Genomic DNA, 288,358 nt, shown 5'->3' on the forward strand with positions numbered 1-288,358 from the left:
GAAGGAGGTGGAGGGAGGCGGGGAGGGCGGCAGCCAAGCAGGATCGCGCAGGGCCGGGACAAGCCTCTGCAGCCCCCGGGAAAATCAGGAGCTGGGATCCGCCCGCCCAGCGAGGCGGAGCGGAGCCCGGGGCTGGCCGGCCCCGCGCGGGCGCTCCCTCCCGCGGAGAGTCCCGGCGCTGCCCCGCACGGGCACCGCGGCACGGGCACCGCGGCACGGGCACCGCGGCACGGGCACCGCGGCACGGGCACCGCGGCACGGGCACCGCGGCACGGGCACCCCCGGCACGGGCACCCCCGGCACGGGCACCCCCGGCACGGGCACCGCGGCACGGGCACCCCCGGCACGGGCACCCCCGGCACGGGCACCGCGGCACGGGCACCCCCGGCACGGGCACCCCCGGCACGGGCACCCCCGCCCGCAGCCCGGCTGGCAGCGCCCGGCCCCAGAGATCCCACCTGGCACCCCCGCTCCCGCCCCGGCCAGCTCCGAAGTGCTCCCCGAGGAAAAGGGAGAGATTCCCTCTGCGCTGTGCTCTGCCTCCTGAACTGGAGCTGTATGTAGATGGTGCAGCTCTGCCCCAGGTTTAATAGGTTCACTAGGCTGATGAATTTTGACATCGCTGTGACAGGTCTGAACTATGTGCATGAAAGGCTTGTCAAAACCGACATTTTTCCACCAATCTTCTGTTTCCAAGAGTTTAGCGGGGCAAAGGCCACAGGAGCACTGGCATCAAGGTGCTCCAGTCACTGTCCTTCATAGCCCAGCCCAGCACACAGACACACGCACAGATGTAAAGAAGCCCTGCTGAACCCTTGGACCGGAGTCCAACAGTTGCTCCTTGCTTCAGTTTACTGAAAAATCACAGACACAGTATTGCAAGAATGACAGGCATTGTCATCATTTCCCAAGGCTGCAATGTCCCTTAAAGGGTCTGCTCAACCCTTGCTCCCTGTCATGGTGAGGTCTCCATGTCCTTGTCCCCTGGGTGTGGGGGCTGCATGGGGAGCTCTGTCCTGCTGCACTGTCTGTGCTCAGTGCTGTGTCTCAGCACAGATCTGTTTGCCCCAGGACAGTGTAATGGCCTGGTGATAGCATCATTTAATAAAAATAAATGTGCAGCATTTACAATAGTGCTGCTCTGTGAGCTTCATTTCTCTCATTGCCACAGTGGGGAAGGAAAGGCTGAAACAACAGCAAAGGAAGTTGCCAGCTTCACCCTCTTGCTCCCAAGCTTTTGCTACCAAAAGTCCGGGTGGATCAGGGGGGAAAGTTCCTGTCTTTATTTCCCCTGTGAGAGCAAAGCACAGCCATGCTGTCCTGCCAGGCACTTCTCCTAGGAACGAGATGCTCATCCAGCTCTGAGCTTTCCAGCGGCGACGCTGGCAGCTCACCACAGCCTTGGGGCAGCACAGGCTGCTGCAGTCACAAATCACACCAAAAGCAGGGGAAAACCATATTGCCACAGCCCAGCCTGCACCAGCCACAATGGAGAGCCTCGTGCTGCAGCAGGGCTTCCCTCTGTCTGGGTGCAGGCAGTGTCCCCTGGCTGCACAGAAAATGGGCCCCACCATCCCCAGGGCAAATTAAAAAAAAGGAATTTGCTTTATCATGGTTTAAAAAGTCTCCACCAGCCATCCTGATGGAAGGGGGTGCAGGGATCTCAGTCATCCTGCCATGCACTGGGGCCACTCTCACTAAGCTAGTGAGACAAGCCAGGCCAGAAGTTCTCATGAAGTTATAAAGTGTCCTGAGAGAGAATAATCCTCTAGGATCTGGCCCTGCAATGTATGACTGAGTTCTGGTTTTCAAAGCACTACCTCACCCTCCCAGCCTTTATTTGAAGAGACAATGTGAATTTTAAAGAGAACTCAGCAGGGAGCACTGCATTTTTTATTCCAAAGTGAGAGAGAAAACGAGAGTGAGAAAGTCTGTGGGGTTAGAGACAGCTTGCCATTTGTTGTTTCTCATAATCCCATACCTCGGTGGGATTTAAGAAACCTCCTGAAAAACACGGAGGGTTTTGTCAAATACTTGCTCAAGTAGTTAAATCAAAGGCTGAAGCAAAACAATGGAACTGCCTGAAAATTTTCATGAAAAACTCTTTTTCTTTTTTAAGGAATGGAAAAGTAGCCTCTCTCAAAAGAATTTTTTTTTTCTCTGAGTTTTTTGCTTTCTCCAGCATTTTTGCACATCTGGCAGACCTTCCCCAGCCCCCTCACCCCAAACTGCTCAAGCAATTTCCCTTTCCCAGGAGAAAAAAGATGGAGAAAAGCAGAGGAAAAAACTTGTGGTTTAATTTTAAAAAGACTGAAAACTCCTGACTTTGCACATCCCCCAAATCTCTTTTCTCTCCATTGGGATTCCTGTCCCCAGACTCTGTTTCTTTTCCAGCCCTATCTCAAGGCTTGGATGAAGGATGCTCCTCCATCCTGGGTTCACGTCCCCATCTCCCCTACCTGGCAGAGTGCTGCCTGCTAAACTTCCAAAGCTGTTTCATCTCCACCTGCTCACATTCAGGTGCGAATCTCCTCTTATTTTGGGGGATCCCAAAAATTGCAGCCCTGCCAGCTTTTCAGAGAGAAGGAAGGGCAGGGAAGGAAAGCCTGAGAAGTTATGTTTCTTCACAGTTTCTTTTTACCTTCCTCCCACGTGCTGCCTCTCCTGCCCAGCTCAGACCTCCAGCCACACTGCTCCTGCCCAAGCCTTCATCCACACAGCAAAGTTAGGTTGGTTTAATTAAAGGAACTCTAAAGGAATCAGCACAAACCCTCTATGGGGGTGTGGTTAAATCACAATAAATCTTATTGGTATCAGCTGAGCCCACTGGCTTACACTAAAAACTGGTACAAATAATTGCCAACTGCACAGGATTCCCAGGATCAGTTGTAACTTCAGTTTGGCAGGAGTGGAGCAGTTCTCTAGCACTGGCAAATCTTGGCAGCAGAGAGGAACACCAAGCCTGGCTACAGCACCAGTTACATTCAAAAATCCCTCTGGAGTTACATGAGGGCTTAAGCTTTTGGTCTGATTTAATTCTGGTCCTGGCCATAGGTCTGCCACAACCCTGCGGTGTTCCCAGTCATTTGTCAGGGAATTTACTGGGATAAAGATTTCAGATGTAGCTGTTTAGGAAAACATGGCTGAATGCTATCCTTGGCCTGGCTATCATTAAGGATGATTAAATCTTACACTCTGGAAAGTCTGGGCCACAAGGAGGTCAGAAAGTGTTGAAAGGGAACTGGACAAACACGTCCTCCCAGCTCCAGCTCATCAGCAGGAGATGGCTCGGGGTAAACCCGAACCAGGCGAGCTCCTGGGGCAGAGCAGCCAGGCTGGAATGAGGGATGCTCAAGTGGAAACATTCTCCTTTGATAAAACCCCAAATACCACAAATGTAGGGGTGTTTAATCCAGGGTATCTGTCATGAGGATGGGGGATCCTACTAGTTGCAAAATGATGGTCTGAATCTGGTTTCTGAATGTCAACAGCCTGGTATTTTAGGGCAAGCAGATCTGGTGTTTTGTCATGGGCTGATGTCTCTATTTATTTGTATCACTTATTTTTATCCAAGGGCCACTTCACCCCACAGAGAAGAGCAGAAACCTCCTGCAGTAGCTGCTCCACTCTGGGGTGAGGGCTGGCTTGGTGGGTTTGCTCCTTGCTGCCTTCTGTAGGTGGGCTGATGCCAGCTGGGTGTGAGGGGCTGTGCACACTGAATAAAGACGGGAAGATGCTGAAAGGACAGGGGGATCAGGCTGGTGTGCATGAGGCTGCTGTTAGTGTCACTCAGCTCCCCATGCCTGAAACAGCTTGCAGGGCACCGGGCTTCCTCTGCAGAGCTCAGGACCATCTCCATTTTAGGGAATGCAAGAGTTTGTCTCTTTCCCCAGAAGGACAAGAAGTCATCCCAGCTCTGTCCCCAGGCACCACAGGGAGGAGACCTGGGGACACCCAGCTTTGAAGGGCACAGGAATGCACTCACTTTCACAGATTTTCATGCCTGCACTCCCTAGCTCTCCCAAAAGTGACTGTGTGGCAGATGGCTCTGACGTGTAGCACACTCACACCCAGAGGATAAAAATATTCCCCAACAGATTCCTGGCAAGTGAACATCAGTCACCATTGCTCCAGAGCTGGTCTTGGCTTCCTCTCCTCCTCAATCCCCCCATCTGGGGGTGCAGAGAGGGTCCCCAGGCTGCATGTCCCCAGTGGGATCACACAGATTGGTGCTGGCAGCTGGGCTGGCATCCCAGATCCATGGACTCACCTGCGCATCTTCCACAGCACAGCACTCCTGGGGACATGTCCCATCCTCCCTGCCCCAGGTGGCCTCACACCTGGCTGCCACTGAGGAGGGGTGACAGGTGAGATGGGACCCTGCGTCTGCCTCACCCAGGCCCTTCTCAGTGTGATGACAGCCACGATGTTTAATTCTCCATCCACACTCACATAATCTTCCTATGGCCATGAAGTGAGGCTGGAATGGGGATTGCTTGAGGCAGGGGGATTGAGAGGAAGCAGTGGTTGCAGGGCAGAGATGATGGGTGGCACAATTCAAGGATGACAGAGGAAACAAGCCCCCAACTCATTCTTGCATTTCCATCCCTTCCCAGCAGCAATCCCCTGCTCAGCCCTCCCTTGGACATCCTGAGCTATATTTACAGCAGGTATTGCTGGCTGGACTGGTTTATTTTGCCTTTACTGCACTCCTAGGAGTTGGTTCAATGCTGGTGCCAGCCTGGGACAGGCACTGGCAGGGTAGGGGCAGAGTGGGGTTTGTGGGTGCTGTGAGCAGTGGCACAGCCAGCCCACACACGCCAGAATGTGCAACCTCCTGGCCCACAGATAAGCTCATCACCCATCTGGAGGGGTCACAAAACTCTGGAGCTGCAGAGATTAGGACTGGAAAAAGCATCAGACACCTGATGCCTTCCTCCCTGGCCCAGAAAAAGCGACCTCAAGCTGTCCTCTCCCTGTCTGCTCTCAAAATCCCTCCTCAGTCAAGACTGTGCAGTCTGTCCCAGCTACTGACTTGGTATTTCATTGCACAAAAGCATTTCTTAATGGCTAACCTAAGCCTCCCTGGCCACAGTTCAAGCTGGCTATCTTTTTCCTCCTATCTCCTGTACATGGAGAAAACATACCCTGCTATCAGCAGAGCCCAAAGCTCTTGGCACATGTGGCTGGAATGGCCCCTGTTGCTGTTGGTGGTCTCACCAGCTCTGGGACTTGGCCCCTGCAGACCTGGGGCACAGGGAACAACCCCAAGCACTATTCAGAGCAGCAGGAAATACTCTTCAACATGGAAAGGGGAGAGAGAGAGGGAGAGGCATGTTCAGAGCAGCAGATAACCCAGCCAGCTGGCACTACTTAAAAATGAGTAATAGCTGCATATCACCTGAACTGCCTGGTGCCAGCTAAACACTGTGGAGCAGAGCCAGGACAAGAGGGAGCCTGTTGCCCCACAGTTGTCAGCAAGGCCATCCCAGTCCCCTCTGATGCTGGGCATCATCTCTCATGGCATTTTCTACCTGTGGGCAGGCAGCTGGTTCCCACAGCAGCGCTGGTTTCCGTGCTCCAGCCCATGGAGCTGCTCTGTGATGGGCAGCACAGAGGCCAGAGCTGGTTTTTGACAACTTGGGAAAGATCAGTGTGAGCTTACCAGGGGGAGCTCCAGAGGTCTTAATTACTGCAACCAGCACTTCATCTGGGGCCTTTCATTGCCCTCAAAGCACTTCCACCTGGGCACCAGTCCAGCAGGCATTTGGTCTGTAGACATCTGCCTCGTCCCAGCAGGGATGCGCGTCACTGCCTTTGAGGATTCTGTCAGCAGAGGGGAGCACAAGTGGCCAATTCCTTTAATATCACCTGAGATGCAGAAAGCAAAACAGGTCAAAGGAGAGCAGAGGGAGCACCAGCTCTGAGCAGGAATGACCCAGTTCTGTTCTGTACCAGGCTTCAGTATCAATAATTATATATAAAAAAAATAATGATGAGACTTTTTGTTTTACCCTCAGGCACTCTTTTAATTCTGATTATAGGCTATTTCAAAAGAATTTGTAAACACAGAGTGGAAAATGTTTGTGCTGCACAGGTGGAAGTAAACAAAACCTGCTTAAAACACCCACTGCTGCAGGCAGAAGGTCCTGGCAGCACACAGTGCTCACCCTCTGCATCATCTGGCTGGACAGGCTGATGTGGCTCCTCTTCCCAACACCGAACTGCTGGAAATCCATGAAGGAGCAAGCTGGGAGAATGGGATGCAGGATGAGTGTTGGCTTAAGCCCTGCTGCTTGAGAGGACTCACCAGACTTTGCCTTGGACCAAAGTGATCACAGCTCCTGTCCCCTCCCAGGTTCAATGCCCATCAGAGGATATAATGTGGGTCCCAGAGGGTTCAACCCTCCTCACCATCCCAGCCCCTGAATGGATTAAGCACCATCCATTCCACAGCAGGGATGTACATCCCTTGCCTTTAGCTCCATCCCCCTTGTCCAGCAGGGCTGGGGCAGCACAGTGGCTGCTGGACACTCATGGCTATATCATTGCTGCTTGAAATCCTTTTTTTATTTTAATCTTCTTTTTTCATTCTCCTCCATTCTTGCCCCTCACCCCCCATGGTTTAAAGTTTTCAAATGAAAATATGCAAGTTGTGACTTGCGGGCAGTGAGTCGGGGCTTGCAAGGAAAGCGGGAGGGAGGAGAGAGGAAAAGAAAGAGTGATCGGCTCAGAATGCCAGCAATTGTTTTTATCCTTTCCAGATGAAGGAAAAAGATCATGTTATTTGTTCAGCATACAGTTCCAGATTTTCAGGAATGAAATCTGAGAGCAACATGTCAACGGTCTGCCCTGAGAGCTGGGGTGGATGGCGGCCTTTGTGCTCCCAAACACCAGCAGGGCCAGCACGCTCAGCTGAGGAAAAAAAAAGGCTCCATTCTCACACTCTGAAGTGGTGGCATTAGATATCAGCAAGATAATGGGCCCAAGGCCTAGCCCTATTTCTTCTCCCAACCCAACGGCCCCAGGCTGCTGGCTTTGATGTACTCATTTATTTGCCTTTTCCTCTCACAGACGATATTTTTAACCGATATTGCGGTTTGGGCATGGACTGGGGAGAAAGGAGGGGGGAAAAAATGAAAGTCATTTTATTTCAACAGCTGATCAGGAGAAAAGAAAGGAAAAACAAAAGATAAAAAAAACCCCAGCCATTGGTTAGCCTGCAAGTCGATGTTTCCTGCTGTAAATCAGGCAGGACATGGTGGTCTCGCAGCTGGAGGGAGATCCTGCATCAGCCCAGCACACATCAGGGCTGAGGCTGGTGCAGGACAGCCCAGGCCCAGGGCATTTGCACTTGAATCCCCAGGGAGCAGCAGGGAGATGGTGGGGTCAGCGAGGTGGCCAGTGGCGAGATTGAGCCGGGGCTGATTGATGTGCGGGGCCGGGTGGGTGGTCCTGCCCGGGATGGGGACAGCGGGAGCGCCACTGTCCCCCTGATGTGTCTGTCCAAGGGTTAGGAACTCCAGCAGGCAGGCTGGGAGCACCCATGGCCTTCAGACACATCCAGGGCAGGGTGGGTGAAGAATTAATAGAGGGAGAAAGCAAAAAATAAAATAAAAGACTTTTCTTGATACCTTCTGTGACTTCCCACAGCCTGTGTGGGAGCAATGCTCAGCATCCCCAGGCTGGGAACCTCCCAGGGTGACCAGTGCAGGGCTGGGCACAGCCCCACATCTCCTTCCTCTGGAAAAAGTGTTGTGGAGGAGAAGACTGCAAAACACCCTCTGCAGAGCCCATCACTGGAGGACCTGGCATCCTGCTGGCTGTTGTGTCCACAATTTCCACTCCTGGTTCCATCTTGGTCTAAAAGAGCAGCTCCAGGGATGTCCCCTCTGTGCCGTGCTCAAACCTCATTTCCAACACTGCCTCTGCACAAAATCACCATCTCTCCTCCTTGCAGCACCCTCCCCTGCCTGCCCCAGAACACCCAGCTCTCATGGATCCCTTGGTGCAGATGCTCACCATGGATTCTTGTACAAGAGGGAAAAAAAAACCCAGCACTTTTTGCTATTAATGGGGAAAAAAATGTTCCCTGGGGAAAATTTCCTTGTGACTCACATCTCTGTGTTGGTTCAGAAGCAAAGCATCAGGTAGCTGTGTGCCTGCTCTTCTCCTGTGACATTGGCCTTTACTTTCTGCCTGAAAGTAACCATGAGCAGGGCTGAGATCCTGCAATTTAGGTTTCACAATACTTCATGTAAGTGCCCGGCACTTGAAATTGTTGTCTCAGCTCTTTAAACAAGTTTTTTTTTTCCCCCAAGTCCCACAGCTGCAGTGGGAAAACTGAAAACTCACACCCAAATCATGCAAAAAAACAGATAGCAGGAACAGACATCCTAATTCATTAATTTCTTAATTTAAAAATTCGTTAAAATTTAATTTTTTTTCTAAGGCTCCACCAGCCAGCTCTGCCACTGCTGGGATAATACTGTGACATTTACAGTGACACCAGCTCCTATGGGTGTTTTTTCCCAGAGCCTGTTAACTGGCACTCATGTCCCAGAGACACAGATTTGCTCCTAAGTCACCTAAGCCACATCTCAGCTGCAGGACCTGGTGCAGAAGGGGCTCCTCCTTTGCTGGGACATGGTGCAGCCTCAGACTGTGTCTTGCCAGAGGTGAGTTGTGCAGAAAGCTGTGCCCCTGTGACAGCAGTGCTGGGGTAGGGGATGCTCTCAGCCCCCAGCAGAGCTATGCTTCAAAAGCAGGAGCATCTGGCCCCTCTCTGAGGGACACTTTCAAGTGGAATAAATATAAAAACAAAGGGTTTCATTAACCTGGACATCACCATTGATATGTACCTGCCCAGGATCCCATGGAAGAGAGGAGGCTGAGGGGAAAACCAGCATGGGAACACGACAGGAGCTGAAGCATCAGCACCTTCCTTCCCACTTTGTGATCATCTCAGGGCTCATCACACTCAGCAACATTGAGCCAATTATGTTTTAACACTTTGTCTAACTGTGACTATTTTGGGATGGAGCACCACAAACTGCAGGTACAGGGACAAGTAACATCAGTGGAGACCCCTTAAAAGAGTCAGAGCATTCCCTCGTCCCTCCTGCACGCTCCAGACACCCTCTGGAAACCCCTCTGGCCATGGCTTGCTCTGACCTTCCCCTGCACCTCCGGCAGCAGAGATTTCACTGCCCTGCTCCTGCAGCCAGCTCCTCCCTTGGGCTTCACAGTGATAACAGCACAAACAGGGAAATCCCTGTGCAGCAGCACAGAGCCCATCCAGGCACTCCACAGCCCTGCAAACCATCCACACCCCATCTCATGCTGTCAGCAACCAGATCAAGAGCAGAACCTTAACCAAAATGCCATGTGAGGCTGTGCAAAAGAGGTGGCAAAAGGGGAATCCACTTATCCCACAGTCAGCAGACAGGAACATCAGGATCTTGAGTTATTCCTTTAGAGATTGGATTAGCAGGTCAAGACCACAATAACCAGGAGCTTCTGCCAGACAGTCACCAGGGATGGAGTCTGGCAGCCCATCAGGCAGTGGGATCAATCAGTCTCCTTAGAAATAATTAAATGATCTGTCTATATCATGCTTAAAATTATCACTCTTCAAAGGCCGTAAAAACAGATTTCAGGCAAGAAGCACGGAAGCTGCACAGAGGTTGGAGTGAGTGTGCAGGATGAGCCTGACCTGACCCTCTCTGCAATTAACCAGGCCAATTAGTGGCCAAGACAGCATCTCCCTGCCCCACCCTGCCAGCCTGGCCCTCTGAGTCCCAGCATGTGCTGGCAGCCCTGGCAGGGGCTCCCAGGGCCACTCAGGTGGCAGTGCCCAGCCTGGGCTGCAGAACCAGCAAGGTGGTGAGCACATCCTTTGCAGGGGCTTCCACACCACCAAGGCTGGTGACACCAATGGAAAAAATCCCCTTCCCTGCCCTCCTGCTCTGTCATCCTTGTCATGAGCAGAACAGTCATGAATCTGGAGCAAGGGCCCTGCTAGAATGATTCAAGAAAGCAAGATGTTGGTACTTTGGTGGGCTGGAAATGGTATTCCCTTCCTCTGACGTGGTCACAGGAGGCTGAGCACAGCAAAGCCAGCCCTGATGGCTCTGTGGCAGTGCCATGGCCAGGTGTCCATGTTGGTTACCACGTTCAGGAGATGTTTATTCAGGAGATGTTTATCCCACACACGGTGTCAGGCAATAGCAGGAACTTACACCACGGGTCTGGGACCCTGGGCCAAATCCTGGATTGTTCCACAAGCTTCAGCTCAACATCATGAGTCACAAATGCCACCAATTCTCCCTTTACTTTTTTTTTTTTTTTTCCATAAAACTTTGTTTTCCCATCAAATGAGAACAAAAACACCCAATACCCGGAATTTTGCTAGATGGAGTCCAGATGACAAGTTCTCAGAAAATGCTGTCATCTGCTGAGATTCAGATTCAAGAGACATCATCCAATGTTAACCATAAACAACAGGGGCAACAAAATGTCTGGCAGATCTTGAAGTGACACGAGATGCCTGCACTCCACAACAAACCCGTTTCACACCACAGGAAAGGTCACCACTCTAATCCACTTCTGGGTGGAATGTACACAAACGTCATTCTTCTTCACATCTGTAATTAAACAGCCTCTTGCTTTGCTATCCAGCTCATGTTTATTTTCCCATTTGCTAACATGGTGGATGGTAATATAATATGACACTGAAGGGACACAGGCTGCTACAGGCAGGCTTTCCACTTCTTTCTAGTGATTAGCCTACAGAGAGCTGGAGCTGATGGTTGTGCTGCTTGGATCCAGCAGTGATTTCCTTTCTGGACGTGCAGCATCTTTGCACATTGAAATAATAACAGCAGAGACGGCAGTGAAAGCAAACAAAAACAAATGGCAGAGATCCCTAAATGTGTTGACTCGTTGCAAGAAGTTGCTGAGGTCTCTGAAGGGCTCCTACAAGGGAGAAGACAGCGAGTAACTGGGAGGTTGAGGCTAAATCTGTACTTCTGCTATGAAAAATCTGGTTTTCAACACTGGTAATGGGCTGGATCACTTGGGAGAAGTGTTCCATCTCCCTGGAGCATTTGAAACAATGCTGGATAATCTCTAGTGGGGCCCTTCCTTCCTCACAAAGTGCTCTTGGGTACCCACCACACCACACAGCACCCAGGAGGAAAAACCCCACACCAGCAAGGATTTTCCCTCTCCAAACCTTCTGGGCTGCAGGGCTGGCACAGGGCTCATGGTTCAGGAGCTGGACACGAGGGCTTTGCAGGGAATGGTTTTGTCTGTCAGGAGGGACTGTGGGATGCATCACTCTGCAGCCCCAAGCGTGGCCGTGCGCTTCGGACCCTGCACGCTCTCAGCAAAACAACACCAAGATGTTTATTTTCAAAAGGATACAATGTTTGACAAAATAAATGATATTTGATTAACACCCACTGCTTTTCTGGGGTTTCTTTTTGAAGGCAGTAAATTTGCTGACTGTATAAACATGCCACAGTGCTTCATCTTCCTATGCCAAAATTTCAGTTACCTCATCTCCAGGGAATGCCCTTAGTAACATTTTGACAAGACTATTTAGGGGGTTGTTTGTGGGTTTGGGTTGCTCTTTCCCCCCACTTTTACTTCTTAGGGAGGTTTCCTATGAGTAAGCCAAGCAAGGCTGGAGCTGAACAAAATCCACCTTTTCTCTTCATATAGGGACCTTCACCACATCCCTAAGAAAAAACCCAAATTCCAACACTAAGGACCAGCAAGCATCCTCCAATGTCATAGTTTTTCATCCCATTCCCTTCTGGCTGCTGATTTCATTCCCCCAGTACCTGCAAACCTAACTACTTATAACATACTGGGAGAATTTGTGATTTTCCTGGTGCCCAGCTGAGTCACCCCTCAGCTGTGGAGCTCAAACTTTAAAATCTCTGGGTTTCTGGGAATGGCCACCTGCTTCCAGGGGGTGTGGTGTGTGATCTGGTAAAGCTTTAGCAGCACTTGTCAATCATTAAGCTGCAGTGCTGCTGGAAAGGTCAAGGAAATTCCCACCAAGGCGCCCAAGTGTTTGGGAACCAAAGGATATTCCTGGGCTGCTTTAGCCTAGGGCAGCTGGAGAGGCTGCAGGGCAGGACAGGTCTGGTGGGCTTGGCCAGTCCCACCCCTGAGCTGTGTGCTCCAGCATGGCAAGGAGATGTCTCAGCAGCACACCTGGCTGTTTGGAGCACTCTGAGTGTTTGGGTGGTTTCATTTATTTCACTTTAGAGACTTATGCACCATCCCCTGCTGCAGCCTGCTTGTCTCCCTGCTCCCTTGGTGCCTCTTTGCCCACCACCACCACCTCCCACCCACCTCACCATGGACCAGCAGCTGCCAACAAGGCAGGACAGTCCCCTTGTCCCTCCCAGCACAGCAGTGCCCAGCCTGCCACCCCAGCAGGACCCTGAGCTGTGCCCAGCACCCTCCAGGGCTGGAAAATGCCCTTCTGGTTGGTGGCACCTCCCTTGCTGTGCCCACAGCTCAGCAGTTTGAACTGAAAAGCAAATCAAATACCTGAGAGCACAGGATTGCAGGTGCAAATCAAATACCTGAGAGCACAGGATTGCAGGTGCAAATCAAATACCTGAGAGCACAGGATCCCTCGTGTCCCCCTCCTGCAGACCCACAGGAACACGCCCAGCTGCCAGGTCTCTGATGGGGCTCTCTGCATCCTCCATGCAAAGGGCATTTTGTTTCACTTGGAAGCTCCAGTGAATCCAGCCCTGGATCCTTGTTGGGCCCATGCTCCAGAGGGCTTGAGGGCTTTGCTCATGGAGACGAATGAGGAATTCTGAAAATCTCCCTGAAAAACGAAACTGAGACACTTTAGATTTCACTTTCCCAAACAGCATGAGCCGTGAGCACCAGCTGTTTCCAGCAGCTGTTCAGTGTGTTAGATTTTACCATTCCAGCACTAAACTATTAGTCAATTGATTAATGAACTGGAACTTCCCATCCAACAAAAATATTTTGGTTTTAAATTATAATTTGATGCGTGGTTAGCGCAGAAATACATTCCACATGCTAAGCACATGTTTGCATCTCATCACCACCCTCAGACACGGGGAAAGGTGTTGGCTTCACCACCTTTTTAAGGCTGCTTGCAAACCCCTCCAGGGATGCAGTTTTAGCTCTAGTGCAGTTTTTTTATTTTGCAGAGTGCACGAGGGGTGATGCTGCTCACATGGGATGGGGCCAGCAGGCTCCTGGCACCCCACTGCTGTGAGTGGAGCTCAAAGGAGCTGCAGAAGTGGCCACAAAGCACTAAGGTTAACTGGCAGGAGTGAGGGCTCAGCCAGAGAGACTGGAAACATTCCCAAGGCTGCCAGGCCTTTATCAGGCGCCAGCACAAGGTCCCAAGCCCACGAGGCAGCACTGGGACACTGCTGGCAGCTGCACCAAGGAGCCACAGCCCTGCTCAGGGAGACCTGGGGACTGCAGTCAGTGACAGATCAGCACTGGCCCTGGGTTTCATCACAAAGCTAAAAATTATCTGAAAGGAGTTGTTCCATTGTTTGTTTTTCCCTCTCAGAAGCACCTTCATGCCATGAACTCCTCTATTCAGCTAAAACCCCAGGTATTCACCCTGGTGACACTTTGCAGGTCAGAAGTGGCCACCACTGGTGCTGAATTGACATCACTGTGTTATCATGGTGCTGTGTGCACAGCTGAGCTCCAGCCCTGGCACCTGCCAGCAGCTCGAGCCCTCCTCCACCCTGACACAAATAAACATGATAAATATGAGAAATGTATACTCATTAATAACATATAATAGTATCAATAATGATAAAAATTGAAATAACCGTGTATTAACTGTTAAACCTGCCTGCCCTGGGACAAGGTTTGGAGCTGCAGGTACACATGCAGAGGGGAGGTGACAGTGCCCATCTCCTGATGGAGGGGCCCCATCCCATGGCAAGGCAGGGCACAGTACACAGAAATGGTGTAGGGAAACAAACAGGGAAAATCTATTCCTTATTTCTCATGATGGGAATGAAACATTGCCCAAAATTGAACACCAACCAGCTCTATTCCACCTTGGTGGCCAGGGCATTCCTTGCAAACCCCCTGTTAAAACATGTGCACAAACCAGGGCAGGGAAAACTCAACAGCTGCTTTCTCAGGCTATAATCTGTTATTATATAAACTTGGCAGGTAGTGGGCTCAAAGGCTTTTTTTTGTGATCTCTGATCATAACAAAGTCTCCAGCAAGCACAGCTTTGCTAAACAGCAGAGGGAAACCAGGCTCAGCATGCCTCAGAGGGGTCTTCTGCTGAGAAGCACCAGCATCACACGGTGGTGAAGCACGTGGGAGAGCCCACCAGGCTTTGTGAGACACAGCAAGGCACAGCCCACACCAGCTCCTCAGAGGGAAAACACACTGGACTCATACTGAAAAACTGCTGCCCCCCTCCCATCCTGCTGCTTATCTGAGGAGGCAGCAGCACACAGAATATTCCTGCCTAATATTGGAGGAGATGATGTCCCTGCACTGGTAGCAGCGATACCTGGTGAGGCAGAGGCAGCACATCATCTGTGAACAAACCCAGCAGCCCACTCCCACCCCCAGCACTCCCAGGGGATGAAAGGAAAATGATCAGAAGGGAAGAAGTGATTCAAATTCAAGTGGCGCTAATAAAATATTCCCTTTGGTGGAGCAGAGGCTCAGGGGCTCAGCCAGCTGCAGCACGGAGAGCTGGGATGGTGTGAGGAGCTGAGCAGCAGGAAGGTGAAGAAAAGCCTCTGCCAGCACCACCACTGGCTCCCCCTTGCACCGCCCCATGCACCAGGACCCCTCTGACCAGGGGTCAAAGCACAGTCCCAAGAGACAGAGAGGATTGCAGTTTGGCTTGTGAACATGGCAAATAGAAAATACAAAAAGATGTAAAATACAAAACCACATCACCGTGCATGGATGCAAAAAATCAGCCCTTACAGGAATACTACATGTCACCAGCACTGCCCAAACACCCCCAGCACTCACCCTGGTGTGGATGGGACATGAGATTCTGAAACCCTGGGGACAGCTCTCCAACAATTAACCATCAGGTCATGCCATGGGTTAGCCCAGATCTGCTCCTTTGCATCAGGAGTGGTGAACAGTGAGTTAACAATTTTTGCTGTTATTTTTTTACAATCATCTCTCCTTCTGCCACAGACCCAAAGCACTTCACACAATCCCAAGGCTTCAAATCAGAGTCAGACAGGTCAGCCCCACCACTCAGACTGGGTAAAGTTTCCACTCTCCATCTGACTGCATGGTTTAGAATTATCTACTCTTTCCTAAACATAAAGCTGCTGTAAAAGAGGCCGGATGCACACAAATATTCGAAGCATGCACGTGTGTGTGAGGGGGTGCATGCACAGTACGTGCACACGCTGCAGCTTAAGATACTGCAGACAGAAACACTCTAGTAAAGGCAGATCTTAAACAGAAATATGCAACCATCTTGGCCAGAAACCAAACCAAGCCCAGCCCATTCACTGAATCAGACCAAGCCAAGTCCCGGTGTCCCTGAGCTGGGCACAGTTGGTGTCCCCAGGCTGCCCACTCTGGTACAACACAGGCTGCTGTCTCACACACATGGGAGGCCACTGCCAGGGCACCACTTAGAGAGCAACCAATCTTTATTTTAGAGATAGCTTACGTAAAGGAACATGCAAAGAAACACATGAGTAAGAGTCTCATCTGCCTCAGGCTCCTGTAAAAGGCTGTAAATCCTTTTCTTTTCCCCTTTCACAGCAGGTTGGCCAGTCATTGTTCACCCTCAGAGCACAGAGTGTACATCCCTCCTTTGGCTGGGGCTGTGCTCACAGGTTTCCCGTGGGAAAGGAGGTGCTTCACTCCTGAAGAATGAAGCCAGGCTGTTGCATGTGCCACAAGGATGCTGGTGGGGATCAGCCAGTTGCACTGAAGGGCTTCAGGACCTGGCTGGGGGTGAGCAGCAAAATCACCTCCAACCTGCCATGGTGCAGGTGGGCTTTGTGCCCAGGGGAGCAGATCTTCACCACAGTCCCAGGGCAGGACAGCTCCTCTTCCATAGCATCTTTCCTCCTGCCAAGTGTCTGATCTTCTCTCTCCCCTGTCTTCACATGCTCTCTGTTATGTCCTGATCAGATTCCCAGGGGTGAGACTTGAATTTGGAGTAAGTACAAAAACCGGTTGAACTACAGAAAAAATCTGTATTAAGTCAACTTAGGAATCAGGGGTATGATATGTGCTGAGAGTATTTCATGAACCACAGGTGTTCTGTACACCATGCATGTTTGAACAACTCAAAATGAAACATGGTCTTCACCCTAACAGCAAGGGAGACCTCAGTGTTCAAAAACTGTGAAGAACACAATTTAATATGAACCTGCTTATATTTAACAGGATTATCTTTAAAAAGCACTGTTAGATATTTACTAGTTTGCCATGAACCAACACTTTTTTAAATCTGGGGTTTTTTTCTCTGAAGAGTCTTGAAAAACTGACTCAGGGCATTTGTCCTGTTTTTGGAAATGTGCATATATTTCAGAAGAGGTTCCAAATATCTTCCTCACTGAAAGAAGGCATGGAGAGACACGGAGTGATGCCAGCAGCAGTGCTCATGGCTGGTGGCACAGCAGCAGCAGGAGGAGCAGGCCAATGCCAGCAGCAGGACTGGGATGGGTGGCTGCACTCCCTGGGTCGCTGCTGGGGACTGCAGCTCCATCCTTGCTTTGCTGATTCAGGAGCTGCTTATTTGCAGAGATGTCATCCATGTCCAGGTCATAGGCCAGCTCTGAAAGCAGAAGGAGAGAGGTGTCAGTAACTCATGGTGTGTGTCAGCATTCTGTCACACAGCACATCCAGCCCCCACAAAAACTGGGGCTCTGGGGCAGCCCTGCCACAGCTGAGGGCACCTGGGGCTGGGTGCAGCCAAAGGCATCACAGATGGGCCAGAAGAGCTTAGCAAACATCTTGTCATCCTGCACCCACCAGTCTCAGCACCCTACACCAAATCTTATTCTTAGGGAGACCAAAAAATCCCAACTGTGAGGTGCTCCAGTAAGAAAACAAAAGAGATAAGGGATGTGCCTCACTGGAGAGAAAACTAAAGAAATAAGGGATGTGCCTCACTGGAGGGAAAACTAAAGAAATAAGGGATGTGCCTTACTGGAGAGCTACTCCCAAGGAAAACCAGCTGAGCTTGGAGGGGGTGTTTAGCAATGCAAATTGTGTCTGCTCCCCAGGCACAACAAGGATGCGTGCAGGAGTGAGGAAATCCTGGCGAGCACCAACACTTCCCAAGCCCAGAGTCAGCAGCAGGCCTTGCTCACCAAAGCCTCCTGGCTCCTGCAGGACCTGGGGAGCTCTGCATTCCTGCAATCTTACATAAGAGTGTGCAAAATATGCCCCTTATAGCACTGAGAACACATCCCATCCCTGGTCCACCTCATCAAAGGAAGGAATGTGAATGGATCAGGCACTCTGGGCATGCTGGTGTTGCAACAGGGAGACTTTGAGATGAAGCACATGTGGGTTCCAATCCAAGAAAGCATCCAGTGTAAAAGTTTTGATAGCACTGGCAGAGGAGCATGACATGAACAGAGGGGAAAGCTTGTGGGAACATCACTGGCTGCAAGGGACCTGCTGGGCAGTAACTCACAGCTGCCCTTGTCTTGCTGGGTCAGGCAAGAATAAAGAATTCCAAATTGGCAATGTGAAAAGGCAAGACACCAGAAAATCTCAGGGCCAAGAAGAAAAGATGCATTAGCCAGATCTACCTGAGTGGATGCACTCATGCCTGTTCTCAAGGCAGTGGGCCCTTGCTTGTGCTGCTGCCATCTCCTTTGGGATCCCAAATGGGAATCAGGTAAGCCTGGTTTGTCTCATCCTCAGAGGCTGGCCTTTGGGGTTGGAGGAAACTGGTGGTTTCCATCAGAAGAGACCCTTTTTCAAGATTTTTACAAGCCTCCTGGATCACCAGCATGTTGGAAAGGTTTGGATCGTCCCACCCCACCCCTGAGAAAGAATCCAAGAGACTGAATAAGCCCTCTATCTAAAAAAATGCCACATCAATCCAATGAACACTACTGCCAAGGCAAACAGGCAGTATTTCTTAATCAAAAAATACCCAAACATTGCAAAACAAAAGCAGAAGGATGCTAGCATGACAAGTGAGTCAGCCCAGGCCATCAAAGGAGGTCAGAAAGGGCTCAAAGGGAGCAGTTATCCAAGCACAGAGAGGGCCAGGTGCAAGCAGAACCCGCCTGGAAAACAGAATTCTCTAGTAGATCCCCACAAACACTGCAACTCCTCTTTTCCACAGCTTTCCTGCTTTTCCTCTAAGCAGCACAGATATGCTGCTGTCCTCTGGCACCGCACGCCCACGGGAAGAACAGGGAGAAAGGTGCCACCTTGAAAGGGATGTGCTGGGACACTTTCCAAGCACAGAGTGAACAAATCCCTCTGGCACAAGGCATGCTCAGGCTTCAGGGCACTTTGGGAACAGCCTGCCTGCACCACCTTCTTTTCCCAAGCTCATTTCTGGAGAATAAGTGGAGGGATTTGGAGTTAATACAATCACAGCAGATTATTTCACAGTTGGTTGTTTGACACAAGACTCCTCAGCTGGCACAGTGTTGGATCACAACCTGCCCTAGTGTGTTTTGGAAGGTATTTCCACACATTACAAAGGCTCCTGAAACCTAAAAGATGCTCCATGGGGTCACAGCACTGTCAGGCACCCACAGGCTCCCAGACCTGTGACCATGAGAGCTTTTGGGGCAGGATATTCTCTTACTGGACATCCTAGCAAACCTGAAAAACTCTCCAGGAACTGAGTAACTACTCTTGCCTTCCCTTTAGAAAAGAAATTTGAAACAAAAGAGTGTTTCAGCAAGGTCCTTAACAGCACAAAGGGTTTTGACGGCCCCATTTACAGTCTTGTTCTGGGATGTAATTTATGAGATTCGAGTTCCTGCACGGGTCTCAATGCAGCAGCTGAATCCCGTTGGAAATGTTCAGCCAGTACCAAAATGAGTGTTCCAAACATATTCTCTGCGTGGGAAATTTTCCAATTCTGGGATTTCACCTCTACTTGAGTAAGGGTGAGTTTTTAAATCACAGCATTTCACCCAAATGGGGATGGTGATTCTCTCACTATTCCCTTCTGGCCAAATTAAAGAGAAGGGAACAGAAACCCTCTTGTCATCAGAGATTAGAATGCTATTTTCCTCCCCTTAACTGCTTCAGAAGTTTAGTGCTTGGGTGTGCCATTTGTTTTCACTGTTCCTTCCATTGTATCCTATTCCTTATTTGTGCCCAACTGTATTTTTAGGCATGATGGATTTAGCCAAGCATCTTTTATTTTGTATTAATAATGGATCTGTAACCCTTGCAAATCCCTTTCACTTAACTCCTAATGACCTTTGCTATATCAGAGGAAAGGAAAATAAAAGGTATGAGCCTCTAACAGACCTCAGGCAGCAAATCCAGGCAATAACAGCGTTAAAAATACACATCACAGAATCACAGAGTTGGTAAGGTTGGAAGGGATCACAGTGACTCATCTGGACCAAGCTCCCTCTCAAGCCCAAAGCACAGGGTTGAGTCTATCTCCAGTGAGGGACACTCCACACCCCTTCTGGGCAACCTGCTCCAGTGCTCAGTCACTGCACAGTAAAAAAGTTCTTCCTCATATTCAGATGGAGCCTCCTGTGCATCAGTTTCTGCCCACTGTCTCTGATCTTACTGCTTATATTATTGATAATAAACTTATTTCAAATCCAGGAACACAAATTAGCAAGTGTTCCTAACCAGGTAGTTCTTGAGAGAGCTCCATCATAATTTCCAGCCTTTTTTAGGATCCCTGGTTAGACCTGGTCACCCCCACATCCCTGCCCCCCACAGCCTCTAGGAGTGAAAGAGCCTCAGCATCAGGGATAGAGCTGCAGGATGGCTGCTGGGGTAACTGAAACGAACATTCCACATACTCCATTTTGGCCACATCCACCAAAACTTTGCCTTTATGCTGCAAAATAACCTGAAAGAAGGTGTTTCTCTGCCTCCCCTCTACCCAGCATTAAACATCTCCACTCCCCCAGCTCTGATCACCCAATTCACTGGCATCAGCTTCCCAGTACAAAGTGGCCCTTTGGCCTGCAAAGCCTTTCGGGGGGAGGGCAGGAAACCAGAAAAATCTGTTTCTGTTTATAATCAGAGTCCAGGGGGTATTACCAACAATCTGCACTAATTACAAATTCAATCTTCACTCATTCTGGTCCCTCTTGTCCTCTGGGCTGCAGATTAGATAATCCCTTTAAAATAATAGTCCATCATTAGCTGTGCTTTTCCCTGCCCCTCCTCACGCAAGCGAGCCGGGCGCTTTCCCGGCATCCTCCCACAGCTGCTGAAAGGTCTCCAGCCGCACACAAGCCGGACCCTCCGGAAGCATCCTTTGTCACCAAAGCCCCTCTAACACAAAGCTGCTGTGCTGTGCTCCCAGGACAGCCTCAGCTTCAATGGCCTCGCAGCGTGGAGGACAAAACGCGGCGCCAGCCCCGCAGCCCGCGCTCTCCGCAGCCATGAAATAAAGCACAGGCATTTTCCCATGGATTAGGGGAAATGCCTCCTGACTCTGCCACACTGACTCTGCACAAGCTTGTTGGGCAGGGATCATTAGAAAGCTCTTCTTGCTGAACCTCGCCAGCTTTGGAGGTGGCTATAAAATAGGGCTGGACTGGGAGGAAGTTGGGTTGGAGTTGGGGTGGAATGTCCCATGGCAGCTGGCACAGCAGGAATGAGGAGGAGGAGTACTGGCACACAGGCTTTGCTCTGCCAAATCCAACACTGCCTACCAAAACACCCCTTTTCACCCCCAAAATGGACAACACAGGCTTGAGCAAAGAGCTGCTAGCAAATGTCTGGCCAATGACCTCCAAGAGCCCTGCTGCTGCAGGCTGGCTCGGCGGCTGCCCAGAGCCAGAGCCAGAGCCAGGGAATGTCATCCCCAGCCAGGCATCTGGGCTGCCTGCCTGCCAAGCCTGCCCCAGCAGATGGTTCCAGCCATGGACCCAATATAGCAACAGAGCCAGAATGGATGGCCAGGCATGAAATCTGCCTCCCCTGTCACTGGACAGCTCTGCCAGTGCCTCGTGCAGCCGTGACGGGATCCCGACACAGGTGAAACCACGAAGCCTAACACAGCATGTTCAGCCAACAGGGCTGCTGTGGTGATGGCCCTGGTTTGCACATGATGGAAACACTGCAGTGTGAAGGGAATGGATTGTGTTTCCAGTGAATGCAAAACACATCAAGTAGAAATGTCACGGACAGGAAGGGCATCTGCCAGCATCTGCCTGCATCTTTCCTTCAGGACTGTTTTTTCCCAGGAAAGCATCTGCTACCATTGCCACTGAAAATGACAAACTCCAGAGCACGTTGCTTTGTGTAATTTTTTAAAGCAGCGAGCATCTCCAGTGTGGGGAAGAAGATGCCAATAGATGCAGCAGACTGGCTGTCTCCAAAACAGGACAGGATTTCTTAAAGGGAGAGATGCTTGAGTCAAGCCCAAACTGTTCACTCATTAAAAAGTGAAGCATAAGAGCCTGTGATTCCACACACCAGTCTGCCTCACCCTGGCTCCCAAATCTCTCCTTCTCTACAGCACCAACCATTTCACTCTCACAGGTGTTTGCACCTGAAATGTAGAAGAACAGTCCAATTTCATCCCAAACACTTCCTGGAACACAAGCTCTGCTGGCTTCAGCCTGCAGTTATCTGTTTTTTTCATGCAAACAGCTCCTATTACAAACACACCCCTGCCTCCCCAAAGGCAACACCTCTGAAACCATCCATGGGGTTACATGGCACAAACAGCCACAACTGCACGGACACAGCCGAGATTCCCAACATGCTGCTTCTCCAAAACACCTTAAACTCTTCCAAACACCTAGCCAAGCATGGTTTCATCTCATCAGGGAGGTTTTGCCCTCTGGCTTATTACCATTAAAATCCTGGAGCACCAACAGGTTTGCCAGTTGTCTTCTTGCACAACGAGCTGCAACAGCCCAGCCGTAGGTGCGGCCGCGCCGCTGTGTAATTAAAGCATGAGCCAGGGCTGGCTGTGGTGCTTGTGTTGGCACAGATCACTGAGATGGATGTGCAGCATGTGCATGGTCTTGTGCCTCTGCTTCTCCACCTCCTCCACAGCAATTTAGGAGGTGCGGCTCTTGGCAATATGGATTTGGAAAAAAAAAAGAAGGAAAAAATCCATCGGCAACACAGCCCAGAGAGCCTGGCATGGCTCAGCAGCAAGGGGTAAAACCAACTTCCTGGGCAGACACCCAAAGGAATCAGGTTTGGGACTGCTGATTTGCAAACCAAGACTTTTCCCCCACCTGCCTGTTTGCCACCTCTGGGCTGCTGATGTGCCAACGGATGGCCTGTGGCCTGCAGCACGTGTTCACCATCAGCCCAGACACCACAGGTACCACAGATACCACCACAAACCCAGCTCCAACAGGGGAGGAAGCTCCCCAGGATCAATGCTCTCTGGAAGGCAGCAGTAAATTGATTTGGTGGGACCCCAATGTGAGGAAGGCCCATCTCAGTCCCAGCCATGGGTGTAACCAGGTGCTGTTTGGGGTACACGAGGCACTGAGGCAGCCAGTATGCACACCCTGGCTCTCCAACCTCCAGTACTACCAGAAAAGTCTCTCCACACATGTCCACAAGCTTTTGAAAGGACAAAACACCCTGAAAACCCAAGACAGTGTACAGGCAGAGGGGCTGCACCATGACCCCAATTCCATCAACTGCTCCTTCCCCCCACCTTGGCCAGAGGCTGGTGGCAAGGAAGGGCCATCATTTATGACCTGGGCCTATGTTTACTTTGAGAATGTACTCGTTACATTCTTTGCTCCTTGGTTTGTTCTAGATCTACCCTGAAGAAAATCTGGCATCTGCAATTGCATTCCTCGCTTTCCCCTTGGCAGAGCGTGAAAGAGTTTCTGAACTGCACTCGCGGAGTGGAGCCACAAAAACGTGTTTAGCAAAATGCACTCATGTAATCTATTAAAAATTAACAAATCTCATTAGCATTATTAATTGGAAGGGCTGGAGTCCTTGTACTTTGCTGATGAAGCAGCATTACCCTGGTCTGATATCCAGATGTAGAGTCCAGAACAAGAGCTGCTACCTAAAAGAGCTTAGAAGAAAAGCACTGAAGAAGAGGGAGCTAAACACATACAGCCAAAAACAGCTGCAAAGACAGGAGTCAAGAAATAAAAAGAGGAATAGCTGTAAACAGGAGAGTATGAATAGAAGTGAAATTATTTAAGTGGCAGCAATACAAGACTGGGTCAAGCAATGATCCTGCAGATCCCTGAGTATCTCAGTCCACCCAGATGTCATTTCTTCCTGCTTGGAGACCTTCAAGATCTAAATCACAAAGAGATCCCTTCTGACCACTCTGCTTTCACCTGAGACATCTCCGTACATTCTTGATTTTGGGAAGTAAGATTCTCAGTGATAGCAGAGCAAAATTAAATGCTTCATATTCCCTCTAATGACTGAAAACAACATACTCCCAATCTAAGTGAATTTTTTTCCTTCATGTTTTCTTCCCCAAAAGCTCCTGGATATGACCAGGAGAGGAAGCTCTTTCTTGCTATGTGCTGGCCTTCAACTCTCTAAGCTCAGGACATTCAGTGACATTCAGGTATTAGCAGGAGCTGACAAAATGCAGTCCTAAGGGGAATGCAATGGTCGCTGCCTTCCAGATGTTAGCCACTAAAAGCAGCCCTCAAGGCAGAAGGATGTTTCTCAATGCTTGATTGGAAAGCTCATGGTGGTGTTATGGCACCCAGGAACATCTGAACCTCCCTTTGTGACTCACTGTGAGAGGAAACCAGCCCTGGAAGTGCCCAGGCCACAGACACCAGGGAATTGTGCATTCCTGCTTCAAGTAGGCAACCAGGAATGTGCCTCTTCAGTCAGAGGGGACAAGGACTTTGTGCAATGTCTACACTCAGTGAAAAATCCCTGCACATCCACCAGGCTACAACTCACGGTGCCAAGGGAAATATCTCGAGTGAGATTTCAGGTCAGAACCCAAGAGTTTGGGTTGTGCATGGACACCCCAGCTCAGCCCACAGCAGAACTGGCAGGCAGGCTCAGGCATGGTGATGCTCCATGCTCCTCTGCTCAGCCTGCCTCTGCTCCTGGAGAAACTTCCTGAGGTTTGGTGCTCTGGCACTGCCCAGGGTCCCCAGCATGGAGGGACAGCCAGCTCCCCCTTCCATGCCAGGGGAATGTTTGCATGGAGCAGGAGCTGAGGTGAGAGAGCTGCCAAGGCAAGGGAGCCACGTGGCAACAGCATCACCTGGCTTTTCTCATTGTGTTAACCTGCATAAATAAACCAATTTTAAAAAATCCTGGACCTGCATTAAAACAACATTAAAGTGACTGTAAAAATGGAGTAATGCAGAAGGTCCTGGGAAACATCACCACACCCAACTTTTCCACTTCATATAGAAGAAGGTTTGGGTTCATAGGCTGAATGTTTTAACAGCTTCAGGAATCTTCCCCGCACTGGAAGCAGCCCCAGGAACAGCCTCTGTAGTCTGACACCAGGACCTGGCTTTGCACTGCATGGCAGTGAAGAAAGACACAAATTAAGCCCAGCTGCTCACTGGGTGCCTGTAACCTCTGACACAAACCCTGGCTGATTTCTGCTCCCTGCCCCTCCCAGGCCAGAGCAAACCCTGACCCCAAAGCACTGGAATGAGGGTGCAAAAAGCTGGATTGAATGGTGGTGGCAGCTCCAATGGGAATCCCAGTGTCATCCCTGCTGAGCACCAGGACAGTGTGGCTGCAGTGCCTGGGCTGTGCTGGATCTCTGCCATCACACTGGCACCTTCCTGGGGTCCAAGGGCATCCCTGTCATGCTTGGGACCATGCTGGAGCTCAAGGAGATCACCTGGACTGCTCCCAGTGCAGAGGAAGAGAGCAAGGGATGGAGGGGACTGGCCCTGAGCTCCTGCTGGCATCTCCCCAGGACAGCTGGTACTGCCACAGGAAGGTGCCAGGGATGAGGACACACCGGTCATGTGGGAGAATCCAAATTGTTTTTGGGACACCTCCACTGACCCAGCAAGGAGGTGACAACTCAATAGGGCTCCAAGGCCCAAGCCCACAGCTGCCTCCTTCTCCATCCTATCTGAAGCAATCATGGCTCTCTCTCAGGGATGTCACAATCACAGTGGAAAATCAAAATAAAAAGGCTATGTAATCCAGTTTGTAAATCCCTTCAAAATCACAAAATCCTCTCTAAAATGGATTACAGAGATTAGAGATAAGAGTTTCCTGGAAATCAAGAATTGCATTTCTGCCTCCCCCATCTCTTCACTGGCTCAGAAAAAGAGCCTTGCTTGTGCCCCCCATCCCACCTCACTCCTTCCCACCATCATCCCAGCCTTGGAGAGCAAAAGCAGCACCCTAAAAACAGCAGAGCTGTTTCTACCTGACTTTGCCATAAGCAGTATTTGGGGGCACAATCTGCTGCATGTACCTGAGCCTGTGGACAAGGTGGGATGACTGCCAGGTTCTGCAAGCATCCATCCCTACTCCAAACAGGCTCCACGTGGTTGTGCAATGTGCTGCCATGGTTTGCGAGCTGCAGGACTTGCACCCAAATCCTGGGGGTGCCCAGCAGAAAAACATCCTCTTAAATCAGGAAAATCACCAATGTGCCAGTGGTGACAGTGCTACCAAGAAGAGAAAGGTCAAACACCCATGTGGGGATGATATAAAATTATTTGGCAGCCATGCCATTATTAGTCTGATAGATTAAAATTATCATTTTGTTTAATATTATTGACACAAGTATCCACAGTTGATGCTGGTAGGACAATTTTCTGTTGGGAAGTTTTATTTCGTGAGAGTTTTTGCCCTTTCCTTCTTATTGGGAACAACAACAACAACAACAAGGGATTGCAATATTAGCATTCCTGGCAGAGCACACATTCAAGTTCCTGACCTGTTATTGCTCAAGGACTTCTGCAGCTGCAGATGCCTGTTTGGAGCTACAGTTAGGTCACTTTGAATGATGCTCACAGAATAAGGATCAAAACACTCACAGCTTGATCAAAAGGACATTTTATGAACATTGCAGCCCGAGTTAAGTGCTGATGTGAATACTTAGGTTTGCCCTTATATTACCTCAGCTCGGCTCTAATAAAATTAACACCCTTTTAAATAATGCACTCAGTTTTATTTGTTTCATGTTTTTGTGCCTTATGGCTTTGAAAACACATTCTCAAAACCTCCCATCACACTGGGAATGTTTAGCTGTGTTGGGATCTGCAAATCAACATCTTTGTACTGAGGAATAGTAAGAGTTGCACCTTTGTATCATTGTTGCACCTGCTCTAACCTGGATTTATCCACCAAAGGTTGGAGTTTTTTTCTGCCCACAAAAGAGGGTAACCAGTCACACTCTTTCTTTTCCCAGGAAGAATTACCACCTGTAAATAAACAACTAAAAACTGAACTACAAGCACCAGCAGCATGAATTCTCCTTTGTAAAGAGACAACAGAAAAAACAAAGGGGGAAAATCCAGTCTCTCCCCTGCATTTCTCTTGCACATTAAAGGCAAAATGAACTTACCAGTCCAGGACAGGGGATGTCTTATTGGTGCAATACAGCTGCTTAACTGTTCTTTAGAGATATTCATCTCAAAAGCCAGAACAGAAAGAGCATTTTCCCCCTTTTTATTTATTTATCTTTTTTTTTTTTGTGCCAACTCACCTTAGCTGAAAAGCACATTGAGATTGTAATTATGGGAAGGCCTCATCTAGTAGATTTGTAAACTCAGCTATGGGCTTGAATTACTGGAATTAGCAAGGCTAATTTAATGTCACTGTTCAAAATAGCTCAGATTTGGAATTTCTTAATGGCCTTAGGAAAAGGAGTCTTTATGCATACTGCAATCTAGGCTTCATTCTTAGACTAAATTCCTTCTCATAGATTTTGTGAATGCCCTGTTTTGTAGCCAACACAAACTCTGTCCAGTAAAATAATGTGAGGACTCAGAATGAAAAGAGATTAGCTGTTCCCTGCTCCTGTTATTTTAAAGCAGAAATAACTTTGGCTTCTACTGATTCATAGACAAAGCTTGAAATGCAAAGCATGCTCAACTCCAGAGTCAGCATGAAAAGGACCTTAAAATATTCCCGAGTGCAAGTAATGGACTTATTAGAGGGATGAAAAGAGGCACTTTTCACAGAATCCCAAGCTCTTTAGTCCTGTCATATCAATAATCTTGCTTAAGAATTTCGTTCCATTTACATTTCTTTCCCTTCCAAATATCCTGCCTGACTCCTATGAAATACAACACTTAAGCTTTTAAAGTGTTAATTTATTTCTGTTAATGCTTGGTGGTGTAAAATGTCTATGGATCACCCAGAGTGTGAGTGATGGTGCCACGAGGGGGTGGGACAGGGAACAATTCTGTGCACTTATACACCTGAAAACTGATAACTGAGGAGGGAATTTTAAAGACTTGTTTGAAAGCATCTTCTTTAAATAATGGCATTTGATTGTGCTGGAACTCAACATACCTGCAATCTGTTGCATTCTCCTTTATGTTCATGTTTAACACTCACAAAAACAATGCTGACAGCAAGAAAAAAAAAAGCTTTATAGATATCAGGAAGGAAATTTGCCTAAGCTCTCCTAAGCTTCCAAAATATATCAGTTTTTAACCCTGTTTGCCTCGACTTTGAAAGATAGTTTACTCTAATGCCAGCACAAAGCAACTGGTGACAATTTTCCCTTTTGAAGAAATTGCTGAAAAACAAAGGGAATTCAGGAACAAATCACCAAGGTTTGTGTGGCATAGCAGGGAAGGAGACAGAGATGCCCCCTTTTTAAGGAATTAGGGGATGTTTTTTTTTCCATTTGGCTCCAGAGGACAATTTGCACTGGTTGGGGACTGTCAGCATGGAGAGGAAAGATGTTTTGGGCTACATCTGCCCATGGCCTCCACAAGACAGCACCAGCAGAGAGCAGGAGACCCCAAACCCTGTGACAGGATGAGTGGCTATGCTGAGATGCCCATGCCTGGCATGTGGTGCTGGCCAGAGATGATTTTCATAGACCAAAGCAGATTTCACACTGCCCAAGAGACTCCAGGGTCTCAAAGCACACCCCAGGCATTAATTACACCCTTCACTTTGAAGAAATTAATTAAGCACTGAAACCTTCTGGTCCCTGAGAGCCAAGCACAAGCCTCCATTCACTGATGGCTAAAACTGAGCTGGGTTGTGGCGAGGTTTCAGGAACACTGACAGGAGAGCTGAGAAAAGCACCTCTGAGTGCCCTGAAGCAGCAGAATCCTCCCCCCAGGATACTTCTATTCCTCTGGACACGTCCCAGCAGGTCCCCATGGGAAGGCAGCACTCCAGGTCTGGCTGTGGATCACTCCCCATGGCAAGGCAGGGAAAGCTGACACACCAGGGGCAGTCCCATCCCACAGCCACCCTCCAGGGCATCCACCCAGCCCCTGCTTCTCCTCAAGAGCCCCTGACATGAGCAGTCATTTTTCCTAATGACAAACTGGACATCCCTGATGAGACACCCACGAGAAGTAACAGGAGCTGCTCACACCATCCTGGTGGTTTCCTTGTGTGCCCCTGGCTGCTGTGTGACCATTCCTGGGTGAGACATCCTCCAGCTTCTCCAGCTGCAAGAGGCACCCCCACACTCCCATGGGAAGCAGAACAATGGGCAGGCACCCCAAGATGCTGCAGGAACCACCCTCACTGGAGCATTTGCTGAGCTGACTCTGCACTGGAACAAATCCACACAGTGACATGGCCTTGGTCAGTCTCCTGCAGTGCTCTAGGAAAGAAAAAAAAACCCTCTCTGCTCCTGATTCCCCTGTTCTGCTCCATTCAGGCTTGCTGGATGCCTCCCCATCTTTCCATCTGCCTGCATGACTTTGTGTCCTCTCAGAAGCTGGACCAGCCATTTGTCCAGGGCACTCACAATGGATTGAGAGGAGCAGCCTGCCAACCCACAAACATCTGCTGGCCCTGCTTCTCTTGCAATAAATGCCTGGATAAAATAGGTGACAAGTGCATTAAAAACATATGCTACCTGTGCTGCAGAGAGCTGGAAGGCAAAGGGGATTGCCAGCCCCTGCAGCTAACAGAGAGTGGTGGCTGTGCTGGAGCTGCAGCCTGGGAAACCCATTAGGGCCACATGGGGTGTCAGAGTGAAACAGGAGCGCTGGGCTTGCAGGGCAGGAGGCAAATTCAGAGACCTGGAACAGCAGGAGCTTCTCAGTGCATGCCTGCATTACCCTCCCAAAAGCTGGAGGAGCAGTGAGCAGGCACACCTGAGCTGCAGGCGAGGCAGAGGCACAGAACCCCCTGAGCATCCCCTCCTGCTGTGGGGAGATGATGCCCAGGGAGGGGTTCCTCAGAGCAGGGCTTGCTCCAGGGGCTGCTCCTGTTAGCTCTGCTTCAGGGTTAGTGCCATCCTGCAGCCATCCAGTCCCCCAGTGCAGGTTTCATGGGATGGAGGGGATTTAGGAGCCCCCAGACAATCCCATATAGTTACCCTCTATCCTACATAACAGAAGCTGGTTAAGTATTTTTACAGACAGGTTTCTGCTCCTGAGTGTGTGCAACTGGTCAGGGTGAACCTTAGTTATCAGCAACCAAAGTCATGCTCTAACCTCTTGCTTTCCAACCCAAGCACAGCAGTAACTTTTGTTCAGTGTGAAGCAATACTGCCCTGCTATGTCCTTATTTTGGGATTTTTTTGGGTACACAGAACTATTTTTCTTTTTTCCACATTTTCTAATGAGTTCTGGCGGTAGGAAGTTGTTTGTAAATCACACAAGTATTTGTTTTACTGGAAACATCTGCTTTAACACATTTGTCTTTTTAAAAAGGCAATTTTTTTTAAACAAAGGTATTAAGCTGCAATGTAAATTGGGCACATCTGTTTATGAGTCACTGCAATAGCACTGCCTCTAGTGCACAGATCACATGGATCTCCAGGGGCCTGATCCAGACAATTACAAACTCAAGCTTGCTCTGCTCCCTATTCCAGCTCTCCTCTTCCCACAGCACTTCTGCCTGATTTAATAAATTAAGGCCACTAAATAAGAGAGACCTATTTAGTGTCTGCTAATAACATTAGGTGTCTGGCCCAGCAGACCAGAGAGTATCAACAAGAGCCTGAGGCTGGCGCTGCAGCCCAGAGGCACCTGAGGGCCAAGTTCAGAGGAATTATTTATAGAGGGAACCACAGGCTGCACCAGAGCCACTCTGCCCATGGTGCTGCACCACCTCTGCTGCTCAGGGCTGCCACAAAAAACATCTGGAGAAGCCAAAGAGAGGGAAAGACATCAGCTGAACCTCCAAGATCCAAACCTGACCCACCAGCTGGTATTTATCCACTGCAAACAAGGTCAGCAGGGCTGGGGGACTGGTCTGAGGCCCAGGAAAACCATTGAGCTCTGGTACTGCAGTGCTGGGGAGCATCCCTGATGGTTCTGGGGTAAATAAAGCAATGAGGGGTGGGAAGGGCAAATCCAAACCAGCAATCCAAACCTGCCTGGAGAGGGCAGATTCAGGATCTCCATCCCCACAAGAGCTGCCAGACTCCAGGGCAAAGCTTTCTGACTGGCACCAAAGCCCAAATAAAGCTACAGGAGTCAGGAAGGGACACAGGAGGGAATGGTGCTCAGATGCTCCCTGAGAACAGGCACTGAAGCACAAGTGGAAGTTTGCTTCCACAGGGAGGGGGAGAGGGGAACATTTTGGGTATAAATGCATTCCTTCACATTCCCTGCACATGCTTTAGCAGTGATTTATGTGGACAAGGGAAGAGATACTGCAGGCTGTGTTCTGTGATGACTTTGGGGAGCACACAACCTTTTTTTTTATTTACTTTTTACTGGAATGATCTACAGAGAAGCAGAAGAGGACAAGCAAACATACCAAAGCTGCAGAGCAGCCGGCAGAGAGATATCAAGGAGACAGAGGATATTACTCAGATTCTGATAATAACCACTGGCTCCCACCTGCCAACTGCAGGCTGTCTGACACAAAAAACTCCAAAAACAGGCTGGAGCAGATGTCTGCCTCCCTGTGCAGGAAGTGTCTCCAGTATCCATGAGACACAAGCAAAATAGCTTAGAGTCCAGCAATTTTTCAGACTCGAGATACTGAATTCAAACAGGAAGGAGGGAGGAAAAAAACAGCAAAGCAAAAGGATGTGTCTCGCATTGCAGTTGTAATTTACATTTTAGAAATCCTGCTGGGACTCCTGCACTGGACTGAGGCAGTGACAGATGGCCTGGCAATCTGTCCAGCTGCCAGACCTGATGCTCAGCAGCCACTGCAAACCATCCATCCCTGCACATCACAGAACCTCCAAGGGATGCAGCAGCAGCACCGTGGGCACTCAGTGCTGCACAGGGCCCCTCTCAGCCAGCAAAGAGCCAGCCCAAGGCAGCAGCTCCCACCTGCCTGGAGATGGGATGCACAGAAACAGGGATTTACCTGCCAAGAAGGAAGGTGTGGGAAGGGAAGGGAAGGTGCTGCTGGGTTTTGCATTCCAGCTCCGTGCTGGGCACAGCCCCAGCTCCTGCAGGAGGAGAGGGCAGAGCATCACCCCAGGTCCCACGGGAAGCAAAGAGCAAATGAAAAGCAGGGACAGACAGGAAGATGTCACTGAGAGCCCCAAATACCATTGAAGATGCTTTCTGAAACAACAGAAGCTGGTCAACATGCCAGATTTCCATTCCCATAAAAGAGGGGGAATGTGCTACTGCTCCAAAGCAGAACAAAAGCAAAAAGTGTCCAAATTTTTTGTTGTTTAAATTTACAAAATTTTAAAAAGGCCAACTGACATACCATTCCAACAAAGTCCAATCAATTCATTTGGTTTTGGGGATTTTCCCCCCTGTGGTATAATTAAAAATGTAATTTCAAGCAGACTTTGAGACAAGAAGCTGCTGTGGAGTGAAAGCAGACAGCATTACCTTGTGCTTCAGGCTGCTGCTGCTTCACTTCCCTGCTGCAAGGGCACAGAAAGATGTTTCAGTTCATTCCAGAACAAGAAAATCCCATCCAAAGCTCCAGCAAGCTTCACTGCCTCCCAGTTCCAGCAGAGGCAGTTTGCAACACAAAGTCTCCCATCAGAAAGTTTCTGGCTTGCCCTAAAAGCAACATGAGGGGAGGTTAAATTGTGAAGCCAGGGCACTTCTGGCCCAAGGGAGATGCCCCAGAGAAGCTGGCACAGCCAGCAGACTCCAGCACCACTTGTTTGCCTGGAATTTGTTCCTGGGGCAGAAACCCAGGTGGGCCCTGCTGGAGCTGTGAGAGCCCCAGGGCAGGATGCAGGGGAAGGCAGAGCACAGGGGGTGACAGGTCCTGGGAAGGGGGACACCCCTCCTGCAGCTCACAGCTCATCCATCCCAGCACCGGGGGTCAGGATCTGCTGCACGCCCACCTGGGAACCAGGGGAGCCCTGCTCAGGCAAACACACCTGGTTCAGTTCATGTTACTGCTGGTGTCAGCCCCACAGATGTGTGTGCACAGCTCAGGATAATGCACACCAGCCCAGGAGAGCTCCTGCCTGACACATGATGGATCCCCTGCTCCTGGAGCACACGGAGCAGTGTTGACTCAGTAATTGATCCTGTCCTGCTAATGCACCCACTGATGAGTGATTTGCAGGCCAGACCCAAATTCATGCTATTTTCACTTGCAAAGCCAGGGGTGAGAAGAGAGACAGAAATGAGGACTCAAAGTCCAGGATCCTAGGAGGTTTCTCTGGAGAAGCATCCTTCTTCCCCTTCCCCATACCTTTTTGGCAAGGACTAAAAACGAGGCTGCCTTCTTTCTTTCTTCTGGGGAACAACAGCAACCAGCAACAGGCTCTGTGGCCAGGTCTGTGCACAAGTCCAGCATGGGCTGTCCCCTGATTTAATTTTAAAAACCTCATCTCGAGCAATGCCTCTTGCTCCATCCAGGTTCCATCCAGATCCCAACATCTTCCAGATACTGAACTCAGAGCTTCATTTAATCAGGCCTGATTATTTCACAGACACATACATTTTTATTTATGGAAAGATGTAAAAACTAATTTTCAAAGGGCAGTGCTGCTGCCTGCAGCATGCAGGGACCTGTTGGATGCAGGCAGGGAGATGCTGCCATGCAGACTCTCACCCAACCACATCTAAGCCAAGCCCAGCTGCCCAGAGCTCCTGGCTGCTGCCACAATGCTGCAACCCACACTGCCAGGTCATGGCCACAGACACCACCTGCACAAAAACAAACACATTTGTTCCAATTTGAAGGGGGGAACCAAGAGGTCAGGCTTTTTAAGGCAGCCTGGACAATTTGAGCATTCCCCATCTTGTTCTACATAGGGCTCAAAAAGTGCTCTGAAAGTTGTACCCAAAACGTTTCCAGTGAAGGTTTCCACGATCCACCTGACACAGCATCTGCTCTCCTGGACATCTTCAGAGCAAGAGGATGGACAGCAGAGCAGCAGCCACAGCTGAGAGACCAGGCCCTCCTCCTGTGCACTTTCAGTGAGACAGGGACACCAGGCCCAACATTCATGGACGCAGCTGAATTTCCCCACGACACTTTCTGGACAGACCTGTTTTATGGTCCTTGATGGACCTTGGTTCTATGAACTTGTTTTCTTTTGTCATTGAAAGGGACCTTAAGGATGATCTAGTTCCACCACACTTGCCACGGACAGTGACCTCCCACTGCAGCAGGCTGCTCAGACCCCATCCAGGCTGGCCTTGAGCACATTTTCTGGGAACAGGAGCTGCAGCACAGGGATGGCCCAGCCCTGGACATCCTGTGATGTCTGACAGCTGAGGGCTGGCACACTGACACGAGTGCTGGGCACACACATCAGCCAGGCCCAGAGCCTCTCCCACAGCACTCAGCAGGGCTGTGCCCAGCAGACTCATTTATTACATCCCATAATCTCTCTTATCGGCTTACCTGCAGTGAGGCATTAGCAAAAGCCAAGCCACTCATGAAAGGGACACCCTCTCCTATGTGAAAAGTCAATCAACATGTTATATTGTTATCAGGCTCGCAGACAAACCTCTCTTTGTACAACAAAATGTGCAGATCCAGTGCCCTGACTATCAGTGTAAGGTTATCTTGTTGAGCCTTTAGCAAGCAGCACCTGATCTGCTTCTGTCTGAAATATACCTTCATTGTTGTCCCTTAAAAAGAAAACCAGCTAAATTATTTTGCCTCTCCACAAGGAAAAACAGCAAAAAAAGGAAAAAAAAAGCCCAAAACCACCAAACCAAAAAGCAAGGCTGTATCCAAGTCAGGAATTGTGTTTCTCAACTTCATCAGAATTCATGTCTTTTTCAGCCACAAAAAACAGATTCATCACCCTTTAAGGATAAATATGGCCATCACTATTGCAACTGGGCACATTTTTGCATACTTGAAATTGTTTTGAGGTGTTCAGTCATGTAAGATGCTGCACTCAGTAACAATTTAAAGAAACATTAGCTCCCAAATTACACTGTTGAAAAGCATCTCCTCAGACACCCTGGCACAGTACAAGCTGTTATTCAGACTTGCAGCCTAACTAGAGGGTGAGCCCTTTGCCAGCAGACTGGCATTACAAACATCTGGGAGTGATGAGCAGTCCCAGACTCCCAGAGACCTTGGCACATTTTTGTGTTATAGCAGAGGCACCATCTCATCTGACCTTTAGTGAGTTTCCAGCCCTTCAGCCTCACCCAGCCACCCCACACTGAGCCCACAGAGCTTCCCAAAGAAGGATTCAGACCAGCTCACACTGGGAATGTGATGCATCATGTGATTTATGAATATCCCCTCCTCCGATTCAGCTCTTTAAAATATGGTGCATCATTGCTTTGGTTCAGAATGGACCAAGGCAGAGAAGTCCTAAAAATACCAGATACAAATTGCTCAGATGGACTTGGGTCTGTAAGCACAACACTGAAAAACTTAAAAAACATTTAAAAATGGAGTGAAATTGAAACAAACAAAAAAGATAGACCCATGGGATAATATGCCCAGGGGATTTACTTGCTGCTTCCATAGATGGCTTTTGCATATATGTAGCTTTTCTCAAAGCACAAATTCTGATAATGACTTTCTACTTCTTCAGTCATGGAATCAGTGTTTCTTTGGAGGAAATCCAGGCACAGAGGTCACAAGAACCCTTCCAAATGCACACACAGTGTACAGTGTGAGGCCTGCAAGAGTCACAGCAGCACAGCCAGCTGAAGGATGCTATGAACAAGTCCTCCTCCAAACACTACCAATAATTTTCTCAGTCTGTCAATAAAAAAAAAATCATTTTTTGCTGACGTCAGAAGTAAATTAATGAACTTGCCACTCAATTAGAGGGTCAGTCAACTGCTACATGTGACTCCCTCTCCATCTTTTAGGTTTTATTTAGACAATGATGATGAATTCTTGACTTTCAACCAGACCTTCATTAAAAGAAAAGCTCAATAAACACAAACATTTGAAATAGAACAATAATCAGACTATTGCACTGTTTCAGTCTGTACAATTCCAGTTCTTCCATCAGGATAATCTAGCTGACATTTGGCCTTGTCATTTTTTCACCCTGGGACAGGATGAATGCCTTGTAAAACAGCATGTTTCTGCTATCCTTGCTTCAGTCAAGCATTCAACAGCACTCTCTTTGGAGAGAAAAAAAAAAAAAAAGTAAAAAAAAAGTAATTTTCTGCTACTAAAATGGTAGTTAGAAGCCCTAAAGCTTTTAGCAGATAGAAATGCCCATGGGAAGGATGCTGTGTCAATCCACCCCATCTCAGGCAGTGCCTGAGCCAAGGCCAGGCCAGCCCTGCTGAGGCACAGTAAATATTGGTCCTGCACACAGGATATTTGTCAGCAGGGCCAGCCAAGGCTGCAGGCTGTTCATCAGCATGGGACAAGAGCCACGTGGCCCTGCACTGTCAGCAACAGCCACAGAGATGGGGATGTCTCCCACCTGTGGCAGGAGCATTTCAGAAGCCATCTGGGGGTTGGAGAATGCCTGGCTCAGCAGAGGGATGAGCAGCCAACGGAGCAGAGCAGCAGCCACAGGTGCTGGGATAGAGGCACCCTGGAGGCACTGCCAGAGCAGGGATCACTGCTCTTTATTCCCATAAAGGATGGGAATGCATCAGCTTGTAAATATTTTAACTGGCGTTCATCTGTCTCCCAGCACACACATGGAGTGAGCCTGGGCAGACTCTGATTGCTGTCCCCAGGTTGGGAGCATCCCTTTTCCAGCACAAATGCTCATTCCTAAGGAACCTTTCCCACAGAAATGAGCAGCAGAAACCAGGAGGGCAGCACCCAAAGTGACCCTGTCTGTCTGGCCTCCCCCTCTGCCATTCACAGCCTCCACCTGGACAGGGAAATCCCCTGGTACAGGTGTGACCCCAAAATGAGGGAGGGAGCCTGGATGGATGCCATCCTCCTGAAATCAAAAGGGGGAGCTTGGATTGGTGGCGCCTTCCTGAAATAAACCCAGGAGAGGACAGGGGGAAGGGAGGAAGGTCACCAAAGGCTGAGCTGTAGGAGCATCTCAGCACTGAGACCTCTCAGACATGGAATGCTTTCCTGAGCATTGGGAGCTGTTTGAGAGCAGAACATGATGGAAGTTGCAACTCACAGGGTTTCAGAGCAGCTCCAAAAACGTGGTGCAAGACAGGGGTCCCACCCTGTGCCACACAGGGCACACCCAGAGACCTCCCCTGCCCTGTGACGTGCATCCCGAATTCCCATTTGGAAGCAACTCCACCTTTGTAACATGGAAAAAAGGACCAACAAACAGCCTTTCCACCTGGGAACACACCCCACCTGGCCAGCTCAGAGGCAATATTCAAATCTGCAATTTGATGATGAGAGCACTCAGAAAAAAGAGCCCTGCCAAGAGGACAAATCAGTGGCAAAGCAAGCTAGGAGTCACTGAAGAGTTACAAATCTGGGTAGGTCAGGGGGGAGCCTGTGCTGATTCTTCAGAAAGCACCTTGGTATGGCATGAAGTGCTGGAAACCACAAAGGGTCTGGCAGCAAATGGGCAGGGCACAGGAAAACTGGGGGCTTCCTTGGGGGCTTCGAAATGGCCAAGGGACAGCTGAGAGCAAAACTCAATAACTGCAGGTCATTGCAGCAGGAGCAGCCAGGCAGGGGAGCTGTTTTACACACACAAACTTCCAGAGCCATCTTTATATATTTTTATTGCACACATCTATCCTTACATATCTCATGGGATGAGGCCAACTTCCCTTCCCAGGACAAACTATTTCTACTTCATTCTGCCAAATCCATCTGTTCCCAAGACAACTTTTGTTGCTGCCTAACACAGATATTTTGGAAGAGTAAATCTTCCCCTCAGACTCCCAACCCCTTCCCCAAGTTGCTGGATTGTTCAGAACGTTCTCTGGGTGCTTCAGCTACTAAAACAGATATTTTCCTCCCAGCAAAGCTTGTGAGAAGCCCAGGATACAGCTGAGCTGGACCAAACCACCTTTGCAAAGCCCCTGGAACGCCTGCACCTCCTCTTCCCCAGCATTTAATAAAGCCCACACCTGGCACAGGAGCCTGTCCAGCATCCATATTTTAATTTCAGGCTCACTGGGGACAACCTCTTTGGTTCCAAGTGGCATCTGGAGTGAGCACAGCCCAGGTGAGCTCATTAGTGGCTGGCTGGAGCATCAGCAAAGCCCCAACCACCCTGGGCTCCTTTTCCTTTGGGTGCCTGTTGGTGCAGGATGGCTGAAACCAGCAGGCTGGGAGCACATGTCTGCATCTCACAGCCTGGAAGACATTTGCACTGACTCATAATTTGGGGGGAAATGCTATAATTAATTTGCAGACATGCCTTGCCATTGGAGTGGCATAAATATAAGTACAGAGCTCTATTTTTAGAGCTGCATGGCCAGGGTGCTGGCTCCATGGGTACTCCATTGACAAACAGGATGCACTCCTTCTCTGAGCTGGGAGGTTTTCAGCCCTCCCCCTTATTGTAAACATCATCTGCCTTCAAAACCCTTAATGTGTTGCAGATGTGACAAACAATAAAAGACCTATCATGAAAAAAAGCCTGCCATCTCCGTGTTTCCCACTGGGGCAACATAATAATGAATTTATTAGCATATAGGGCTCACCAACATATGTTTATAGTCACTCACAAACTTCTGACTTGACAGTTTACAAGTATGTTTAAATCATTAAAGTTTAGGTTGACTGTCCAGTTACTGCAGGCTCACTATAAATAGGAAACAAAGGTTACATTTTATACAACAGGCGATAAATCAAAACTAGTCTGTATTTTAGAATGACATTTTTTTTCCCCCTCTTTTTTTATCTCTTTATTTTCAAGACCTTCTGAGGGGACATCTTGGTGAGGCCAGTGCCTAGCAGATGCTTGCAGTTAGCTGGCAGGAGCCACAGTGGGGAGCAGGAGAAAATCCCATGAGAGATGCAAAATCTCAGAGGTGGCAGAATCTGCCAAAGTTTTCACCCATCCAACAGCCAAAATCGGTGCCAGTTCAGGAAATTCACCTCTCCTCCTCCTCAAGGCATCACCAAGTCCATCTGTAAGGCTTGGGAAACCCTTTGAAGGGAGGAGTTCTCCACTGTTCTCCAATTTGCTCAAGCACCTGAGGAAAGGAGGGGAAAGCCCCAAACCTGGAGGGCCAGCAGGAGGACTCAAACCTGCTCAGAGGGGTTTGGGTTGGGCACTGCACTGCAGCACAGCCTGCCATCCATGTCCCTGCCCTGACACTGCAGAGCATCCTGATGAAACCCCTGCTCAGCAACACAACCCAGCCACTCCCATCCCTCTGCCTCTATTACAGGGTAACCACCTTGGGAAGGAGAGAGATAAAGCCACATTAAATGTAAAAGTTCATTTTGTAAACGTTTCCAGATTTCAAAGCCTGGCATCGTTTCAAATGGGCATGCTACCCTAAAATTTAGAATTTGTGGAAGTTTGTGAGGGGAATGCGGAATGGTTTCTGGTCCCTTTTATTTCTTGTACGTGTGATACGATGGAAAAAAATTAATTGAAAAATACCCTTTCAAAGTAAAAAGAAATATCATTCTCAAAAATGTTGAAAATTAGTATTTCCACACCATCAGCAACTTTTCCTGGGCTGGTTTCCAACATAAAACTTGAACAGAGTCACAGTTTATATCCAATACCAAGCAAATAGGATTCTGTCACTGTCATATCAGCTTCACCTCTCTGCTCTAAAGCAAAACACAAAAAGAGAGCACATGGCAGGGGCCAGCAAGGAGAAAGCCTCCCTGACAGCACAGCTCACACTCTCTGAGCTCAGTCAGGGCCTCAAAGCCCTGCTGGACAAACCCCACACTCTCAGCACCTGAAAGATTTTACCTGCCAGGAGCCCCATGCCCCAGAGACACAACTGCTTTAGAGTTAATATTTACCCATCCCACAGCACAGGCAGCACAAACAGGACAAGTCCTCCTCTCCTGCTGCATGTTCTGTGCCACGGTGACAAGAGGGGCAAGTTACAGGGAGATCAATGCAGGGATTAAACCAGAGAGGCAGAAAGGATCACATACCCAACTTCAGAGATCACTGATGATAGTGTGGGGAAGGCTTTAAGAGGAAATTAGAAACACATTAAAAATAACATCAAGGTGTGACACAAAGATCATGGAAAATGAAACACGTATCTCTGCTCTCAGCACAGGACACTGTGAATCACCTGTGTTTCCTTAACATAAACTTTGTTATTTAGTTCTTGGATGAAATTAAGTGTGTTTTAGCCCTCTCAAAATTCTGTGTTTCTTTTTCAGACTTGGAGTGGAGGACTTTAAAAGTCTTTTCTTTCCCTTACTTAATATCTGAATATATGTATTTTATGCATTTTACATAATGTGTCAATAATCTTTGATATGAGACTGGCATTTAATATTTCAGCTCTCACTTCATTAAGGATATTTTAATTATCCCAGACCAATGGGAGGGAATTTATAAACATCTGTGCTTCGTTTAGGAGCCCAAATTTGCCTTTTAAACTTCAAAGCTGCAGAGCTGATTTTATCCAGGTTCAGTTGTCTGGTCTCTCAAAGAGCACCGTGCAGCACTGGAACCAGCACCAAGTGGGCCAAGCCTCCAGCAGCACCCAGCACTGCTCATCCCTGCTGGACACAGCCTCCAGCAGCCTGGGCTTGCTCACAGGAACAAGCCAGGAGATGCTGCTGAGCCCCACAGAGTGCTCATGGGCCTGGGAGAGGGCTCACACCAGCAGCACGAGTGAGTGCCCTAACCACAACTGGTCCTTTGCTTTCTCCTCCCCATGGGTGACCAGGGGCTGCCTCGTTAATAACCCCAGCAGGGCCTCAGGGCTGTTTTCAGAGGAACCAAGGACATGACTCACACTGGCGAGCAAAGCAATTTTTAGGCTTCCAAGTACCTAAATCACTTCTGCAAAATGAGCCTGAGGTATGTGCAAAAAGTTATTGGGGTTTCTAAATGCTACATCGTAAATAACCATCATTTGCTGCAGTCAAACAAACCTTCCTGACTCTCTGGTGCCCTCCAGGAAGATGAGCAGCTCATCTCCAATCTCAGGATTGCAGAAGTGAAGAGGGTGACCCTGGGACCTGGATCAGATTTTCACCTTGCCTCAAATCCTCTCCAATGGGCTGCACTCAATGCCCCCCTAACAGAACCAGCCTGGAAAAGCAGAGGCATTTCTTCTCCAGCTGCTGCCTGGACCAGCACCACGGCCAATCAGGACAATTCGGGGTGTCTGCAGCTCTGGGCTGGGGCACTGGGGGTGCCTGCAGTGAGTCCACCTGAGCAGGCCTCAGGGGCAGCTCCCCACATCATCACCAAAACCTCCACCCCACAGAGCTGCAGTGCCACATCCCCATCACTGCACCCCACAGAGGGGCAGTGCCACATCCCCATCACTGCACCCCACAGAGGGACAGTGCCACATCCCCATCACTGCACCCCACAGAGGGACAGTGCCACATCCCCATCACTGCACCCCACAGAGCTGCAGTGCCACATCCCCATCACTGCACCCCACAGAGGGGCAGTGCCACATCCCCATCACTGCACCCCACAGAGCTGCAGTGCCACATCCCCATCACTGCACCCCACAGAGGGACAGTGCCACATCCCCATCACTGCACCCCACAGAGGGACAGTGCCACATCCCCATCACTGCACCCCACAGAGCTGCAGTGCCACATCCCCATCACTGCACCCCACAGAGGGACAGTGCCACATCCCCATCACTGCACCCCACAGAGCTGCAGTGCCACATCCCCATCACTGCACCCCACAGAGGGGCAGTGCCACATCCCCATCACTGCACCCCACAGAGGGACAGTGCCACATCCCCATCACTGCACCCCACAGAGGGGCAGTGCCACATCCCCATCACTGCACCCCACAGAGGGGCAGTGCCACATCCCCATCACTGCACCCCACAGAGGGGCAGTGCCACATCCCCATCACTGCACCCCACAGAGGGGCAGTGCCACATCCCCATCACTGCACCCCACAGAGGGGCAGTGCCACATCCCCATCACCTGCTAGGAAGCGGAGCTGGTTCCTCACTCTCAGCTCTCCATCCCCAGAGCCTCTGCCACACTCATCTTCATCGTCGCAGTCCCCGCTCTCCTCCTCCTCCTCTGCGGCTTTTCCCGGAGCTTTTCGGCGGGGCAAAGTCATCCCTCTGAGCAGCTGGAAAACAAGAGGGGCATAGTCAGTCACTGCTTCTCCCACCCTCCTGCTCCCTCATCCTCACCTGCTGGGGGAGCAGGTGACACAGGGGGACAGGATTCAGTGGAGCCAGGACAGTGGGACAGGACCCCAACACCCCCTGTGCCAAAGCACTGAGGAGCTCAGGCTCATTCATGGACAAATCTGCACAAAAAACTGCAGTGCAAGAAACAAAAGGAGGAGGCAAAACCACCTCGAGTCATTCTGGGCTTCTGCCCAGCGACAATCACAAGAGCCCTGCCAGACCCCAATGTCACCAAAGCTCTGGGGTCAGCTACAAAACACATGCCCAAAGCTAGGCCAGACAGGCAAAAAAACAGTAGCAAGAGGAGCCTCTGTTCAGGGAATCTCACTGCTTTCAGGAATTGTCTCTCCCATTTTAGATGCACCACATGAAAGGAAATGACAGATCTCTCAGGTCTGTGTGGACCCCACAAACATAACCTAAAAATCTCATTTCTCACTCTTGAAGCACAGAGGATGCTAGTGAAAGTTTTTGGGGTAGCCAAGCGACACAATGAAAGCATATTTTAAAGGATGTTTTAAAGCTGGGTCCTGAGTAACAGTGAGAGTTTGCAGATCCCTGAGACAGGACTTGAATGCCTCCCCTGAGCACGGGGTCAGGACCATTTTCCAAACATGGGTGGGAGCTCCCCACACTCCCATCACAGCACACACAGGGATTAGACACATTATAAACTATCAGCTTCCTCTCTTCGCTGACTTCCCTGATTCTGCTGTTGCTGAAAGCAGCCAGCTACTCCATCATAAACCCAGATCCCCTTTGAAAAAGTGTGAGTCAGCTAGTTAATATATGCTGAAAATTTCTATCACTGCCACTCTGCTGTTAAAAGCTTCTTGAATTTAATCTCAGCGCTAAGGAAAAAAAAAGGAAAAGGATAAAGTAACAGAGAAGATATTGCAAAATGGGAGCTTTCCACATGCTTCAGGGGTTTGGTTAGTTCCATCTCTTGCAGCAATATGCATGCCTTGCAAGGCATTTTTTAATATCTGGAATCTAGGTTATATTTTTAAACTATTATGCTAGCCTTAGAAAACAGTTTCTAAAATATTTATCTCCTGAAGTTTATACAGCCTTGGAGGAATGCCTTTGGCATCTGGCTCGCCCTGTCCACAGCAATGTCCACATACCTCAGTGTTTATATTAGAGGAGCATAACGTAATGAAAAACAAATGGTTCCATGTGAGACCCCTCTGGGTTCCCCAGCTGAGGCAAGGCTCTCCTGCCATGTGCCTGCTGTGAGAACCATGCTGGCCACATCCATGGCAGGCAGCAAAATGCTGCTCATCTCCTCAAAACTCAGGGGATGTGCTCTCATGGCCTCCAACAGGCGTTGGCCAAGGCTGGTTAAGTTCACTTTTCAGGAATTTGACTTTGTTTAGACATTTACAAGCTTCTCCCGGAATATGGTGCAACCACAAAAAATAACAAACAAAAAAGGCAAGTGCAATGCTGGGGGCAGCACAGGGAGGATCTCACCCAGGCACCAAACATGCCAACCAGCCAAGCCTTGACACCATCACTTGCACTTTGCTCCTCCAAACAAAGCCCCCAGCAACAGCAGTCCTCTGCTGAGCTGGAACGAGGATCTGTCATGCACAGCAGCTAATTAATTAATTAATTAGCACACACACCAGTTCAAACCCAGTGCACCACTGTCAAAACCCAAGCGCATCGTGCTGGAAGGGGCCACGACTGCTCAGCAGCAGGATCCTCATTCCCCTGTGGGATCCTCATTCCCCTGTGGGATCCTCACTCCCCTACATCCCAGGAAAAGAACAAGCCAGACAGAACCCCACTAAGCAGCCCAACTTTCATGCCTTACCCAAAAGAGCAGAGGAACTTTCTGGCAGAGAGAATTAAGCTTTGGGATATTTTCAGATTTAATAAGCTCAGTGGGGGGCAAGGCAAAAAATCAGGATTTTTCAATTGTGTGTTTTCAAACATGAAAATAACTGAGCATTTCTCGTAGTACTACTTTCTTTCTTGGCATGCCATGAATTAGCAGCTTAATTTCTATGCCTTTGTAGCCACAATAAAACAGGAACTTTCTGAGAAACATCACATGGGCCCCAACTTTGGATCAAGTGAACGTGACATCCCTTTGCCACACTGCTCTTTCCTTTGCCAGGAGAAAAGCTCCATCCTCAGGCACACCCTCCCCAGCTGCTGATAACTATAGAGAGGTTCAATTAAATTTTGCTGCTGCCTGTGGGAGAAATGGAGCCCATGACACAAAACCTACTGGAGGAGTTAGCAGGAGACCAGGCATGGGGTGGAAGTCCCACTCCACTCCAATGGTATATCCAGACACAGGAATGCTCTTGGATGTCTCATCTTCATCCAGAGCAGCAGCCCTAGGCCCACTCATCAACCACTCCACAAGCTCCCTGATGGTTTGCATGCTTTATGAAATTATATTTGGTGTACTGAACATAGATTCCCCATCCTTAAATAGCAAGCAGAGCAGACTGCACCCTAACATTACAGTTTATTCATGTCCTGTGGTTTAAAGCCCATGGTAAGAGGCAGGAAAATACAGAGTCTGGTGATCACTAAAGTGGTATGTAACAGTGAGATAGCTTTAACTTAAACACAACTCACCCAGCTGTAAGAGTTTACTGTCATATCTGCTCCTCTCTGTTAAACCATGATGGCAAAAATACACTGTAATGTAGCTGATGGAAAGGGAGCACTCTGTGGGAGGCCAGGCACACATCCCCACGCCTCCGAGGGGGCTGTGGGCCTTTCTCCGCCCATCCAGACAGCCACCATGGCAACAAACTGCCCCTGCTCCTCACTACAGGTCCTAATGGATCAGCTGTCCACCAGTTTTACTTCCAACCTCATCCCTTTCACAGAACCACAGAATGACCAGGTTGGGAGAGACCTTCAAGATCAGAGAGTCCAACCCAGCCCCAACACCTCACCCAAACCCTGGCACCCAGTGCCACATCCAGGCTTTGTTAAACACACCCAGGGATGGGGACTGCACCACCTTCCCAGGCAGCCATTCCAGAACTTTATCACCCTTTGAGTGAAAAACTTTTTCCTGCTATCCAACCTGTATTTCCCTTGATGCAGCTTGAGACTGTGACCTCTGGTTGTGTCAGCGCTGCTGGAGAAAGAGCCCAGCCCCAGCTGAGCACAGGCACCCTTCAGGGAGCTGTAGAGTGAGGAGGGCCCCCCTGAGTCTCCTTTTCTCCAGGCTGAACACCCCCAGCTCCCTCAGTTGTTCCTCACAGGGTTTGTGTTCCCAGCCCCTCTCCAGCCTCGCTGCCCCCTCTGGACCTGCTCCAGCCCCTCAACATCCTCCCCAAACTGAGGGCCCAGACCTGGACACAGCTCAAACCACCACCCTCTGGGTGGGTAGAATGAGCAGGAGGGACTCCAGGGACACCGGGCAGTCCCATCTGGTTTCCAAGGCCATCTTGGCTCTTTGGCTTGTCTTGTGGTCTCCCTGCAGCTTAAAACACGAGGCAGATGGGAACGGTGTGCTGAGCCTGCCTGCTAAGAAAGCTCCCCAGGGCATCCCACGTGATTTACACAATTATTCATAACTGCACAGTGACCAGACAAAAACAGATGCAGTGATGTGGGGTAATGACTCAGCTTGTCTTGGACAGGCCACTGTATGCTGAAATCTTTTTAACTCCTCATTCTTTACAACCACTTTACTCAGAGCTCCCCATCCCACCAGCCCACTGAGCCCACCTGGTCCTATTTTTCCAATTTTAACATAAACAGTTGGAGCTGCAACATACTTTTTTATCATTAATCTCCCATCTCTGAAAAGAGCTCAGCATCATGTTTCTTGGACTGCAGTTTAATAGCTGTTTTCTCCTTTTGGAAATAAGCCCGCAGTATTGCAAATATCAATTTGAGCAATACCCAAAATTGTGCCCACAAATTCAGATTAAATACTGTCAGCAAGCTACAAGCACTGTGCTCCTTTAGGGCAGAAATCATCCCTTTCAACACACTTCAAAAATATGTAAAGTAAAGAGAACAGCCAAAGAGATTATTAAGGGGAATAGAAGACTTTTAGAAAAACATTTAATTCCTTCATGAGTTTAGGGGAGGAGTCTGATTGATATTTGTAATCTTTTGGTGGACAGAGCTGTCATTTAATTTAGCTTGCATGACTGAAAGAATTTAACAAAAAGTGTTCCAGAGAGTTTCGCTGAAATTCTTTGCATGTTTTTAGTAAGCCTCTGGAATATGATCAAACCTAAAACGCTGGAGAGGATGGAGACTAAACTTACAGCTAAAATAATATTCAGAATTGTAATATATGCTTAATAATCAAGTATTCACATCCAGCAGAAAAAATGCCTCAGTGCAGAAATTACTCTGGAGCTCCAGCCATGTGTCTGTGTGCTGCTTGGCATCAGGAAGGGAACCCTGGGAACTCATCCTAGCAGGGAAAACCAGCTCTGGCTCTGTTAGAAACCTCTCAAAACTCAGTGAATTTCACCAGCTCACAACTGCTTGCAAAGCTCAGGATGCCTTCCTTCAGGAGCCTCGTAAGGAGGAGTTTTGGAGGAGCAAAAATGTTATTTTCCCTTTCATCACTCCCACTCCAGCCACACATTTTCAAGCACCTGACACAGGTACCAAAGCACTTCTCACAACTCCTGAGATTCCCAACAGATCAGCTTTTTCCATTTTAAATCCCAGCCTGCTAAAAACATTGTTTTTTGGGGGTGAAAAACTAGATCTTATGTGGCCAATCCTGACCTTGAAATCTGCAATACCAAGTAATTTATGTGTGGCTTTTGAATCAGGGCAGCATCATGGGAAACGTGCAGATTTTCACACGATACTGTTCCCTGTTAACAGCTCATTACAATGTACAGAAGTATATTCCCATTATGAAATACAGCTGGGCTTGTTTTGCTTACCAAGGTCATTATCTGATCACAGGCAGGAATCAGGGAAAGGAACCCATTTTATAAGGCTGAAGTTGTGGACTTTTTCAAAACTCATGTGTTTTGAATTTGGTGGCCTGATCATGCACAAGCATGCAACAGCAGAATCTATTCTCTCCACTTCCTCTGCTTATTAGCCCTGGAAATAGCATGGAAAAAATTTTCTTTTATTAGCAAATGCTTTATTATTTAACCAACCCTCATGAGATTGCTGGTGCCCTCCACACCACATTTCTATTTCCCAGCTCCCTTAAGTTTATCCACTCTGTGGAGAGGCACAGGAGCGTGCACCAATACAAACTCAGTGCAACATCAACAGCATCATTCTTTTCATTGCTTCTTTCCAAGCTCCAGAGAGCCTTTCCCCTCTTGGGCAGCAGCAAAATGCAACACATATTACAGAAAAACTCAATGTTCCCTGGTGCCAAGCACCAAACTCTATTTCAAAATAAGGATATTTAAAATTTTTAAAATATCTGCAAAAACCAAGATCCATACTTCTGTCTAGCAAGAGTGAACACATAAGTGTGTGCACACCAGCAGGCTCTTCTGATCACAGTGCTGGCCCAGAAGACAGAAGAACCCATTCTGGGAGGAGAACATCTGAATTGTGGTTTCCTTATGATCCTTCCAGTTGGCTGCACCTTGGCAGCACAGACAGGGCAGAGAAGAAACCTGTTCCTCAATCAACTCCTACTTCAGGCTCAGAAGAACAAAGAATGATCACTAATCAAAAGTTAATAAAGTGAAAGCAGAGTTTGAAGATGGAAAAGTCATTTTCAGCGCTTGGAAAAATGGTGAGTTGGGCATGGCCATTTTCTCAGCTGCTCTAAAGGCCAATCCTGCACTTCCCTGTGCTGCCTCCTTTGAGACATCACAGGGTTTGTGCTACTGGAGCTGAACTCAGCAGAACAAGCCCCAGACAGCACCTCCTGCCTGCTCTGAGCAGCATGAGCAAGGGATGGCCCTGAATTCCCTCCCCACACACTGATCTTGAGTAACTCCTGCTCTGTGGCTCTGTACCAGCCCATGGTGGTGGCTGACTAAAGTTGTGAACCATAGCTCTAAGTTTGTGGCTCCTTAGCCATAAAAATGTTTTAGTCTTTAATTCTAGCACTCAAAATACCTGGAACAGGAAAAATCCCTTCCATGCATCACTCAGGGTTTACCAGCACAGCAGGACCCACTTTACTGTCTCCACAGCTCCAGAGGAGATGCTCTGGGCTGCCAGTAAATCAGCTTTCCTGGTCACTCTCCTGATAGCACAAAGAAGCTGGTGACAGCAGTGAATTATTGACCAAAGGGTGGCCCTGCTTTATGGATCATCAGCTTAATTCCAGATTAGCTATCCAAACTGCCAACATCCCTATGGGGAAAGGAAGACAGATAAAGTCTCCTAAGTGCTGGCAGTAATTAACATGAGTCTGCACTGGACAGTAAATCTCTTCTGGAAGCAGAAGGGCTTCCAGGGCATTAAGGATTGCTCTGGTTTGGTGAGGGCAGGCTGATGCCCAGCACTGGATGCTCCTGTGGAGGTCAAGCCCTGGCTGGCACGGTGGCAGGCACAGGGACCAGCTCCTGTCTGCAGTCCCCAGGCAGGGGAGGTGTCACTTCCCTGGCCTGAACAACTGCTCATTCATCACCAGGCACATGTGAAAAAGAGATTACTCAGGCTTTACAATCAGCTCACTCACCTTATATCCAGTTCCTTCCCCTTCCACCCCAGCTATTTACAGCTTGTTTTTGTGCAGCTGTAGGAAGGAACAGGACAGTGTGGGTGCCGAGCAGGGCAGAGGGGTCCAGCCCAGCCTGGTGGGGTCCTGGGCAGTCCCTGTCTGCTTCTGCCTCATCCCCTGAGCCTACATCAATGCCAGTGCTAGAGAAATGCTGCTTTCCTCTTTGGGCTACTACAGCCCCTTCTCCTGTTTTGCCTTTCCAAGCCTTAACTATCGCTGGCCCTTCAGGATCCCTTCCTACATCTGCGTCACTAGAAATGAGCAATTTCTCCACCTCTCAAGCAGCCACCCCTCAGGGCATTGGCAGCTGAGTGAAGGAGGGGTGTGGGAGCCTACATGGGCCAGGACCCATCACTGCCATTACCCATATTTTCCATATTTTGTTTAGTTTTGTTGGAGCAGAACCCTGCTCTTCTATCCAAACACCACTCAGGAAGGCCCAAAGTGCATGTCACCAGAAGATGAAACATGAGACAACAAGCAAAGCAGGAACACAAGAAACAAGACAAAATAGGCAGAGGTGGAACCATCAACCACCTCCTTCAGACATCTGAGCAGGGATGGCCTGGGTGGAAGGTGCCCTGGATGCAAGAGCACCTGGAAGGACGTGCAGGTCTCACATCACCTTTAACAGCCCCATGGCTCTGCAGAGGGGATCAGGGTCTGTACAGGTGACCCAGGCAGGGGTGCAGCAGCCAGGGGTTCCCACAGCCTCCTCCTGCCCAGCCCAGCCTGTTGGAGCAGCTGGGAGGTTCCTCTTGGCTCAGGCTCTGGCACACTGGCAGCTCTCTGGCCATTGGCGATGTCCGCAGGGCAGCCTGTGAGACAAACATCTCATCCTTGGCACCAGGTAGGAAACAGCAATTGAGAGCTGGGCAAGAAGGGTTTTTTAAATTCCTCTTCTCCTCCTGCAACACAAACCCCTGTCCCAGCCTCTTTCATTTTCCCCTAAAAGCTCCCAGTGGATAGGCACTCCCCAAATCGTGTATTTTTGTGCAGTGTTGTGCTGCACAGAGGTTTCTGCCAGAATATCAGCTTGAGTCACCCTGGCTGCATCCTGCCCACCTGGGCAGCTCTTTCCAAGTTTCACTTTTGCATTCACTTCCCTTCAAGGCTTTGGAAGCCCAAAAAGCAACTACAAGCAGTTCTGATAGACGTGCCCTGGTCCACAGAGCTTTCCAGGGAACTGAACAGCTGCCTTATAATCCAGTTATCTCCCAGCAGACAAGACAACCCCAACGTGGGGTTAATTATCAAGCTGTTGATTTCAGCAGAGACTTAAATCAGGCAGGGGGAGGAGGACTCCATGGCAAACACCCCCAAACCCGTTGGCTGGGCAGGATGAGGCAGCTGGTCTCTAATTAACAGCTGATGGCTGCACTGCTCCTGGGTGAGCTCTCAGCTCTCCTCTGTGTTCAGAGCACAGATGCTGCTTGCAAAAACCAAAAAAAAACTCCAGGGACTCAACTTGTCCAGTGTCAATACTGGCACCTAGGATGGATCTACCAACAGGATAGAGAAACAACCATCCCAACAGGATAAGGACACAACCATCCAGGCTCCAGCATGGGCACTGCTGACACACTGGGTGCAACTCATCACTGATGCTGAATGTTCCCAGAGCAAGGCTCAGGCCTCTGGAGCTGCAGGCAGGGGCAGCCCTGCCTGGTGTGGCTCTCCCACACACAGATGCAGACACCAAGTGAACAGCTGAAGCAACTCAGGATTTAAATTAAGTTCAAAGCTGGTGACTTTATACCCTCCCTCAGTGAGACACAACACTCCCAAAGGAAGCCCTGAAATGCACCTCTGTGATTCTCACCCTCAGCTTTTAGATTATGTGCTGCAGGAAAAGGTCAGTAAACTCCTTTCCCACCCATAGGCAGGAGGTATTCAAGGGGTCCTGCCAAAAATAAAAGGTAACTTCCTGCCCTTCAGGGTGTTTGCTGATGGCTCAAACACCCACCTGCTGCCAGCTGCTGCCACTTCCTCACTGACCCTGCTGCATCAGCAGCATCCCCTTACACATGTCCCCAGCCAGCCAAGCACATTTCCTTCTCTTAAATATCACTCCTGGCAATACAGCCGAGCAACAGGCAACAACAAACCTTGCTGCAACCCAAACTTCTCTCTTTGCCCACAGTTTGAAGGGCTGCAAGGGCAATCTCTCATTGCATGGGTCTGGCAGCACGAGCATGAAAATACAACCCAGTCTCTGCAGCCAGTCACAGGTCAAAGCCAAGCTAAGAAGTTTAATGAGGAACAGCTTGATGTTAAGTCAAATTTTGGAGAAAACCATGAGAAAACTACCTAACATCACACTAACACCAGAGAGCTGTGTCCTTTGTTACTGGGCCCATCAGGGAGGACACCTCCACCGATTAAATTACAGCCTGAGTCACAGTACAGGGTGACACTTGATACAATTAACCAGGCCCAGAATGACTGTAATTAACTGCTAATCTGCTATCAATAGCTCCACTTCGCTGTACAAGGATTCCTGCAGGTTTGTTTCCTCCACAACAGGATAAACTTCTGCTCTGGTACAGGATATCTGGTGTTTGTTTTAAGGCACCACTGGGCATCAGCTGCATGCTCTGGACACAAAAGCAAATTCATCTCCTTTAAAGGTGTGGATCTGTTTTTTTCCACAGCTGATTTCCACAGCATTGTTGGAGGATGGTCCCTGCAGGACACACCTGAAGCACCTGTGTCCCTGCTGGAGCTGAAGCCACTAAGTTGAAACCCTTCACACATATAAGGCACTCCAGGATACACCTCTGTTTGAAAACAGGCATCAAACACCAGGAACAAGCAACCCCTGGCTGTTTAAAAAGCCTCAGTGTGAGTGACCTGTGGGTACAGCATCCCCCAACAATCCCAATACACCTGAGGGTTTGCCAGAGGGTCCAGGCAGGTGCTGCTCCTCCTGAAGAGGGAAAGAAGGGGTTTGGGTTTGAAAAGTCAGCTGACGGTCAGATACCTTCAGATTTAATTACATTCTCTTTACCAAGGGTCACACTTCCCCTGATTTAACTGCCCTGGCAAAATCCTGTCAGTACCAGCCCCATACAGAGTGGGAGAGCATTTACCCAGCATTAATGGGAGCCAAGGCACAGCTAAAAGGACAATGGAATTAGTACTTAAATACCAGGCCTAGACTCGGTGGAGCTATAGATCATTTTGTGTACTAAAGAAGAATTAACTGATCCATTCTAAAATGCATTTATTATTAAAATAAAAATCTTCTGTGATTTTATTTAATAGCCTTAGTAAGAAATAATTGCAATGTCTGGTTGCTTTTCAACAACATGTGGTTTTAATATTTTAATTGTTACAAACTGTTTAATAATGATGAACAAAAGGCGTGTCCAAGTAATTATTGTATTTATTAACATTTCTTCTGAGGACTTGATAGATTATATTGCATATATACAGCACTTCAGACACTGTACGACTAACTTATTAAAGGTGGAAAATGAGTCAAAAGTGACTTGCTTTGGTGCAATTTAAATATTGTATTTTCAAGTGATTAGTGTTGTTCCTTGCATTATTTAACAATCTGGCACTCTGCACATTTTTCTAATTATTATGCAGCTTCATCTGACCAGGGAATTAAAATACAGTGGGAATAATAAACCTCAGAGAGCCTAGCAGGCACAGGGAAAACTTTCACCAAATCCATCAAAAGTAATGGATTTTTCTGAAGGGGAGATATATTCCTGCAAAGTGCCCAGCTCCCAAAGCTCTCCCATAATAAACTCTGAATTTCCCTGTGTGCCCTGAGCGGGGTCTGGGTCCCTTTGCCACCCTGAGGTCAGACCCTTCTCGCTGGTCCCAGTGCTCCACACTCTGTATTTGCAGCCAGGAGGTTGCAGGGGCTCAGGCACAAGGTCATCACACCGTTCCCAGGCCTATTTTGTTTACGTTTGATTCAATCAAGTTGTGGCCTTTTGGCCTCCTTCCAAATTAACTTCTGGGTGACCTCCACCATGCCCTCTCCCAGCAGCCAGGCCTGGAAACAGCCCATTAAACCTACAAACAAATATGGGACATATTGGTTGATCAAACCAGCTTCAAACACGGCCCTGGAAATGCCAGGACGTGCTTTTTTTGTGAACTTCAGCTCTGAGCTTTTTTTGTGAACTTCAGCTCTATTTTGTCTCTGGTCATTCACACCTCTGGGCCCACAGGCTTTTTTATTTTTTTTCCCCCCTTTCCAGGTATAGCTGTGTGTTTTACTGCCTCGTAAAACTTCTAAATTTTGTTCTCATCCTCCTGCAAACCCCTCCAGAGCAATGTGAGGCTCTTCCACATAGGGCTCACTGCAGGACTGGGGCTTTACACTGAGCATATGAAGAAAGGCTTGGGGGAACAGCTGTAATGCTCCAAGAAATTGTGTCTTCCCCTTATTTGCAAGGAAATAAATCAAAGGGAGTTTCTCAGGGTCTGTGAAAGCACATTGCCTGGATTCCCATCCCCAAAGGGTTTATTTTTTCAAGAGGTTATATGGTAGTTAGATTTCTGGCTAGAAAATATGCAATATGATAAAAACACAGTCCCTATATGGGGCAATAAATTACAGATTGTTTGATGTGGAAACCAAAGAACTGTCAAACTCCAGTATATCTGAAATATTCTAAATGAGCCCTTAACTTGAGTGTCTGGAAATGTACAATATGTTTCCAGGCCATTCAATTTTGTAAAGACACATCTTCCCCAGCTAAGTTTCCTTTTTTGGATTTCACTATTAATTTTTTGTGTGTTTTTTCCCCTCCTTTTCTTAAAAAATTATGCTCTTCCTCCTTGAGACAGTAGTATGATAAACACCAGGATTTACCTAAGCATAAAAAAGAGATTGCAACTGGGCACAACCTTAAAGAGGTAATGGCATTAAGGATGAGGTAAAGCATCTGCTGCAACACTGTCAGAGCCCCATGGGCACCGCAAAGGACATAAAAGTTATTTCAGGACAGGAGGGAGGACCAGGAGTGGCACATGAGTTTGGTACCACAGGTCCCTGCTGCATCCTCACACCAGCATCACTCAGGGCCTCTCTCCAGAGCCTTTGTGGAGGAGGATGACAAAGAGGAAATCACCAGGGCTGCCAGGACAGGGACAGGTGACACCACAGCTCCCACCTCCATGCAGGCTGTTAGAACCTGGAGCTCACCCCATGTGTCAGCCACTCAAATGTGGAGGAAAATGGAGTGCCCAGAGGAAAGGGCTCACCTTGCACACAGCTTTCTGCCTGGGGACGTCACCCAGGCACAGAAAATCTGAGCCAGACCCTGTGCTGACACTGAATAACCTTTCAGTTTCTATATAGCTTCACTCAAGGGATGAGTGAAACCCTTCCAGCTAGAAACAGACCCCGTCCACTCTGGGAAATAAAAGTTAGGAACCAATTCCAACTCATTTTCCTGAAGGTGACCCTTAGCCTCCCAGCTGAGATAACAATGCTAATATTTATGGATGGGCTGTTCATGCCTCTGGGCACACAACAAAAATAACTCAAATCAAAACTCAGCAGACATCTAACAGAACTGGGAGGGGGGGTGAAATTCCAATATGGCAATAATAAAGCATCTCACCCACCAATGCACAAAAAATAGCATCGGCCACAATCACACATTTGGGTGAAACAAAAATGGTCTGAGGTGATGAATAGGCAGCACTGAGGGGGACTCATCCAGAAAGGGCTGCCTTGAGACAGCACACAGCTCAGGCACTGTGTTTAATTCATTTATTTATTTTAAAATAAATAAATGCTCAAAGGTGCTCAAAGCACAAAAATATAGTCTGGGGCACTTCCCCTTTTCTCTGGGTTAGGTTTTCTCTGCTTCTTTCAATCCCCATGGGTTTAACTCTAATGCACAAACCTCATTTTCATTTCAAACTGCAAAGGTTTCATGAGAATTTCTCAGGTGAATGTGTGTACATTTACCCAAATAAGGTTTGAGAAGACATGAACTAAGGAGCAAGCACAATTTGTACACACAACACTGAAAAAACAGACACTTCCAGCAGCAGGAGCATCCTGGAATAAAGGTGAAGCCATCAGCAAATTACAGTTATTTAGCAAAAATCTCCAAGTAAAAATAAAAGCTGTGGACCTCTATGAAAGCTGAACCAAACAGCATGGTTCCTGAGTCTGCCCACAGCCACAAAATCCAGGCTGTATCTCCAACATAACACACTGGGAGGAAGCCACAACATTGTACAAGATTTGTAATTTAAAGGTAGCCACATGGGAATCCAGTTTACAGCTCTGAGCACCACAAAGATGGTCCTTTCTCCAAAAGATCCTGCATGTCTGAAAATCCTTAAAAGCCACTGTTGCCTTGAGCTTGGTGGATAAGGAGATTTTCAACCCTCTGCAGCTCAGGAGTTCCCACTGCTTCCCAAATCTGAAGCCAACACCTGAGAGACAGAACTGTAATTCATCCAGAGCTGCTGCTCCTTCCACATTTAATACTCTTTGGCAATCAAGATGCATTCCAGATGTGAAAGAGAGCTCAAAACTTCCTTCAGCCAAGAAAATAAGTGTGATGGTAAGCTCTGACACCCCAAATCCCAAATTTAAGTAACCTCCACAGTTGCTTTCCTAGTGTATAAGCTACTGACCATTGACTAGAGACCCTCCACAGGAACAGAATCATTTTAATAGATTTACAGACTGGTTTGGGTGGGAAGGGATCTTACAGATCATGCAGTTCCAATCCCCTGCCATGGGCAGGGACACCTTCCTTAGCCCAGTTTCCTCCAGCCCCATCCAGCCTGGCCATGAGCACTTGCAGGAATGGGGCAGCTGCAGCTTCTCTGAGCAAACTTCGTAATTAATTTGCACAAATCACTTCCCATTTTCTCCTGGTTTTATTCTCAGTTCCTCTTCTTTCTCAAACACAGCTTTACAAGAGAGTTTGACATTTTTCAGGCTCTTACATTTATGCTGCTCAAACCAAAACAGCTTACTTACCCCCCATAACACATTCCAACCTGAATTCCAACCTCACACTGCAAGCCAGTGGGGGAAGCACTGTAAGAGATTGTGACTGAGCTGAGCATATTCACCAAATTCACCCCTCACCACAATTCTTCTCTGGGCAGCAGCTGACAGAGATTGCTGCAAACAGCTGAGCTGAGCACAGCAGTGTTTACCCAGGGTCTCCCACCCCACAGACCTCCACTCCTCAGAAGCCCAAGCTGTTCAGCAAAGACCTAACTTGACCCAGTCTGGCAGCCAGCATTTCACAACCACTTTATGTCAGCAGTTTCAAGTACATAATAACCATGTTTTGTTCACTGCAACTTTCTCACTGTGAACGGCAAAATATCATTATCACCTGCAGGTTGAAGCCTGCCCTCTACCCCATTTAATAGGGAGCTGATTATGCTATTCCCCCCGCTTTTCCCCTTCTAATAATGATGGGCTGTTGGCAGATGGCACAGGGATTGTGTGGGAAGGCAGAGCAGGCTGTAGGGCCACTGCCCATGGCAGCTCCTGCTTTGTGGGGTGCTCCTGGGACCCCGAATCCCCTGCTGCATCCTGCTCCCAGACAGCACCTAATGAGGCATGCCTGCCTCGGAGGTTAAACAGGAATGGCTGTGAAAACAGTCCCTGGCAGTCCCCTGGCAGGAAAGCAGAGCTTAGCAGAAAAGTTGCACAGCCAGCAGCTCCAAAGAGAGCCGCCCTCACAGCCCACCCGGCTGGGCAGCAAAGCTGGGCTTAACCCCAGGAACCCACCCAGACCCACCAGGCAAGGTCCCCTCTGGGGAGAGCTCCCTCAGGAGAGCTGGGTCAGCTCAGCTGTGGTAACAGCATTAGCACCCAAGGATTTGCCCTGTGAGGTGCCAGTGCTGTGTCCTGGCAAAGCAGCAGGACCAGCCTGTCCCTGTCAGCCTGTGAGAAACACCCCTGAGCTCCTGTGACATCCACACTCAGTGACACACAGAGCCAGACCCCAGCCCTGCTGGCCTAAGGCACTGCTGGGGAGGCTCAGCCACAGGCTGACCACTCTGCAGAGCTGCCACCTAATCCTGCTGCCACCTATACCCCTGGCAGAGCTGCCACCCGATGCCCTGGCAGCCGCAGGGCTGGTTCACAGGCCTAACCTGGCGTGGCATAATGGGCAGAGACAAGACACTGCTTGTCCCAGGAAGGATGCCAGGTCTGAGGCAGTGGCAAGGAAGCTTCCTCCCCAGCAGAAAGGATCTCATCCAGCTCTGCCATTTCCCCGTTACTGACTGGGAGAGAATGCCCAGGGAGACACAGCAAAGTGACCCTTCTTGCCAGCCGTGGGCAATGCCAAAAGGAACTCCTCCAACCAGAGGGGACATCAGGTATGTCCCCCATGGCCCCCAGCCAGCACATCATGCTCAAGGGCACCCCATCAGCTCCATCTTTCCTGGACCTGCACTGCCAAGGGCATGGATGATGCCCAGCAGAAGCATTCTTGTACTGAGCCATGCACCCAGACATGAGGCAGGCACAGGCTGAGTCCTGGGAGGCTGCACCATGCACAACCACAGCAGCAGCATCCAACAGGACAGGACTGGCCATGTGTGCCCTGAGGGCCTGGTGTGTGCAGGGCTGGGATGGGACCAGCTCTGCACACAGGGCTGCTGCAGATGCAGACACCCAGGATCTCTGTCTGAGCCCAGGGCTGCTGCAGATGCAGACACCCAGGATCTCTGTTTGAGGGTGCAGGGGAGGCTGAGCTGATTTGGACACCGCCCACTGAGACAGCCCTGCTGTCTGCCACAAACCTGGTTGATGTGTTTCAGCTTGTCAATAATCTGGCTGATCACTGGCTCCAGACCTTTCACCTTCACCTCATGGTTGCCAGCTTGGGCTTTTGCTCCATTCCTTGTGATCTGGGGATTGTACCTGTGGGAATGAGAACACAGAAGATCACTATGTGATGGGCTAATAGAGAAGAGAGCTTTAAAGTTCAGTACAAACTAAGAAATCCCAAGACAGGCACCAGCCCATTCCAAAACAGAGAGCACAAGACAGTTAATAATGACAAAGAAAGGACAGAAGATTCCCATAAACATTTTTGCTCTGACTTTGCAAGATGATGTAGTTGTATCACTTGAGGACAATGAAGTCCTTTCCAGTCCATTAGTAACCAAGGAAGATGTTAAACAGTATACAATAGAGATAAATATTTTCACATAACTTGCACCCAAGAGTCCTAAAAAAGCTGGCTCAGAAATTCTGGCTTGCTCATGTTTGTTTAAAATAAATCTTGGCAGACCACAGACACTCCAGTACAAGAGCAGTAGTGTTGTGCCCACAGCCAAAAAAATGAGTGGGATGACCCAGTTAACTGCAAGCTGATTAGCATAACATCAACCCCCTTGCAAAATAATGACTATCACTGATGTGTGATTTCAGTAATAAAGAATTAAAGCATCAGAATATAATTAATGCTGTCAACATTGCTAATGGAAAATAGGTGTTGTCAAACAATCCTGATTTCAGCCTTTGATGAGATCCAGCCTTAGGGATCAAAGTAACTGCTCAGACAGAACGTACCCTGACTTTGGTACAGAGCTGGGCTCTGCACCACAGGCTATCCTGATTTACACAGGTACCAGGAGAGCCCCCACAGACCAGATTAAACTGCCAGGGCAGCTCTGCAGAGGAGAGCAGCCAAGCTGCACTCAGCTTTTTCATCAGCACTTAGGAAAGAAATATGCATTCGCTTGCTGCAAGATTTATGAAATGACAAAGTTTACCAGAGTGATTAAAGGGATGGGATGAGGTACAGAACTGCTGCACACTTGTCTTTGGAATTACACATCCCTGAGCTCAGGACCTGGGTAACAGCTGATGATGCTCCAGCACAAGACAAGCACCAAACTCAAACTCAGGTTTGGGCCAGAGCCATTGGCTGCCCCCACGGCCTGCAGGCAGCCCCAGCAGGGGCACAGAGCACACCAGGGCCTTCTGGAGCTCTGCTGCCCTTCATCAGAGCCCAGGGATGGGCTGTGCTGCTCTGCAGCACTGAACAACTCCTCATCTCCCAGAGCTGCCAGCACAGGCACTACCAAAGCCAGGCACAGCCTCCAAAGTGAGATCACTGAGATAACACCAGCACCACTCTGCTTCACTGTACATCTGCTTTTCCAGTGCCATGGGTAAACAGCATCAATTTTCCTTCCTGCATTCATCATGTTTTCACCCAGCTCCCAGCACCAGCCCCAGTGGCTGCCTCCCTGTCTGTCAGCTCCCTGCTCCCCTGCCCAGCTCATCTTCCATCCTCAGCTGCCAGGCAAGCTCAGGCAATCACAGCCAGCCCATTTCAGAAGGGTTTGGGGAGAAAGTGGGACTTTAGCAGGCTTTTAAAGGAGGGGAGGGAGACAGGAGGGATGGTGGGGCCAGCTCAGGGTGGAAAGCAAGAGGCATGAGGACATTTGACCACAGGAGCTATCAGGGCACACTGAGAGACTTGAGGATACCCAGGGGCTTGGATTAAACTCTGCTTAAACTCTAGAGGATGAGATCTACTCAGACATGTAAGGATGCAAAGGCAACCCCAGATCTATACTGGTGCAGCAGCAATCTGCCCTGACCTGAAATATATCATTTAATTACAGAACTGAGGCAGATTTCCACTGCAAGGCCATCTCAGAGCAGGAGTTCCACGTACAGGAGCTCTCTGCACCTCCAGCTGGTCCCCAACACCAGGCACTCCCTAATGCATCCCCATTAATGGCTGGAAACCCTGCCAGATGTGGCACTGAAGAGATGGCACAGGAGCAAGGACAGGAACAGGGAGGTGTTTGTGCCCACAGCGCAGGACACTTGCCTGTGTAAATTCCTTTTCCAGGCAATAGCAGCATTTCCACGTACAGGCATCACAGATTCATCAGCCTGGCTCTGCCAAGCCCCAGCTGCCTGCAGAGCCATCCCACCCTGCACTTCAGCACCAGCACAGCTCCAGCTCTGACCCCACTCCCTGTCCCTGGGGCTCAGGACTCAACATTTTGCAAAAAACACCTTTTTTTTAATAGTTACCTTTTCCTGGGAGGCACAAAACACAGCTATACCTGAGAAACACTGGCTCCCGGGGCAGAAAAGCCCTCTCAGTGCAGCTGGAGGGTGGGTGCAGGGTGAGTGATGGGGAGAAGGGGCCAGGCTGGGGCCAGGCTGCAGCTGCCCCTGTGGCACAGCCCTGCAGGCTCCAGCACCATCTCGTGGGAAGAGGCTGCAGGCACAGACCTGCCCGGTGCTGGAACTCGGGCTGAGCTTTTTTACATTAACCCTGCTGCTCCTTTGTCACACAGCCACTCAATGCCACCGTGCCAGCCTGGCAAACACATCTGGAGACTGGGTGGAAACATCCACAGCACGCCTGAGTGTAAAGATGACAAAGAAATTCCTGTCTTTGGTGTCACTGCAAATTTAATTCAAAACACTCAGAAGTGCATTGCTGAAAGGTCTCCTGTGGTTTCAGAGATTTAATCAGGAAACTCACACAGGTTTTAGCAAGAGCAGAACCAAGCCCACTTGGTGCATCCCTAAATTAATACAATCTCTCTCCTAAACAGTTTTATACAAACAAACACAATAGCTTTGGTTTGAGTGGGCGAAATCCCTTCTGAAATCCACGCAGCAGCTGCCAGAGAGGATTTCTGTAGCCTACACAAAGTAGTACAGGAGGGAGGAACACAGTACTACAGCAATACTATACCATAACTCCATGTCCAGAGACTGAAACTGCTCTGCAGAAGGTTCTGCTGGGGTTGTGAGGACCTCAGATCAGCCTTCTCAGGGGAAAACGTCTGCTAGAGAAGGAAGCAAACCTGAAAGCATTAGCAGAGGGAATTCTCCCTAAAACATTGATGTTGGAGAAATGGAGTGTCAGTGTCACCTCCTGGTGCTTCCCACCCGGCCACATACAAGAGAATGTACCCAACCCAAAATAAACAATTTTCAACATCACACACACCATTTGGAGCAGCAAGGCAATGGGCCCAGAGCTGCACATTTTTGAGCATGAACTGCAAAAAAGGAGATGCATGGGGACCTGCTACATCCCACCAGGCAGAGCCATGGTCTGTGTGACTGGGGTGCTTTGGGGGGCACTTTGTCCAAGCTGAGACCTCCTGGTGTGCTCAGGCACAGGGGGGACACCAGATCCCCTCAGCTGTGCCACTCTGCCCACCACCAGCCTGGAGTGGCCACATTCAGTGGGATGCAGCCAACCAAAGGGTTAAAAGCTTTGAAATGCAGCTTCAGTGAGAGACCTGCATTCCTGAAATGCCAGAGAAGCTGGAAAAGGCAGCTGGCACCCCTCCCTGCAGGCCAGGCCCAGCAGCCTGGCCTTAATATGGCAGAGAGATGCCTTTGCAGACCCCAGCAAGCTGGGGGTTCCAGGACAGCACCCTCACAGGCTCCTCTGCATCCCCCCCAAGCTGGAGGGTTGATGGGCTCAGAGACAAAAAAGCCAAGGCACCCCCTTCCTCCCATGTTCTCCAATCAGTGCAGAAAAAGAGAAATCTCTCAGCCATCTCAAGCTGTTTGCAGCTCATGCCAATAAACCAGCCCCTTCTTAGGGACACTTGTGCCACTCCATGAAACCCATCTGGTGCCTCTGCCACGGGGATTGATACCAGCATGGAACAGCAAATATGCACAGAGGATACAGCCCCCACCCCAGTCCCTGGGGGTCTGTGCTGAAGGGGTATCAGTGTTGCAACATGAGCTGGTCTGGCTCACACTTCATAGGCAAAGCCCAAAATACTTTTTTCTCTTTGACGTGTCTCAACATCAGCCAGCAGCATCTCCTTGCCTGGGCTCCCTGGGCATGGGCTCCTGCTGGGGATGTGGCATTTTCCAAACACAAATGCCACGTTGTTAAATGTGCTGATAAGCAGCCCTCATTAAAAATTACTTTAAAGACAACCAGCTAATGAAAACACCAATAATCTGAAGTTTTCTGTGGGGAGAGTACAACTGCAGACCCTTCCTGCTTCTTCTCACACACCAGACATACATGCCCAAGTATGCTGTCAAATTGAGGGATTTCCCTCTCCTTTCCTCTCCACCATCCACAAAGGTCTCCTGTGAATGTTTGGCCTTTCCAGCCCAAATGCAGCTCATTCCAAGCTTTCATTTCAGAGCAAAGAAGCCAAGATGACAAATGTTATTTAAATACATGGCAATGAGTGTAAGATGTGTGTTCATCCTACTGAGCCCTGCTAGGCTTTGAGGTGAGTTACTGCAATGCCTGACAAGTGATTTAAAGAAAGCAATCCTGAAAGTCAAGCATAAAGAATTACACTTTTAGAAAAAGGAAAGGAAAGTATGCCATTCAAATAACAATTAATTCATGCCTGCCTTCCAGCTGCAAATTATTTATTCAAATGTATCTCCAGTTTAAATAGTACAGTATCCCTCCCAGGCTCTCCCTCTGCTGTGTTCACTGAATTACACCTGTCAGAGAGAGAGGGTGGGGGACAAACACAACACAGACACAACACAACACAGAGGTTTCAGTGCACAAGAGTTGGTAACTGAGTTTGGGAGAGCAACATTCCCCCAGACCCCCAAAGCTGCTCTGCATTTCAAGGTGTGACTTACTACAGATCATGTGGACTGCTGACATCGAGTCCTTACCACAGAGGAGGCAAAAGAAATGAAAAATGGAGAAAGGGAAGAAAAGTTCTGTCACTCACCCCCCCCCTTTTTACATGAACCCAGCCCTTACCTCTGGCTCGTTTTCATGGGTCAGTAAAGGTGGTACAAGTGGTGAAGCCACTGAACATTTTACTCTCTGATCCTGCTAATTTCTGTTTTAGTGAGACAACCTCAGTGCCACATCAGCAGTGGGGGCCAAAAGATTTGAAAATCTGTTTCCAACCCACTCATGCTGCCCTGCAGTGAGGGTGCAACTCCTGGATGTGCCCACAAGCCTCCAAGAAGAGGTGACAATTCTTTCCCTGACAGTTTTCTCTGTAATAACAGATGGTCCAGAGACATCTGGTCAGTCCCACCCCATCCCAGACACGGCTGGTGTGGGGTGCAGGTCCCCCCCAACTCTTCTCTCCCATATGGGCTGTGTGTCCCCTCTATCCCATGGCCATATACAGGCATCTGTTTCATGGGAGTGCAAGAGGGGAGAGGTGGGTGCATGGCTCCCAGTGCCTTCCTGGCTTTGTTTGCTGCTTGCAGAGAGTCCAGGCAGTCCCTGCAGAGCTCGAAATGCCGCAGCCAATTTACACCAGCAGCAGCTCCAAACAAGCTGCTTCAAAAGCAGCCACGAGGATCCAACGCTCTCAGTGGGGAGTGTTCTCACCTAACTAAAAAGGAACCATTTTCTGCTGGATTTCCAAATATCAACACCTGGAAGGCTCAGAGAGCCCCCTCAGATCCTGCTGTGTCAGTTCCCTGCCCAGAGAAGGGCTGCTCCTTCCCAGCTGCCCACACAAAGCTCTGCAGCAGTGAGGGTGCTGCAGAGGATGCCCTTGGTCATAAACCTGAGGTCTCAGGTAATCACCTGGCTCTGGAGATGGGACTTCAGAAGGAGCAGCAAAAACTGTAATGTTCATAACAAAACAATGGGAGTTGATAGCCTGAAGTCTCCCTCTATTCTTATTTCAGTTCAAGACAAATAGATTATGGAAAAACGGGCTAAACCTGAGACCAAGCAGCAGGATAGAGAAGATTCATTATCTTCTTTTCTGAAATACTCTGGAAACTATCATGGCCACTCAATAACCCACTGAATTTGCCTACTATCCCTTCATTATAGCTTATACTTGCTACAAAGCTGTGTTTTATGGGCTTGAAAAGTTACACAACCCTCTCTTTGGGGATTCCATTGGATCAGATATTTTGCAGCACTGCCAGAAATAACCAAACCCTTCATGAACTAAAGGGTTATTGCTGGCATGGAATTTCCTTTGTTCCAATTACAGAATCTCATTTTTCTGTCTTGCTTCCAATTGTGCTTTCATTGTTTATGATTTGTATGATTAAAACAAACCACAGCACGCTGGCAACAGCAGGGAAATATGAGACTTCTAGCTTGAAGAAGAGAATCTGGCAAGGTGCTAAAAATATATTAATTTTGAATTGGTACAAAGAAAACGAGAGTTATGCTGGTGATTTAGATTAATGTACATGTTTGTCTTGAGAAATTTGGAAATGGCATATCTAACAGCAAGGCTCAATGTGCTTACAAGTTTTGCAGTGGGCAGATGTTGCTGTCAGTCTATTCAGAACAGCTTCAAAAGAATATACTCATGTAAGCAGATTACTAAACTCTGAGAATCTAGATTTAATAGGCTTTTAGTATTAAATGCTGCAAAACTCTGATACTATATATAAAGTTCGAATCACCTTTCAGATTCCAGCGCTGAGCTCCCATAGAAACTGAGGTGAGTTTGGTATCTCAACACCTACTTGACTTAAGCTGAAGGCTTTAAATGAGCTAATTACTCAGTCAGGACTTGGTGATAAGAATCAACCTCTGGTTTTTTCCTGCTTGGGATGGAGATAAGGATAAGAGAGGTGGGACAACATTTCACCACTAACAGCACCAGCAGCAAGTCTGTGAGAGGATGGGGATGAAGACAGAGGAAAGGAAGAGCATCACAGGGTTGAAGACAGAGGAAAGGAAGAGCATCACAGGGTTAAGCTGTTGCAAACCCACCATGCCTACATGTCTGTCTCAGGAAATGCCTGGAACTGAGCCCAGGAAAGCTGCAAAGAGGTGCACAGGGATGCACAGAGACAGATCCAGCAGGTCTGGTCTCCAGCTACCACAAACACCAAGCACTGTGACCCTCAACAAGCTCTTTGCAAGTGGTGAAATGTGCCACTTGTGGTTTTTGCTATAAACCTTTGTGGTGTCCCATAAAAGCACAGTGTGTTTTTACACACTCTGAAAAGTGTGAAAAGCAGGAATGTGTTGCCTTTTATTTTTTCTTCCCACTTTGGCTTATGTTCTTCAACCATGCAAAAGCACAGCAAAAGGCACAAGGCACTGTTCTGCATTACAGAAAAATCAACCTTTCCTGTGTGGTTACCACTGTTTGCAAGCAGTCATTTTAAGGCACCATGTTCCTAAATCCACAATAGGGATGGCAATAAAACTATCAACCCACAGATCAAACCTTGGGAAGGAGATGAATTCTTGCCATTAGATGGTCCAATGGAGAGAAGCAAATGATCACAAAGTAAGATTCAGTTTAAAAAAAGCAAGAGATTAAAAGCAGGATGAAATACTCCAGCCTGCTGCATTGCACTGGAGCCCCAAACTGACAGAGGCTTAAGGGCAAGGAGGAAACAGAGGATGGTTCAAGGCTCAGACTGGGAAGTGAGACCCAGTGGAAATACACTGAACACATCCAATCCATGAGGAGGAGAGAAATTCTCATTGCCTGTGGGTAACAAAGCACTGGGATAAACAGGACAGAGTAAATACCAAGTCAAAAAACCACAGGAGGAGGAGGACTGCAGAGTGCAGAAGGGACTGGTTCCATCAAATAACAGGACACACATTGCTGTATTATCCTGTCCTTGGGTGCACTGGCAAGGACTGTGAAGTTGCTGTTCCAGGCTTGATTTAACATGTTATAGGAAAAGTGCTTAGAATAACTAACAGATTTTGTCATGAGAGGGAGGTCTAGAAATGGATAAATCAGTAGGGCTCTATTCTAACTTAATGAACACTCAGGTACCACATTAAAAATGCAAGAGGTAAATAGCCACAATCCCTACAAGAACACAGTCAAATCCTGGACATGCTCATACAGATGCTCACACTGACCTTACAGACCCAACAATGGTCAAACAGCTTTATCCACTGCCCACACAGCACCAGACATGGAAACACATGGAAGCACAGGATCCAGCCAACCACTGCTCTGCCCTGGTCTCCATCTGAGCAGCAGATTCAGCAGGAGCTTTCTAGTTTATCCAGGAACCCAGGGATTACTCATGCCCTGCTGTGCTGTCCCTCCAACAGAGACCAGGGTTTAAGTCACTCATGAGGGTCAGGGTTTGTGAAGGTGAGGCTGCTCCTGTCTGTCTATAAAGGGTCTCACCCACCCAGTCTGCCAGGTGGGGTGGCCTGAAGCAGAGCTGGACTATAACATCACCTGTCTCTGCCCTCCCTTTAATCCTGACCCCAAAGCCCTTGGTCAGCTCCTCATCCACCCCCAGGTGGAACCCCAGGCACTCCAGCTGGACATGGACACCCCATCCTTGGCTCCCCTGAGCTGGTCACTGACATAAACACCCCATCCTTGGCTCTCCTGCATGTCCTTTCACAGAGCATGTGCCCCTCCATGCCAACACTCCAGCCACAGGAACAGGAACTATCCCTCCATGGCTCCTCCATCCTTCCTCCGGGCAGCCACCACATATGTGGGACAAGCACCAGGACAGCACCCTGGAATTAATACCAGGTATTGAAACCACACCAAACTTCTTGCAAAAAGTGGCAAGATGGAGTCTGATCAGCAACAGACACACACCAGTTCAGCAGGAGAAGAGAATTCCTCCAGTACATAAAACACATTCTCAGAATAGCTCGAGTAAGAGCTGCTACACCACGAACAGATGCTTGGCTCCCTCTTGGGGAAAACACTGAAATAAAGGAACTGGCAGCTTGGGGTACTCCAGCACTGTTACCTCACATGCTCCTGATTTTCAGGAATCCTCCCAGACACTCTGAGAGAGATGCCAAGCTGGGAAATCAAAGCACACAAAGCAGCCAGCAGAGATCATTTTAACTACATTTTAACTACATCTTTCTATTTGAAACATTCTGCAAGTGGCTCCTGGGAGAAGAGCACCCTTGACCATTATCTTAGCTCAGCTTTATTTAGCTGAAGTCTCCCTGCTCACAGCAAAAATCTCTAATATCTGTAAGCGAACTGTTTCTAATATTTCATAGGAGCTGGCAGAGGTGGTGATATCTGTGCTACAGATCAGAGGGGGCAAGCAGTGGAGTGGAAAGGCACAGTAGAGGATTTATTCCTTAACTCGGCAGCCAGGGGCTGAAATCTTGGTGCCCCCTTCATGCACACAGACTTGATCCTCTCCCTGCCTTGCCCCCTGCCTGCCATGGCTCCTACAGGACGTGCCATACTGTACCCAGGATGGTCCCCTGGTATTCTCAGCAGAAAGCTGAAGGCCATCTGTCACCTGAAGTCACGCTGGATCAGCAAATAGCTCTGAACTTACATTTGCAGGAGGATCTGGGCTCAGCACCCTTCCACTGCCACCACCTCCCCCAGCTGTGACATCAGCAGGATCCAAACCAAGGCTGTGACCCCAGGGAATTGTTGTTGGCCAAGGCCTCACCCCAGCTCCCCCTCTCCAGAGCTGCAGTGCTTACAGCCCTGCTTTAGAAGTTTTAATTAACAATCAGTGAGATAATACTGAAATAATCTTTCTCTTTCTAATTGAATGTCTCAGGCACGGAAACACAAGATTTTCCAGAAATAAGTACCAATAGAGGACACATTTCTCCTTAGGCAACCTTAGTACATTTTACTAAGCCAGTGATCTTAGATGTTGAGCAATTTTTTTTTCAAAAGAGAGTTTGATGCTATTTTGGTCTATTCAGTGTTTCAGGTCAGTATTGCAAGTACAGGCTAATTACCACCTGAAGTTACTGATCAAGAAGTCATAATTAATATCTCAACATTTCACCACTTCCTGATCTTATTTCTATTTCTTCCCTTATGCAAACTACTCAATAGCAAAGGATGCTTTGCAAAGTAGACTGATTAGAGGAGATTTATGTATAATTATAAAACAACATTTCCAAGTCCTATTTCCACATTATTTAACGTTCCCAGGGGGAATTTTTTACAAGAAAAATCTCCATTTCTATTAACACTTCCTTCCTCTTTATGGTATGAATCCTGCATTGCCTGCCCCTGTTAACCTCAATTATCACCAGTATGAAATGGTGAGTGGGGCAGGGCCAAGCAGCCACAAGCTGGACCTTGGTGGGAATGGCTCCATGCAGAGAGGACAGCCAGGACTCGGTGGTGGGAAGGTGGTCACAGGGCAGCAGTGGCACCACCAGAGCTCAGTGGTCCTCACCTCCTCCAGCTGAGAGCCACAGCAAGGAGAAATCCAACAAGGGAGCCTTCCTTAGCCCTCCCTAGGTGGGGCAGGGGATGCCAACCACACTGTCCTGCTATCAGGGCACCAAGCCTGGCTGGAGACATGCCCAGCCCCTGCAGTGCATGGGGACAATGCCCTTGCTGCTGCTCCAGAGCAGTGTGGGGCACTCTCCCATGGGAGCAGGGTCCAACTGCTGCTGCTGCTCTCCTGTCTCTGCCCACCCTGACCAAATCCCACCACGGATGCAGAATTTTCACTACGCAGAAATTTCAGTGGAGGGCAGCACACAACCACTTGAGTCTGTGCAGACCTCACACATCCCTGTGAGCTGCAGCACTGCTGCACTCTTGCTCTGCACAAGGACCCTGAGGGAGCAAATCATGCCCTGTTCAGACTGCTCCTGTGCCTGGTTAACACAAAACGAGCAGGATGGAGGAGAAGGAGGGCAAGGGAGATGAGATTCACCTCTCCACGACTTCCTGTCCGTTCCAGCAAAGGGTGTCATTGTGAACAGCAGAGCTGTGGCTGCAGATGTACTCTGGCAAGCGGCTGTAAAAACTGCTGTGGGACTTCAGCTTTGCAATCAGCTCCCTGGAAGAAAGGGACAGAAAAGGGTGCTCAGTTAAAAGAAGAAAAGAGGAGGTTGGTGCATTTAAACCAGTGAAGGTACCCACACAAACACAACATTAAAGCAGCTAGGTGCAAACAAACCACAAAGCATCAGTAGCTCTTTCTGTTTTTCTTTGATGTTATTCAATCAAAGGCTGAACCCATGTTTCCCAGCCAAAACTGCTGGTGATGGGGAGGGATATGGGGGCAGCACAAGCTCAGGCCAACTTTGCACCAGGCAAAAGTCAGGCACAGTCTCTGCACTCTCACAGCACTCAAGGAAAGGTGCCACTGGCTCAGGCCACACATCCATGGGGTACCTCTGAGCAGCAAGGGCTCAGTGTCCCCTCTGCCTTGCAGAAGACAACAGAAGCCCTTCAGGGGCTTTTTCTGGCTGACATTGGCCATCCAGCACTGCTGCAAGGGCAGGTGGCATTTTTGGTGGCAGACCAGAGCTGACATTCTCAGCACAGACCTGCACACATGGCTAAGGCTGTGTTTCATGCTGCACCGTCAAAGGGACACAATTTCAAGGGAAGCACTGGGTTGGCCAAGGGGTCACAGTCTGCATTCAAAGGGGCAGGTTATACCATCAAAATGGCTCTGCTGCAGGAAGGCAGCAGGAGCTGCAGGAGCAGAGCTTGCACCAACAGAGGGGATGTGAATCAGGCTGCATCCCAAGCCTGTGCTCTCCCTTCTCAGCAACAAGGATCTCCAGCTGGTCACCTGCAGTGCGCCAGAGTACCACAGACTGACCATGGGATCCCTGATGTTTCCAGAGAGGTGATAGAGGCTCTGGAGTGGGATGTGACATGCCCCCAGCCCAGGTCTGATCCCTCAGGAATGCTCAGCAGCTGTCACCAGGGAATAGTAGCACATTTAATTAGATAAATAGCACCAAAAGTAAGATAACATGCATAGCAGGGACTGGAGGCAGTAAGGCTTGACCTCACAGTCATCTTGTTTGGTTTCAGACATTTCCCCCTTTGGCAAGGGGTTTTGCTCGCCTCCTTGCTCGCTGGGAGGAATGATGAGGAATTAGCACCTGGAGCAGGGAGCACTCTGGGGCATCCCCTGGGTGCTGTCCAGGGGTTATCCCTGCCCTGCCAGCTGTGGGGAGCTGCCCTGCAGCCTTGGGCACTGTGGTGTGCAGGGGGTGTCCAGCTCCCTCATCCCTCCTTGCTTGGGATGCCGTGGGATTCCCTCTGCAGGCACAGCCCGCGACAGCCAGCTGGGGGCAGGCGACACCAGCACAAGGAAGGCTCTGGGCTGTGCTCTGCGCTGCTTTTCCTTGCCTCGGAGCCCGTTCCTGCCGTGAGGGGCTGGCACAGCCCGCAGGGACAGCCGGGCAGCAAGGGGGTCCCTGCCTCTGACCACCCACCATCCCGTCTGTCACTGCCCAGGCTAATGAACAGGTCTGTCTGATGAGCCAAAGCCCCTCCACAGGGTGGCAATTCAGCGCACAGCCCCTGCACAATCCAAGGGATGCTTCAGGCAGTCACCTCCTGTGTGAACCACCTCCTACCTCCATCTCCTGCACTAACAGCGGGGGGGAGATCCAACCAACACTTGGAAAGCCAAAATGAGGTGAGACCTGGATCATCAGCTGTGGCAAACCCCAAGCAGAAGCCTCACTGCCCATGGCACTGAGCTCTCACATCCCAGGCCCTGCCTTGTGCCACAAAGCCCCGCAGAGCTGTAGAGCAGCAGAAGGAAATGTTCCTGGGGAGCAGAGCTCCTGCAGGGCAGGGAGGAACCCTCCATATCTGCAGCTATGAACCCATGTCATTCATCTCAGCAGATTTCATGAGCCTTCAGAGCCTTCAAAGGACATCCCTGTCAGAGCCTGGGCTGTGTAACCTCGACGTGTTGAGACAAGGGAGGAATGCAAGCCCTGGTGCTGTATCTCATGGGAACAGTGTCAAGAATGTGGCCCTGTTAGTCTTCAGAGAGAAATCCACCCAAATTAGTCTATTGCCAGCTTCAAAAATTGCCCAGCTTGCTTGTTTCACTTCCACAGGGATTTTTCTTTTATTCAAGACAGAAGTAAAGGCACTGTGTATCCCTGGGTGTGTTTTCAGATCCAGAGGGGAGATGCTGCTCCCTGACACATCACTGTGAGCCCACTTAATTACAGCTTTTACTTACACAGGGAAGGAAGCACAAGGTGCAGTGCCAGCAGTGGAGGCACCTGCTTCCTTTGAAAATATTCAGTGAAAGGCTGTTAACATCTCTGAACTACCACAAAACACTACACAAAAAGCATGAAACAGATTCCCCCTACCTACACATGGTGTAACATAACAATTCAATCTGGAGTGACCATTTCTATCTGTAACTACACCTGTGAGTATTTCAGACACTATAACAGAGCCCAAGAAACCCAGACAAGGCATTTGGTGTATTAACCTGGGTGCAGTAGGTGAGAAAACCCATGTGGACACCCCATTGCACTTCAGAGCCTGTCACAGAGCAGCTCTGATGCTCAGAGCCAGATTTATGGGTAGGGGAAATAAGGAGCTTTTCCATCTGCTTCCACAGGGCCATTCCATCTGGTGGCTGCTCCTGCAGCCCATGCAGGAGGCACCAGCTCAGCCTCAGCATTCTCACCTCCTCCTGCTCGACAAGGTTTCTTCTTGCTCCACGTGCGTCACTCTCAGGACTTTCCTGTCAATGAAAAGGTCCTCTGGATAAGGAGCTGATCGAGTCTGCCTCTGCTGGGCATGGCCACACATCCTGCTGATCTGGAAGCACAAACACAGCAGTGAGAGAAGTGCAGGCAAACAGCTGAGATGCACACTGGTACCTGCACACGAGCTGTTGTCCTCCTGTCATCCCCATCTTGCTCAGAGCTCAGCAAGCACCTGAAAGCAAAATGCTGTCCTAAGGTTACAACCTGGCTGTTGTATAAAAGGGAAAGGAATGCTGGAAAGTTCAGGTAAAATGTCACTGAACTGTTCCTGTGGCTACCAAAACCCCCAAGCTGCAGGTGGGACAGGCAAATCTTCCTGTGTCAAGTTAAACTTAGGCTGGCAGGGGGAGGCTTGAGATGTTCCCTGCTCCTTCCTTCCTGAGCACCACAGCATCTCAAGACTCTGCACTCTAGTGCAGTCTAGTCTGACTCTCTCTTGTCAGACTTTCAGGAAACACCTCACCTCTGAAGAAAAATCCCTGGTTCTGCACTTTGAGGTAGCTCAGCATCTGCACAGACTGCACTGCAGGTGCCCAGGGATGAGCCCCATACACATCACTACTAAATTAAAAACCCAGGCCCTAAAATACAGCAAGCACTGGGGCCACAGCCCAGCCATGTTGTGGGAGGCCCTGATTAATAGGGCTCTGCTAATGGCACAAATTAGCTCATTAGCATACAGATTATTTGGGAACTGCCTGCAGCATCGAGGGAAGGAATCCAAAGTGCCTCATTCAAGCTCCCTTGCATGGCCACTGTCCCGAGACTCACCCAGCAGTGCCCACTGCTGCAGACCCTGCTGTGGGTGGGTTTGCCACCATTTCCTTCTCTGGGACACTGTCAAGGCACATCTGTCCCCCTGTGCCACCACTGCCACTGTCAAAGTCTCCTTTTGATCCACCCTGTGCTGCTCTTGCAGGACTCACCCATGTTGGCCTGCGAAAGGAGCTTGGCTGATGGCTGGGACCATGAAAACACCACAGCCAACACCACCCTCTCTTCCTCTGAGCCTCCTCCCACCACCCACATCAGGCTTGGGACCAGCCACCCACCCATGAAATGCCCATTCCTTGCAGCACCTCATTTATCTCCACACCACATTGAATCAAGGCAATCTCAGGCAGCTGCACACCAGAGGTTAAAAGCATGCCTGCCACCCAAAGCTACAAGCATCTGATGTGTGAAGAGAGGAGATTAATTCTGTTCTATTACATCCTACATTTGGGTGGGCAAATAAATTAGTAATGTCACCTCTTTCATTATCAAGAGCAGCAGAGTTTGTTTGCTCAGGCTGCCGTACAACAAAGAGTAAAACAGAAACCTCCTGGGAGCTGGGCTCTGCAGTTTCTGTTCTCATCATGGTGGGAAGAGATGCTGCCACCAGTCCCTCTGCACCTGCAGTTTCCTCTGCCAAAGCAGTTGCTCCTGCAGCTGCCAGGGGGGCAGTTTCTGCAGCATCTTACCTGGCTTTTCCTCTTGTGCCCTCCCTTGGCTGTGCCTCCTCTCTACCTTGCCAAAACCAAGTTTTGCATAAGAAGGTATCAGCCCTACTGCCCTTCCTAAATCACTTGGCAGGCTTCATAAACAGAAGGAGGAAGGGATTCAGAAAATGGATCACATTTTGGGTTATTTTCTTTGCCTTTGGGGCTATTTTCTTTGCCTTTTGGGCTTTCTGTTAGCACTCATAACGTTTACAGGTAGTCCCCTGATGCAAGCAGACAGGAATAGGAGGAAATCACAGGACAGCAGGAGAGCTGGAGAAGGGCATTTGGGATCTGAGACCCCCCCCCCCCCACTGTGGAATGGGGGATGTCCCTGCCCTTTCCATACTGGCTGGTGCCAAGTCCCTGCAAAGGGCAGAGCAGCAGGACAGTGTCAGGATGCTCAGGGGTCTCTGTGGGCTTTTCCTCTGCCCAAGGCAGAGATGAGACCTGCCATGAAACCTCCTCCAGGGAAACACAAGATACACAAAAGCTCCAGGACAGGGGGTACAGAGGAAGCAGTGCCACAAAGCAGCATCACTGCACCCAGGCTCTGAATGGACACATGAAGTGGAGGAGAAGGAAAAGGTTGGACACTTGAAGCTGCCATTTGTGATGACTCCCTTTGATTCTCCCCAGCTCTGTGAAAATTCCAATCCATTTCCAAAGCCCAGTTTTCAGCTGGCAAAACCTCCCAAACTCTGAGAGAAGAGCAAGTCCAGGATCAAGGCTTTTTCCCAAGGATGCAGAGAGGCACTGAATGGGAGGGGAGGGTCAGTGACAGTGTGAACAATGGCAGCACCCGAGAGCCTGCTTCAAACAGCAGAGGGACCCAGCAAAGTGGGGATGCTTCATCTGCCACCAGCACTGCAGGGAGCTCAGCCCCTCTGCTCCCAAGTCCTGCTCAGGAGCTGAGGCTCAGCTGCATCCTCACAACACCTGGGTACCAAGGCTCCAAGATTCATTGAATGAATAAGGCTGGAAAAGAATTCTACAATCATCCAGTTCAATGGTGGATCATCAAGCCAGATCACTGATCACCCAGTCCAGCCATCCCTCCTATGAGATGAAACCACAAACAGGATTGTATTAGCTGTGACACGGGACAGCAGATGAAATATTTACAGATAGAAGGATGCACTGCTCAAAATTTCCACCAAGTTTTTACTTATTTATTCAAGCATTAACTAACCTTCTCAGGAAAAAAGCCCAACCCTGCAGCCCATCTTGTGAAGCCACAGTGAAATAGCTGTCACCCTTTAGTCAAACAAAAACCCGGCTGAGATTTGAACTTTATTTTAAAGTGAGTGAAAGTAGAAGTAACAGATTGCCTGCTCATTTGCAGGGGCAGCATCGTGTGTGCTTTTTGGGGGAGGGAAGGATTTCACAAACCATCTGCCAGAGTCTGCTGGGCCACAAGCAGTCCGAGGACAACAGCTCAGAAATCCTGTTTCAATCTTTCCCTCGTTTTGTGTCCACACTGCAGGCTCAGGAACACATGAACACAGCTCCCCCATCTCTTCCTAACCATTGCCATTTTAAAGCAGGCTCCGAAAAGAAAAGAAAAATGCAGTCAGAGAAGGGATAGATACAAGCTCAGACCTTGAGGAGAAACAAGTGTGATGATTCAGCTCTCCAAGTATTGGAGAGCAAGGACAGTCAGCTCCTCAGCACCGTGTGTGTCTGCAAGAGGGAGAGCAAAAGGAAGGGAGCATCTCTAATCCAGTTGCCACACTTGTATCAAGCAAGAGCGTTTAACAACTGGTTTCCTTCCACCACAGAAATATAAATGTGAAATTCAAAGCAAGTTGACAGAACAGAACCGCTGGCTCTTCTCCTCCCCACGCTACCAGGGGGATGGTAAATATACACCAGCCCTATCTAAAGTACAGTCAGTGCAAGACCTCTGCCTTAGTGCAGAATAGGCTGAAGTTTGACACATTAAGCCACAAAAAAATGACTAAGTAAATCAAATGCCAGAGTGTTTTTTTAGGCAACAGGAGTTGGACTTTATCTGCCAAGGACACCAGGCAAGAAAAACCTTCCCAAAGCCCTGAGCTTTTACAAACCCCCAAAGCCACCAACACTTTAACAGCCCAAGCAAAACTATCCTGCCCCAGCTCATTAACAAACTCACTAATTACCTGATTTAATTAGCCTCCTCCATGAGGAGTGTGACCCAGGCCACGAGGGGAACACTTTGCCTTCTGAGGAGACCACAACCCCTGCTCCAGCTCTTTACTGCAGCCCCAGGAGGTGCCAGAGCCGGGCTGGGCAGTGCCCGGGGGCAGCAGCTGCTCCCAACGCCCGGGGCTGCAGCTGTGATGGCTCAGCTTTAGGGGGAACATTGGCTCAGCTTTAGGGGGAACACTGATCTGAGGGAGCACAGGGGCAAGGCTAATGGAGCAGCACCAGCAGCAGCCCACTGTAAGGCTTCCCCATTAATGTAAGATAAGAGGCGTCTGAGGACTGCAGGGATCAGATTTGCTACAGCTGAGCTGATGGATGGGTGTAAAGCACAGTGCTGATCTCTGTGGGCACCTGCCAGCCCAGGAAACTGGGATGGTTTGGGTTAATTATCAAAGAAAGACTGACCACAGCAGCAGGTTATGTGCAAAGCATCACAGCCCCCGTGCAGCTGATGGAGGGCAGCTCCAGCCTGGCTATGGCAGGATGGCATCCCTGACACCACTGAGGCTCCTGATGAACCTGCTCTGCTGGTGGAACCCAGGACATTCTCCCGACTGCCCTGGAGGACTCAAGACCCTGGCAGGGGCTCAGAGACCTCGGCACAGAGTCAACGACACCTGTGCCTCCAATTTTAACCCATGGCAACAATCACCAACTTTGTGTGAAGCGTTACAAGCCACAAGGGTTTGAATAGAATGATGGTGAATTTACCACGGCGTGGAAAAGTAGAATTTTGGGGTTTTTAGAATGGGGGTTCAAGAGGCAAGATGGAGGAATCTGGGCATGTCCTGTCTTTCTCCTTCCTGTCCTCCATCTTCTGCTGTGATGGTGACACTTCTGGATTGGTTTAGAGTAGAGACAGACTGTCTAACATTGGTGATAGGTATTGGAAAATTATTGTAAATAAACTACATATAGATTTTAGTATAAAAGGCTCACACCACCCCAAGGGCAGGGACTGTGCCACAGCCCAACCTGCTGGACAGATCTCATTGGGTCAGAAATGTATTGGATAAGAGCAAATAAACAACCTTGAAAAACAGAGCCGAGGAATCTCAACTACTTCTTCGAGTGTGGGGGTGGGAAAAAGAGACTTTTTAATACCTCAGGAGCCATTCCAACAACTCAGAACCCAAGATTCTGCTGCCAAGGCACGAGGCAGTGTGGCCACATGGGGCAAAAACATCTCATCTTGCACATCAGCAGGAAATACAGGGGTGAAAGGATTGGAAAGCAGCACACTGGGATCCTCAGTGCCAATCTGAGCTCTGCTTTTAAAAGTAAGAACATTTTAAAGGTAATTTTTTAGATGATTTAGAAGAGGAAAAAAAAAAAAAAAAAACAAAAAAAAGTAGCTAATCAGCTTCTCCTTGGAGAAAAGGGGATTGCATTAGGCACTGCTGGATACCTGCTGCTGCCACTTCTCATTCAGCCCAGGAGCTTCACTGTGCTCTAAAGGAGAGTTTGCTGTGTTTGACCTTTGCTTAAACTTTACATGGAGTTTCCATTTGCCTTTTCTATGAATTCTTCTGCTTATAGATTCATTCTCCAGGAAGACACAGTATTTTTTTCGCCTCAAGGGGATGCCCTCATTTTTGAAGATTTCCTCCCACAATCTCTTTTGCTCTCTGGAGTTCACATAAGTCATTTTATACTTACTCGTGGGTTTCCTTTGGGAGAAGCCACACATCAAACTGAACAGAGATTAACTATTATAATTGATTTGAACACAGCTTCTGAAAGGGTGATTTGCTGCAGAATGCACAGAACATCAAGAGACCACAGATTTGCTGTCTTTGGAGGAACCAAGTGATGCCCACTAAACCCTGAGCATCCTTCAGTGATGGAGCCCAGTTTGACCAGGGAGGCTGAAAGCCACAGGAAGACAGCAGCTTGAATTGGTGCCTCTTCCCCAATTCTTTTTAACAACCTGCTCCACTACACATCACAAGTCTTATTAGCATTATAAAGATCGCATTTGTGCCCCGTTTATCTTCAAAGTCACCATAAAAGTGAACCTGAAGTCTATTACTCAAGTGCTGCTACAGAATTCCGCTTAATTAAATTCTAAAGGGCTTAAACCAAAAATATACATTGCGATGATGTGGGATAGAACATAAACTTTTTAATAGTAGTAACCAAGCACATTTACCATTTCTACAGGTGTAATAAAAATGCTAATATATGTTAATGTTTAGTCTGTGGTTAATGTTTTGTCTTGTTAATTTCCCCAGGGCTTTTATTGCAGATTTAAATCTGCCACACTGCCCCAGTGATTGCATCGCCTTCCACAAACGGCGCCGCGCTCTCAAACCAACGCTGATTAACAGGAGTGCAGAAACATTTGGCTAGGACAAACACTCTTATTATATGCTTCTAATCATTAGATACATTTTGTCAGGAAGATGGGAAAGAGACAATTCCCACCTCCCCCACTCTTCTCACAGCAGAAAAATGTGATTATGGGCATAAAAATGAATTTACAAGCCTTTATCTTAGGAAGCACATCATTATTAACTAAGTAATGATTGTTCTTCTGGTTCCAGGCACTCAAGCAGAAAGAACAAACTGAGTATGGTAACACAGATGTCTTCAATGAACACTCCAACAAAATTCCTCATTAATGAAGTACTAAATGTTATTAATCAGCTCTATAGTATTACGATCTCCATTATTCAGACTGCAAGGATTACATAAGAAACAGCATCCTAACTCACTCATGCAGAGACAGGAATCAGAGGAAGTGACCTACTCTCCATGCTGAGGAGAACGTTTAATAATGCATCACCCTTAAATAATGCAACGCTATAATGTGTAAAATGCACACAAACACTAATGCTTAAAATAACAGAGTGCCTGTCACACCAGTGCCCGCGGTGACACCCAACACATGCTGCAGACATGGGCTACAAACACCCAGGGACCCTGCAGCCACCAGACCAGGTTGTGCTGAAGGCCATCACCACCTGGCTTGAAGACCAGCTCCTTCAAGCTGCTACAGAACCACAAAATGCCTCCTTAATGCCACACAGAGGCATTAAGGAGGCATTTTTCAAAGTAAATATAACTTGATTTTTCCTAGAATGGCTTGGGTTGGAAGGGACCTTAAAGATCATCTAGTTCTAAATCCCAACTGCCATCCTGCACATAGAGGATCACAAAATGCTTTGCAGAAGGTCATTGTCACAGCAGAAACACAAGGCCCTAGAGGAGTGGTGAGACTGGTTCTCAGGGCAAGGAGCAGGATGGGCACCACACACAGCCACCTGTGTCAGCGTGACAGAGGTGACACAGCAGCTGGCAGGTCCGACACACAGCATGGTTACACCATCACTCTGCCCCAGAGACTGCACAAGGGTGAGGGTGCACCAGCCCAGCACAGCAGTGAGGAGCACAAGAGACTTTTTATGGGTTCAGTCCTTGCTGCCAACTGCTGAAGCTGCAGGATTTCCACCTGCACATCCCCGTGCTGCATCAGAGTTCACATGCCTTAAACTGGAAAGAAACAACCACTGCAGCTCCAATCGGTGCTGCTGGTGGGCCACCAGCCTGTCCCCAGGAGGATGTGATGGCCAATGCAGCACACAAGGCACCTCCACAGTGTCCCACCAAGCCCCAACCCTCACACTGCCCCAGCTTCCCCCAGCACAGGATGCCCTTTCTCTCAAAGGAACCGTGACCTCAGCTTGAGTCGAGCCCTTTCAAACCTACATAAAATAATGCAAACAAGATGTTTCTTCTCTCTGGCGTCCCCAGCATGGAGTGGTTAATCCACCAAAGAAAGCAGCTTTGTGTTTCAGCAAAAGCCTGTTTATTGTTATTTATAGGTGGAGAGGAAGTAGGACTAAATGATCACAGTTGTTCCTTCTGTCTTTATAATCCATGACATATAATTAAGGCACAACTTCTCAAGTCAGTCTTTCTCTCCAGCATTTTGTTAATTCCATATTTAACACAGAATTTGGTATTTCAGTTTGGATGGCTGGACCTCAGCAGCAAACCACAGGGCAGGCAGCTGTAGCACCAGCCAGGGCTCAGACCCAACGCAGCCAACCAACTGGGAGAGTCAAGAAAAAAGCATTTGCTTAATTTTTGGCACACACTTAAGCAGTTTTCCTATGTGCAGACATTTCCTGGAACAGGGCCCTGCAGCATACTAATGCACCACTATGGTTTTAACTTAGATCTGCGCAATCTGATATTTCTTAGACAACCAAACTAAGACTTTATTCTTGGAAGGAGAAGCCAGCCTTGCCTGGAGGGTTACAGCAGAGCAAAAGGGAAAATGGAGCAAAATCCAGAGAAACCCAGAACACGTTAGACTGGCTAAAGCCAGGTTCAGGAGCAGAAGGTGGCAGTAGCCAGAGTCCATCTCCTGGTGGAGCCCCAAGTCCCCAAGGTGCTCCATGGCTGAGGAGGCAGCACAGAAAAGGGGGGGACCCTCTGAGAGCTGCTCCTGACCCCAGGCTGCTGCTCTGCCCCTGGGACTGACTCCCCAAGGAAGCTGAAGATGCTCCAAATTCAAACAGCTGATTTCAGCATTAGCACTGACTCATCTCACCTGACAGAAAATCAGGACTCAAGGCAGCAGAGCCCACTTCTGCTAAGGATGCTAAACACAGTTTAATTATACAACTGCACTCCATGCATGCTCTAACACACAATTGCTGCTATGGGTCCCTAGAAGACCCTCCTATTGCAGGCAATTAAATCTACCCCATCACAACAGGCTGGGAAATAAGGAATGGGCTTGAGGGATCACCAGTTTTTACCAAGATCTTAAAAAACCCTCACTGGGCAAAGCCAGGCAGCAGGACAGCTCCAGGCAATCACCACGCGCTTGTTATTTTCCTTCCATGGGTTAATCGGTTTCCTTGGCAGATTTCTGTGGGTTTTAATGTTGCACTGTGTTTGTGCCTACGGCACTACAGAAAGGAACAATCCCAGAGAAATAAATTCCTAGCAGCCTAATTTAGAGAGGAAAAACAGATACCTGCCATCAGTCTGGAACACAAGCCAGAGTCAGAGCCTGTAACAGGGTATTTAACAGCAGCCGTGTCAGCTGGGTTGCAAATGTGGTCAATACCTACCAGCCTCTCTTCCCCCCTGCAGCCATGAGCCCAGATTCAATTATTCTTTGAGAAATACTTTGTTAAATAATTAAAAAGTTACTGCATTACTTTTCCCTTTTTTTTTTTCCCTTAAACCAGACCAATTCAATTTTGAAAGTATAAAGCCATTATAATGTGTCAGCTAGCAATTAGCTACTGTACACTGTTTATTCTTTAATATAATCTTTGAGTAGAAGGGCAATATTCTCAGAAACGCAGCATTAACTTGTTCCTGAATGACTTTAATATGGCTCTTTTCAAATTACTGCTCATAAAATCTCAGGGAAGAAAAATTTACAGATGATATCCCATCTCCTTAATTAGTTCTCTCTCTCTCTCAGCAATCCAATAGCAAGTGTAATATTTATTTAAAATAGAACACACGGGGCTTACCACTAAATCTGCTGTAACTGGTGATCTCAAAACAAGCAGGTAAAAGGCAATGCTTGTTTTGCAGCCTGCACAGACCACGCTCACAGGTACACACAGCTTTTCAGATTTATATTTCAATAAATGCTCATATGAAAACCATCCCAAAGGTTTTTTACACCTCTAAGTACTTTTTGCTATAAAATGCCCTTCTCCCTTCCTATGATGCATGGAAATCCCTCCTACCCCAAAGGGTTAGGCACTCCCCATTCCTCCCTACTCACCATCCCTTACCATCACCCTACTTATTTTAACCTTCAGATAGAAATAATCCTCCCAAGCAGCAACTATTTTCTCCCCCCATCCACCTTTCTCTTTCCAAACACCAGTCTCTGCTAAGACAAGGTTGGAGCCACCAAAACTCTCCAAATAATTTCAACAGTGAAGTTGCTGAATCTCTTCAGCAGAAAAATTACAGGCATTTGTTTTCCAGCAAAGCTCAGAACAACCTCACACTTTATGCAGCTCCTGGCAATGGGGCATGAGGCTTTCCCCATGGCCATGCCACGGACCTCTCCAGTGAAAGTCTAAAAGAGAAACATAATAATTATCATTAAGGGAAAATAGTAAAAATAGCTCCATGCAGCAGAGATTAGCTGCTGGTAAAATTAATCCATTCAAGGCCAACAAAAGGAGAGGGCCCTGTTTTCTTTTTTCTTTCTTCTTTTCTAACTTCATCTGTAGATTTTTTTTCTTAGTTTTGAAGCTACCAGATCCACAGCAATTTTTTCTCCCTGACAGTCAGGCCTAACCTAATCCAATTACAGGTCAGCACCAAGATAATATACCCAAAACATGGCAAACAAGGTAAAAAGGCTCCCATTAGATTTTTGCTCGATAAAGGAATTAGGTTTTTTCCTAAAGACAAATAAGGCTTATTGAAAATGTAAATCATTCCTTTCTATAAAGATATAAATATCTGCAGGGCTTTTTTGAGACTTTATTGGAAGACATCTTGTTTTTACATGTACTGTGGTTAGAACAATTGAATTACAAAATGACTTACAACATTAGATTAGTTTCTGCCTGATTGAGAATATCTTTATAATGGAAATCGGTGTGCACTTTTAACCTTGTTACAGTGCTGTATGTCTGATTAATGTATTAAAGGGACTCATTCAACAATAGCCTTTTGCAGACCGAAATTAAATTAATCCAACTTTATCACAACACCTTTATTAACAGCATCAAACAGAGGACTAGTATTTGATTATCAGGAGTGAATTCCAATACACTGATACACAACAATTCCAAAATTAGGTAGGAGAATCATTAGATGGGGAAAAAAATTGACTAAACACTTGTAATGCATTTTTGTTTATCGTCATTACTTTCGACTCACCTTGCAAGTTGCAAGCTGGGAATTTCCCCAACTGATGGAAAAGATAAACATTTTGCACCAAAATCTACAGGTTACAGGAAGAGTTACTACATTTCCTTCTGGCTCCAAACAAAGGGAACTGCAGGAAGCAAAGCTCAGAGCTGACCTTCCTAGGTGTTTTTTTAGCCTCTGCTGGGCAAACCCTTTTGGGCCCATCTGCACTGAGCTCATGGTGACATTTTGCCCATCAGAGCCACTCCAGCATCACCTCCCACAGCCCCACTGCCCTCTGCTCCATGGCTTTTGGGCCATCCCTCAGGGAGCACACAGAGGATGGATGACTGAGGTGTCAGCCCAGGCACAGGAATACCTGCACTCTGCTCTCTGGAGAGCAGCAGCACGAGGTTTATTTTACAGTGATACAGATCAATATGTGCAATCCAGGAGTTAATAAGCTTCAGAAAGACATAACTTAGAGCACATCAGTCACCCCCCCCAAGTTTTCCTCAGTAACCATCCAGCTCTCCAGCTGGTTCTCTCCAGGTCACTGCCTCAGAGCATCATCTCAACCTTTGCCAGTAGCACGGAAGAGAATTGGGTGTGAAAATTGATTAGGTTACACAGATACACCTGCATAAAGAATTGCAAAATTTGCCAACAGCTGCCTTGCTTTTTATTTTCTTTTTATTTTTAAACAGAAATAGCTCTGCCCAAGTAGCTGTAGGCTATCAGCACAGCTTTCTGCAGCCAGCCTGCTCTTGCTTAAACAAATCTTTGCAAGAATAATGCAGTTAGCAGCAAACTTCACCTACTGAAAGCAGGCTCGGTGCCCTCGGGGGCTCATTAGAGTGTAAGACAACAAGTAGGGATGTAAAAGGCCACCAGATCTTTTTGCAGTGGCCTGACAGGGCAGTGAGGATCCAGCAATGAGGGGTGCGCTGCTGCAGCAGATGGATGAAAAATCTGCTGCAATTGTTTGTTGAAATTTTTTTTCCCCAGCAAAACGTATTTAGCATCTTTCATGCTTGGTACCTCAAAGCCACTTTACAATAAGATGCAAAAATGATACAATTCACAGCACCACACACAGGCAGAGAATTCAAAATGAACCAAAACCACTCATTGCAACCCAGCCCCTCATCCTCTGCAGCGCAAAACAAAACACCGCTGCTCCGCCCGGGCAGCTCTGGGCACCACTCCTGCTTTGCAGAGGGTCCCTTTTAACTTTCTGGTTTGTTCTTGGCTCATTCATCAGCATCGCTAATGGCAGAGATAGCTCTGGTTTGAAGGCAGCAGCACTCACGGGGGTTTCTGTCACTGGAAGTAAACTCCGGCCGTTCAGATGAAGGATGCCCGGTGCATGACCCCGGGCGGAGGCCTGAGTGCAAACGGCAGCCACGGATAATGAGGCCAAAAGAGGGTTTAGCGTAAAAAGCACAGCGAGATGGATATTGGTGAGCACAACTCTGGGCTGGCAAAGCTGCGGCTCTAAGCAAGGACAGAAATCTTCAGGAAAGGAAATGGGCCAGAATATATTTTGCTAATAAAGCATCTCTGTTAATAGGGGTTGCAGGAGGCTGCAGCGAGCAGGGAGCCACGTCTGCAGGGCTGATGCTCAGGGGTTTGATCTCTCTGGTAAAAGAAAGATGTGTGGGCAGTTTGAACAGGGAATTCCACAGTAAATGCACAGGGCAAAGGCATGTCTGGAGGGACTGAGTTAAGGATAAAGGCAGGTCATGCCGTGGGTATCACTCCTCTGCAGTCCCCTCAGGATCAGCCCACACTGACAGTCTCCTACTTCTGTCATGCACCAGCTTGCAGCATCCCTCAGGTAAACCAAATCTCAATCTCAGCAAGGACCCAGAGCATGAGGCTGGTTTAACTCTGAAGGAATTTCAGCTGCAAAGCTCATTTGCAAACACAGCCCAAGTGAAAGGGCTGTGCCCCAACCCTCCCCTTTCAGAGGGGCAGCTCCTCCCTGGCCAGAACCTCTCCCACAGTTTCTGATGCAGACAAAGCCTCAAATCACATGGAGGGAAGTTTCTCATGCTGTGATCTTCGGCTCAGAATGAAACTCGGTTTTTTCCTGCTTAAATCCAATCTATTTAGAGACCTCCCATTATGTTCTTGACCATTACAAATTATTTTAAAAAAATCAGACAGCCTGAAATTTCAAAGCTTGAAGGCACCCCATATATCCCCTCCCTCATGACCAGCAGCTCCCTCCTCTCCTACATCCAAAGCATCCCAGGTCCAGCTTCCAACCCAGCTGTGATGGGAGCCAGGAAAAAGAAGAGATAAGAAAAAAAAGAAGCTGTTCTGTGCAGTGCAGAAATCTGCAAAACATTGCAAAGCTGTGTACCCTCATTTCCAGCTGTTAAGCCTGTATCCTGCCCCACTAACTCTGAGAGCTCTTTGTACTGATGCCAGGGCATCTCAGAACCAAATATCTTTTTAAACACTCGGGAGCCAGTTGCAAAACAACAAATTAGCTCCTCCACTCAAACAAGGAACACGCCAAGGCACAGTGCATGCAGACAGCGACACATAACCAGTAATTAAACTGCATGAGGTCTTGAGGCTTGTTCTCACTTCAGCTTGGAAAAGATGCAAGACACCCCATCACACACAAACCTGTGTGCATCTCACTTGCAATGCAGCCAACATGATCTGAAGGGAGACCAGCCAGGCTCAGTGGGTTCTCTATGATATTCCCATCCATAAAATGCAGCAGCCTTAAAAAGCTCTTTGTGAGCTGCAGAGTAGTGGGGATGAAGTTGCCACCAGCCAAGTGATCTGTCTCAAGACTGAAGTCAACAATCAGATTCCTGTGGTCTTCAGTGCAAAGTTGGGTTGGACATCAAACACTCTGTCAAAGGATGCTCCACGTGCTGCTGTGTGAGGAAGGGGCACTGTCAGCAGCTGCCTTCTACTTTTTATTTAAAATAAAGGCCTCACTGCAAATCCCTTCAAATGGCACATCTCAGAGGCCAGAACACATCCAGTTAAAAGGACAAAAGGAGAACAAAAAAGAGTATAATATAACAATTTCCAAATAGAAGCAAAATCAAATGCTATTTTTAAATTAAACCTCTGCTGACAGGTTTGAGCATCACTGGCCACTGCTTCCACCCAGCAGCTCTGCAGAGCCCCACACACTCAGTTTGCTTCATGCAGATCCAGTTCAGTGACAAACTGACTCAAAGCCTTGCCATGCCACCAGGGCAAGCAGGAGGGCACACCAGCGTGCCACTCTGCCCACACTGGAAAAGGACAACCCTGACCAAAGGCCACCTGCATCCTCACAGGCAAAATTCTTGCTACAAGTGAATTAATTAATTAATTGTGACAGCAACGTCTCCCTCCCCAGGCCAGACAAGAGGAAAAGCTTTCACTAGCTTGAGAATAACCTCTGAGTCTCACTCCCCTGGAGAGGCAAGTGATGGTCAAGAGCATTCATGCCAAAGTCCCTTCCAAGAATGAGATTGAGGCCCCTAATTTGCTACTGCATATTTGCATACCAAACCAGAGATTCCAGTCCTGCAGCAGTGTGCCAAAATAGCTGGATCAAAATTGTTGATACTGGGTTACAAAAGTGCAGGCATTAATAACTTTTGCCCTTATTCTCTGAGCACCAACCAGCCAAGCCACCAAGCTGGAGCTTTCTAGCTCAAAATCAACACCTTGCAATTCAGTGCTTTGCCATATGCTACCCCAAGTGTCAGAAAATCTTTACTACCTGAAACCTCTTCAGACAACTAATCATAGTACTCCCAAGGTGTTTTCACAGGAATGGGAATGCTGCTGATACTGGCCTCCAAATAAGCTTTATTTTCATCCTGCAGGGGGAACAGATGCTTGCTTTAACACGCTTATCAGGCACCTTACACTGCCTATCACAAAATGGATAACAAAATACACAATTCACACACCTTGGGATAGTTCTGAGGGGGTCTGAGATCACTGCAAACCAAAACTTCTCCTGTATTTCCAGCTCTAAGTGAAAAATGGAGCTAGCTACCAGAGATATTAGAGAATAGCCTGAGGATTAAACTTTGCCAATAAAGAACTTGAAAATACAGAGTCTGTACATCCAGCTGACTCCCCCAGGAGAGATGCCAACAAAAAGCAACACACATTAAAAGTACAAAGAAACCGATCTCGGCGTCTCAGAGGGAAGGACTTCGCAAACAGCGCCATAATTTCAAAGCTTTCCCCACAAAGCTCTTGCCAGCTCTAGTACAGACAGAAAAATCCATTTGCAGATGGGAAAACTCACCAGAGCTCCCTGCCCGTGCAACCTGCTGAGCAAAGCAGCTCCCAGCAAGGCACCAGGTGAGATGGCCCCAAAGCAGCTCCTGCGCAGTATTTGGGGGAAAGCAGCCTGGCATCACTGTGCTGACAAATGAACTAAACCTGTGTATGGCAATGGGTGATATTTTCATTCCTGGGTGACAAAAGTCCCTTTTTTTGCATATACTTGATTTTCAGCCCTGTGTATCTGCTGGAACTGCTGTTTTGAGCACACACTGCAGCAATGTTACTGTGGTGCTACAATCAACCAAAGCACGTCGTTATCTTTACAACATACTCAGGAACTCCCTGCCAGGATTCCCTAAAATCTAGGGAAGCAAGGGGCCAGTTTTCCTGCCTCTGAGGCTTCCCAAGGCCATCAGAGCTGGGTTCACACCAAGCATTCCCCCTGAGCCAGGTGAGATGAGCACTTCAGCTTTGGGATAACACCAAACCCAGCCTGCACAATGGCATCACCACAACAGCACCCCAGCAGCACAGCTGTAAAACCTAGTTAACCCAGACCTAAACAGTCTTTTAAAGGTGTTTGCAGGAAGGTAAAGCAGCAGGGATCTGCTCACAGGACAAGCACACTGGGAATTGCATGCTGTTCCCATACAGCACTGGCACCTTTCTGCTTCCCTCCTTCTGATGAGTACAAGTGGTTGAACAAAGCTCTGGTTAATTTTGCAATTTATGAGGATTTTTTAAAACTCAGTCATCAGTTCTGAGTGGAAAAAAAAAAAGACTTAGCTGAGCTCCCTGCTGTTCCCTTTCTAGGCAATGCTCTGCAGGTGGAGCTGCACAAACAACTGCAAGGGGAGCAGCAGGGGCTGGGCAGCTGGGGGGCATCAAAAATGGGGCAGGCAGCAGGGGAAGGGAGGGGACTCTGTCCCTCCACTCCAGCGAGACCCCACCTGGATCATCTCCAGCTCCAAGGGCCCCAAGATAAGAAGGACATGGACCTGTTGGAGCGAGGGTGACAAAGCTGATTGGAGAATCTCTGCTATGGGGACAGGCTGAGAGAGGCAGGGCTGCTCAGCCTGGAGAGGAGAAAGCTGCCAGGAGACCTCACTGCACCTTCCAGGGCCTGATGGGGCTCCAGGAGAGCTGGACTGGGACTTACTGCAAGGGCATGGAGGGATAGGACAAGGAGGAAGGGCTTTCACTGACAGAGGTTCAGACTGGATGTTAGGAAGAAGTTCTTGACTGTGGTGGTGGTGGTGAGGCACAGGCACAGAGAAGCTGTGGCTGCCCCATCCCTGGTAATGCCCAAGGCCAGGCTGGACAGGGCTTGGAGACACCTGGGATAGTGGAATGGGGGCTCAGGACTGATGATCTTCAAGGTCCCTTCCAACCTAAACCATTCCATCATTCTAACCTCAGAGGAGATCAACGTTTACCCAAGTAAGATCCCCCAACTGTCTCCCTTGTAATTCCATAACAGAGAAAGCATTAACTTTTGGAGGTGCCGGGTTGAATATTTTATTAAGCTTATTTGTACTGCATCTCTCCCAGTTGTCTTGGTTTGTGGTAAAATGCACAAAGAGACTGACTAAAATCATTCTTCCCTACATTCATGGTTAAGATACCTACCAGAGGTGGACATACTAGGCAGATTTTCAACCAGGGAAAAGGTAGGAGATTAGAAAATTAATACAGATAGTGGCCTAGCCAGCAATTTTTTTCCCAGGGTGCCCTGAGAGTCAGCCTCCTTGATAAAGTATTTTAATAGCAGGTTTTAGGGGTGAAGTTTTTAAGCAGACAAATTGTAGAAATAATAAAGCCCTAACACACACCACGGCTGACAAATTAGCTACTAAAGCAAGGCTTGGGATGGCAACTGTTTACTGCCACATTACTGAATTCACTGTTCTGCACTGCTGTTTACAGACCTGCAACAACACACAGGCTCCCATTTAAATGCATGCCTGGAGACACAGCTTCCAAAAGCAGATTTACAGCAGCATGATTTCCTCCTCTTGGGGTCCGCAGAGCTCCTCAGAAACCCACCTGGAGGCTCTGCAGCACCTCTGGAGCTCAAACTCAGGAGCCCTTGGGGTCCAGGTCTGTGTGGGAATGCCCACACCCAGCCTGGGGGTGGCAAAGGGGAAAAAGGAACAACCACATGGAGAAAGATGCTCAGCCAGGTAACAGGCCTGAGGATCTGAAATACCAGGAGGGAAAACCACTGCTGCAGAAATGTCACCAGTGCTGGGAAAAAGAAAAGAAGCCCAAAGGACAGGCAAGGGCAGTAGTGGTTTTATTCATATATAATCACTATGGGCACGGAAGATAAGTTTTCCATAATTCCAGAAGATTTTAATGACAATTAAATAACCTGTCATTATTCTTAATACCATGCAGGTGAACTGGACTTTGCCTACAGAACCAGTGGTGGCCAAGGTCAGTAATAAAGGGGGTCAATATGAGAAGCCAGGGTGAGTGTAAAAACCACATTTTGAAAGAAAACCCCTGAGGCATTTCATACTTTGGTATGGCTACAGTGTCTAAAAACAATCATATTTACAGAATTACACTAAATATAACTGTTGGCTTCCAGGTATATTCTTTGAAACTCAATATGTGCTGATAAGTTTAACAGAGAAACTTTCATCATAGCACAGCTAAATAAAAAAGTTGTATTCTATCATTTACAAAGTGATTTCTTACAAAGAGATTTACCCCAGATTACCCCAGGTCCTGATGCAGCTCAGCTCTTAGACCCTCTGCAATACTGTATGCTTCCATTATTGCCTTATTTCTCCACTGAACAGCTCATATCCTCACTTGTGAAAAAAAAAAAAAAAGTTGCTTTGGGCTCAGGTCTGACATAAAACCCTTAGCTGAGTAACATCAGTGATTTAAAAACAAACTTCAAAAACCCAGTGGCCATTCTTTTTTGGTGACAATTGCCAGGCAACTGGCTTGTTTGGCTTGGATTTTTTTTCTCCTTCACTCCAGTAGTGCAGAAATGTCTCTAGAGCAAAGAAACTAATCACTGAAGTATTAAATAATCAAGAGGAGTTATGGTTAAGTAAGTACCTAGCTACATATGGCACTAATGAATTCCAACAGCTTCACCAAGTACAAAAGCACTGAATGGCTTTGTAATGCCCAGTAATTTTTACTGTAAAGGAAGTTAATTTATTAACTTAAAGGAAGTTAAGTTCTGGTCTAGCAGAGGATGGGCAGATTGTAGCTCTCCTGCTTTGTATTGATGACTTTAGTGGTGCTCCAGCTGCTTGTCCTGCCACAAACTCACTCTCTGTAAACAGATCAAGGTGTCAATATTCAGTAATATAAGGGACAGTCATGTTTGCTCACTGCATACATGGACATCTCCAAGAAAAAGTGCATTTTTGTTGTTGTGTCAATAAAAGAAAGACATGGGAGAACAAACACTGATCCTTTCAGAGCCTACAGCAGTGCCCAGGTCTGTGCTCACAAAACCTGGCACACAGCCCACATGGACAGTGCTTCTGCTCTGCCTTAGCCCCCACACACATGGGGGCTCACTGGTGGAAAACATGCTGGATGCTTTTGCTCACAGCTGAATATGAAAATAAATCTTTTGAGAGGCTCACTCTACATACAGAAGTAAGTTTTGTTTCTTAGTGCCCTGGAAATGCCAACTGGGCTCAAAGCTGAGCTGGGTTTTCTCTCATTGTCAACTGCAACATCAATTCTCCACCTCACCTGCACTCAAGGTAAACCTACAGTTACATCTCTGCTCCTTTGCTGCTCCAGAGAGGGCTGACTGATGGTTCTGGCTGATGGGAGAACTTCCCCTGGCTCTGTAGCAGCAGAGCTGCTGCTCCTGACCCTCAGCTGGAGCCTCCCTGCTCAAGCAGTGATTCCAGACTGCTGTAAAACAGTGTCACTGTAAAACAGTGATTTTCTGCAGAAAGGGACTCAGGCAGGTTAAAACCAATGTCCTGCACTGTGCCCTAGAGCTTAACATGCTGCCCACAAGTCCTGCTTAGGGCCAGCTGCCCAACACCCAGCCCAGCCACAGCCTCCTCCTGGTCACCACAACCCAACAGCAATCCAACCCAGAGTAATTTGGTCCCTAAACCCCTTCCAAGCAGTGGGGAAAGCTTGCTCCATGTGAGCCAAACTTCCTGGGCTGGGAAACCACCCTGAGTGCCACCACCATGTTCCACAGCCTGCACAAGTGTGGTGGCAGGGCAAAGCCAGCACAAGAACAGCACAGAGGGCTCTGGCTCAGTGCCACACAGCTCAAATCCCATAAGCTGATCCATTTCCATGGTACCCCCAAAAAAGATAAGAGTTACTTACAGTGCAAGTAGTACAGTGACCTACATAAACACAGCTCTTTTGTAAACAGGAGTCAAGAATGGCAGGAACAAGCAGATAACAGGGGAACAGTGTCAGATTTTAATCATCTTTGGTTTTAAGCAAACTATTACAACACTCCTACACCTTTGCCCCATCTCTAACTCTTCCCTACCTACACAGAGCAGCTCAGTTGTGTCTCAAGAAAAATCTCTGCAGAACAAGCACCACAGTATCACAGTACATTTGTCCTTGGTGTTCAAATGGAGCAGCAGGATTTTCAGTGCAAGACAGCCTCAGCTTCTCAGCAGGCTGAGAAATTCCTGAAATGTGTTTTTAAAGAGTCAAGTAAAAATAAGAAGTAATCTCATTAAATGCAGCCCAAAACTGGAATGAGTTACTAAAAGATGGAGAATCAGCTCTTCTTTGGTAAATCAGGGGATGCTACAGCACATGCCTCTGCCTGGCATCTATTTGGAGGAACATTTTTGTGATGTTAAAGGAGGCAGAGGACACTTGCAGAGCAGGAAAGCACAGCACTCAGGGAAAACGGAGGATGCTGGGACATCTCAGCTCCCAATCTCACACCCTAGGGTGAGTCCAGACCCTTCTGCTCTGACAAACCTGAAAAGAGGCAAAGCCCTGATGCAAACCCAGGCCATGCAAACACCAGCTTCAAACGCTACCAAAAGTTTTTCCGGAAGATCAGAAGGGGGTGGGAAGGGGTTGGTAATTGGAGCCACTTGGGGTTTGCTGGCAGGAGGAAAGGAACAGCTTGGTTTCAACACAGTTTGTGTACAAGAGAGCCTGGGGACCTGCAGAGAGCTACTCACAGCTGTCGAGAGCTTCCCTTCGTTCTTCTGCGCGTGGACGACGGCGTCGCGCACCACGGAGAACAGGCTCAGCAGGACGTGCTCCATGTCATAGATGCCATGCATGCCTCTGGTCAGCCCCTCCAGAGCCTGGATGTACTCCTTCCAGAGGTTCTGGATCTCCAGCACACCTGCCAAGCATCCCTGCATCACGGCCCCGCAGTAGCCGGCACAGGGCTTGGCCAGGAGCAGCCCCTGGCAGTGGGAGCAGTACCACATCCTCAGCAGCGCCCGCCCGCACTCCTTGCTGAACTTGAGGTGGTCGGTGGTGTTTATCACCTCGATGCCCAGGTTCAGAGCCTGCAGAAAGACTCGTGTGACCTGCAGGGACTTGGACACCTGCGTCATCATCGTCTTGGGGTGGTTCCCAAAGACTTTGAGGTCTCTCCTGGCCGCCCGCAGACACTCGGTCATTTCCTCAGAGGGATCGGGGAAGTCGGGGTTAATCAAGTGAGAGTAAACCAAAGGGAACAAACTGTCAAAAAATTCATTTATCATGTCATTGACACTGATGTCAGAGCCCAGTATGTACAGCGAGATGTCAGTAAAAAGTTCTCCAACAAATTTAAGAGCCCTGGGCCCCATGCTCTGGTAGTAGGTCCTGAACATGCTGTTGGTGAAGTTTCTTGCATGGCGCACTACAATGTCGAAGGCTTCTGCAAAACAGAACAACAACAACAACAAAAAAACGTTACTAAGAGATGGTGAGCCCACAAACAGGGAGGATAACGTTCCACCACATCACTGCTGCCAGGGCTGGCCCCATCCTGCCTGCCTTGGGTCAAACACCTGCTGGCAGCCGTGCCTGCTGCAAAACACCAGCATCAGCAACTTCCAGGGGAAATGCATAAATTCTTTAAGCAGAAGCTACATTTCAAAATGGCAAAAAAACCCCTATGATCTAGTTAACATTTCAGCTTTTAAAGAAAATATTGATTCAAGAAAAAGGCAAGACTGCAATTTCTTTCTCTCCCCCCTTTCATATTGATTTGAAATTAACAGGAATTCTGTCTCCAGACTTAATTTAAGGCAGAGATAAATGTTTGACAAACTGTACAGTGCTTAAAATTAGGAAACAGTAAATGCTGACATTCCATTATGAAAAGGAAAATATTTATACCAGTTTAATCACAGACAATATCCTGACTCTACCCCCAGCAGGTACCCTGCACCAAGTGTCCTCAAAGCCACTGGAAAAGCCCCCACAGTGCTGCAGTTTTCCCAAATGCACCAGGCTCACTTCAGCTGCAGATCCAATGTTTCATCTGCCCTGGATGGGAGCTGCTCCATTGTCCAAAGGATGCTGAGAGTCAGTGGTGCCACATCCACCTGTGGCTGCCCAGCCAGGAGCACTCTCATACACATCAGACTGTTCCATGAAATTCAACTTTTAGACAGACACCATCATTTTGCTAGGAAAACCACAAAACATTTTCTCATCTCTACCTTCAAAAACTTTAGAACTTTCCCACATCTCCTCAATAAGGTAAGCAGGGAAGCCCCACAGTTATTCCTTTAATTATAGCCCTCATCATCAGGAGGCTTCCCAAATATCCATACCCCACTAAATAAGGACTACATACCTACACACACACATCAGTTTGCATCTTAAAGCATCAGAAGGCGAGGCTATCAGTGCAAACAAAAGCCTTTTCCTTTGGCCAGCTTGCTCCACCAGCCCATGTCCCACCCTCCAGGGTGCTATTCATGAAAAGCTAAAATTAATGAACAGCCTTTCAGTTCACAGGTCACTGACACCCCACCATGTAACTGCTCTCAACTCTGTCATTCTGGAAACACACATCCTGGCTCAATTTGCATGAAAATTATTCATGCTCAATAATTAAAGGGAATGTTTAATTTTTAAAGCCATAAGAGTTCTCTCCCCCATTTGTTAAGGCCGGAACGCAGCTGAGCATGGCCTGACACATCTCCTCAGGGGTTCAGTATCAGCACTGGCACAAGCAATGCTGGGCGTTGCTGCTCGCCCTGCATAACCTCTGGCTTACCCAAGAGCTTTCAAGACCATCACATCTCCAGAACTTCCAGCTCTGCTCTTTCTTCCTGGGTGCACCCTATTCAGGGGTGCTGCTGCTACACCCCAGCGTGCAGAAAGCTCTGGTGTGAGCAGTGATCAGAGCAGAAATTACTGATATACTTCTGCAAACAGTGCCTACACCCATGTGGTGCCTGCACACCTCCCAGGCATGGTGCTGAAGCATTTTGTCCACAGCTCCAGACACTCACACCAGGACTGTCCCAGCAAGCCAAGATCTGTGCTCCCAGGGGACAGCAATCCTTCCTTCCTCACAGCAGAGATGTGTCCCTGCACAGTGGGGCAGGGACACAGGGCCCTGCTCTCCCTGCCATGACAGCCAGCATCCTGCTCCTGAACCCCAGACAGAGGATGGCAAAGCTCTCCAGGCAACGCAGCAGCAGGTGTGACACAGACTGCTCGCACTATTGCGCTATATGAAATGCTGGTTGTACTATTAAAAGTTTTAAAACAACAAAAAAAAATAAGTTTCTTTAAAGAGGACATGTGGATTACAAAACTTTTCCCCTCCCTCTTTATTCTCAAGGACACCAGAATAGCTTTTGCCTCAAAAAGCACAAAGAACATTTTGGACCAGTGTGTTTTTTTTGACAGCAGTGGAGACAGTGCCAGGATTTTCATGCTGTGCCTCACCATTCGCCTTTACCCTCTTCTCTGTTAGTTCTCTTTAGAAAAAGTCACCACTTTTCCATTTTCTCGCTCCTCTGTGCTTTGCCAGTTATCATCAGAGCCAAAAGACTCTTCACTGATTAGAAAAATATTCCAAGCTCCTAAGCAAACCTCCTAGGGCGAGAAGGGCTTCAGAAAGGAATGGAGAACAGTGGTGCATCAGAAGAGCATGCACACACAGTCCCACTGCTTTAAAGGTCATGACATGCACATAATTTTTATCGTAATAACTGGCTGAGAGTGTCTGTTTTATGCGCCGGGGAGCTTTTGCATATATCCATTAGAAAGCGCAACAGGGACTATAAAGGCATATGGAGACTCCTGCTGCCCTATTAATAGATGCAAGAAATAATAAAACTTTGTAAAAAAGAAGTCTTACACATCCAAAATCTCTCCCACCCAACTCCCACAGTAGTTGCTTATTCTGAAATATTTCTCAGAAAGCGCTGGCTGCAGGAATTCTAAATCCCCAGCTGCCAGCAGCTGCAGTGACCCTCAGCCAGGCTCTGAGCACTTCAAACGGGAGGAAACTTTGAGGGTCAGTCCCCTGTGCTCCCACGAGGGAACCTCACAGGGACACAGGGGGGGACATTGCATTATAGATGTGACACAGGCGTCTGATCCCCCATAAAAATCCCACAGCCTGCATTTGCTGCTGGTAAAATCCGCCCCACTCACAACATGGCATTATTGAAACTCATTGCTGGAGCATAGTTCAATCTTTTCTCTCTTCTACTTTTTTTTTTTCAAGGATATTTTCAAAAGCTGCCATTTAAGGCAGCTGTTTTGCAGGTCTGGCTGAAGCAGTGTGAATACAAAGCAAAGCATCAGACTTGCCCCCAACTTCAGCAGGCAAAAGCACTGCACAGCTGAGCAGGGCTCACATTTTACAGTCTCCATCCCTGTGTAGAGTACACACACTGATGCACACACAGCAGAGTATAAGACATGTTCCTTTAAACACATTAGCCATAAAAGAAAGGCTCAGAATAATTTCCATCCTTTAGTGGATGCAGGGAGAAACACAGGGACAAAGGATGAGGAAAAGGCAGATGTATTTAACACCTTCTTGACCTCAGTCTTTAGCAAAACCAGTTCTTCTCCAGGTACCCAGCACCCTGAGCTGGAAGACGGAAGGGGAGTAGAACAAAGTCCCCATAATCCATGAGAAAATGGTCAGGACTCTGCTACACCACTTAGATACCCACAAACAGGGCTGGATGTGATCCACCCAAGGGTACTGAGGGAGAAGGCAGAAGAACTCACAAGGTCATTTTCTATTATTTACCAGCAGTCCCGGATACCCAGGGAGGTGCCAAGTGACTGGAGGCTGGCAAATGTGACAGGACCTGGGAGGGTGAGATCACCTTGAGTGCCGTCACATGGCATGTACATGACAGCCAGGGCATCAGGCTCAGCCCACATGGGGCCATGGTCCTGCTTGACCAACCTCATCTCCTTCAGTGATAAGGTGAGCAGCTTGGTGGATCAGAGGCTGGGGATGTTGTCTGGCTGGACTTTAGGAAAGACTTTGGCACAGTTTCCCACAGTACTTCTCTTGGAGAAACTGTCTGCTTGTGGCTGAGACACCAGGAAAGAGAAGCCAAGGGAGCACTTACAGAATGGGAGCCAGAGCATCATCACCAGCCCAGCACTGGTGCCCTGGTGCTGCACATCCTGACTGCCTCAGTCAAGGGCAGTTCATCAGGACTCCCAAAGGATGAATGAAACAGCTGAACCTACTCTAGACCACAGATATCAGTCACTAGATGAAAAGCACAGGTTATTACTTATTTTTCAAGCTGGACTCTTGCTGAAATACCTGATTCCAGCAGCCAGAAGGAAGGACTAAGCTCCTTTCAAAGTGCAAAAATTCCCCAGAACACAGCCCAGGGAGAGCTGCGTGGCCGCTGCAAACCGGCAATTAGAGAAAATAAATTGTAAAAGAGCATAACAGTGCCCTGAGTGGGGATTACTGGCAGGAGAAGGAAATCACTGTGTTCTCAGCCCAGATAATAAGAGTCTGCTGCTTAGTAAAAATGCCAGCTTGCCTGAGAAAGCACGTTGGCTCTTAAGCTGCAGCAAACTTCAAAGGGGTCGGCGGCGGGGCCGGAGGAGCTCTGGATTAACCTGCTGGCTGCCCCAGGCTGCAGGAGCTCAGCCCAGCCTGCCACTTGATGGGTTTTTTAAGAGATTATGTGATGCAGTCGTCTGAGCCACAAGGAGCTGGTACAGGTGACCCCAGCAAGCCATTCCCACCCAGCATCCCACTGGAGAGGGGAGAGCCAAAACCTGATGGCAGCTGCAGAGCTGGGGCAGCTACAGCAAAGCACCTCCAATTCCAAGCTCAGCAAGTGCTGCTTCACAAGCAGCTGAAGGTGTTCAGAAAGCTGAGACAAGGTCTGTCCTCCTTCTGACTCCCATGCCAGCTCACCAAAGAGCAGCAGAGCCACCTCCTCACAGCACTGTGACCTCTGGGAGGAGGGACAGCAGGGTCCACCATGGCACCAGGACATGCTACAGGCTTCACGCTGCCCCTCCAGTGATGTCCTGCTCTGGTTCTGCTGTAAAGACAAGCTTCCAACAGGGACAGCTGTCCTTCTCTGGGTGTCACTCAGCACAGCAATCAAGTCCTCTTTGGCAAAGGCTCAGCAGAGGTGAAAGGGCTGCACGGCAAAACCTGCTGCACCAGCAGCTCATCGTCCATGGGCAGCTGGGAAGGGAGCAAAGGTGGAGTACAGGACTCTGTGACCCATGCACCCCACAGCACATGAGTACCAAGGCATTAGAACTGCACCTACAACGCTGATTTTCCTGTTCCTTGACACACAAATCCTGCAATCATGAACTCTCTCTCTCCTGCTGGCCCAAGGTTCCCAAACCTCTAAACAGCCCTTACCTCTAAAAGCCAAAACTGCTCAGCTCCTCAAAACCACTACCAACCTCCATGGACTGGAATTCAAATGTTCATCAAGGAAATGCTAAAAGTTTGGGTGTTTGTAAGCTCAACCAAGTATTTTCTGACTTGGCTCTTGCTGTGACACTGCTCAGAAGTGGCAAAAGAAGCCAGAGGAATCCTCATGTGAGTGAGCTCTAAAAAGAGGAAATGCTTTTTAATATCTCCAATGAATCAGACAACTTCAGCCCCATCACAACAGCCTGTGTTCCCAAAACACAGCAGAGCTCACCAAGAGAGGAACAACTGTTTGCAATAATGGTCTGGCAGCCACAGGCACTACTGGTGAGATGAACCCCAAGTCATTTTTCAAACAGCAGGTAATATTTATTTACCAACTTGGAAAAGGTTTGCAATATATCGAGCAGAAAGGAAACAAAATCTAAGAGAATTTCCCCTGGCAGCAATAAGAGCAGCCTCCAGATTTGTTCTGTTATGATTTACACTACACTGCAAGTTTTTAACAACATTATCTGGAGACAAAAGCTCTTCTAAGCAGTATAATTACTTTTGTCTATGGCATTACAGAACCCTTCAGATGGTGCCACTGCTGCTCTTACAGGGTTTGTTTCACTGAGCACATTTGGGTATAAAGCTTAGGAAATGCTTTTTTTTCCAACTATGACACAGCTTTTTTGATTACTTTTACAATATTGTCACCATAACAATTATGGTCTCGAGCTCCCAAGCTTATGAGATTAGCTTCAAAGCATTAGTAATAAAAAATAGAACAATCCTGTTATTCTGTCCTAATTTTAAGCCATCAAGGTTTGCACTTTCTACCTTTGCTCCATCACCACCAGCCCAAGAGAGCAAAGGTCCCATCTTTAAATAAGACAGAGCTTTTTCCATCTCCATGCCCACTGCCTTCACTACCACAGAAGCCAAAGTTTCCAAGCCAGTGTTGCTCACCAGCCAATGCTAAATCCTCATGCTTTTATCAGAAAAGCATTTTCTCCTAATTATCTGTTTCTATCAAAACACCAAGCTCCAAAGCCATTTATGTTTAATTGTTCAGCTTATATAGTGCCCCAGCAGTTTGAAATACACTCCCTGAAGTTTCTAATAAAAATACTGTATGATCCATCTCATTATACCCTCTCAAACTGCCCTGAAAACGCTCCTGTTCCAGTCCAGGTAACAGTCCAGCTGTTACACAATTAGTCACACTGTGCTTCTCCCATTTAATATTTATATCCTGCACACAAAAACTTTGTTAATGCAAACTGCAGAGCTCACCAACACAAGCTGCTACCAGCCCAGAGGCAAGGAAATGAGAAATGCTGGTGCCCACAGCTCCTCATTTCCAGCCAGCCCCTCACCTGGACCAGACTCTACCTGGAGAAGCTCTGTACCCCACTCTGCCATCCACAAACGCATGACAGCAGGGTCAGGGTACTGGAATGGAACCACAGACAAGCAATATTTTATTGAGGGGCACCAGGATGCCTTGAGAGATCCCTTGGGAGTACCCAAGTCAACACAGGGAACCCACATTCAGTGAAAGTTTAAAAGACCCCAAAAAATCTCACAGCAAACACTTCACAAGAATGACTCCGCAGTAAAATCTTTTCTGGGGCATCACGTTTGCTGGTGTTTTTCATTAAATATTGGTTGCACATCCATTGTGTAATTTGTTTTCCCCAGCATCAAGAAAGATAACGCTTCATGCCGTGACAGATGTGTGAATGCTTAACAGATTCCTGAAAATTTAATACAGACAAAGTTAAAAATGCAAACAGTCGAGGCTGGTGCAAGCGGTGGGTGAACATGATTCTTTATCAAAATCAAAGGGCAAGAGGAATAAGCAGGAGAAGCAGGCTCAAATCAAGCCCTGGGAGCACAGGCTGGAAAATTTGAGGGAGAGGATGCAAGAGGCTTCTGCAGCTGAAAGGTCGCTGTGGTGGAGGTAAAGGTTGTGCTGTAACCTGGCAGATGAGAGAAAGATAAACTTCTCTCCATGCCCCCCATGCCCCCATCCTGATGCTGAAACCCACAGAAGGCTCAGGGTTCAAGTTCACCTTCCCTGGTTTTTTAATTCCAAATACTTCATTTCTTTGCTCCTAGTCTCTCTTACCTCTCCAATTTGCTGCAGAGACAACAGACTCCATCCACAACACTTAATTCAAGCCAGGTGCTCAGCCAGGGAGCACAGCCTATTGCAGCAGGAATAGCTACAAAAACCTTGGGAAAAAGACCTCTCTGCCCTGGGTAACTGAGCAGGTATCACAAACCCAAGCATTTTACCACAGCAAAATCACATCTAGGATTGCTTTGGTTTTATTTTTAAACACAAAGCACATTCCCTCCCCCCAAAACCAAAATAAAAAACACACAAAACCAAACAAAAATACCCCAACAAAACAAACCAAACAAAACAACAACAACCACAAAAAGACCAATAAAACCCCATCACTTTGTCACCCACACAGCCTTATTTTACTATTTGGAGGCTGCAACATCCACCTAATGGGGTTATCAGGATATTAAAAAAGCAGCAAACCTCTTCAAAGATGAATGACAAGCCACACGTATCAAGTAGAGGGCAAATGATTTCATGCACTCCCACCCAAATTTATAAGCCAAGCATTTCTAAAGACCAGGACACCAGTTTGCATAGTTTTTCAATTTATTTTAAACTAAAAGTTATAAGCAACTTCTGAAAAAAAAAAATGCAAGCCTAGCAAATTCCTTTATTCATCAGAATAAATGAAGATAAAGGAAGCCGCAAACTGAGCTTGTACTCAAAAAGTCAAAAAAAAGTCTTTGGAAGTGCATTGGTCTCAGTAACTTTAGAGCAAGGCAGATCTGAGACTGGCTTTCCAGGCTCCCTTTCATTCCAGAGGGCTTTTATCAGCCTGTTAAGTCTCCAACAATGGAGAGCAGACTATTTATTTAAGCAGCAAATTCCTTCCTTAATAATCTCTCCTGGCCAAATTCTCTTTAAAGTTATCTCAACAGTCTGAGGAAAAGCAAATGGCAGAAGATCAGTTCTTGATCCCTACAGTCACACGTAGGACTTGCACTTATATCAGGGCACCTGTTGACCATTCTTTAGTCACTCCAGCACCTTTATTTCTGTTATCAGTTTCCCACCTGTGCTGGCAGATCTTGGGAAAGCCATTTACCCAGTAACATACAGCAACCAACATTGGTTTAACTCTTCCCCCTAAGGAGTTTTCAAGACACAGAACAATGTCCAGGTTCTGAAAGCAATTCAGTGATTTCCAAGCTAGTTTTGTCTCAAGACATCTCAGAGAAAGACAGAGGTTTCCATCATGGTCATAAGACTGTGGATCACCTCAGGAGCACAGGCACAACCAGGCACTCCAATGCTCCCTGGCAGTACCTGAGCCACTGAGCAAATGCAGAATATTTTAGCAGCATCTGTTCGAGAGGGAGCAGGGTACCCAGCCCTCCCCTCCTGTCTGAAACACCACAGGGGCTGACACAGGACACCACAGCCACAGCAGCACCCCAGTAACAGGACCCAGGGCATGCCAGGCACACAAACCCCAGGCACCATTTCCATCCTTAAAAAACCAAAAAAAAGGGAGACCTCACGATGGCCCCAGGTTCCAGCTTTAGCACTTTCCAAACACCAGACTCACTTCTTCTCTTCCTTCCTCTTTGGTACCTTGAGTGAAGCCCCCCAAATCACTGGTGGTTTTGCTGGGGGGAGGTTGTTTTGATGAAAACTGTTTTGTGTGTTTGATGGGTTTTTTGGGTTGGGTTTTTGTGGGTTGCCTTTGTTTGTTTGAGCAGGGCTTGTTTGCTTTGCTTTTTCAGGGGGGTTGTTGGTTTGGGGTGGTTTTTTTGTGTGTTCTCATTGTTTGATTGGTTTTGATTTTGTTTCCTAAGCTGGTGCATGGGCAGGTCCCAGCCCAGGGAGGAAGCAGAGAAGGGACATCACATCCTGGTGGCACCAGCTGAGCCCATGGCTGGTCCATACCCAGCATCCCACGTGGCTCCTGCATCCTGCTAGTCCTGGCTCAAAGCCCTGGTTTGATTAACACTCATTTTACAAGGGAGATGTTTTATCATCTCCTTATTCCCCCCTGTGAGAGCAAGGCAAGCATTGTAACAGGAGCACGAGATGATAATTTGGCTCTCCAGAGCAAGACTCACAGCCACAGCTGCCAGGAATCGATTGGAGGCTCCACTGCCTGCTCCAGAGAGGCTTTCCTTCAAGAACATGAATAATCCCCTGCAAAGTAATGGCACTATTCATCTCTGGAAAGTTCCTCACAGGCTTAAATCCCTTGCCCCACGGGGGCCACGTGTTCAGCTGTGTTCCCAGTAAATTAAAATTCAGCTTGCTCTTTTTCTGCAGAGGAACATGGAGAGTATCAATCGATAAATTTACCAAAAGTTTTATGGCAGCTGCTTTTCTCAGTAATAGAGCAACCACTGCTCAGACATGGTTTAACACATAATCTCCAGATCAATACAACTTCTGATTTATAAATAATGATAACAAAAGGAGCAAGGACAAATATGCCTGGGAAAAGAATAAACAGCTTCTCCAAAGGATACTTTCATCGTAGTCCTCTCAAAATAAGATCAGGTATTTCAAAGGCTGCATATGGAAACCAGCACAGAATATACTGCCTCCAAAGCTGAAGGTTCATCTTCATCACTACACTGTTCTGACTTGTCTGTTCTGCAACTCTTGGCACATGGGATCCTCTTGGTGGCATTTGTTAAGCATCAGCTGCTCATTATTCCAAAATCCCCCTTTTCCCAAGGAGAAGTCACCACACAGAGAGACCTCCTTGTGAACACTTCCACACAAGGTCTATGTCCATACTCCAAATGTTATGTCTATTATGGAGTCTCTCCTAGGTATGATAAACACAGGTCAGAAAAGACTGTAAATCCTGACAATTTTTTCAATTACCGTGAGTGTTAAAATGATGCCACCACAAATAGGTTGCAAGAGACGTGCTGGAAGAACTATGAACTCACTGTAAATCTATTTAAGTTGGGAATTCATGCCTTGCAGAATTTTACCATTAGTCCTGAAAATTAGTTTATTGCTGGACAGGGAGGGCAGAGCCCATGAGGGTCATTTCAAAGACATACTGCAGCATGGCCTGTCTGAAACGGCCCCTCTGCAGGTGTTTAATGTGTTAGGGAGCCTTTGAGTAACTGCTTGCACACTTCCCTCTACAGATATCCTCCACTGAATAAGAAAAGGCTTATTCCTTTTTCTAAACCTTCACATTGCTTCCCCTCCCATCCATAATCTCCTCTTCCAGTCAAAGCACTGACCTATTTGAGAGGTTATAACAATTTAGGTACAATTACTGAGTTGCTTTGGGAATCAACACCTGGGAGTTTTTTAATATCCATGGAGAAAAACCAAGGGGGAAAAGAGCTCAGGTTCAAATACAGAGAATTCTGATCCAAAGACAACCACCTTCTCCTACCCCAAGCTTACCATTGTTCCTGCCAGAAGAACACTTCCCTTTGAAAATCCATTTTCTCTTTCACTTCTTGTCAAGAACCAAGAATTTCATTTCCTGTGATGTTTGCACTTAACTGACTGGCTCAGGCATGTCAGAGATGTATCCTTTTTGATAACAAAACAGTGGGAGTTTTAACAACCTCTAGAAATGAAAAAGCAGAGCAAACCCATTTTCCACTCTCTGAATTGAGCATTTGCTGCTTGTGGGAAGTGGTGGAGCCATCATCCCTGAAGTGTTCAAAAGATGCATGGACATTTCACCTGGGACATGGCTCAGAGGTGTTGGGTTCACAGCTGAACTCAATGATCCTCAAGTCTTTTCAGACCTTAATGATTCTGTGATCTGAGTGCAAATCTCCCTTGCCCAAGATAAGCTGAGCTCCAGCACCATGCAGCACCATGGAATAGAAAAGATCCTTGGGAAAAGAGCAGGGGAGTCCTGTATGCTTGTCTCTGGCATCAGGAAAGAAATGTACTTCTCAACATGGGCAAAGAGGGGTGAACATCCTCTTTGCAGACAGTATCCTGCATTTATATAATTTTCCTGTTTGAAATAAATGGCATTCTACAAACATTCTTGTACTTCTCCAAGGTTTTTAGCTTTTCACCAAAGACCTTGGAAGGTCCCTTAGGACAGCTTTACCCTGAGCCAGGACAAAAAGAGCAAAGCCCAGGGCAGTTTGGCCACAGCTGATGGGCAGCCACACTTCCATCCAAGAATCCACTTCCACCCTGAGCCCTCAACAGAGGGACCTTTGGAGGCAGGGAAGGAGCTGGAGGCAGCATAAGGGCAACAACTCCCTACAGCATCCCCGCATCCCCAAAAGCATTTCTGGAAAAACCTTAACCACAGTCACGTTGCAACACTGTGGATACCCTCCCCATGTGCTTTTCCATTGCAAACACTTCACAGATTCCCTGGAACTTCAAGGCAGCTGAGAGCAGGTGAACAGAGCTGAGAGAGGCTCTCAGCAGGCTCAGTCCATGGCTCAGTGAAAAGCTGCCTGCGATCAGATGGGACGGACTCGCTCCACTGCTGACACTTCTCTTGAAACTCAGTCCATTCACTGTGACAGATTTTGGAAAAGCTCCTCCTGATGTCCAGGAGCGGCAGCTCAGAGCAGACACGGACCAGCCTTTCTCTAAAGGCTCCAGAGAGGGGCAGGAAACACTCCTTTGATTTCCCTGCTATTGCTGAGCCCGAGGCTGAACTGCAAACCTCCCTCCTCCTCCTGGTACCAATTTGACAGCATTTTACATGCTCAAGATACCCAGAGTGCAATGAAACCACAGTGGAAAAGCTCAAACTGGCAATGGAAAAAGCAGCTCCTGCCCAGGGTGGCTGTGCAGGGAGTGTGTTAAAAACCTTTAAAATCTGCAAACATGCAGCTCTCTGCTGAACTGCCCCAGACACCAACCCCCAATCTCTGCCCAGACAAAGAGCCCATGGACGCCAGGGCTGCAGAATCCCCCCATAAACACTTTCATTTTAAGCCTGTTTAACTGGGAAAAGGTCAACACCAGTAACAGCACAACATGTGTTATCAGTTAAACAAAGTTAGCAGCTATCAGTTAAACAAAGACCACTTAGACAAGCCAAAGCAAAGATCCTCTGTATTCCAGGCACCCAGATGAATCTCTAAAACCCTGCTAAGCCTCTGTGCTTTATGTGCAGTCTCCATGAAGTCTGCATTGGGTGTTTTTAATTGCACATGGATGAATTAACCACCATTAACTATGAATTACACAGGATACAACTTTTTTTAAAAAAAAGTAACAATATAAAATGCTGGAAGTGTCATCTACCCCTCTGGTGAACTCCTGATTTGCCATCAAGCACTACCTAAATTATCATCCAATTTGTATATGCAGTCAATAGTGTATTTTTCTTCCCCAAAAGGCTCAAATAGAGATAGCTATTAAGCCAACCTTTAATAACAACTGCCTTTTGCAAGGTGAATATTTTCATACCTTATAATTTAAGGGATATAAATACCGGGTGGGTTTCAACTGGCACACTCCCCACTTCAAATAAGTGACATTTGTAGAAAGTTTCACTTTTGACAAAGGCTGAATCTATTCCCAACCACTGGAATTGCTCTCAGAGCTTGCACAATCTGTTGTTTTCTGCCAGCCCCAGCTTTGGACAGAGCAGATTAAATAAAGACCTCAGTTTACAATTAAAAACCAAAACAATCCAGCCCTTGCTGTTATGGGAAAAGCTTGAAACTGTGACCTGTAGTGCTGGCAGACAAGAAAAGTAAATTAAGGAAAACCTCACAGTGTATCATTTTTCAAACTTACCAATTTTAATGCCGATCACATTGTTCTGAGGGCTTTAATCATGATTTGGTAAAGCCTTGAGGTTATGGGAACTGAAAACCACATGCTTCCACTCAAGTGAGACAGCAAAACATTTTGCAAATTCATCTTTCCTATGAAGATGCTCATGTTCCATCCTCATCTTTACCTCCCTGCTAAAACAAAATATACCCAAATCTCCCAAAGACTGACTGGCTTAAGATACAGTGCCATAAAACCCCTGAGCATTTTTACTCTTTCTTTACAAAGCATCAGTGCAACCCTACCCTGACTTCAGGGAGTTACAGCCTTTACCTTTATATATTAAGAAAGCCAACCAGTTTTAAAGCACGGGCATCTTACCCTTCCCCATTTCCCAGGCTGACATGCCATTTATCCCCAGACCTAATGAGCAGAATATAAGCACAAGATGCCATTCCAAACAGCCACAAACCACAAATGATTCCTCCCAGATGCAGCCCTGGAAATTCAGACGTGTTTTCCCTGCAGGCTGAGTGGCACCAGAGCCAGGACCCTGCAGGGCTGGGGCTCCCACCCTCGCCAGCACCGGGGTGTGATGGCACCCCCAGAGCCAAACACATTCCAGGGTTCGCCTCCAGAGCTGGGAAGGGAAAATTAGGGAGAAAAAGCTAATTTCCTTTGCTCCTGAATGAATTATTAGCTACAGTTCCTGTCTGACAACAAAGAATGTCTGTTGGCTTCAGCAGCATGAAAGCAACACAAACTGAACAGAGGAAAACAAAGAGTTTGCAAGCGGCAGGTTTGTGTTTAGCAATGCCAGTACATCGACCCTCACATAGGAGAGGGAAAAAAAAGAAGAAAAAGCATTTAGCAGGAAATGTTGAGGGTTTGTCTCTGAGCTTTGCCACCCTCACTTAACAAACAGAACATTTTGATTCCTCGCTGGTTTTTGTGAAAGGGGACTGGGAATACCCATAGCTGGTTTCTCAGCACACACATCTCAAAGTTTTTCCCTCCATCAAGAAAGTGAAGTAGACAGCAACATCAACTAGATGGTAGGAAAAAAAAAGTAAAGAAGCAGAAGCTGAATTGCTTCTTGTCCTTTGTGCTCCTGTGCAAGCTCATTCCTGCATCAGTCCTTTCAGCCCAGGCCTGAAAGCCTTAAACTCTGCTTCCAGCCCAGGTCTGAAGTCTTTAAACCCTGTCTGCAGAGAGAATTAGGCTGGATTTATTGCAAACACCTCCTCTGGACACTTGTAAAGCAATCTGAGAGTACCTAATGGATTTAGGATTTAGCTAAATTGGTGAAACACAATAAAGAGATTAAGAACACAGTCCATCACAAGCAATTGAATTAGCACATCCTTTAAAAGCTACAGCATCAGCTAGGTCCAGGAGAAACCACCAAGCAGGGGAAAAGTGGAGCAGAAATGCAGGGCAGGGAATGGGGTTTCCTGCAGCAGATTGTGGGGAAAGTCTGAAGGAGCTGCCCAGGGCAGCCAGCCCTGCAGGGACACAGAGCTCCCATCTCTGACACAGCAAACCCCTGGCACCAGGCAGCAGCTGGTCCAAGCTCATCGGTAGAAATGAAAGCTCACATTACTACTGGCCATTTAACTTGGGAAAACGCATCCAAAAAGAATGAACAAGTTTAAAATAGCACATTGCTGGATGCAGACCCATTCCCATGGGTGACCATCTACATGGATACCCTCAGGATCCAGCCAAGATCATCTCACAGCCTCATCTGGTCTCACTACAGCTCACCAAATGGGGTCACAAAAAAACCTACTACATGAGGCTGTGTCCAAGAGTTTCACGTGCAAGGTCTTTCTGGAAAGGCACATTTTTTTCTTAGATTTCACTATATGTTTCCACGTGTTTCCCTGAATCCTCTTCCCCTCCACCTCCACCCCAGCACGCTGCAGTGGGGGATGCAGGGGAGCAGACTGCAGCCTCTCTCCCTGCTGGAGCTGCTTCTCCAGCTGGGCTGAGACAGGGCACAGGGAGGTCTTTGGGCAGCAGAAATTGAATCAACTCAGGGAAGTCACAGCAGCAACTCCATCAGCTCTCAAATAGCTTGGGACCACCTTGCACTGCCTGCAGCACCTTCCAGCCCAACTCCCAAGAAAAGGTTCCTGAACAGATTTATCATAAACCAGTGTTCTCTGCAGTCCAGAAAAATAAAACATGAACCATATTCTGGCTTCATGTTCACAGAGACTCCACACAGGAGCAGAGCTGGTTTTTTCTTACCATCCTATCAATCACATTCCTTCCTGCAAGATTTGTTTCCAAGCAAACAGAAACACTGATAACCTTCCTGCTAATGACCTGACCCTGCACATCTTCACTTCAAACAAGTCCTACACTATTTCTCTTAGCCCTCACCAACATACCTTCATTTCAGAAGAAGCCATCCATATTCCTCAGTCTCAGAATAACTCTCCTTCAAACAAGTTTCAATAAAAGGTTTCCTCCCAGCTCCACTATCATGTGAGAACACAAGTATCCAAATATTTTGGCTGTTGGAATTATATAATGATAGCCTAGCTTACTGCTTCATCTTGTATCAAACTTAGTGAGGCTTCCAGGCATTTACATCGCCAGCAGAACTTCCTTTACTGTAAAATCCTTTTTATTGACAATTCAATCATGTCGGGTTTGGAACAGCAGACGCACTGATTTGATCAGCTATCATTGGATTTACAATATATAAATGACAGCATCATATCTGCCCCACGTTGCAAGCAGCTGCCTTTTATCGATTTATATTCTACTAGCAAGGAAGAAAAATTGCAGCACAATGTAGTGGTATAGTCTCAGATCAATACCAATTTTTTTCTTAATGACACGAAGGCCAAGATAAGGACAGCATAAGTCAAAGGCAGACAGATCAAATTTGCCCGATATCCCTTTCAATTACTGTGGAACACAGGCAGGGATGTGTAACATTAAAGCTGAGGGGAACATTATCAAAACGTTTTAAAATTACAAGAGCCTTACAAGGCTGCCTGAAGTCCCCACAGTCCCTGGGAACCATGATGGAGAACCTTGGGCTGCCCAGCTCCATCAGCCCCGCGTGGAGCCTGAAGGCTGAGGCTTCCCTGGAGAATGAGAGCAGCTCTGGCTCTGCAAGGAAAGGAACTCTGCTCTGGTACTGAGAGTCAGTAACAGCTGTGGTTCCTGAAATCTGCTCCATGGGCACAGCTCTGGCAGTGCCCAGAGCACCAGGGTGCTGCCATGGGGGCTGTGGTGTGCTGGGTGCCACTAACACATCACCAAAGAACAGGGCAAAAAAGGCAGAAAATGGCATTGGTATACTCTCCTGGCCCCTCTCCTCTGGGTATCCCAGTGATGGTCCTCAGTGCCACCTCCCCACCCCTCAGCAAGTGCTGCCCCTGCCATCACTCCCGGGTGACTGAGGAGGAGGGAGTGCAGGATTGGATCCCGTCCCACACTCTGTCCCAGCCAGCCTGGTCCCACCACCCCTGCTGGGTCACAGCCTGGCAGCAGCAGGACCCAGCTGAGGATGTGCTCCTCTTCCCAGCACCCAGCACAGCCCAGGCAGGCTCCACGTGGTCCAGGCACACTTCCAGCTGCTGCTGGAGCACCAGCCCAGGCTTCAGGGTTGGCGCTCTTTGAGATAATGCATCCTTCTCTGAGAGTCCAACTCATCAATAATAGAAAGCTCCTAATTATTCTTCTAGTGCCAGTATTTCATAAATCCAGTTGTTACTTAATGAGAAGTTATGAGCAAGCACTTTCTTCATTAACTCTTCTTCAAGACACAGAAACTTCCCAACCTAAACCCTCCACGCTCAGGCAGCTTAAAATTCCCATTTTTAATTGGCAGCTGGAAAGCAGCGCTGTCATGATTTATACCTATTCTGTACTCCAAGTTTTAATAATTACAAGTTCTGCATGGCTTGTGATTAATCTATTTGCACTGTATGAATTACAAACCCAAACACGTTTGGAAATGAAAATTCATGTGCTGGCTCAAACACAGGCAATGTGACAGTGACGAAGTCAAATGGGCCCAAGGCTGTGGCTGAAACAGCAGAGCCCAGGATCAGCCCTGACAACTAGTTTGGGAGATTTTTAAAGGAAAAAAAAAAAGGCAGTTAAAAGTTTTTTCCCTCCTCACCTCCTTTCTGGAGGCAGAAAAGGGCAGAAGCACTTAGATAATTATTAATTTATATGACCTTGCTGTGTGTGCATTCCTCAGCTCTTTAAAATGCATTTAGAGCAGTCGGTGTAAGAAGCCATTGAGCCAAGGCACGGGCACACTGTTTGAGAGGTGTGTCGTGGGTTGACAGCCTTTATCCCAATATCGTGTGTTGTGTCTGGCAGCTGGGCCTTTTCTCTCTTCCCCCCCCCCGGCCGTCTTGCTGTGGCGGGGCGGGGAAGAGAGGGGGGGGAGTGCTTGACCAGGCTTTTTGGCTCTTGGCTTTTTGCTGCTTGGCTTGGCTAGCCGCTTTGCTTGCTTGCTTTCTGCTTTTGCGCTGTTTTTTTTCTTTTCTTTTGTTCCCTCTTTCTTACCCTCCCCTGAAGATACTGGACCGGTTCCGGACCTGACCTGAGACGTCCAGGACACCTGGAGCTTGCAAGAGAAGCTTGACGCCCTCACCATACACAAAGTCTGTTTCTTTCCTTTTCTTGTGAAAGTGTTCTTTTGTTACTTGTAAATAAATAGGTTTTGTTTTCCACTTTGCTCCTCCGAGAAATTCCTTCCCGAACCCGGTGTTGGGGGAGGGGTGGTTGGAGGTTTGTTTTGTTTTGGGGGGCTCCCTTTTGGAGATTTCCCCTAATTTGTCCTAAACCAGGACAAGGTGACACAGATGTAAAAGGTGGGAGGAAATCTAACTCTTCCTTCTGATTATCCCCACAAAATGAAACCACCCTCACCCAAGTACAGCATTTTTTGGTCACAGTGACCTCACACACAGGGCTGACTATTGGTGCTATGATGCCTGATGGGTGGGAAGAATGATGCCCACAACTCCATGATATCAGAAGGCTAATTAATTATTTTATTATACTATAACTATATTACACTAACAAGAACTATCACTCACTAACTAGAAAAACCTGTGACTCTGCCCGAGAGTCCCAACAAACACACGTGGATCCAGCTGGTCATTGAATCCAAAACACCATCACCAGAATCCAATCAAGAAATCACCTCGGGTAAACAATCTCCAGAACACATTCCACATGGGAAACAAACACAGAAGCAGCAAATGAGATAAGAATTGTTATGATCATTATTTTCTCTGCTTCTCTCACAGCCCTTCTCAGGAGAGAGCTGAATCTCTCTCTGTTCACAGGCCATGTGAATACCTCAGCTGACCAGTCCAGGAAGGCAGCAGCAGCTGCTGGCCACAGTGACCACCTGGGTGACATGGCCAGGATGCCCAGAGGGGACAGGGCCACTCAAGCAGCACAAAGGACCTGGTGTTCCCACCACACCAAATCCCCACCGAGCACAGCAGCTCAGAGCCAGCATTTCACAGCTCAGCGTGGTGATCACTGCTCTGCCCCTTGTGCTGTCTCAATGCCACTGCCTGCACCACCAAGGCTTCCAAAGACACACAGGAAACAGGCTCAGGAGGCACCAACATTCCTCCCCAAAATCCCAGAATCAGGTCGCTAAGTTCTTGCGGCAGGTGTACCTAAGCCACTCAAGTAATGACCAACTGTACTCGAGATATTAAATATGTATTCACATCTTTTACAGAGCTTTAATCTGTTTATCTGGTCTATAAAATAAGGCTCATCGGAATATATTATTTGTCTCAATTTAATAAATCTCCACGGCCATTTCACACCTTGAGTAGATGTGACCCAGCCTCAGCACTCACCATCTGCCCACCTGGAGACCACAGAGCCCCATTTCCAACTTCTTTTTCAGACAACAATTTCACATTTGGGAGTTTTCACTCATTCTGGGAGTTTTTTCCTCCCCTGCATTTCAAGATCATTTCAATCCATCCTATAAATCAGCCTGTCCTTTTAGTGCAATTATTCTGAAAAAAATGTCATGTAGCTGTGAAACTTTTCACTCAACAGTGGCCACGCTCCAAAAGCAACCGAAAAAATGTTACTTCCACTCTGAAAAACAAACATTGATTTTTAATTGCCTAAAAGGATGAGAATTTCCAATTCTGTTGAGAGATTACTTCTTTGGAATAAATATTTATTGATACCTACATCTCACCTACTTAGTCATTTACTGTCTTAAAAATATGCACATTTTAAAATGGGTTTACTTTTTCTGCCATCATAAAAAATGCAGGCTGCATTTCTCATTCATGAGGGTTTCATTTTTAATCTGCCATCTCAGACAGGTTCAGGCTGCATTTGTGGCGAGGACAGGCATGAGAAAAATAAAACTTTACTTTTAGAAGAAAGAACTGAAAAAAGCTGAAATAAACTCTCAATCTCCCCACTGTGTTTGCCTCAGAGAATCCCACAAGTCCTTGTGGCAGCAGATGCAATTTGATGCTCACAGAGGGTCCTTGAGTCACATTGTTCCCAGAGCACATTAACTTGACATTTAGAGATACTGGTTTTTAGAGCCATTTGAACATTAAGTTCCTGACTATTTCTGGTCTTCAGGGCAGGAAGAGGAGCAAGGGTGGTAATTAATTTTTCCCCCATCGGAGGAAAAAAAAAATTCAACCTCAAATAAAAGCTTTCCTGGAAAACGACAAAACACATCCCACATCAGCAGTGGAGACACAGAGCAAGGGCTACCACAGTGCCAGCTGCATCAAACAGGCTGGAGGGAGCCTGCCCCAGGTTTTTGGGGGCACCTTTCATGCAGGGCATACTGGTTTGGGCTCCACTGCTTGCAAACTCAATGCAGCTTGTGGTTAAAGCTCTGCTGAGCAGCACAAGAACCAGAAACACAACACCAGGCATCTCATCAGGGCTCTGCCATCACTGCCTGGACAAGGAAGGAACCAGTCCAGCACCCCATGGAAGGCTTTAGTGACATGCTTGAGCCCATTATTCTTAAAGGATTTGTCCATTTTCCAGAACTGCTGTCCCCTAACACCAAGAAAACAAGTTCTGCCCCATTTACTACACTCAAGAGAGCAGCCAAGCATGTGCTGTGCCAGCTGAGGGCAAAGTGATGCCACCCATGGAAGGCTGGGAGAGAATTCACTCGTGCACAGAGCTGTTAATTCCCACAGGACTGCACTGCAGGAAGGGCTGATGCTTTATTAAAAGCTTTCACAGGATTTCTGGATTCTTGCTTTCCTCCCCAGGCACCCCATACCAAAGCATTACAGATTAAAGTTACAGCTAAAAGAATTTATTAACGAATAAAATAGCATTAAAACAACTAACAGCATATTGCAAGAGTGCTGGCTGCCTGATGGTGATATAAAAATCCCTTGGTGTGCAAGGCACAAAGTGCAGGTTGGGACAGCTGCCTGGGGCTGAGCCAAGTCTCAGACACATCCTCAATATCTCTGCCAGAGTTCAGCCCATTAAACCCAGAGCTGAGTCCCAACCCAGGCAGCCACCACGTCCATCACAGGGCACCTGTGACTGCCAGCATCAGCCCAGGAGAGGCCACAAATCCTCCTCACTGACTCATGCAGGAAGATCTGCTTGGTGCTGCCCAGTTGCATCCTCGTCCTCTCCACATCCTGCTACCCCCATGCTGGTAAAACAAAGGCCACCTGCCCAAGATCACCCACCTTTCTGCCCATCTCTGTTTCTGTACCTCTCACAAAAGCTCAATTCAGAAGTAATGCAGGAGACTCTACCATGAGGAATAAGAAGAGTGTCATTTATGCTCTAGCAAAAAAAAAAAAAAAAAAGGGGAAAAGAAGTCTGGCTCCTGTGTGGACACAGGTCTCAGGTACCACTCATCCAGTTCACAGCTGGCATTCACAGCTTCATTGTCAGGACTCTGAACAGGACAGTGACCCCACAGTACAGGTGGCAATTGCAGATCTATTGCACTGGAAAATAAACGTTTTGCAGTTTTGCAGGAGAGATGCCAGGGTGATTTTATCCAAGAGTGCTCAGGGCTAATGAGCTGCTAAGAGGAATGCTGGAAACCTGCCTCGGTAAGAATCTCTTCCTGAGCTCTCCACAAGGAGTTCATGGATCAGAGGGATCCTCAGTGTTGCTGTACCAAGAGGTCTTTAATGCCCTTCTGGCTGCAAAAGGGACCTTCAAGCAGATAAGGCAACACCTCACATCCAGCATTTAACTGCTGTGGGGATGTGTCAGCCATCCCAGCTCCAGGGGCTGTGTCCCAAACCCTCCATCCTGCAGCTGGTAAGAGCAAGAGAAATGGGGCACAGCATCAGAGCAGCCCCCACAAGGGATTGAACAGACAGAGGTAAAGCCACAGGCCAGCAGTAACTAGCCAGTTCTTGCTAACACTGGGACAATTTTAAAAAGTATTTTAATTTCTGAACTGTTGTGCTGTAGAGCACATCTGTTCCTCTGCAGTACCCACATTCTGTCCCCCTGGGACCCCCTCAGGTTAGCAAAGCACCAGAACAAGAACCACCAAGGTGCCTTCAACAAAGAGGTGAGGACAAGAGAAGAGCAAGACAGCAATGGGTGGGTACAGGGCAGAGGAGAGCAAGGGGAAGGACCAGCAGCAGGAACTCTGACCAGTGACCGCAACTCATGATTCTTTCCTCTGCTTTGAGAAAGACCTGTACTTTTAAAGAGAAACCTTTACATGAGGGTTACTAATTTCTGGTTTGTAGTCCCAACTGACAACAGAGCCCAAAAACCCAACACAGCAACAGGCACATGCTCTAATGAGTCACCTGGCCCTGCATGGGGAGAGGAAATGTCCTCCCTTTGCATCCTTTGCAGAATGAGGTATGAGCAGCCTTCGCTCCTATCTGCACACACCACTCTGCTCACAGCTAATTTAATAGCACAATTCCTAATTCAGCAACACACATGAAGAGTGAAACAGACCCTGTGTGCAGAAAAGTGGTATTTACTGATGGAGATCATTTTTGCAGCTGATGGACTAGAACTGTTCCCACTGTGTGCTCTAATGCTGTACTACTGACAGAGCAGGCATTCTCCTGCTTTTCCTGTATTTCCTCTAAATCCCAAGCAGATGGGTTTGTTGGACAGTTAGTCACCTGAATCTGCCACACTGGAAGCAACAAGAATTTCAATCCAGCCCAGCAATCCACCTTGTCCTTTATAAGGCTCCTTTCAACAGACCCCCAGGATCCACCCCTAACGCTGACAGGAGAGGAAAGCAAGACAGAAGAGCTGTCATAGCTATCCATGGGGAAGAGTTATGCAGAAAGACAACATGCCTTCTTCACTTAAAAAAAAAATAATGCACAAACCAGCAGTAAGCTCATTCACTCCAATAAACCCCATGTGCTGAGTTTTCATCAGTACCTGTGAGTTCCCATGGACAGGAAAATACCTCTCCAAGGTATTTTCACACTTCAGATTTGTTTTCCTTTTAGGAAACAAGTGATTTAGGGCTAAAGCAGACATTTGGCTGCCAGCACTGCTTCTGTGTTCTCCTTTATCAGATTCAGACACGTTTTTTTCTCGCTGAGCTAAACGACAAACAGAATATCTGTGATTGCCAATACCCCATCAACTGGTACAAACACCCAGCAGCACCTTCCAAAGGAATATGCTAATATCTGTCACTCAGCTGAGAAGGAAAAGGATCTAAAATGTTGTTAAGGAAGAAGAGCCCTGGCTCTTTGGAGGGGGGCTGAAGCTGATGACTGACAAACAGCCGGCCACAGAAACATGTCCAACTTATCAAGACTAAATGTGTAATTGCACACACATGATGCCACATATGGGGCATCCCAGCACAGCAAGCCATCTGCAGGAAGGGAATATTTTAAAGTCACTCAGGAAAGAAAAAGAAAAAGCAAAAGCAGGGAGAAGCATTTTATAATTTCCTCTCTCTAATTTTGGTCTCTTGCATCAATTTTTACCAACGGTCCCAAGAGGGATGACATGTGCTCTCTGGTTTGAAAAGCTTTAAAGCTTTCTTCATCTTATCTTACTGAAATAAGGGGTTTGGTTTTTTTAAATGGGAACTGTGATTTTGGACCAACACAGCCTCATAGCCACTGAGCAGCACAGGGCACAAGACAGAAGATGCAAAGCAAAGTATAAGTAACAACTTTGAGATAAATATTCTATTTTAAGCTCATGATTAGTGGGACAAGTTCTCCCTTCTCAATAGTTATTATTCAAACAAGTCCCATACATATAATTCCATAATGCAAAACAAAAAAGAGAGCAAGAGGATGCTGCTGATTTAGCTGGCATCTGGCTTCATCTGGTTCAGTGTGCTGCCTGGTCTGTGAATAGCTGCAGCCCAAATTACAGGCTACACTCTGCTGTCTTACACCAGCCACATGAACATCAGCTTAAGTGGTATTTTGGGTATAAAACCAGGCAAAGCTCGATGCAAGATTCTCAAGAATACCACTTTAAAGTAACTTTCCCTTCTTACTCTTTCTGCTCTGACCAATCTCAATGCTCCAGAGAGATCCAATTCCATTTCATACCCGCTAGTCAAAAAAAAATTTCAAACAGACTTGAGCTAAACCACTGTAATTAAGGAGCCTGCTCAGGAAGCACGACTTCAGCAGCAGAAGCAGCAAAGCGAGTGCCTGCAGACCCTGTTAAAATTAGAAATGGCTATCCAGAGAGAAAATGCTGCCCAGAACAGCTGATTCCTTCCCCCACCTCACCAGCCCCACCGACCGTGGCAGGCTGTGCTATTGGGATTTGCCTATTATTTTCTACTTTTTTTTTTTATGTGATACCTCAGTCAAAATGTAACTACGGCGAGTCCATTCAGTCTGTGAAGTGCAAACATCTGTCAAAGTGACAGCAGAAGCAGCACAATCCTCTTCAGCCTGGACAAACTGAGTTACAAAGCACGTGGCTCCCTGGCTCTGCTGAGCCAGAGCTCCTGCACAGCAAGGCTGGAGCCAGAGGGCAGGAGGAGAGGCTGCAGTGTCCCCAGGAGCTGCCACAGCACTGGGAAGGGCACACAGCAACACACATCGTGCCATCCCTCCGCTCTCCAGGTGCCATCACATCCCATGCACACAGGGGAATTTGGCAGCAGGCTCAGGAAGCTGCAAGGGAGAGTCTGGGGTCCTCCTCAGAGCCCCCCACCAGCACTCCTGGAGCCCCTGGCCAGCAGCACACACTGGGGATGATGCTCCTCCAGGCAGGCTGGAATCTTGCTCAGCAGGGATGAGATGAAGGTAAATGGAGCAGCAGGGAAAGCAGAGCAGAGCCAGGTTTGGGACAGGCACACTGCTCTGCAGCAGAGGGTTTGTGGTCACCAAAGCCTGTGCTCACTCTGGGCCCACCCAAAGCAATAAAAAGAAGTCATTAGGCTAAAAATCAAGGGCATTTAATACAAACAAGGCAGATTCATTTAATTTATCTCCTGACAGACTCTAAAGCAAGACCAGGCTGGGTTTTCAAGCCTCTCCCTGCAGTTACCCAGGCTCAGCTTTGTTTGGGGGGAAAAAAATTTAAAAAGCAAACTCTCATCCTTGGCTAATTGTATAAAATCAGGAGCAGCAAACTTTCCCTTAACAGCATAATAAGTGCTGTAGGAAAGCTATCACTCCTGTTAACCAATAAACTCTCAAGTGTCTAAATGGAATTAAACAATCTCTCCAAAAACTAAATTCACAACAGCACATGACTTCATGAATGGTTCACTAATTTCAGGAGAAATGCTCAAACTTCTGTGCAACTGCAGGTGGAAAGAGCTCCTGCACTGTTAGGAGGCCTTTGGGACTTGGTGTGCAATCTGCATTTTAAGGCATGGGAATGACAAGCTTTGTTAAACCCTGACCTTGACAGCCGTTGTGTGTTCATAGGGGATTTTATCTCAAATGTCATTTAATGCTCTGTAATTACCACAGCATTCAACAGCACCTAACTACTTGGTGTGTTTATTTGCAGCCTTTGTGTTAGAGAACATAAATTTTTTGGGGTCTTAATCCTTCAATATGGATAAAGAACAACCAGACCTTCATCTACCTGCAAACCAAGATAAAAGAGGAGGGGACAGAAATACCAGCAACCAAACTCTCAGACCACTAAGAACAGGCATTACATTATTAATAGAATTTCATTCATGTACTGGTCTATATCCCTTAACTTAATGCTTTTCTTTTCATTGCAGGAAATAATAATGAAAACTCACAACGGTGTGTAACCAACTCACTGGAGTGCCAAACTGCCCCTGAACACACAGTGCCTGGATCTGTGGGTGGGGATGATAAATGTTACCTTCCTGTGCCTCCAGGAATTCTGTCCAGCTCCTCCTCTCCCCACACCAACACTCAGGAACGTGGATGGATGTGCTGATGGCAGCTGCAATGGAGACACTGAACACACAGATTTTGGGAGCTGGGAGCCAGGGCCCTGGGCAGCCTCGCCTGCCTCCACCCAGCAGCAGCAATTGTTTCCCAGAATTGGGTTTCAGGGATATTTATGGGTGGAGTCACCTCCCCAGCCCTCTGGAGGCTGTGGGACAGCCTTGGGGACAATGGGATCACACAGGGCTGGGTGCCAGCTTTGCTGCTCCATGCTGGGGCAGCACATGGACAGGTGTGGGACACCTGCCTGAGCAAGAGGACAGAATCACAGTGTAATTTTAGTTGGAAAATAACTTTAGGTTGAGTTTATCTGCTAACCCAACAAAAGAGACATCTCTTTTAACATAATTCCTGCAGCACAACTGAAAGAGACAAATGGAGTTGGTGTTGACTGCTTTGTCAGTTTTCCCCAGCAAAGCACAGCTATGCATGAAATACATGAAATACAATTCATTACATGGATTCTGAGCTATGCCAGGAGGCAAGCACGAGTCCAGGTTTTACTCCTGGCTGTCACCAAATTCCCTACAGTGACAAGCCAAGCCAGAGCCACAGTCCTGACACAGCAGCTGCCTTGGGCTGGAAGCAGACAGGATCTCAGACCAAGCCTGAGACCAAGACAAGCACTGGGAGGCTCAGGGGTTTTGTCACTGTTATGTATCCTGGGCTAAAAAGGGAGACAAATATGAACACCAATATATTTTCATCATGAATTAAACAGAAGAGATGTGTGCTCTTCAGAAGGGAGTGCTACAGGAAAGTAAACAATGAGGCATGGAGCCAGAAACAGGCTCAGATCAAAGAGAGGTTTACAGACAAAGCAGACAGGTCTGTGCAGATAAGTGCAGAGTAATGACGACTTTGATGAGTCTTTATCACACAGGCCTCTGTGTCAATGACTGCAAGGAGCAACAAACACGAGAGGAAGGCTCTGCTGACACTTGTGTACATCATTAATGAAGAATGAGGAACTGAAAACACAAACATCCCAGTGCTGAGAACAAACACAAGGAGGCTGGGTTTGAGAGAACTCCAGGCAGTCCTGAGGTAGGAGACACACTCCACAAAGCAGACAACATTCAAAATGTTCACACCTCACCTCAAATATCAAACACTTCTGCATTAGAACCATGCCTGTTGGAGGCATTGGTCACTGGAGGATGGTGTCAGAGACGGAGATTCATCACATTTAACGATGCCAGGACCAAGCTTAATATTTCACAGTTATGTGCAGTTGGACATTACTATACCCCATGAGCTCTGTGAGGCCTAAATCATTTTTGTTAACTCATGTATTCTGCATGTGCCATCAGGTAATCATTTCAAGCTGGTTCTATTGGTTTAACTGGTGCCCCCTGTAAACTTAGTGACCCAAGCTAATTCAATATGCTGAAGAGAAAAATTCATGCCCATGAACAGCACCAGGTAAATCAACAGCAAATCACCTCTTCATATCAACCCTGCAACTCCTGTGTGTGAATCAGAATTTAGGGACAAGGCATCTTTGAAAACAGCAACACACCAAGGCAGAGAAACAGCAGGACTAATAAACAGAGAGACCATGAGCAGGGAAAGGGAGCCAAATGCAGGCAAAGCTCACTGGGCTGGGAGATGGCAGCCCCTGGGCTGGGGCAGTGCCCCGAGCTGCAGAGGAACTTAGAAACTGCAACCCCTGCCCAGATGAGCTCCAGACATCCTTACCAGCTTAAATTATTCAGTGAACAGACTGCAGAGGTCAGGCCTAGCCAGCAGGTTCCCAGTGGGCAGATTTTTTTCCCTCCTACACCTCTGTTAAAAGCCCAGCGAGGCCCAGAGCACTCAGTAACTCTGTACTCCTGCAGCAACTCAGCAAACTGAATTTCTTGCACTGTGTCCCACATTTGACATTGTATATTCACCACATGAACGTTTCAGTCTCTCCCACCAGTGACTCATAAAGCCCACTCCAAATTGGGCCACTTTGAATCACAGGTTTCATTTGTATGTGCAAACATGAAAGAGAGGCCTGCCAAGGCACAGTCACCCCTGAGACCAAGCACAGCCCTTCCCAGCATCCCACATCATTCCCTTTTCTTCACACTAAAAATCCCAAAAAATAACACACACACAGCACCTGGGCAGCAAATCTATGCCAAGTGACAATGCAGTGGTTTTAGTTTCACAGCTCCTTCAGAAGCACACCCAGGATAGGGGCTGCATATTAAAATGGCTTTAGACAGAACAAACCCAGGGACATTTCTGCAGCCTGGCCATTATTTACAGATAAAGAGAGGCAGCAAGGCTGACCCATTCCCATGGGAGGGGACCCCAGAGCAGGGTCTGGTGAAGGACACAGGGCTGGCACAGCATCCCCAGTGCCACTGGGCTGGCAGGGATGGGGGACAGCACAAAAGCTGAGGGTCACTACCCTCTACATTGAAAAGGCCATCCTTAGTTAACAGCATTAAAGGAAGAAAAGAAACCAGACTGGGCATAAATCAGGGTTTTTGCAAATCATCTTGCTGGTCTTATTGCTTAATGCATAACAGACACCCAAACTATGTGTGGTTTTAAGCGACACTGCTACTTAGGGGAAGGAGCGCTCCTGCTGCCCTTTGATGGAAAAGGGAGCTCTTAATAGGACCCCACTGGAGAGGAGATTAAAAAAAATCCAACCAAAAAAACCCCCTCAAATTTCTGGGGAACAAGACTAAAGTTCAACATCTTCTGATAAACTGGGGAGATGATTCAGTCAGCTCAACCAAGAGCCCAGAGATGTCCACCATCAGGAGCACATGGACAAACACACCAGGATGGGCAGGAGTACAGCAGGAGAAGCAGCCAAGGCTGCTCAAGGGGCAGGAAAAGGAAGGCAGGAGGGGTGATGCCAAGTGCCATATATAAAACAGGAGAAATTTCTGCTCTGTGTCATCAAATGGTGAAATATTAACTGGATGTCAAATCCACTGTGCTGTGCCAGATGTTAAGAAAGATGCAAGACAACTACAAGGAATCCAGAGGAAAGCAACAATAATAGGGGCTGGTGTTGGAAGAAAACTCCTCATCCTAGATTTCAGTTTGACTAAAGCAAAGGCAGTGTGAACTCTATTGATAGGGTTCATCCTATCCTTTGCATGGCTTTTCACTGAGATGCAGTTCTAAACAAGGTTAAATAGATGCCTCTTTACCCCAGATCAGCAAAACATCTCTAAAACAAACTTCTCCAACCAACTCACCTGGAGCAGCCTTGTTTTTAATAGTCATTAGGGAGGGAAAAAATGAAAAACATAAGGGGTGAGGAATACAGAGCCTAAAACTCCAAAATATCCCTTCTGAGACCAGACTATCCCATCAGTCAAAAAATTTTCCAAAAATAGACCAACCTATGAACAAGTCATCCACGAGTAGAGACCTACAAGAAATAATTCTGGCACGTAGCTTACACCACACAAGATGCAAAGGCAAAAGATGATTTAAGTGAAAAAGGTGATTCCTGCATCTCTTCATTCCCCTCCTCACTGGAAGATCACAGCAAGGAGCAGGCTGAAGCACACAGATTTCCATCTCCTGGGACTGCCAGCACAATGCCCAAGTGCTGTGTTTGCTGAGCAGAGTGGCAGTGAGGGACTCCTGGGATGAGATGCTCATCTGTCAGCCCAGCTGCTGCCTGGCAGCCCCCAGGGAACACATCACTCAGGGCAGGGAAGTCCCTGGAGCATCCTGCTGTGTGCCTGGATATCATTGTGCTCTTGCAAAACAAAGCAGAAAGGTCAGGATGTGAAACCCACCCCAACACAGCCAATACCTTGGGGTCTGAGAAATAAAAACTTATCAGAAAGCTGTCATGTGAGCCATGAGAACTCAATGTTTGCACTGCCTTTACACACTGATTGTTGCTCCCTGGCAGAACAAAACAACAACCACCACACTTTGGAGCTGAGCCCTACAGAGCCTCTCCAAACACTGTGGTGCTCCCACCCTGCTGGGGGATCTGAGCCACAGCCCCAGCCCTGGAGCTTGTGCCGAGTGTTATTAATAGAATTTCATCCATATACTGGTCTGCATACTGGTGCAGAGTGGCTGACAAACCCCTGATCAAGAGCCACCCCTGCTCCAGGAACTGTGACCCACCCCACCCCTGGAACAAATGAAGGCACTGCAAAAGCAATACAGGCAGGAGTTAAAAAATAAAGTATCGGCATAGGAGCCCCCAGAGCTGCACCCAGAGTTTCACAGGATGGTAACCCACAGAAGAGCACTACAGGGCACAGCCAAAAGCCCTAACTCAGCTACAGAGCTCACATTTAGACATATTAGGCCATTTATGACATTGCAACAACTCTCCCATAGCCACAAGGAGGAGGCCAGGCAGGCTCTGCCTCATTGGTTTTACTGTCTTCATGTGGAAAATGTTGTTACAATAAAATCTGGGGGTGGTTTTGAGTGCAGTGCCAGTAGTTGTCCAAAGTAATTGTTTGTCATACAAATTTCCCCTGGGCAGTAGCAGAGTGGCATTAACAGCAGCAGACACCCCTGGAGATGCACACACAGGTACAGCCAAGGGGACCTGGATCTGAGCTGCTTTGGGCTCTCACTTTTACAACATTAGCATCTTGGAAACAACTAATTTATCTTCCTTACTGCCCAGCTATACTGGACAAACAGAAAAGAGACTTCATGTTATGCTAATGCAATCAATACTTCATGCAAGGCAGATAAAAGTTTAGATGGTCCGTCCAAATGCAAATTTGAAATAAAAAGCAAAGTTCCCTTTGGAGCCTGGCATTAGAGAGCCATTTCAAAAGGAAGGGAATTTTCAGTAAATTGCACATTTAATTTCCATGTTATGGGAAGTGGCTTCCCTTAGCTCTTCCAACAGTCACCTCCTGCTATTAATGACCACAAGCAAAGCAGTGACCCTTATAACATCTGATTTCACAGCAAATATTTTAATTTCCAGAGGTGAAATGTGAGACGTACTCTCCTATAACACTTATCTTTATGGCTCTCTTAATTCTTTAGGATTTATCGTCTCCACTAAAAGCACACAGAACATAATTGAAATAGATTTTCCAAGATATATCTGAAGTATTTTAACCTACCTGTTAGCCTTTTATATAATCTTATTCTAACACAGGGGGAAAAAAAAAAGTATTTTCACACTATGAGCTCACCAGAAGGTTTTAAACTTTAAAAACAAGAATCTTTTTAAAAAAAAAACACATTGGTCCTGACAGCAAAGATTTTCAGAAACCAGAACTCAAGGGAAGGCTTTACTCTCCTATTTCATACAAATGGATGAAATAAAGGCATTAACACTGCTTGAAATTATGTCTGAAAACCAAGAGTTCAATCTCAAGGATTCTAGAAAGATATGGAAATGACATTGCAATGAGTCTCCAGCACATGGAGAACAACTGTGGTCTGAGCCATCCCTGAGGATAGGAAAACAGCATTTTCCAGAAATTCTTCCCACTCACAGGAGTCCCACTGAGCTCTGGGAGAGGCTGTCACACCTCCAAGTCTGAGAACATCAAGACCAGCTTTGTAGCCCATGGAACTTCTGTTTTTCATTGTTGTTTCATGTGAGTTTTTTCCTCCAGAAAAACAACACTGAGACAAAAAGCACAGTTTGAAGAATGAATGCCTTTTCCAGTGTTATCACTGCAGCAATAGGCACATATGGGAACTCAAAGCAAGCTCCATTCTGATTTATGTTTGATATTTCATTTAATTGAATTTTTGCAAGAAAACTGGTTTCATTATTGAGAAATGGACCTCCCATCATGCAAAGAGGGGGGAATCAAATGCTTAAACTCCGTCTCATTTAGCAGTGACACTTCAGGAATGAACAATAGCTTTGTACATAAATTTGCTTGTTTGGCTGCCACAGATATGAATTGTCAGGGCATTTTAGAACAAAAGAAATGACATGTCAAAGCAAATCTATAGTTTAGCTAATCAAAATGCCATGTTTTAAATATTCAAGCTGTTTTACACCAAAAGGTGGCATTTATCAGAAAGCACATAAATTGACAGGAAACATAAGATGAAAGTGGAATGCAGACAAAATAAGGATTTTCAGATATATACAAGAAATTTATTTCTCTGTGCACTTTATCAACCAACACCTTCCTCCTCAAAAATAAAAAACAACCCAAAAACCTCTAAAACCAGCACATCAAAAAGCACATATTCTGCCTTTTTTAAGCAATAAAAACATTAAAGCCAGCTAAAGCAATTTAGGTATCAAAGCTGGTTCAGCATTTGGTATTGCTCAGATAGCCCTTGCTGGACCAGGGGCTGAGCTTCTTCACAGAATTTTCACAATGTTTTATATCCAGGCATGTTGGGTACATCTGCAAAGCATCAACTTGTCTTCTGCAGGCAGCCTGGGGAGCAGAGTGAGGGGATGCTCCTGGTGCCTCTCACATGCACACACTCCTCACCTGTAAGCAGGTAAAGGCACCTGAGAGTACTGCAGCAACAGCTTACCTAGCTATCAAAAAAAACCCTGAAGGAACGAGGCACAAATTGCTCATTTTGTAAGTGCCCTGCAGGACTGTGCTGCTCACAGGCAGCCTCCTGGCACCCCCTCGGCACAGATTTCATCGAGCCTCCCCCTGGATGCCTCTGCTCCTGCCAGCCTGCTCTGAAGTTACAGGAAAACTTGTCAGATCAAAAACCTTATTATGTAGGCACGACAGCTCGCTGTGCTGAGCTGCTCCCAGCACAATGCCCAGTTCTGGAAGCTTAACATTATCTCTTAAAAGTTAAGCCCCGTTCGTTTATCATCTATTGCCAGAACAGTTACTGGGTTGCTAAGAAAACACTCCAAAGGGAGATTTGTACAGCAGTTGGTCTGTTCCCTGCTTCTCTGTGCCTGGGAGGTGAAGTCCATTGCCAGAGTTTTGCCTTTGCAACACAAACATGTTCCAGGGAGTGTAAAATCCCCCTAAGCCCACCAAAGGTGTGGGTCCTGTCGTAAATCTCCCCACTGCCCGTGTTCCAGAGCTACAAATCTGCAAATAACCTTCATGGAAAAACACTGGCTCTCTCCTGGTCTGCCACAGCACAGAGCTGCTACGTGCTAGAGGCACACAGCAAAAGCCACAAAAGGTCACATCCAGGCTTGAGAAGAATTTCAGGAGCTGAGCTTTGCAGTCCATTAATGAGCTGGGAGCCCAACAGATTAAGGAGAGTTCAGGGAAACACAGCTGGGGCCCCTCTCCAGGAGGATGGAGCAGCATTAACTCACTGCAGCACTGCCTGCCATAAGGAGAGCACACCATGCCATCTGAGAGCACCACTCCATCATCAGATAGAATGACAGTGTTCTTCTGCATCTGTCACTTCTAACCCATCGCCAGCAGGTCCCAAATCATCCCCCCACCAGCTTCAAACTGACTCTTCATCACACATGGAAAAATGTATGAAAATAATTCCATTTACCCAAGTCCCCACATAAGACAGGTTTTTGCATACCTGCCCAGGATTTCTGCTCCGCTAATTTTTGAAGGAGGGATTTGCACAGACCACAGCCCCCAGCCCAGCACATGTACAAGAACAGCAGAATGAAGCTTCAGAAAAGGCAGCACCTGCTACAGAAGGGACACTTTTTTTTGCCTGGTCTTTTAGCCCAGGGTGTTTTCTACAAGAGGCTTTATTTAGGGTCAGTGCACTCTTGATTCAGCAACAATAATTTATGGCAGCCTGAAGTCACAGACAGCAAAGTGACTTCATCAAAGAAAGGTCTTGCTGAATGTGCAGAAGAGCGCTGTGGAGCAGCATCACCCTGCTAATGCCAGCTCCAGCAGCAGCACTGAGAGCTCCTGCTCATTTCCTGAGAGGCTGAGCTCCTGAGGCATTTCTAGTATGTGGCTGGACTGGTAAACATTTAAGCTCTACACAAACACCACCCCCTAAAGAAATCCAAAAATATCGCTGTATTTAGTGCTCCTGGGCAATGATGCCAACTGGAGTAGAAAACAAATGGCACCCAGAGCTGTGTGCTCAAGTGTCTCATTTCTCTGACTCCCCAGGAAGCTATCCCTTAGCAATCTGACAAACTTGGCGATTCCAAATGACTAAACACTTGCTGATCCCTTCAAGTGACAGCTAAAAAGCACCATCTAACACTTTGGGGCTTTACTTCAGCTATAGCTGCAAGAAAAGCCATTCATAAAATCTTAAGCTGCAGTTAAGAACCCTTTAAATGTTTCTTCTCACCAATTTGAATAACCAACATTTCCAGAACAAAAGCACCTCTCCAGCAAGGGCTCAGGCAGATGACATCCCTGCTCAGAAGAATATTCTATTTTCTACTTTGAAGAATGGCACAAGACTGACAAAATCTCCATTCCCTGCATGCCCAGGGCTCCACAACCCTAAACCCACCCTACCCAAGCTCCCACCATCCAAACCAGTGCCTCTGCCTGCAGCACCATCCACCCAAACAGAGCAATGAGTGGGGAAACTTCTGTGGTGGTGCTGCAAAACAGAGCTTCAGACATAATGTAAAACCACAGGTTTAAAAGATCTGCCATTAATATATTGCAGCATTTCATTATTTGTACTGGACACATGGCAAGAAGGGCACCACTCCCAGATGCAATTCACTGGGGTTCTTGATCTCCCATTTCAAATTACTAAAAGCCCTCTGTTACTGGGTAACTACATCACTTTTTAAACTCTGAACCTGTCCCCCACAGGAGTTTAGTAACAAAGACATTGCTGCAAATCACTGTGAAGCTAAGACACAGTCACACCCCCCAGGCTGGACTGGGGTTCGGACAAAAGATTGCGCTCACCTAAAACACTGAAGCCATGCTACACTTAGAAACATTATTAGACTATTTAGCTCTTTATTAGTAAAGCCATTGAGATTTATAGCCTACAGAAAAGGGTTGTTCAATCAACAAGGAGCAAGTGAAGTGAAAAAAGCATTAATGTTACCACTGAGGCAATTATTGCAACATGATCACAATTCCTATGCATCTTTAATTTTTTTGCCAAAACAACATATTCTCTAATACAAGGATCCCTGTTCCATTAAAATAATACGATTTGTGGCAATAATATGAGGTGGGTGAAACAGAATCCAGTCTCTTAACACTTGAGCATTGCTTTCCCATGGGGAATATCAGTACACAAAACAGGGTTCCAGTAAAGTGCTTGTAATCCCAGAAGCTGGTGCACCTATTAAACACTTAGCAGGGCTCCAGCAGAAAGACAATCCCAGAGAAAACAGCCCCAACTGAGACAAAAAGTCCAGTCCTGGCTCTCAGGAGCAGAATGCTGGTTTAGTTCCATTTGACATCTTATCTCTCTGGAAATCCAAACAGGCAAGAAAAATGTCATCGCCCTCCCAGAGCAGAGCAGAGCTTCTCTGATCCCACACAGCTCCAGCAACACAGGTCTGAGCAGGTGACCATTCTGTCCAATTCCTGGAGCCAGGTCTCCTGCCACACCTCTCCTGCTCAAGGGTGATGCTTTCCTTTGGTAGTCTTGAAATGCAAGGAAATTCCCATCCAAAGGGATGGGAACGCCTTGATACAAGAAACAAATCTAAACTACTGCTTCAAAATTTTGCGGGGTATTTTCTCCCTTCTTTCTGGGGAAAGAGAGGGAAAGACAGAAGCAGGCAACAAGAAAAGACTGTTCTAACTAGAACATGAAAAAAAAAGGAAGATGAAGATTTCTACTAAAGGAAAAGTCCATTGCACTGTAATGATCACTTTACCAAAAGATCAGATCCTATCAGGTTATCTCCATTCATCTCCCAATGCAAGTTTATCTGAGGACTGTGGAAGATCTGGTCATGGACCCTTCTCTCAGCACAGCATAGAGTTCAACACAAACTTTAGAACTCCTAAGATTCTTCATTTAATATTTCACCAGGTTGTAGAAAGGACCCAGTCTTGTCAGGAAGAAACAGAAGAAAGAGAAATGTTTGTGTTGTGTAGAGTCAGAGGTGTGCAAGCAACAGGGCAAGTTTCAGAGCAATGTAAAAGAGAAGGGAATAACGACGGCCCTTTCAGGGCCAGTGCTGAGCTCTGCATGGAGGCAAAGAGGGAAGAAAGCATGATTTAAAAAATAGAGAGGAGAAAAAAACTTCAAAATTCAAATTGCTCATTATGGTTTAGAGTGAACATGTCCATTTTCGTGCATCAGGGCAGCTGCTGACCCTGTGCATGCCAACAGACCCCTGGCCACAGCACCACAACAAATGAACACGGTCCTGGCCCATCCCTCTTCAGGTCTCCTCTTTGACAGCCAGATTTTTGCCACATGCAGTCCTCTGACATGCTGCTGGTCTTGTACAAAGCCACAAACTCCTTTAAAAGTCACACCAGTGTCCTGGCACCTGTTTTTGTCCCCCAAAGGCAACAGCAACCAGAGGGCACCACTGCCTTGCCACTGCCTGTGGAGGGATTTTCCCCTTCACACCACTTCCAAGGGTACCCTGCAATAAAGCAAGAAGGGAAAACAATAAATGTGCACGAGGCTCAGCCATTCCCATGGAAACCCTCCACTGGATACCCTGTGCAAAACTGTTCATGAGTCAGGTACCCATCCCCAGACCTCCTTGGGTCATGGTAGCTGAAAGGCAGCAGCTTGGGCTGATGGAAAATGGAAGCTGTGACATTTGGGGTATTTTCTGAAACCAATGTTTTTACCTAGCAGGCATTTTCCTGTCCAGCTCTCAAATTGATTTTTTTCCCTGAATTCTCTACACAGTGCCACTGTTGCTGCATTATGCACTGAAAATATTTACAAAGGCATCAAAATTAACTCTGGGTAGGACTTTGGCAAGCAGGGGAGGAGGTCAAAAGAAAGTAATTCTGTATGTGGAGAAGAAGCTGCTTCATTTCACTGCAAAAGAAACAGAGCAACTGGAAAACCAGCTCTGAAGTCAAATAAGATGAATGGCAACCACAGCAAGGGCCATAAAAACACCAATAAAAAGTGAGTTGCCATAAGGGAAATACCCGGCTCAACACCTCTCCAACAAGGTAAGCATAATAAACTCACTCCTAACATGGACACCAGTTTATTTTTTCAGGTGCAGCCTAAATACAAACCCAGGGAGAGATGCAGCACTTAAATTCCCTCTGCTATGTAAATAGTCTTGCTTGTTGATGGAATGAGTTGCATGATTTAGATCAACATAATCTGACCTTAAACAATGAAATTAACATCCAAAAGCCCATGTTGCTCCTTCCCTGGGGGCTGCAGCAGTTCCTCTGCAAATCCCCTTCTCAGACCCTCAGAGGAGAGATTCCTCCCATGCTTGTTTTGGCACCTGTCAGAGACCAGGTTTTATTTTACTTTGCACCAAGGCAAAGAGGTTCTAAACATTCTGGAATTAAAACGATCACAAAACATCAAAGTGCTTATAAGGCATTTCCACATTCTCATCTGGCAAGTGAGTGGCTGATTTACAAGCCAGCTGTCAATACAGAACAATTGCTCACCTCATTTTACAGGAAAGCAAGAAAGTACTTTTAAAAAAATACTTGTAGTGTAGAATACTATAAAAAATTGCTTTTTTCCAGCATGGCAATCGGCAGTGTGTGTTCATCAGTGACTGGTCAAGGAGAGATGCTTGTTTAGCTTTCAGATGAGCCCCAAAAAGCTGGGACCTAGCAAATAAGCAGAGGCCACCCCAAGGTTTCCCTCCCTGCAAAGAGCATCCAGCCCATCCCCAGAGCTGAAGACCAACCTCTCCTCCAACAATCTGCACCTTGTGTCAACACAAAGCAGGATCCCACAGGCTCCACACACCCTAAATCACAGAATCACAGAAATTCTAGGTTGGAAGAGACCTTTAAGATCATAGAGTCCAACCCATGTTCTAACACCTCAACTAGATCATGGCACCAAGTGCCACATCCAGTCTTTTTTTAAACTCTTCAAGGGATGGTGACTCTACCACCTCCCTGGGTAGATGATTCCAGTATTTGACCACTCTTTCTGTAAATAAACCTCAGAGGGAAGACAATCCTCAGAGTTATTGTTTATCTAGGCCAGCACAGCTCTCCAAGGAAGACTCCAGCTTGGAAGTGTGAAATGGTGAGGTCTGCAGAGGGTGAGTGGCAAATGCTTTGCTCTCTTTGGATGTAACCCTCACTGAAATGGAAAAGGAATACAAAAAGCTGCCCCATGCATCCAGTGACACCTCTGCAGTTTTCCTGAAAGAAGGAACCAAATGAAAACAAAAGAAGTGACCTTCCATCTCCCATTTGTATCTGCACAAAACTGATTACGATGCAACAGCAGATGGTATTGCTCTTTCCTTAAAGAAAACATGCATGCTTTAGGGACCTGTGTGCAACATCACTGCTTCAAGAAGGGCAAATCAAGCCTTGTGAGAGACAGGGAGCCGACTTTCAAGTCAGTAGTTTCAAGTTTGAGGCATCTGGCACATTTCTGTACAAGGAGACCTCAGGACTGCCTCCTCACCACTGGTTATGCTGCTACTCACCCCTGGTCCTGGGTGACCTGCAGCCACCTCAGTGCCAGCCTGGCAGTGCCCTAGGGCAGCCACAAATGCCCATGAAATGTCATGATGCAGTGCCATGCCAGCTGCAGGACATGGATGACCAAGGCTCACCACAGTGCTCACGGAAACAAACAGCTCCAGTTACAGTTCCAGCCCATTCCCCATCCACACCCACTGCAGGAACCTGTGCAGGGTAGGGAATACCCTTCCAGCTGGCCCATGGGGACACCAGAACAGCCCATGGGGACACCAGAACAGCCCATGGGGACACCAGAACAGCCCCATCCTCAGCTCTGACCAAGCACCAGCCGCACAGCTGCTCGTGCTGGTGCCAAAGTTCCCCTTTTTGAAGACCCCAGTCTCCAGTGAAGTGCTCTGCTCTTTATTTCTGAACTCTGTCTGCAGAAAGAGCCCAACTCAACTCTACACCTCCACCACTAGTTCTTATTAAAATCCTGACATAAAACTCTGTAAGACAGTAACACAGTGCATTAAAACTAGAATTATCTAATATGGACAAGGCAACTGCATTTTGAAGGAGCAAGTATGACTTTAGCCTAGAATGGCATTCATTACTACCAGGAAAATATACAAACCAAGGACACTTCATGCTATACCATAAAGCATTTCAAAGTGACACCACTGTACTAAGTAACAGACTACTCACTTTCCCATGTAATTTGTTTAATAGGCAGATGAAAATGTTAGGAAGACAAAAGGGAGTTTTTATATTCTGATCATTTACATTTTAGCTACATTAACAATCAAAAGCATCATAAGCAGTGAAGAGACTGTTGTCAGATACCATTTTGATGACATGCATCCTTTTAAGTGTTTCCAGTGTTCCTCATATCATTAGAAGCAGGGGGAAAATTAATAGAATACTAATGGCCAAGCAAGCTCTGAGTACAATAACTACTCCTTTTTTCTGTTCATGTTATCAGCCCATATTTTATCTCCATTTCTTCTTGATGACCACTTGAAGAAATAAAATGGAATATTGTCTGACAATTTTTTCTCCCATGCTCCACTACACCTGAAGGGCTACCAGAACCATGGGCAAAGCTACTCATTTCTACACCTTCAGGTCCTTCCTTCCCACCTTTCTTTTGTTTTTGCTGTGATGCCAAGACCACAGATCTCTGCATGGTCATCAATACACACATGTTTATTTACTTCCCCTCTTTTGTCCATACTCAACTCTGTCACCTGTTTGCACCTGGACTGCAAACCCCAGAGAGAAGCAAGACCAGACAGCACCACCACTGTCCCATACAGGGGCTGGGTAGAAACACTCGTGTGTGTATTTACAAGCCAGTGCTACCTCATGGCAATTCATGTGGACAAGCTGTCCCTAATCCCAGATTTCAGCAGGAACTTGAATTATCCTTTCCTTAGTCCTACTGCAAAGCTCCCTGATGATCCCTTCCTTTCAAAGGACAAAAGGAAAACCAACACTGAAAAGGTCACAAAGGATTAACAGCACAGCCCTTTGGTATTTTGCCTCCCCTTGTGCTTTTTACTGGGTCTGTAACTCTTAAGAAGTGCATGCAAGCACCAAACCCAGCTGGTTTTCCCCATTTTACTCCCACATGCTCCCCAGGGCAGCACACAAGGAGCTGTACATGGTGTAACTCTGCATGGAGGGGTACAGAGACAGAGTATCACAGAAGAGCAGAGAAAGCCATAGTCTGTTAACTGTAATTAGAGAAAAACCAAATTTATGAAGCAAATAAACTTGGATGTGTGTTAGCTCTATACCATAAGTGCACAGAAGGTAATGCCTTCTGAAGAGTTTCCATCACTCCCTGATAATCCATGCTTAATCAGATCTTTGTACCTTAATGCAGATTTCCTCTCCCTGATGTTCCTGCTGTCCTTCCACACCTCACCCTTGCCCCTCATATCTTCTGTCAGAAGCCCACCACAACGGGCAAAGAGCCAACACAATTAATTTTTCAGTAAAAGCCAAGTTGTTGTTTTCTCAGAAACGTTTTACACTTCAGAAAACGTCAGAAATGTCAGAGTCCATAAGCAGAAACAAAATCAGAGATCTGCTTCCCTATTAATACTGCATGACCTCCTCAGGCACCTCGCTCTGGGAGGGGAAGGCAGCGGGAGGGGGCCAGGGAGCCAAGCAGTGTCAGCCACTGGCTGCTTAGAAAGGCAAACACAAATTAAACATATGAGCACCAAACCAAATGGCTCTGCCTTGAGAGCAGGCTGAAAAGCTGCATGCTGCTCGGGAGAAGGGGCATGCAAAGCCCAGAGGAGAGCAGAGTGGCAAGGCTTGATCCTCAGGGCTCAGTCAGCCTCCAATTCCTTCTCTGACACTTGTGCATGCAGAGGTGGCAACCCAAAATTACAGCTGTCTGTAGAGGGGGTGAAGGAAAGGGCTGTGTTGACTCTGCTTGTCTCAGAGGGATCCCTGAAGCCTCCCCTCAGTGCCCACCCAAGCCAAGGCAGGGGGTCATCCTCAGAGAAAACACGTGGGAGTGCTGATTTCTGTGCCCTGTCACCCCTGAGCTCAGCTGCTGCTGTTTTACTGTGCCCCCAGCTCCAGCCCGAGCACAAACACCCTGCCTGGAGCCTGCACACACATCACAGGGAGTTATGTGCCCTCTCACACCTCTGCAGAAGCACAAAAGGAGATTTTATATATACATATATATATATCTCTGCTTCCCCAGAAGAGCCTCCGCAGGAAGGCTGGGACACAATGGGCATTGAAGGTGCAGGACACCAACCCCATTTCCACTGCAGTTTTACAGCCCTAAAGATCCAAGGGCTCAGTCACCACCCAATTTCATCACTTGTTGCAGCTGATGGCCAGAAATACCAAAAATGTGTATAAACAGGGCAGACTGCCTCTTACCCAGAGCAACTCAACATTTTGGTGTTGCTTAAAAATCACAGAACCACAGAACCCTTCAGGCTGGAAAATCCCTCTTAAGATCGAGTCCAACTGCTGAGCCAGCAATGGCAAGTCACCACTAAACCATGTCCCAAGTACCAGACCTACATGATTTTCAAATCCCTCATGGGACAGTGATTCAAACACTCCCCTGGGCCACCTGTTCCAAATGAAGCTTTGCTCCAGCCTGCTGGGGGTCCTTACACTTTTTATTGTTCCAAGAACCACAAGCATCAACACTACTGACAGAACTGAGCAGTGCTTTCTCCACAAAAAGATGACATGAGCCTCAACTTGGGCTACTGCAGCATCTTCTCTGCAGCTCCTCTCACAGATAAAATCACATCTTTTCTTTCTTTTCTTCCTCCGTTTCTCCTCTCCTCTGAGCACACCAAGGAATTCTAAACATTTTCTGGCACATTCATAGTGTTTAGAGTCAAGTCCTTGAACAGGTGATCATTTTTCAGCCCATAAACTAAGTTCCCTTGCTGGGTTAGTCCCCAAAGGGTTTAGAAAATGGCATTGAGTGGAAAAATACCCACACATGCCTTTATTTGCTTACACTGACTCCTGCAGCATCACAAGCACAAATGAAAAAAGAGGCAGAACCATTTACAAGATTGGGGCAAAACTTTTTTTTACAAATGCACCAGCAAATAAGTAATGAACTCAAAGTTATGAAAGGTTTGCTTGTGATCAAGGTTTGTTTTGTTCATCTATTACACATCTGATTATAGGATGAATAAAACAACATCACAGGCACCTGAGGTCTACATGGCCACAGCAGATCCAGCTGAGAGGAGGTGACATATCCAGAGGATAAAAATCCCTCTCTCATTCCACAAGCAAACTCACTTTAACTGCAGCTTTGAGTCCCTTCCAATTCCCTGAATGAATGATCACACTTCAGAGCAGCATAAGAGCTTTCTGCAAGAGACATTAGATTAGATATCATAACTGATTACAGGAAGAGCTGGTAGCCCTGCTTATTACAGTTGCCTGATGCTTCTGATCTTTAGACCCTATTCCTACTTACCTATAATTTTGCCAAACTCCAACCATCTGGACTGCAACTTCATGTGCCTTTTGTCTGCCTCAGGCAAATTTTAATTTCAGCCAAAACAGTTCAACTGCTTCTAAGAACAAGGCAGAGAAGAAAGATTTATCTTTCCTTTTTTGCCTACAGTAAGAAATCCTGCTGACCTTTTCTTTAATTAGCTAAAGCATTTCCCAGACTTTGAAACAGAGCTCAGCTTTTGACAGGATTTTGTTCAAGTCTGTATAAACATGAACTTTTTGGTCACAATTTGGGGGTGTGGTCAAGTTTCGTGTGTTTTTGCTGTACCTTCAGGAACACATCCAGATGCAAATCATTTTTGTCATGAGAGTGGGAGATGGAATAAGAGTTGGATTTTTTTGGTTTTTGTATTAACAACCTTGAAAGCTCCCACTTTTTAAAAGAGAGCCCAGGGCCTGGTGCATTAATGCTTCTTTTTATTAACTTGAAGACCAAGTGGAAGTACCCAAAACTGGACACTGCCCCTCAGCTCTTTGCCTTGCCAGTTTCAGAGGACCAAAGGACTGTGGTGTAAAAGCCAGCTTTAGCCAAAGAAGCTGAACCCAAGACCTAAAACTTGAATATCTATTGTTACACTGCATGAGCACAAAAGGTCTTTATTAGGGTCCTTCTGAATTCTAGTTTTTCTACCTGTGAAAGAAATGTGCTTCTGCTCAGTGGTGAGCATATGAAGCAGCATGAAAATAAAGTACTCACATGCAACTGAAAATTTTGAAGAATTCTATCTTTAAGTATCAGTTAAAAGTATTCAAAAATAGACATCAAACAACAAGGAGAAAGAAAACTACTCATTAAGGGACATTCATCCAGTGCCTTTACAGAAGGGAAGAAGCTTATGGGAAAACACATGAAGCTATAATTAAAGGCTGTATTCCAGTGCACAAGAAACCAAATTGAGGTTGCAGAGATTGCCTGGTTTGTTCATAATCTTTATAAACTTTTCCCCCTCAATGATGCTCTGATGCAGTTTTCTGGACACAATTTTGTGATCTAGCTGTTGGTGTGAGATGAATCCAGGAGGATCAACATGCATCTGGAGATGTTACTTGCTTCCAGCTCTGCATCTTCAAGATGCATTTCAGTACATAATATTTACTTACTAGTGAGTCTAATTATTTTTTATTGTTATATCACAGTGAAGCATCACAAGCTAGACAAAGAAATGGGTTTGAACCTCTCTCCAGTTCAAACACTGCCTTCTCATTTGATGTGAAGCGTTTGCTTTTATTTAACACTGGTAATGCAGTGCACTTTATAGAGCATCTTCAAGGTAAAAATCTATGCAACCTAGTAAAAAAATAGCATTATACTGTCCATTAGTTCAAGAAGCAGATTCTGAATCACATCTCTTAGAAAATGAACCATTTCTTCAAATGTCAAACACATTGTTTACTCCTCACTGGTAGCAAAATGTGATGTACAAGGTTACCAATATAATTTCCAGGCCATTCTCTAAACAAACAATCTATGAACAAAGCAAGAAAGGGGAAAAAGTAACTTATCACCTCCAGCTTTACAGCTGCTGCAAATTCCAACACACAAGTGCCATCTCTCAACACACACAGAAGAGCTGCTCAGTATGGAAACATACCTTTAGTCTTTCTTCAGAAACCACAAAGCTCATTCCCAAGGACAGTGAAGGCTCCGTCAGTGCTTTTCAAGGCAGATCCTTCCCCCTTTTCAAGGCTACCCCTCTGGATGCAGGGGTATTTATCTCCATTTATTCCAGCCCTGCAGCAGCAGTGTGACCCCATGGTCCCTGCTGTGGGTGGCTGCCCCTCTGTGCCAGCAGCACCTCAGCCCCATCCCCAGAGGAACCCAGCACAGCTGGGCAGATGTGAGCCCTGAGCAAGCCAGGAGGTGCTGGGCTGTTCCTGCAGAGCCTGCCAGCCTTCAGGCCATGCCCCAGCTGCACACCACCATCCCCCAGCTGGGGAAGATGAAACACATAAATATGATAAACATATAAACATATAAATATGATTGCCTGGCAAAAGATTTTGAGAATATAAAAACTATAAGTGAGATTGAAATGAAAGCAAGCTTTGAGATCCTTAGTTAATGAACAACTGGAAAACAATGGCACAGCTAGCTGAAGTTAATCCTCTTTTGATGGAACAACACCCTCTGCTTGCAGTCAGGTCCAAGGGTCAGAGCAGACCCTGCCAGCTTGGCAGAAGGGGCCCAAAGAGGAGTTTTTAGGGTTTAAAATGTAACACAGTATGGTAATGTAACGACCAGTGTGGTTGCAGAGGTGGCAATTTCATCCTCCAGTCCATGGTCACTTTGGAATTCTGTAAATATCAAGGTCAGGAAATAAACGTGCCTTTTTTGCCTTGGACACCTCAGCGTGTGAGCGTTGTTCATTTCATGTCATACTGCAACAGTCCAACGCCATCCTGCCACCACACACAGCTCTTTGCACAGACAGAAAGGTCACCAACCACCCCCTGCTCCACAAGAAGCTGAGCAGCACTATCCACTGTCCTGTGTTTCCTCAGCCAAACAAAGTCCAAGTTTTCAATGTGTCTCACTGACATCTGAACAGAGGCCAGCTCCCTGTGACTGAAGTGTTTGCTGGAAGCAGAAATGCTGTGCAAGAGATCCAGCACTCTTCTCATTTTTCTCTTTAGACAACACTGTTTTATTTTTTTTAATGTCTTTTCTGCACAAGAGGAGGCTCAGCTGCAGAGCCCCCCCAGCTGCTCACCACAGCCCCACTGAGGGGGACAGTGCTGACACAGCCACAGGTGACAATGCCTGCAGGCCAGCACTCAGTGAGCACACCACCATTCCCACAGGTCTCACAGGGAGCTGGATCGTGGCTGTGCAGCTGGACACTGCACACCAAGCACCCCCTGACAGCATAAATAACAACCTTAAAAGCCTCATCCGGAGGGAAGCTGTGCACCTAAATCAACCAGCACAGATTTCCACAGGACAAATGGGAGCTCTGACCCTGTCATGATCTGGGCTGGCATTCTCAGCTGAAGGACCAGGGATGCTATTTGCTCCCATTTAAAGAACTACTTTGAATTTATGAGCCAATATTTAAGAACAGTTGATAGCCCACTTACACAGCAGACTCAAGCAGATTGAAATAATTTCATAATTAAAAGGCAGTAAAAGCATGTGTGTCATTTCAATATAATTCCTCAGAAATTCAGTAGCAATCTGATTTTATTTTTTTAATGAGATAGATTAGGGAGCATGCATTGATCTGATTAGTCTTCACATTCTTTCCTCCTTTTAATATAAACCAATCTCCTTACATGGATTAGTAGGCCTATTTAATTTCCTTTCCCTTGAAAAAGGAACATCATTTTTCACTGTGATCATAATAGGAATTTGACCAATACAAATACACTGCATTACTGCAATCTGTTACTCACCAATTTCCTTCAAAAGGAGTGAATGCCAAAGCTGTGAGCTGTAATCCTAGAGACACAGCCTTACTGTTCTCTACTGCTTTTAAAATTGCTTCTTTATGGCACTTCATCATAGATTTTTTTACTTGAAGATGACAAATTTGGGAAGAGCTAATCAGCAAAAGAATTCCTTTGCAATTGATCTGCACTGCTCCTTGGTTTGCCTTATCTCAGAGGGTTGGTTTTTTTAATCTTCACTTGCAAACCAACAGGTTTGTGATTTTTTTTTTCTCCCAAGAACACATTCAGAGGATTTTTTTCCAATTAAGTTTTGGGGTTTTTTTTAAATAGTAGCAGATTAAACATGCAGTGCTTCCCACATTTAATCTGTCATAGAAGATGCATTAATTTCTAAATGCAATACTTCATGGAAATGGCTTCACTTTGACACATCAGAACTTTCCCTCATCTCCTGTGCATCCCTGGCTGCCACACTCAAACCCTGATGTGCTTCTCTGAGCAGCCAGTGTGACACAGGACACAATCCAGCACCCATCAAAAACACCTAAATAAGCCCAGGCACCGTGCACACCCCAGCAGTCACAGATTCCATCTAACACTCCCTCTGGAAGTGTTCAAAAACCACGTGGATGTGGCACTTGGGGACAAGGGTTACTGGTGGGCTTGGCAGTGCTGGCTTAAGGGTTGGATTCAATGAGCTTAAAGGTCTTTTCCAACCTAAATGATTCCATGACTCTCTGACAGCTGCACTCTGAGGGCTGCAAGTACACACAGCACCAGGTACTGCATATTCCAGTGTACCTGGATGAAAAGGACTCATGCAGGTATTCTGCTTTCCACAGTCCAGCCTGCATCCTCTTCACAGCTGCAGGAGAAAAACCTAAGCTCAAATATACTGTTTGAGAAACAAACACAGAAGATCCCACATCCCTCAGCATCTCTCCACCATCCATGCCAGACACATCTGCTTTACTTTCTAGTGAGCAGTTATAAATCTGCCACAAGCACTTGTTTGATACCAAAAGCAATGTGGAGAGCTCTGCCTCTTCTGGGCTGAGGGAATAAAGCCAATTTCAAACTACTCAATTTCACATGAGTAGTGGAAAGTTTGACCAAGGCACTGCTATGATTTTTTGAACATTTTAAGTATAAAACCTCACGCTTGAAAACTGGATTGTCAGTGCCTCCAGAGTGTCCAAAAGTTACACTTTTGCATGCACCAGATAATCCAAGAGGCACTGCCAGCCACACACACACTCCTGAGGAAAGCTGTCATCTGTCCTCACTGACTGAGTGGTGTTTTTCACAGATTAATATACTTTCACAGTAGAATGAAAGATTATAAATTGCTAAAATTGATTTCACATCAGTGGTGAAGTCAGAGTGAGTAACACACCTGAGGTGACCCAGTCTGCTCAGGGGAACGTGAAACCATAGTGTATTGACAGTTTAATTGGCTCAGCAAGAGTTCATTTCCCTCAGATGAAATGCACCATTGGCCATTTTATCACTGTATCTTATTGCTGCTTTAAAAGTGAAGCAGATGACAATCTAGCAAAATGTTTTCGTTACAGAGACAGCCCCTGTCTTTATTGCTGGGTGCTGGCTTCCTTCCTCCTTTCCTCCCCAGCAAATGCAAACTAGCTCTTGTTTGCATTTTAAGCACTTTGCAGGATGAGAATGCCTCTATATATCCTTTCAGGACAAGTGATGGAAGATGCTGCTGTGCCCATTTCTGTACTGAAACTACAAAGGATAAAACACAAATATTCAACAGCACCAAGCAGTTCTATAAATACCACATTCAAGGGTAACATGACATTTATATCACCTTACTGCAAGCTAAAGAGATGTCTTTTGACTGCTTTATAGCGTTGGGAGGCATTTAAAGAACGTTAGTACTTGAACTATCAAAAGATGATAACTTGGAGCTCAGAAGGTAATTACAGCAAACAGCCACTTGTGGAAGCTGAGACGTGGAGGAACAGGGAGCCCTCACTCCCTGCTGTCTCACAGCTCAGACAGGGAGTGCAGGCAGAGCACTGTGCTCTGCCAGCATAGTTCAGGGATGGGACAGGGGCAGCACCACCACACGGACAAGGAGAAGCTGCAGGAGGTGCCAAAGGTACCCCAGCAAGGCTGAGATCCTCCTGCAGGGCCAGACATCCCTGTGGAGCTGCAGCATTAATACCATGAAGCAGGCCCAGGTGCACACAGCCAATTCCTCCCTCACCCCCAGAAGGAAGAAAGCATCATCTCCTTCCATATCCCTTTCACCATCCCCTTCCCCAGCAGAAAAGCAGCAGCAGAGCTGGCAGGGGACAGCCCCCAGCAGCAGGAGCCACAAACATCCAGGAGCTCCTCCACACACCCTGAACTGAGGGTCCTGGGCTCAGACACCAAGTACCATGCTTAAAAATTGCTGAAGCAGCACACAGGCAGTCACAAAAACTGCCTTATTAACCTCCAAGGCTCATTTCACCCAAGAGGGGAAGGACGTCAGCAGTGTTTAATTGCAGGGCAGAAACAGAGGCACAACACAGGGAGGGAACCCCACACAGCTCCCCACTGCTGCACCCCTCAAGCCATGGAGGCTCCAAAAGCAAGGGCTGGGGGCCAGGGATGTCTCCTACCACACAATTTGCTGCTCTGTGGACATGCCAGAGGGTTCCTGCAGCAGTCAACAAACACATGCATGGAAATGCAGGTGGGAGCATGGGAGGCCATGGGTGAGGGGATGCAGGGAAACAGCAGCCAAAGCCAATCAGGTCCCTCCTGCAAGGAGACACCCCAGAGACATGCCAAGCTCTCCACTATGAGCAGGATTTTGGGAAATCGTGGGAAATGGGAGCACTGTAGTACTGGCTGAGCCAGGAGGGGAGCCCCACACCTCAGGCCCAGCATCATGAGAGGCTCCTCTGGGGGAGGATCCGTCCAGCACCCCCAGAGCCCCATGAGCTGCATGCCAGTGCTGTGCTAGCAGGGAAACTTCAGGCAATGAGAGGAAGAAACAAAAGCAAAACCAAACATCTTTCAAAATATCCCTTCCCGGTAGCATGCACTGTCATGCAGTTCTTCCAAAGCCATGGTTTATGTGGCTCAGGAGGGCAGTTTCATGCCCTAACTCCTGCATGATGGATTTTACAATTTGTTAAAGAAACTCATCAATCCTCAGCAGTCATTTTTAATGCCCAGAGCCTCCACAAACTCCTGCATTTTGCTGATCCCCCAATTTCAAATCATTTGAAATTGCTGCTACTATTACAGCTCTGCTCCTAAAGCTAAGCATTATGGCACACTCCAGACTTCCAGCATCGTGTGCTGGTGTAATAAACAGATTAACTGTGATTTATGAACAATAAGTTCTGGTTATTTGAAAGGAAACATTACCTCCCTAGACCAATTCTGACAACCAGAGATCTCTCATTATGCAGACATTATTTCCACCTACCCATAATCATTGGGTTAGAGCATCCTTTTCAACCTGGTAAATGTATCACCACAGTTTTCCACTACAAACTTTGGGCATCCAAAGCATCTGGCAGGAAACCCCACCAAAGGCAGAACACCAGCCTGAATTGATCCAGTGAGACAATTCCTATTTTAAATTCAAATTATTAAAAAGAGATAATATTAAAGCAACAACAAATTAAAAAGCTTTTGCAGAGAAGGGCCACAGTGGAGATAGGTCCATCACAGAAGGGTCCAGAAGGCTCCAGTTAGCAGAGGACTAATTAGGAAGAGGAATGATAAGATGATACAGAGATCTGTTTCTTGACCTTATTTACTTGTAAAGTCTAATAAGAGTTTTAATATTCTCTTCCATGAATTGGATTCATTCTTTGAGTCCACTCTGAAATGTCAGCTTAGTATTTTACAAGCCCGCAAGCAGGAGTTGACATTTTCACATGCACTTCTCACCTGAAGCTACTAAACTAACCACCCCACTCAGGACACTTTCAAGTCCTGCTAAGCATCACTTTATACATTTATTCAGTTAATTGCAATCACTTTCCTCCTTTTTAGAAAAGCTGAGAAGCCCTGCACACTGGCTAGACAGCCAAGACCATCCTCACAGCACAGCTGTAACCTGCAGGTCCCATCTCCCCTCTGCAGGGCTGGTTCAGCCCCAAAACCTCCCCAGTCCCAGCACCTCTCACCTCCACATTCACAAATAGTTTTTGACTTTCCAAGCCAGAGATTTCTCCCACCTGCCCCATATGACCTCCTCCCTCCCCAACACACCACAGGCAACAATGCAGTGCTGAAGTCCACCCAAAGCTCTTCCTATTGCCAACACCTGAAAGACCTCCTTGAATTATCAAAACTTAATTGGCTTAAAGACCCTGGAGTATTAGACTATTCCAAATGATGAGACGAGCTCTGCTGGGCAATGCTGGTATCAATGGTGCTTAATGTGCAAAAGCTCCCACCACACAGCCCAATCTCTTCTCACCTAATTGCTACGTGTATCTTGGACTTACCTGTGCAAGGCATAATTAGTAAAGATAAAATACTTTATATAGTTAAACCTCTTTAACGGAATAAAAGAAATCTCAGCTCCCTCACCTTGACTCTAACATAGTAACACAGGCTCTTGAAAAATGAAAAGCCTTGAAGGATTTGGAATAAGAAACTTGGAGAGACAATCGCTAATCTTTTATCTTCCAGACTTCAAGCAGAATCAAGTTCTTCAAAGAAAACCCAATAAAGCCCAGACATTTTCATCATAACAAAATAAATAATTCAGTCATACTTTAGAGGACTCCAACATTAGGATTGGCTATTTGATATATTTGTGGCTTAGGTGCCTCTAAACTGATTAAGGATAACCTGATAGAAGCTTGCAATGTCAGAACTGCCTTCATTCCTGACAGATATGAATGGACAGTGTAAATAACTATAAATAACCAAAATGGCTGCATTTATGCCTAATGGAGGATTTACAGCCTTCAGAGCTGCCTGGTAGGACTAAGAGTTACAGCTCTGCCTTTATCCTACCACAGCGCACAAGGAGAGATGAATCAACATCCTCCCCACAGCAGCTGCTCTGCCAGAGCCACCAAGGGCCCTATCCAGAGGAGAAAAGGAACAGGATTCTCCCAAGAATAAGGAAATAAACATGTACAGGCAGGTTTGTTGGTGTTGATTTATTATGGCCTTCCTAGAAACCACTGTGAAGCACACATCCCCTCAAATCCCTGTAGCCCCTGCAAGTTTCCCCCAACACAGGTTTTATTATTTTCCAGCTGCTATCTGCAGAAGGGAAGATGCCACTGGCTTTGAGGGAATAGACCAGGACTTCATTTACCCCTCCAGGTCTTCACCAAGGGGGCCTCAACTGCAGCATCCCAGGCAATTTTTCACTTTGGGTTACCACACACTCCTAACCTTCCCACATCCACCACATTCCCAAAGCTCCAGCAGCAGTGCAGCCCCACAGGAGCTCTTTGGGAAGTGGACAGAAGCAAATTCTGCACCCACACCAGCACTGGGGCAGCTCAGTTCAGGGTCAGGAGCAGCCCCCTTTTGTGTCTCATGACTTACACACTGCTAGGGGATCACAGAGCCACTGACACACTCCCAGCTCCATGTTGGCACCACATGGGAAAACCCCTCCAGGATGGGACTGGCACCAAGAGAAGGAGCTGCAGAGAGGCAGCACCAGATTCTGCTGTTCACTTATTTGAGCAATCACTTAAAATACTGAAAGCAGCTCTCCCCAGGAGCTCTCTGTGCAGAAGCAGTCCCTCACAGCCAGCTCTCCTGTTCCTGCTCTCCTCACTCGATGGAAGGGGAGATTACCAGGAAACCTGACACCAAGAATGGGTGCAGATGTTCCCCCTTCTCTCAGAGGTCCTTCTGTGCTTAATTGTGTCACCATCTTTCCCCCTTTTCAAGTACCTTTTCCCTTGAACAGAGAACTGGTAGGAATGTACCACAAAAGCTGCAAGTGAGCAGCTGCTAAAGCTTTAAGTCTGTTATCCACAAAGCAATGTGGCCAATATGCAGGGTAAGAAATTCAGTGACCATTCAAAAGCAAATTCCCAAGCTTGGGAAGCAGGAGGAATCAGGCTGATAAACGTGCACACAAGACAACCCCAGGGAACAGCATTCTTTAGTGAGGGAAGGGGAGATGAAGAGCCACATTGGTATTTTCCTGCTCAAGTTCACCTTTCACAAAGTTGAGCCATTCAGATTTAATGTTTAGGAAATCAACAGAATTCATTGAGGGATTTTTTTGTTGTTGTCATTGTTTCAGTAGGAAGAGACTCGATGGTGGTAGGGCCAGAAATTCCCTCAATTCCCTCACTGAAAAAAAGCAAAGATCTAATATCAGAAGAAAAAGAGGGGGAAAGCAAACCAAAGGCAAGGTTCTCACCAGTCCCTCCAGCAGCTGAGTTGCACAAACTACTGCTTAGTTTGGATGAGAACATTTAGCAATAAACATAACAAGACATGAGCAGTTCTGAGGTGATGGGGTTCATCCCATCTTCAGAGTTGAGAAGCCCAACCAGGAGGCACCAGCAAGGATACACCAAGGGAAAGTGAAAAAACTGCCCACAAAAAAATCCTGGAGTAAGATTTAAGTGCAGTCGAGGCAGCCACAATCCATTTTAACACTGTCAAACACAGCCAGTTTCCAAAAGATTAAATCACTACTTAAATCATCTTCATAATTTTAAAAAATGCCTCCAAGATAAGACCAGGAGCTAATTGTACCATTTAAATTTAGTGAAGGGAAGATTTTTTTGCTTGGGATTTTTCCTTCATAACTGCAATAAAGAAAATGCCCAAGGGTCTAAAACTAATAATCTAATAAACTTTGCTAAGTGAACATTGTAACAGATAGGCCTGGATGAGATTTCCTGTAAATGCCAGACAATTTCCCTTGATCTTTATCAGCAGAGATGCTGCTCTACCTTCAGCAGGAAGAAATTAAATTTGGTGCAAAATAATAACATCTGGGTGAGATTCTGCTTGTCAGACTAGCAGTCCCTTTAGATGCCAGGGTAAAAATATTAAAATTAACTCTGAAGGATTTCACATTTGTGTTTTTAATATGAGTGGCTGAGCTGTGTTTCCATACCAACACATTTCCCCTCTCTGGAGAGAGATGCAATTATCCATCCTCTGCACTGGGTCCCCAGACTGGGGGTCTGACCCACGGACACACTGGGAGCTCTGTTCCCTGCCAGAGCACATCTCAGAGCTGGCACAGCTTCCAGCTCTCCCATCCAGCACTCCCAGCTCCCAAAGTCACAGGGAATCTGTCCCCAGGACCTGCAGGAGATGCTCAGGGGACACTGGGGCTCCTCCTCCCTGCCCACTCCAGCATCCCCCCAATAGTGCCCTGCACAATTCCTACAGCTGGAGCAGCCTCTGGCATTGCAACCATCAAAATACTCTTCAACAACCAGCAATCAAAAGATCAACCTATTTCAAAAAATGTTCTTCTACAAACTTCCAGATTAATTGTAAAGACAACAAAAGTAAATGGTGTTCAAAGTCTAATGAATCGTCCTTCCAAGCCCAAAACACTTTATACAAGATAAAGTGAGCTCCTCAATGGTTCCAGCTAGGAATTCCTCCTTGCAACGGGACTGCAAACGATTTTTAGTCACTTTAGAGCTTTTTCAATAAGCAGAAGTGGTCAGAAACTGTTCCAATTAAATGCTTTTCTTCCCCACCACCAAGAATGGCAATTGCACATACCAGAGCTGCGCAGAATAACTTCAGCTTCAAAACCCTGCACAGGTCCCTGGGCCAGGGTGGAAATAACAGTTTTGAAAAAAAAAATGGGAGGATAATAAAATCAAAGCAAAGGATTCAACTGTCTCCTGAAGAGGCAGAAAGTTCAGAGCCAGAGCACCCAACTGCTGTGCACAACCTGCAGTTCCACAGGTGTCATTCCCACCCACAATAAAAACCAATGCTGCAGCTTCTGTCAAATGGGAAGGAGGGAGGCACACACTTTGTATTCCACCCAGATTATTCACCATTTCTGAAGCTGGTCCACATTTCCAATGCCTAGGAAACCAATCTTTCATTACTTTTACTCCATTCTGGTTATTAATGCATTTGGATCTTAATGCATTAAGAATTACTGGGGGGAAAAAATGTGCTGTTATCTCCTCAGCAGTTCATTTGATCTTACATTGAGAAAAACAACATATTAAACTTCATCAGTCAGTTGTGGCCCACAACAGAGCTCTGACCTGATCTCACAGGCTTCAGCAGGTCTTGGGTCTTGCTATTAGTGAGGCATAAACAAAAATAAATCAATTATTCTGCAAAAATATAATCATGAAGGAAAAAACGCTTGGTTGCCCATGACTTCTTTTTTAAATACAGGCAAAAACACCATTAATACAGAATGATGGAACCTCAATAGGACAGCACTCAACAAATAAGCAATCATTTCACTGCACATTAACCATGAGGCCCTAAAAAAATTATTGCAGATTTAAGTGGCATAAACTAGTGTGTATCAACACTAAAAAAAAAAAAATCTAAAGATACATTTTGCAAAAAAATCCAAGCAAACAAACAACACCATCATATTATCATTTAAAAAAAAGCTGCCCCAGACAGCAGAGCACAGGGGCACCAATACTCAAATACCCCATGGGGCACCAGGGAGCACATTTGGGGACCAGCAGCCTCTGCCACCTTTCCCACAGAAAAACCAACTTTGTTGTGCAGTGAATAACAATAACAATACACACAGCTGAGGCAGGTCTCACCAAGCATTACACTGAGGTGACAACCAGACCACCTCACTGCGGCCCCTATTTTGGGACTGCCAGAGTCAGACCAGACAGTACTTGCATAGAGATTTTAATTCTTAGAAAGGTGCAGTTTTTTAGTTTTTAGGTTTTTGGGGTTTTTTTGGTTGGTTTCTTTTTTTTTTTTTTATTTACACCTCAAGAAGTTCAGCCTCTAAATTCATTCTTACAGCTGCAGGAATATTTAGGACAAGCCCTGCAGAGCAACCATACAGCAAGCCAGGTATATTCCATCCCTAATCATAAACAAGCATCTATAATATCTTCAAACACATGAAAACAAGCAAACAGAAAGCTTCCAGCCACTTGCACTTCCAATTGCCCAGTGCTGAGGAAGAGGAGCAGAAATGCTGCCTCCTCCTGCAGGGGACTGGAGCACCCCCAGTGCTCACTGTCACATTTTCTGGAGAGTCCCTTTGCCAGGATTTCTTCTCCTGGGAAGCTGAGAAGCCTCAGAGAAAAATGAACACAATAATTATCTGATCTGCTCCTCCTGTGTTTTGCTGCTTTGGAATGTAGAATGGAGGTTGTTTACCAACAGGTGCATGTTTGATTGGTTTCATGTGAATTGCTTTTACTTCAGGTGCATGTTTGATTAGTTTCATGTGAATTGCTTTTACTTCAGGTGCATGTTTGATTAGTTTCATGGGAATTGCTTTTACTTCAGGTGCATGTTTGATTAGTTTCATGGGAATTGCTTTTACTCAATGACCAATCACTGTTCAGCTGTGTCAGACTGAGAAGTTGGTCATGAGTTTTTTATTAATATCTTCTTAAGCCTTCCTTTCTCTATTCTTTAGTATAGTTTTAGCACAGCATTCTTTAATTTTATATAGTAACATATAATAATAAATTAGCCTTCTAAGAACATGGAATCAGATTCATCAATTCCCCCTTCATCCTGGGCACCCCAAAAATATCACAGCTCACCTTGGAAGACAGCAGCATTCTGGATGACCAGGAATTTGAGCTCCATGCTGGCAGACTGCAGCAGCTGCTCCATGTTCAGCCTGGCAGCTGCCTGGTACTTCTCCTCCATCTTCCTCGTGCAGCACGTGGAGCCCTTGGGGACACAGACCTGCAGATCAGTCCCTGGAGAGGCACAGGAGAAGTAAACAATTCACATTAAGAGAGGAAGCCAACTCCAAGCATCACCGTGGCCAGCAATTACTGTTCAGGCAAATTGATGGCATTTCTGGAATTTGTCCTGAGCAAGCAGCTTGGCCAAAGGGAAGGGTGGGTGAGGCAGAGCCCAGATTGCTGAGCAGTGGCTCCTGAGAGCTGTGCCTGCCCCAGCTCCCACACACCCCACTATGCCAGTGCTGAGCAGTGATCCCAGCCTCACCCTGCTGTCCCCTGTCTGCCCACAGCAGTGAGGAGTCAGTGAGGGCAGGACAGTTGTAAAACAGAGACAGGATTTGAGGTTGTGGATTTACAGGGAATAGAGCAATGGATGGAGTTCCATCAAGGAGGATAGGCTCGTGATTTGCATAAAGACTTGAAGTCATTTGGAAGAAACAGCGCTATTTGCCTGCAATTTCTACCCTATTGTATCCCCAGCAACAGCAGTAATAGCAGAAGGACACAACTACAATGATTTACTTGGCTTTTTAGCTGACTTTTAAATTGTACAACCAAATGTCCCCAGTCCATCCTTCCTTTGCAACAGGCAAAGCAGAAATTGCTTCATTTGCGGCTGTCCCAATGCAGAGGGACAGATCCTGAGGGATGCTCTGAGCACTGCACAAGGCAAGAAACTCTTCAGCAGCACCTTCACACATTCACCAGGATGGGACAAGAGCCGGGGGACAAAGGCAGAGGGACACCACTTGCTCTGGCACCTCCAGCACTGCTCAGTGATACTAAACTTCATTTTTGACATTCCCAAAGCATTTATTTATGGAGAAAGTAGACAACTTCAAGAGAAGTGTTGTTAACTATAAATAAATAAAATCTGTGGAAGAAAATAGAAATCTTTCTAGGCTCAGACAAGAGAAGATGAAACAGAAGAGTTGGAATTAGCAGCAATAAAAGGCCCCATCTTCCATCAACTTTTAAGAGCAAACTGAGGCTCCAAACACACAAGCAGAGTAACAAGCTCGTATCAAAGCGAATAGCTCTCCTTATGCAAAACACATCCAATCTGATGCTGCTCTTAGAAACTCAAACAGCAGAAACCAGCTCCATTACAAATGGCTGCCCAGGGTCAGAGAACAGCCAGCACCCACATTTTTCTGTCTGCCACCCAAACTGCATCATGCCCAAAAAAAGCAGTTTCCTGCTAGGTTCAGCTCTGCCAGGAACCTGGATTGGGAAGCAGTCCCAGGCCAGTGACCAACAGCACTGACAGAGGGAAGGCTCCTCACACCTCTCACTCTGCCTTCCTGCTCGTTATAGAGGGCTTTTCCTCAGCAAAAGCTACTTTGGTAATTTACATCTTTGCTCTGGAAGGATTACGCTTCCTTTCAGGTTCCCGTCTTTTCTCCTTCACAAGAATCTTTTACCACATCCACTCCCTCCCTAATTACTAGAAAGTGTCAAAAGTCACTTTTGCAAGTGTAGTCTAGAAGAACAGGATTAATATTAATGTCAGTTCAATCGTGTGCCTCCTGAAGAAGAGTCGTGCACGGTGCCAAGGGAAAACCAGCTGTCAGGGCTCAGGAGCAGCGACAGCAGAAATCCTCCTCCCTCCAGCCCCATCCCTTCCCTGGCACAGCATGGGAAAAGGAACATGAAACACTTCATCTACAACATGCATTGCATGTGGGGAAAGGAGATTTAACCAGTGCAGGCCCTGCTGTTGCTGCAAAAAAACCTTGTACAAAGAGGGTCCACACCTCCATCCTGACGCCATCACTCCCCACTGCCTCAGTTTCCCCTTCTGCAAAGCAGGATGCCCAACAAATCCCTTCCTCAAGCCCTCTGGCACAGAACCAGCACCACCAATGTCTCAAGCTCAAGCCTCAGTGATTTGTGAACTCACCCACTCCAGAGGAGCACAGGACAGGTATTTCATGCACTGAAAAAATAAAAGGGACCATAAAACCACGTAACAGCAAGATACTGCATTAATGAGAGAAGCAGTTGTATAACAGCAAGTTAAAGAGGTTTTTTAAAGTCAAACCCAACTCAATTTACACCACGAAAAGGCTTAGCATGGTCTCTTTAACACTACAGTATGCCCATAAATTTCTTTTTAATACAAAGCTTATTTCCTCCTACATTTATTATATTCGGACACATTTCAAATTATAAAATAAAAATCCTTCCATGATTAATGGAAATACCAATATAGAAAATCTGAGAGTTGGCAATTAAGAGGTCTCTGCAAGTTAAAGCCAAGGATAGGAAGCAGCAAGGTCACCTACTCACATCCCATCCTTCTTTTTAGCAATTAAGCCAACTTCTCCCCTTAAATGGATCTTTATTTTTCTGCAGTAAAAAGACAGACACATGCTGTATCAGAGCAATCGCAGAGGAGGGGGAAAAAGCCTGGGAATTAACTCAGCTTAAAATGTTTCACAGAGACAGCCAACTAAGAAACGTCACGGTAAACACAACAGGACAACACAGGCAGGGCAGGCTCTTGGAAGGTAGCAGGGAAAAGCTCCTTCTTGGCACAGTGCTGCCACAGAGGGACAGGGAATGGGGGCCTGACTCCCATCTGCCAGCTCTTTTCTGTGTATGGCTCTCCCAGATGGCGAGCTGGCTCCAACACTCCATCCCCAAATCCCCCAGGAGCAGCAGGGACGGGAGGTTTCAATGCCAGTCCCCCAGGAGCCACCAGGCCACCCGCTGACCCCAGCCCCGCAGACACAGATGGAACAGAGACAGAGCTTTTGACCGGCCAATGTATTTGGGGTTTACTCGTGCCATTGCTGGAAGGAGCCTTTTCTGCAGCCCCCAGGAGCCCCAAGGACTCGCAGACCACGCTCTGGAAGCGTGAAGGACGCGCCGAGCCTGGGAACGCTCGGCAAGCCCACGGAGCAGACACCAGCAGTAAATGAATTAGGGTGCCACACGTTTCTGCCTCCAAAAAAATGCACGGGAAAAGGTCCTGTGAGTCATCAAATCCTACCTCAGCCTCCCCATCCACCCCCTCTGAGCATTTTATCTAACACAAACACCTCCAGCCATACTCCGGCTTGTGAGATAGCAAAGCCCATTCCGCTGCCTAATGGCCCTTCACTGTTAAGACCGTTTTTATCTCCCAACCTACACAACCCCTTTTTCTTAAAGTTTCAAGTCATTACACCTTGTAATGCCAGTCTCAGCCCTTGCAAACAACCTTCTCCTTTTGCTATAAATCACTACAAACTCATTTTCAGAAAGAAAGTGTCCCTCAAATTACTGCAACCGTTTTATTAAATTGCATTTGGATGCTCACAATACCAATCTTGGCAAGATTAGTGAGATGATGAGATGCCAAGCGCACCAGCCTGACCCTCTGACACCCAACTCCCACGGCTGAGAAGGCACTGCCTGCAGCCCCTTCCTTCCATGGGTGCAGGAGCACCAGGCTCCATCAGAACTGTGCCATTTATGCCATCTTGGGGAACAGCAGTGTAAATGCTCCAGCAATTTTGCATAGGCTCCCAGCTGACAGAAATAAACTCTAAAGCAGCACTAATTTCAGTAGCACCCTGCCTCTTCCTCCTCCCGACAGGGAATTTTTACTGGCAGTGAATTTAAACCATTACATTTGACTTTGATGTACAATTATTCCCGCAGATAGGTGGTGAGTACAGCAGAAGTGAAAATCATTTCAGTGGATTAAATGTCAAAAATAAAAACCCTCAAGATCATCTAGGGGGAGTTGTGGACTCCTTCACAAGGCTGAAGGATTTTCCTTTGATTTTAAGCATCCCAGGATAGCTTCAACCCTGTCATCAGATACGGGCAGGCAAGCTGTGCACGCTGAGGCACACGAGCCTTCCCACCCAGATCCAACGGCAGCTAAAATCAGATTAACATCCCCCCAAACTTACCCCAGGCACTGCCAAAATAAGAACCTGTCCCTGCTTCACGCCACATCCCTGCGGCCTCCTCCCCACGTGAGGGGCTCTGCTACTCCGTGCAGCGGCACCTTCGCCTTCTGCAGTCTGAAAGTGTCACAGGAGTTCCTCCCACCCTCCTAACTCACCAATTTGTACTATTACCCACGAGAAATATGCTGTTTTGGGTCAATTTGCCTCCTCCAGTTGTTTTACAACCAGCATCATGCTTTAAATAGATAAAAGCAGTGAGTCAACATTTAAATATAGTGGATTTTCCCCCAGCTTTTTCAATACTTTTTTATTAAGAACCTTTTAAATGATGTGATTAGGGGGTTGTGCATCTGTCAGTGCCTTTTAATGCTCAGCATCTAGGGGGAGGAAAAGGAAATGCAACTGTTTAGAACCCAGATTTAATGCTGATCTTTATAAACCTAATTAAAGAGATATAAATTATAAACCAACTCTTTCAATAGGTGATTTAAGTTGGAACAGTATGCATAGTACATGGGATATTTATTACTGCTTAATTATCCTTTATTTTCTATTCCATCTTGTGTTTCACAAGACCATCTGACTCTGGATTCCTCCCCTGCTCTTACAATGTTGGCCAGATGATTCTCATGCAAATCTAACACCCTATAAAAACACATCTTTTAAAAGAAGACATTACAGTGAAAAATAGGTTTTACAGAGTAAAAGTTTCCTCCTAAGAAATGCACAAACACTGTCATCAATGGAGTTAACTTTGGGCACTCACTCCCCCACACAGATTTGTTACAGTCACATGCACACATCCCACAGCCATTCCAAAGAGCAGGAAGAACACTGTTCAGGATGTTGTTAAAGTTAACCCCTGGGAAAAAAAAAAATAAAATTAATGATCTCACTATAAAACCACTGCCTGGGGAGGTTACTAAATTTTAGGGTTCTGCTCCTGCTCTCAACTATCAAGAGAGCAACTTGCAGGCCTGAAATAATTAAGAACAGAAAACTCAATTATCTAGTAAACTAAGCTTTTAAACCACTGTGCTAAGCTAAATGGAAAGGCTGCACAGGGAGGAGCATCATTAGTCCCACTCAGGAAAAACAGAATAAAAGAGCAGGAGTACAAAGGGAACCAGCTCATGAGCAAAGGCACGTCGAGTTCAGCAGGAAGAGTTGGGATTTTTAATTTTTAAACTGCACATTGGCACACACCAGCTGCCAAAAATAAAAAATAGAGAAGAAAGCTTGACATGCTCAGCCAGCCACTTGTAAAGCATTACACCTCAACTCCAAAAGGTTAATCTCCTATTTTCTTAGGGTGAATCCATATTTGCTTCCATCAAAGAAAATGAACAAAAAGCTGGAAATAACACTTTGCTGCGGGAGAAGGAAAACAGATCTGCCAACAGATATTTCTGTCAAGATAAATATTCCTCAGTTTTCCACTGTTCCAGAGCAGAGGCACCCATCCCCTGTCCCCATCCTGCCAAGGCACCAGCTCACCCCTTCCCCTCCACCCACAGGAACCAGCCCAATTACCTGTCACCACCAATAGAGAGAAACACAAATGGCAGACAGGAGAGAAAAACAGAGCAGCAGAAATGGAAATTCAAGCTGCTGTTTATAGATAGGAGAAATTATGCAGAGAAAAGACAAATGGAGGAAGAAAACCAAGACAGGCAACATAGCAAAAAGAGAATTTAGTTATTACTGAGCATGAAGCTACCCCAGCACAGAACCACAGGCTGGCATTCAGTCTCATCTTCATCAAAACCCAGAAAAGCACTCTCCCATCACCCTGCCTTCACGCTCCCCAGCACAACATCTCTGATCCAGGTCCAGTGAAGGTGTTGCCATGAATTACACCCTCCCACCCCTCAGAACAGCCAGCCACAGCTGACAGCACTTAGGCTTTGCTGTTCCCCACCTCTGAGCCAGCCAAAGCAACTCCAGAGTGACAAAATCCTGGTCCCCACACTGCAGGACCAGAGGAGCCTCTCAGTGCCTGGTGCACGCCTGCAGCTACTCCCAGAACACCAACACTGCTCACGAAACAGCATGGCACTTCCCTCACATTTAACAGAATTGCCTTTTTTTGGGTTTTTGTAAAATTAGAAGTGTGGTCTGTCTATTTCCGAGCTCTCCTACGGAGCTTGCTGTGCCCATGTCCCTCCAGCCCACGCATGCTGATGCAGTAAAATTGAGCTGTGGGACATTTCTCCTGAGTGTGCTGCAACTCAGCAGCATTTCCACTACTTACTCCTTCAGCAGCAACTGCTCATAATGCAAAATGGGCTTCCAGAAACAATTATGTCAAAAAAAAAAAAAAAATCCACATTTTAAATAAGTTGTTTAACTTCAGTTTCTTCAGGGTGGTGTGATCCATTAGGAAAGGTTCTCAGAATTGATTCCATGGTGATTTGCGGCTGGGAACTCCAAAACTTTTTTTAATTGACAGATGTAGGAAAGGAAAAAAAGTAATAAACAGATGCCTGGAAAATAGTCCTTGAGTGATGTTCCCCTATTACAGAGATTTATGCAGCTGCTAGTAGGAGAAGCAAGTGCTCTGAAGTGTAATTACCACACAGAGTCATGCAAGATGGGCCAGATCCAAGGTATAAGCAAGCAGTCATTGCTTTAATTATGATCAAGTTTATGTACTTAGGCAAATGTAAAATCCACTTTCGATTTGATATGTGGGAACTTTATCATTGTAACAAGCTGGAAGCATTCACTTGAAACACCAGCCCTGTTAGGAGCTATTGATCCAGCTGCCCACAGGCTCTGCAGAGAGCACAGGGCTCCTCACTCCTCCTGGCTGTCAGGGATGCACCTGGGGCTCACAGGGCAGGGAGAACCCAGCTGAGGAACCCCAGCAACCTGAACCCTGCTGGGAAGGGGAGACACCAGGGCAAAAACATCCTCTGCAATCACAGCCAGGCCAGGCTGGAGGATGCTGCTGCTTTCTGGGGAAGGACTGATCCCATTGCAGCCCCTCAATACAATGGGAGCCATTCTCCAGGAACCTGCCCACCCCTCCATCACCTCCCTGGAGTGTGTAAAAACAAAGTTACCTAGGAATCAAAGCAAGAATCTCACTGGCTTTCAAAGAAACAACTTCCTTCTGACAAACAGAATTTGTCCACTCAGTGGTGATAAGAGCAGCTCTTTCCTGCAACTCTCCATGCAAACATTTCACTGGAAAGTATTCCAGTGCCCCTTCCTTACTGACCAGGAGACTGAGGCTGTGTGGGACAGAGAGAGAAGAGATGCTGCTCCTGCAGCTGGTCTGAAAGGAGCATTAAGTGTTGAAATTTACATGAGAAGAGAATGTAAGGGCAGGTAGGGATAGGAAGGGTACACTCTCACCGGGACTTACAGCTAAATTCCTCTCATATCTCTCACAGCTCTTGATAAGCTGAGGCATTGCTACAGTCCAAAAGACTTGGGATTTACAGCAGCCACAGCACCTCACAGTCCCAGCTTCAGACACCCCATTTCTCCCCTCCCTCTCCTGTGCTGCAGCAGCTCACAGCTAAAGGAACCCCTGTGTTTGTGGCCTGTGCGACACCGAATGCAAGAAACCCAACTCAACACATCGTTATTAAGAGCAGCCACCGCTGGCGATGATCTCACTGCACCTCCCCGGCCTGTCACGTTTGCCTGTTATCTCTTGCTTTTCATACTTTGATCTGAAGCTTTTCAGGGCAGGCGTTCTCGGCTGCGTGTTGAGCCCGGCACAGCAGCACCGAGCTCTCAGGCAGCTCCGAACGCAGCCCTGAACCCGATCCGTCTGTGCGCACACACTGCCAGCACTCAGCCACCACCTGCAGCACCGGCACTCCCTAACCCCCAAAAAGCCTTTAAAAGGCAAAGAATTCAAGTATTCCGCTTACATTTTAAAAGAGGAATGAGGCATATATACAGAAAGCAGCCTCGCAGTGGGGAGGTGGTGAGGTTTGGTGCGGTACCAGCCCGGCAGCCACCTGTACTGGGAACTGCAGAGCACAATAACACCTATCACCTCTCCCAGACCCGCCAGGCTCGCACCCCGCACGGTTCCCGCACAGCCCGGGGAGCGCCGGCTGCCTCCTTGCAGCCCCATCCTCCGCAGCTGCGCAGCCCAGGGCTCAGGCTGGGATGAGGCTTGGGATGCTGTCGGAGCAGTCCCACAGGGCGGGATTGCCTCGGACCCCGGCACACCCCGGGCAGAGGGAAGCGGCTCTGGCGGAGCCGGGACCTGCAGAGACGTGACGGGCGCACGGAGCGTCCGCTGCCCGGCGGGGACACCGCGAGCTCCCGGGGACCGCGCACCGGACCCCGACAGCGGCAAGCGAGGACGGGGCGGGCTGGTCCCTCCGGCAGCGCCGGGCTCACCTCGGCCACCCGGGGTGCAAAACCCTCCCGAAAAAACCGAGCGCAATAAAGACCCGCTCTCCAGCGGGCTCCCATTGCCGCGACGTGTGATCCCCACCGGCTCCGTGTAATCCCCACATCCGAGACGCACCAGCACCGAGCGGCCGTCAGCTCCTGCAGCCGGGGGAGGGCAGCTCCCCGCGGGAGATCGGGCAGCCCGCACCCGGCTCCGCAGCGTCCCGCAGCCGCACGGCGACCCCGGCTCCAGGCACTGCAGCCGCTTCGCCCCGTACCCGAACGGCCCCGGTGACCCCCGGCGAGACAACGACGGCCGGCCAGACACCTCGGGGAGAGCGCTCTCACCTGGCACGGGGCTCTCGGGCACCCACTTGGCTCCGGGCTGCAGCACCTGGAAGGCGGCGCGGACCGGGCGGCAGGCGGCTTCCCCCGCCAGCTGCGCGGCCGCCGGGGCACCGAGCAGCGCGGCCGCCAGCAGCAGCAGCAGCACTCCGCCGGTCCGCGACATCCTCCCGGGCCAGCGGGGCGCTCCTCTAGGCGCTGCCAGCGGGCATGGCCGTCGTGCCGGGACGCGCCGGGACCGGGAGCAGCGCAGCGGAGCTCGGCCCGCGCCTCGCGCGGCGCTCCCGGGGCGCCGGTCCCGGCCCCGCGCGCTGCCCCGCCCCGGCCCTGATTGGCGCCCGCCCCCCGCCCGCGGGAAACTCGCCCCGCGCGGGCACCGCCCCGGTGCTCATTGGGCCCCGCGGGGCGGCCCCGCCCACCCGGGCCACGCCCGACCCGCCCCGCGCCGCACCTGTGCGCGCCATCCCGCCCGGTACCGGCACCGGCACCCACACCGGCCCTGATCCCGGCACCGATCCCGGCACCGACACCGACCCCGACCCTGATCCCGGCACCGAACTGACCCTGATCCCGATACCTGATCCCGGCACCGACCCCGACCCTGGTCCCGACCCTGATCCCGACACTGACCCCGACACCAACCCTGATCCCGATACCTGATCCCGGCACCGACCCCGACCCTGGCACGGACACTGATCCCGGCACCGGCACCGGCACAGCCGCGGGCTCACCCCGCTCGCAGCGCCGCTCCCGGTGCCCCCTCGCTCAGTGCCTGTGCGGTGCGGACCCTGCGCAGCCCCACGCGTGCACTGCCGTGGGAGGTGGGGTGCGCGGTGCCCGGTTTGCACCTGGGTGCGCGGTGCCCGGTTTGCACGGGTTCACAGGGCTGCACCGAGAGTGAACAGAGCGTCTCTTGAGCCCTTGCCAGCCGGGGCTGCAAGGGAAGGCGAGGTTCCACGCACTGCACTGGACCCTTCCCGTGAGGGTGAGGGACGGAGGGGGACTCACCCGGAAACTCCACCGTGAGGGCAGAGTGGTGCTGAGTGTGGGGCTGTGAGCATCACTGAGCACCCCCGGGGCAGTACTGAAATCTGGATAGCCCAGTCTCCAGAACGCCCAGGAGAGCCACGGGTCTGCTGGGTGTACACAGGACAAATCACCAGAAGAGCTACCTGGAAACAGCCAGCTCTACATGACAGGTTGTGTTCCTCCAGCACGACCATTTCTGCACCAGTTTCCAGATGCAGTCTTTGGGAATGCCTCACTCACTGTGCTGAAGTCCCCCAGGGTCTCACAGTCCTGGTCAGATCCTGTGTCCCCCAGCTGCAAGGACATTCCAGCTCCATCTCACCAGCAAAAGACCCTAAATACCAGCATTGCACCCTCAGCTGGAGGGGGCCCACGCTGCTCATCACTCAGCAAGCAGCTGTACGAAGTGGGAAGCAAGAAGGTGGGGTGAGGAAAGGCTCTATTTAAAACAGCAAGGGTCGTGTATGAAAAACTGCCAAAATAGTGACTGCCCAGGCAGTCTCCTCACTGCTCGCCCCCAGCCTGCACCATGCACAGAAAAACAATGACAGAGCAAGTACAAGCAGAAGAACAGAAGAAAAATCTATTTAAAATTTCCTGCGCAAATGCAGGATCAAATTATTGCTAATGGCTCGCTACCAGCTCTTTTACACTCTGAAATTTTGAACAGGGGTGAAAAATGGAAGTCCAAACTGTGTATTTGTTCTAGGAAAATGCCTGCCAGGGAGAGATTGTTAAAATATATTATGGATATGCGTCTAATAAGCTGGAATGTGCAACACGTCTCGTTGGGTAATGGATTGTCGGAGCCTGTTGCTGTCCACAGACTGCACTATTTATTATCCCTTTATTGTTTCTTGTAAGCATGACTGACAAAATTCCCATTAACCGGGCAGCAAAAAGTCCTGCTTTGCAGGAATTCAGAGAAATCCAGAAATTTCATTTTGCTCAGAGGTGCAGGTGCTCCTCAATGCAAATTGTGCCTGGTCTCAGCAGAGCAGAGGGCAGGCGTGGGCTCAGTGATACAGATGAGGAGCATCCTTTTCCCATTTTCATTTCTCCTGGTGCCCTCCATGGAACACCAGCACACAGGCTGAGGCTGATGGGAGCCACATCACCCCAGAGAGCTGCCACACCTCTTCTGCACCTCCTTCATTGATTTGGTGATGGATTTGTTATGTTTATGCAACACTTTCGGGTACAGCGCTGTGTTAGGTCAGGAATCAATTGGGCTGAATTGCAGAGCACAAAGGCTGGTGTTTGAAGCACTCCTTTATATACAATATTGCAATCTATATTATGTTTATGGCCTGAATTAGAGTTGTCTAAAAGGCATTCAAGCATCTCCTGTGTTCATCTTCAGAATGCTGTGTGTATTTCATTTAGGTACAGGAGGCTTGTGCTGCTCCAGGTAAGTACACAGATACTGTCAAGCATGCCATTAGAGCAAAGAATTATACCCAGTGCCAAATAGGTGCCATTTAGGTATCTCTGCTCAGATGAGGGAGTGCTTTAGGATTTCAGACAAATTAGAAAACAACATTACTGCTCTTTACTGGATCTGGCTGCACAGTGGGATTTGACATTATCTCGACAACGACTCCCTGTGAAAATAAAGTGTATTTATCAACAAGGAGATGTGTCAAAAGCAAGTTAAAGCTTCCAGAAACATGTAACAAAACCAAGTGGCAACCCTTTCTTTCAGTCATTTTTCTGAGTTGTACCCAAAGTCTGCTGGCAGGAAGAAAAAGAACTCACATTTTAACTGGAAACTTTCCCTAATGGAAAACTCATTTTCCCCAGTTTTCACTCTAGCATTACTGACTTTTCTTGGGGTAATAAAGTCTGGGATGCACCTAAATGGAAATAAGGGGTGAACCCCATCCTATCCATGGACCAACAATAATGTCATGCTCTGTGGCACCTCCAGCCCCAAGCCCAAAGGATGCTCTCCCCCCACAGTGTCTGCAGAAACATTCCCAAGGTGACAATTTCAGACCCTCTGACTTCCATCAGAACTGCAACATCAGCCCCATGAACATCTGAAGCTATTTTCCTGAGCACAGGCACATCCATATGGCCTGTCCTTTTAATGGGGGGTAGCAAATGCAGGTTTGTCCTGCAGGAGAGAGCAGAAGGCTTGCTCCAAGATCAGAGGCAAAGTCACTGGGTTAGTTGTCTGCCAGCAGATGTAGTAAGAGCCAAGTCATTGTCTCATATCCAGGATGATAATTTCCCTTGTTACAACTGCTCACACCGTAAAAAATTCACTTAATCATCTACCTGCCTCAAGCCTGTGAGTAATGAGAGGCAGGATCGTGTGTAGCTGATTTTATCAAATGCTCTTATGAAGTTCTCCACTGGGAAAACCCTGAATCAATTAAAACACCAAGGAGAGATGTAGGAGAGGGATTCATACTCCCCAGTAGATGCTCTCCAGGTTATAAACACATTTCACTTGCTCTGTGGATGGGATGGATGAGCTCCATGGGGACAAGGTCAGCTGAGCCATGCCTGTAACAGAGGAAATCACTGTGGGGCAAGGGAGAAGAGAAAATCCTGCAGCATCTGCTGACACATCTGTGTGGGTTTGGCACATACCTGGCAGTCTACATGGGCATGTTTGGCCTGGGTTTCTCCTCCCTGCTGCGCTCCTGTTGTGCTGTCTGGGGCACAGCTGCATTGCCTGAGATCTCTTAGGTCCTGCTGGAACCAGGAGCTGCAGGCAGTGACGTCTTCTCCCAGCCAAAATGACCCTTCCCATCTTGTTCTGCACCCTGCAGAAGCTGCACGTTCAGGTTTTCATAACCATTTGTGGAGGAGGAGAAGGGAGAAGCTCTTCACTATATAACAGTACTTGCACATAGCCTGATGGAAAAAAGAAAAGTGCATTTGCCATGGGGCACTGGGAGAGATGATGGATTGCCAGGTAGCAGACATCCCTCCCCACTTTGGCAGGATATTGTATTCTGTGTGCCATACAGGAATGCTGATAGATCCATAAAGCATTAGCCTTTTCCTCACCCTCAAAAGCAGTGGCTGATAAATCACTCGCTCTCTGGAGTTTGTTGGGAGCAGATCACACAGCAGAAGCAGTGAAGCCTTCAGAGAGATACATCACTTAAAGACACTGCAGATGCCAATAGGGCTGTACATCAAGAATGCACAGACAAATCACTTTCCCTGTCCACAGTGAGATACTTCAGACCTAGAACTTTTTTTCCAAGTATGTACTGGTTTCAGTCACACATCAGAAATATCTCCCAGAGCCTTGGAAAATCTCTGAGCTCCAGTCCTAGAGATCTCTTTTTTACAGAGGATTTGATAAGTCTTCTCTCCTGTTAAAGGCCAAAAAATTGCAGAATATTTCATAATAATGAATAAAATCCCATCCAGACCCCAACTTTTCCAAATGAGCTCTTAACTGTGGATGAGGCACAAGTTTTGCGGGGGCAGCTGACTGTATAGCTAACCATGCAGTCACCTGAAGGATTTTGCATCTTTTGTAAAATCAAAAGTGCACAGACACAGCTGGTGTGGCTCAAAAGCTCCTCCACACACCCTCCATCTCTGGAGAACCCAAACTGAGCATAAAAGGATGAGACACACAGTGTGCTGCAGTTAGGGGCACACTGGGGGTGGGATGCAGACCTCAGGGAGGAAGGCTCTGATAGCACTCCTCACCAGTGCCCAAGTGAGGGGGGCTGAGCACTGGCAAAGCTCCTGAGTACACGAGGATCACTGAGAGGCAGCTCTGCAGAGGGAATCAAACAGAAGGGATGGCAGAAAACTGCTCACCATGCGCTGCTGCCTCTGCTGGGAGCACAGGGCAGGCATTTCTCAAGCTGATATTTTCATTTATCATCTCCTGGTGATTAATCAACAGAGGAGACATTGCCAGGAGCCAGCCCAGAAGGGACCAGCCCAGAGCATTCACCTATGGAAATAAAGTGCTGCCAACAATGAGCAGCCCAGGGCTGCCCCACTCACACAGAGAGCTGGGATGTGCAATCACAGAGCTGGGGATCAGCTCCACACAGTGGGAGCAGCCTGGCAGCTTCAGAGCAGGCACAGGGGCACTCTGGATATCACCCCAGGGAGATGCAGCACTCCCAGTCCCCTGCAAGGCTCCACAGCCCAGCACCAGCTCGGGAGCTGCTGGAGCAGAGGTGATGGGGGCACAGAGCAGGGGCAGAGCCACACTGCACCTCTGCAGCCCAGGCAGCCCCAAGTGAGAGCTGCAAAACTGACAAAATCCCACGGTACAAAGAGGAGAGCACACAGCTCTGAGATGGGATTTACAGCAGAAGCAAGGGAAGTTATATTGAATATATAAATTGTTCCCACTCCAGAGGAGGCCACGACGCATTCAGGTGCAGTTCCTGGAGTGCTTTTATCCTGCGCAGTGGCACCGTAGTAAAACTTGATTTATGCCTTATTAAATTATTTTAATGTTTAATATTATATGCAAAAGCTCTGTGAAGAGACGTAATAGAGGACTATTGCTGCTGGGCTCGTGCAGAAGCTGTCTCCAGTGGCAGGGTAATGAGGCATTCCAAAGGTATCACAAGTGTGGGACTGCTCCTCAAACACCATTTTGTGGGTATAAGAGCGAATGGGTGACCAAGTGTCAGCTTTTATACCCAAAAATTCAATAAATTGTAGAGACAGAGAGTTCCACTCGCTCACCAATACAGATCAGGAATCCTTGCTGGAGCCAGAGGATTTGGAGCAACCCCAGCAAGCACCAAGTGCTGACAAGGGAGCAGACCCCGGAACAGAGGAGTGTGAAGAGTTTCCATCCCAGGCAGGGTGGCTCTGGGGCTGGAGCAGGCTGCTGAGGGGCTCAGCCACTGTGCAGCAGGAAAGGCACCACCTCTGCTGCTGACATTTCCTCCACAGCATCTTCTTCCTCCCCCTCCCTCCTTCTCAGGCTTCTTCTCTCTCATTAAGGAAAGGTCACTGCACTCCATGGCAAGGAGAAAAAATTGCAAACCAAAGGATTTTCTGTCTTTACAGGCACTTTCTCCAGGTACCCACCAGGCCCCTGGGGTTTTTTGAGCCTCATCCAGCAGAAGAGAAGTGCCTGATGTTCCCCAGGTGCACGTTCTGCTCACCATGGGGCACAGCCCTGTTCTGCCCCTCTGCTGCAGACACCTCCTGCTCCCAGAGGCTCTCTGGGCCTATTGGGGATTCTGCTGCTCCAGTCTCCCATCGCAGATGTGGTGTCTGTGCTGAGCATGGCTGTGTCCCAGAACCCTGCTCTGCCTGGGAGGTGAGGGCTCCCCAAGGCGTGCAGGGCTGTCCCTTGCCATCAGCAGCTCCCTCATCCTTTGTCCCTGCTCCAGCCCATCCCCTGGGAAACCACAGCCTTGCACCGACCCCTCCAGAGGTGATGCCAGCAGCAGCTGCCCCAGAAGCCACCCAAGCACTGCAGGATGGCTCAGGGCTCAGGGCTCAGCACGCCCTGGGCTTTTCAGAACCAGCATCCTCGCCTGCCTCTGTCAGGATGTTCATAGATCTCACAGGGCTGGCTGTTAAGATTGCATCCTTCTTGCACGAGGCAAATATTAATAAAAGAACCCAGAAAGATTTAACACTGGTGCATTTGAAGGCATTTCCCAAGGAATAACTAATTATCCTGCTGGATGCTCAGGCAGGTTTCACTGCCCTGTGGAGGAGGACAGTTCATCGACAGAAGGGAAGTTTTGTTTTAAAAGGAGCCTCACTAAACATTCACATTTGTCTCATTTCCAATCAGTTAGAATAATGAACCACCTTACACAGAGAGATTTATTTTGTTTTTAAATGCTAAATCATTCCTGCATACAATGCATAAATGTCAGGCTCTCCAACAGTTCTTGGGGGATTTGGTTTATGTTATTACCATTAAACATGAAGCAGAAGTTAAGAAGCAGGTCAGTGTGATGCAGAGGTATTTTCTTCTGACTCCCCCTGTCTTTTAAATAAGACTGTAAAACCCACCTGAACTATGGGTGTCTCAAGTAGAAATTCTCTCCAAACACAGAAATCACTATGTGAGCATGTCACAGGAACAGGATGAGAACAAGTTACTGGGCTCCATCCACTGCTCCATGTTCTGACTGTGTAGGGCACTTCAGAGGTTTTCCATAAACTCAGGGATTAGTGCAATTAGGTCAAAACTTCTCATTAATGAAGAAGGAACAAAGCAGTTGACAAATGACCCCAGAGAGCTTGGCCAGCAATGGAAAAAGCAAATAGAAACAAGGCCAAGGTTGTTATTTTCAGTGCTTTGGGGTTGTTTAAAGCAGTCTCCTGGTACTGGAGGTGCCTGGGCAGGACTTGGAGCTGAGTCTGCCCAACTCAGGACCCAGAGCCATGAAACACAGGTGAGCAGAGCAGGGACCAAGGCCCTGCCTGGGGGCATCTCCAGGGGAACCCGAGTGCAAGTGGCATTTTAGGACATCATTTTAACCTCAGCCTAAGGGCAAGAATTTAAAAATAAAAGTGACCACAATGTATTATTCAATGGTCTGTTTTAGAAGAGAGTGAATAATTCAAACAATACATGCTTGAGCTGAGTGACTTTACCTCCCCTTGCCCCCCTTTCTCTGGCAGCACCTTCTCTGAGGCCAGCAGTAAATGTCCAGCTGATTTTGGCAGTGTGGAGCAAGCAGCATTCAGGCCTTCCCCATGGCCTTCAGGGATTTTTCACCATTAGTGACCTGGGAAAGTGTAAGAAGGAAGATTTTGGGGGAGAAGAGGTCTGGCTCTATGAGAAGCCGCTCTCACAAGTGAGAATTGTGTCAGTCAGCAGTATTTAGTACTCACAAAGTGAGTGTGGGTGGCTTTGGTTTCGCTTCCCCTGGAAAGCAAGACTCTGATTCAGCAGGAAAGTATATTCAGTGTAAGAGCAAAATCCTTCATTTTTGTGTGATACAAAGCACTGAGCCAATACAAACACACCCTGCCAGTCCAAGCACCTTGAGAATGCATGAAGGGTTCCCTCTGTTCTGCAGAGTGTCTGCCAGGCCAGGCATTGCCCGGGGAACAGAGGCCTGTCCCCACTCACAGAGAGAGCTCCAACACCCTGCACATGGGCCAGCAGCCCCCAACCCTTTGGGACCCCCAGCCACTCAATGACAACTCCAAACTGCAAAGCAATGCCATTAACAGCAGCCCTGCCTGAAACCCCTGGCTGAACCCAGCAGATGAAGACTTGAGTGTGAAAGGAGTCACTGATGGTCTGTGCCAGCCTCTGGAGCATCCACAGGAGGGCAGACCAAGCAGAGGAGAGCTTTGAAGTGTTGGGATTTAGAGTGTGGAAGCTCCACTCAGATGCCTCCAGACCAGACAACCCTGGGAGCTCCCTGGCTCCCACAGCTCCCCATTTCCAACAGGGGGTGATGGTTTCACTCTGCTCTGCTGGGACAGCAAGGAGATAAATCCATGAGTGCTCTGAGGAGGATCAGCAGTGGCCACACTGAGGTCACCCTCACACCTTCCTGGTGACAGCCCAAAGGGACAGGGCTGTCCCTGGGATCAGCATCAATTAAATACCCTGGAGAAACTGCGTCCTTCAGTGTCACAGACATCTTTTATAAAAAATCCTTTCCTTAGGAGTTTTCCTCCTCAGAAGCTGAGAGGCCTCAGGAACAACATGTAAACATTGATTATCTGTTGCTGTGGAATGCAACAGGTACATCTGTGATTGGTCTCATGTTGGGTGTTTCTAATTAATGGCCGATCACAGTGAGCTGACTCAGACAGAGAGTCCAAGCCACAAACCTTTGTTATCATTCCTTCTTTTTCTATTCTTAGATAGCCTTCTGATGAAATCCTTTCTTCTATTTTTTTTAGTAGTTTTAATATAATATATATCATAAAATAATAAATCAACCCTTCTGAAACATGGAGTCAGATCCTCATCTCTTCCCTCATCCTCAGACCCCTGTGAACACCATCACACTTCAGCAGCTTGTGAGGATCATGAATGTGGTCAGGTTCCTACCCTGGAACAAGGCTCTGGCAAAGCAGCTCATTCCCCCTGGCTCTGCTCAGGCTGCAACTGCAACACCAGAAATCTCCAAGGCTCCAAGATGAAGATGCCATCTTCATTTCCAAATGGATTCCCACATTTATTAGAGATTCCTGATAGAAATGTACAAGTAAGACAGATCCAATTAGTTCATCTAATGGTCTTGCATGATGAGATTGGCCTAACTATCTGTGCACAGGATTTTGCACAAATGAAAGAGCATTCCCATAAAATAGAGAATTTAATTTAGCAATTTAGAAAGAAAATTGACAATCTTTTGAGAAAACTAATAGCTTTTTACCATGTAATATAAGCTCACCTATCTAGTGTAGAAAAAACATATCAAGCATTAAAGAAACAACCCTACACTAAATGTAATAATAATAAAACCTCCTCAAATTATTTTTATTACCCTTTGTTCATTTTCAGACTATCCAGAAACAGGGACTCTCTGAGCTTCTGGCTGATAACCTCAACAATCCCTCAGAGAGCTGAAAATGGCACACATGCTGCAAGCTGCCACCCAAAAAACACAGGGACATTTAGGTTTTGTCACCTAAAAGGTGGCCCTGAGGCCCAGATCATGGCTGGTGTGAGCTGCAATTTCATGGCACAGCTGGCTGAGACCAGGTGGTTTGTCTCTTTTCTGGAAATACTTGCAACCACCTGAGGCCTTTGTTTGAGGAGACATTAACCCATAATCTATCAGATCAGAAGTATTGGGTGGATTAGCTGCCCTCCTGTCACCACAGTTTCAAAACTGCCTCCTATTGTACCTACCCCTCACCCATTTGTGGTGGTCTGGAGGCATCTGGATTCAATCTGAAAATGGTACAAGAGAGAGACCCTGAGGGTTTCTTTCCTTTCCTTTTTCCTTTCCTTTCCTTTCCTTTCCTTTCCTTTCCTTTCCTTTCCTTTCCTTTCCTTTCCTTTCCTTTCCTTTCCTTTCCTTTCCTTCTTCCTTTCCCTTTCCTTTCCTTTCCTTTCCTTTCCTTTCCTTTCCTTTCCTTTCCTTTCCTTTCCTTTCCTTTCCTTTCCTTTCCTTTCCTTTCCTTTCCTTTCCTTTCCTTTCCTTTCCTTCCTTCCTTTCCTCTTTCCTTTCCTTTCCTTTCCTTTCCTTTCCTTTCCTTTCCTTTCCTTTCCTTTCCTTTCCTTTCCTTTCCTTTCCTTTCCTTTCCTTTCCGTTCCGTTCCGTTCCGTTCCGTTCCGTGCCAGGAGCTGAGCAGATCAGGGGCTGCCCAAGGGAATCCTCCTCCATCCCTGCTGTCTCCCCAAATCCCTCAGTGCACTTTCCCCTGCAGCAGGGCAGGGTGCTCAGACAGCATTGCACAGCTGAGCAAAGCAGAGTTTGCCTCTGATGAGGAGGTTTGGGGCACTCAGCACCAGCAGAGCTCGTGGCACCTGTGTCAGCTCTGTGGTGCACGGAGATATTTACCTGACCCCTCAAATGAAGGCAAAGTGCTTCAACAGCTGCCAAGGGCACAGCAAGTGCTTCAGAGGCATAGCTAGAGATTTCTCATAAGCAGTGAGAAGTGCAAAATTAAAAGCTGTGCCAGTGTTTCTGGACTGGATTTTGGGTTATGAATTGTTACAAGTTAATCATGTATCTGTCGTGTTTGCAGCATTCACTTCCACCTTCATTCTTGATTGCTGCTTCTGTTTTCCAGGTTGCAACAGCAGCAGAAATCCAAAAGTTGGTCCCACAATGTGCAAAATTACTGATTTCTTCAAAGAAAACCTCCCCCTCCAGCTGCTCTGCTTCTCTAGGTTATAATGTGTGGAAAGGGAATTAATTAACCCAGGCAGCTCTCGGGTACACACGTGAACTCACCACAGCCCATGTAAAACCTGCTTGGAAACGCTGCCTGAGCAGGCAGGCTCTGAATACAGCTGCAGATGGAATCCCTGAGCATTCCAGGGGTAGCTCTGAGCAGGAATAACTTGACATTTAATTCTGGGACAATAGTGAAATGTCAACATCTGTTGTGGAAATACAGTATAATTATTAAATTGACACCACTTGCATCTTTTAATGTGATGGTGTTTAAACCACACTGGGATCCACCTGGACAAAGCCACGTTGAGCTTTTGTGGTGTAAGTTAAAGAGAGCAACTGTCCAGACTGGAGCAGAGCAGGACCAGGCCCTGCTCTGGGCAGGTGCATTTCAGGATGGAGAGCCACCACTCCAGCCTGCCAGCTCTGAGAGTGCCATATCCTCATCTTGGGGTTGCTCCAGTCCCTAAATGCATCCCTCACAGCCTTAGAGAGAGTCTGTAACCACCATGGAGACCTCAGACCATCCCTTGTGACTTGCAAGAGCCTCTCTGGGGCACAGCAGAACACACCAAGGCTTGCTCAGTATTTAATTACAAATCCCAAGTATTTTACAAATGTTTATTCAAGGATTTTACCTTTTGCTCCCTCTGATTATGGAGCAGGCTGATGTCCAAGCCTCAGAACTGTCATGATCTTGGTTTGGTGTCTCCCACATCTCCCCACCTCACAGGGGTGTGATGCTGGAGGCAGTGTGAGACCCCACAGAACCTGAGAGAGCAGAAAGCAGGAGCTTTCCAAGGCTCAGCACAGAGACGGGGATCCCAGCAGGAGCTCTGCCATCGCTGCTTCTCTGCACCCCACAGCAGCCCCAGGCAGAAACAGCCTGGGAAAAAAGCAAATAATGGTGCATTTTGGGCAAAACACCCAAACCCTCTGCATCACTCAGTCCCAGCAGCAGCAGAGCTGGGCAGCTCACCCTGATTGCAGGATTGTGTCCAAAAGGAACCTGTGGCTCCCTGTGCCCCCACAACCCCGAGGGGCAGCAGCTCATCCGAGTGGCATTGCAGGAATTTGTCACATCCCTTCTGCCCAGCGTGGCTAAAACAGAACCCCAGGGCAAGTGAAGCACCACAGACTTGGCACTGAGTCAGCTTAGGAACTGGCCTGAACACAGGCAAATCCCTAAAAGAAGTACTCAAGGACACCAGAGCCATGGATTGTTGGATCTAAAGGGAATGGTTAAATCTGTGTTTAACCATCATGGGGTGATGTTAAAGATTGGTCACTAAGGGCACTCAGCAATGGGGCAGCATGTCAGCAATACTGGTCTGTTTGGAAAGCAATAAATACAAAAACTGGCCTTGTTTCCCCTCCCAATGGTCGTGCATCTACAGATTTAAAATAAAAAGAATGCCTAGGTCAAGTGGTTTGTCTCCTTGGACATCTTACACCACTCTGGAGCAGCCTTTTGTTTTCCCAGGGTCAGATCCAGAGAAGTGCTGAGTCTCAAAATGTAATTGTGGGTGTTTTAAGGGTGAGCTGAATGCAGCAGAGCATTGCATGAGCACAGCAGATCCTGGTTCTTGGCATCAGGCTGAGCATCCCGAGCCCACAGCCAGGCTGCTGCCAGAGCCACTGAGAAAAGCCCAGAGAGGTCAGCAGTGACCCCGAGCTGGGAAAATGAAATGCAGGTTGTGGGGTATGGGGTGGGAAATGCAGCTGTTGGTTACCAGCCAAGGGAAGGGGCTGTGAGCAGGGACAGCCTGTGCCAGAGGGGCTCAAACCCTGTTTGAGCACTCCAGCTCCTCAGAAACCACAGCAGAGCTGAGCAGCAGCAAATCCAGAATGCTGAGCTCTGCCAGAACAGAGGTCAGTGCTCAGATTGCAGTGCTGGAAAGGGGGCAATGGAGCTGGGCTCAGCAACAGCACTTTGAGCCTTTAATGCCAACCCAAATCCTGCCCAGCTGAAGTCAGGGGGAATTTTCTCGTTGACTTTCAGCCCCTGGATTTTGCAGAGGGCTGGATTTCCCTGCAGAGCAGCTGGAAAGCTCTCCTTCACTTCTACCAACAGCACACAGCTCTGCAGAGAGATTTGCTCTGGATTTCCTTGGATTTGAGCTTGGCACCAGGTCAGAGACCCTGACACAGGGGCATAAAAGAACTGCAGGAGCTCAGCCCACAGGGCCAGTGCCAGGAAATGGTGGAAATGTTGCTGTTATCCCAAAACTCTGGGACCAGCACAACACCAGCTGCAAGCCAGGGGCTAACACCCACAATCCTGGGTTTTGTTTATCCAACTAACTCATTCCTGTGCCTGCTGCTACCTGATTACATATTTAGCAGAGAAGTCTATTCACTGTGAAAATAGTTTTCCAATTCAGTGCTCCATGTTTTCTGGGTGGTGGGGTGTACAGGACTTGGGGACAGAGGGAACTTCCCTCTGAAAAGTCATTTTAACCCATTCTACCATTGGCAGCCAGAGAGGTCAGCAATTTCCCCAGCCAGCTCCATCCTGGCAGCAAACCAGCCACACCATCACACACCCCTGGGCAGGTCCTGCTCCTGCTGCGAGCACCAGGGAGGTGACTGGGATGGAGCCAAGGCTTTATCTCATCAGCTGATAACACCCACGGGGCACTGACTTTTCTTCCCCCCTCATTATAAACAGATTAACAAAACTCATGGAGGGGATAATTCTCCAAATTCAATCCTTAAACTCCACCATGACCTGTTTGCTGTTTACTCCTGTAAATCCACAGGAGAGTGATGGCAGAGGAGAACCAAAGATAAATAACATTTCTGTCCCCACTGGGGCTGAGGGGCCACATCCTGGAGGCAGAAATTTCCCACCTGCCCACTTCCCTCCCCTGATGCTGTTTTGATGCTTTTGAACTGCTGTTGGATGCTGCTTTGAACTTCAACTCATCACACCACAGTGAGGAAAAAAACAACTGACAAAACCACCTCTTCCCACCCTGGAAAAAGCCCAACAGTTCAGCACCAATTATTTATGCCCCTCTTGATGGAAAAAAAAAAATCCAATTTTAAAAAATGCAGAAAGAGAGAATAAATTTGTCAGTGGTCAGGGCAAGGGCCCAGCACGTGCTCTGGCTCTGGCAGCCCCAAGGCCAGGATTTACTTGCCTTGCCTCAGCAGTCACAGTGCCATGGCAGGGTGAGGATGAGGCAGAGCAGGGCTGCCACAAGTGCAGGTTGTGTTTTCCTGGCCCATTCTCCCCCCAGGATACATCTGTGGCACAGAACAGAGCTGCAGCAGCTCCATCAGATTGAAGACACTAATAAAAACTTTAAATGGATCCAAGGTGTCCTCCCAAATGCTTCACACAGGCGGACATGAAAAATGATTTGAGAGAGCAAGCAAAGCAGAAGCATTTCTAGGAGGAGTTGACTGGAACAATCTACATTGATTTAAATCCACTGGTGCCTGCAGGCACAGCCCTGAGGGCAGGCAGGGCTTGGGCAGAAATCAGGTTTTGAGCAGCAGGAGGGCACAAATTCACTCACAGGGCTCCAAACACCAACATTGGACCCTTCCCCCAGCAGCCACCTCTGGGGTTTGGGGGTTTGCTGCTTTCTTTGCTCCACTGTGGGGTTTTGGTTTCTGTGTTTCCCAAGTGAAGCTTTGACAAACCTGGAGAGAGCAGCAGCGCAGGGCAGAGCCACACTGAGAGGGTTCCCCAGCACAGCTCCCACCCACACCATTCCCAAGGGAACTGAGAGGGACTCGGGGTTGGTTGCAGTCACTGGGATGTGTCTGATCCCACAGATAACATCCAGTGGGATTCTGCTTTTTCCCAGCAGGAATCACATCCTTTCAGCGAGAGGCTTGGGCTTCCTGCCCATCCCAGGCTGTTGTGTCCCCTCCAGTGTCCCCTCCAGTGTCCCCTCCAGTGATGTGGTGACAGCAGCTCTGCCAGCAGGACTGGGAGCACCAGGATTCCCTCAGACACAGCAACTGCAGCTGGTGCTGCCAGTGGGGGCACAGCATTTTGTCAGTGCAGGTGAAGAGGGACTGTTCCTTTGGAGAGGAACATCCTTGGAGCCACCTCAGGGCTGCCCCTGTGCCACTGTCACCCCTGTGCTCCTGCCCAGGGCACAAAGCCTTCAGCATCCTCCTCTGACACCCCAAGTGTCCTTGCCCTGCCTTAAACTCCACAGGTCATAAACCCACGCTGACAAATTTTATTATTTGCCACACTGACAAATCCACATTGCTTTGTTCTTCAAGTCATACCTTCCCACTGGGCTGCTACATGTCCATAAAAAAATTTAAAAATCAAGGAGAGGCATAAACTCAAGTCAGAGGCAGCACTAACAGCTACTCAACAAACTCCAGCTAACTCTGAACACTTTTTAAACCTCTTGAAGCTGTGTTAACTTGCACAGCAGCCAGCAGGCAGAAGCAGTGAAGCCAGTGGGGACCATGGTGGTAAATCCCCAGGGAGCTGATGCTGAGAGCATCCCTGCCCTCGGGGGGATGTGGGTACCAGGGCAGGGAAACGCCACAAACCTGCAGCTGCAGGAGCAGCAGCACGATGGGAAAAGACATTTATTATGCAGAGCTAATAATGCCATTAGAGTAAATGGAGTTTGCCCAGAGGAATAACAACGCAGTGAGATGGCTCCAGGAGGGGTCTCCTGGGCGAGGGGGATGATGGAGCTCGGGGGGACTCTGCACATCCAGGCCCTGGCTCCTCATTCACCTCATCACATCCCCCTTGGCTTTTGGGGAACAACACCTGGAGGGGCTGCAGCACTCAGCCCTCCCGAGCCTGGAGCATTTATCCACCGAGCTGAAGATTTCTCGCTGTATTTTCCTTAGAAACAGCCTGCCCTCGTGTGGTGAATGAAAAACCAGGAGGCTGAAGATTTTGGACTAAAGCTGTCCAGCAATGTGTCAGGGCAGGGGCCAGGAGCCAGGCAGGGGGAAAATCCCTCCCAGCAAAGTCAGACACAGCTTTTCCTCAGCCCCTTTTGTGCCTACTCCCCTTCCCACCTGCACAGCACCCACTTCTGCTGGATGGGGGACTCCCAGCACAGCCCCAGGGCTGCAGCACCCACTGCCCTGCCTGAGCTGGTCCCACAGAGGGGCAAACCCTCCATGGGGCTACAGCGAGCAGCTGAAATGAGGAGAAGCCCCATTTGCTGTCAGTTTGGGCAGAACAGTGAGTAATTTTCTCAAACAGCTCCAGTGACACTTTCCATGAGGGTGCAGCTCAGAAAGGAAATTGCACTCACTTCACATCAGGTGGTTTCTGGGCAGCCTCTTGGGGCAGGCACAGCTTATCGTGACAGGGAATAAAAGCTTTACCCAGAATCAACATTAACCAGAATAAATAAAACCAAGCTGAGTAAGAGCTGAGAAAGCCACATTTTCCCCACCCAATCAACTTTTTTTTTTTTTTACATTAGTGATATGCACAGATCTCCCAAACCAGCCCCGATGCAAGACCAGGCTCACCAAGAAGCAGCTGGGACAGCAGCTCAGGGGTGATGCTGGGGGCCAAGAGTGCCCAGCTGCTGGCCCCAGTGAGAGCTCTGCTATGGGGCTGCAGCTCATGGCTCACACAGGACATGCAAACAGGACACAGGAACTGCTGTTGGGGCTTGCAGGATCCCAAAACCAGCCAGAAAACAAGAGAATGGACCTGCACATCACCCTGAGAGCCAGCACACCCACAGTGCAGCCCCAGCCCCTGATGGGACACAGGCACAGCTGAGCTGATTCTCACTGCCAGTGGCTTCTGAACACATGGGAAAAGCAGAACAGAATCCCACAGCGGGAAGGAAGTGGAAGCAAAGCAAATCCTGCCCAACACAGATGCAGTTTCTAAGCCCAGGATCAGGAGAGTCCCTGAGGTCTTGTGCCACCACTCCAGGACATGCTGGGGGACAGTGGGTGCCCAGCTGAGCTCCACAAGCTGGTGTGGATCCACAGGGAAGGCATCTTCCCACTTCTTCCAAACTTCATTTAATGCTCCTGCTTGCAAAACTCCTTGGGTGCAGTCCAAGCACCAAGGACCTGTCCTGTCCCCATCTCACCTGTGCAGCTTCAAGGCCTCCCTGAAGGCACTGACTTATGACAGCCAATATAAAATAGGGATAAACGCAAGGAAAGGATCAGCCTGGATGGTGGCCCTGGATTTTTACAGCCCAGACGAGCAGCAGCTGCAGCTTCACCTCCCCACGCACACTTTCCGTGAGTCTCTCACGGCAGCAGGTCCGACGGGCGCCGCTTTGAGGCACCACGGGCACAGCAGCTGCACGAGGGGCTCTGAGCCCACAGGGCAGGGCACCCACACAGATCCACATCCCAGGGGTTCTGAGAGCTGCTGATCCCCGTGCTCTGCCGGCAGGCTCCCAGCAGCTGGAGCGCCAGCACTGCAACACAAACTGCCCAAGAGCGAGGAGCCACGAAAGGCAGCAGTGCAGCCCTGCCCGCAGCAGCACAGGCTCTAATTCCATTTTATCTGCTTGTCAGCACCTCCTAAAACAAGCCAGGCCCGTGTTTTAGTTGGAGAGTGAGGCGTAACTGGGTAAAAGAGATTTTTGGTACATAAAAATAATTCTGAGCAGGTCTGTTTACGACAGGGCTGCCTTGGGAATGGCCTGTGAGCAGAGCCAAGGCGAGGCAGCAATCAGGGTTAACACCAGGGTATTTTGCTGTATTTACTGCCCTAATAGAATTGCACAGGAAGGAGCAATGAATGACAAGCAATGCTCCCTCCATCCCCGCTGCTCACACGTGGGATTGGTGGTGGAAGAGCCACACTCTGCTGATGCAGCCCTAATTCTGTTCATTTTAAATTTTTCTTCAAAGCTAACCACTGCTTTTACTACAGATGAAGCACTTACCATGAAGCCTCCCCACAATAGAGGGTGAGCAGTCATCTCATTCTTCTTTCTTATGATAAAGAGAACTAAAACATTTTTAGCCAGTCAAGCTCTGTCATATGCTACTCTTGGGTTGAAGGATAAGGCTTAACATTTTTTGGCTATAGGGTCAATTTATAAGGCTTTCATCATCACCATTTTGTTTCAGCAGAAATTGGTCCTTTGAGGAAAGAAGTATTTGGAGGTTTGCATAAACTCAGAATGAAAGCAAAGACTAAATTCTTTTCCCGTCTTTTTACATCCTTTTTACTCCGTATCAATGAAAATCCGCATTTTTCACCAGTGAAACCAGTACACTTCTGTTGCTACAAAGGACTCTTTCTAGTAAGGAAATAAGAAGAGGAAAATGAAAAAGTGAGAAGCCCTGTGAGAGGCCAGTGCTGCCGCCTGTCTGAGGGCAGAGCAATGTCTGGAGTAGATGGGCAGGGCAAAGCTCCCATGTCCTGGGATGGTCCTTCCCCATCAGTCCCCAGTTCGTCCCACATCCCAGCTGGAAAGCTCCAAACTCAGCTGCAGGCAGCACCAGTTTGCAGCTGAAGGTCCATCAACCCCTCCAGCAGCCAACCTCAGCACAGGGATGCAGGCTGGGATCTCCAAGCCTCCTGCAGGGATTTGAGCACCCATCTCTGAGCACTGAAAATAAACACAAGTGGATGTTCTGGGAGCCAGTGCCACTTCCAAAACTGCTGCTTATTAAAGCACCAACAGGCACCTGCAGCATTGCTGGGTATGGGGAGGGACAAGGGAATGTACACAGAGGAGTGGTCTGGCCTTGGAGGAAGGAAGGGGGCTGTGGGTTCAGGGCAGGAAGATCTTAATTTTCTTTTCATTGCTGCAATGACTCTCTGGACAGGCAGGCAGGCTGACAAAGAGTGGCCTTTGAAGTCCCAAGAGATTTGTTCTTTGAAGCTTTCAATCTGTCCTGCCAGCCATTTGCTGTTGTTGCAGGGTACCTACCCAGGAAACAACCTGGGTGCTTCCTCCAGCAGAGAACAGCACAAGGATGGTACTTAGCACCAAAGAAACCATTTCCTTTTAAAAAAAAGTTTTAAAAAATATCACCTCAGCTCTGTATCACCAGAATAACAAAATGGTAATTTCCAATTTCCTCTTCTTTATCATTTTATATACCTATATATATAAGTGTAAAAAAGCATTGATGGTTTCCCCTTTGATTAAGTAGAGCAATTCTCTACATTTTATAAAATCCTTTGGCAAATGAATCTTAACCTTTACAAAGCAACACTTTGAGTGGGAAAGGTAATTAACCACAGAACTGGTGACTTATGACCTGGCTGCAGCCAGCACAGCAACTCAAATCCCTGGGTAGGTGTAAAAAGGCAAAAAGAATGAGGAATGTTATTGTGGTGCATTATCACAGGGATTGGATACAAAAGGCAGGTGCAGCACACAATCACTTCCTCAGCCAGCAGGTCCTGGTCAAGAGCTGGTTTGGATCTGGTCAACACTTGGTCCAGTGACCAATATCAGCAAATCAGAAACACTTATTCCTCTCTGTCAGCTATGATTTAAACCTAATTAACAGGTGGAAAAAAATTTTAAAATACTCAGATTTTTTGGACATGACTGTGATTACTTTGAAAAAAAAGTAACTTGGGAGCAACCAAAGATGATGGACAGTGAGTACACAGACCATGTGAAAAACTCACCAGTTAGAAATGCTTACCTGGCTGTACTGCACTGATTTAGATATGAACATGCTATTTAAAAACCCCTCTGAAGACCATCAACAGCAGAAGATACTTTTTAGAAAACAAGATAATTCAGAAGTATTAAGAATTATCTTAACAAGCTCCCCTTAAGAGAAAAACAAAGCACCCACGGGGTGCTCAGCAGGATAACCACTGATTACAGCTGGGAATAACCACACACAGCTTAAACAACAAAGTGTGGTGTGACAGGAAGGAGACTGAAATAATATGAAATATTCCCACTCTACAAAAATAGCCCAGGCACTGTGATGTTAGAAGCCCTCTGGAGTTTCCAGAACAAGAGTTGTCTCTTTCCACGACCAGCCCTCACGTCCCAGTGTACCTATTTATATACTTGCAGTGAAAAATCACCAGTGCTGACTCCTTTCTGACATCCCATGAACAGCCCCAGCCCTCAGCATCGATGTCCAACAACTTCTCGTGGGTTAAACTCCTTGTTTAAGAAGCAGAACAGCCATCCCTGCCGTGGCACAGCAGCACTGCACACACAGCCAGGGGGATTCCATCCTTTCCCTCCTCTGCTGGAGCACTGCACCCTCCAGTGCTTTCCGTGGGAGAAGGGGCTGCACAGAGCATCCCAAAGCAGATGGGAGAACCCCTGGCTTCAGCTTTCCCAAAGGCAGGGTCAGGGCAAGCCAAAAGGCACACCAGAAAAGCCCAAGATCCTGTGGATTCCCTCCTGGCAGGGAGCTGGAGATAAACCTCCACAGCTCCAAAAACAGAGTGGATGCCCCCACACTGCACAGCTCTGCACATCCCTCAGAGTTCAGACATCCAAAATACCCAAACCCACCATTCTCAGGCTGCTTTGCTGTGGAGTAGAGCTTGTTTGTGGGGTTTTTCTGAGCTTTTTCTGCCCTTCTGGGGTTCCACTGATCATTCAGAGCACCCAAACCCTCAGAATCAAGGACATCTCCTGAAAAAGCTCCCAAAGCAATGCTCTGGGCTTAAGACAAGGCAGTTCTGCTCAGTGCTGCTAGTATAAAAACGGGTCATTTGTTGCTTCATAACAGCAGCTTCGGCATTTTTAAACCTTTGGAAACCTAAGTCTTGACCCTGGGGCAGTGTAAAACAGGCTGTGGGCTGGGCACAGCTGTGAGCAAGGCTGGGAGACCTCAGAAAGGGGCTCTGCAAAGTGTGAAATCCAATAGTTTATCCTGCGGTAAGAGTTCATCCTCAGCAAGAGGAAAGGACACAGGAGCTCACAGGTAACACAGCTGCCTCCATGGGATTGCAGTGATGAGTTAATTCAGAACCAGACTCTGCTATCACATGGAGCCTCTTTTCACACCATTTCACTCCTCATCAGCCTTAGATATTTGCTCAGGGGCTAATAAGGAGCATTTTTGACTTCCAAATCCTGCAATTCCCATACCCTGCGGGTTAACCCCTCCTCACCATTCCACCCTCAGCCCTGGAGAGGCTCCACCACCCTGCTGTGCTCTCAAGGACCAGAGCCTGACAATAAAATCAACTTACTACCGAGCATAAGCACACAGAGGGCACAAGTTTGCAGAAGCTGCTCCCAGGAGCAGATCTCACTTCCCCCAGTGCCTGAGCTGGTTTACAACTGCAGGAACACTCAGCTGCCTTCCATATTTCAGCACTCTGAGCAGAGTCAGTGAAATCCACGCAAAGCACCCAAAGTGCACAGCAGGCTTGTCACCCAGAACAGACTGTGGAGACACTCAGCACAGCACCACACCTACGCTGCTGATGGAGCTCTCGCCCACAGGGACACACAGCAACCCCTCCCTCAGCAGCTCCAGCACCACCCTGCTCCCATGGGGGATCTGCCCACAGCTCAGCCTGCCCAGGGGGGCTTCAGGCGCCCTCTCAGGCTCTGGCCCACACACACTGTACACAGGGCTCAAAGCCCTGACCAGGGACACAGCCTGGGATGGCCCCACCAGCCCCTCACACTGAACAGCACTGGCTGTGCTGAGTGCTGGTGGCACAGAATTCCCTCCAGCACCACCCCACCAACACAGGCCTGCATCACCCCAAAACCACCAGTGAGACCCCATAAAGAGCTGGGTGCAGCTCAGTGCCTGCATCACCCCAAAACCACCAGTGAGACCCCATAAAGAGCTGGGTGCAGCTCAGTGCCTGCATCACCCCAAAACCACCAGTGAGACCCCATAAAGAGCTGGGTGCAGCTCAGTTTTAACAATACAAAGCCAGGCTTGGGGCATCTCCCAAGAGTGCACTAACACCACAGCAAACTTGAGCCTCATTCCCAGCACAGACACATCCCAGTGCCTTCCTGGTACACTGCTATGGTACACTGCAGTAAATCACAGTTATCATACATTCCAACCCATTGTTCCTCACTGTCACTACGTGGGGCAGCCAGAAGAGCTCTGTACTCAGGGAACAGCTTTTCCTCCTGTTTGCAGAGGGATTTGAAGCCCAGACTACAGCTTTCCAGGCACAAGGAAGATTACAACTCAGGCCCAGATTAAATGCTGGGGTAGAAAATCATCCAGAGCCACCAGCTGCAGGGACACCCCCAATAAGAGTTTCAAACAATAAAATATTGCTGTGATTGGCATGTTGCCTTCCCTGCTGCTCCCAGCCAGCCCCAGACCACATCTGGGCACGGGACACTGGGGACAGGCTTCCAGCAGGGACCCACAGTGCTATCAGCCCAGCTGGCCACAGTAAGCCAGACCAGCAATAAGAGTCTTTTGGATCCCACAGTGTTTTAGCTGAGGGAAAACAAGGGCGTTGAAAACTCACTGGTGCTGCCCACCCACTTCAGACCACATCTGCTTGTGCCAAGGCAACTGCAGCAGCCCCACGCTGCAGTGCTGGGGCACATCCACAAGTTTGGCTACACAACGCACATGTAACCAATTTTATGGGGGCAGGCTAGAAAAAACACCCAGAAATTCAAGAATACAACCAACCCCCTCAAGAGGTTGCCCATAGTAAACAAACCACTCAAAAAAGGCCAAAGCCCAACATTTAGCACAGGACAGCAATGCAGGAGCAGTCTCAACACCACCATGTCCATCAACCCTTGCACACCCACAGTTCAGCACCCTCCCTTTCCAAAGCCCCCAGGTCCCACCACTCCATCAGCAGAGACTCTCAGCTCTTATAATCAGCTTCTACAGCAGCTTCAGCTCCAGCCCCACAGTTCTGCCAGTCACAAACCACAGGGTCCCCACTCCCAAGGCAGCAATTCCAGATAGGATGCAGCTCCACTCCCAACTTCAAGGCTGAGAGAGTCAAAGAGCCAATAAAAAAATGAACATGACCATGGCTTAAGGGTGAGCACAGAGTGGACATCCTTCTGGCCTGGAGAGCAACATCCCCTTCCTAGCAAAGATTCTCCCTGAATTAGCAGCAGCAAGATGCTTCTTTAAAATCAAAGTAGAAGAGGTTGTGGGAGGCTGTGACCCACAATCAGCAAAAAAACTCCTTTAATTCTCACTTGTCTACTGCAACCACACTTAAAGAAATCCATTAAACACGAGTTTTATTTTTAAATCTTTTTATTGGTAAGTCCACCATAGTCACTGACACATTACAGGAACAAACCCCCAAAATGTGCTTCCCTGGACCACCACAAGTGTTCATGGAGTTTCCCTTCCACGTCGTATTTTGGGCTTTTTTGGTCTTTTTAAATGGTGGACAAACCTTAGCGTGGAAGTTTTCTTTCTTGGTGTCCCTTGAAGCTGTGGAGCCAGCAGAGGACTGTGAGAGCTCACAGTCCTGTGAGCAGGAGCAGTGACACAAGGCACGCTGTCAGCGATGAAGGTCTTGCGGTTTACAGATGGATACCGTGCAATTTTTCTCCTACTAAACTAATCAAAATTGCATCGTGATCCACCCGACAACAGCAAAACAGAGAGCTTGACCAACCTGGCAAACCTGGGGCAGCTCAGCCTGATGACAAGTCCTCCTTTCCTCCACAGGCCGGGACAAGTGCAATACTCTACACACAGCTACAAGTAATGCAACAAATCCCCACCCATGGAGAAATCAGTGCAAGGCATCTTCACATCTTCCATTTGAAATTAAAAAAAAAAATGGAGGGGCAGGGAGGTGAGGGCAGAAGAAAAATAAAAAAGCTTGAAAACCCATTATTCACCACAGATTCACCACCACCACAGTCAGTTTTGCATGGATTTGCACAGCAATTTTAGTAAGCTGGGATGCAAACCTGCAAAACTGACTGTAATCAGCACCATCTTCTCCAGCAATTGGCACTGGCTAGGATGCACTTTATCTAGCAGTACTGTAAGTGCCCACATTACAGTAGGTCCAATTCCAAGCTACCTGCACTATGAGCACTTTGATACTGCTAGGACAAAACTACTTCCTGAGCAATTGCCTTCAATGGAAAAAAAAACAACCTTTAACTAAACAGTAATTGCTGAGCCAAAGGCAGATGGATGCAGTTTCTCTGGATGTGCAGGCAGCAGCTTGTGCCAGAAGGAGCATTTAGGGCAGTAGATTCTACGCTACATCACTAACTGCACTAGATGCACCTTAACACAAGGACCATTTGCAGCATGGCTCTAACACAGCACAACAATCCTGGTTCCATCCGTGCCCTGCCACCATCATGGAATTGCCACAGTGATGCCAGAAGTGCTTAAACTGCAGTAGATCCTAAACTCTACCTGCACTGTAAGCACTTTTGCACAACTCGAGGCCCATCACCAGACACAAACTCTTCAATTTCAAGGTCTTGTTTCAGCACAGCTAAAGCATCACAGTAGCATCTTGACTGAAGCACAATACCTGCCAAGAGAGAAGACCAATATTAATGTTGCATAACACAGATATGGATTTGCTTCTCAATTTAGAAGAGATTTTTCTTATTAAAGCATAGAGAAGAAATAGGTCCCAGAGTTTTCAGAAGGCAGTTTAACTGAGGGCACACCACATGAGGAAAGGTTTGCATCTTGTTTTGCCATGAATTAAGGTAAAAATGGCTTCTTCCAGATTTTAGTGGCAGTTAAAATGCAAAGTATCAAAACATCCCAGTTTCCTGCTCTCATGTGTTACTGCAGCACGAGAGACATTTTAGTTGACCTTTCTCCTAGAGCTTTACCGAGGGTCTTGCATCACCAATCACCAAACATTTCCCCCCCAGTAGTGCAGGATAAGTTCTGACACATGATCCGCACCTCCGCATCGGATAATGGAGTATCTGTCCCGCAGTTGATGCGGGAGCTGCGGTGCGGCACAAAAGCGACGGACCCACCGCAACGGAGGAAGGAAACTTTCCTTATAATAAATTTCCATTTCCCTCCGGAGCCGCGCTGTCAGGACCCGGCCTTACAAACCTTCGGGGGTGGGAAGGCTCCGGTCGGGGATGCCCCGGGGCAGCGGGGCCGCCCCCCGAGGGGCTCTCCCCGAAGCGGAGCCGCTCCGGGTGCCGGTGGCCGTGAGGGGCCCCCAGCCCCGCGGGGCTTTATCTGCCCCGGGGCGCCGTTATCTCCCAGCACGGACCATCTGCTCGGGGGGGCGGGCACCGGCACTGCTCGGCCCTGCTCGCCACGTGCACGGCGTCCCCCTCGCCCGCTGCCACCGAGCATCCCCGGGGGTGCCACTCGGCGCTGGCACCGGCACTTGCAGAGGGGAGCGGCGGCCCCGTCCCGGGAGGGGTCCCGGGGCGCCCCGCCACGTGCTGCCCGCCCCGTCCGGGGCCGCGCGCGGCGGCGCGGCGGAACAATGCACGGTGGGAAATGCAGTCCTCCATTCAAAGCCCCAAAAACGCGCCAAGCCGCCCGCTCGCCCCCCCTCCGTGCCCGCCGCCACCGCCAGGGACCCCAGCCCGCCCCGCGGCCCCGGGACACCGGGGAGCCGCGAGCGCAGCGCCGAGTTGCACCGAGGGCGGCTCCGCAAGGCAGCGGGCGGCCCCTTTGTCCCGGCCCGACGGGGCAGCGCGGCCGCCTCCCGCCGCCGTGCCCGCTCCGGCTCCCCGCGGCCCCCCCGCCCGGTGCCGCCGTCCCGGCCCCCGCCCGGTCCTGCCTGCGCGGGGCCGCCGTGGGAGCGCGCGCGGGGATCTCGCGGAGCCCCGACGGCGGTAGCGGTGGCTCCGCCGAGCGCGTGGTGCGGCTCGCGCTCGACCGCCCCCTCCGCCCGCGCGCGCGCGCCGCCGGCCCGCCCCCCTCCGCACTACAACCCCCAGCGCGCCCCGCGCTCGCCGCGCATGCGCACCGCCGATCCACCACCCCCCCCCGCCGCCGCCATGTGCTCGCCGCGCGCGCGCCCCCTCCCCCTCGCCCCACGCGCACCAGCCACGCGGGGGCGGCGCGAGACACCCTCAGCCCCCCACAACACATACACACACCCCCCTCACGGCCCGGGGGAACACCCGGGGACCCCCAAAAACCAGCCCCGAGCCCCCCAGCCCCGGACCCACCACCCCGCACCGCCCCGAGTTTCGGCCTCTCCCGCCGCCGCCTCCCCGGTCCATTGTTGGTGCCGCGGAAGCCGCCGGCCGTGGACGGGGCGGGCGCGGGGGGCCCCGCGTTGCGGAGGAGCCGCGGGCCCGCGCGGGGCGAGCCCGGCGCACTCCTACAGGTGGGTGGCGGCCGCCCGAGCCCCGCACAGCGCTGCCGCCCCCGCGCTCCCCGCACCGAGCCCCGGCTCAGGGGTGCCCGTCCCGGTGCCCGTCCCCCAGCCCCGGGCAGCCCGCGCCGGCCGGCACTGATTGCGGCGGGGCTAGGGAAGGGTGCGGGGCAGAGAGAGAAAGAGAGAGAGAAAAAAAAGAGAAAAGCGATAAAATAAATAAAATAATAGAAGAGGCGTAAAGCGGGGAGTGCCCTTGGGCTCGCGCCGGTTTTGGGAAGGCGAAACAAAAAAAGGAGCGCGAAGGAGAGAGCAGGGAAAGGGGAAGATAAACACGGTACCTTAGAGCCGAGCTGAGCCCTGGAATAAAAAGGGTTTTACGAAAGTGGCGCGAAGACAATATCATGTGATCGGGCCAGGGCGGCTCCTCCCGCCCGGCCAGCCAAAAACGGGGAGAGGGATCGGGGGGAAGCGAGCACATCCGCTCCCCGCGCCATTAGCATAATTAATTGTGTCCTGCAGCTGCGGCCGCCGCTGCCCGGCCAATGGCAGCCGCCGCCCCCGGCCGCCCCTTCCTCCCGCGGGGGGACGGCGATGGAGGAGACCCCGGGCAGGGCCGGCACGGGGCGGGCCGGCCGCGGGGTTCGGCGGGGATGGGAGTGAGGGATCGAGAGTGAGGGATTTTGAGATCTTGGGGTGTGGGGGCTGCGCCCGTCCCTCGTGGAACCAGAGCCACCGCAGCCGCCACGGCCACGCGTGGCCGCAGTCGCTCAGGGCCACCAGCGCAGCGATGGGAGGAAATCTGGGCCGTTTTGGGGTGAAAAGCCCCGAAATGACGTGGCGGGTCCTGTCCCGGCCGAGCTGGGCTCTCACGGTGCTGCTGGCGGCTCTCGCCGTCCAGCCGCCATGGCCTCCCAGCACCTGAGCAGCCCAGAGGTGCATCCCGAGGGGTCCTGCGGCACCTGGAGCCCCCCGAGGGGTCTCCCCGCTCCCGGGCTGCTTGGGGACCCCAGCGCGGGGTGTTTGTCCTGCCCTGGCGGGCGGCCCTCGCAGGAATGCTAAAAATGTGCTAATTGTGCTCAGCCAGCGGCCACGGTTCCTCAGGGATTAGGAGTAATCATCTTTTTAAAAAGAATAAATAACCTAAAATCGATTGATAACGAATTGTGTTGCCCCACTTCCCCGGGCAGCCCTGCTCGGTTCGGCCAAAGAGCCCCAAAAGTGCCTCAGCTCACCCCGATCATCGGGATCTGAAGTCAGAACAAAATGTCCCCATGGAAACCGGGCAGTATCTATCGGGACTGCGTTCGCACACAACGAGAAAAGGGCTTTTGTGTCGTCGTCGTTCCCCCGCCGTATTTATTAGTGTTTAATTTCTTTATTCGGGCTCCGCGGCCCCGTTCCCGCAGGTCGGAGGGCGAGGCCGGCGAGGTGCAGCGCGTGTGAGGCCTCAGACAAAGCGGCCGAGCCCGGGCGCGGCCGGGGCCGGGGCAGGACGGGCGGGCTCCGCGCAGGCACTGCCGGCCACGGGCTCCTGCTGCTTTTCTTCCAGAAACTGCAATTTGTTTCTAAATCATAAGGGGAAAACCTCAGCCGGGTTGCTGTCTGCAAACTTTGGTGTTGTAGTGCCCGGGATTGATACGGAATTTACTGGTTGGGAGCTGCAGGGAGATCACGTGTAATGGAGGACGCCGTCAAATTCGAAATTTGAATTTTCTGCGGATTAGGCAAAGTGCCTTTCTGAGGTCCCGACCCACAAATGCTAAAAGAGAGCAAAATGCTCAACGTTGAAGTCAGCAATTTAGCATGAGTGTGTGAATTTGTTATCAACACCCCTGGAGAAACAGAATAGTGAATTGACACAGCAACGGAAAATGCAAAAGTGTCCCAGTAACTCATATGTGCGTAACAGGGAAAACATTCTCAGAGAAAAGATACTTCATGTCTAACTCTGTAAAGCAAAACTTTTTTAAACTGGCAGCAAATAAACATGACACAGTACTAGAAAACTTTATATAAAAATTGTTGTGTATGCTGTGCATTGATTTTTAATTCTTTAATATAAAAGTTTGTATCATAAGCATATTCAAATCTTATATATGAACAAAGTTACATGTAAGGGTAGGAGCTTTTACTCAATTCATGCTGCAAATTGATTATCTCTTTTTGTCAGTTCAGAAATAAATTAGTCTTTCAACAAAGAGAGCCTGAAAATGGTGAAATAAGTCCACATGAAGTGTTGCACAGATAAGATTAAATGGTATTTTTACATCCTCCTGCTGACCTTTGACTTGTGTTTTTGTGTATCTTGGAAGGGAGTCCTGGGGTCTGCAAATACATCAGTTGCTAAAAAAAGGAATGGCCAAAGAAAAAAGTGCCAGAAGTTTCCTTAATATTTTCAAGGGTATTGTGTAGTGAAAGCAGTTCTCTGCCATGTCAGCTGGGCAGAGAGTTTTGACGGCCTTTTCAAGCACACAGTGATTTATAGGTTGCAAGGTGGTGCTTGTAAAACATGTTGCTGTGGGAAGGGCTTGGAGGTCTGTTAGCAAAACTAGGTGAGGTGCAATCCATACACAGAGACAGGAGAAAAAAATTGTAAAAATTACTGAAAATCACTTTCAGAGTTTATTCTGAAAAATTTATACCTCACCCTTACAACAAATACACAGAATTTTTTTTTCTTTTATTGTAATGGATCCACATGTATGCATGTGTGCTGAGAAGATATTTCTGTTTCACTGCACTTTTCACTTTTTTTCTGCTGCAGATAATTCTGTTCTCTCTCTTCTTGGTTACTGATTCATTCATACTCTAACAATTATGATCAAGGCTTGCCTTGGACTCTGTGCTCTGCTTCTGCTCCCCTACCAAAATCAGAATTATTATCTGAACTTTTTCATACTGGAAAAGGCACAGTGAATTGTGCTGAACTATCCAAATGCATAAAAGAAATCAAAAACAATTAGGAGGGATGAATCTTCATGAAACAACAAATTTATTTTCAAAACAAACTATCCAGAGATTAGTTTCTGTATGGAAAGATTTCTGACAGATTAATAAAATTAACTTATTTCTCAAAACTTTGGGAATAGTTGAAAGCCTGAAGATCTTCTAAACTGGCAGAACACCAGTATAAAATCAGTGTCCAAACCCCTATTTTATAGCCAGGTCTGGAGTCTTTCAGACACCATACTTTGTACTTTTGGAAGAAAATGTGTGGAGAGATCAGGTCATCTTAAAAAGAAACAAAAACTCAAAGGAACATTTAAGAGAATCCACTTTAATCATTAGCTACGGAGTTATTCTTCTGATAAGAAGGAGGCTGCAAACTTTTCCTGTGAATTCTCACACAGTCACAACTCTGGTAAATCTTTGCAGCAGTGAAGTTCTTTAAAGGTTGTCTTCATTTGTCTTCTGTACACTTTGGGTTTTTTGTGTAACTGTGGATTACCTGTCATGTGCTGCTGAACTGTCTTTATTTTAAAGCATTCAGCTGAAAAAGATGTAGAATTAAATTTTTTCTCTTGTGAGGACAGAATAAAAAAAGATACCTTGAGAATTTCCTCAATGTCAATGAAAATTTTAATTCAGTATTAGTTTTCTGAGTTGTTTCTATGTGCTTGCACTTGTCATGAAAAATTACTGATAATAGAGGTTTTATTAAAAAATATTCCACACTTTTGTCATTGTATTCGTAAGACATTGGAAACTGGCATTCACCTTTTAATTTCTGTTTGCTTCATTTGTAAAACTATTTAAAAGGGAAAATGGGCTACAAATAAGCTGTGTTACCTTGCATTTTAGCTAAGTGAAGTATACTTAAAAACACTAAGCCCTGTCCCAAATAAGACAAATCTACATATAAAATAAGAAACAAGAGTACAGTAATGGGATAGACTTCATGTCTAATTTAATTTTTTTTTAACTGTATTGATTGCTCTAATAAATAATGTAACATTTACTGTATCTCTGACATGCTGTAAAGGACTGCTGCATACTAATGTCTCAAACCTGTCCTTTTAGGAGCTCTTTGACAATTTATTATAAACATGTTTATTATAACAAAATTTAAATGTATAGAATGAACTCTGCCTCATTTATCTTCACAATTTGGTAGCTAAGTATATTAAAGTCTGCATTTAGCTTTCTAATCCTTTTCATTTATTATATATTACTTTTTTGCAGGCTGAAATTACATTTCTGTAAAGCTCTTTTATGCAATTTCTCTGGGGTTTGATTCTGTGAGTTGCCTCCACCTTCATAACATCATGGGAAGTTAAATGAACTCATCCTTTCACTCAGTTCTTCATCTATTTCCTTCCCATTTCAGGTGGGTTACATCCTGAAAACTGGTTATAAGTTGTCAAATTGAAAGGCAGCTGCTTGCATAACTAAATGAGTCTTTATGTGGTGCAGGATAGGGCCATGTGTAATGCTGAAATTAGAAATGTTTCCCACATGAACTTGCTGAGGAACAGAGTTTATTTTTTTTTTCGTGTCAAAATCAATTCTTGAAGGCAGAGTTTTGAATGCTGGCCATCTATTCCCTGGTTCACATTCTCTGGATAGTCTGTCTTGTTAAACACCTTTTCAGTCACCCCACACATCCTCCTGCCCTTTTGATAATCATGGATTTTACCTGCCCACAGCACTGCATTAAAGCCTCTGTGGTTTGAGATTTGCCTTTCTCATCAGAAGGTTTTTGTTGTGTAACAACTTCCCTGCTTCATGTCACGCCAGATGGGTGAATTCCTCTCATGCACAGGTTTCCAGTTTTGCCAAATATTGCTGGTATTTTGATGAGTTTTCTAATTTGTGTATGTAACACAGCATTTTAATTCATGCATATGTCCCTGCATATTAATTCTGAAGTATAGTTTCTATTTTGTAACAGTGCACAACTTCCCCTATTATAAAATTGCTGAATAGATTTTATTTCTCCACAGCTGGCAATCTGAATATGTTGTGAACTCTCAAGATTTTGTGTAAATCTTAATATCTGGATTATGTGGCTCAATCTTAAAATTGAGCCACATAATCCAAATATGTGCTTAAACCCTTAAAACTGTGTAAATAGCTTAAATGAGGAGTATGTAAATTTGCAAACCATGAAAGCTGTGTCTTGAGGAGGGATGTTCTTTCCATCAAAACAAGCTACAAAGGCAGGCTGCACCATGAATCTGCTCCTGCACAATTTATACACACGGTGGGCAATTTGGACACGAATGCTCCTGCTTCAGCCCATCCATGGGTTCAGCACAGGAAGAATTTGCCCCACTCACCTCTGTGCACTCTCTGAACTCCTCCTTCAGGGCAGGAGAACTAAACAGGACTGGTTTAACCTTTTTTTTTTTTCTATGCCTAAACTTAAAAATATGCTCAAGTCATTTCTAGATGAGACATCACCTTCCAAAATATACTTCCCTTACCCCATGTGGCATTTTAGAAATGAGTCAGTATATTACTGTTTGACTCCAGGTTACACATAAAATTGTTATTTTGTTGGGCTCATTAACTGTTACTGCAGGATGATGTACAGCATTGCCTGCATTTTTCTCTGAAATCCAAATACATTACCAATATTTGATGTAAGGACCGGATGAGAAGACCTAGGGACCAGACCTTGTCTTCATGTTTCCATTGTGTCCTGTGGTTTGTGTGTTGATCCCAGAGAAGACATGTACCTCTCCCCTGTTGAGCAGCTTGTGTGCACTCAGGGGAGTCAAGCAGGTGCTAGATTTTGGGAGCTCTTTCTGTCAGGCAGCCTCTAAGAAGAGGCAGATGTTTGGGTATTGTACGTGTAGGAAATGTGGGAGTTTACACACACACCTGATCTTCATGCATAGCAAAAAACCAGCTGGAACTTTATTCCGCTCTTAATTCCAACAGTTACATGCAGTAGGAAATGCAAGGATTCCTCTGTTTTTTCAGCAGAAACTTGAGCAGGTTACAGACAGAAGCTCTTGGGTTGCCTGTTAAAGGTACAGAACCTGAGCAGGTGCAGGGCAGGCTCTGTAAACCACCTGCAAGTGGCAGGATGCTCGTCCTTCAGCCAGCATCCAGAGCATCCCTCAGGCCCTCTTCTCTGTGCAACATCAGATTGTGCTTCAAGAGTACTGACAGAAATCTCTGTCTGTGTTCATTAAATTCAAAGTCCTGCCAGAGAGGATGAGCTCCTTGGAGCAGGACAGTGTGAAGTAGTTTTTACATCCGTTTGGGGGAGGTATTTCATTATGCAGCTTGTCAAAGTTCCCCTCCAGTCGTTTCCCTTCCCAGCACTTGTGCAGGAGCTGGGCACTGGAAGGTGCATTTTAGAGATTGTTGCCTCTCACAGGAGCATTTTGTAAATTCAGGGAACAGCTGAATTCACAGGTTAGTTAAAACACATTGAGATTCAGGCTGACTAAGCACTAGGATGTCTACCCCAGCCTGCAGAGCAGCTCAGGATTAGAAGGGCAGAAAACCATCTTAAACCTGCTATATACTCCCACTTCTCTGGCTACAGGCATAACACAGGATCTCACCTCTCATCCCAAGGCAACGCTTTTCTCCAGTGCCTGTGTCGTGCTCCAGATCCCTACTAAGAAGATAAAATACATTAACAGTAGTTTAACACATTTTGGGATGTGCATACTAAAAGGATGATCCTGTTATCCCGAGCTCGAAATGTTCTGTGGGAAAAGAACAGCATGACAGGAGGTAAACAAACCTTACCACGAGGAAAAATGTGTAATTGACCTCAGCATAGTGGGAAAATGAACTTGCTCGGAGAAATAAAGTCCACAGATCCAGCCGAGACGGGAAATGAGGCTGAGGATGGGTACAGGCTGGAGCTCACATAAAAACATGTAAAGATGGAGTTAAAAAAAAAAAAAAAAAAAAAAAATCATTTTAGGAGGGAAGCTCCTCTCTGCCTCAGAATGAGGTGACTGAATGTCTGTCAGAGGGAAGGAGGTGTTATCTATCCCCCATCCCTGTCCCAGCTGCACAACCCTCCGGGAGGCGGCATCTCCCGGCTGCCGGCACAGCCGGTGTGGCTCTGCCCCCAGGCTGCAAACAGGCTGAAGTACAGCCCTGGGAGAGAAAAGTGTTCCAAAGACGGAATAAGATCGGCTGGCTGTAAGAGCAGGGAGGGACGGGGACGTGTGGGGCGCAGCAGAGGCGGCACCGCTGCAGCCGGGACGCGCAGCAGCATCTCTGCTCCGGGGCTGCGACGGCATCCACGGTGCGATGGAGCCCCGGATCCGACGGCAGCCCAGGACCCGGCACCGCAGCAAAAGCTGCTCTGCACCGCTGAGAGGTTGGCTGGCAGCCGCGAGGATCTGCAGCGGACACACAGCCTTCCCTCTGTCCGTCCGTCTGTCCGTCCGTCCGTCCTGCCGCTGCCGCCCTCCAGCCCGGAGACACCTCCTGCCTCCAATGATGCGCAAAAATCGCCCGTGCTGGCACAGCCTTTCCCTAGAAATTAGGGCTGTGAGGTCGGGAACTACATCCCTCTCCCTTTTTGCATAAATTTACTCCTGCTCTGTAGCCTATTACGAAACAACTTCTGTGCTGTGATTTCATGAACCCACAAAGAAGACAAAACTGATGTGGACAAAAGGTATTTCTCCATGTAAATCATGCTTCTCAAGACACCAGGTCCTGTCAGTGTTTAAGAACTGTTTACTGTGCAGCTCCTTACATGGAATTATTTTCTGGTTAAACATGAGCCATATGCAACCAGCTATGGCAGATTTGCAGTTTACATCACAGAGTTGTCAGCTTTGCAAAAATTGGTGAAAACACACAGATTATTGTTATTCAGCCCTTGAAATTCACCATATTCTACCTTTAAGAATGCTCCCCACAAGTTTTTTTTTAGGAATAAAAAGTTAAAATTAAAGCCAAAGTGTAGAAATTCTTAAAGGCAGTAACACTTACTTGTATTAATTTTTTATTAAACTGATTTGTATTAAATTGATTTGTATTAAACTGAGTGAATAAATAAATCATCTAGTTCTCACATCCTCCCATTATAGATGCCCTTTTATTAACTCTTTGAGAAAAATCAGACATGGTTTTCTTTAGATTTTTATGGAAATTATGGGTCAATTCTGCAAACACCTAAACATGCAAGTAATTTTGTATATGTGAGCAGATTTACTGAAGTATCTAAATATTTGCAGAATGAGCCTTTCAAAAGTATAAATCAACTAAAAATATTGATATGTATAACTTCCCTTGTTCAATTAATTCTTGCTAGTGCTGACTAGCAAAACCATGGCATTCGATAGCAAAAATGCCTTTGAACAGCAAAAAATGATGAAAGATTTGTTGGCTTCTGCCTCCTTCAGGATTTGGGTAGAATAAAATTAGTTTAGTGCTACAGGCAGGACTCAACCTAAACCCAGATGTTCTGCAAACGACTTTGTCACCATAGCCACACTCATTTGTCACAAAATATTGCATTCTGAGATTTGAATCTATCACAAATATTTTATTCTCTCATGAAATCATTAACAGAAACTGAAAATAATCAAATCCAAAAAAAAAAAAAGTAATTGAAAGGTTAAGAGTCTTAATACCAAATTATAAAGCAAAATGCAAAAATGTATAGCAAATTTAATTTACTATTGATTATTTTAAGTCTCCAAATGGATTTACTGAAAAATTTGGGGATTATACCCCAAAAATGCACAAAATTTAAGGGCAGAAAACAAGAAAGCAACTAACGTGCTGGGGTTTCTTTCAGATCAATGTGTGTTCACATGGAAACTGAAATCCTTAAAAGATAACAACAGCAATCCTTGTTAGCCCTGAAATTACACCTATGAGCAAGGAGACAGCTGTAGGAGTTGTATGAGCTCTGCAAGGAGTGAAACTCTGACTGAAATATATGTTATGCAAACCAAATTCCCTGCAATTGCAGCTCAGAAATGCTTTTGAGGTACCTTGTGATGAGGCACTGGGTCATGACCCAGGGCTTGAGAAGCCTGAGTTAGGAGATGTTAGTTTTCCTTGGGGCTTTGTTTACCATGGACTTAGACATTTTGTATTATTAAGAATCTGTGGCTTATGAGGACATTCTATTTATCTTACCAGTCTTTTTTGATGGAAATGCCTGAATTTTCTTGGAAACAGGGATTTTATTGTGGATTCCTGGTGCCCCTTGGAGAGGCTTATTTTTCTGGACAATAGTTTTCCTTAGTGTCACTACCCTTTTGATTTCCCAATGGTCACAGGCTCTCAAGGTCGTGCAGAGTGCATCCTTTTGTTATAATGGATCCAGAATTTTGTATTAAAAGGCAGAAAATAATATATCTGTTTAATGATTTAAAGTATATTTTCTGCCACGTACCTCTGTGTTAGATTTTGGGTGTTCTGCTTTAAAAAACTCTGTGCAATTTGTTAAGAACATAGAAGATTGTAAGGCAAAATACAAGAGTACACTCAGTATATATAATTTTTTAAAATTTTTATGTAAAATCAAAATGCAGATTCTGCAGCAGGATTTTCCACGTGAACCTCTGTACAATTTAAGCATTCAGTGCATCAGAGATTTTGTACCTTACACAGATTGTAATGTAAAGTATTAAGAAAATACGCCTTTCTGTTTTGTTTATTTTGATTTAGCTTGACTTTTCCTTTCTACATTACTCATTTAGACAGATCCTCTTCTCTTAAATTCCTCCTGATGAGTGTTGCATTTAAAAATGCTGATGACTGCCATGGCTTGTGGCATCACTGCAGTTTGTAACAGAGCTTTGCTTTGCCCAGAAGGGAAATAGTTCCTCTTTTTACTAACCAGAAAGCACAAAACTTTATGAAGACTGAAAATCCAATGAGAATAATATGAATTCTAACACATGAGAGATTTGCCTGCTTGCAATCTCTTTCCAACCTTTGTAACAGCAAGTTTTGATTAAATGTGAAAAAACCACATCAACCTTTTAAGAGAGATGAAATTCTTTATTTTCTGCTACACGATTGCGCAGGATTCCAGGTGAATTTGTTCTTTTCAGGGCAGGAGATGTGGCAGCTCGGTCCCCAAAGCTCTGCAGAGCGCAGTTTGTGGCGGTGCCCCAGGGCTGCAGAGGTCACTGCAGCCTTTGGGCTCCTCGGGGCTTTGTCCTGCGGCTCCGCCCGCCCTGAGCTCGGCCAGTTCCAGCAGGATCCCGTCCCTGCTCTCCGGCCAAACCCACACCCCGAAATCATCGTTAAAAACCCCTCAGCAGCTTAAAACTTACTGCCTTCAACGCAGTTCGTCTTTTCCAAAAGTGATTTCTTTTATATTTCTTTAGAGATGGCCAGCAGCTGCAACATAAAATGTGTCTGTTTTTAGCATCACTCCCCATTAATGAATTCCCACAATTGGTTTAATTGTAAAAATATACAATTTTAAAACAATCCTTCTTTAAAAAAACCCTTCTTCACTTTCCTGATATAAAAGCAAACTGTTAAAGCTGCAGTTTTTTGAACTGTGGTTTTGTTTGTTTGTTTTTTTCTCCAAATCTGCTGTTGCTTACTTTTTTGGAAAGTCTCTAAGGAGAAATGAGAAAAATCTGTTGATTTCATTTTTGCTTACAAGTACTATCTGACCATTTTCATTGCTTAAACTTGTTCCACTCACACAGCTTTCACTTTGCTCTGCAAATAGCCCAGTAACATTTAACTCCCCCCCCAAAAAGAAAAAAGTGTAGTAACTGCAAATTTTACACATTTTTATTGAACATTTTTATGAGAAGAAAATTTAATTATAATGTTCTGAATAAATTACCAGGCAGTTCCCTGACAAAGCTTACAAAAGTCAATGGAATTTTTTCTCTTCACTGATTTCAAGTTGAATTAGAAAAAGTCTTTGAATAAGACTTAAACAACAAAAACTTTTTAAAAGATTTTCTGACAAAACATGACATGATAAATTACTTTCAGAGAGTGTACCATGAGATTCACACATTTTTCTACATTTTTTATTTGCTGTTTTTCTATATTTTTCAGCCTTCTGGGGGAAAGAAAAAGCTACGAAGTTAAATTGCAGCTTTGCTTAATTAAGAATTTAAGACCAGTCCTTTTTTTATTTTTTTCTTTTGCGTTTTTACTTGAAATGTTTTCAGGTCGAAGTAGAGCTCATTCTCTGATTAAGCTCTTGCATGCTGCTACATTCTAGTAACAAAATAAGGCAACAAATTCACTAAATCCTCCAGTTCTGACAAATCAGGTTATTTTCCCATCTGCTTCTACTTGCTGGAATCACTTTTTAAATCTTCCTCTCCAATTCCCACAGAGAGGACAGGAGGATTTCCATTACCTCAGACTTACATATTTTATTTGTAAAGAAATGATGAACTCTTAAAAGATTTTTTTTTCACAAAGTTTTTGGGTTTTTTTTAAAGAACATAGATATTTCTTAGAAACCTGAATTCCTTTTTAGTTTAGATCTTTTCTTGAGCTCTGGATGATGCAAGCCATAGGCATAAACAGCTACACAAAGGAAACTGGGATTTTATTGTGCATTCCTGGTGCCCCTTGAAGAGCTTATTTTTGTGGACAATAGTTTTCCTTCGTGTCACCACCCTTTTGATTTCCCAGTGGTCACAGGGTTCCAGGGTCGTGAAAAGTGCATCCTTTTGTTCCTCCTAGCCTAAAATTCTGCATAAAAAGGCTGCTAAAGGACCTTAAATTTGGTCAAGACATAGAGGATATTTCATGTAGCAAAACTCAAGTTGAAGGATTTGTTAAATTGTAGTTAAGATTGCAGTTTAAGAGAAAAGGTTTCATTAAACACAGAGTTCAATAGACAAACTTTTATAAATATCTATTCATAAAGTCACATAATTAATCCTGGAGTAGTTTTTAGCATTCAAATAATGATTGCCAAGCAGCACAACTTTAATATCTAGAGGTAATTAAATTGGTTAATTAATTTTGTACTGTCTTTTTAAAAGGACTTCACTATTTGTGACTTCATTGTGAAGCACTAACGAATTATTTTCTTTATTATCTAAATATTTTCTTATTATTTCTTCCAGTTAAATCATGGTCCTTAAGGACCCCTTATGCTTTTTAAAACACTAATGAAAACTAAATTTCAGACAGGAAATTTACAGCTCACCTTTGAAATAAGCACATTTCTTAAACATGTATATTTCATCCTTAAAGTAAGATTAATCATACTAAATAAATGTTGTTATTTGTGATAGTGCATCTCTTTTAACATCCTCACAGCACACCCCATCCTTGTTTCAGCTTTTGTGTTTCTGATACAAGGTGGCTCTTTAAGGGGAGGCGCAGTTTCCATTTAATTCCATTTAATTGTTGGAATTTGGTGCCCTGGGTGAGGTCAGCTCTGAAGGAGAAGAGCCCTGGTGGTCACTCCCCTCCTTTGGGCACATCCCCGTCCCCTGGAGCAGCTCCCAACATCCAGCAAGAGCAGCACAGGAAAAGCAGAGAAAAGGCAGAAAAGCTGGGTAAGGGCTGCAGGGGATGGGGAATGGCCAAACACGAGGGTGGGTCCTGGGGGGAGAGGGGCTGGGAGAGAGGAGAATCATCCCCTGCTGCTGGGGCTGGGGTATTTATTCATTGACTCCCGATTTATTCATTGACTCCCGATTTATTCATTGACTCCAAGTGCTGGAGCCTGCGGTGCCGTGCCAGGCTCCTCTGTGCTTCAGCACTCAGGCTGATCCCATCCCTTAAAGATGGAAAATGTGAGTTATTTCCCAAGGTAAAGTGTTCCATGGGAAGTGTGTTACCTCTGAGCAAGGGTTGGTCCGTTTAGTTTCCTAATAAATAAATAAATTGGTTAAAAAAAAAAAAAAAAAAAAAAGTTTGCAAAACCTGAAACAGTTACTTCTGAAAAATTTCATGGCACTTGTCAGTGGATTGCCGCATGTTCCCATCTTCCCTTTTCGGCCAGGCAGAAGCTTGCTTCTTTCTTTCTTTCTTTCTTTCTTTCTTTCTTTCTTTCTTTCTTTCTTTCTTTCTTTCTTTCTTTCTTTCTTTCTTTCTTTCTTTCTTTCTTTCTTTCTTTCTTTCTTTCTTTCTTTCTTTCTTTCTTTCTTTCTTTCTTTCTTTCTTTCTTCAGAAAGTAATCCATCATGATAAGGACGTTTTGTTTTGCTCACAGAAGAGCAGGATGCATTTCCCAACATAAACACTGCAGTTTGTAAATTAATGGGTTTGTTACTGAAATGTATACCAAAGCTTTCCAAATCTTCCTTGAAAAACAAGATAAGAGAATCTATTTAAAGCTATTTTCTGGATCCCCTGTAGTCCCTCCTCTTGCTGGTAGTCTCAAGGTACAATGCTGATTTTCCTAAGAGCAGATAGAGTGCACCTGGAAATTGGAGGAAAAGACCAAGTACCCACATCCAGAAGACTTTCTCTTTTGTGTTGTTCAGATCCCTTGTTTCTTTGGAAATTGAAAGTATTTCTAATTCACTAGAATTACATAAAACCAGTTTATCTGTCAGCCACTGGAATGCTCAAATATTGGCTCTATCTAATCCAGACTGCAGAGTCACTTCCAGATTAGCAGCCTTGAATCACTGATATTTAACACTGGATATTTTGTCTGGTTGAATGTATAGATCACACTCATCTGTGCCATAGGAAGGTGATTTCCCTGGCAACTGGTGGCTCTGACATTTACTGAGTGAAGGTTTAGCTTCTAATGAAGCAGCAGTTCCTGGCTGCTCCAAACTGTCCTGTCTTGTTTGATGACCCAATTTTCCTAAACTCAGTTTGCCATTTCCATGTGCTCATCTCAGCCTGAAGGGTAATTTAAAATAGGATTTCTTAAAACAAAAAGAAAATAATATCAGACAAAAGTATAGGTTTTGGGGCTAGGAATGGTTTGTTTCTGTTTTGTTCAGTGCTTCCATTTAAGACAAGGACAGAAGCTGAGAAAACTTGAGAGGAAGGCTTATTCCAATAAATGTTCATATATTGAGCTCTTGCTCAATGTAGACCAAACACTCACTACTTATACAAATAGGATGTATTTATTTATACAAATAGGATGTACTTCATTCTATCAAGGTGTTAATTACACCCTTGGCTAAGTAAATGCTGAGGCTGAAGCACATAATAATATATGTCACACATTTCCATGACATTTTATATAGATGAACCTGCACCGTGTACAAGAAAGTCACATAGAGAATACACTTCAAGCCATATAATTGCATTTTAAATATTATTTTTATAATTTCATGTTGGAAGTTACACGCTACAAAAATTGTCATCCTTTATTAGAAGCCTCAGGAACATATTTTGTGTTTATTGTTTTGATGAAAAGCAAAATACCTTTAAGGGAGTATGAGGAGCTGTAATTGCTCTCCTGTGCCCTTTCAGCTCCCCCACCTCCATTAACCTGTCAGGGGTTCACACAGGGCTCTTCTGCACGAGGATGGAGTGCAGGGTGGGAAACAGTTTTTTCCAAAACTCCCTGGACTTCTGTCCAACAACCAGTACAACCCACAGGAATCATGGATGTCAGGTAGAGACATCTCCAAACCCTTCCACTACCCTTAGGGGGTACAGAGCTGCCCACAGGAGGTGAAATTTTATATATAAAGGGCTGAACCTCCAGGAAAACCTGGGAACCTACAGAGCAATGCAGCTCTTCACAAGTGAGATGTTAGAGGGTCAGACAAGGGATACTTTCCAAACCAAAGCTGCTTCTCCAACTGACTTGCACTGAAAACAAAAAATAAAAAAGAGAGAGAGAGTGCAGTATCAGTCACTCTGTCCTTAGACCTACAGGCTCAGCAATTTTTGGCAGAGGACTGAGGTCACAAGCTGCAGGCAGCAATACCTCTCCACTCCCTTCCACAATGTCCTTGTCACTCACAAATACAGGGCTTGACTGTGGATGCACCATGTTCCTATAACATAATGGTGGGGTTATCTATCCTCAGAGCATAAGATCTGGTGTCTTCTGGGTTTTTTTAGGCAGGACTGTCCATTTCCATGGGATAGGGGCTGGAATTAGTTGATCATTAAGGTCCCTTGCAGCCCAGCTCATTCTGTGATTCTGTGACTGGTGGTGTTCTTTCCAGCCTTGTTTGGCACTTCTCTCTGATTGTTCCTGCCCAGCTTTTGACTTACCTAAATAGATATTTCTTTAAAGAATCTCCATCTGGCTTGTAGGGAGCCAAGGCTACCCAAGCTGCAGGAAGCAACAACTTCCTCTGAGATCCGGCTGCAGCAGGAAATTTGATGAATTTCTCTTTCTCTCCTCTCGTGTGCCCCTTAGCTATCAGTTTAGCTTAGAGGTCTAACACATACTGTAAGGAAGCCCATTTTTAGGGCAAAACTGAGAGTATAAGATTGCAGTCCCAGAGATTTTGAACCAAAATTGTTGCATTTCCAGAGCTTTTCATCAGCTCTAGGCTGGAGAGCTGCTGCTTGAATGTGGGAAGCCCAAAGGCAGGTATAACTCATGTCAGTTGCTTTGAGCTTGTATAATTTACCTCTGCAGTAGGAGTAAGCTGCCCAGAGTACCTGTATCCATTTAGGAATAATTTTGGTAACTCCTTCTGTTCCTATTTAATTTTTAATTGATTTACCAGGCAATTACACCAGCACAAATTATTTTTGTAGGTCACATTGTACACTGCCTCACATAGATGCATAAAATCCATTTATGTGATGGGTATCCAAAGATTTGAGATCCAGAGTTACTGTGCTGCTGAGGTTTCTGTGGCAAACCAGCTTGGCAGAGCTGGGTGGGTGCTTGGGGCAGCTCCCTGTGTGCCCAGGTTGGAGTTGGAGCAGGACAGAGGCACAAAGGAGGCTCTCCTTCACTCTCTCTTCACTGAGCTGAATTGGCTGATTGCAGCATGAAGCAAAGGCTGGAGTCTGAACAGGGATGCAGAAAAGTTCAGCTGAGGATGGTGGGAGGAAATTAGAAGTGCTTCTTTCGCTTACACAATACAATGTCCTTTGGGGTGTCTGAAAATTCAAACTTCCAGTGTCTGACTATTTGAGTATTTGTTGTATTTGTATTTGTTGCTCCACTGGAACTCAGTCTTCCCTTTATTATGAAGCAGATGTGTCATGGCTAATTGTGTTCATTGGTAAGCTGGTCAGAAATCCTTCCTTCCTTCCTTCCTTCCTTCCTTCCTTCCTTCCTTCCTTCCTTCCTTCCTTCCTTCCTTCCTTCCTTCCTTCCTTCCTTCCTTCCTTCCTTCCTTCCTTCCTTCCTTCCTTCCTTCCTTCCTTCCTTCCTTCCTTCCTTCCTTCCTTCCTTCCTTCCTTCCTTCCTTCCTTCCTTCCTTCCTTCCTTCCTTCCTTCCTTCCTTCCTTCCTTCCTTCCTTCCTTCCTTCCTTCCTTCCTTCCTTCCTTCCTTCCTTCCTTCCTTCCTTCCTTCCTTCCTTCCTTCCTTCCTTCCTTCCTTCCTTCCTTCCTTCCTTCCTTTTCCCTCTGTTTTTTATCCAGCTGTGGGTTTGTTCCTGACCAGTTCCATGAAAGCACCACTGGCAAATTGCCCTGCAGAAGCTGCTCCCTGCAGAACAGGCTGCACTCAGTGCACATCATAGCGTTGTGGGATGACTTCAGGGGAAGTTTCCATTCTCTTATGATCAATAAGACTCTTCCTGTGTGACTTCAGACTCCTCTCCAGATTAATTTAGTCTCAGATCCCAGCATGGTGCTGACCTCTGAGACAGAGGTACCTGCTTGTTTGAATCTGGGCTGAAACAACTGAGCTACTGTCTGATCACTGCTGGATCAGGAGGTTCAAAATCCCCCAGAGGAGGAAGACAGATTCTGTGATTATTAATCCTCAGTCAACTGAGACAGAAATTCAGGACTTCAGACTGCCTCCACTTTACATTTAACCTCCTCTAAGGTCAGTGAGAAGTACCAATGGAAACTGAAGTAGAAGACATCCTTTCTGCAGCATTTGTATTTCAATTTACCCATACACATACCACACCCAGTAAAGCATATCTGAACTCACTGCTACCCAATTATTTAATTTTGATTAAGTGAAATATTACTGCTGTTATTTTCCTCATCCACAAATATAAAGTCTGTGTCAAAAATCTTGTGTCTCATTTATATTCCTTATAATTCTTATATATATATATATATATATATGTGTGTATATATATATTATTTTTTTTTAGATTATCCAATTCTGAGAACAAGCAAACATTTACCATAATCCTTCTGCAATTTATTTCACTTAATAGTTTTTCTTATGGGATTTTGATGTAAATCCAGACAAAATGTTACTTTTCTCTTTTTAGCAATAACTTTTTTTCATTTCTTAAGTTTAGGAACTATGGTGCAATAAAAAATACCTGAACAGATAAATCTGGGTAAACATGACAATAACATATTCCAAATTTTTCACTCCTGGAAGTTTTGATTCATGTTCTAATTTAGTTTAAATTGTCAGGGATTTGGAGATACCCTTGAAGATCCTCCAGAAATGTGTTTCTGTATAAAAATGTGTTTCTGTGTCTCTGCTCAGTTTGTGCACAAAGAATGGGCTGTGGCTGGAATATCAGGAATCCTGCAGGTCAGGATTAAAGGGCAATTGTCAGGGTTACCAGAGGCAGCCTCTGCTGCCTGTCCTTACTCTGCAGAGCTTTCTAGTAACTCGGTGTAATGAGGTCTGACACCTCCACAGTTCTTAAATAACACTCAGCACCCAAACCGCAGCCGTGTTTCAAATATTCAGATCCCAATGCAAATATTAAAACAAAGTAAGAACCTCCGAGGAGTTTGAGTGGTGATGGGATTGAATTAAGTAAGTTTACAACAAATATGGTTTGTAATACATAAATGTAAACATTTCAAACATAGGTCCAAGAAAATTGACTGAATTTTTAAGATGTTTTGTTTAATGCATTAACTGTAGCGTTTATTTGGTTTTTAAAAGTGTATATTTCCTCCAACAAATTAATATAATACTTTATAAAGCTTTATCAAGCTTTAATACCACACCAACAGTTAAAACACAGCTGAGCTCCTGTGTGTTTAATTGGTGTGTTGTCAGACCCCTTCTCACACTGACTAAAACCATCTTGGTATGTGAGTTTCCTTATATCAGGACTGCCAAGGAAAAGTATTAAAACTTTTAAACCTTTCTAGAATAAAACCAGTCAGCATTCACATCAAAGTGAAATTATATTGTTCAAACTTTTTTTTTTTTTTTGCCCTGTGATAGCAAACAAACTTTTAATAATGGAGAGAAAACTCTGGGAGGAGATATCATATCCTAATTTCAGTGCTTAGGACTTTTTTGTCAAGCTAATCCATCTGAATCGGTGATGTTTGAAAAATTGGATTGAAAGGGAGAAAAAAGAGTGAAAGCAAACAAGCAAACAAACAAAAAAACTTCTGCAATGCGGCAATTACAAAAAATCTAGAGGAAAAGGAGTTCAAAAGGAAAAGAAGGGGTTCCCAAATTCCTCGTTGGAGCATTTGAACCTGAGTTAGGAGGTGCAAAGATAAACATTTCAAAGAAGGAAGGAGCAGGGGATTCTGCCTGCTGCGGGGCTGGTGATTTAGATGTTGGAGCCGAAGAAAGCTTGCAGGGAACAGAGGGTCATTGTGCCTGGAATGCAAAGGCATCCGCAGCTCCGCGCCGAGAAATGCCCGGGAGCCGCCGGGGCTCGCTGGGAGCGCGCCTGGAGCTGCGGGGAGGGGAGAGGGAAAATGGGAAAACGGGAAAATGGGAAAACGGGAAAATGGGAAAATGGGGCTCAGTGCGGACACCCCTGCCCGCCCCCGCTTCCAGAGACAAGGGGCATCACCCGGGAAAGGTCTCGAAACCGAGGGATTAAAACAAAGCTTAAGGGAAAAAGCAGCAAACTTCAGGGGATGAACTGAAGAGTCGCTTCGGGCGAGAAAAGCAGCGCTTAGCTAAGGACTGAAATTTGAACAGCCAAGGTCGCGTCCGAGCAAAGTTAAAGCAGCAGCCGGGACTCGGGAATGGGGTTTGCACAGAGCGGTGCGAATGTAGCATCGCTCGGGAAAATAAGGAGCTGGCAGCTGTTAAATGGAGAAAAGCGGAGTGAATAAATGTAGTAAAATCTTGCCAGCCTGGTATATTACAGCTTTATAAATAAACAACCCCCCATGTTTTGTCCCAGCCATGAAGTGCCGCACGTGGTGGCTTCGGGGTGAGCGTTTCCTAAAGCACACGAGTGGGAGGAAATCCGGGAGTTCGGGGGGAGGAGGGAGGCGGGGGGAGAGGAGCGGGATCCGCACCCGCACCGGCGGCTCCGGTTGTGCTGTGTGTGCAGGAACCCCCCGGTCCGAGGGGCCGGGATGGGGATGGGATGGGATGGGATGGGATGGGGATGGGGATGGGGATGGGATGGGATGGGATGGGATGGGATGGGATGGGATGGGATGGGATGAGGATGGGATGGGATGGGGATGGGATGGGATGGGATGGGATGGGATGGGATGAGGATGGGATGGGATGGGGATGGGATGGGATGGGATGGGATGGGATGGGATGGGATGGGATGGGATGGGATGGGATGGGATGGGATGGGATGGGATGGGATGGGATGGGATGGGATGGGATGGGATGGGGATGGGGATGGGATGGGATGGAGGTGATTCCCGTTGCGAAGGGAACAGGGACACGCTGGCCCAGGACCGGGACCGTGCTGCCGGCAGCACACCGAGCTCCCGGCGGCTTCTGCCGTGTTACCATCGGGAACCGCCCCCGGCCGGGCCCGCCGCGGTGCGGGGGGGGTTCGGTGTCCAACGCACACACCCGGCAATGACACGGGCATGGGGCGGGCGGTCACACCGGGCCAGAGGACCGGGCCCGCCGGGACCGGCTCTGCCCGCAGGATCCCGCGAACCGGGACCCCTGCGGGAACAGCAGCAGAGCGATTTGGGGCTCATTCATGGAGCCACCCCAAGTTTAGCCGTCACAGAGTCATGTGCTTGCCTTTCCTTCCCCTCCTGCCCGCTCTCTGTGCGTGGTTTAAAGTCGTCTGCCCGGGCGCTCTGAGCCTCAGCAATTCATATTTACATGGGGGGCAAAGAGGGGTGGGATGCATTTAAGAATTACTCAGTTCAAAGGTAGTGGCTGGTCTTTGGCTGTCTGTCAGATCTAAGAGGAGTGAGTGGATTTTCATGGAGGAATTTCATGGAAATTAAATCTCTACTGGAGTGATCCATTCAACTCCTAAAGCTTCAGCCCAGTTTTGTATCCTGGATGAATGCCCTGCTGAATAGCTTGGTGGGGATGCAAAAAGCCACCTTAAACTAGGGATTTTTCTTCTGCTAAATTGACTTCAAAGTAGTAATTAAACAATAGCTAGCTTAAAAAAAAATCAAGTTATAAGAAACTATAGGACAAAATTACCCTATAAGTAGAAGCTGCATTTTATGGGAGGGGGGCAGGGGATGGGGTGTTCAAAATGGAAAAGTAACGGGGTAGAGGCAATTTGAGAGAAACAAAAATGGATGCAAGAAAGTAAAATAAATTGCACTGATTCAAACTTGTTGGTTTGTTAATTTCTTTTATTACAGCTGTACCATGGTCGAGTCTGAAGCTCAGTAAGTGGAGGAAGGGGAGAGACTGCAGAATTGTTTGGGAAATTTTAAGCAGAAGCATCCAGTTCAGGGGTGACAGGCTGAAGCAGCTTTCTGTGGCCTTTGTCCTGTCCTGCGTTTGAGGCTTCTCTTCTCCAGGCTGCCCTACACAGGGCTGAGCCTGCACAGCTCAGTATTCATCTCTGCTTTTGTAAAGCAAAAACGGCATTTGTGGCCAAAGGAAATCTTGCTGCCAATCTTCTCCCTCTTCCTCTGTCTCCCAAATCCACAATCTCAACTGCATTCATCTCTCTCTGCAATGATTTAGAAGCACATTTGACTTGAAGCTAAACCAAATGAAAACTAATCTCCTGCCTGGCTCCCATGGTGAACTCTCCCTAATTCTCTCCTCTCCTGTGGTAAAACTCCCTCACTTGCCATTTGCTGATTTTAGTTCTTGGAGTCCTTGCTCTCACATGCAGAATGTTACCCAGCACTGCTCCTTCTTCGTCATGCCTGTCCTGGAAGGAGGAACCTGGAAGTTTATTACATATTTAATTTAAAATCTCTTTTGAGTGACTGGTCTGGTGCCTTTCCTGGGTGTAAATGCTTTTGGGGCTTTACTCCCACAATTTTGTTTCATAGACAATGTCACCAAATGAGCTACAGGAAGAAGGGGAGATGAACACAAATTCAGCACTATAGCAGTTCCTAGATTTTCCATGTGTTTAAGCTAAGGCTTACTATTTTAAAGTGAAAAGTCCAACACTGCACTTAATCTGATTAGCACATTTTTTCCATACTCCCGAGATATTTCTGAGAATTAATGCTCAGGTTCAGACTATGGGAGCATGGCAGTGTACACTGGCAGAATCTGAGCCATGGGTCTTTAAAATACTGTCCATCTCTTGACTTCTGACAAGTGAAACCATGGTAAATGGTGCTCCAGGTAATGACTTTACAGTCTTATTAAAGCTTACTGCAGTCCTTGGGCGAGACTATCAAGTTTAAGTATTCCCAGTGTCCCAATGTTGTACTGTTAGTGTGATAGTTACTGTTAGAAGAAAGCTCTTAAAATATAATTTGCCATTGTTATCTTGCTTTTCAAATACATTTCGCAGTCTATTTGCACTAAGAATTGCTTTTTGTTTTTTAATCTTCAATGTAATAGGTTGCTGATAACTGCAGTGCATTTCCATGAAGTGATGAGCTGAAAATTGGCAAGAACTGTTTGATGGGATATGTAAAATCCTGGAGAGTTTTAGCCCACACACAGACACGTTAATTGTTACAAGCCTTTGCATACCTGTCAGAAGGCTGGTTTCCTGCCAGGCAGTAGTTCTTGTGATAACTAAATTTTATCCTCTACAGGATGATACAAGAGCATGAAGGCAAAACACATTGCCAAAAGTACTGGAAACAGGAAAGAACTTTGGACAACACTGAGATGCCTCTGTGCTGCTGGCCAGGTAACAAATAGCAATACACAAAGCCTTTGCAGCAGCACTAATGTAATCTGCTGGAAAGTCCACACTTTCAGTTCAGAAAACCATGGAAGGTGCCATAAAACACAAAGACAGTGTGTGTTTTGTTTACAGCTTTTCTGCCCGGCTGTTCCACACCATTCAGGCAGACAATGTTGCTGGAGTGTAAAGCAATGAGAGCTCTGCAGGGTGGTTTGTGTCAGCTGAGCTCAAAGCCAGCAGCTCTGGGACAAGAGCTGGCAACAAGTCACTCTGTGTGGGTGTGAGAGGTAGTGACGTGCTGATTGCTGATATTTAATGAATAATCGTCATCTCTCCTTTCTCACAGGGAGAGCTTGGGGCTCTCAGAAAGTTCCCTTGTGAGGCCAGGTGGGTTTCCAGACAACAGACTGTCCTGGGCCATACACCAAAATTGTCATCTTGTGCTTTGAAAAACAGCCTGAAGAAAATACCTTCCCGAAGTTGTGTCAGTCCCAGCTGGGACTGCGGGTTCCCTCCCCAGCCACACGTTGTCACTGCCAGGCTCAGGCAGAGCTGCTGGCCTAAAATCACTCAGAAAAGGTCGGTGAGCTGGTTGTAAAAATAAAGGTACAGGTGATCACTCACATCTCCTCTGGGAGTCAAAAGGATATAAAAAGGATTTCTTTAGGGTAAAGGATATAAACTCCACATAAGCAAGAGTCAAGTCCCAAATCACATACAGAGATTATCCACCTCTTTTGAGGGAGCCTGACCAAAATTATGGACCGTTCCCAGAATGTTTCACTCTGAAGGTCATTCTAGCACCCATGTCTTACCCACTCTTTGCAGCTTTGCTTGTCTCATGCAGGTATTCCCAGAGGACAGTCTGCAATGCTCTGCCAGTACTCACAAGCCAATGTTTTCAGATAGATCTGACAGTGATCCCTAAATCATAAAAAAGTTAACAGCATTTGTTCATTCAGAAAGTTTAGGAACTGCAGGTCTAGGATATCTTTATTGTCTGACTATAAAGAAGATATTCTGCATCAGAAAACACAGGAATATGTTAAACCCATAACTGTGAACTCCTCTCTTAGATAGAAAACTGAGGTGTACAACTGAAATTAGTTTCTTTTTAAGGAAGTGCTGATGGTTTTAAAAATATATTGAATTCAAATGAGGAGAAGATGTTTGTCATAATCCACAGATGGCTTGAAACAATAGCTCTGACAATGGCTCCCAGAACCATCCAGTGCCCCTGACTTGTTTAATTCAGAAACTTAAAGATGGTTATTTAAATTAGAGTAGCATTAGCTATTTCTATTTTAGCAGAAAAAAAAATACTTAAAAATACAAGAACCCAAATGGTTATTATGTCTTTCACTGATATTTAAATTTATCTTCTTTATACCTCTAGCCTCAATGGTTTGCATGTTCCAGTTACTGACTACAACCACAAACATCTGTTGTACATTTAAAACAAGGGCAGAATCTATATTAATTACATATTAAATCAAAACAACTACAACTTGTATTAATCCTTTTCAAATTTGTTTGGTATTGTTCTATTACTTTTGGAAATAAAAAATTACAAAATCCAATGTTCTTGATATTAGCAGTGAAGTCCCACTGGTTAAGCCTACACTCAGCATTCACATTTTTATCAGTTCTCTCCTTTTCCAAAAGAAGAATCTGAACAATGATTTATACGTCCCACCTCATAAATGGTGGGAAATTCTTACTTCTTGTTGCCATTTTATCTTTGTACTTATAATATCCTGATGCTATGTAATGCTCATCTCATTTTAAGGATTATTTTGTGAATTGTACAGGAGCAGGACCGAGTTGGTTGCTTGTGTCATGCTGAACTCTGCAAGATACCAAAGTACAGGTAAGGCATGAAGTAACTGAGACCTAGACCTCTGTCCATACATATGAAATATAATCTCTTAAATATTTGTATAACACAGCATTAGAGGTCTAGGAAATAGCAGATGCTGGCTGCAGTATAAACCTGTAGATAGAAACTCCTGCTTGTAAATTTTGTGACCTATATGGATAAGACAGAGAGAAAAAAGCAGTGAGATGGAGTGACACGAGACTCTAATGGCACAACATATACCATGTGAAATAACAAGAAACTGAGAGACAAACCTTGGGCTTGGGTTGGGAAAGGCATCTGTTCATGTTTTAACAGAGTGTTTATCCCAGAACCACAGGGAGCAGTGTGTGGCACACAGAAGATGCAGCTATTGAGGTACAGAACACTAAACCAGCGTCCTTATGGATACAGCACAGTGTGATACCTCATCCAGCCAATGTGCTGCTGTACTCCTGTGTTTTGTGCTCAATTAATGTGAATTTGAGTGAGTGAAGAACCTCTGTATTTTGTAATTGTGGAAGATGAAAGAGCTGCTTCAGGACTGGGAACGCTGTACCTTATACACATCTTTATGCTAAAATAATCAGTAGTAGTAATTAGGGTTTCAGTCACCATTGGCAACATTTGTTCTTCTGAAGGGGATTTATAAGGACTTGTTTTGCTTCACTTTAGATTTAACATCTGGACATTTTGTAGCTCCTTTGAGAATGAAAGAAAATAAGAACAGTCTTGTACAAAAACAAGCAAATGCAATTAAGTATCTAATACCTATTGGCTTAGACTTATTCCAGAGTTTAAAACCAAGCTGCTGTTGTACAGTGCAATCAGAGAAGAGACTTGTTTGCCTGCAGTGTTTTGGGGTGGTGCTCAAAGCTTTCTGACACAAATTCCCTTGGCACAGGACTTTGATGTCCATATTTGACTCCAGCCAGGACACACAGTCAACTTTCCTCATTATAATTTTTAAACTACATTTGAATGACCATTAATAAAATTACAAGAAGTTTTACTGGTTTGTTTGGGTTTTTGTTTTTCCTTCTGATAAGATATAAATGGGAGTACCTGCAGAATGGCTGAGCCATTCAGTGTTCTCTTTTCCCAGAACATTTCACACCCATTATCCATTTTCTTATTATTTTCATTCCTCTCTTTGCAATCATTTTTTGTGAATGTCCTTAAAGCCAAGCTGGCAGAGCTTGCTTTGCAATCTTATCCTGTACAGAGGTTGCCTTTGTTCATAAGGTGTAAAGCACTGTCCATAGAGAGAATGTGAGGGATGTTTGAGTGAGTAGCTGGGTTTTGGTTGGGCTGTTTGTTCTTGGCAGCTGCAGAGGTCTCACCCTGCTTAACCTCAGCTACAGCTTGTACCTAAACCAAGGCTGCAGAAAGGACAAGATTTGTCTGACTGCTCCATTTTGGATGGTGCTTGAATCCTTCACAGAAATACAGCAGCTAAAGAAATTTTTTTAGAGGATTTAACCTGTTCTAAAAATGATTTTCCTTAAATAATTACCCTCCAGATTGTTCTTACAGACCTTATATAATGTTTGGGGTTTGTTTTAATCAGGTATTGCTTCATGGGAAAAAAAATGAGATTTTATTCTCCAGCATTTAAACTAAAATAATTAACTGCACACACTGAAGTCACTGTAAACTGGACCGCATTACAGCTGGCCTACAGAAAATCAACAGAGCTGATCATGTCTCTGATGAGAGATAAATGATTTCTGTATAAGTCTGAGGTCTACAGAGTAACTGGGTTAATGCTGAGTCTGTGACTAAATGACAACCTCCACTTTGTAATTTGTCTTTTTAGACTCTTTATTGCAACATTTCTTGTTCTCTTGAGATGGATGAAAGTAAATAATGGAGTTTGTGGGTAATGAGCTTGCCAAACCCAAGGCACCGAGAAGTTCTGAAAGCTCCTGCAGTTGTTAATGCCTGTGGGTTCCTTGCCAACATAGTCAAAACAGTTTAACATAAAGTTTGGATCTCCTTGTGTTGTAATTTTCTCCCATGAAACCAATTGGCTCATCATAACCTGGTATTAGGAGTTCACATTAAATCCGGGATGTTGCTGCACATGGCCATTATTCCTGGGATAATGTGTTATTAATAATTAGCTGTAAAACACCACGATGACAAAACATTAAGTCAGCTGGATGTGCTGTTTCTAAAATTCATTCATTCTTCTGCCTTGCTGAGCCTCTCATTGAAAGTGAGTGTGCAAGAGCTCAGTATTCCTGTGAGGTGCAGCATCCCTAGAGAGCTCTCAGATGCTGTGCTGGAAGGAGCAAAGCTGCTGGCTATGTTCATTTTAAGTTCCTTTAGAAAGAAAGGAAAATACACTCGTGCTTGGAATATCAGAATTAAAATACGACTAAATATCACTTTCTGATAAAGCAGTCAAATTGTAGCCTCCACATCTAGCCTGTGCTCCACACTTTTGGTTTTCAGCCTTGTTCTTGAACATGAAATCTGGAGGATTCTCCCCAGAAAGTTTTTCCTGCCACCTCCACAGGTGCTGGGGCTATACAGCAGCACTGGCTCTGCACAGACTTCCAAAATCAAACAACCATCACCACCATCTTTACTGTTGTATTTTCAAATGCTGCCCTTTAAAGCTCCTCCTTAAAGTGCCAAAGGAGGACAAAAATATTGCCGGAGGAGAATAAAAATAATTGTCTTCACAAGGAAGCACAACCACTGGAAAAGGTTTTTCAGGCAAAACCCAAAGCAATTGTTTTATGGCTTTATTTCCCTTCCCAACAGCTGATATTCAATAAACATTCACCGGTAAATAAACACCAAAGAACGCCAAAGAGAAAGGAGAGGTTTTCCTCAAGACATGCAGTGGATTCTGAAACTAAATGAAGGAAACTTTTATTAATAAAATTAATTTATGAAATATAACAAACAAAATAACAAGATGGCAGAATAATTTCTGCAGGGATACATATGTGTGTAAAACATCCATGTATTGTGGCGTAAAATGGTAGCAGCTTGAAAATTCAAATGTGTATCGGCATTTGGGTGTCTCACTATATTGTAATTCGATCAACATGTGCAATGTGACAACAACTTTGTAAAAAAGAAGTGTAATTTTTTTACTTATTGTGATGCCACACCTCAAGCACAGCGTTCAGTTTTGGACCTCTTACTTCTACAAGGACATGGAAGCGCTGGAGCCAAGGGCAGCAGAGCTCCTGTAATGCCTGGGGAACCTCCTGCGTGGACTGGGGAACCTCCTGCGTGGACTGGGGAACTGGGAGAGACCGAAACTGGGGAACTGGAAGGACTGGGAGTCTGATGGGCAGCGGCTGAGGGAGCCGGGGCTCCGGGAGGCTCAGGGAGGAGCTCATCACCCCTGACGGGACCGTGGAGTGAGCTGGGGCCGGTCTGCTCTGCCGGCTCTGTACGGAGAGGAAACGGCCTCAAACGGCGACAGCAGAGATTCAGATATGGTATTAGAAAAAAAAAACAGTGTTCAGGTGTTAGGGTGGTCAGGTGTTGGAATAGGCTGCACAAGGAGGAGATGGAGTCACGATCCCTGGAGGTGTTTAAGGGGTGTCTGGATCTGGCGCTGAGTGATGTGGTTTAGGACCACAGAACCGTCAAGGCTGGAAGAGACCTTCAAGAACATCAAATCCAGCCATCCCCTCAGCGCTGGCACCGCAACCCCAAAACCACTAAACCACATCAGCCAGCACTGCCACTGCACCTCCTGAACCAAAGGTGTGCTTGAGAGGCACCGAGATATGGCGCTGAGTGATGTGGTTTAGGGGTTGTGGTGGCAGTGGTGGATGGGGGGCTAGACTTGATGATCTCGAAGGTCTTCCGCCAACCTCGATCATTCCATTCCATTCCGTTCCGTTCCGTTCCGCCGGGCCGTGAGGGCGGTCGGGGCTCGGGGGTGGGGGGGGTAGGGGCACACCGTGAGGGAGCGCGCGCGGCGCCGCTCCCCCCTCCCCTCGGGGCGCGCGCGCGGTGCCGCAGCGCCGCCCGCCCCTGGCCGCCCGCTCTGCGCACGCGCGCGGCACTGCGGCTGCGCGGCCGCAGCAGTGCGAGTGCCGCGCGCACCCCCCACAACGGCTGCGGGTGAGCGCTGCGCATGCGCACCGCTCCCTGTGTGTCCGTGCCTCCCGCCAACCGCGCTCGCTCGCGCCGGGACCTCGCGGGGGAAGTGGCGGCGGCGGGTGCGCATGCGCAGAGCCGCCGTTCCCCACACAGCCCCATCTTCCGTTTCCCGGCCTCGCGGAGAAGCGCCGCGAGGGCAGCGGGAACCGGGAGCGAGAAAGGCGCGCGCGTTGTCGCGCGTGCGCAGAGCAGGCCGCGAGCGGCGGCCGCCGGGCTCCCGCCAATCGGGCACCGCCCCGCAGCGCCGCCGCGGCCCAGGCGCGCCGTGCGTGCGTGCGTGCGTCCGCTCGTGCGTGCGTGCGTGCGCTCGGCGGCGGCGGCGGCGCGTCCCGAGCCCCGAATGAACGCGCCGGTCCCGGCGGGCGAGCGGCCCTGAGCGACCCGCGAGCGGGGACGGGCCGTGCCGAGCGGCTCCTCCGCCCGCACCCCGCCCGCCGCACGGGTGAGTGACCGACACCGACCCGCCGAGCGCCCGCTGCCCGCCCCGCCGCCGCCGCGCCGCGCTCCAGGGGTAGGCGCGGCGCCCCCGGCCCACCCGCAGCCCCCGGCCCGGGGCTCGCCCGCCCGCAGCCGCCGCCGCTCCCGGGGCTTCAGCCGGCCCCTGCAGCCCCGCGAGGGTCGCGGCGCCCCGCAGTGTCCCCTCAGGGTGCCCCGGGTGCCGGTACCGCCCCCCTGCCCCCTCCCCGGGCCGGCGGTGCCGCTCGCTCCGCCCGCCCCGGCCCGCGCCCTCCTTGCAGCGAGGATCCGCCCCCCCTTGTCTCCCGGTCCCGTTTTCCCCAAATTCCCACGGAATCGGGAGGGGGTCGCCCTTGCCGCGTCCCCCCGCGCTCCCCCCGGAGCCCCGCGTTCGGGGAGGGGTCGGGCCCGGCGGTGCCGGCCGGGGAGCTCGGGCGGATCCTGCCCGGGAGATGCCGCCCGGCCCCGGCCGTCCCCGGGGAGGCGGCGGCGGAGGTGCCGCTATCGGCCCCGCTCCCCGGGGGAGGATGGAAACTTTCCTGGAGATCCCTCAGCGCCGGCTGCCAGATCTCCGTGACCGCGGGCTCTGTCTGTGTCAGCCGTACTCACCTGCTCTGCTCTCATTGTTCAGGCGTTCGAGGGTTTGCCCTTCTCCCCTCGAATCTGCCCCCTCTTCGGTGTCTTTTTGGGTTTTTTTAAGGAAGTTGCGTGGATAAATTCCCATCCTACTTTTTATAGTGGCTGTAGGATGCTGTGTGAATGTAACTCTGGGATAAAAATTTCTATAGGACCTGTGATTTGGGTTCTCAGCCACAGAACCCTCAGGATACTTCCCCTCTCCCCTTCTTCACTCCTCCTTTCTCCAAAATAAACCTCCCAACAATGGGTGTCCGACCCGGGAAACTGCAAAGCACTTGTAAGCTTGTGACTCTGGTATCTCCAGTGAGCATCTTGGAAAAATCAGCACAAATATTTTCTGTAGCTCTTCCTGAGAGACCAAACCACTTCAGCATCTGCAGTGGCATTTTCTGAAGCTTGTTTACTTCCCACAGGTTCTCTCCTGGTGTCTGAAATTATCTTCACAAATATAAATTCTAATTTTTTGAAATTTATTTTGGGAATCGTACAGATCACACAGCAAAACAAACTTTACTTGGGCAGCTTGTAGATGACTGTCCTTTGTAGGAAATACAGGTGAGGTTTTAACTCCTATAATCAGGCTCCTGAAACAGGTTTGGGCAATAAATAGAAATTAGAGTGCAGGTTACTTTCCATTCTTTGGTGCTGAGCAATGTCTCATGCACTGAGGGCATCCCGTGCCTGAGAGTTATTGAACTTGCACTTTTACATCAGGAAATCTGTTGCCTAGAGCTCAATAAAGCAGCACAGAAACTACAGGAGGGTGTAAAACCTGCTGCTTTAAAGATAAAATAAAGATGCTGAGAGGGAAAGCACCACATTTAATACTTTGGTGCCCATAAGAAATGTGAATGCAAATGAACCCAAATTTTTTGGTGGAGAATGGTTGAGTGAATTTCTGGTTTTGTGATTCTGGGGTACATGTAACTTCTCATTTCTTAGATCAAGCTCATGGAAAATTGATTTGTATGGAATAATCTCTGTGTTTGTAGTATCTGTGTTCTATTTTGGTGGAGACAGTAAAAATCTCCCCAGCCAGTGATTCCACAGTGCATCACTCCTTGTGAGCCAGTCTGTGAGACTGACAAAGTTGACAAACAAAATTCTATCAACAGGAGATGTAATCACTGTTTTTTGTAATTCCTCCTCATTTGTTAGCCTTTTAAAACATGGAAAACCAAAATATTGAGCTGTTTTTAAGTTGCATTTTTTCTCATTCCAATGAAATGTAGCTTGATACTTGGCAAACTAGATTAGTTGTTCTGGGTGATTGAACTTGAGAGAAGAAAACAGAATTTTGAGTGCTTGGATTCAGCATTGTGGGGCTGTAGCTGCATTACTTTGTTCATCTTTCTTAGAAAATGTGTTTTGTTTCTTGTTTTAATGGACAGGATAAGTGCATTTTGACACAAAGAGAAGTGATCTGAGAGTAGTGTCTTCTCACATTTATGAGAAAGCAAATGTAATTTATGGAGAGGTCTATAGATGTTTCTCATGCTAAATTTTTTTTCAGCACTCTTAAAAAATGTATAAATAGGGTAAATGCCCAGTGAAACAAACAAACAAAAAAAACCCTCAACAAACGTGGGGTTGGAGAGAAAAGTTTTAGATACCCTTGTAAAATGCTTTCAGAGTAATTTAATCTGATGATGAAAAGAACGTGAACTTCCTTTTTGGCTCGTTTGAGTTTTGAATAATTTTTCAAGTTTTAATTATTTCTAATTGTGAAGTATTTCAAAACATTTTTTTTTTTTTAAAAACATCAACATCTGTTTATTGAGTAAAGATAGACATTATTTTTAACTTCACTGTGAGCCTTAAAAGATCTAATTCTGCAGAAGCACTTGAGGAAGTGAGGCTGTGTCAGCTCCTGGTGCTGCTGCAGTGACGTCCCTGTCGAGCACTGGGAGTGCAGAGCAGCGAGCTGTGAGCAGCTTCTTTACAATCTTGTGTCTTGGAAAGTTGTTTTTCCTATAAATGAAGTATGATGAGAGACACTTAAAAATTTTTTATCTGTGCTATAAATTACTTTCATTTTCTAAAATACAAACTTGCTGCTTAAATTGAAGAGTAGTATTATTAGTAATTCCTGTGTTGCTGAGAGTCAGCAGGTCCTGTGCACGTCTACAGGGAAATTCCTGATCTTCCTTTTAATAACTGCTATCATTGGTGTCAATATTTTAATAATATAATCTGAATAGAAAATGAAACTGATAGACTCTAGTGATTGTATGTTTATATACCACACTGTTTATACAAAACCAGAACTTTTGCATTTACATCACTTTGTTAGTATATTTGTAAACACCCCTGTGTGATTTATGTTGATCTGTTGAATGTGAGATGTAAACAAGTAATCTTCGTGATATTACTTCCTACTTGTCTTTTGTAGGTATTTTTCTGCTCCTGAATATTATTTAAATTTTAAAAATTGCCCAGATTTTTCTTTTTTAATATACATACATGCATACATATCTATCTGTCTGTCTCTTCAGGAACCATTCTTTCTGCTCAGAAGGGATTACAGAATACTCTTTATTTTTTCTTTAGAAGAATACAGTATAATAATTCTTTTGTGTTTTAACACTTAAGGACTCCCTATTGCCACTGCAAAGGGTGTGACTGGTTTATCCAGATTGGCACATTTACATTTTTTGTGCAAATCAGCAAGATCCGAAATCTTTGCATTCTTGTTCTGAGTGTGCGGCAGCGCTTGGACTGCTCGTGGTTAGAACAGAAAGCGAATGGAGCTGTTGGGAGGGCACAGCCTGGGGGGCAGCACAGGCACCTCTAGAGCAGGAGGAGTTTTGCAATAAATGGTGCAGGGCCAGCAGTTCCAAGGTCTGTGAAAATCCCTTGAAGCAGGAGGGTCTGAGAGCAGGAGCCGATGGAAACTTGAGGAGTGAGTGAGTGATAGCAGCATTATGAGCTCCTGACAGCACCGGCTCTGCCCATGCCACTTCCAGAGAGCAGCCCTGTATTTTCATGCAGATCTGTGCCATTGTAGCCCAGTCCAGATGTTTTGCAACTCTGCTCTCTTATTTGGGGCTGGATTTTACACTTTTTTCCAACACAAATATCAGACCCTACGGTGGCTTTTCTTACTTAGTCGAGTCAAAGGAAGAGAAAGGCTGAGGAGGATTTTATTGCAGTTGTGGCAAATTCTGATAGTAAGGCTCAAATCTCCAAAGTAAAAAACTCTAAGAAAGTATATTTGAAGAAGATGATTTTTTTTTTTAATTTCTTGGTAGATGTAGAAGCAAATGATATTTATGCACTCATTGAGTATTCTCACTTCTGCACGAGCTGTGTCTGCCTGAGTTGAGCTCTGTGACCTCAGTGTTACATTTTGAAACGTGTTGCTGGTAGCACTTTGAAAGTTTGTGATTCATACTGGATTTAATTTTAAGTTACTTTTCTGAGCTGAGAACTGCAGCTCTTGTGCACTCACTGAAAACTGGTGTAGTGCTGCCAAAGGAACTGTTGCTCATGGGGAGGTTTCCACTGCAGCACCTCAGAGAGGTGTCTAAAGTTTTGTTCCTAAAGCTGTTTGAGTAGCCACAAGATACCTCTGATACCAAAAGTGGTAACATTTTATCATCTCATCTCTACTCTTCACTCATCTGCCCTGAGACTTTGTGAGCCTTTACAGCCAGAACCTGTGCAGGAGGCTGTGCTGGACTCTGGTTTTCTTTGCTTCTGTTTATGAAGAAGTTCAATAGCATGAATTTCATTGCATGTACTTATATATATTTTTTCCACAGGTTCCTTTCCTGTAATGAATAACTATAAAAATGAGTTGCAGTAACTTTTTTCCCCCGACGATTCTCTTGTTGTATTTCCCACTTTCTTCTTTTCAGTTTTCTGCTTTTGTATTAGCATCCAATGTTTTATTTTAATTCTCAAACTTATTTTTGTAAAGAAACAGCTTTTTCTTGCTGAAATAATTTCATTAAAATTTGGCCAAATAGTGCCTCTGCCAGTCATTTGTTTATTTGGCTATATTGAAGCAGCATAAAGAAAAGGTACAAATCACTTCCAAGCATCCAATACTTTATTTATGAAGCTATGTTAATTTGCCTTTTGTTGATATTAACATGCTGATTGCAGTTCTTTCTCCCTGTAGCATTGAGAGGATTGCAGTGGCATTCTAAGGTCATTTAAAACCATGACAAGCTCAGTCGGACAGAAGAAAGTCTCCTCCAGACAAAGGAAGTGTGGCTTCTGTCGCTCGAATAAAGATAACGAATGTGGGCAGTTGCTGATGTCGGAGAACCAGAAGGTGGCGGCACATCACAAGTGTATGGTGAGTGACCGGGAGTGGGATGGAGCCGGGAAAACGCTGCCAACACGTGGAAAAAACCCCCCAGATTGGAATTGGCACAAGTGATTAACCACTGCAATTTGGTGGGTTTCATATCTATAAATTTCTCTATCACTTATACCCTTAAAAATTAAAATACAGATTTTGTCTTTGCAATTTTAGCTGTTCTCGTCCGCACTGGTTTCTTCACACACTGATAATGAGAGTCTTGGTGGATTCTCTATTGAAGACATTCAGAAAGAAATAAAGAGAGGCACAAAACTGGTAAGTCCCTATTTTGGCTCTTGAAAATGAAAGACAGTATTTTCATACCCTCCATAAAGTTTGCAAGGAAGTTGTTCAGTGTATTTCATCTATTTAATATTTTCTGTTAGATTTCTGAAAGAAATCCACGCTTTAGGCTCCTGGGAAGGGTGTTATTGTGCCTTTACCAGTACATGGGTTTACTGCCAAAATCTAGTTTTAACTACCAAATATACCTTTTGCTCCTTTTATATTGATTTTAAAAAATAATGCTGTGAGTGTAGACGGTTTATGAGATATGTGGGTACAGTAGTCATTGCAGCTCTAAAAAATTAAAGAGATTGCACAGCAGTGACTTTTTTAAATTCCTGGAATTAAAAAATTCATAAGGAATTATTTTATTATTATTTATTTGGAACTAGTTGTTTTCCAATTTGGGGAAATGAATGAGGCTCTTCTTAAAATAATTTTACAAGATGATCAGTTCACTCCTCACATTTAAACCTTTCAGCTTCGTTATTTAAAGCACTCTATGTATTTACCAGTTCTTGCACCACTAAAGGAAGTCCAAAGTATTTTGTAGAACTACAATTTTATAATAATAGTCTACTCTTTCATCCACTGCTTCATTTGAATCTTTTCCCATCTAGGAAACTTCATTTGCTCTAATTAGCTGAAAGAAATAACTGTTCACAAGTCATTCATGTTGTGATCAGGGCTTTCCAAAGACCATGGTAGTAAATGAAACTAATGATCATAAAGAGACTTCTTGATTCTTGTGTGTCTTAAAGGGTTTTAAAGGTTTTTTTTTTTTTTGTCTTTGGTGGTTTCTCTTTCTGCTTCTGAATCTCTTTATGTTCCTTCTATTGCAATGGCTCCATTCTTGGAGCTCACAGCTGTGTGTACCAGGAACTTTGTTCAGGTTTTTGTAGAAAACCTGGATCTGGTCAGTGTAATGGATTCACAGTCCTGAGTTGGTTCCTCTTTGAGAAATCCTACAAGATAATTTTAGATCTTAACTTAGGTGCCTGTCTCTGTAGCTGGCAGAGAGCTGCAGCTCTGAATCACTCTCTGGAGGAATTTGTCTTTCTCCACTGGCATGTGGGAAGTTTAAAGGTAAAGGTTTATCATTAGCACAAATCCCTTCTCTCAGGTCTGCTTGCCTGGTCCATTCTAGGGGAGCACATTCAGCAAAAACCCCCAGAACATTGGCTTAGGTGAATTTCTTGATGGCTTGGGCTCAGTTTGTGCTCCCTCAGGAGGTGCTGCTGGCCAGGAGGGCTCTCACGGTGGGGACCTCATTTCCAGAGGGACAGTGACAGAATGTAGAGACTTTCTGATGGCAGTAGATCTGTCTGAGAAAAGGTGCTGGGTTCAGACCTTGGTAGGCCAGACACGGCAGCTTCTGAAGTCTAAATATTTGGAAGTACAAATCACTGATATCTTAATTATTTAAATTTTCTGTGTTATTTCTAGTATCTCTGAATGGAAAAGTTGTTTTTTTGGTTTTTTTTTTAAGAACATACCTAATTTGCAGCTTATCAAACTTCTAATATACCCAATATAACTTAAGCTAGTGACCATTTGGATAGCAGACATGCACCAATGGAATAAGTATTTTATTACTTACTAGGAACATGGATGAAATGTGTGTGCTTTGTTTTACAGACATATTATGGTGTTCATAAAAAGAAAGTTTTCTTTTAGTCATTTCTGGCTTTGGAAAAACTGAGGTTCTGACTACACTTGATTAGCTGGATATATAAGCCTAGGCTTTGCTAAAGAACTTTGATCAGCAATTATTATATATAAAACCATAATGGATAACAGATTTATGAGATAAAATGCCCATAAAAAATGAGATAACAACTAGGCAACAGTATTTAACTGTACCATTTCAGAGCTTGCAGAGGAGTAAATGGAGATGATCCAAGGCTTTGACATTTTTACTGTTCAGTTGACTTCGTTAAAATGGAAAAACAGGCTGGTGGTATATTTGGTAACTTTGGTGGTATATTTTTTTGGCATATTTGAGAGTGCAAGGAGAACTTGACTAAGTGAGTGCAGGGGAGAAAAATGTTTTCACAGAGATAGGGAGATATATAGATATATATGTAGGGAATATCCTACATTGCATACTTAGATTTGGAATCGACTGGAACCTTTTGGGGGTGTTGACAGTATGCAGGATACAAAGAAAAAGCTCCAGTTGTCTTGGGAGGTCAGTTTAATGGGAAATCCTGAGATTTTGGGGAGTATTAAGTCAGTTGAGAACAATAAAGAAAAAAAAATTTGTGATACTGTCAATTAGTTCCTTTTCTACCACACTATAAGAAGGACCATGAGCAATTTAGAAGCTAATTTAGATAGCTGCTGTTATCTGTGTGTCTGATACAAGAAGAATTAATTAATGGGAAAGAAGAGTAAAGCAACAGCCTCACTTTTAATCTTTTTTGCAATATAAGTACAAAGAGCAAAATTTAGTTTAGTTGGAATAAATTAATTGTACTTACCAAATATTTCACTAAATTCAGTGTTTTGGAAAGGACTTTAGAAAAAAAAGAAAAGTCAGTTGATGATCCTGAGGTAAATTTGCAGGTTGGCAGTATTTCTGACTGCAGGATTCATTCTCAAATGGGTGTAATTTTTTCCCTCTTGCCTTTATAATATAATTCAGAATTAAAGAGGTAAAATTATGATTTTAACTTTTCTTAAATGGTCGGTACAAACAGACTGTCCTTGTGAGAAGGATATTCAGGTGAATAGCTGTGTCACTTTCATTAGATACATTCCACAGAAATAAATTACTTATTTTCTTCATTGAGTTGATGATGGTGGTTGAGTTGGTAATGCATCTGATGGTTATTGCACTGTTGCACACTTGTAACAAATTTCTAATTTTTAAAATAAATTATGCAAAACACCTGAGATAGGAAGAGTAATACCAAGTGCAGAAATCCATATTTTTTGTCACCAGGAGTGGTAAATATATTATTTTTGAACCCAGCATAATTCATGCTACTTTTTGCTTAGTATTTCTTTCTTCTCCTTTCCAGATGTGCTCTTTGTGCCACTGTCCTGGAGCGACCATTGGCTGTGATGTGAAAACATGTCACAAGACATATCACTACTACTGTGCTTTGCATGATAAAGCTCAGATAAGAGAGAAACCCTCACAAGGCATTTACATGTAACTATTATTCATTTGTTATGTTTGTTTTTAATTTGTATTTTACATTCTTTGTTTAAAAAACAAGCAACAAAGCAAAACAAAACCCCACTTTGGAATCTAAACAAAACTGTTGCAAAAAATTCTGATTATGATTGTGGCATTCAAAATAGTGATGTGCTAGAAAAGCATATTTTCACTGCAAGATTTGTGTATCAGTGAGTCTTATAAGTGGGAGAAAAATGTACTGGCATTTAAATTTAAAAGATGAGTAAATAATCTGTGATTCGTGACTGACTTGACAGTTTTCAACTACTTTGTTTATAGGATTTTATGTCGAAAACACAAGAAAACTACGCATAACTCTGAAGGTAAAATTATTCAATATAAATTTTTCCCATTGTAGAAAGATACTTGGTTAAATTGAATTTTTCTGGAGAATAGAAATGTTTTCAGTAAAAATTAGAACTACATATTTTCGAAAAACAATGAGTTAGGAAGTCCATCTGATTTCTGTATTTTCTCTAAAAATTATTGATTGAGGTGTAAAAAAACCCCAACCATAAATTTTAGGATGTTCAAAAGATATGCTGCTCCATAAAACCAAAGTTTGGGTAGAAGTTATACATTCCCTGGAAGAAGCTGGCTATTATTTGTAGTTAAATATTCACAATATTAACATCTGAGATATTTTGTCAGATAACAGCTGATTTTTGCTGATGTTCCTAAATATTCATTATTTTTTGTACTAGTAAATAGAGTTTAACTCTTGAAAAAAGAAACACCCAATAGTAAATGAAAAGGGTTGTGATGAGTTCACTTACAGATAAGTTTCTGAATCATAATGTTTAAAAAAAAAGTTTTATGGATCCATTCACTAAAGCTTTGCAGAAAAGAATAGTGAAATGCCACAAATGCAGATATATTGTGTGGTCTGTTAAAATTCCAAACTACTTGTGCTGTTGTGTTTTTATTAAGTATTTTTCTTTTTTTCTGCTGTATCTGAAATTGGGTAAGCTAACAGTTGGTAGTTTACTTCTTGCATTGTTTGCAGCTGAAATGTCCTCAGATTTAATTAATGAGGAGTATGCAACTGTTTAGGGAACATTAAACTTCATTAATGACTTCAGTCTCTATGCCAAATGTATTTTTAAGATAATGTGTTGCTTTTTATGCTACAGGTAGTGAACTTATTAATGGTAAAGGTTTGGATGTTATTTCAATGTTCAGAAAGATCCTGAAGGCAGCAAAAAATACCAAAGGAAATGGATTTCTTTTTTTTTTAGTCTATTTAAATCATTATTGTTGTGTGCCTATATATAAAACTCTAACTTTACTGGGTTTAAACAATAAAAACACTATCTATGTTGTAATTAGTTCTCCAAAGAGAAGAGGCCACGTTATCTTGTGTTTGTTTTGGGGTCACTGTGTGTTAGCAGACACAGAATGTTAAAGACATTTTGAGTCAGAGAGATTAATCTTTTTAACTGATATTTTAAAATAATCTTTTACACTTGCTCACAAATGTCTCAGTGTTTGATATGTGTTTAAAAATGCCTCCAATTCTGCATGGAGCTCAAAGCCAATGAATTACTTTTTCTGTTTGGGATTCCTTGCAGGATCTGAACTTGTGCTTTTCTTTAAGAGTTTTCAGGAACCATTATCTCCAGTTTTACAGTGCCATTTTCTAGCAGCAAAGGCTTTTAAATTTTGTAGAGATATATTGGGAAAAAAGAGTTTTTTTACTAAATGTTGATGATGGTAGTTTATTAAAACATTAATCTAGACTCATCAAGAGCCTCTTAGATTGTGTATTTCTTCTCTCCTGCCCTCAATGTCACTCAGAACAGCTGAGGCCAAAGAACCTGATAGTACTTTATTTAGCACTTTGCACACTTTTTTTTTGTTGTTGGAAATATTTACTTCTGTCATGCTTTACATTTCTAGAAATAGCTTTGCACTTCTAGAACTATATGTAGCTAAACTTTATATTCCTGTTTTCAGTTCTTCATTTAATATTTTACTGAAATTCCACCCAGTGCTCTTTCCCAAAGATTGTTTTCTTTTTAGTCCATACAGTTTTGGAAACTTTACCCATAAAATAATTATTATTTATTTTTGTGGGTTTAATAACATCAGGAGCTGGGGCTCATTTGTGATAGACCTCCTTTAAATCAAATAAAGTAGAAATATATATTGCATATGCCTGATACAATGCTATAGTAATTTCCATAGCAATGGTATTTTGGTACATTGAACACTGATTAACTTTAGCAGACAGAAATTACAGGATGGTTTTCAGAGTTTCAGAATGGTCTTGGGAGGTTTTTTTCCTTAATACTTAAATGCTGAAGTTTGCTAAGTGAAATGACAACTGGAAGGTGTTGGATGGTGAGATTAAGCTTTATATTTGTATTTTGTTTGTTTCTTGATGAGAATGTGAATGTGAAGGAGGCATTTAAATGTGAAAGAATGGTGGTGTGTGAAACCAGATAAGGGACTTGGCAGAGGAGAGTGACTAGACCAGGCAGGGAAGCTAGATGTTAACACAGTGGCTTTCTTTCTTTTTAATCTTGTTTTAGTTTCATTTTCATTAATCTTTGCTTAGCAGTGTTTTCCTAACAGAACAGTTAAAGCTTATCTGTGGTTCTGTCACCCAGTGTGAGGTGCTGGAACCATCAGTTCTTTTTAATGGAAACCTAACTGCTCCTTCTCTGGGTTGCATTTTGGTTGGGGATTTTTTTATTATTATTCATTTGTTTTTTTTCTTGGTCAGTTTAGAACATCTGTGGGTTCTTTGTGTCCAGATTTAATCGTTCCAGTCCAAGTATTTTTATTCTGTCACTGATGTCAGTAGATGATCAAAGACTTTTTAGGAGTGTTTGGTTTGTCCAGAACAGTTTATTTTCTGTAGGCAGCACTGCTGCATAATAGTGAGATTTTTCCTTTCCTTCCCTAGAAAATGGATGCTTCTGGGGGCAGACTTGCCCAAGTCTGAGGTCTGGCTCTTGCACTTCTAGTTTAAAAAGACTGACTGTTAAACACTTAATAACAATTAAAGAAAATCTCTTGAGGCTGCATGGAAATAATTTTGAAGGACCTATGTTGGGGTTAAGTTACCTGCTAAGACTTAATAAAAAGGATCTCATAGATATATTTTTTGCTGTTATGAAATTCAGGTGGTGTGAGGATTCATCAGGCTTGGTATCTACTCATCAAGACAAAATTAATGAGTGATGGGAATTAATTTTTCTTCACATGACAGGACTTGAACTACCTTCTGCTTTCTTTGAATATGAAAATGTGGAGCATGGCAGCAGAGTACTGTGCTCTTAAATTCTTTATCTGTTTCAACACATTGTTGGGTTTATCTAATTTATCTATATGGTGTGGTATTTAGGTGACATAGAATAGGAAAATGGTATTTCTCCTGTGTTTCCTTTCTGTAATTCAGAGTGGTTTTTCTGTTCTTTGTTCCCATTAACTGGATAAAGGACATCTAGGTTTTTGGCTTGCTGTTTACAAATTTAACAAAATGACTGAGCTTCATTCATAGTTTTAGGCAAGCTAAGTTTTCAGTACCTAATAGGTTACAGGAATTGGTGCCAGTGCTTTCAAATGATCACAGCCAACCATTAGTTGAATTACTGTTCAGTTTGATACAATTGCATTTATTGTTTGTGAAGAATGAAGTATTGTTGAACTGATGTTTTGGAGCTGTTTGTTGGAAATTATTCCAATGTACTGAAAATAGTTGTTGTAAAATGAAAAAAATTGGTCTCTCTCAGTTCCCTGCAGGTGAGGTTGCCCTGGCTGATGTGTTGGATTTAAAACAAATTCAGCTGATGAGGAATAGTTCAATATCAACTAAGATAAGAATGTAATTTCATTTGTTACACAGTGGTAAGACAAAGACTGACAAAGAGCTGTGTGACTTCTCTTGGAACTGTGGGGTCAGAAAATAAAATGTCTGTAATTTCTGTTGTAGCTGTGCTCAAAGCCTCAGGGAATTCTGTTTCCACAGTGGGAATAAGGAATTCCCTGTGTTAGCATCCTTTTCATGTCAGTGTGAAGATCAGACATGGAATCCGTGCTTCTCACACTGCTCAGGAAGTTCAGTCAGGATGGTATTTCTCTGGGACACTGCAATCTGTAGTGCACTGAGTACTTTCCCAAAGTGCTATGAAAACCAGGCAGGAAAAACATCTGCAACTTTTTGGCATTCTAGTAAGGTAACATTCTGATTCATCCTTGGATTCTTTGAGCAGCAGTGTTTGTTCCCTGCTGCATTTTCTGTGGCCCAGGTTGTTTGCAGGAACAGTCAGGTGTAAATGCTTCTGTAATGTTGCACTTTGGGGTCCTTTGGATTTTGGTGGTGAGAAAGTCTTGCAGGGCTCTGCTAACTCAGCCTGGTTCTGTCTCCTGGAGAATGCTCTGGGTGTGGCACCAAATGTGTTCCTGGTGTTCCCACAGCAGCACTTGGTCCAGGCAGCAATTAGCAGTGTCCCATTATAGACTAATGAGGGTTTGTGCAGAAACTCCAAGGTTTTCTTATGGAAAACCACGTGGCTAATGGAAAAAGGAAAAATGCAAAAGTCATGTGGTGAGGGGTTTGTCCTGTCTGAGGAGCTGTCCTGTGGTGTTCTGATTCTCCCTCCCATCTAGGAAAGGTGTTACACAGAGGGGCTTGAGCTGCTCAACAAATTCATCAGCTTTGTGATTCTGCAAATAAGCCAAGTGCATCATCTGTCTTCAGTCTTTGCCAGTGTTTCTTTGCTTGAAAATACATTTAAATTGTGTGGTTAGTAAGGACTATTTTATTATTTTTCTATGTTAAATGTACTTAAATAAATAATCTCAAATACCTCATAACAAATAACTTCTGGATGAGAGTCATCACTTCATTCAAGTGTCTGGGGCTTTTGGAAAACATATTAGTGGCAGAACCTAAGGGGTAACTTAAATTTTTCCTATCAGTTCTTACTTTAATTTAAATGTGTTTAATGTAACTTTTTCTTTTTCCATCGAAAAAGAAAGCACAAAAAATATATTCAGCATTTTGGTCATTAATTTCACATCATCTGCTGATAAAAACTACTATTATTTCATTATTAGTTTACCTGATTTCATGTTTGATTGCAAGGGGATTTTTGCAAATCCCTGTTTCTTATGATTGCTTATAGATGCATCCACATTTTTAGTATTAACTATGGGGCCAATAAGGCTCTTTTGGGTTTTTTTTATGTTTCTTTCCTATTTAAAACAATTATGTTGGCTCATATGGTTTATTTGGTTTCAGCCATAGTTTAATGAGATTTTACTCAAGCATGCTGAAGTACTCTTTTTTTTCTCTGCTATATTCCATTTCTCCTTTAGAAATATAGTAAGATTGATTTTGTTCCTTGAATTTTTAGTTTCTCTTTTATCCCAAATGCACTGTAAAACTTTACCTGCATATGTCTGATTTCAGATTAATATAACAGCATGTCTCAGCCCCTTCAACATTCTATGCTTTGGCTTCTTTTCATGTCCAGTTCTACTTACAAATATGTTTTGCCAGTAGTTTTAGCTTTTATCCTCCTCATACAAAATCAACCTGCTTTGTTTCTGGCTCTCTTACTTGGTTGTTTAAGGTACTGTAGGATGTAAATAAAGCCATATTTATTGTACACATCCTCTTTTTACATGTTCTTTCACAACCTTTAAATCACTTAATTCTTTATTACTTTGCTTTAACCTGGCTTTTGGAAAGGGGTTCCATGTGCATTTCAAGCTGATGCAGTATGGATCAGTGATTTCTCTGCCTCTTCTCTGCCAAGCCTTATTTTAAACAGCAAAACATCTTGATCCTTTTTCCTTCTAGTCATGATCAAAGGAGAATTTTTAGATTTCTCTCTGAAGCTAAATCTCCCTGTTAACAGTTGATGTAATACAGCATTTTGCCAGGGTTCCTTCTGTGGTACTTTGTACTGCTCATGGATTTCTAAAATGCAAATTAGGGGCTTGTTGCTACTCATCTGAATTTACAATATCCTATTCCTAGGTGCTTTTTAAAATGTAGATTGTTTCTTCTTGATTTCTACCCTTACCCCCCCTTTCTCAGGCCATGTTGTGTTTTGGGCTTTTTTCAGATCTAGCTTTTGGGGACTTCTGAGGAAAGCTCACAGAAACCTCCTTGGAACTTTATCTAAAGTTATACTGAGAAAATTGTCATGATTTTAAAAAGCAATGCAGTAAAGGGATATGGGATGGGGGGTAGTTGAAGAGGGAATTCTAGGGAATCTCAGGGGATTCAGAGGATGGGTGATATCCATGATAAAACATCACCTGGTCAGGGAGGAGTTGAACAACTTTTTGTGTTTTCCTTAGTTCAAGCTGACATGAGAAGTTGGAAACACCCAACCATCAGATGCCAGGGACACAGGGTAAGCTGGCAGTGGGCTTGAGGGGAGGGATAGGGCACCCACCAAGCTGTGAATTAAACATGAGGACCATGCAGGGCAGATGTGTTTGACAGCTGGTTACAGTCCCCCTGTGCTGTTCTGTGGGTTCAGGGTGCTGTAAAAACAAGAGGAGCTTTAATGTTTGAGGAATCAGGCTTGGAGGATGGATGTGGCAGAGCAGATCCTCACATCTTGGTGCTGTTACTCTCTAGGTCCACATCACTTGAAGTAGGAGATGTAAATCTTCAAGGAATTGCATTTTAGTGAAGGGGTGTCATGTAGCATCTGGATTTTCGTGTCTGACCTTCTCTGGAAGTCGTAGTTTTGAGCACAGAAGAGGGGTTGTCCTTTAAAGAAAGCTTTGCATTCTTCAAGTTTTTTTTATCTTACACTGAAACTATCTTTTAAAAATACAGCATTTTTACTCTTCAGATCTTAAATATGCTAATAATTATAGACTGAAAAATAGCACTTAAGGACTTATTCTGTTAGGAGATTGGCACATCTAAGAAATTGGTTTTCATAAGGTGTGCTTGGTTTTTAGCAATTATAACTCACTTCTGTCTTTTTTAAGTGGGACTGTAAAGAGTTCAGGACATGCTTTAATGTTATTGTAGAAAATAAGGGTGGACTGAGGTAGAAAGCTTTTTGGCTGACAAAATTGACAAGGAGCTTTGGAAAAGATAAAGAATAGCAGTGAATGGACTATGTCTTGTTTCATGAAATAGTAGGGAAGTCCACTGAATTATTTTGGAAGGAATTTTTTTAACTTCTTACTGATGTCATTTAAAGGGTCATGGATTCAATAGTCACATTTTTGTAAGACTGCTTTTCTACAATAACCATCTATGATTTCTGTAAAAGTAGAGACAAATATTCACAAGTTTCTTTGAATAATCAGTGGAGAGTTCATGTGATGAACAAGATAAAAAGAGAATTCTTTTTGAAAGGTTTTCAGATTGCAATAAAATTTGCTATGTGCAGTCTAAGAGGTCAATATCTAAATTGCATAATCTTGCTTAGGGAATTGAGCAAGTGGTGACAAATGAAAAGTAGGTAGGAAATACTGAGAAAAACATGTAAAATGTATTTTTTCATTACATAATCTGTGTCATCATGTATTTAGGTTTCTTTCAGTGTAAAATAAATGGTGCTTCTGACATGTAATTAGAAAAGAGTAGTTTTTATATTAAAGTATAGGGATGTTGTAAACAGACTGATGTGTCTTAGCAACTTGGGCAGATCTGTATATTGCTGAATAATCTGTAAGTTTAAACCAAAATAATTTGCAGATCTGTATAAATTTCAGTATAACTGTTGTTGTGCATTTGGATGAGTTTTCTGTCCTTCCTTAATAACTGAGCAGAAGCTGTAGCTTTCCTTGGGGATTGGTGACAGATCCAGTGGATGGAGCTGAGCAGGATGTCCTTGTGTGCCAGGCTGGGCCAGGGCTTCATTTGTCTTCTGCTCCCACTTGAGGGCTGTGGAATATATTCAGCACTTGGACTTCATGTTTTGTGCAGCTGAGTCTGTTATCACAAGATAGAAATGTGATCTGATTTTTATGTGATAATAGGTAAGAAAGACAAGTGCTGGCAAGACAGCATTTAGTCTGCAGCTAAGATGTCCTGTCTGGACACTAAAACAATGTGGCAATTTCCATCAAGTGAATGCTCCACATCTTTACCATTTCCTTCTGTTTGGGGGCTCATACTGACGTTTGTGGTTTGGGTTTTGAGAAGAAAAGTCCTTCAGCAGGGTCTGTGCATGTTCTTTAAACAAATCTGAAATTTGTTTGTGATTCAAGCAAGGGTGGGTGCTACAGATTAAAGGAAAAAAAGGAGGGTGGTTCTGTGAGTAGGAAAGTTGTTAGTGACTGAATAGAGCTGGTTGTTAGATGGAATTATCAGATAGAATTTAACCAGATCTTATTGGAAGCAATCTCAATCTTGTAGAATTGATTTGTATCTTCTCTAGAGCTGTGAGTTGTGCAAAGGCCACTGTGCCCAAAGGGCTGGGCTCAGCTCTGTGCAGCAGTCACAGCTCAGCTGACATTTGTAAAGGAACTTGTCAGGCCTCTGGCATGTCTGTATTAAAAAATGTGTTCTTATGTTCCTAATAGTCTGTAAATACTTGATATGAGATGTTGTCTGTGGGGATGATTTCCTCTAAACTGGAGGCTGCTTTTAGCTGCAGATCTAAAAATACTCTGTAATGACATAAAACTGTAGATTTGTTTCACTGAAGGTAAATACTTTTCAGTTTTAAAGCTTGATGTTATAACCCAATGGATGAATTTTGTTTTGTTAAGTCAACAGGCATCAATTAATAAAGCAAGGAGAGAGGTATTATTGGGTACACTGGCATACTATCAAGGGCAATATACATTGGAGTTATGCATTTTAAAATAATAAATTATCAGCATATTTCATGGGTGAGAACACTTTCCAGTTTCAGTGTAGGTTAAATGAATGTTATTTTCAGTGAGGGTGAAGATGTGTGTCTGAGGACACATTTTAGGTCTGAAAGTAGAAGTTGTAAGAAACACTAAACCTTCTTGTGTTATAAAGATGCAAAGGTGTATGACATAGAAGAAGTAATGTTTTCAGGATCTGCAGTTGCATGTTTGTAATAAATGAGGAAAAGGTGCTTTTTTTTATTTCTGACCAAAATTTGGAAAATACAGCTTGTGATTTTTCTTGTCTAGTGTTGGTGGGTTGTGGGTTGGTTTTGGTTTGGGGTTTTTTCTTAGTTTATTTTTTATAAAATTGTGGAGAATCTTATTTAATGATGTTTTCTGACTTCTAAAGCAGATTTAGAAGAAAATATCAATGAACACGAATTGGAGCCTTCACCTCCCAAAGGAAAAAGGAGGGGTCGTAAGGGAAAGCCAAGAAAAACAAATTTAAAAGGGCAATCAGAAGACACTAGATCTACGTCCTCACATGGCACAGATGAAATAGAAAGCAGTTCCTATGTAAGCAGTAAATATGCTAAACTTCTTAGAAGACAGAATTGCATATTTCTTCTCTGAAATATAAGTTTTGTTAAAATTTGCATTTGTCTGAGCCTCCAGCTGGTGGCCACAGGCTTTTAAAATTGCAACCTGATTTGTATCCCAGCAGTATATTTTAGTAAAATGTTTTTCTTTCAGAGAGACAGGTCTCCCCACAGAAGCAGCCCCAGTGATACAAAACCTAAATGTGGATTCTGTCATGCAGGTGAAGAAGAAAATGAAGCTAGAGGAAAGCTTCATATATTTAATGCCAAAAAGGCTGCAGCACACTATAAGTGCATGGTGAGTATTGTTGTTAATCAGTCTATTCTGTGCATTTTGTCTGAATTGCTATTTTAGATTTTAATACAGTACCCTCACATGTAATTATGCTGAGTATTGTCTGTATGCTGATGATCTTAAGCACTGAAGTGTTGCAAAGTGAGCAATTCATTTATTTTCACTGCAGGCAATATGAATAAAAGTTGGCTTCATGCTAAGAGATAGAATTAGCTCAGGGAGATGCTTTAGCTTATTAAAAATGCTCCCTTAGTGTCTAAATGCATATGAAGTATTTAAAAAGGAAAACAGAAAACAGTTTTAACTAAAAGAATCCTTTCCAAGAATAAAACAACTTCCCAGGCATTCAGAGACAATCTGAGAAGAATCCATGAACTTTGTTCATTTTTGACCTGTGGATTCAGGCTGTGTGAGTTAAGTAGAGTGTGGGATATGGATGTTCCAGGAAGCTCTTGCCTTTAGATGATCACATTTGTAGAACTGTCAGCCTGAACAGGATCTCATTGCAAAGAACATGAGCAGACAGTGCCGTGAGTGAGGTGGGGCTTTGGGTAACAAAATTCACTGGTTTATGTTGTACCTCAAAATAAATAAATAGTCCAGGCAGTCTGTGGAGTTACTCATTGACTTTGTGTTCCCACCCTCACTAAACAGAGAGCTGCTGTGTGCCAGAGTCTTACTCCAGCAAATCTCTGTTACTTTGTCTACCTGAACTTCAGCTTTAAGGCAGGTAAAGCTGAATATACCAGGATGATGATGGAAGGGATGGTATTCTGTTCTCCATTTTCATCCCTCAGGACTTCACAGCTGTATTGACATCTGTGTTGAACCTGAATTACATATATGTCACAGGGTAGGAAATGGAATATTCCTTAAACATTGAGTAATGCAATTAATAATATTTCCCATTTACTACTTTATATTTTCATCCTATCATTACTTCTCGTCTACTCCACTGTCTTTTAAAAGAAGTTTCTCCAAGGCAACAACAACTCTAATTAAAGCAGTCAGGTGGGGATCAGAAGGAATGCTTTAATTGCTCAGTGTAGGGTTTTTCTAGTTTGTTGGTAAAGCACATGCTGAGATCACAAAACAGGATGTTCAGTGCTCAGTTATTCTTGTAAAAAAATTTCCAAACATCTTGGTTTGTTCATCTTGAAGAAGGATGTTCATCCATCATCTTTGGACCTGACACTTCTTTGACTTGCTTGTTTTACAGTTGTTTTCCTCTGGCACTGTCCAGCTAACAACAACTTCAAGGGCAGAATTTGGTGATTTTGATATCAAAACTGTACTTCAAGAAATCAAGAGAGGAAAAAGAATGGTATGTACCTGCAGAATGTGGTTAATGTGTTAGTGATTCTTCTAAGGTCTGTTAGCTCTGCCTCCTTCCTTTTATGGAGTAATCTTTTCCATCTCTTTCTAAACACAAAATTAAAATATATTGTTACTTGTGGGAAGGACAGCCAGATAGGAATCACCTTAATATTAGTGGTGTTTGGGCTTGTGGTATTTGGGATTCTTTATGACAATTGTACATAACTGTTATGATCACAGAATCATATGATTCATATTAGCTGTGCTGTAACTATAAGAGAGTAACAGCTTTGGACCTGTGTTACTAAAAACACACTGTGTGGAGCTGCACATAAAATTAGAGAATATGCAGTTCTTGCAGTGAATATATTCTCTAAAATTGGAAACAAACCAGTGTTTCTAACTGTTTTGGTATTTTAGAAGGAAAACATTTTAAGATCTTAGAGATGGGGATGCTGGTAAAATATCACACTGTATTTTATTAAAACTCAGGATGTTTTTAAAGTGCTAAGAAATGTATAGGGGATCAGACAGATAATAAAAAACTAGCAATGATTTTCCTTGAAAATAATTATTTAAGACTCTCTATATATTAGTATACTAACTTCAGCAGCAATAAAATAGCCTTGGACATGCAATAACATGTTTTGTAATCACATAGCAATTTTCTGTGCAACAGACAGGTAAATCCTAGTGTTCATGTTTTGTGGGTTGCTATCTTACAGTTTCTGGTTTACCATGTCTTTGATTAACTTTTCATTGGAAAGATGATCTGGAAGAGGAATTACTCTGTTGCAAAATATTTGCCATAAATATGAGGAGCATTAAACTGAGTACTAAGTGACAAAAGACTGAGATGCTGAATGTTGTTGTTCTTCTTTTCCCCTGCACAGAAATGCACACTCTGCAGCCAGCCTGGTGCTACTATTGGGTGTGAAATCAAGGCCTGCATAAAAACATACCATTACCACTGTGGAGTAGAAGACAAAGCTAAATACATTGAGAACATGTCACGAGGAATTTATAAGTAAGGACCTATGTAATTGTTGAATCTGCTACAAAAGTAAAGATATTTCATGACACTTTTTCTGCCTAACTTGGCTAGTCAATATGTTCTTTAAAAAGAGGGCAAAATTTAGCTTAAAATAGTAGCTTTAAGTAGTTGTTGAGTTTATGAAACATTTCAGTTACTCTGCTAATTTAAAATTTCTGTACTGTTGTAAATAGGAGAAATGAGAAAATTATTTGACTTGTATTATATTTTCCTTCTCCAATAATCTGTAATTTACATCAAGAAAATTGATGTCATGATTCCTCCATATTGATGTGTTTGTAGTTTCCTTCAGGGGCTTTTTGGACCCCCCAATTTTCCATCCTTCCTGAAGAGCTGTGGCTTGGCTGCAGCTGAGCTGCCGTGCTGTGCCCACGAGAGGGCATTCACTGAGCAGTGACAGAGGCAGGGCTGCAAAACTGGGATTGGTCACAGTTCTGTTGGCTGCTCTTCACCCTTGTTTTCCTTCTCAGTTTAACTGATGCTTCACTGGAAGCTGTGAATGATTTAAGAGTTTGCAACTGACTTGTAGCACATCTCGAAACTAATTGAGAGAGAAGTCAGGTTTGGATGGATATTTTCAGTGTAAATCCTCACTGTTCCTTTTATTGTGCCAGACTCTATTGTAAAAACCATAGTGGAAACGATGAAAGAGATGAAGAGGATGAAGAAAGAGAAAGCAAAAGCCGTGGCAAATCAGGCACTGACCACAATGACATTCCTCAGCAGCAGCTCAATGGAAACTAGGTATGGAAGTTACTCCTGACAGATCTGTTACCAAGACTGAAACGCAATATTCAATTAATGTAGTTTACTGCAGTGAAGTATTTAAATCTAGTGTATGCAGAGTACTTTTTATTGGCATACTGTAGAAGAACGGGGAGGATTTGTTGTTTTTTAAATCCGGCTGACTTTGTAACAGTGTAAGAAGGGAGGCCCTCATTTCTATTGCTAAATGTAGATGTAATGTCAGAGCTGTGAAATGCTTTTCTGTATGATTTAAAATTTACTATTGTTTTCATCATTTTTTAAACAGGTTCAAGGGACAGAGTTATAGAACTGGGAATGGCTAAGACATCATAACTACTAATTCTTTTAAATTGTTTTCTAAAAATCAGAAAAGGGTTAGTAACTTTTTACTACCCAACTCTGTTAGAAATTTCATTGAACTGCCTGAAACGTTCATGTGTGTGAGCCTTCAGTAAGTGGCAGAGTTTTACATGTCAATATTATGTAGTTTGTAGTCTGCAGTGTCTGGAAAAAAATGAAACACTATATAAATGATATGTAATATGTACAGTGTCAAAAGTTAAGGCAGACATTGAAATGAAGTAAGATCTATATTTCTGGACTGAATAAAAACTTTAAGATTTGGAATGTGTAAGTTGTTTAGTGGATTCACACAACGAGGGAAGGTCTTAGCTAGTTTAATTAACACCATGAACAAGTCCTTGATGGCAACGAGCTGGTACTTTGTGAATTTTGCATTTTCTTCCTGCACGAGTTCCGGAGCCGTTGATGGCAGCGCTGGTCTGGCTCGGGCAGCAGCAGTAGGAGAGGACTCTGTGTACACCAAGCACGCTTGAACATTTCAGGTTGTTCCTGTTGTGATTGCTCATTCCGCCCGGCATTGTTTGCGGGAGATTTACTTGAGCAGCTGTTGGTTCTGAGCTGTGAGCTTTAGAACTCATGCCAAAGGGCTGTAGTTCATTCTTTCCCCAAAAACCCACCTCTTTCTGTGTCCTGATTTACAAAGAACACTTCACCAAGTGTGATTAAAACCCTGATATACAAATGTTTGGACTTTGCAGCCCAATCTCTTTTACTTCAGAGAGTTACAACTCTTCACTCACTATGGAATTTAGCCACCATATCTGACGTCCATACCTCAGGTGTTCTCTGTTGTGTGGAACACTTCATGTTTTGTCAAGAATGTGCATAAAGGTCCCATATTCTGTAAGAAGAGTGAGGAAGCAAACTTTTTTGCTAGATTGATATTTATTTTTTAATCATATGACCACTATATGGGAAAGTTCACGTATCATCCTTATTGTTTTAGTGATTTTTTTTTTTCCTTTCTCTGTCAACAATCACATCATGGAATTCTACTTGCTAGAATTTGATGTTCCTTGAGGGAACGCTCAGATCTAGGCTATACCAAACCTAAAGAACAGTCCTCTGACTGCTTTCAAAACACCTTGTCATTTCTAATGGCTACTGGCTTCTTCAATTGGTCTGTTAAAGCACATCCTCAGACTTACTTAAATAAAACCAAAAAGCTGAACCTAGTCCACATGTTTGTCTGTTGCTACCACATCACCTTATTGTTTGTTTAGGGTTTTGACTTGTTTCACTCTGAACTCCCAACAAAACTTCTGGATTTGAAGGAAGGAAACAAGCAAAAGACACTGATTTGACTATAAACTGCTACAGTTCTTCTGTGATTGGTATTGCAAAAATGGTTCATATGTAACATGAGTTTCTGTAGCATTTTTTACTTGTATTTTTAAAAGATTTAACGTGTGTCATTTGTCTTCTTATGCATTCCCTTAATGTCTTGAGGGACTCAATTACTGTATATTGGAGTTTCTAACATTTTACCTGTTAGAATTCAATCAATTCTGTTTGCTTTCCTGGAGAATAATCCCGTTTGGAAAGAAATATTGCTGTGTACAGAAAATATTCAGTTACTGCTCTAAACATGATGCCATTGCTCATTTTTATTTTGTATTTGTAACTTTCAAAATTAAAAGCGTGACTTGAATTGCAATGACAGATCGATTATTGAAATTGTCTATCAAGGTGTTTTGTTTCTCCTAGAACATGAACATTTCTCAGCCACTCAGAACAGTTTCAGAATGCAAAATAGCATCCTTCAATATTTAAATTACTTCAGTTTGTGCCTCAGACATGGCCCTCCCATGGAAAAAAGGCACTTTGTTTGCAGCTACTGTATTTAACTAAGTTTGCATGGGGTAGATCTGCCAGCATACTGACTGTACTTGAGACTGAGCTCTAATTCGTTGTGTCAGTGGCTTAGTATAATATTCAGTCCAATAACTCACCTGTTATGGATAAATTCACCCATTCCTTGCCTTGAAGAACCAGCACTTTACCTTTGGGTAGCAGAAAAGCAAGTGGCTGATTTCCCTGTTGCCCCTGAGTGCTGAAATGGCCTGGTGAAACTGTCATCAATTCAGAATTCATGGAAGCAAAGTCAAAAGCAAAAACCTTTTCTTACAAGCCTCAAATTTGTCATAACTGACTTCAACTCATGTATGCTGGGTAAAAGTGCCTTACAATGTAAAAATTGTATTTATATGTTCCCAAGTAGCATCACCTGCTGGGGAGTAATTCTGTCGTGGTGTTAATATTTAGAAGAAATGTACCTCAGCAGTGTATTTACTGTACATCTCTTACATCCTTAATTGTAGTTTTAAAAAGCATGACAATGTATCATAGTATACAACATTTACATCATTTTTTAAAAAGACAAAATACTGCCATTACTGTCTTTTTATGTGTATTTTAGCTTGGAATTTCAGACAGTCTCTCTGAATTTTTGGGGGTTTGTTTTGGTTTGCAGGTTTTTTTTGGTAAAGCAATGTAATCTTTGCAAGCATATATTGAAGATTATTCTGGAGCATCTACTGCCTTCCCAGAAATGTTAGAAGTAATGAAAGTGCTCTATAGGTGAACTAGGTATGTTTAAATTAGCTAGTTAAATTAATACAGTCAATTTGTTACTGAGATTTTTTTTTTACTAGGCACCTTCTGCTTTCATCTCACAATCAGAGAATTCAACGTCATGAATTCAAGAAAACTTGTCTTAAAAAACTGGTTTCACTTTAATTTTTTTTTATTTTATTTTATTATTGTTACATTTTGCCTTTGGGCATTTCTTTTGCTCACAAGAGGATTGTGTGCTGTTTAAGATGCCTGGACCCCTCTGGGAAGGGAGCTTTCTCCCCAGCACCTCTCCATTAAGAGATCTCCCCAACTCACTGTGGTCTCACAGATCTGTGGTTCTGCTATTCCCAGAAGGACTGTGCCAAGGAAGGACAGGCATCACAAGGATCCTGTTCAGATATCTTGAGGATGCAGCTGGGGCAATGCCAGAGTCCCCAGGTCAGTCCCCCAGAGCAGTGGCTGTGCTGTCCAGGGCAGGGGGACAGGGCACGAGGAACATTGCTCCTGCAGCACAGGCTGCTCCATCCACACCAGGGTCTGTGATAAGGCTCCAGTAGGAGCCACACCTACACTCCACAAAGTCTCAGCTCCAGGTGCAAAGCTGTGCTCACCTGCAGTGCTTTGAGTCTGCCAAATCTGGCCCTAAAATGTAGTGTAATGGAAGAGTTTGCCTCTTACTCCTGCCTATAGGAAAAAGAACTTCATGCTAAAACAGAGTGAAAAATGAAGAGGTGATAATCTATTTGAAATATCAGACTTATCTGACAGGTGATAATCAGTGCATTCCAAAAATATTAATACGCTGAATCAGATTGACAGGAAAATTAATCCTCATTAGATTAAATTAATCTGAAGAGAACTGAAAGTGCATGATAGCAATTAGTAACTCTTCTTCCATGTCACCAGAGTCAGATTCCACTATATTAGTGATGGAGGTGAAAAAACAGAACACAGCCCTTGATTTATATACTTGGTGAAGCAGTTCCTGTACATGCATTTGTATGCACAGCCATTAGTCTGCAGTGACATCTCAGCCCTTAACAAATCCTGGAGAGCTGTTGCTTGTCAAAGCACTCAGGTTAGGCCAACGTTTGCAGCTTTTGCTCTAGCATATATTTACATTAGGTGTAAAGACAAGGAATGTATGGAAGAGGGTAAATGCATTCCTATCTACAATGTTATGTATATTTTGTTCCTGTTATATTGGCTTTACTTCCAAAGTTGTAGTTTGCAGTATTAGTTTCTTTTTATTGGTATCCTTGCATATATATATTCAATAAATGAGTTATGAATTTCATGCTTGCATATCTGTCCTTTTTCCAAAAGTATCACTTCTGAAACTGTCATTTTAATGCATAAATGCAGTATTTCCTATTGAGGTTACAGGCCTAGGAAAACATTTCCAGGAGAGAGGTGAGAAGGCATCATACTTACAGTGTGGCACTTGGTGGTAACTCTGCCTGTCTGTGTTCCTAACTCTGCACTGGGTAAGCTGCTTTGGATTTACCACTGCTTAATGCAAAGTTACTGACTTGCTGGAGGTTCCCTTTCTCACCTTTCAAGAACTTTTTTTTTTTTTTCCCAAGAGTGAATTAATTTAGACTAAGAGACCAAGGGAATGCAGAGTATATCTTGGTTTCAGCTGGGATAAGGTTCATTTTCTTCTAGTAGCTGGCACAGTGCTGTGTTTTGGATTTGGTGTAAGAATACACTTGATAACACACTGATGGTTTAGTAGTTGCTAAGTAGTGTTTATACTAAGTCAAGGACTTTTCAGCTTCTCGTGGCTAAAGGACACAAGAAGTTGGGAAGGCAGAGAGCCAGGAGAGCTGACCCAGAGGGATATTCCCTACCCTATGGTGTCATAAACTGGGGGAAAGCTGGCTGGGGCTGCTGCTCAGAAACTGGCCAAGCATCTGTCAGCACCTGGTGAGAGCTGGATTGTGCATCACCTGATTTGTATATTCTAATCTTATTTTCATCTTTTTCTGCCCCATTAAACTGTCCTTATCTCAACCCATGTGTTTTCTCCCTTTAACCCTTGCAGTTCTCTCCTCCGTACCACTGGGAGGAGCAGTGAGTGAGCGGCTGCTTGGGGCTGGGTTATCAGCTGGGGCTCCATGACAGTGCAAGTGAAGCACACTGCAGACATGCACCTGCATCCAGGATGTGCTTTGGAACCACAGAAATGTTCCATAAGAGATTAACAGAGCAAAGGATTGCTTGGAAATCACTGGATTTGTCCAAATATGCAACTGCCTAGAGCAAAACAGTGATACCTGTCAGTGATTTTAAAGTATCAACAAATGTGCTGGGAAAACTCCATAGGAGAAAGGGCACTGTTGCCCTATTGATGAAGACTTTATTATGTCATCACCTTAAGCAAGGAGTTGATTTAATGAGCATAGTGAGTAATTACTGGGACCTGAAAACAAGCATATCCTTTCTGCACAGACTTAAGTGTCAGGAAAAAATGTTGAGCATCATGTTCAATTAAGAGTTCCCAAATGATCAGGTCTTGTTGATGAAGTCATAGAATCTTGGGTTGGACAGGACCTACAAGGATCATTGAGTCCAGCTCCTGACCCTGCGCAGGACAATCCCAGAGTGTAATTATTGATGCTGTAATCCACAGCCATCTTGCAAAGGTTTCTTGAAAAGGCTGTTCAAGACTTCTATTACCAAAGTTGATGTTGGAAGTATTTCATCACATGGCTTGTGATGCCATGGAAGTTATTGCAGGATGCATGTTTACTTTATTTGCTGGATTTTTTTTTTTTTTTTTTTTTTTTTTTTGTGGTTTAATCCAATCACCTGAGGCAAGTGTAGGATATTGTGGAATAACCTTCTTCTCACTGGTATGGCTGGACACTTCTAGCAGTGGAGGGGGGAGCCATAGGCACAGGAGGAAAAGACTTTGATTGTCCCTGTGTTGTGTCAGAGCAGAGCAGTGAATGCTTTGAGGGCTCTCAGGTCCTCACTTAGACAAGCTCTGCCTACTCTGCCCTGTGTAAGGAATTGCAGCACAAGCACAACAACTGTAGGTGTCCTGGTGCCTAATTTACCCATATGGTAAATTACTTCCCAGCATTAGACACAAAGGGATTGCTGTAAACTCTGAAGGCTCAGCTTGTCTCTGCTTCCTTCTGCCTGCTCAGAACTCAGGGTCAATAGTTTAAACTGGAAAATTAATGGAAAAGGGAAGCTTATCAGTGAGTGTCTAAAAGAAAGATCAACTTTTGTTAATCTGCACCAAGTTAACAAACTCCTTGAGCAGAGGAGAAGCAGTGAGCACAGCTTTATTTTAAGTGACTCTAATGACTTTATGTAAGATAGCAGGGAAATGTGGTCTGACACCAATTTTAAAGTGAGGTGATAAAAACTGTTTGGAAAACCTTATCAGAATAATTATTAAAAATTCACACTGCAGGGATGTATTGAGGGGGATTCTCTGCAGTTCTTCTCTGATTTGAGATTACTTGGTATTTTCATTAACAACTTGGATGGCATATGCTGATTAAATTGTAGCGAGTGCCAGACTTAAGCTAACTACTGACTGAGCAGAAGACAAATACAACTGAAAGTGAACAAATTCAAAAGAGTTAGCATGTGATGCAGTAAGCCCAGCAATGGATTTGACAAATGTGTGTTTGTAGACTTCAGCAGAAGCTGCAATCAGCTGAACAAATACAGGATGGGACAGGACAGGCTGCTACGGTAGCACTTGTGCAGAAGAGTTCTCCTGGGGTTACAGCCAGCCATCAGCTGAACATGATTCAACAGCATCCTGTTCCTGAAAAAAACCCAGTGTTGTTTTGGAATGTATGAACAGGAATGTAATCTGTAGGATACATGGTGTGGTCCCTCTTCCTCACGTGGTAGCAGAAAGCCTTCCTGCAAAATGGGTAGCAGCTGGAGATGACTCCAGAAAAGCAATGAGAGGGGTGACAGGATGGAGGACTGGGCTGATTTCAAGGTGATGGGAGAGATGCTTTCAAATCAGTCAGAGGTAGGTGCAAAGAAGGAAATAAACACTTTTTCCCTCTGCTGTGGGTAGGACAAGGAAAAGAGATTCTATCACAGCAGGAGATACTGAGCTGAGACATCAAAATGGGCCTTGACAGCAGGAACAACAAAGCTCTGGAATACCTTTCCTGAGTAGGCTGTGGAATCTCTGGAATTTAGATTTTGAAGGAGGGGTCTGCAGGCACAGATGGGGGTTGGAGGTGCAGGGGATAAGGGCAGTGCAGAGCTCCCAGTTCATGCACTGCCCTGTGACTCTCTCACACCCAGGCCTGGGAGGGGTCAGAGCTGCTCCAGAGCAAACACTGCACTGGCAAAGCTCTGGAGCACAGCCATGGCTCACAGCCATGTGTTTCCTTTTCCATCCCTTCTTTAAAAAAGCACTTGTGGCAATAACATCTGTGGGCACATTGGCAGTGTGGCCCATGTCTGCAGAGTCAGTACAAACTTCCCGACACCGCCCAGTGCAAGGCACTCTCCATGCTTCCATTCCATATTTTTGGGAGTACTTCAGCTTTCACAGTGAATGCATCCCACACCTTAAATGTACATTTTTGTTGTGCAAGAATAAGCAAAGTGTCAGCAGTACTTCCTATGAATGTAGGATTAGTGCACACAAACCACTTCTTAATTGTGTGTGGATGTGCACTGGGATGATACAGAGTTTGGAGTGGCTGCTCTCTTACCCAATTATTGTGGCAAGAATCTTAAACCTTTATCTGTATTTTTGCCAGAGATGGTATCTTACTTTGTTTAAACTGGGTTCTCTGCTTTTATTTTCCCTAAAACAACATTCCAGCTGAGAAGAAAACAACCAGGGCTGGTGCTGCCCAGCTTTTCATACCCTGGGTAGACATGCAGGTTGCTTGGCACATATGCAAGACCCAAATTTACTCTGCTGGCCAAAAGAAATTCCATATTCCTGTGCAAAGACTGCCATCAGGCTCTGCCTGCCAGTGAAGAGCATTTCAGAGGCTTGGGACAGGGGGAGGAAGAAACTCCCTCCCAAACCCTACACTAAAAATAGGTTGATGCTGTGCAAACAGCTTTGCTGTGAACTTCCTTCTGGCAGGCAGCCATGCAGCTGCCTGAGAGTTTTAAGCCCAAATACCTCACCAAAACAGAAAGTCACTGAAGTTAAGCACAGTTAGCAATGCTTTTAATCTTACTATTCCCTGCTGTGTTGTCTCAATTTCAGCTTCTTCCACTGTGCAGGTAGCTCATTCAGGATCTAAGGTCAGGAGTTTTTTTAACCTGAACCATGGTTGAGACTGGTGCTGTCAATTCCTGGAGTCTGCAAAGTTCAAAGCAAGGAGGAGGCCTCTGATCTGAAGCTGGAATGCTCAGGTGATGTGTCCAAAAAGTGCTTTCCTGCAGAGTGAGAAGTGCAGTAGCTGGGCTGCAGAAGGTTTTAAAATTCTCCATATTGCTGTTAACTAAACATCCTTAAATCCCACTGAGGTGATGTGAAATTGGAAAGTTGGTTCCTTAAATAAGACTACTTTAAAAAGAACAAACACAAGACTCTGGGCAATTGGATTGAATAACAGCAGTGATTCATTCAGGCATTGAAGTCTATGAGCTGTTTGAGTTTGCCATATTTTCCAGTGTTTTTACTGCTTATTAGTGCCAACATTTTGCCCTAAAATAAATCATGTCACATTCTTCTGTACATTTTGACTATGAAGACTGATGTTTCAGTTTCAGTATCAACCTTCCTTCATTTCAATAGTTGCTGATTGTTTAGGCATAAAAAGATTCACATTTTCCTTTATCATGATTTTATAGGAAGAACATTTTCCAAGACTAATTAAATCTCTGGGTCGTTTTCAACTATGAAAATGATCAAGAATCACTGATAACACAGTAATTTTTCATAGCTGGATTTTTCCCTCTCAACTTTGTATTATCAAATACTCAGTTTTTATTTTAATTCTCTGTATTCAATTATCTGGTTTGTGTGGCAATTAAACAGAAGATCAGTGTCATTGTGTTTTACATTCTCTTTAAACTCTCATCAAGAGCAGGACCATACCAGTCCAAGTTTGTAATTTAAGATGCATTTGGCTGGAGTTCAAAGAGACAGGAGCTCCAGTCTGTCTCACTTCCCCTTGGAAAGCCTTTCTGATGCTGCCAAACAATATTTACACCAGCAGGGAACTGAGTTTTGGAAAACTTTTCCAGGCTCTGAAGAAACCAAGCAACCTGAGACTTTGATAAGCCTTAGTAAATTTAAAAACTCTTGATGCTATCAGTGTGTAAAACTCGTATTAGCCCATCAGATATCACAGATTTACAGTTTGAGGAATGGATTTCAGTTAAGAGATAAGAGCAGAGGTTAGGCAAAAAAAGTGTTGTGTGGAGCAAAATTCTCCTATTGTCATCTCTGTTGAGCACTTTATGGTATTTTACATTTCTGCAGTCACAGGTACACGTGCTCTGTTCTGCAAACATGTTCACTAAGTCAGGTCAGCATCTGCAGCCAGACAGCTTTAAAAAGCATCAAGCCTATTTCTTTTTCTGGAACCTTCAGCTTTCTAGCTGTCTGGAGGGAGGGTTCAGGTGAGGTCCTGTATTCTCTGTCCCAGAAAAAAGGTTGTTTTCTCTCAGTGCTATGGGAACTGCTTTGAGAGCAGTTCTCCCCCTTCTCACCCCTGTTTCATGGGACTTTTGGGGGATAGATTTCTGAAGGTGTTTCCTACTGGTTCAAGCAGTTCTGGATGGGTTACAGCAAGAACTCAAGCTCCTGCTGCCTGGTCATTTAGCTTGGGACTCTAAAAATTCATTTATTTTCCCTTTTAAATATAAACTGAGTTCTAAAAACATTCTTCAACTGAACTGTTGGACTCTGTCCTTACCAGGCACCTCATCCAGCCTTGCACCCTTCACACAAATCCAGATTCAGATGAGGTTTTTTCTCCTAGAACAGCACTTCATATTTGAGGATCTGAATTACAATCTTGCCAGCTCGTACCACACAACTCAAGACTTGCAAAGGCGAGGGGAGTCCTGAAGTGCAGCTCCCTCCTGGCCTGGTGTTTGTGTCTCATCTTCCCTTGTAATCTGCCTGCCCAGAGAAGATTTCTCAGATATTTGAACAGCTGCCAGGGTCTGCATGGGAGGCAGGGCCTTGGCATGTGAGCCCTGACACCTGATGCTCATTGAGGCAGAGCCAGCTGGAGCCGCCAGCCCTGGCGTGTGCAGCCCTTGTGTCTCGTCAGCGAGTTACCTGATCAGGCTGCTCTTCCTCTTCCTCCTCCCTGCTACTCAAACAGCCTTGCCACTGCCTCCTGCCTGCTCTGAGCTTCTGTCCTGTTGGCCCCTTCGTCTCTGCTGGTGTCAACAGGCTCCAGGTTTGGGATTTTTTAAGCAATCCTTACACATGGCTCAGCTCTGTGTGCCTGTACAGACCCCTCTCCTCAGACACACGGCACAACAAGTGTTTTACAGCTTTTTAGAAATGCTCCTGCAGTTTGCAGACAGCTCCTGCACTCAGGTACCTGGTGGGAGCAGATGAACCTGTTCACTCCTCTGGAACAACTGAGTAATTCACAGAGCACCCACAGCTCTCCTCCCTCAACTGCCTTTCCCTAGTGGGAGGACCTGCCAGCACCAACCTCTTGCATCTGGAAAAGTCCAGCCCTCCCTCAGGTTCCAGTGGAAGGTGTGTGCAAATGAGCTTCCAGTGCAGATTTCCCAGGCTGAAGTCCTGCTGCAGGGTTCCCTTTGCTTCTTACTTCACACCACCATCTAAGGAGTGACTGCAAAAAGTGAGGCTGTGTTAACTCAAGTTGTTGGCTAAAATAAGCTGCCAGAATAAGAGCAAGAGCACTTCCCATGCACAGCCCATCTCCATGAAGTCCTTTTACTCCTGTGTAACCCTGGGAGTTTGCTGCACATGCATGTTGCAATGTGGATATTGTAATGTGTTCCTAGAGACCATTTAATTTTGACAAAACCAGCAGGATAATGTGGCTGCCATCAGTCACATTAATTTTGGTAGAGATTACACTGAAATGTCCCACACAGAATCTTTTGGGTCACCCAGGTATCTTGTTGATGTTGAATGAGGGGAGCAGAAAAGGTTCCCTTGGAGAAAATGTACCTGTTGCTATTCCTTGCTATAGAGCAAAGAAAGGAATCTGATGGTTGTAACTTCCATGGCCCTGCTCTTTGTTCTGCTTTGGTGCTCAGAGGAATTGCTGGGGACCTCAGGTGACTCCTTGAGGGTGGGAAGGGCTGTGCTGCAGTCAGTGGAGGTGTGGGAGGAGTGGAAGGAGGTCAGCCTGGGCTTTACCTCCATGTGACAGTGGCTGATAAACACTGGTGTCCCCTCGTGTGGCAGCAGGGATCCTGCTCATACAGCAAAGGGCTGGTGCTGCAGCTCTCAAAGTGGCTTTGCAGCTGCTGCTGAGCCGTGGTTGTATTTAAGAACTTTCTGATTTTCTTACTCAGTCAGCAACTTCATCGGAACACATCATCCAGTGAGTCAAGCTGAGCTCAGAAAACAGCCACTTCCAACAAGAAAAAAGAAAAATACCATAATTGTAGTTTCATTGCTCAGGCTTCAACCCTTGTATTAGGACAGGTTCAAACAAACAAAATATCCTTTGGGCAGGTCTCTGGATTTTAGGTGTGCCTTCCTCTCCATCCCAGCCACTTCTCACAGCTCTCCTGTGCCAGGGAACAAGGTGTCTGGAGAGCAGGGAGAGGAGCAGCCCCAGACCCCAGAGCTGCTGGGGAATGTTCACCACACAGTGCTCAGTCACAGCCAGGGGGCTTGGGCTGCCACAGTCTCGGGTCCCTCTATGGGCACAGGGTTGTGCTCCAGGTGTGGCACTGCTGAGCCCATGCCCTGCTGCAGTGCCCGGGTCTGCCTTTGTTTGGTGCCATTTCCAATAATCCCTGCTGCATTTCTGCTGGCCGGGTCCCTCCCACGGGCAGGGCAGTGCTGGGCACTGAGCGCGGTGCCAGCGCGGCCTCGGCTCTGTTGTGACAGAGCCTGTCTGGTCCTGCTGGGGCTGCGGGCACAATTCTGAACGGTGTCTGCAAATGGAAGCTGATAAATGCCACAAATACCAGCACACAATTCTGAACGGGTGTCTGCAAATGAAAGCTGATAAATACCACAAATACCAGCCCCAAGAGCATCTGCAGCCATCCAGGCTGTGTTTCTCAGGATGGTTCAGGTTTTTGATCAGCCACCGCTGAGTGTTTTGTAGTACTTGTGTAATTTTTGTGCCACTAACCAGTCCTTGCACTACTGAATAAAGACCTAATGTCTGTAATTCCCCCAACCTCCATCTTGGACTGTGAAAACATTTAGTGAAAAAGGAAGTGATAGCTCCAGAGAAGTACATAAATTCAGATGTTTTGCTTATCTTAGTTTTGGTAAGTAAATTGTCACTTATTATCTGGACAGGGAGAGGAAATTTGATAAACTCTCACCATGCAGGATATACCAGTCTTGAAACCAAGAAGTAAATAGGCACCACTTTCCAAAATCCATGGAGAACACCACCACTGAGAATCACTGTGATGACAAATTTTTTGCAGGAATCAACAAGACAGAGAACAAGAACATGATTTTAAAAGGTGTTTTGCAACGAGCAACATCTATTTCATATTTCTTAGGAAAGGTGTGTCTCTTTTTAAATGATGTTTTGGTACATCTGGCTTCCTCTCCCATTTGAAACATTTGGCTAGAAAAATAATTATATGCTATTTAAATTGCTAGTCAGAGTGGAGAGATTTCTTTGCAACATGAAGAAGATGGGAAGCTTGTGCACTAAATTCACATTCTAGTGAATGCTCTCTATATAATTTAATCAGATATTTCTTTTTGGTTTTCCTCTTGATTAAAAATAGTGGTGCTCCTCTCAGGAATGGGTTAATATCGCCAGAATTCTTCCTTCCCCCATTCTGTGAGCACAGACAAATTTCTGGTCACAAGGGAGTCCTGCTGGTCTAGTTAATCTCTTGAAAACTGGTTGTACTCTTTGCTTTTTTTTAGGAGACTTGTTTTGTGAAACAAAACCAGCAGATTAATTCTGCTGATTCCCTGTGAGTCAGCCAGCAGCAACATCAAAGCTGGGAGGAAAGATGGGGAGAAGAGTGGGGGATTGGTGGATGGGCACTGACCTGAAGATGTGACCCAGTGCACACCATTTCAAGTGCTCCCAAAAGATGGATACTCAGCTGCTGCTTCCAGGTACCCCACCAGTGGGGACATGTGGTCAGCAAGAAAGGTTTTTAAAAGTCTACTAATAAAATTATTTACAACTGGTGCTCACACAGGCCATGGTTCACTGGGCCTGAGCACTGAGATACGCCTGGCTGGCAACAGAGGATGAAATAATTATGAAATTAAGAGTCTACTCAGAGACAAAACACTCTGCACATTTATTACATTATTTTGCCTTGTAAAAAGCTGTTCATACCAGAGAAATTAAAACTTTGGCTTTCCCACCTTATGCCTCATCTAGACAGAAAATGTGCAGCTCCCAGGTACCTCTGAACCCCCTCCCTCACCCTGCCCTGCAAGGCTCAGTGGCCTCGTAACCAGCAAGAGCAAAATTGGTCATCTTCTAAATGTGGTGCTGATCTCAGCTGACCAACTTCCTGTAGTATCAGCAAATACTTTTGCTTTTGTAAATCTGTTTTTCCCTCCGTAATGGGGTGCCAGTGGGACCAGAAATGCTTTGGATCCAGGAATGCGCTGTTTGGCAGGAGGAACAAAGAAATTGCTCATCCAGAAGGGCAAAACAGGACTAGTGGTTTTGTTTGCTGGGGAGAAACCACATGGAAGTCAAGCCAGGAACTCCTGCATGCCATCAGAAAGGTGCTGTTGGATGCTACTTTAATGGCAGACATTGATATTAGTCATTAATGAGAAACCACTTCAGTAACTAAAATCAGGTCCTGCGGTTTTTCTGAGGTTGCAGAGTCTCCCCACAGGTACTGCCCACTGCCCACTAATGTCAGGCTCTCCCTGAAGTTGACAGGGCAGCTGTTCTCCCTGGCCTTCTGGAAACAGTCCAGCTATGACACATTCCTGATATCCCTTAGCTGCAGGGCATGTTTCATTCTGCTGCTCCAGGCAACTCGATAAAGTTCCACCCACTCCAGTTAACCCACCCAGACTAACAGTACAGCGCTCACGAGGGATCAGGATCGTGCCCATTTGCTTAGTTAAAATTTGCTTAAATTGGTTGTTTCTTACAAAGGAACACTTAATTTGATTTCATTGTGTTTTCAGAGCTAACAGTAATAATGCTAGATGCATATCAGAGGGTGATTGCTACAGTTCTTTATGAGTAAAGTTATTTTTAAGAATCATTATCCTTTTTTTGACACCAAGATTTTATGCACCATAAAATAAAACCTGGTTAACACCCCTTAGAAAAAGAAGGGGAAAGTCTTCAGCTGCTACATAATATAAGAAATCATGAATTTCCATTTGCACTGTTGTGTTGTCCTTAATTATCCTTATTGTCCACACCTACAGGAAAAGCTGACACTTTTTTTCTCTTTCTCTCATTTGAGACCACTGGAACGATCCATGCTTTCTTATTATTTCACCTCTGTCTGTGGAGCCCCTCCATGGACGTGAACACCTGATGGATGTGCATCCATCCCTGCGCCTGGTTCTGGAATGACAGCAGTTACCCACCCTGTTCCCCCGACATCAGGAGCCACAGAAGCACAGAATCAATTTGGTTGGAAAAAACTCCGAGATCATCGAGTGAAACCGAGGGCCCAGCACCACTTTGTCAGCCAGACCATGGCACCGAGTGCCACGTTCAGTCTTTCCTTAAACACCTCCAGAGATGGTGACTCCACCACCTCCCCGGGATGCCTGTTCAATGTCTAATCAACCTTTCTGTGAAGAAATTCTCTCTAATGTCCAACCTAAACGTGTTCTTAAGCCCGTGTCCCCTTGTCCTGTCGTGGTTCCCCGGGAGAAGAGCCCGACCCCCGCCTGGCTCCAGGCCCTGTCGGGGAATTGTACAGAGCAGTCAGGTCCTCCCTAAGCGTCCTTGTCTCCGGGCCAAACACCCCCAGCTCCCTCGGGAGCTCCCATCACACTTGTGCTGCTCCAGGGGCTTCACCCACTTCTGCTGCCCTTCTCTGGACGCGGTCCAGCACCTCAATGTCCTTCCTGAACCGAGGGGCCCAGCACTGGACACAGCACCGTCACCTTCCTATGTCATCCTGAGGGGACGCGGAGCGCACAGCGGGCTGTGCGAGGGGAGGCTCAGCTCTCAAGACAAGGAGCGGGGACGTGGGACAGCGGGGGGACACCCACACCCTGCTGGGATGGGGACATCCCCACTGAGGGCACAGCTCCGGGGATGTGTCCCCTCTGCCCCGTCCCTCCGGCCGTTCCCCCAGCCGTTCCACAGCGTGCCGAGAGCGGCCATGTTGAGGGCGGGGAGCGCGGAGGGCGCGGAGGCGGCGCCGGGGCCGCAGCGGGCGCGGCGCCTCCTGCTCCCACCGCCCGCTGCCGCCGCCGCTCCTGCCGCTCCCAGCGCCCGCTCCCGCCGCTCCGAGCCGCCCGCAGCCGCCGCCGGCCGGGCCGCGCTCCATGGCGACCCCCAGCCCCTGCATCGTGGTGAGTGCGGGGGCTGCCGCCCGCGGGACGGGGGATGCTGGGCGCCGGGGCCGCTGTCCCCCGCCTGCCCCTCGGAATACGGTGATCTGTGAGGGAACGCGAGGGGTGGCATGGCGTGCCGTGGCGTCTCGTATCGTGTGTTGTGTCGTGTCGCGTCGCGTCCCTCGGCGCCGGGAGCCGCCGCCCCGCGGAGTCACCTTGAGGGCAGCCCCGGCCTCCCGGCGCCGGGCCCGGGCTGTCCGTCCCTGCCCTCCGTGCCCCCGGCCGGGCGCGTCCCTTCCCGGAGCGGCCGCGGGTGCCTCGGGTTGGGCTCCGGGGGGATCCCGAGCCCGAGGGCGGCGGGCAGAGCCGGCGTTGGCGCCTCCGGAGCGAAGGTGGAAGAACTTCCCCCAGCGCCGCACAACTTCCTATTCCTGTTGCTGTTCGCGGCGTGCGGGAGGCTCCGCTCGGGAGAGCCCCACGTGTGTGAGCGGGGTCTGGTTCTGCAGGAGCAGCATCCTTGGTATTTTTGTGTAACTGCCGCATCTGCTGAGGCTCTTAATGCTCATTTTTATTTATCGTTTTAAAGCAAATGCCAGTGCTGATGAAGTGCGTGCGGTGTCTGATGGCCGAGAGCTGTGACGGCCGCGAGGTTGCGACAGTAAATCCCCGCAGTCCGTAAAATAGCTAATAAAACCTGTAGGAAGGGCCCATTCCCTGCCAGATGCAGCACAGAAGGTTTAGTTGACACGCTGGATATAACGATGGGTCTGACCAAAGAAAAACCCCATGAGTTTTGGGTAGGACCTGCCTTATTTCTTAAAATAAGTCCCTGTGGACTGCAGGGACCCTGAGCTGTTGCTGTGTGTGTGTAGCTCACACAGGGTCAGTTTTGGATGCGAGGTGAAATAATAAATTCCCCAGATTAAATACTCATTAAAGATTAATCAGCAAAAACCCCATGTAAACAGTTGTCGAACCACTAGCCAGGTAAGTGTTTCCACAGGCGCTGAAATAAGATTTGAGTCCTGCAAGGGTACTAGTGGCCGAAATGGATACTTAAAATGCTTGTCCTGGTGAACTGTCAGCACTAACCTTCTGTTTTCCCTCTGAAATTCTTTTTCACATGGTAGTGTTCAGCTACAGAACCAGAGAGGAAAGTAATTTAAAAACCACATCATTTTCAAGCTGCAGCAGGGTTACGGTTCAGGGAAGGCTCTGTTTGATGTAACAGCATGCCCTGAACCTCAGCAGTGTTCAGTATCATTATTTTATGTATGCATGTTTGCTAATCCCTTGTCCTAATTAATATGCCCTTGCCAGTGTTGCAGGCTGTTTCATACAGGGAGTTTGCCCACGTGGAACAGGTTGCTGAAAACTTTAATTTCAGATTCTGAATAATCTTGAACCTCTCCATTTTGGAAGCGGTGTTCAGAGCAGAGTGGATTCACAGCAGCATTAACTTGTCATGCCCACGTAGCTCTCTTGCCTTGTCCTGCAAACTGGCTTGTGTGTTTTGTTGTGATCGAGTGTTGTGGAGATTTGGAAGGTGTCCATGTCAGAACCTCTGCTTGCTTTAATTGTAGATGCAGGTTTTGCGTTACACTAGGAAAATCAAAGGGGTTAAAAAGCTTGATTATTTTTGTAATGGAATATAGAGTTTCACTGAGATGTAGTAACTTCAGTTTCCTGCTCTCCACTGGAGGAGAACGTTGTAGGGCTTTCACACACTGCATTGCATAACAACTCGTGGTATTTCAAGTAACTCTTGTGAACTCTTAGATTACACTTTACTCTGTGTTCAGTGTGACTGATGTTTTTAGAGAGGAGGAGAGTAAGGTGGTTCTGATGAGCGTTGTGGGTTTGATAGGTTTTACTCATGGCTTTGATAGTTTTTACTGAATAAAGCAAAGGACTTGAAGTTTCTCAGCACAGACTTTCCCTAAGACTTTGTAGAAATCTCTCCTTGTTTCCTTTTCAGATTGGCGATGATGAACAAGGTTACGACCTGGATTTGTTCTGCATACCTAAACATTATGCAGATGATTTGGAAAAAGTCTATATTCCTCATGGGCTCATCATGGACAGGTTTGTTTGACTTCAGACAGTGTACTGATTGCATGAAACTGGAATAAACATCTTCCAGTGATAATTTTGCTGCTCGGAGACTGTCTAAATAAATTACATTTAATTAGAGATACAAATGGACAATTAATCTCTCTTTTTTTTTTTTTTTTGTTTCATAGAGTTTACATTTGCAGTCATGCTATTCTTTGAAAATTGGTTGTAATTCTCAGGCAAAATTTTGTAGTATGTAGCAATTTAGGATTTTCTTTCCAGTGTTTCTTTGATGTTTTACCTTCTTAAAATCTAACTAGAAGACATTTTGTTGTGTCTCTTGAATTTCCATTAGATATTACTAAAAGTGAACTATTAATCACATCATTTTAGACTCTCTCATGTTGATGTGGTGGATAAATAACATCCAGCTTTCTCCTGCCTTCCAAGAAAGACATTATCCTCTGCAAATACCAATCTGTCATTTCTGTGGTTGCTGAAATCTGTGATGTGCTATGCAAGTTGTATCTTGTGTGATCAGAAATGTGTTCACAAGCCCACAAGACATTTTTGTTTTACTTTGTGGTTGAAAGTTGCTGATTTTCTTTGTGAGAATGAACAACAAATTCAGTGAATTTAAGCCTTTTATGAGTGGTGCTGGATGAGAATGCCAGGGGATCTTGTGACTAGGAATGTATTCAGATTTTGCATGGTTCTGTTTGACTAGATGCAATGAACATTCCTATAAAAAATTTCTTTTTAAATATTAAAACTTTACATTGGAAGTCCATATAGAGGAAAAAATTGGACAAAGTACACATCATTAAGGAATTGACGTAATATTTATAGTGGTTGGCTTTCTCTGAGAAACCTGCTGTCAGCTGGCACACAATAAATGCAGACCATGCTTGCTAAAATAAATGGCAAAATAAATTTAGAAACAATTATTGCAGAAAAACGGTGCAGCATTCTCTTGCTCTGCCTTGCTGGTATTGTGTTCTGCTTTCAGGACAAATTTCTGGCATTCTGGTTTGGCAAATTAACATCAGTTTACAATTGGAGAGTTTTCTTGCTCGTCAGCTGCTGAGGGCTGCTGCCTTTGGGGCTGTGTTAGCTTACATTGCTCCTTGCATGGAAGCTGAACGTGTGTTTGGAGGGAGAAAGCACCTTCATGTCTCTTATCTGCCAGTGAAGCAGTTTCAGGGTGTTGAGGTTTGCTTTGGCTGCCCCTGGTAGCAAAACAAGCGCGTTTGGCAGCGCTGCTGTTGGATTAACCTTGACAAGCAAAACTTGGTTGGCCAGGAAGGTGTAAAAGTGACCCAAGTGGTGGGCAAATATTTCCAAGCAAAATGTGTTTCCAGGTTTGCTCTGTGTGTTTGCTGCTGCTAGGAGTGTCAGTGGACAAGTGGAATGTTCTGACAGCTCACTCTTCCTTGGTTTTGTTCAGGACGGAGAGACTGGCACGAGAAATCATGAAGGGCATGGGAGGACACCACATTGTGGCACTCTGTGTACTCAAGGGTGGCTATAAGTTTTTTGCTGATTTATTAGACTACATCAAAGCCCTGAACAGAAACAGTGACAAATCAATCCCCATGACAGTCGACTTCATTAGGTTGAAGAGTTACTGTGTAAGTATCTCTGCAGTACTGTGCAATTTTTAGCTAAGTTGACTGCAAATTATTAACAGAGGTGGTTTAATATTGTTACTGCTCTAATATGCTAATATTAAACAAATAATTAAGGGAATTAAGAGTCACAAGCCAATTTATACTTTCTCTACCTTATTATATTATGTGTTTTCTTTTAGACCTTGATGTCTCCTCACCCCAGTAAAATCATTAGCTGAGGAGAGAGACCCTTTTACATGTCCTTTATTTGTTCAGCAATTTCCTCTCTGCCCTCTACCCTATCTCTAAAGCTGTGGCTCTAGACCAATACAGAGAACTCTTCTGCAACTGTTATTACAAAAACTTAATTCTGAGAGTTTTTATATGGGCCAGACATCATTCTTGGACAGGATGATTTGAAAGCTGCAGAAATGGTTCCCTGTCTCATTTTTGTTTTGATGAACCCAACAATGAACAAAATTAGTTGTATTTGATCATGAGGGAACACTAGATGCATAAACCTAGATCTGTGATTAATGGCCTCTGAATATGGCATTACATTTTCAAGAAAAGGCATAGGTTACCTTGAGTTTAGATTTTTAGGGGAAGAATTTCTTTTGATTCTGAGCATGAGTATTCAACTTTGTAGGGAAACAGAACATTGTGTAACACGAGCTAACTTTTAGGTTTTACAGAAGGAAGCATAGGGTTATGTTGTGCAGGTCAGGGGAAGAAGCAGATGTTTGTCAGCGCAGTGTGATTTCCAGCTTACTGAAAGCAAGTGTCATGTTTTTGGGATTTCAGAAATTTATTGTTTTTTTCCCTAAGACCATATATAAAATGGAAATAATGACTTTTTTTTTTTCTTTCAGTTTCAGTTTAGAGTGTTTGAATACACAATTTCACAATGGTCTGTATCAACAGCTTTGCATTGAAGTCAGGGTTACTTGTCCCATCTCTAGACTACTTCTTATTCCAGGAGAAAAATACAGATACTGAAAAAATCACTCTCATCTTTTGTTTCATTAAACTGTGAAACCTGAGTTGGAATTATTTACAGACTTAGTCTGGACTGTTGCAGAACTTGATAAATCCATGATTCCTCTCAGGCTCTCCAGTGAAGTGTCCTGACAAAGGCAAGGGCTGTGTTGGCTTTGGTGCAGTCCTTCTGCAGGACAAGCAGCCCGAGGCACACACAGCTGCCCGTGCAAGGGTTACCTGGAGACCACACTCAGTTTGCAGAGCACTAATGCAGTTATGTGCTTTAATGAGAGTGCAGGCCTGGGCAGAAAGGCTCCTGCCAGCCCTTGGTTGTATCTCACAAGGCACTTTGTGCTTGTGCACTGTGTTAAAATCAGTGAGGGAGAGCAGTTTGAGCCTCTTTTCTGCTGTCTCACGTCCACTTCACCCCAAAGCCCCCACATGCTCATATGTTCTGCCTGTAAAAGCTGCAGAAAACTGAATGTCTCTATTACAGAAAAGTAGGTTAAAGAATAGGAAATTATGACTTCCATCTGGGGTTTTTTTTGAGTGGAAATTGTGTATCTTCTGCTTTCTCCACTTAGGAACACTTCCAATAATTTACTTACCTTGTTTAAAGAATCAGTACAAAGACTACACCCTTCATGCTCTCGACTTTCTAACTCAGAAAAAAATACTGGAGAAATAGTTTGAAACACCTGAAAAAAGTCTCTGTTAGCAAGCAAGGCTGACTTAACTGGTGTCCTAGGTGTGTTTTGGTTCATTTCTTTACTACAGCTGTTTTTTTTTATTCCCCCTTAGAACTATAGTGCCTTGATATTAATAGGGGAGTGAGCAGCAAAGTAAGTTTTATGGAGATTACAATCCTGTTTTTACTATAGAAACAAGTGGATGAGGAGAAAAGCAGAGAAATGTAGACAGAAAGCTGTTGAAGCCAGACATTTTCTTTGAGGTGTTGGCTTGAGGGTTTCTGATTTTGTCAGCCAGTTCTATAAAAGAATGTTTTCTTGTTCTGGATGAGTGAGGAGCTGCTATGTGATGCCTCCACTAGGATGAGTGAGGAGCTGCTATGTGATGCCTCCACTACACTATTTATAAGCATTTATTTTCTGTAGCCTCTCTTAGATGGTTATTAATATCCAAATTTAGGTCCTTTGGATTGCATGATTTGATAGACTGGATGAGATTATCCTATTGTGGACATGAATGTAACAGCTTGGCTGGGTCTTCCATCAGTAATAGTGTCAGAGTGCTAAATCTGCTCTGCAGTTTTCATCTGTGCTTTGCTACAGGAAGGGATCTGTGTTCAGTGGTGTGAAAATCATCACTAACTGTAATGGCCAGTTGGAGGTGGAGCTCTCAGCTCTCTTGTTGCTGTCTCTGGATGTGAATACTGGATCCTGCTGCCTGCCTTTACAGACTGCATAAAAGATGTTAAAAATATCCTGGTCGCATAAATGAAGCAGATGAACTTTTGTAATGGTTCTGTAATTGATGTAATTGAAGTTCTATTCTTGTTTCAAACTGATCATTTAATACTTACAAGATGATGGAGTTTTTTTTTTTGTTGCAGTGCAAAATTCATACTGTACTGCACCCAAAATAATTGTCTAAGAAAACTGGCATGATCAAGCTGTGATTAAACTTCACTTGTAACTCCAGTTTTCCAAGTCCTTACGGATCAATTTTAAGGATCTGGCAAGCTGTTAAGAAGTGGAAAGGTAGTGTTTGTGATCAGATCCAGCTCTCACTATTCTTGACAAACAGTTTATTCTGTTTGTGTTACAAGAACAATGGCTTTTCAGCAGTCTCCTGCATTTAAGCATGAAAATGAGCAAATGTTGTTGTATAGTCATGAAGGGCAGCCAAAAGACAGTGGATGTGTTGCACTGTCACTGGTGAAAATCTGGGGTTTCAGTGGAGTGTGTGGTAAACTCTGGTTAGGCTGATCACAGCAGTGTTCTGAAAGGTCTCTGCTAACCAAACCTTCCAGCAGGATACTGTAAGGAACTTCAAATGCCACTTTAAAAGGTGATCTTGGAGTCACTTGAGTCAGGAGTCACAGTCTTGTAAAACATTATTGTTTTCCAGCAGTGACAACAGGGAGGCAGTGAAAACAGATCTAAACAGTAAAACTCTTATGTGTTAAACCATGAAGCATTAAAGTCTTACCAGTACTGAACTCGGAAATAAGGCTCCTGAAGATAATTAAAACATTGCTTAATGATTAAACAAAGTTCTTGCCAGTGGAAATCTGGTTATAGCCAATGTCAGAAATCTTTAACTCTTTTTCACCCTTTCATTGCTCAGGAACTTAGCACCTGCATATGACATCTAATATGAGCTGTGAGCCACTGTCAAGGTTTAAAGTCAGTTGAGTCTTTTTATCACAGTTTAGAGTTACTGAAGCAAAATGCAGTGTAGTGTACCTGTGTTGCTGTTCAATTGTGTAAGAACTAATTTCATTTGTTACCAATATTGGCTGTAAACTAAGCATAAGCTTTTCTGGCTATTTTTGTAGCTTATTGTTCTAAATAGCAATCAGTGCCTTGTTTGCTGGCTATTCTTGTTATGATTGCCTATTCTTATTCAGATTAAGACTTTCTAAAGCAATAAAGTTTAGAATGTAAATTAGCAGCTATACAGCATCCTGTAGCTTGGAAACCAGAAGTGTTTTTTGTCCTGTTTCTATATCTGTAGAGAATGCATAGTAAGTCCTTGCTTTTTAGATACATATGTGTATATAATGGTCACAGATTATGTGTTGATGCAAATCTCTTGTCAAACAGTCTTTTATCTGAAAAACTATCTTTGAAGTTGATCACTTGTAATTTCTTTGTTCATTGAGATGCTGTTGTTGCTGTGCTTCTGAAAGCTTTAACATTTACCAGTTGTGTACTTCACAGTTTTGACATTTACTGCAAGAAGAAAATCAGTTTAATTCTTGTCATGCAAATGTTCACCCTCCTCTTTCTTAGAATGATCAGTCAACTGGAGATATCAAAGTCATTGGGGGAGATGACCTCTCAACCCTGACTGGGAAGGTGGGTACAGCTCTGTGTGTCTGTGTTTGTTCCACTGGAGGAGTGGTGGGAATTCATTCTGCTGAGATGTGTGAGGTGCAGCCGTATCAGGAACACAGGTCCTCATGATAGGCAGTGACAAGAGGAGGAAATATGAGAATGTAAATTGGGAATCTGCTTTTCTGCAGTGATTCTGTGGAGCTCATTGAGCCAGATGTCAGGGCTTGGAGCACCACTGCTCCTGCTCTGTCAGAACACTTCACTTTCCCCTTCTGCTCACACATAGGGGATTTTTAAGACATCTGTGTGTCATGTAAAGGATGTAGGTGTGACAGAATTTTACCTGTCTCTGCAGTAGGACACCCTTCTCCAGAAGAATAGAAATTGTATAGACTCTGATCCTTTTGATCTCCTTTGCATATGTCTAGAATTTTCAAAGTGTGAATAATTCAAAGACTGTACTTAGCATGAACTGTTGAAAAGAATCTCAGCTAATTGTTATTAGAACATCAGAAATGCAAACTACAAATGTTAAACTACAAAGCAGTTGCTGTTACACATGTAAACATACATAAATGGTGGTGCAAATATTTAAGTGCACTGAAAATGAGTTATGAAGATTAATAAGAAATTGTATGTTGTCTAGATACTAATGGATTTGTTTTTCTTTTTCTTCCTACCAGAATGTTTTGATCGTAGAAGTAAGTATTATGTTTCACTTGGAAGTTCTAATGTGTGACATGCAAAAGAGTTCTAATAGAAGTTGTTCCTAAGCCAGAAAACCTGCAGTTGGTGGTTTCAAGGCTTCCAGCTCCTGATTTCAGGCCTGAATTTTTCAAGTGGCCTCTGAATTTGAACTAAGCTGTGTTTTGAATTCTCAAATTGCATTCAGTTACTATACTTAACCAGGAAAACATCCTTCTAAAATGGTTTGTATTTTCTTTCTGTTTTCTGAGATTTTGTCAATTCTAAAATGTCTCATTTTTTCCCTTTTTTTTTTTTTTTTTTTTTTTTTTTTTTTTTTGTTTGAAGAAGTAGCCTGAAAAAAAAAAGTGATACTAAGCATGTTATTGTTCTGGGTTCATCCCAGCAAGTTAGGAAACTAAACTAACTAAACTGCAGAGGTAGAAAGAGATTCCTGGTGTGAGTATCCTAAAATACATGAAAAACAGATCTAAGCCCAGGGTCCCTGTGTGTGGTTTGTTTAAAGAATAGTGACACAGAGAATGGTAATTCTTAATTGGCATTTTGCAATTGCTGAATTCCCACTCCTGTCTTGTCATGGTTCTCTGGGTGATACCAGGTTCAGTACAGCTCACTTTGATTGCCTGCTAGGTGCTGTTGCTCAGTTCTTGCTTTCATACCTCAATCTTGATGAACACCATTGCTGATGTGCAGCCAGTGTCACTTTCCTTGAGTACAATTGGCAATTTCAGGACAGGGAAGCAGCAGCAGCAGACAGGAAAAGCAGATGTGCAATCTAATAATGTGTTAAGGCTCCAAATATGGAAATGGCATGTTTGTAAGCAAAGAAACAACTATGGCAACTGATGCATCAGCCAAAGGAATGGATGTTTCCTCCCATAAAATGTGTGTCTATGTATTATTTTTCTAATTTGAGAAGGTTATATTATTCCACAGGAAGCCCATGCAGTTCCAAAACTCCTACCAAAGCAGTGTGTGTCCAGCAGTGACTGTGTGATCAGGGGTGTCCTTTGAAGTACATTTTGCTTCAGATAGACAGATGTGTTTAATTATGTATCTGCTCCATTTCAGATGAATGTAATCCCCAGATTAGGTTAGTTTCTTATTTGTTTAGTGAATCATCTGTCCATTGGCTCGTCTTACAGAGTCAGATATGAACACTTACTGATCACCATTCTAACTGTCAAATGGTAAAATGCACATCTATTGTAAATTTAATGTCTTGAGTGCTAGGCTTTACTGCATCCCTTCAATGTCCAAAAAATTCTGTGCAAAATAGAAATTCATCTCCAATAAACAGCTCGTCACACAACAGAAAATCAGTAATAAGTTCTGCTTTTCTCTTAAAGCATGGAAGTAGCTGTTTATTTACCAACTTTGATTTTTATCTATATACCTGTGCATCTTCAACTTCTCTGGAGTTTAATGATTAAAAGCATTGAGTGTTAATGGTAATGCTGACAGGTGCTCTGTAGAGTTTGTTGTTTGATTTTTATTTTAATTAGGAGTCATAGGAAAATCAACTGAAACCAGGATATTGCTGCTTCTTTGCTCTCTGCCTCCTTCAATTCAAATAGATTTGATTTTAGCCAGGGCAAGGACTGTCCCTCTTAGAGATGGTGTGATTGTTTAGTCCAAATGAGGAGGCCATTTCTGATGCTTCAGTTTCAAGTACTATATTCTCTCTTTATTTTCTGTTTATATGTGCAGTGAATGGGATTAAAATGCTGTGTCAAAATTCATTTTATGTGCTTAAGACTTCAGAACTGCACTCAGACTTCCCTGTGCAATTTCTTGAGGTATTTCTTGGCTCTGTAAAGTAAATTGTACTCCTTTTCCTTTAACTGCAGTAATGAGTTGTTCTGCCTGTTTTCCCTTCTTGCTTTTCTTCCTGTAGAATACTCTGTAACTGAGCTCAACAGCCAGACTAACATTACTCTTATCACACTCAAATTAAACATTATCTCATTGCTGCAAGGAGCACAACATCCAAAAGGAGCCAAGCAGGTCATTGCAGTAACTGCTTGTTCAGCAACTGCTTCCAAAGCCCTGGTTATCCTCAGCAATGAAGCACTCTTGTTACTGTGTGTGATCACTGTACCCAGCTCTGTGGTTGTGTAAGCCCAGTTCTGTTTTCTGCCACCTGGATTTGGTTGGGAGCATTTTTACAGGCTGTAGTTTGCCATATTTTCATGCTGCTGTGGATGAGCAATTTCAGTGGTAGAAACTTGAAAGTGCTGCTCTGACGTGGTTAATACTCTGTCTTACATGAGTGTTTTTATTTTCAGGATATAATTGATACTGGTAAAACAATGAAAACGTTGCTGTCTCTCCTTAAACAGTACAATCCAAAGATGGTGAAAGTAGCCAGGTAAATGTTTGATGATTATTTGTGCTGGTTTTCACCTTAAGAAGGTTAAAAAAAAAACCCAAACCAACAAGTAAAAACAAACATAGAAAACATTTCCATGGAAGACAAACAGGAGGGAACATTTCTGCAGGAGTCATGTGATGTGATCTGTTGAAGTCACTACTTGTTTAAACTCCTGAAGCACTTTTGCATACTGTAAGGACATATATGTGTTAAGGATATTGGAAACACTTTTTTTCCAGTCTTATTGCTTGAAGAGTTCCTGTGCTTCAGAAGGGCAGAACTTGTGCATGCCTGAACACCTCTTGCCTGTCATATTATGGTAAAGTTTGTGGGCTTTTAGCACTGAAGTCCAAGTTTAGAAATATCTAGAAGAATTGAAATCTTTTGGTCTTAAAAGAAATACCCTCTCAAGTTAATAGAAGTGTTTTCAGCACAAATTTAGTTCATAAATGTAGACTTTAATTAGTAGGGGGAATAAGAAAAGTGAGTGGTTGTCACTTACCTGTGTGTAGTGTCTTTCCAAAGGTGTTTCTTTCTGCTGGCACTGTCTGAACTTCACTATACTGCAGTGGTGTTCCTGTGCAGTGGAGATTTTCTATTTTTCCTTCTTTAATTGTGGACTTTGATTAGTTTGCACACTAACATGAGTGAGTGTGTAGTGTGCATAGTGGAGCTGAGCTTTAGAGGTCATTCTGTGAGAGTCACCCAGCCATATGCTCTTCCAGCTTTTCTACTTAGTTACACCTTCAATCAATTCATTTCAAAGCATTTCATAATTAAACAACTTGCAACCAACAAGAAATATTGAGGGTGATATTGTATTATTAACCAATATCAACATTCCTCCTACTTCTTTTTAATTGCATCTCTTGTGCTGCTATGCTGTGGTTGTGTATGTTTTAATAAAAGCATAATGATTGCTGGGAATTAGAGATAAAGCAGAGCTGGGTGTAATATCTAATCACTTGTGTTGCCATAACAATGTTAAAACATTTGTTAGACTTACCAGAACAGCTCTTCTTGCTGGTAATCTGGAGGTGACCTGCTGAAGGTGAGGCTGTTGTGGATTTGCCCCTGGCCAGTTTTTAAATAAGTGTCATTATAAAGTGTTGTAACACTACAGTGTAAAAAATTATTATCATATCATTAATATAGTCCAAAAATCAATTTCCTGTATTTTAAACCTGTTGCAGTAATTTGGGTCTGCCCAGGGAAAGACCTCACGAGGGAAACATGACCATTCTAGACAGTCTTATGTTCTCAGTTGCTTCACTTCTCTCTCTTATATATCTTTTCTTCTTTGTTAATTTTTTGGTTGTTGTTTTTTTGTTGCAGTTCTTGATTGGGTTGGGGTTTTTGAGTTCTATTTTTTGGTTTAGTGTAGGGTTTTTTTAGGTTTCTATTTATTTTCCTTCAGACAATTAAGTAGTTGTAGTAGGGAGATGTGAACTAATGCCAGCACTATTTTGGGCTTTCTTTGATCAAATTTACATCAATTCTCAAAAATTAGGGCTCGCAATTGGAAGTTTCAGAAACTAAAATCAAATCTGTGGCTGTGGCAAATGAAGCCACATCCTCAGGGGTGATCCAGGAGGGAAGGGGTCTGTGCTTAGTGTACAGAGTTATGCTGGTCCTGTTTGCATTCAGCCATCAAACACCTTTTATGTGTCCTCAGACAGACAAATGTCAGGCCTGTGGGATTGTCTTGTAAGAGGTAGAAATGCTCTTCTGAATAATGAGCAAATCAAACCAAGTTAGCAGGCATTTCTCTCTCCCACAGTACCCCCAGCTCTGTATCTCCATGCTTTTTACCCTTCTGACCATTAATTCTGATCATCAGAATCAATTACATCTTCTTTATGGGGGTAATTAGTACTTCCAGTGAAAAGCAGTTAAGGACAAGTTGTGCAACTGCAGTTGAGGTCACATTCAAGCACCTAAACCTTTCCTTCATAAAACTTAGGCTTTTGTTGGGCTTTTTTCTTGGGCCACATCCCAGACTGTTGCCTCTTTACCTACAAGTTAAATTGCTCCTGAAGTTCCTAACATACCTAAAATCCTATTAAGTGACTTTTAACAGTGAAAATCCATCCAGATCAGTGTCTCCCAGCCTTTCCCTTGCAGACCTGTTAGTCAGCCTTTAGGCTATGAGCCATTCATGTTTCTAGGAAGTTTTGATTTTGTCATTATGATCTTTCGTACCTGCAAGTAAAGTAATGGTTTGAAATATGTGTAATTAGGCTGTCAGTTATGCACACTTAGGCTTAACTCAGCTTCTGTGTCATCAAAACAGTGTCATATATTTGTACATGGTGCTTTTCCCTGTTTCAGTTGTACATTAATTTTATTTGACAGTTTGCTGGTGAAAAGAACTCCTCGAAGTGTGGGATACCGGCCGGACTGTAAGTGAATTTTGACAACCACTTTTCATTTTTAAAAGTATGTCTGTGTATTGTGTACCTTTTGCTCAAAGTCCAAGGATGTTCCAAATAGGTTTTCACTAATTATTTTTGATAAAGTTTGCTCTTATTTAGATAATTAAATATTTGGAATGTACTTTGAGACAGTTAATCAGGATTTGTAACATTTGCAACATTTTATTATATTGGAAATCAAACTTTGATATTTTGGTCTAGGTTACACCTTTGTCATGTGCAAATTCTCTCAACTTGCATGTAGTCAAATGCTTCAGTCAGTGGAATCTGCTGGATTCAGTTTTTGACACTTTTGGGAGTGATTTGTGTGCCTTAGCCTAGCTACCTCCTCTATTTGGCTGTCCCCAAGAATGTAGGGGGACTACATGGGGTAGCAGCTCTGATAAAAGTTTACAGTGTTAAAATGCCTAAATTGGCACTGGTTATGTCTGGGCACCTGAACTGCTCCCTTCTTGTCCTCTCCTGTCTGTCCCAAGACTGTGAGTGAAGGAACAGCATCCACAGCAGACAGTGCTGAGAGTGACAGCTCCTCCTGCCTTGGGCAGGGCTGTGTGCTTTAACCTTGTTCCAGAGGCTAAATTCCTATTTCATTCATTATGGAAGTGAAGAGAATTGAGCACAGAATCACATCCTCTTCCTCCTCCTTTGCAAGGCTGTACCATGCTCTGTAAGTGAAGCTTTTCTGTGCCTCAAGGCTTCATTGAGGTGCTCCCCTCATTGGAGGACACCCCTCATTCCTGGGATCTCATTAGAGGCTTAGCTGGGCTAATGGTGCCTTTGGAGCATCCTGCAGCAGATGATTTGTTTTGCCATCTGTCCCCAGAGAAAACCTGTCAGAGCAGAACATGTGAGCTCTGAGGAGACAACAAGGCAGAAATGGCTGGGACTCCATTTTTTCCCTGTTTTGTGAGGCCCAGTAAGTGCTAAACATCACCTTAGTTTTTCTAAAAGTGCCCACAGCCTTTTGTTTGAATTGCACAGTTTATCTCACTGTTTTCCTTATTGAAGCCAAGGAGAGAAAAAGTCACTGCTTTCCTGCTCAGGAGTCTTTCATTTTAGCATGAGGGGGAAAAGCCCTTTGGAAATTTTATATTTTTGATAATTTCATTCATTTTGGTAATATTATTATATGTATAGACAGGGTGGACCAGTCCTGCCTGACAGTGTTCTGCTAGAGCTGTTCAGACAATCTGGAATGGCTGATGTCCTCTTCTTAGGCAAACTTTTTGGGAGATAAAAATCAAAACCAAACACAAAAACCAGCAACAAACCAAAGCCAAAAGCAAACCCAGAGCAGCCGACCCACAGCTGTTTCTGAAACCTGCAGATGACCCTTCCTGCAGCCCTGTCTGGAGTGCAGCTCCAGTGCTGTGAGGGACATTTGTGTTGTGCTCACAAATCACTGCTGCTGCACTGGCACATCAGGCATCTAGGAAGTGCCAGGAAGGATTGGCACTTCTGCACATATTTGCAAAGTCAGAGGATGTTTTCAAGGAATTTTACATTCTCATAATAATATCCTGTCAGGAAATTCAAGAGCTTCCATTCATTTCTTGCAGACTAGCACCAGGCATCTGTGTGGGAACCAATAAATACATCTATTTAATTTCCTTTTGTTGATAAATCAACAAAGTAAGTTCAAATTGTAAAATGGCTGAAATATTAATCCGAGGATACTAGAGTGGAAGAAATAAAATGAGTTACAATCTTTATCTATAAAATTCCATATTGTCTCTGTAAAAAGATCTAGTGAACTCTAGGAGGTTCTTTTTCTAACACTCTGGTGACTTTTTCAGTTGTTGGATTTGAAGTGCCAGACAAATTTGTTGTGGGATACGCCCTAGATTACAATGAATACTTCAGAGATTTGAACGTAAGTAATTTTTCCCGTATGTTTTTCTCCATTTAAAACTGGGGAGGAGGAAGGAAGGGAAATCTCCTTACATCATTCTCCCTGCTCTGTAAATCATGCCTCATATTCCAGTGCTGAGAACAAGCCTGAGAGCAGCAGGGCAGTGTTTGGAGCTCTGGTAAAACAAAAAAATTATTTTGCTGCATGCAGAGTGGAGGCTGCACAACTGTCAGCTTTGAAATAAGGTGAAGTTTGTGTGAAGTTTCTTGTCTCACCAGATTTCTGCAACAAATAAGTGCATTTGCTCAGTTATGTCAGAGTTAAAGAAGAGAGACTCGGGAAGAAGTTAAGAAGGACTCACATTTTATTATTTTTATCATTAACTCTTCATCTGGGTCTCACCAGCCCCAGCAGACAATGGGTGGGAAAAGAAGGTAATGTGGAGATTTTTGGACGAAAACAAGGCCTGAATTTTTCTGCATAAACAGTGTCAGAAGATTCTTCCTCCTCAAGTGTGTACAGCACACTCGTGTTGCTTTCAGAAGCTTGTTATTGATGTCAAACCGTGGTCACTTTCCTAACAGGAGCTTTTTATTTTATTTTGTTTCAGCATATCTGTGTGATCAGCGAGACGGGGAAGCAGAAGTACAAAGCATGAAAGCAGAGTTCAAGTGACAACAGAGCTTTGAAATGTTTTGTTTACTGAGTCCTATCTTTCACAGGCTTCAGCTCTGCTACACCAGCTACACTTGTAGAATGCCCCAGCCCCATTGCCATATGCTTACTGTAATTTATTGCATGTACAATATAAGAGCTCGTCTTGTTCATTTATATTTTAGAAATGTAAACAATTAGTGCAGTTCTGCACTCCTTATTTTGATTTGCACTATGACACTACCGACTCTCGCTGCCCCTGGTTGGGTTGTGCTGTTTGTGAGCTCCAGAGTCTAACTCTTGCAGTGGTAAATTGCTTAAACCTCATCAACCCAGAACTGAAATAGTTCAAGTACTGTAAATGTAAAGCATTTTATGATAGGGAAGTCTATTAGTAATATTTTTTAAATCTGTAATTTAAGTTTTATATTTTAATGCACAGATGTGATTGTGATTATTGGATAGTTACACCTTTGGGTGGTAATAAAGCATGAGGAGCAGCCAGTTACAGTATCTGTAATCTCCAAGGGGCTCATCCAAATCTCCTGGAGTTGCCTTATTGCTGTAAAGGAAGTCTGGGTGAAAAGTGTGTTTTTCCTCTTTTCTTTTTTTTTAAAGATGGAATGACAAAACAGAATGTTTAAAATCTAGTTTTAGTTGAGCTGCCTATTTCTGTTAGATTTTTTTTTCTTTAAAAATATCCATCAGTTTGTGGAATTGCCTTTTAAATTTAAACAATTTTAATATATTTGTGGGAGAAAAAAGAAGTATTGTAATGTTTACTTTATAAGACCTACAAAGCAAAGTACTTTAAATAAAGGCTGTCTCTTTAAAATAAGCCCCACACATCTATCCCACTCATTCTGTATATTAAAGTGCTCTTGAAATTTTCTTCTCAATATTTTTATAAGTGCTTGTGACAGTGAAGGCAGCGTCTACATTTGTTACCTTTTGGTTAATGTAATCCTGTCTAAGAGAGGTGATAAAAGTGCTGTGGGAAGATACTGAAACAATTGCATATTCTCCAACCAAACCAGATTCCAGAGAGAGGAGTTGAAGCAACAGTCCTTTGTTCTGTCCTGGCAGAAATGAAGAGTGGAGGTTCTGTGTCCATTAAACATATCCATGTGGGAAAAAACCCACAAAAACCCACAACCATTTTGTAAATAATCCTTTTGGTTTGTTTCATTAGCACTTCTGTTCACGTGGTGTCCAGTTCTGAGCACAGCAGCCCAGCTCACACCTGTGTTTGTGCTGTGCTTTTTGGTTCTTGTTCTTCTGCATGTGGATTCTCCCACCACATCCTCAGATGTAATGCTGCTCAGTGCCTAATACACCATGGAGTTTTTGAAATATTCTGTTTTGAAAGATTTTTCTCTGGTTTTAAGTTGGAGTCTGTACTTTTCCAAGAACTGCACACTACTGCCCATCCATGGCCTGCTCAGTTACAGCTGACCTAATATTAATGATAATAGGAGACCTAAAATATGAATTCACACAATGTAATTACATCAAATGACCACATTTCTGGCAGATCTATTTGTAAATCAGAATTCTCTTTAACTGATCAAAATTATATTGTAGGTTATCCTTTCAAAGAGCTTTTGTTCCAATGCACTACAAAGTCTGATTGCATTTCTGGATTTGTCCTAAATCACCTTTGTGTATCTGCCTGTTCAAGAACCTGTGACTTGTTGCAAAAACATGCAGAGCATCTCCAAGAAGAGGAAATAATGAGTCTCCTGAAAGGATTTCCAGTCATGGTTAAGACAATTACTCATTATGTGATTTGGGAAGGAGAGGAGGGGTTGAGTTAGTCGCAACAAGGGGTTTATCTTTCAAATGTAGCTGGAGCAGGGAATTCCTGCTGGGTCTGCTGGGGAAGGGGTTGGGATTGCAGGACTGTGTGGGCACAGCAGAGGTTTGGGAAGATGCTGTTGAGCCACACTGGCCCCAGGAGTGCTGCAGCATCACAGGATTGCCTTCTACACCACCTGTGTCTGATGGGAAAGGTCTGTACTTAAAATCCCTCTGAATGTTCCCACATTTCAGGTGCTGTGGATCAGACACAGAGATTTTTTCACTTCACACAGGTGCTTGTCAGGTCAAGTTCATCACCACAGAGAGATTCCTTATTCAAAAGCCTTTGTTGGTCTGAAAATTGTTCAGATGAAAGGTCACCCCCTCCCTCACCTTTGCTGGAATAGTTCTGTCTCCTGCAGCCTTTCACAGCTGCTGTGTGTGCACAACAGGAAGATAAATCCTCACTTGAAAAACGTTGAAACTGCAATTGTTTGTTTTTGTTTGGTAATTTTGGTTAAAAGACTGGGGGTTTAGTCACATCTTTGCAGGTTAAACACCAGCTTTATACGACCCAGACATATATTAAAGCATTATAAAAGCACAGAGGAGTGTCTTGTATTTGAACATTTATGTGCCATTTGAAATTCATTATAGTTCCACATTTTATGAATCACAAATGCATGCTGGAAAAATAATTTCGAATATTTATAGGCTTTGCTGCACTGTCTCTCCCTGTGACATCTGGCATTTCTGTACATTTTGGTAGCTGAGACACAAAATGTGATGAAAAGTCTCTCTGAACTGAGCTGGCACTTTACTTAGGGCTTTTTTTTTGCAATCCTGGTTTTGAAAATTGAGTTAAGTAAGGATCTTTGAGCTGCCTTGTAATTGTATATCCTGACTGATTAAATGGTGGTGTTTCTTTGTGTATTATCCAGGAACAGTCCTGTCAGGAACACACTAATCCAGCAGTGAGGAGCTGACAGTGTTTACAAGGAGCTGTTACAAGTCATTAAAGGACTGCCTGCCCTGCCCAAGTGCCTCTAATTCCTGTGCAGGTTGCACCTTGCAGATCAGATCTCCACTCTTGGCAAGCACCTTTATAAGCTGAGACACCACTGTGGTCTGGTTTTTCTTTCTTTCTTTTTTTTTTTTTTTTTTTTTTTTTCAGTTGTTATAGTATTTAAGTACCCAAGCAGATGTAGTTTGAGTACTCTGATGGGGAAAACACTTCCCAGCTCTTTGTAACAGTGCCAGTACCCAGTAAGCTCATGGTACTGCAGGCACCAAGGTGAAGAGGGCGAGAAAAGCACAAATATAAAGATTCAGCACAATCTAAGAGCTGGCTGTGAGGATTTTCATCCCTAGAGAAGCTGAGAGAGGGATCCTGCTGGTAGGTGATGAAAGGCTGGTGCAGGGTGTGTGTTGGAGACACATTTGAGTGGCTGCAAATGCTCTTCTGCGTGTGGGCTCTGCTCCAGGAAACACCAAGTGATGATCTGAAACTTCATCTTGGAAGGTGGAAATCCTTGTGGAACCAGGTAGGAGAGACAGGCCAGTGATGGTGAGTAAATCAAGGTGCAGGAAGAGTAACCTGTTCCAGGTGTTTATCTAGCAATCATTATTAGCGGCATCTTCATTTTGTCCCCACTGTGAGCAGAAAGGGAACCAACCCTGGTGTGTGTCCTGCTTATCTCCAGGTGAGCTGCAGCCAATCACAGATCCGGTAAGATCCAGCTTTGGGCATCCGGGGTGTGTGAGGGGGTTCCCAGACAGTCTGTGCCCTCTCACATGCTGTGATTCCCCACCCCGGCCCTTCACAATCAGAACACCCCAGCAGGTACTGTCTGTCTGTAGCAATAAGGAATCAGCTACTTCCAGCCCCAGCTCTCTTATGTGGCTTCTTGGTGCCCGATTTACAGCCCTGAAATCTCAGCAGCAGCAGCAGGAATGCTACAGGACGGTTTTCTGAAGAGGCTTAGGCAAAGCGTGGTTGTCCCGCGATACCCGGCTGCCCGTGCCAGTGCAATAACCCTGTTCAGCTCTCCTGTTCCGGCCGTCACTGAAATCCCCGCGTCTCCGCACGGGCTCTGGCCGAGGGGAAGGGGTGAGGATGGCGGGGTGGGGCTGGGTCCGCCGGGAGTTCCGCGGGACAGGGCTGGCAGAAACACACGGGGTTGGCTCGGCTGTCCCGCAGGCTGGAGCGGGATCAAACCCCTCTCCCCGGGAAGGGAACAGTGCCCGGGCACGGACGGGACGCGCTGCTCCCCTGCGCTCCGGGAAGCGCCAGAGCTGCGATGCTGATGCTTCGCTTGCCTGTTCCCCGTCTGAGGAACTGGGACGTGACTAAGCCAACCCTAAGGCAGGGAGGAGAAGGGAAATGGAGAGTGTGCATGCGTGTGTGTGTGTGTGTGTGAGAGAGAGAGAGAGAGGCAGCGAGCTTCTAAATGTTTATTGATGTGCCTTTATCAGATTTTTTTCCTCCCGTTTCTTTCATGACAAATTTTTCTCCTCCATTCACAAAGCATAAAATACTCTGTAGCAATCAGAGAATGCAAAATACGAGGTAGAAATATCTTCTGTGGTGTAAAGTCCTTAACCTGAAATTAGAAAAGCACCCCGTGCTTTCTAGTACAGCATAATCACAGCTCCCTTCTTGCTGAGCTGCGCCTTCCACACCTCCAGTCCCCTCCCGGCCATCAGACCTTCACTGGCAGCCCTGCACACTCAATTTCTTTTCAGTATGAGGGGGAAGCTACTTTCTCACACTGACTACGTGGTATGGGAACTCACCCTAGCCAGTTTATAAATGAATATATGCTCTGCTTGAATCACACTTTGAGTAACCCTCAGTTTCCTGAACTGCCACAAGGATGGGTTTACGTGATAAATTGCAGAGCAACATCTTACACTGCTTCAGAAAATAAAATACTTCAATTTGTGTTTTTCTTCCATTTGGTGAGTTTGTTGCCAGGAACCACTGTGTCACCAGGGTGTCAGAGCCATCATTTGCACTGGTCATCATTGTCACTTCAGCAAACCCTCATGGGAGAGGTGAGCTGGCTCCCGCTTTGCCATGTGGCTGATACCTGCCACATCCAATTTAACCCAAGATGTTTGTGCTGGGGGCAGCTGCACAGCTGGGTCCCCAGCCAGGGTCCCCTACCCTGCAAAGAGAGAGCAAAACACGTGCAAGGTTTCTGTGGGGCAAAGAGCAGGACCTGAAGTCATTCACAGCAGGCTCTGGGAGCTGCTGTTGTGCAAGGCACTGCACAAACACCTGCCAAAGTCAGTCCTGGCTCCCAACACTGGATGTGAGCTGAGGAAAAGCAAATGAGGTGGGTGGGCAAGAAGTGCAGGAAAAGCAAGACAGCGCTGGATACCACAATGAGCCGCCAGCCCTTGCCAAGAATTCCTTCTGCATCAAAGGAGGTGAACAGGAAAAGGCTGAAGGTAGATAAGGTGGCTTTTTGGGTTGCTTTTCCAGTGTTTACAGGAATCTGCAACACCTCCTTTGACTCCCACACCACCTCTAATGGAGGTACCTGGTACTGTGAGCAGAGCAATATATTCTCAGTCTTAGTAGGTGGGAAAGTTTTGGTCGGGGGAAATTTAAAAAAATGAAGATTGGTGTATAAATGTGTGAATTAGAGACTTGTTCAATGACTATCTCCTAAGCCCAGCAGCCATGCAGTGGTGTGATGATGTGCTGCACGCATTTACCTACACAGGGAACTGCTGCTTTCCAGCTTGTTTATAAAATCACAGCAAAAACTACTGAGGGAACTCAAAGACTTCTCCTCTACAGTGGTCACATGCACTCCTGATGCAGCAAATTTCACATATAAACAAAAAAACCACATCTTGCTTTATCCCACATGAACAAAGGAGTTTACCCTGGCTGCTTTGCCTGTGCTGCTGCCCCTCTGCAGACGCCTCAAAGAGTTGCCATGTGGGTCTGTGGGGGACTGGTCAGCCCAGGGATGCTCTGCAAAGGCATTTGGTGCTTTTTTTTTTCCAAGTGGTTTGTGCACAAATGCAGTAGGGAAGCCAACTTGCACACAACTTGCACACAAGCCAATTTGCCTTGTGTCAAAGGCAAATTTCTACACCTCAGGAGAAAAACTGACAGGAGCGTCCCTGGCTTCTCAGAAAGAAAAAAAAAAAAAAAAAAAAAAAAAAAAACTGACCACAACAGAAACTGCCCAAAATAAGTAAAATAAATTTTAAACCTTACACTCCACCTATAAATATCAGTAGAAACCTTTTAGAAAAAGTGATGCAAAATTAATATAAACATATAAAATTACCAACTTTATTGATCAATTTCCCTGCCAACCAAATCACTCATCAAGTTATTTTCCTGAGGGAAAACACTACAGGACTTGGCAATTAATGGCTTGACTTGTTGAGAGTGGGAATGAACCATTTTAGAAGTGGAAGAATAGCAGTGTCTGGTTTAGAATGCATGGGTTGTGTGCCCAAACACTGTGAGTTTGCCCCCTTTGAGGGCAGAGGCTTTTAAAAGCTGTTCCTCCTCATTCACAACCCCCTTACACATCCCCATGCCAGAGAGTTGTGTTCCTCCTGCCGATGCTCTGACAGCCCCTGCACAGAGCAGGAGCAGGGACTGAAGGTGTAAATCAGCAACAGGATTGTCCCCTGCCCTACAACTATTGGCTGTGATTCAGTAATTCCCAAAAATAGCTGAAAAAACAAAAGTTTGGACTTCACAGCCACCAGGAGGCTGCTGGACTGGGACTGTTAATGATGCACCATCACTGGCAGGAGGGACAGTTCATTCAGCCCACAGCAGATGAATCTTGAGCAGACAGGCACCACCCCAGCCCTTCCCAGGAGCATCCCTGACTCCGTGCTGGCCCTTGTGTGCATTCCAGCAGGGTTTGGAAGCCTCAAGTGGGGCAATGCTAAGGAAAAACATTTCACCATGGGGCTGGGACAGCTCTGGAGAAATCACTGCTGCAGTGGTGGGGCTGCAGGCAAGTCCTCAGGTGGTCCAAACCCTTTCCAAGATGGCCCAAGTGGTGCCAGATGCTGCTGGCCCTGGCAGCCCCCTATGGCAGCTGTGCCTGAGCTGGGGCAGCCTGAGAGAGGCTGGGACAGCCGCAGAAATTCAGGGAGATGATGCCTCAGGCAGCAGGGCTCCCCCCTGAGCACCCCAGGCACCGTGAGCATCCCTCCCTCCCTCCCTCTCACCCAGCTGAAGCTCTGGGCCCAGCAGCCCTTGCACCCCCCAGTGCCCCCCACACCCCCGCCCCAGGTCTGAGGGTGCGCCCAGGGCCCATCCCCATCTCCTGGAGAGGCAGGCACTGCTCCCTGCCCCTCCCCTGGGCACGGGGTACCCCCCAGCAGTGTTGGGGTGCAGCCCCCTCCCCTCCCCATTGACGACACCGAGCCCTGGTTGTTGCTGCCTCCGCAGTGGTTTATTGGGGTGGGGAGCACTGTGGGGGGGCCAGGGGGGACCCCAAGAGCCAGAGCCCCGCAGCAGGGACCGATTTCCAGCCTCACTAAAGCAGCAATGCAATACTGGAGAGCAACAGGCAATCCCAAACTCCAGTATTTACGTGCTGCTAGAGCACTGCTGACAGCTCTCCACGGCCTCCAGACCCCCTCTCTGGCCCAAACACAGGGCAAGGGCCCCCTGGCTGATCCTCTGCCAGGGAAAGGCCCAAAGAGCAATGGCTGAGGGGTGGGTATAGCATAGGATGTGGTCATGCCCATGCTGGAGAACAAAAAGGAGCTGCAAGTCCTTCCTGCCTGCAGGGCCAGACCCAGGAGCTCCAGGGATGTAAAGGATGTGCACCGTCCAAGCACCAACACATACCTGAGCTAATGAGATACATGGGAATGTGTTAGCTTCCACATCTATGATAACCAGAAGCTCACTTTCTTGTCTTATCCTTGAGGTAATGAGGCAGCCCAGAATGGTCTGTATCTCCTTGTCCCTACAAACCATGATGTGCTGCTACATCTCCTCAAAGCCCACTGAATGTTGACATTCCAAATGGTATTTTGAATATATATATGTATATATAATTTTTTTAAACCATGATATAAAGAACTGAAGAACACTCTACAATGAAGACATTTAACATGCATGCATTACCACCACAGGACAGGGGTTTTTTCTTCACAGGTGCTATCAGACAGTCTGTAACTATAAGAGAACAAGCAGTTATACAGTGCAAACAAACCAGTTTCACAAACAAGTTCAGAAATTAACTGTTCCCCCAAACCACACTTAGTATTGGGTCCCAGCAAATAACACACTTTCAGATCCAGAAGATCTATTGCTTTTGCTCCTGTGAAGAGCCTGCAGAACTTCCCAGCCTTTCCAACTGGCCTGTGGGGAAATATTACCTTGTAGTTTCCTCTTAGGTGATACTGAACATCAGGGATTTTCCAGAAGTCACAATGTTAACATTTCAAATAAATCCATATTCCAACAGTTGAACCCTGTTAAATTTTCCTTAAAAAATTTTCATTCAGCTCAATTTGACGATTTTGAGATATGTAAAAAAAAATCCTTATTTTTTAAAAGAGTAAATGATGCTTATTTATTATGTGAATGGACAAGCCTTATACGACCAGAAATTAAAATTTCTGGAATTTCATCACATTCCCAGCCTGTATGAGGGCAGGCAGGGGCTGCAGCCCTGCAACGGCAGCTGCCAGTGGCATTTACACACCAGCCTGCCTGGGCTGCACAGGAGCCCTGCAGACAGACTGATATTTTTTGTATTTCCTTTCAACCTTCCCCCCCCACCCCACCAGTTATGGGACAACTTCCTTCAATTCATTTTCTTAAAAAGCAGCATCACAAAAAAACCCCTGAACAATGTCAGAAATGACGCCCTGGGTTTGAATTCTTGTGCCATCCCCTCGTGCCCAACGCGCCACCGAGCCCCTGCCTCTGCAGCAAACTTCAAAATAGGAATCTCAAAAGCTCTTGTGACCCATGCCAAGCGATTTCACATCTGAAATCAAATATTTGCCAACCAAAAAGCAGTATATTTTCACCACTTCAGTGTCCTCAACACTGACAGCACCAGGGCCAACTCCCTAATGAGCAGCTGCTACTTGCTGCAAAGCAAACACGCACCCAGTGTTCAGCTGTAGAGCTACACCAAAACACCCCCCACAAAATATTAGCATTAATTACTGCTGCAACATTGTTTTACTTGACTGTACCTGTGCAATCTTATTTCTTTCATCTCTTCAAATGAATCCAAAAGAAAAAAGCAGCAGCAAACACGTTCAGCTTTAGAATCCATTTTGATAGTGCTTGAGGTTCACGTTTTAATTAATGTTTTTATATTTATATAAAATATTTATGTAAACCAGACTTTTAGTTCAACAACAAGGGCAAGAGCTCTCTTCAGTAAGGAGGACTTTTCAAGCAAGGGTTCAATACACCTCCACCAGCCTCTAGCACAGAGGGAAAACCAACAGTCACACCAAGTATTGGGCAAGTGGAAATTTGGGATAGGCAGTGAAATATGTATCTGAGAAAATATGCACATTTATGACATGACAGCATCAATATTTTATGCAACACAAAGTTCCATGTTTGAATTATCCCATCTCCACTTCAGCTTCTTTCAAACTTAGTTTGTGCTTTGGAAACTCAACTTTACATCAGAAATTGGCAGCTGAACAGTGTAATTTGAGTTCAGTTACCCTCTCCTAGGTATCACCTGCAGTACCCAAGAAGGGATTTGTGTGTCAGGGACCTGCATTGACCCAGAGGTGCTGCAGGTCTTTTGGAGCAGGTGGGATATGAGCTTACCTTGCCAACTCACCTCTGAACACAGGCACATCCTGCACAGCCTCTCCGGAGAGCCAGATCACTGCTTCAGTGGGAGCTACAAAGCAACAACAGAAAGGTTTGAGAGGCAATGGCAGAGAGGGGAAACTCCAGGAGAGGGGACCAGGGCAAGTTCCCTTCCAAGGCACACACAGACAGGTGCAAGTATTTTTGAAGTTAGGGAAGAAAAAAAAATAAATCAAGTTTTCAGCTCCAGATAGGGCAGACTGTGCAGCAAAGTAACCACATTGCTCCTCTCTCCATCCTCCCCTGTTACTGGCACCCTTGGCTCAGTGTGACTCTGGGCAGTGGCACCCAAGGCACAACAATCACAACCCAGGTGCTGTAGAGCAAGGAGAGACAGCCAGAAAAACCAGGGGCAGCTCTGGGCAGGTGGGAAAGGCACTGAGCACAAGCATGGCCAGCACCTTCCTCCCTACAGCAGCAGCAAGAACAACTCTACTGGTCCTGGCAGAACAGAAGCAAAGGAAACATCTTAATTGTGCTGGTTTAGGTTATGAAGCAGGCCTAGGGCAGGAGATGAGATGCAGAGAGGCTATTTAGGGGTTGATGTGGTGACATCCTCTCTCTGCCACACAGAGGCAGCATCCCAGGAGCACCTCCAGCTTCCAAGCAGCATCTCCCGACAGAACAGGGGGTGTCCTGCTTATGGGAACCCCAAACAAGAGAAGAACTGCCCCAAAAGCTCTGCCTCAATGCAAAGCACTGCAACAGCCCTTCTGCTCCATGCCTGCAGTGTGTGCACCAGCTCCTTCTAGAAATAGAAACTTCTACCTGTCATCCACGTAAGCCAGCCACCTACAGAGGTTTAATTAAATCCCCCAAATAACTGGGGAATTTGAACATGCAGAAAACCATTAATGCAATTCACAAAACAATGCAACTTCTGCTTGCCAAAGTATATTGGGCAATTAAGTAAAAAACAACCCCCCCCCACCCCAAACACACACACAAAACTAAAACAAATTCCCTCTGAAATACTGAATTCCCTTAAAATACAACCTCATCCCTCCTCACTGACACTGATCAGAAAAAAAGAGAAGGGAAAAAAAGTGAGAAGGAGCGCCATGGGGAAGGAAAGGAAATAAATTCAGGAGCCCATGACAGGACAGATTTGCATACAGAGCCATTACTGACCCACACACTTCAGGGCTAGGTGAGCTCAAAGACAAGTAAATATTGAGCATTTCCTATATCTAGAAAAAAAATAGGAACAAAAACCCCAGCTCTGCTAACCAACAGTTTTCTAGGAGACATGCACAAACAAATCCTGAAGTCATTGTTCTCATTTGAAACAATTGGAAAAAAAAAGGCATTTATTATTTTAGAAAAAGACTAAAGTAAATCATCTTATTACAGCTGAAGGTCCCAGGCACTCATCAGCGAGGCAAATTTACGGTGACAAAACGAAAATAAGGGTGTGAGTAACACCAGCAGAACACTTCATATCTGCCTGCCTCTGAAAAATCCCAACACTTTCGTTGCTGCCTCCTCCTCTTGAACAATGAGGCTTAAACAAAAGTCACGTCCGAATATTTACAGATGTGGCGAAGAGCTGGGATCAGAGCCGGTGCTTGATCGACAGCCACCACATGGCCCCAGCTCTGCCGTTCCCGTTCCCATTCCCGGCAGGAATTGCCTGGCAGAGCTGCGGGAGGAGAAGGGGCTGAGAAGGAGCCCGAGCAGAGGGAACTGCGCCAGCCAAGCCCCTTTCATCTGCACGGCACCCACAGCACGTCCCCATCACCCAGCATCGCCGCTCTGCCCGGCCACGATCGCTCCCGGGGGCACAAAACCAACGCAGGAAATAAATTTCCTGCCCGTTCTTGCCGAAGCCATGTGAGAGCGGGTCGTTCCTCACGCGCTTCATCAAAATTAATTTTTTTTCCTGGCTAATTTGCCCATAAAAGGGCCGGGGAGGCAGCACACAGCTGGGACAAACCCCAGCACGTTTTCCCTGCACCTTTCCCGTGCTAAACCACAGCCATCGACACGCTCCTAGGGGGGGCCGAACACCCGAAACCAAACTGCAGCTACAAAGGGCAGATTGAAATAATGCAAAAAATGAATTCGTTCACTTCTCTCGGGGTGAAACTCGAGCACAACATTGTTACCAGCAGGATCAGCTGTGTTTACCGAGGCCGGGGTGTTAGTGGGACAGGGAGCTACTGGTGCTTAGAAAGGCCTGTGGGACAAGACTTCAACTTACAGCACTCCAGAAAACCAGTAAAATCCACTGTAAAATCCCAGGATCCACAGTTTTTTCTTAACACTGCTGAGGAGAAGAAAAGTATGATGCTTTTTGTTACTTCCAAGTTTTAGCATTGTCATCTCATCCAGTTCTAAACAACAAGGGTCAGATTTGGAAGCCCGATTTCTATAAAGTTTATTTGTTAAGAACAGGAGAAAAAAAAAAAACGAACAGAAAACCAATTTCTTTTTTGGTCAGATGAACAATAATTCAAAACATAACAAGCACAATGAAATTTTTTTTCCGTTTTAGATTTGGGTTAAGTTTGCATGAAGCATTACTTAAAGCTTCCCTCCTATATTTCATAAACGTTTACTGCATCAGCAGCTGAGTTTTACTGTATTTCCCACCAAAGTCGATTAACTAAATACAGACTTTCAGAGTTGCCGGTGAGTTCTTTGGATTTCTTCAGAACACGAGATGATGAAACTTGGCAGACGGTCCCTCACCTACACTTAACACGCATAAGACACACAAGCAGAATTTGTTTTTTTGGGGGGAGCGATTAATGATTTAACCTCAGAAAACTCACTCTCCAAACTCAAAAAAATTGTCTTTATATACCCGATGCGTATACGGGAAAAAATATTGTATGTAGGACCAATTTCAGAGGGAAAAGTCTCAGCGCTGCGCATGTTGCTCCATCACTGCAGCTCCCAGAGAGCTGCGAGGCTGCCCTGGGAAGCTGGCCCTTGCCAGGATATTCAAATTTCCTGTACAAAGCGAGCAACCACCGAGGGGAAAAGAGAAAAAAAAGCAAAAGCTGGCTGCCAATTGAATTTTCTTTAATATTTTAAATTATTTCGGCGAATTATTCTTTGGTTACACTAGCATTATATTTTAAACGTATAAAACTATTTTCTACGTGCGGGGGCGCGCAGACTCCGCGCCGGGCCGGCAGCCCGCGTTCGCTTTAAAAAAAGAGGGAAACGGGAGAAAAAAAAAAAGAAAAAGAAAAAAAAAGGAAAAAAAATCAACCCCGAGCCCCACCTGCGGGGGGCGGGCGCGGCCCAAAAGAAAAAAAAAGATTTAAAAATTATTAATAGTGGGGGGATGGAAATTAAAAAAAAAAAAAACGCGAGGAAAAGGCACCGGGGGGTGGCGGGGGCGCCCCGCACCCACGTGGGAACCGGCCCCGCGCGCCGCTCCCGCACCCCCGGCCCGGGGGGCCCCGTCCGCCGCCCCCCGGTGCCGCCGCTGTCACCGCCCGGGCGGCTCGGCCGAGCCCCGCGGCCGCTGCCTTTGTGCCGCGCGGGGCGGCTCCCCCGGGGCGCTGCCGGGGCGCTCCCCACCCCCCGCACCACTGAAAGTTTCTTCAACAGTTTTTTGGGGAGGTGTTTGGGGGGTTTTTAAAGTTCTTCGCGCTCCCCTCGCAAAGTTTCGGCCGGGCCCGTGTCCGGCCGTGCCCCGCGGGGAGCGGCGCGACCCCGCCCACGGGGCAGCGGCGGCGGGAGGGGGTCCCGCCGAGCCCCCCCCTCAGCGCGCCCCGTCCCGCGTGTCCGTCCCGCGGGGCCGCGCCGGGCCGGGCCGTGCCGCCCGCAGCGGGGACAGGGCACGGGGGGCGCCGGCCGCCCCCCGCCGCGCCCCGGCCCCGCCGCCCTGCCCGCCCTCCCTCCTCACCTCCGAGTCCACTCGAAAATGGCGCCGAAACCGAAAAAACTTCGCAAATTTCATTGTAGGCGGCTGCAAAGGCTGCTGGGAGCGGGGGCGGCCGCAGCGCCGCCCGCCGGGGCGGGCCGGGCCGGGCCGGGCGCGGCGCGGGGCGGGGAGCGGAGCGCAGAGCGGAGCGCGGAGCGGCCCCGGCACGGCCCGGCCGTGGCTGCGGCTGTGGCTGCGGGGAGCGCCGGGGCGGGGATTCACCTGCCCCCGGCCCGGGGCTGTGAACCGGCACCGCCGCGCCCCCGCAGCCGCCGAAAGCCGCGTGCAGAGAAAAGAAACCTCAATTAGGAAAGAGTAAACAGATGTATGTAAAACACGAGAGCTGCGCGGGAGCGGTGGGAACGCTCAGTTGCGCCCTTCGTGCGAACCAGTTCGTTCCGCTGCCTCTTCCGTCGGGGGTTTATAGCCGCTCATAACCCAGACGGAAAAGGGATGATGCTTTTCCAGCCCTGCTTGGTAAAAGTTGATGTCTTATTACTCAGTGTGGCTCTGTCCATGCACTCACATGACATCAGAGCAGGACTTAAAATCATTCTCTTTTTTCCCCCATTACTGTGATGCTAAGTTCTCTACAAACGTTGATTCTCAGTCTGCGTTTCTCTGATCTGTAAGGCTTTCCCACGTCCAGCGGGCACAGCCTTATAACCTGCCCGGAGTCACACAGGAGCAGTGGGAGCAGGATTTCAGAGCCCACAGTGCACATCCTGGCTGTGCGATGGCACCGCGGCACACTCGCAGGGTGGATGGGCTCTTTTGAGACACGGTTTCTTTTAAATATAAAGTCAGAACTTGGGGAGCATGGCAAGCTCAGACCTGGGAAAAGTGATGCTGAGGCAAAATGTTCCTTTCCAAAAGGAGAACCCAGATCTGGTGGTCAGAAACGTGCAGATTTGTCACATTCATCATTGGAAGTGGTTAAAGCTGCCAAGTCTCTTGTTGGCCTGGTGGGTTTGAATTCTTTCTGCAGTTTTTATTTCTACCCCCACCCCAAACAGCAAAAAAAAAAAACCCAAACCCTGTTGCTAAATAATTGCTCTGTTCTCACAGGTGAAACAGCGAAGCTCAATTAATTCTGCTTTGTAAAGTGCTTCTGATCCTCTGATGGAAACATGTAGGGGCAAAACACTTTTATTTTGCAACTTGCAAAGGCTGATAAGAGCGATGAAAACGGAAAAGCCTCACCACTGAGGGGGATTACAGCCCCACGCTTTTTCCACTCGAGATCTTAGAGATGAGCTGATGGCTGCTGCTTTTCATTTAGAAGGGTTTTTCCCCCTCTTTTGAAAGAAACGCAATCACTACCAAGTATTCTAGAGGGACTTCATCTTTAAACAAATAATGTTTTTCTTGTTGGGTGTGCACTATTATTTTCTTAATTATTCCTGGATTTATGCCTGTTCCACCAAGAGTTTTCTCAGATGGCAGAAAGAATTGGTCTTTTTTTATTACGCTAATAGCAAAAAGTATCCCTAATAAAATGACTCTGTACATCCCATAAACTCAAATGGGACACATTTTGCCAACAATCACACCTCTTCATTGAGGCATCTTATGTGCTGCCTTTTTTTTTTTTTACTTTTTTTCCACATTACTATTGTTTACTACTCGGCCTCACTGGCTGGCTAAGTCTTGGTGCCAAAACGAAACGAATCGGGTCATTTATTTAGCACCAGAGCCCTCCCACTCACCCTTAGCATGAATGTTGAGATCTCAGCAGATGTGGTAGGGAATGAATGGGCAAAGAGATTCACCTACACAGAATCACATCTACTTGTGGGTGGCCTCTAATTAATTTGGCTTCGAGGCTCCGCTGCAAGGTAGATGGGTTAGGAAGTCTGGCCAGGAGTCATCTGGTTGAATCATACCTATTCTATGGAGAACTTCATTGTGTAGCTGTGTCTGACTCCCACCCTTGTGAGAACTAATTAAAACATAGAAAAAAAAAAGCGCCCCACACTTATTGGAAGTCAAATATAAATGTCAGCGTTTCGGATGAAATGGTATCTTGGGAGGCTCCTGCACATTTAATCAGCTGGTTGCACCATGTATATCATGGCCTCAAAAGCTGCAGTGAGAACCACGAAAGGCACTGGCTTAACATCAGCAAAAGTGTTTGCCAAGCTTGGATTATGTCACCATTTTATGATCTTGCTTTGTAAAGGGAGAATACTCTTGGGGAGAAAGGACTCGGCATGCCGGATCTACAGCGAGAGCGAGGAATGAATGCTGCTCACAGAGACTGGGGGAGGGCCAGGGGCTCTGTGTGCTGGGGTGGCTTTGCACATAGATGCTGTACAGTTGCTGCCACCAAGCAGAGATGCACCCCACGGATCACTGGGGCTGAAAGCAAAAACCCAAAATACCCCAGCAGAGCTGTTTGCTGCTTGCCCTCCCACGGGCACACCTGTGGGGGCCCTGCCTGGGTCCTGTTTGTCACTGTCCCCTGGCTCTCGGGGCATCTCTGTCCCATTCCAGGGAATATGGAGATGCTCTGAGGCCCTCTGGTTTTCCCTTGCCTCAGGATACAGACACCCAGCCAGGCTGGGGCTTGTCAGACACTCAGAATGTGATGCCCTTGCGGGGGTGGCAGCCGTGGAACTGGTTAAAAAAATAAACATCCCCCACCACACATGTGAAATGTGGCCTGCTGAGATGCTTCTGTTCCCTGTCACAGGGGTGAGCTGTGGCCACTCCTTCCGTGCTGCAGGCTGGTGGTAAAGGCAGGAAACTCTTTGAGGAGACCAATTCTGTTTGCCCAGCACAGGCCCCAATGCTGAGCTTGCATCTGCTTCTGTCAGTGCAAGGAGAATAAAGAAAAAAACTTGGAGGCTACGTGCCCTTTGAGGAGGGCTGTTGGTGGGACAAGTGACATTGGAGGGGACATACAGCTGAAGAGAAACACCTCTTCAAAAGCAGCCCCTGGGGTCTGGGAGCTGTGCTGCCATGCTGCCCTTGCTTTCCTGTTGCTGCAAGAGCCTTGGGCAGCCCGTAGTCCCTGCTGCTGGAGCATCCTGCCCAGCCTGGAAACTTTCCACCGCTACTGGGCTCATAAATTGTGCTGCTTCTGGAGGAGTGTCTAGCCAGCTCCTGACTGCATCCTAACACTGGCCTTAGCATGGGCAAGGGGGTCCCTGTGCCTGCAGGGGCTGTGTAGGGCACAGGGAGAGCAGGTGGGCAGCCTGGGGTGCCTGGGACAGTGGAAAGGACCAGGTGTGGGTACAGCCACAGCATTTTGTGCTTCCCAATGAACAGAATGATGGTTCCTGGTGTGCAGAATGGGGACCAGGGTCTTTTATTTATTGCATTACCCCTCTAGCACAGTAAACTGCCCATCCTGAGCTCTGGCTTCTGCACTAACCCTTCCTCCAGCCTTTCAGTCCCTTGTGACCAGACTGAACAGTGGGTTAGTGCTTGGTTTCTTTCCATGTCTCCTTCATCTGCCCTTGTGCACCAGCCCTGGCATTCTGCAATTCCCCCAGCTCTGTGTGTGGTGTGACAGTCCCAGCCTCGGCTTTCCGGGCACCCTCAGCGCTCGCAGCCGCCTCAGGCGCTCTGCAGTGTGGAGGACGGGTGTGGCGGCCATGCCGATGGCGTTTTGGCAGCATCTCCCGCCTTGCCTTGGCTCACAGAGTGCCCGGAGCGTAGCACTGTCTGGACAGGGATTTCACTGCCTGCCATCCAGGCTGCCAGCACAGCCTTGTCACTGCAATTTGTCACACGTGTCTGGTGTGTGCTGGGATGATGGAATTGCTCCTTGTCTGGCGTGAGGAGCGGCCGGGCCTTGCTGGGCCTTGCCGGGCCCACACGCGGCTGTGCCGGGCCCGTGCTCTGCTCCTGAGGTGTGAACCAGCACTGTGACATTCCCTCCCATCACCTCCTTTCTTTCACTAGAGTTGGGTTATTTTTGTAGAAAATATCTGGCTTTTATTGAAACACTAATTATAAAGGATCTTTTTGTTGTTTGGAGATGGAAACCTTCAGCAGAGGCACCAGCTCTCCAGTCCTCCCCTCCTTGCCTTTGCAGTTATTTGCTGTATTTATTTACTGAAAAATGTGCTGTATTGCCTGACATTTTTTGGTTATCAAAATATTTTGATTATGTGCAGGGGAGGGGGTGGGTTGATAGCACGGCCGACATCTCGATAGAAAACTGCCTGTAAAACATTCTAACTAAACTCAGGGCGGGGAAGAGTGAGATATTCCAGCCTGTCCCAGGCAAGCCCTTGGCACTGCTGCTGTGACCTGGCTGTTCAGAGCCTGGGCTCAGCTCAGAGCCATTTCCCTGTATATTTCTGCCTCTTTTGTGAGCTTTCCCCATGGATGCATCAACCACAGCAAGCATGGAAAGGAGGGCAGGAGAGAAGGTGCTGCTGCAGGATCACATCCCAAAATCACTGCCCAGGTTTTCCCATGGAGTCTGAGAGGAGACAGAGGCAGGATACAAAAAGCAAAGGTCAAAAAAGCAAAGGGACGGAAGTTGCACATCAAGGTCACTCCAGAAAGGGCTGAAGCACTTCCCACTTTTTTCCCTCTGGCAGAAGTGTTGTCTTTGTGACATGACCACCAGCCCATTGGCTGTGGGGATGTCTGCTGACTCTGCCCTTGAGCAAATGCCATCAGCAGAAGATGTCCCAACTCATGAGTGAAGAGCTGCTCACATCTTGAAAGCAATTTTTGCATTTTGATTTGAAATAACATTGAGCAATTATCTGTTACAGCAGCTCTCCAGCTTCTGCATGCAAAAGTGTTTACAATTGTGAAGATCAATATTTATCAGCACACAATAATTTTGTGTGTTCCTGTGATTGTTCTGAATGTAAACAAGCTCCTCTGACTTCCCCAATGCCAGCACGCTTAAAACTTTTTCTGACTCGTGTTACCAAACCTGCAATTTGTCATTGATACAGTATTCTGTCAGAAATACAGTGCTGTGGGCATGTACATATAAATATTGTACTCTCTTGGCAAAGCCAAATGTCATGATAGGATAATGTGTTATTTAATACAGAGCTGTAGATTAGACAAGGACATTTGCAATACAAACCAGTCCCAACATCAGACAGTTGCAAAAGTTATTGTTATGCTGATACTGTAGGAAAACTGATATTTCTAGCTGAACATTTTATGTATTGTGCTCTGTGACCGTCCCATGGACCTCTGCCATATGACACTTAGTCTTAAATTATACTGTCCAAGAGCCATTTTGTACAATTCAAGGCAATAGCTCCAGGAGGAACTCGTTAGGCGTGCAAGGAGTCTGAAATGGTGGGTTAGTGGTTGTCTTTAGATGCCCTTGGCCCTCCTCCTAGGAAACATGGTCTGGCTCCTAGCTTTTTACCTGGAAAATGTAATTCCTAAAGGCTGGGTCCTAGAACAGTCCAAAGAAAACCCAAGCAGTGAAGCTGTGTGTTTCAGAGAGATGGGCTGGGCTTGTTCAGGAACAAGGGTTCAAATGCTGGGGAGAGCCCAGCACACCAGTCCCAAGCTCTCTGACTGCTGGTGTTTCCCTGCTTTCCCACCCTGGGATGGAATGGGGAGGCTTTGGGAAGTGTCATGCAGCTCTCCAGCCCAAGACCACTTGCTTTGGTGTCTCTTGGACCCTGCCTAGGGAAAGTTTATCTCAGGGGGCTTTAGAGGGACCCAGCTCCCACAGAGGTTTTGATTGCTTTTGAAAATCCCGGGTTTTGTTGATGCTACTCCTGGAAACTGACATTTTTTTCTGAAGTGAGGCGTTGCTTTCTAATAAGGCATTTTTGAACTGGTGTAACCATTTTGTGCTGATCCCAGCTGCTTGTGCTGTGTTGCAGGGGGGGAAGGAAATCATGGCGCTGGGTGTGCAGGTTGGCTGTGCTCCAGTCATCCCATTAGCAGAGTTTTAACAGGAAGACAAGCATTGCTCCTGGGGATATACATTAATTAGGTTTCTGTATGGCCAGGGCACAATATACCTTCACACAAGCTTTTTACCCTAAATTGCTCAGGTTTTTTTAATTACTCAATTACCTTGAGTTGCACCTGCTGTACAACAGAGTGTTTTTCACTCTGAGGAACACGATGAAGAATTGTTGCTCATACCCTCCCATCAGTGCTGGCAGAGCTCACAGGGAGGCACTTTGTTCACATCTTCCTTTCTTTTAAATGCTTTTTATCTCACAGTGCTTCCAACTAGCATGGAGACTTTGGAGATGAATCTGGGATTTAAAACCATGCAAGATCTGATTTTCTGTGTAATATTGCAGGTTTGCACCAGGAATCAATTCAGCAACTCAAAGTGCAGAAGAAACATCAAAACAGGCTTAAATTTGTTTTTCTCATATTGTCCTGCAAAGAGATGTTGTGTGAGCAGGAGGCCAAAGCCTGCATGGAGAGTGGCTGCACCACACACTGCTTTGCAAATTCCCATACAGTTGTGTCTCTTGGGACAGAATACCAGGCACTTAGCTGCCACACCTGGCCCAATTCCAGTGAATTCTGTTAAGAGCTTTATCCTTGCCATTGAAAATACAAACTGTAGCATTATTTGTAGAGAAAGAAGTAGTATTTATATATATGTGTGTGTGTCTGTCTGTTTCACATCATCACTGGACATTGTCTCTTGAAAGCTGCAGTCATTCCTGGGGCTTCCCATGCCTTGGTGTGTCTGTACCTGTGACCTGCCGTGGCTTCTGTGACAGTGCAGGTGTCCAGAGCACTGTGTGCTGGGCAAGGGTGGAACAGCCTGGGGAGATGGAGGAAATCCTGCACCCAATCAAGGGGCAGCCAGCAGTGCCTTGTGACCCCCAGACACCAGGGCCCAACAGCACAGAAATGCCCTGCAGGGATGGCTGTAGGTGCTGGGAAAGGTGAGAGAGGAGCAGAAGTGTGAGAAAGGGAAGCGGCAGCAAAACCAGTCTAGCCCAAAAGGCAGAACGCCAAAATGAGACCACCCAGAACACGTCTAATTAGTGCTTTTCCTAAATTAGTGCTTCTCTCTGCTCGTCTTTCATTAATTTTTCTCCTTTATGAAATGTCAAGTTTAGTGGGTGTGATAAAGCTCTCCTGGGGAGCAGGGGAGGATGTGCAGGCAGTGAGCGGGCAGTGCCTCCAGGCTGCCCTCAGGATGGGGTGCAGGATCAGGCCCATGCCAGCCCCAGATCCTGCCCTGCTGGGAGTGATGCTGCCGGGGGAACTCGACCAGGTGTGAAGGGACAGAGCAGAGCTCCCTGCAGGAATGCACGTGTACATCCACACACTGCTCGGCAGAATCCCCACCCACCCTGAGAGCTGCACAGCTTGAAAAGGGTGTGTAATTATGTCTCTGCCCAACATTATTTATTTCAGTGGGTGCTGAAAATTGCAAAAAATAATTAATGTCTTTTAATGGAGGGGGCATGGAGAGTGTCTTGTGGGGCAGCTCCTGTTGCTGTGCCCTGGCTGCAGCCCAGGAGAGCGGTGGCAGACCCATGGCTGTGTGGCAGTCATCAGCTTCCAGGAGCAGCTCAGCCCTTCCCAGAAGCCCATCACCGCAGCAGAGACGTGCATTGGATGGTCCTGAGTGTCCCAGCTTCATGGGAGCACACCAAGGGGGCAGGAGACACAGAAACCCAGCAGAGAAGGGCTGTGTAACCCACAGGGAATGCCAATGAGGAAAGCAAGGTGACCTCCCTTTTGTTTTGCAGACTGATTTGTGATTTGGGAGAGTCAGTGATGAGACAGGCTATTGAAGCTGCTGCCTTTTAGTTTAGTATTTTGCACTGACTACATCTAACAAAGTATTCTAATTTAATAATTAATTAATTCTCAATTTTTCTTCTGGGAAAAAAAAAATCTACATTTCTGTACTCCTTGCAGGGAAGAAATCCAATTTTGTTTGCAGGAAAGAGAAATTTCATCCTCTTGGTGAAAATACCTAACTGTAAAGAGACAGAAGAAAAAGCCCAAATTAGTTTCATGATGTCAGTAAATGATACCATGAATTGGGAAATCCATGAGTTTCACTGAAACCAGTCACGGTTTCCATCTCCCTCTGCCTCCCATCTGCTTGAAAACACTTAGTTCAGTCTTGAGCCTGGAGGAGTGCAGAGGTAGCTAAATATTTCCACATCTGGTTTGGGGAAGATTTGGAAAAATAATTTTGCTGCAGAATTAACAAGAGTAATGGAGCTTATGTGTTTCTCTCAGTATAGGGCAATATATTGTAGAGCTTCTCCTTGAGCACATTTGTGCCAGACTGCTTCACTTGATGTTACCTACTTACCTATTCTTCAGAGAGGAAAGTTTGCTGCCTCCCTGAGAGATAACAGGGCTGTTCTCAACCATAGGAAAATTTGTACTCTTTCATTTTAGAAAGTTTCACCATCTGAGCCCTGATTCTTCTATGCTTTCACTTACTTTGCCTGTGTGGTTTCATGGTCTGAAAGGATATCAGCTGTAAATGATACCAAGGAGAATTAACATGGGAGACAACTACATGTGTTTAGCTGTTTGTTTGCATCCAGAAAAATGCTCAGAGAAATCAGTTTTGAAAGATGAGGGATTTTTCTATGGAAAATATTTTGCCTAAAAGTCTGTATGAAGTGAAAGGGTCAGTGAGGATGCTTCACCTGGAGAATGCCCTGTGCTGTAGAACACCAGCTGTGCCTGTCTGGTCCTCTATGGCTCTGCAGCAGTCAGTCAGATGTGGAGTTTCACCTCCTCTCAGGCAAGGACTGACCTGCAAAATGCAGAAGCAGCTGGTTCCTTTTAGCAGCACTGCTCAGGGTCACGGTGGCTGCCTGCACTGATGAGTGGCTCTTCCTTGCCAGTGGTGCCAGTGCAGAACAGGACACCCTAAAGGTACTTGGGTTATGAGGTGGTGGTTAGATGGGAGTAGCCCTGTGATGTGCAGAAACCAACTGTGAGCTCTGCACGAGGAAAAATATCTGTGGGGCATCACCCAGCGCTTGCAGCTGGTGTTGGCAGAAGCACCAGCAGCTCCCCCTGAAAGGGTTTCAACAGACTGGGCAGACAGGTGCCTTGGGGCTGGGGAAAAGCAGCAGCTCGTGGTGCTGGTCACCCCTGGGAACCAGCTGTGTCAGTGAAAGGCACTGAGACCTACTGAAACTCCTGTTCAGGTTTTGTTTTCTCCAGCAGTCACAGTTTACAAACTGGAGCCAGCACTCACCTCCTCTCTGCCGCCTCTGCCGTTCCCCCAGGAGGGCGGTGGGCAGGGAGCCACCACACTCAGGAAGAGCCTTTGTTGCAGGGCTCAGCCATTGAATTCAGTGACTTTCAGAGAACCTCACACTTATTTTAAAGTTTTATTGTTTGCTCTGGAAAGCAGCTCTCAAATACTGCGTCTGCACCCCCTGAACAGCAGCATGCGCTTTTGGGAGCTGCTGGGCTGCCCTCAGAGAAGGCTGGACTTGGAGACTGCATTGAGTTGCCTGGATTTTGGGGTGGTGGTGGCAGAGGCCAGATTAGTGATCCACCATGGGTCACTGTGGCTTCAGAGTGCAGTGGCAGTGCTGGGCAGGAGGAGAAGCCTGTGTGAGGACAACAGCATTCTTTTTGTTGTTCAATTTGCATCCTCTTCCTTCCCCCTTGCTTTGGAGCTCCCTTTTATGCTGGGCTGCTCCTGGCGCACAGTGAGTTTTAGCTTGCTTGGGGCAGGTATTTCCTCCTTGGTAAGCAGTAACTCCTGTCTGAGTCCCAAGAATATCAGGAACAGGACCACACCATGGCAGTGAGTGGGGCAGCTGGACATCACTGCATGGACAGGAATGGGGATGGGGACGCAGCACTTTGACCTGGGAGGGCTGGCTGTGCAGCAGCCTCCCGTGCTGGGTCACTCTCTGAGATGTCTGGCTGAGACGAGGCAGCCTGAGCCATAACCAAGTTATTATGGGGCCTTGGAGAAGGCGTCTTGGCAGCTGCCATTTGCGCCATGCAGAGAGGAGCTCCCCCACCTCAGTCCCTCGCTGGCAATAACCGCTAGAAAGCAGCCTTAAAACAACAACCAGCTTTCTAATAAAGCTGGCAAGTAATGCTGAGACAGAAAGGCAGGAGAACCCCATGCAGTCCTGGAGCACAGCCTGCAAACCAGACCTTGCAGCACAATGTCCTGGCCTGATTTGGTGAGTTCTTGTCCCCTTCAGCAGGCTGGTGTCTGACAGCCACTGTGCTGAGCTGCAGCCTTTGCCCAGAACTGGTGTCCTCCATCTCTGCTGGTGGCAGGTTGGTGGCCAGCTGTACCTGTGTAATGTCAGGGCAGGGCTCATCACCTCTGCCAGTGGTGACAGCAACAGTGCAAGCTGTGGAGGTGTTGGTGCAAAAAGCTACTCAGTGTGTTTTTACAAAACTGCAGCCCCAGTCCTTCTTTGCCATCTTCTTCATAGCCATGCCTTGCAGTCTCAGTCCCGAGAGCGTGTTTAAGGTTTTTATTTTGAACGTGCAGATCCCGTCTGGATGCTGGCACGCCCTGCTTGGAGCAGTCCCAGCAGCACCGTCTGTCCGGCTGGCACTGGAACCCCTCCTTCGCTGCAGACTGGCTCGGAGACACGCTGAGGGCGCTGCTGGTGCTGCCCAGGGGGAAACGCGGCGGAGTCTGTGCGGGAGCGGTGCGGGAGCGGTGCGGGAGCGGCGGCGGGCCGAGGACCAGCAGAGGGAGCACAAGAGTGCAGAAATCCCACCGGGAAGCCGGGGGACCGAGGGCTCCGGCTGCGCCGGTGTGCGCGGTGTGTGCCGGTGTGTGCCGGTGTACGTGTTACGGTGTGTGCCGGTGTGTGCCGGTGTGTGCCGGTGTGCGCGGTGTGTGCCGGTGTGTGCCGGTGTACGCTGCTACGGTGTGTGCCGGTGTGCGCGGTGTGTGACGGTGTGTGCCGGTGTGTGCCGGTGTGCGCGGTGTGTGCCGGTGTGTGCGGTGTTTTTCGGTGTGTGCGGTGTGTGCCGGTGTGTGTGGTGTGCGCGGTGTTTTTCGGTGTGTGCCGGTGTGCGCGGTGTGTGCCAGTGTGCGCGGTGTTTTTCGGTGTGTGCCGGTGTGTGCTGGTGCGTGCCGGTGTGTGCCGGTGTGTGCGGTGTGTGCCGGTGTGTGTGGTGTGCGCGGTGTTTTTCGGTGTTTTTCGGTGTGTGCGGTGTGTGCCGGTGTGCGCGGTGTGTGCTGGTGTGTGCAGTGTTTTTCGGTGTGTGCCGGTGTGTGCCGGTGTGTCCGGTGTGTGCGGTGTGTGCCGGTGTGTCCGGTGTGTGCCGGTGTGTGCCGGTGTGTGCCGGTGCGTGCCGGTGCTCGCTGCTGCGGTGTGCGCCCCGCGGCTGCCCCATCCCAGAGCCGCAGGGGTCCCCGCAGGACCGGTGCGGAAAGGTGCGGGTGTCGCAGCCAGCCGTCATTGCCCTGGCTCTCCATCAGCAGCCCCCGAGACGCTTTATCCGGTGAGAGATGCCGAGACAACCGGTCCTGCAGTCAGGACACAGCCTGCGAGGACAGTCCACATGCCTGTGCATGGCCAGAGTTCTGCAGTGACTTTGCAGGCTCATCAGTCACATTTCAATTCATACTTTTCCTGAAACGGAGTCCTCCTCACGCTGCCGGAATGAGCAAACCCCCGGCTGAGGCTGGAGGGCAGGCAGTGGCTGCGAGCGGTGCCCCAAAGTGCCAGGCTGCCTGCCAGGCCCTGCAAAGGAGCTTTCAGCACCTCCAAGCCCGACTTGCTTTTGGAGTTCACTATGAAAAAGACACCGTGACAAATCCCAGAGGGTTATTTTTGGCAGAAAACTATATTTGAAAGAAAACAGAGCAGCCGTCCTGTTGCAGCCAACGGAGCCTTGGACATCCCTGCTGCAGCTCAGTGCTGCCTTTCTTGCTGTCTTTTCTCCCACAGGCAGAAATGCCACGAGACTCTGGTTATAACCAGATTATTCACATGGGAGTATCTGCTCACACTCTTAGTGTCCCCAGCCTGCTTGTCCTCATTGAATAAATCTCCAGCTGTCTGAGCAATGCATGACCCACCTGGGACCTCCTTGAGCACCCTGTGAAGGGCAGGGGCAGCAGGGCAGGTCCCTGCACTGAAAGGCTCTGCCCAGGCCAGGGGATCACAAACTAAAAAGACAAATAATTCACAGCACATCACTGCTGCTGGCGAGGTACCAAGGGCTGGTTTTGCCAAGAAGAGGTGAATTCCACCCGGGAGGAATTCACTCCTCGCCTGTGCTAATATTAAAATGTGCTGGATGATTTAATTTTAGGCCCGGTTATCTTTCTCGTCACAGAGTTTAACACAATTGTGTGGCAGGATGTCTGCAGCAGTCAGATGGGAATAATAGAGGTGTTAGTCACTCCAGAAAAGGAATTAAATTGCGCTGGGCAGTTTGCACAGTTACTTCTGGTGCTGCTGCAGGGAGAACCCTTACGTCTTGTCTAGCAAAGCTTCAGCATTTTTTTTAGGAAAGCACAGCCAGATTTTTTTACATCTTTGTCTGTCTTTCATAGCAGAGCAGTGTGTCCATGTCACAGCTGCTGTGGGGACTGTCCTGCTGGCATCCAGGCGCCGAGGGAGGGTCATTGTCCCATTGTGTGGATGGGAAATGCGAGCACAAGGATGCAGAGCTCTGCTTGGAGGCTCTGAGCTCAAGTCTCTGGGGGCCTTGGCCTGAGCTTTAACTACAAAACCATCTTGCACAGTCCTCCATGTGCCGAGCAAAGCATTTCAGAGCATCCCCCTCTCTACCCATGACCCTTTGTCAGCAGCTTCCCTGTACTTGCTGCAGGCTGTCCCTCTGGAAA

General features: G+C 46.2%; 4 protein-coding genes and 1 long non-coding RNA gene across 7 annotated transcripts; 3 read left to right on the forward strand and 2 right to left on the reverse strand.

The window, feature by feature from the left end:
- Window positions 1-15,666: 15,666 nt before the first annotated feature.
- Window positions 15,667-155,347, reverse strand: GPC3 (glypican 3). The gene is made up of 8 exons (XM_063170704.1): window positions 155,152-155,347; window positions 146,381-146,542; window positions 90,920-91,614; window positions 70,881-71,014; window positions 68,127-68,252; window positions 57,326-57,446; window positions 41,675-41,828; window positions 15,667-16,823 (listed from the first exon to the last, which is right to left on the reverse strand). The coding sequence occupies exons 1-8, from the start codon at window positions 155,312-155,314 to the stop codon at window positions 16,648-16,650; spliced, it is 1,731 nt and encodes a 576-aa protein (XP_063026774.1). The 5' UTR covers window positions 155,315-155,347; the 3' UTR covers window positions 15,667-16,647.
- Window positions 155,348-179,956: 24,609 nt separating this feature from the next.
- Window positions 179,957-181,300, forward strand: LOC134425905 (basic proline-rich protein-like). Its single transcript, XM_063170925.1, has one exon. It carries the CDS (start codon window positions 179,957-179,959, stop codon window positions 181,298-181,300), a length of 1,344 nt encoding a protein of 447 aa, XP_063026995.1.
- A 28,181-nt stretch (window positions 181,301-209,481) lies between these two features.
- On the forward strand, window positions 209,482-235,049 carry PHF6 (PHD finger protein 6). 3 transcript variants are annotated; one of them, XM_063170707.1, is made up of 11 exons: window positions 209,482-209,567; window positions 214,347-214,526; window positions 214,707-214,808; window positions 217,844-217,977; window positions 218,284-218,327; window positions 227,210-227,376; window positions 227,554-227,697; window positions 228,914-229,018; window positions 229,905-230,038; window positions 230,680-230,809; window positions 233,830-235,049. In XM_063170707.1, exons 2-10 carry the CDS (start codon window positions 214,389-214,391, stop codon window positions 230,807-230,809), a joined length of 1,098 nt encoding a protein of 365 aa, XP_063026777.1. In that variant the 5' UTR covers window positions 209,482-209,567; window positions 214,347-214,388; the 3' UTR covers window positions 233,830-235,049. The 3 variants fall into 3 exon arrangements, with proteins under 3 accessions (XP_063026777.1, XP_063026776.1, XP_063026778.1); XM_063170706.1 differs by lacking the exon at window positions 233,830-235,049 and adding an exon at window positions 231,099-232,832; XM_063170708.1 differs by lacking the exon at window positions 233,830-235,049 and adding an exon at window positions 231,099-232,832 and having other exon boundaries at window positions 227,213-227,376.
- An 11,237-nt stretch (window positions 235,050-246,286) lies between these two features.
- On the forward strand, window positions 246,287-263,413 carry HPRT1 (hypoxanthine phosphoribosyltransferase 1). Its single transcript, XM_063170709.1, has 9 exons — window positions 246,287-246,389; window positions 248,350-248,456; window positions 249,874-250,057; window positions 253,996-254,061; window positions 254,724-254,741; window positions 257,034-257,116; window positions 259,475-259,521; window positions 261,351-261,427; window positions 262,017-263,413. The coding sequence occupies exons 1-9, from the start codon at window positions 246,363-246,365 to the stop codon at window positions 262,062-262,064; spliced, it is 657 nt and encodes a 218-aa protein (XP_063026779.1). The 5' UTR covers window positions 246,287-246,362; the 3' UTR covers window positions 262,065-263,413.
- A 5,880-nt stretch (window positions 263,414-269,293) lies between these two features.
- On the reverse strand, window positions 269,294-275,652 carry LOC134425761 (uncharacterized). The gene is made up of 3 exons (XR_010029758.1): window positions 275,584-275,652; window positions 273,922-273,984; window positions 269,294-271,749 (listed from the first exon to the last, which is right to left on the reverse strand). It is a non-coding gene; the product is annotated as an uncharacterized LOC134425761 (long non-coding RNA).
- Between the last annotated feature and the right edge of the window lie 12,706 nt (window positions 275,653-288,358).

This window comes from Melospiza melodia, chromosome 16 (genome assembly GCF_035770615.1).
Source record: "Melospiza melodia melodia isolate bMelMel2 chromosome 16, bMelMel2.pri, whole genome shotgun sequence".
NCBI classification, from domain to species: domain Eukaryota; kingdom Metazoa; phylum Chordata; class Aves; order Passeriformes; family Passerellidae; genus Melospiza; species Melospiza melodia.

Coding starts and splice junctions, on each gene's coding strand:
- GPC3 (XM_063170704.1), bottom strand. CDS start 155,314: ATGTCGCGGACCGGCGGAGTGCTGCTGCTGCTGCTGGCGGCCGCGCTG. Junction 71,015..90,919: donor AAGGGAAGCTCTCGACAGCT/GTGAGTAGCTCT, acceptor TTGTGCTTCCAG/ATCAGCAGGATGTGTGGCCA. Junction 41,829..57,325: donor AGCTGAAACACATCAACCAG/GTTTGTGGCAGA, acceptor CTTGTTTTCCAG/CTGCTCAGAGGGATGACTTT.
- LOC134425905 (XM_063170925.1), top strand. CDS start 179,957: ATGCCCCGGGGCAGCGGGGCCGCCCCCCGAGGGGCTCTCCCCGAAGCG.
- HPRT1 (XM_063170709.1), top strand. CDS start 246,363: ATGGCGACCCCCAGCCCCTGCATCGTG. Junction 248,457..249,873: donor CATGGGCTCATCATGGACAG/GTTTGTTTGACT, acceptor GGTTTTGTTCAG/GACGGAGAGACTGGCACGAG. Junction 257,117..259,474: donor AAGATGGTGAAAGTAGCCAG/GTAAATGTTTGA, acceptor TTTATTTGACAG/TTTGCTGGTGAAAAGAACTC.
- PHF6 (XM_063170707.1), top strand. CDS start 214,389: ATGACAAGCTCAGTCGGACAGAAGAAAGTCTCCTCCAGACAAAGGAAG. Junction 214,527..214,706: donor CGGCACATCACAAGTGTATG/GTGAGTGACCGG, acceptor TTGCAATTTTAG/CTGTTCTCGTCCGCACTGGT. Junction 229,019..229,904: donor TCAAGAGAGGAAAAAGAATG/GTATGTACCTGC, acceptor TCCCCTGCACAG/AAATGCACACTCTGCAGCCA.